The following is a 288,358-nucleotide window of genomic DNA, read 5'->3' as shown; positions in this document are numbered from 1 at the left end:
TATGAACAAGTGCATTGCTACTATATAAAATGTCTCTCGACAGTTGTCAATAGCTTTACGAAGGAATTCGATAAAGGGTTTATACGTGCTGTATGGCCTTCCTGTAGAGAGTCTTTTGAGAATTGGCCACTGATTTCTTATTGAGCCCTTATCGTAGTAAATCTATAAACAAATGGACGTAGAACCTCTATAAGCCATCAATACGAAGCCTTCATAGAATCAATAAGAAGTTTATAGCCCCTGTATGAGCATCCAGTAGAAAGTCTGTTGGGAATTGGCCACTGTCTTCTTATTGAGCTTTTATTGCGACAGGGCCTATGAATCCCATATTGAGCGTGCGTTGCACAACTATTATTGTGTCCCTACTGAACCTGTATCATAATAGGCTATAGAGTTCCTATTCAGTCTGTATTGCAAAACTGTTACTGTATTTCTACTGAGGTCGTATTGAAAAAGTCGTATGGTTTCTATTTTTATTCCGTGTCATCACCGCGAAGCAACTGTGACTGTTAACACCTAACGGACGGTGACAGAGGGAAGGAGAGGGGGGGGGGGGCTTAGTATGAGACCTGGTCCGACTTCAGGGGGAACTGCGCAGATATTCATATGGAATGTCTGCCGGTGCGGGGATTCGAACCCGCGTCACCTCTCAATCTCGGTGTGGGAAGCGACCATCCTAGCCACTATGCCACGTAAGCTAGCACGGTTCCCGTCAAACATGTATTGCACAACGGCTACTGTGTCTTCATTGAACTTGCATTAAAAAAAGTCAGTAGAACAGTTGAAACTGAGAAACACTGAGACAGCTTTCAGGCCACAGCTAAACCATTCCCTTATGGCTAAACCTGCCAAGCCGTTCTTTAGCTTAGTGGCATCATTCAGCTCGAAGGCTGACATCGTGTAAGCTGGAAAACAAAATTGCTGTTTCTGCGCGGCACGCATATAACATTCTACAGCATAATCCCTTGTTTGTTTTTATTTGTTGTTTCATTGTTGTTTTTCTTTAAGCATCATATGCATTTTCTATGTACAGTGCTGGACAAGTTTACGGAACGCGATCCGGCGCTTCGATCCTCAGAGTGGGACGCGGGGAATGGGACAAACACGGAAATGGGACAGCTGATTTACACACATGTGCCTAGGTAACCCAGTCACGTGTTTGCAAGTCCGTACGGTACCATTCGCTGCAAGCGTGTCACTCTGAGGAAGGAATGCGGCGGAGCGTGTTCCACAAACTTTTTTTCCAACTTTTATTCTGTCGCCGTCATATCAAATCATCAAATGATTGACTTTCACGGCATACCGATTCAATAGGGACACAATAATCATTTTGCAACGCAGGCTCAATATAAAATTTATAGACCCTGTCGCAATAAAAGCTCAATAAGAAATCAGCGGCCAATTCCCAACATACTTTCTATAGGAAGTTCATACCGCGTTTATAAACACTTCATCGAATTGTACAGCTTCGTACAGCATTCGTACAGCTATTGGCGTAGGACATTTTATATAGTACCAATACACTTTTTTATAAGGAAGTGAATCCCCAAGCACAAGATATCAGTGATACAGCAGAAAATATCTGGTAACAAATGCAAAAAATTACGGCCGAACACCCAATCCGCCCTGTCGCTGCTTATGATATGATGTCGGATTTCACCGCGTAGCAGTAGTTGTTCAATCGTATCGGTATATAAATCGCTAGGAGATATTATGTGGCATATATTCCATTTTTTTCTGTAAAACCACGTTTCCGTACCTAGTTTGATATACATTTTACTTGTTAACTGATCGTTTGTGAACACACACACACACAAATAAGTGTCTAGGCACTACATTTTTGTGCAAATTTTGGGACATCTCATGTTTTCTTTGTCATTGCTTCAGAGTATGAAACACATCTATATATGTAATATAGTAATATGTGCCTGTGTCAAATATTTGTGTGAAATAATGTCGTGTAATATAAATATAGACAGCTATTATTAGCACATCCTTAACCCATCACTATTATTAAATAACTTTGGAAACTGTACGTTTAATATATGTTGTCAACTGACATCCTGTGCACAACACACGACAGTCAACGCATGAGCAAAGCAATATGCAGACTATAGGATGCCTATGCACAACACACAATAGACAGAACATAAATAAGAAATGAATATGTTGCCTATAGTACCCATGCGCAACACCCAATAGACAGCACATAAATAAGAAAGCAATATGTACCCTATAGGCAGCCTATGCACAAAACACAATAGACATAACATACATAAGAAGTCGATCCATAGTCTTGAGAGTTTGTATTGATATTTGGCAGTAACAAGTAAATATAAATAAGAAGGCGATAGAATACATAGAAAATACATATGATGCTAATAGAAAAACAACAATCATTTTTATAAGGGTTGTGCGAGCCCTCCCTAGATATACAACCGGCCCTGATGGTTTTACGGATACCGGGCGCTCAAGTCCCTGTGAGCATGTCATCCTTTCGATTTGTTGGAGATTGTAAATGCGTCTCGATACGACAGAATGCATGGATCCCTGCTGAGTGGAACCTGGCCATAGTAGTGTTAGCGAAGAAGATCTCCGAATGAGTTCTGGACCTTGATAACAGATCGATAACTTTGACGTCCGTCCTCTGCAGGACCTTAAGAGCGCACCATGCACTGCATTAGTCTAGGTATGTGGGACATCTGCAATACTTATTGATTGCCACATAGGGTTTCCCCGTCTATGCTCCATCTGGATGGCACAAACAAACCTCTAGTGTCACACTCGCCTAGCCCATGCATGATGTTGGGAACACTGGAACACTGGATAGTGTATGACAGCACTGAGCATAATGTCACATTAGCAAGCCTTTCTGTGGTAGATATACTGCACCGTACATGAGTCTTGAACTTTCTCTGAGACTTTTTCATTGTTCTGGTGGCTTTTTTCTTTCTTCGTTGGAACCTCAGCACGGAGATGTGCCCAAATATGTGTGTTGTCCCCCACTGCTGCGCTCTAATAATTTAATCAGCACTCTTCCCTTGGACCCATACATACTGGCCATTACTTAAGCTGATGACAACGTGTTTTTTGCCTTCCGTCACGTAGATACGGTGTCCGCGAAATTGTATGCGTACACCTTGTCTGACTATCTGAGTGCAGTTCACATTTCATTGAATGCACAGAAAGCATTGATTCCTTTTTGCTAGCGCGAATACTATGGGCTGAGAATTTGCATGATGTCTGTTTGTCAGACTAGACTGCTGAACCACATAGGTTGCACTGGAACTTTGGTTGAACTGGCTGAACTGGAACCGTCATGTTACGGAAGAAGTGCAAGGGCGCAGGCGACCGTCATGTTGATTATTTGAGCAGAAATGTTGCGAGAGCGCTATATATACATCATATTGAAACACCATACTTTACACACATAAATGTTCGTCATATACCGGAATTTCGCCAGAATTTCGCATCCGGAAACCCATCTATGAAACCGATACCACTGTGTTCGGCATCGGCCCACAGTCTTCCTGGCCATTTTTTTTTTTTTTTCCAAAAGTGCTTAGATATTAACAAAACGATTTTTTAAGATCAACGTTGCCTCCGCGGCTGCAGAAGCTCCAGCGGCGTGACGTCACTCTGTCAGCGAAGGAGTGAGAGGGCAACGCTAGAGGAGGAAAGGCGCCGCCCAGACGCCCCGTAACTCTATGAGACGCCCCCACGGTTGCGACTTTCCTTTTTTCAAAGGCGTGCCATCATTGGCCGGTTACAGAGTGAAGTTTTCTCGTTTTTCCAGAGAGAGAATTCCGGGACGCTCTCAGCATCCGGCGTCTGCACCTGTCATGTATACCGTCGAATAGCAGTGAAACTACATCAGTATTTCACGTGGGATTTTCGATACCGTGGTCAGTGGTCCGCAAGGAATTGAATGACACTATAATTTCAAAATCGACTGGAATGGTTGCGATCGTCTCTGTAAGCAAGCTCTTTAGCACGGAGAGATAGGCATTTTGCTAGTGATGAAAGATGAAAGTCACTGAAAAGGTTAGCCAGCTGTAGGACTCGAACCCACATCTTCTGGATCAATTGGTAGAGCCCTGGACAGGCAATACCAGAAGATGTGGGTTCGAGTCCTACAGCTGGCTAACCTTTTCAGTGACTTTCATCTTTCATCGTTAATTTCTTAGGCAAATTGAGGCTCTGTATGTATTTGTCCCTTCTATGTTGTTCCAGCCTCAGAACATCAGTTCTTTCATTTTGCTAGTGTTTAGACATTCCCAAACACACAGCAAATGTTGCGCTATAATTTGAGACCAGTACGCTCACCCTTCAAGGTACTGTAAAGTAGTAGAGGTGCAATATCAGAAAATTTATCTATTCCATAGACTGAGCCCTCAGTACTCTCACTTCACAATTTTCCTCCCAATTGCGCTCATAGCTCTTTAGAAGATTAAAATAGAAAATTACGGGCAACACTGTGTCAAAGGTACCACCAACTACGCATTCTCGTCAAGCACGGCGGTAAAACTAAATCGCATGCGCATAACACTGTGTCTGAAAGAAAAGAAGTCGGCTACATGTCGACTACATACCCATCATGAGCAGCAAGCCAGTCAGGAACATGTATCACTGTTGCTTGACAAATTGAGGAATATTTCACACCAGATGTCGCCCCGAGTCGTTTTACCGGAATTTTACTAACGAATTAAAAATATTTGGCGTTCCTTATCGCGTGTATAACTTGTTGTGCCGGTTTTACAAGCAACAAGCTACTAAACTACGTCGGCAACATAACCTGTCTGTCTGCCGCTTTACGGTAATTTTAAAGCCTACTTTCAGTTGGCTGCTGTAAGTACTGCTTGCGACACGGTCGTCTGGAACCGCCTGTCAGTAGTTCTGCAGCCCCTATTTCCTTGGTTGCCATCGGAAATGTTGTTCCAATATTGTATTTAAGGAAAGACCTATGATGCACGTGTTTATTACTCACAATAAATGATCGTGCAGCACCTGAAAATTTGAGATGGGATTAAACCACAGGATGCTGATTTCAGACAAACGTGTCGCGAGCAGTGCAGGTCCCGACAAAAGTTTAGGGAACACCGGAGTGGTGTATATAGCCATCCGAGCGATACTTTGCTGCAAACAGGAGCAGATAGACTTACAAACAGGTGAGAGGGTGCTTCATGCACCTCTCAGTAAGGGTGTCCACCCCCAGTGGCTGCTGGTGTCTCGCTCCGATCAAGAAATATGTCGCTCTGGTGTTCCGTGAACTTTTGTCGGGATCTGTACCACTTTCTCTAGCTGTCAGATGTAATTCTCCCAGAACTATTACGTTTTGGTTAGCTTGATGGTGGCGTAAATTGAAGGTGTCCTTCCCGGACCTTTTTCCTATCGCGTTACCTTGCATCAACTGTGACGCGGACAATATTGCTTACCAGAAAAATGCTCACCCATGAAGCGCTGGAGCTGAACAAATGTCGCATTCTCTTGGACATACATAGGAATATGAAGACATTAAAAGTGCTAAGGTTGTCTTCTTTTCCTTTTGGTTTTTAACCTCGACTGACCTCAAAAAAGAAAGCCAGACACACGCGACTGCCCAGTATTGTTGAGCAGTGTCTCACACACCCCTTCCTCATGCGGTTTCATCCATTACTATTCCTTTGTGTGTAAACATTGGGCACACGGACGACATTAGCGCCGAGTTAACAGAGTAAAGTGCATAGACACAACTTCAGAAATGAAACGCATATCGTTGGGAGATAATATTTTTGTTTTGATGATCAAGTAAACAAAATAATTTTAAAAAGAAACATTTAATGATATTGCGTGCGTAATTCTAATGGCCTAACCGAGAAGCTATTCTGCCTCTTTATAGAGTCGACTCAGTTTATGGAACTTAAAGTAGACCTTTACTTCCAATTATTGAAGGCAATTCCTGGGAATACCAGCGGCATGGCCGAGCGGGTTAAGGCGTCCCGCTGGTTGGCGGTAGCCAAGGTCGTGCTGAAGACCGGGAGGTGGTGGGTTCGAATCCTACCACCGGCTGTGCTGTCTCAGGTTTTCCCTGGGTTTTCCGAAGACTTTCCAGACGAATGTCTGCACGGTTCCCCCTGAAGTCGGCCCAGGAAGCGAACTAACACTCCTGTCCCCCACGTCTTCCTGCTCTGCTCTCTCCATCTGTCCACGTCTGTACGCCGCTCATAGCCACAGTTGCCTCGCGGCACTAACACTGCAATAAAACAAGATTCCTGGAAATAATTAAGGTAACTGCCTATACGGCTTCCAGTCTCCCAGACAGTAGACTATGTACGTTATCGATTAGTCGTGCTAAAAGAAGGACAAAACTGAGTTCTGTTTAATTTCATTCAACCCACAATTCATGAAATAGCTTATTGACTTGTGAATGACGCATGTAATACGAACATATAAATAATATCCAGGGTGTCCCAGCTAAATGCGAACAGATTTTTAAAAAATGTATCACTTTTTCGAGATGAGTTTCAATGTAGTATATGCCGAAGGGCACTCCTTAAGAGGGCACCAGCAAACTCCTAAGGCAATGTCCTAACTGACTTTCAATAATTAACTTTTTAATTATAAAAGCTATGAAGATGTCCCTATGAGAACATCCGGTCGCTTTGATCACCTGATACCGTAGCCGTTTTCAGAACAAAAATCCGTTCGACAGATCGTCCGCAAAAAGATTCGTGAACACCATTTTTTGTTTTATTTCGTTCATTGCGCATATTTGGAGACGCGTCTTTCCTTCACCCCCAATGTGTGAGAGGATGAAAGAGCACACTATCGCCTCTTGCGTCCTGGAAAAAGATTAAAAGAAAACAGAAAATGCAGCCCAAGATAAGGGCAGTTCCGATCGTCACCGATACATTTAGTTTTGTTTCGGCTTCTTTATTTTCTCATCTCTGACGCATGAGGTGGCACTGTGCTCCTTCACCCTCACATATTGGGAGTGAAGGGACCACGCGCTCTGGAGATGCGCAATGAACAAAATAAAGAAAGGAAAAGGTATTCCTTCACGAATTTTTTGGGGGACGATCTATCAAACGGATTTTTGTTCTGAAAACAGTTACGGTATCAGGTGACCAAAGGGACCAGATGTTCTCATTGGGACAACTTCGTAGCTTTTATAATTAAAAAAGTTAATTATTGAAAGTTAATTAAGGCACTGCCTTAGGAGTTTCCTGGCGCCCTCTCAAGGAGTGCCCTTCAGCATATGCTATGTTGCAACTGACTTCATCTCGAAAAAAGTGATATATATATATATATATATATATATATATATCTTTTAAAAAAATCTGTTCGCATTTAGCTGGGACACCCAGTATAATAAATATAATAATATATAACAAACATATATATAAATAAATATGTACATCACATATATACAGGGTGTGTATTCGACTTCTTTTATATAAAAAGCTACGTAAGCACCATAGATGCCGTTTTTGCAGGTAATTAGAGTAGACTGCCGTTTTTGCAGTCTACTCCACTACCTTTTATCTTTTTGGAAGGTGAATTCTACGGCTAGGCGGACATCCCGTCGGAAAGCGTATGTAACAACCACACGACTAACTAAAATTTACTAAGTTCACTTTTTAATTAGAAGTTCGGGGATATGCGAGATAGCAGACTTTGGCACTCGCCTAGTTCTCCCATTTCCATGTCTGTGAAATGAAATAAAATTTTAACCAGTCATTATTTAAACCACACCTCTCTTTTTAATATTTACCAATATTTACTCTAATTTAAATCCACCGTCTCCTAAAACGAGCACGTACCCTGAGATATAAATCGCTATATTTTTCTATGCAAATGAGCCGAAACCACGCTCTTCTCGAGCGCGAAAGGAGTGACGGGCGTTCGCGTCGGAGGGACACGTGTTGTCTAGCGATGGAGCTGATTGGAGTAAGCGCCGATTGGTTGACCAGATAGACCATTTTCCGTCCCATATAAGCCGGCGGTCATGCCGTTTCTGTGCTCGAGAAGTGCGTAGTACAGGTTTCGGCTCATTTGCATATCAAAATTGGGTGATTTATATCACAAAGTACGGTACGTGCACGCGTACCTTGCCGCATAACCCACCTGCAAAAACGCACTTGTGAAGCTGTCAGAGCATTTTCTAAAAAATCTCTAACGCATAAAAATGAACACCAAGATGTATGGCACCAAGGTAGAAATTTGGGGTAGTTGGGGAACGTGGGTCCCACTATCTGTGTCCTACTTTCTTGCGCCTTTTAAATGACGTATTGTCAATAAATCCTTTAGTTGAGAGTCTGCAGTTCCGCTGTTGTGTGTTTCTACCGTTCTGTCTTCGTCCTCTCTTTGGCTGCAAGATTTTACTCATGAAGATGTATGGGACCTGGAAAACAAGGATACCGAATCATTTTGCGAGCATGAATAAGAAGGGCAGGCTGCCAAGACTGGAAATGCAGAGGCCTGAAACACGCCGTGTAACAAATAAATTTATCTCTCTCTCCCTCTTTTTTTCAATTATGGTCAATACAATACATGGTATGTGTCGTTACGTTAGGAAAAAGGACAGAGAAACTCACAGCGTAACATGTGGTTGACGAAGTGGGTCAGCACTTTGTACCCCTCGTACCAATTATATGTATATCCAAGATCACATGGGTACCCGGCCACCATGCTTCCATTCAACCAGGCAGCCTTTAGCCTGACAAAAAGTTTTTTGTCCGGTCAGATAAGTGATATCCTGCCCCAGATAGCACAGAACCAGTCCGAGCATGATATAGGCGTTTCATTGATATATCTCGAGAGCATCGTGCCCCTCTTTTTTCTGACGGCCGGATTGCTGTGATTCCCGACATGCCAAAGTCCACCTGATGCAACAGCGGTGTGTTGCCCCTCTATACACAACTTCTATATTCACCGTACAGGGATTTGCTCACTCCAGCGCGAACACAATGTCGGCAGAATAATACAGTGGAGCATTTCTTGATCCGCGATAGTTTACGAAGCTGTGTTATTGACTCATTGCGTAGGGTGGGAGCTCCGCTTTCATTTTGCGTATAGCTGCTATTGTTTCGGGCAGGCATACGGGAAAGTGGAGGTGTTCTGTGGCATGTTACATTACATCGCTTGGTACTCACTCTTGCCGCTTTTAGTTTCACGTAACCTCCGTTGTGCTTCTCTGTTATTTCATTTGGAACCGCACAAACACTTCATTGTATCTACATGATATGCATACATATGACGTAAACACAACATGTAACTACATGTCCGTTTCACTAATATGTATACGCATATCTAACATCATCCTCGGTCATAATTCACGCGCATACTTCTTCCTAGCCCTCGCCAATCTTCCTTCGAGCCGGGAAAGTGTGAGGAAGAACGCTAAACTGTCAGAGGAAAGAAATATAACATTATTATGTATTGTTGGTGCTGAGCCTGTTATGTAGTCGTGTTTTTAGTCATCTAGGTACTCCCACCCACAGAGCACATTGGACTTACTTTCTTAATCTATCTTCATCCACCTTTCTCTCGTCTCATCTCACCTCCTACCCTTCATATCTTCACCTCAATTCCTTCGACCCTTCTTGCGCCAGTCGTGACGATGTCGACCCCCGTGTAACCAACAACGGTGAGCTTACTTCGCCACCGCCACCTCACCCACCCACCTTTGTCTTCAAAAGTGCACAAGTATGATTCTAAGCATGCAGACTTAGGGCCTTGTGTTTTAGGGTAAAACCCCCGATTTGCATAATCGTCGCTTAGGGATAAAGCCCTAAAACTAACTTGGCATAGTGCCAATTCAACCATCAATACGGGCACTACAGTATGCTAAGTACTGCGCCCTTAGCATGGCTGTTTCGCATCCTGTGTTCATCTAAAATGCGAGGAAGTGCTCTTTTTATTTTTGACCCGAAAATCTGCTTTTCCACCCGATATCTCCCCGGATTGTACCCTGTTTTGCGACTCCTTAAATAAAACCGAATTTTCACCCCCTGATTTTTAAAAACATGAACCTGAATACACAAGACCTTGCGTATACTTCTGCAATGGAGTAGGGTATATGAGAAGCAGAAACGTTGTATCACCGTGTCATGGTTGTGGGCACACCTGAGAAAAGGAAGAAGCTCGGGAGAAAACGCGGAAGGTGTGACGTAACGGGCATGGACGGAGGGGCACGGGCGATTGGGTTCTGGAAGAGAAGTACTCTTGGCTGACCGTCGGCATCGTCTTGGGGTCCTACCGCCTGGCTCTGGGTTTTAACGTCCACCTGGTCCTGGGTTCCTGGTGCTGGCTGCTGGTCTGCCCTACCAGGTTCTGGCTGCTGGTGTGCTCCACCGGGTTCTTCGGTCTGGCTCTGGGTTGCGTGGTTGCTGGCGTTGCGATGTCCGCCCCGAGGGTTACCCATGCTGACAGTAAAGTTTCTGATTACAACCTTGTTTGACTCTGTCTCATGCTGGCTTCTATCCGAACTACCCTGAGGGCTCTGGCGTCCACGTCCAGTGTAGGCACTGTGAATTGACCAGGTGTCACGTAGGTTGACTCACAGCCTGCCGCATCACACATCGGACACTGTATTACAGAGCGAGCTAAGCCACAAGACTTCTTCAACGACTGCGAAACTTCACGGGATATTCTCGGCTCTGAAGTACATGGCGGCTTAGAGGTCGCAAAAGTGGGTTCTCTTTACTGACTCCCGATCTGCCAGCCAAACACTAAACTCAAACAAGGAGACCACCAGTGACGCCATGCGAAGGAAAATTAGGAAGACATACTGTAAACTCACACGAGACGAACATCAGGCATCCATCCAGTGGATCCCCAGCCACTGCAAGATCCATGGAAACGAGAAGGCGAACGAGGCTGCAAAAGAAGCCCACTCCCTGACATGCAGGGAAAACATACCACTAACCAAAGACATCAAAAGGGCAGCAAGGTGAACGGCAGATGTGGAGATGAAGAAGCTCCTGGACAATCTACACTTGAGACGCCCTAGGCTCGATGGTCCATATAAGTACACAGGTTGTAGATACATGAGCCGAACTGACGCAGCACTCATTCATCGACTCCGACTTGGTACTGCTTTCACAAGAGCTTACAGACCTGTATAAGCTAAACATGACAGACGTTGAACATAGCAGGAGCAGGCAAGCTAGCTGGTGTTGAATTGATATTAACATTGCCTTGAGTACACAGGACGAGATGAACAGATATATAGTTTTGTTTGTATGTTTATATATTTTTATATACTGTATTTTTATATATTGTGCTGTTGCTGTTACCAATTTTTTTACTTTTTATCGTCCTTTTTGCAATCTGTACTGCTTTGGAATATCTTTCCATTCTTTGCAAGCACACACGTTCCCTTGTGCAGTTATCAATGCTACCACCGACCGTTAAGAGGTTCGTATTACGCGCCTCATACTCACCTACGCTGAGATGCCGGAGTGTACTCTCTCTTCCCCCTGCCCTTTGTGTATTAAAGCTTCATTGCTGGTTCGTGAGTCCATCTGTTCATCTCGCCCTGTGTTCGTCCTGTGTTTTTTCCCCTCAAACTCAAGGCAATGTTAATATCAATGACAGACGTCCCTACATGTAGAAAATGCCACACAAGCGAAGACGACATCCATCTATTCTTGCACTGCACGAAATATGAGGACAAGAGATAGATCCTAGAAAAGCGTCTCTCCACACTGGACAGCTGGCCACTCACCATTGCAAAGATTCTGGGTGCATAGTCTACGAACGATAAATGCCGCAAGGCGGCAGGCTACCTGCTACAATTCCTCAAGGCCGCAAACCTGCGGGCAGAGTTGTACCTAACTCGTTACACAGTAATCAGTTACTTTTTCGGTAACGAAGTAACGACCAAGTTAGTGTTCCAAAAATTACAACTATTAACGTATTCAGTTACAGAAAGCGGTAATTCGTTACTCACGTTAGTCGTTCCTTTCCTTCATTTTACGCCCGGCTTCAACATGGACGACATGGTCAATTATGATGTGGAAATTCCCGAAATTCGATCCGTACGCTTCTAACATGAGGTGACCTGACATGGACTTTCAGCTCCTGGGAGCCCCTTTTCGACACACTCATCCTTTTGTTGAGTCCTAAGGTGACCGACATGGCGAATGCCTCAACGCTTCCGGTCGTGCCATTGATCATCAAAGCATCCTTGGAAAAATATCCTGGATTTCTTTTTTTTTTTTTCGTGCGTGTGTGTGTGGTGTGTGTTATCTCCCAGCTGCTGCCAATGGGTATACTAGAGTAACTAAACTCGCCTAAAGTCGGATCCTGAGATGGCACTGTCATTCTCTTTTGATTCACCGTGTTGGTGTAAAGTGTGTTCATCTGACCTGGACGACGACATCCCGGGTTTATGATATGCAGCTCGTGCGTGTCATTGGCCTAGAAGCGTATCCGGGAAGATACCTTAGTCCCTGTATTTCCTCTCCCACCTCCACACATGTGGGCTCCAGTATCCAGAGGATAACCCGTTGAATTTTAAGATGGCACAGATGATAATCAAGTCAATTGGGCCTGGGTTGGACGAGATCTTCAGTGTGAAGGCGGCAAAAGGTGACAGGAATGTAGTATGTTAGTGCCTTCTTTACCTTCCCAAACCAAAACGACTCAGTACATCACGCACGTCGTATTCGAATTCGAATTTGAAGAAGCGCGCTCAGGTGACAGTCTTCAATATTTTTTTTTAGCTGTAGCAGTTACCGTATCGTCGATTATACGTGAAAGGCACTGCTTTTCACTAATCAATCGAATACCTCGTGGAGCCAATGTCGTGTAGTGAGGAGGTAGGCCGAGAACTTTGGCTGATGTTTATCAAAAAAAGAGAGGAAAGGCTAGCCATGCAAAGCGCCAGCTTATACAACGGCTTGTAGTTGGATGTAGCGTTTATCAGTTCACATAAACGCACAATCGCTCTGACGTCGTGTAACCTCCTGTCCTAACGTTTGTGCACAAATAAGGGGATAAAAGAAACTGTTGACCTTGAATTTACAGAAAAAGAAGAAAAATGAGCCTCGGTACTAATCAGGCGCATCCCATTTCCAATAAATGTATCAAACAAATGTGGCTGTATTTGATGCAGCCATGCCGTTCTACAGCAATTTTTCAATCTTGCCATAGAGGTTCTCTCGAGGAAATGCACAAAAATAACCGATGCCCATTCCGAGAACCGACTATTCTTCAAAGCGAATTCCATGTAAATTGTCGGACCAAAGAAAGCATTTGTCAATTTTGATTTTGACATGGTTGTGGCTCTGTAATGGCATGGTAACGGGAGAATAACTCGTTACTGTCGAGTAACGGAAACGCGTTCCTTTTGCTGCTCTGGTAACGGATAACGTATTTAGTTCCTTTTTTTTTTTTGTAGTAGTAGTAGTAACGAGAAACGGTATTTATTTCCTTTTTTCCGGTAACGTGTACAAGTCTGCCTGCGGGACCTGTGACACGTGTGCTTCCGCGCATCTTCATTTGACTGTGTTTGTGATTTTTTTTGTGTGTGTGTGCATGTGTGAATTTTTCTCTTTTTTTTTTTGGTCCTGGGAAGTTGTGTTTCTTCTTATTATTATGATTTCGTTTTTGAAGAGTAGCAAGCCAAATATTGGATGACCTCTCTCAACACTTAAAAAGAAGAAGAAGACATTTTTTTATGGCATACCATGCGTATGACACAGGGGGGGGGGGGGGAGGGATATACGTTTATTTCGAAAAGGTCAGCCTGACCGAAGGTCGGATTGATATTCCAAAGCACAACTATCTCCCTGTTTCTATCTTCGTGGCAAGGATGTATGAGTCCATGACTGCCGTGTAACGTGCTGTAAACCTTGGAATGCCAAGGTGCAAGTCGGAACGACGTTGTCTACCGTTCGGAACGAGTTCAGGTGATAACGGTGATAATGTCCAGTAATGTGCCAGTCTCGTCCCGCCATCTAGAATTGATGCTCTCAAGTCGCCGGAACCTGTTTTGCCGCTCTGCTACACGGCGGCGGAGGTACTGACTGAGTCTAACGACGTCGCATGGTGTACGAGGAAAAATATACGGGAACTACGTGGAGCAGTAGGAAACAACGTGAATGTTACGGGAAAAGCGTCTTGATGTCTGTGTAGTAACGTACAAGTGACTTGTGGTGCGTAAAGTTCTTCGCGCTCCAAGTCATGTATTCGTTGGACGATGTCTTGCAGAGCTACCGTGGACGAGACGGTATTTTTCGTGCTGTGGGGTATGCTTGTTTATTAGCTGGCGGATTGACGAGTGGAAACGCGTCGAAGAAGTTCTACACAGTGAGCTCCGAAATCAGTCAGTGCAGGGTCGTCATGCGCTTTTTGGACGACTGGCCCATGTTGAAGTACAGCATGGAATACGGAGTCGGAAAGAGTGTAAGTGTTGTACCTGAAGCAAATGTGTTGAAAGTGCACAACGTTCGGAGATGTAATGGAATTAAAATAAATGGACGTAAAGTTGATATCGTCATTGCAGAAGCGACTCGCGTTGCGCACGGCACCGCAACGCCATGTAACAGATAACCACAGCTCAGAGCAGACTTGTGCCCGTTACTCGAAAAAAGTTATTGATTACCGTTACTTCTGTGGAAAAAGTAATTGATTACCATTACCAATTACTCGACTTCAAATGTAATTGAGTAACGAGTAGAAAACTAACGCACTACTTCGGTCGTTACTCTGCAGTCACGAAATTATAACCGTCTTTGTGTGCCTCAGAAAAAAATTAAAAAAAGCAAAGGTTCAACAGCGGTACAGCTGAAATAACAAGAAACAAAAACACGTAGGACAAGAAGATCTGTACGCCCGGGAAGACGTTGACCCCATTGTGGAAGAGCATTGCGTGGAACTTCCCCATGACTCACTAAACCTCCAAAGCTTCAGGTACCATCACACTGGCGTAGGAAGTAGGGTTGCCACCAGGCCGGTATTATACCGGCACGGCCGGTTATTTGCTCGCTCTGCCGGTTGCCGGTAGGAAGGTGATACCGGCAGCCTTTTGCCGGTATTTGTCGCTCAAGACCTTTCATAGGGGCTTTTCCCTTCAACATTCCACTACAGCTTGAATAAATCTGGAGCATAGAGCCAACTCCGCAGTCACCAGTTCTTTCCTTAGTTATTCATTATTATTATTACTCACAGGAACATATAGGTTTCCTCGTATTATCTTGAGCTCTCTCTCTCGTTTTCTGTGTGTGCTCTTCCACCCCTCACCCACTTCCCTTTCCCACGAGCCAGTCCTCCTTTCCCTCTATCCACCTCCTCTCCCTCAGCCGGTATTTTTCACTACGAAAGGTGGCAACCCTAGTAGGAAGAGATTAGGGAGAGAGACACTGAAATTCCAGAGCGTTATTACAATGACCTCCACTTGCTATAGTAGAACAGCCCAACAAAGGCTGATGACACCAGGGGCTTGATTGGGGCAGAGCATCTGAAAGATAAGCTAATCTCTGCCGGAAAAGTAATCGATTGCTCAGAAAAGTAATTGATTACTCGAAAAATTACTTTGACAGTAAAGTAACTGATACTCGAAAAATTACTCAAAAAGCTAATTGATTACAAGTAACGCAATTACTAGTAACGCGTTACGCACAAGACTGGCTCAGAGTGGTGGTGGTGGTGGTGTAACTGCTTGCCGTAGTCGACCTCGCTCAGTTCAGAGTAACCACTAACGCCTATCCACGGCTAAGGCCCAATCATTTATCCAGACTTCTCTCCCCAAAATATTTGGCGACACCCTTACCCATTTCTTTGCTGTGCACCACCGATAGAGGGGTAAGGTTGCCACCTGTCCGGATTTCACCGAAACAGTTCGGAAATTCAAGGCTTGCGTTCGGTGTCCGGGTGAAGGTGTAATCCGGATATAAAATGTTCGGGAATTGGCCAAGTCGTAGTTAAAGCCTTACGACTTTGAGTTTTTCGTTTGCGTCATCGTCAGCAATACAGATTGAGCGATAACTAAAATGACCAATCAAAGCTAATCCACATGAAGATACTGTAGAGAACCTAGCTATTATTAGGACCCTCTGTGCCCAGTGCTCAGCTTTCAAAACTCAATAATTTGATACGGTCCTTCACAATCCACTTCGTCCAATCCAAGATGGGGCAGAAAATGGAGGGTGGCGTGGCAGTAACAGCTCCCCATAGAACGCATGGTTTGAGATAGTCCACACAGCACTGGGCACAATGCAAATGAAATTGACAGGACCAATAAAAATGCAACGTCATGCATTCGAACTGGCCAATCAGGGGCCTTCCTGCTTGTCTCGCCTTTCAGCGTGACCGGGCTGCCATCGCCTTCTACTGGGTTTCCGCCTGACGCCCAGTTATTTGTAGTCTGAGATAACTAAACAACGTTTGGTTTAATAAAAAAAACTCTTCGTACATTGTATTGATTCAAAGGTCTATGTACACAAAGCCACTGCGTTTGCAACCCCCACACCCAGTGTTCGGTATTGGCTTGACGGTAAAGGTGGCAACCCTATCAGGAGCCTTTTTTTGTTTCAACTGTAGGCACATGTCGGCAGTGATGCATTTCCTTTTTTTTTTTTTTTTTTTTCAACTTAAACGTAACTATTACAATGACAACCCCTCGGAATTTTTTGCAACCCCACCCTCCTTTTCGCTTGCGATTTTGAATACACCACTGTCTGAGACGGCATCCTGGCGCAACACAGTGAAGTAACGTTGGTACTGAACGGCTGCACTGCATGTCGTATCGGCGTTAAGTTGATGAAATGGAAAGGAGGTAAAAAAAAGTCTTGGGCGTGGCCTACCAACAGATGGATATGGAAAAACCTAATGGGTTGAAGGGTCGCTAGAAACAGAGGAGTCAGTTGCACGTGCGATAACGATCTACTCGGGGGAAAAAGATGGAACATTTATCATGCACCTTGTTCCAAGGGAGTTTCGCACGGAATGGCTGGGCTAAAAATACAAAGATAACCGTTGCCCCCTTGCCCTGAGCGTAATAAGCTCAGAAACTTATTCGTTTTACGCCGACGGAATGCAAGGCAACACGTTTCCTTACAGCGCGCATTTTATGAATTTGTTGAACAGTACGAGCACACATACACACACATTTCACGACACTGTTTCCATACCGACACAATCAATTCCGACACGTCGGAAGTCCTTCACGGCAACGGACATAGAGGAGCCATTGATGTGCTTGTTAGAAACGACTCGTCCATGCAATCCGCTGGCTATGGAGGGCGTAATGGTTATAGGAAGACCACCTCGCGTTCTTGATTACCTTGAGGCGAAAAATAAATTGGTGTTTGAGCAGCACAAACTGAAATATTGGTTGATTGTTTCATTAAGTGTGATAAGACAAATAGAAGTAAGCGAGCGGTGGCGTGTTCCTTTACTTTTGATTTTTATTCGAGTCAAAAGCACAGTGGTGTCGTCTGCAAAGGGTGTCATTATTGTTGCACTAAAAAGGCACTGCCGGGTGTTCTAGCTATGACTCAGGCAAAGGCAGCAGATATAGTACTCGTGTCATGAGGCACACCAGCGAACTGCTTAAAGGCTCCTCGCGTCTTCACGAAATCTGCGTTTTCCTGTATCATCTAAGCAAGGCTACTAATGGCGTGTGGCTACTCTTCGCGCAGCAGGTCCGCACATACAGTATCACACAAGGTAATTGTGTGGATAGTACCTATTCGGTTGAATTTAGCCCTTTTTAAACGAGTGTGCATTTTCACCCTGCGCGGTAAAAGAACTGAAAGCGAGTCTGTCTCGGTCGGCGTACAGATGAAATATGGCGTGACGGGACCCTCAGAGCGAAAGTTCAGGAAGGGGGGTGGGGGGCGCCTTTCTTTCCCCACCTTCCGGCTCTCCTGGACACAATTTACCATCATCCATGCGACTATGTGTGAAATATGCAAGAAACTATGTACTCTTTTTTTGTACAATTTTCTCCAGTGGAGCCAGTTTTCTCTTTTTTTTTTCGTTTTCAAAATCAGTCAATCTACGTAGTAGCAAGATGTACGGCTAGTGCTTATGAATGACTACAAGTTTAGTGACATGCAGTTACGCTGACACGCCTGCGGCAGAAACAGAGTGGTGGCGCCATCGTCGCCGAAAAACATCTTTCCCTATATTGCGAATATGACGCGCTGCAGGATGTTTGCGAGACACGCCAGCGAACTGCGTAGCAGCAAGAACAAGGGAAAGCTGCGCTGCCGCTGCGTTCTCTAGATGATTTGTGCCCCACATGCTGTGGCGAGAATGCTAATTCGGTGGAGCCACCGTCGACGATGGAAAGGCACTCGGCACATGATGACCGTATATCGCTGCGCTAGTGGCCAATTAAGTCCATGAAATGCGACATTCGAACGTCACGTGACCTTTTATAACGTTCCACATACGAACGCGATCCCGCGTAGGTTGAAAGTCCCATGCGAAGCACAAGGGAACCAGGAAGCCATAGGCATGTTGCCGTCTTCCAGGCCGTGATGGATGTGCAGAAGTAAGAATGGGTGACAGATTGCGATTGTATGCGTATTTGTAGTTAGCGGAGTACATCTGAACACTGACGCTTGCCCGCAAATATACATAACAAACGCATGTCACAACACTGTGGGCGCCATTCCTGAATAAACCAACAACGACAACAAACGCATAAAACAGTGGTTCTGAACTTACGCTATCCGAGGGATCCAGCGCCTATATGGCTGCTACAAGTTTGGATGTGACAAAAGTTACTCCTAAACATGAGAGCACGCATTGTCCAGTTGGGAAGGTGCTGTCCCGCTGTATTCGTTAGCGTGGGAATGTCTGTCACCGCGGGAGAGAAGCGGTGCAAGTGTAGTGCATAGCGCCGTGTCCTTGTTTACTCCTTGCGTGCACTAATGCGAGCTATAGTTGGTTTCAACCGGTCCGTGATCGTGCCTGCGCGACCTCGAGGGGCCTACTACAACGCAATGAAAGACGCAACTGTGCACAAGTCCCAGTAGCAGATTATATATTTTGCTTGTTTGGTTATAGTTGTATATAATTGTTTAGTTATAATGTACTTAATTATTTGTTGTGTCATCACCTTCGTGGAGGAAAAGACAAACACACAGCCACAGATCCGCCCATAACATGCACGTACTGTAACATGGCTTCTGACATTCGAGCAAGGTAGGAGTTTCTCTTCAGGTGGACACATCATGTACTTAAACAACGAATTGCTTTCATCACGTTCCCTACATCACCATGAGCATCTCCAAAAACTGAGGTTATGGCGATAAATGAGGAGAACTCGTCAACATGGCAGTGTTCATGAGGAAGGACAATCCGAACTACGAACTTAGTGCTCGACTCCAATCTCTCAGTGCATCTCATTCCAAGGTGTTGACCCTCAAGGTTTTGCCGCGCTTGCGCTCTATTCCAACTTGGAATTTCCAGGTGGAATTTCCAAGTGACTCACTATGTCCGAACCATGACCTATCGTGCATACAGTAGGTTGGTAGGAATAGATTAAAGCTCCTACGGGCAACTGATATTGCACGTACGTGTGAAGTACTATTACAATGACTTCCACTTATTGTATAGTAAAAACAGCAGAGCAGATAGGAAAGGCTAGGATGAAGCTTGTTGGATGATTTTGCCTATGAATGAGCCTTTAGTCGAAAGGTAATCGATTACTCGGTAACTGATTACACTAAATTGTATTCTGATTACTTGAAAAAGTACTTCTCTCAAAACTACTCGATTACTCGCAAAATTACTCAAAGATGTAAGTGATTACTAGTAACGCAATTACTTGTTTTTCAGCGCAAGTTCACTCACTTCTTTCAGCATTTTCTACTTTCCTGCGCGACAAGCGACAGCACGACATGGTTCGATGCGTGATAAGTGATAACATATTCCATGACACTCGACACTTACTGGGATCGAGAGTTACGCATAAACCAGAAGTGAAGTATAGCTTCACGCTGTGGCAAATACTGGGTTCAAGAGTTGTGAATAAGCTATTGGGCGAAGGAGCATACCCGTAACAAAAGTTATCGCTTAATACGGAATGGTGCAACCAGGTGAGATGTGAAACATATCGTAACAGCATGTAACCTCTGTTGAGTTAACTTGTTAACGAGGCTTCGCAAGTGACACTAATGATTTCTCGCGAAGTTTGCAACTTGTCCTGTCCTCCAGGTAGTGATGCAAGTGTAAGAGCCTTCTGAGGAAGCCCATGTTCACAGTAACTCATCATCCACTGTGACTACCTCTCTTCTTATACCTGGGTAAAACAAAGGTAGCATTTGGTGTTACGTCAAGTAGAGGTACATTTCGCTTGCACGTGGCACAGCGTGTCTGATTTCAGCAGGAGTGATGTTTTTTGTACCCCATTAACCGACAGAGCGCTGCCCAAATTACACGGCAGCAGCACACTAGCGACTGCACAGAATTAATCCGCGCATCCGAATTTCCGAAATTTAACATTGTTTTTTTTTTTTCAGGAACAAGACGACGTTCTTCGAGCGGTAGGCATCCTAAAAAATGCAGCTGACCAGCTGTTTTATCCTACGGAACACATTGCTTGGCTGGCGAAGAAAAAGATAATAGATGTGTCCAGTAACATCTGGGAAACCTCTGGAACAATTCTGTGGACTATTTCACTGTACTGCAGTATAGCAAGGTGGGAACTGAGCTCTGTCTCCCGAACCCTGTGTTTCCTCAACAGATTTTCCCAGCACCCCGACATCTCTCTAAATATTGAAACGCTCCCCCCTCACCCCCACTCCTAAAAAAAATTGCCGAAAGGGCCTAAAAGCCAACACATACTAGCGACACACCATACGGAAGCCGACCCCCCCTCCCCCGCCCCCTTGAGATGGAAAATCCTGTTCAAACTCCTGGTCTCCTCCATGCAGGAAACTCACAGCCTTGTTCAATTTGCCACCCCAGGCCGACCGCATAGGGAAGTGTGCCTGCATTTGTCTTAGTGCGTCTCAAGTAAATTTCGTGCATACACCAAGATAGCACAGCCGGTGCTAGGATTCAGGATTCGAGCCCCGGTGGCCTCCCAGCTTCGGCGTCGCTAGAGTCACTAAATAAGCTACGCATATAAACTAATAAGCTAACTAAGTAAACTAAGTAAGGGTAAGAAGAAATAAGCTAAGCGTAGCTTATTTAGTGTGGTGTAGTGTGGCGTGGCCACTCGCGTGTGGCCAACAATCCCCCCTAGCGGCAGGCGCTCATCTCGGAGCTGATTGAGCCTATTAATGCAATGACCTATGTCACACCAGGTGAAATAATAATCAAGCTTGCAAGTGGTAACCGTCACGGGGATTAGTACTCCTGCGGTCTCTACTGTTCGCCATCATTGACACAGCAGCCTAAAATTTTATAATAATCTACCTGGAACTGCGCTTGTGTACCAGTTGAAAACGGCGGCGGATGCGATCCTAAGTAGGTGCCGACCGGACAGATGGCGCGCGTGGCGTCGTGATCGCACTGTCCACAAAACCGAGCAACAAACCATCGACTCAGCATTCTTTCTTCATAAGTGACACCTACGGTACCTTGGCCCCTTAATTCCTGTCTTCACAAAAGTGAATCCGAAAGAGTTGTGGTTGCGCGCTTTTCGATCACTGTTCACTAGTGACGACTTCAAATAAAGTTCTAAGTCTTGAAAGCTTTACGTAGTGTAACATAACGGTACATAATATCGTCGCACTATATCACGTCACCACCTTAATGCTGTTCATGTCGAGCTTCCAAACTTATGTCTACCGCTGCTAAAGCACTATTGGCGCTCGAACTGCGCACACCCATCTCCCTGTCGCTTTCACTGCCGATTTCCCGCTCCACACGTATTCCTTTTGTAACACGCTTTATTGCCCTGAACATTGCGCACAAGTGACGCTCATCTAACGGAACTTAACAACAGGTCGTTTCGTTACCATGCTTCCTCATGGGTTGTTGCCAGATGTTCGTAACCGATTAGCAGTGCACATCGCCCTCCTGAGTGTTCCCATAACGAAGTTGCACGTAATGCAAGGCAGAAAACGTAACGTTTCCTGGGTGGGTGAACGTAACGTAACGCAGTAACGTAAAGTAACGGAGCTACTATCTGCAAACAGTTATCCTATTTCCAAAATAATCGATGGTCTTCAAAGGTCTGAAAGTACATTGTACATCTGTATATTGAATTTCGGAAGAATTTCGAAAGAAACTCTAGGCTCATGTGAACACCGCAGCGAAATTTTATTCGGCTTGTAGAACTTCTAGTGAATGTGGTAAATACCTGGTGAAATAAAGTCGAAACTCAATAAACTCGAGTAACCGTAGACACATAAAGCACTATCTCGCTATACTCGTATGCCATAATATTTTGTGATTTGTAAGACCCCTGTCACACGGGCTATTTAGTGTCATATTCGTGAAGTGCATTCCAACCAAGGGAATGTCACTCTCACTACGCGCTTGCTACACGGCTTAAGTAAGTGTCACTTAAGCAACAATGGCAGTTACGATAGATAAGAATTAACGGCGGCAAATTTTTTAGGCGTGCGCCGCAATACCTTCCTCGGAATGTTTTTCTTTTCTTAACAGGGTGTCGAACCGAAACGTTTTTGGTTCCGGTTTCCGTTCCGGTTCTATCATAAACGGTCCGGTACCGGTTCAGTTCCGGAGCAAAAAAATAACGGTTCATACCGGTTTTAACCGGTTCCGCTTCTGGTGGGCATATTCATTCCCAGAAAAAAAAAAATCAATGTTGCAAAATGTAAACCCGTTTATTCCGCATACATGGTATTTAATAGTAATAGGCAGCTGTGAAATTGGTAGCTCCTGGTTCCTGAAGGTGACTATCTGTTCGAACAGGCTTTCTCCTTTCTTGAAGCCCATGATACAGACGGACTTGTTTGTCATGATGTCATACGTACTTTCTTGCTGGATTGGTGCGATCGCGTCCCATCCGAATGTATGTTGCTTAGTCCTACACTCTTAAAAATGAACTTCACCGCATAGCACGCTCCTAGCCAACCATTATCTCGAATGATATCGTTATCTGCCCTGATTTGTTGAAAACGGGGGGCGTACGCCATTTCTGTGACACTTATGCTGTTCATAATTGTCACAGAAAAGGCGTACGCCCCCCGTTTTCAACAAATCAGGGCAGATAACGATATCATTCGAGATAATGGTTGGCTAGGAGCGTGCTATGCGGTGAAGTTCATTTTTAAGAGTGTAGCCAGCAAGCACCACCGCACGAGTACGACGCAAATCGAGGAACACCTTCACTCAAACGCGCTCGACGGTTCCGTTTTCTTTTCTTCGTGTCCTGTCCACAAAAGAGGCGCCACTTCGCACGCGCTTGCCCTCGCGGATACGTAAATGTGTTCAACTTCGCTGCTCTCAAACAAAGGACGCGTTGCGCGACATTACCGATATAGAAGCCGTAACGCAGCACCCTTGGGTGGCTGTTTAGTTGAGGAGAGTTTGGGCGGATGAAATTAAAACGAACACTACGGCACATTGGTAGAGAGTCACAACCGGTCATATGTACCTCTAAGTCTATGTGCGCGAACGATAAAACGTTACAAAGGGAGCCTCAGGGTCATAGTATACGGACATACATTCCACCGTAACGTAACTCTCGTAAAGTATCCACGACATGACTTAAGAACACAGGACGTCAGTTTCATTCGTTAAATGGTTTTTTCGGTTTCCCTTCTGAGCGGAAAAAAACGTATAGGGTTTCGATTTCGTTCCGGTTCGCACCAAAATAGCGGTTTTTTTTTTTTCGGTTTTCGGTTCGCTCCGACACCCTGTTGAGAAACACCTCCTGCGAATCTTCTTCCAACATTAAACAGATTGGCCTCAAACATGTGCCACAACAAAAATGGAGACCGCCGGATCGCCGAGACCGCGAAGTTCTTACAGGCTGTCAGCGAGAGTAAGGACAAGTTTTTTTTTTACACATTCTCACACTGTGTTAAAATAAAATAAACACGCTGTCGAAAATACTTGTTTAAATATTGCGGTGTCGGGGCCTTTCGTATTTCTAAATATTTTTACCCGTACCACAAAGCCTGCCGTCGAGGCTACACACTCGGTCAGCCGAAGAGGAGTGAAGTGATAACGAAAGGAGTGAGTCTGGAAGTGGGGGAGTGGAAAGGAGTGAGGAAAGTGAGTCTGGGGAACTCACTAAATCGTTAGTGTACTCTCTGCCGAGTGTTACTAAAAGATGCCGCGTGACAGCACACGAACGACACTAACTGCAAGTGTCACTTGTTGAAAGTGACACTAACTTAGTCCGTCTGAGAGGGGTATAACTCGCGAGACAACTGTCATTATAAGCGACGTAACAGTAGTCTGTCCGTGGTCTAGTGTTGCCCACTAGAGGGGTCTTTCACGTGCCCTAGAAGTGTTCTTTCTGCGTGAACTATTATTCTGGAATGTTATAGGACTAATTGGCAAGTCAGTGAGGGTATATGTGCCGCCTTGCAAAGTGGCATCAGATGAGTAACGCTTCGATCTTGTAAGGTCGCGTGTGATACTGCAGTTGTCTTTCCATGCTCCTTATCTGGAACATTCCAGAATACCAGAGGGTTTGCGAAGGTTGTGCTCTCCTGATGAACGCCCGTAAACATTCCAGTGCAACGTGTGACGTCACTGGACATAATGAAAATTCCAGAGCTAACCCTTCCTACACGCAGGGGAACCCGTAACGGACATGACTTGGAATATGGTATGTCGCTGTACGTGCAATGATTGCAAATAGCGGTCACTTCAACGCTTCCCCAGAAAGAGAAATTAAATCCTCTTGGGCAACTTTTCAAGGCCTCGGTTGCAACGAACTCTGGTTATGAAGCGACACAAAAATGTCACAGGCCACACACGAGTCGACGTGCATGTCTCTGAGATGCATGTTATAAATGGTTAAAAGGATAGGAAAACTGTTATTCGTGGTTCACCGCTCGATAAAGTGCTATACTTTGTATGCTCCATATGTTCATTGCTTTCTTGAGAGAAATCATGTGGTCCAAAAAACACCAGAATGCAACCGTTACTGACGCTGACATCGTGACACTCATGATTTGCGGGCACAAAATAAGGTTTAAAGAAACGAAGATTGTTTCTCGGCACGATTAGTTTATTCCGCGATATCATGTCGTCGCGCGCATTCTGGTTACACTAAGCGACTATGAGAACATGACAGCAAATGGTAAGAAGTCGTGCTCGTCAAGTTTAAGTGACAGCATTAGTTACCAGCTGCCACAACGTTCCTCATAACTACCAGCCAGTCCCAACAAAGATGCGTTTACCAATCCACTTCTTGCTCTCTCTAGGTCTCTGAGACTGATCAATATGTTGCAGAAGAAAAAGGAAAAATACTTCTTGCAAACAGTTAATCCTACTGGGTAAGAAAACTATTTTTTTAAAAGGACCATTTTCCTTTCCTCGTTAAAGTGATCATGAACGTCTTCGACAACAGGACTTTGGAACGCTTTACGTCATCTGTGTGGAGCATCGAAGGACCGCAAATAGCCCGACTCATACAAAAAGTTAACAGTAACAAATAAATGATTGTCCATATGAGTCTCAACAATAAAAGTAAGGTATGTAGGCGCCCGCGGACGGAGGTCGGCTTGCTATTCTAAAAAGAGGAAACGGGTATGGCAGGGGCTAGATTGGAATAAAATCTCACATTGACGGTGTTTCACAAGGTATAGTACAGGGTGGGTGCTATAAAAGGTCAGTCACATTTTCGCGCGTGGTGCTATATCTACTTGAGAGGCAGGCTCCCGCTACCAGAAACTAAATAATTTGTGCCAGAGAAACGTACGAAAAAAATCGTGGTTGCCATGCACGGCGTAAAAAAAATAAATACGGCCACGCAAACTTTCGTCTTCGTGCATTTCCTATGCGCTATACCTATGGATTGAGACGAAAGCTTGCATGGTCGTATTCATTTTGTTACACAGTGCTTGGTAACGACGATGTTTTTGTAGGTTTTCCTGGCATAAATTCTTTACTCTAAGGCAGCGGAAGCCTGTGCGTCAACGAGGTATCAGTCAAGGAAGTGTCACGTCAAGCACGAAAATGTGACTGACCTTGTAGAGCACCCTGTATATTAAGGAAAATATGATGATAGTAAAAAAGCACAGGTGCAAAAAAATTTTTGAAACCAAGTACAGAAGAACCTCTGCATTTCCTTCGTTCCATGTCCCGTGATAATTCGTGGCTTTATGCCCCGAGGGAGCTATGATCATGAGCAATCACAGTGCTCAGTTTAGTGCTATTAGAGAGTCAGTTCGTTGATTAGTTTTGCCGACCTCATGGTTGTTGAACGTGCCCTGATATCTCAGCACACGGCACCCTCAATTTAAAGCAGTAGTGAACGACTTAGAAAAAAAATGTAAGGAGGACTTAGAAATCCGGATTACAGTCCCTGGATCACAAGCCCTGGGATACATATTCGCACAACAAATACGGGTGCTGTCTGCAATCCTGGTGCGCAAGAGAGCTTTCAAATCAGCGAGCAACAAAGCCTCCTCGCTCTACTTCCAGCCTGAGACGACATCTCATCCCGCGGACAGTGAGGCCGCGTAAAGATCGGAGGCCGCCACCTTGTGGTCTACTGTTACCAGCACCGAAAAACATGTCAAAACATGTCACATAGATTTGTACCGATGTAGGAATTATCTGCATCGGTGCATACCGAGCATGCTATTCTTCACTCTGTATTCAATCCAGCGTGAGATCATGGCTGCCGCCTCTCCTCGAGCGATCTGTCAGCTGTATTTCCAAATTGCGTCTCAAATGCCTTGCGCAGCACTTCATTATCACACGACAACTGTCCGCCAATCCCGGGGCGACCTGTTTCCCATGGGGGACGTCTATGACAGCTGCGATCGCGAAAATATCAGTCGTTGAAATTCGTTAATATCAAAAATATGAAGGATTGAGACGGGATGGCTTGTGTGTGTCATCAGTCACAAAGCCAATACCTGGTGGTACGTAGAAACATGGTGGTTGCATTTCACTTTACAGTCCCTTTGAATTTTTCTAACATGGTTACTGAAACACACTGTAGCGCGCCACACTGGTGCGACAGCAGCAGTCGGGGAAACTGCAACTTACCAACCGCCTCATAAACAAGATGAGCCATTACTGTTTTCTACATGTATTTGATCATTTTTGAAATACTGCTTTCATTTAAACTCAACGTAACAAAAATACAAAAACGACGTTTCGCAGTTTTGCTGAAAACAGCGAACGTCAACGCTTTGGGGTGGGGCAACTGCGTTCCACAAGATGGCGGCCTCCGCTGTTTGTTGCTGATTTCAAGGCAGTCTGATCCACCCAGTGGCAGATCTCGGTGGAGGGCCGGCTGGACGACCGGCCCCCTCCACAGTCCACACACACCATTATGTTACACATTAAGTTGCCTCTCGCCTCCCCCGGTACGCGCTTCGAGAAAGAAACTGCCCCCCCCCCCCAAAAAAAAAGAAAAAGTAAGTGTCTGGATCTGCACCTGGATCCACGGTAGTCGGCAGGTCGCCCTGCTCCAGCGATGTTGCAAATGATTCTCAATGGCCAGTAAAACGGATCGGATGAGATGATGTCACAACGCGCCAGATGGAGACGGGAGAGTTCACCGGCGCTGCGCGGATACTTGCAATCAAATTTTTAAAATTTGGAAATGTGCGCTTCCCAACGGAAATAATTTGCGAGACAGTTCCTGAAGGTGGTATGTTCATATAATGTGTGAAAAAAAAAATTGTGTTCAAAGTGCCCTCCTTGCCTCTCTAAACATGCCCATATATGAAACGATGCGCCACTGATAGCTCGCAGAAAATTTGGCAAAGTGTTACACTTCTGCAACTATATATGTATGATAACGTCAACATCATGTTTAAGGGCACGCTGCTGAAAAGATCAGCATGAGATAATAATGAAAATCACGTGATATTGCATGTGTGTATTGACCCGCTTTGTTGTTCCAGCGATGACTACAGCCTGTTGGTCCGAGAACAGACTCAAAATTTGTTGTGCTTTCTACGTTGCCTACTCGATCTCATCAATGCAATCAGCTGGCTTCCTTCAGGATTTCTATGGTCAGGAAAGCTGAAGGCTTGGCACAATGGGCTTCTGGGTTTAGTGTCTTCATTTCTGTCCTTTGCACAAGAGACTATTCGGTAACAGCAAATAGCCCGAAGATAAATGCATTTCAGAAATAAAGAATATTTATACAGATTTCCTAGCCATTTCATTCATCATTTCATAGCCGTGTTCCTATAATCGTGGAGTATCTTTGCAAAGTGATGAGGTTGGTCACGGCAACATGGAAATCTAAAAAAACGAAAAGGACCTCGATGCCAGAAAAAACTAGATGGCCTCAGCAGTGTGCGAGTGTGACATATCACGGACGTCCAGCTGGCGATATGCTCTTGTAATCTCGGCGTTCGAACCGATCCCAACAAATGCTGTTGTTTCGAATGCCAGCGGGAAAGGAAAGACTGAGTTCCTTACTGCTGTGACATTCGTGGAGCGAAGAGCAGATGAACATTGTAATACAAAACTTCACCCTACAACCCCCCCCCCCCCCCCCCCCGAGCTACGTGGTGAATTCATATGTCGCCTGTATCAGCAATCTTCATCGCAAAATACGCTCCTTGCCAACCATCATTCCGGATGACATCGTTCCGTCTTTCGGTTTGTTGAAAATGAGACGGGCCCGCATATCTGCGACAAATCAGAAGACGAAACGATATCATTCTGAATTTTGGTTGGTTCCTGGTAGCGTTATGCGGCGAAGTTCTGTTTTAACAGAGTAAAATTCACAGGAACCAATAAAGTACGCGAAATCGCCCGCATATTACTTGGACAATGCATGGAAAGACGTGTGCCTTCTGTTGCACAACCTGTTCGTTAATGAGTGAGTAATGCCTACAGGCACCACCACTACTACCAAGTCTTTCATCTACTGACGTCATGCTTGCGTCTTCGAAAAGAGGCATGAGACGAGTGCAGCTCACATTCGTGTTATGTAAAAGTATTTATTAATATGCTATTCAGTGGCTTGTCCTTGTACAAGGCCATACCCTGTTGCATTATTGTTGCTGAAGATGTTTGCTGTGTAAGATGTTTTTTCTTGAGCGTTTAAGATACACAAAAATAATATAATCATTGGCTACAACGTCGTTTACTTCCGCCAGTGACGCGAATCCATGGAATTACCTGCTCCTTACACGAATGAAAATTCAGCAGATGATAGCCCTCCGAGGCACGATGTTTGATGCCTGTCATTAATGAGCATGACGAATACACAAATCAATGCAGGTTGGAGGTCATTAGAATATAGCCTCGGCTGCAGTCAGTGCGTCAATCATTAGGGTGATTAGAACGAACATCGATACTACGAAATCGGAATTAGGTTCCACATACACTAACGATCAGAAGTATATTTTATGGAATAGAGTATAGCTGCAGACCACGAAGTGTTCTCGCTGCTGTTAAGGGGATGGCAGCTGTAGAGTTGCAGATTTTTTTGAAGACAAGAACACATAGAAAGAAGGAAGAAGTATTCGTGGCATTGAGAGGACTACGAAGACAGCGATGGAAGATCAAAACATGGCAGTTGCTGAAAAAGCGAGACAGTGACGGGAAGCCAACCTGCACCTCTTGATTACCGGCTATGCGCGCTGACACACCGTCGGCTGCCATATTTCGATCTTTCATGTTCCTATACGCACCTTGAGGCTTGTGTCGTGTTTATCAATTGGTGTGTCCCAGCTTCAGAATAATCACCGTCCAAGAGTGCTGGAAGTGAATGAAGGAAAAGCAAGACTTGGCGAACGCTGGCACAGCTTCCGAAAGCACCGTTGAAGCGCCACGCGCGGGAGTGATCAGTGCTATGGATCGAAAACTTTTCACTTTCAGGTTTAAGCTGTCTAGCACGCAATAGACGATTTTACAAAGGTGCGCGCGGCGCAAAGCAGCATGGGAACTTTGAGGGACACTGCTCCGTCGTCTGCTTTAGTGACTCTAGTCTGCTTCCGCTATGGTTTATCTCGGCTGACGCTGTTGCTGTGCACACCGGGAATGTTGTTGTTTTTCTACCTCCGCCTCTGGGCGTCTCGTAATGCTCTCAGGCGCCCTAAGTTCCCATGAGCCCTTGCGTGCCACAGGTGGTGCTTGGCTTGCTAAAAGGCGCTTGCTTTGCCACAGGTGGCGCTTTATTTCTGAAGCGTGACGTGGGCAAGCTTATGCTTGTCCCATCGTATAGTTAGCAATACCAGGTCTATTCTCTTGTAGAACTATTCACGGACGTGAGCTCGAAGAGTCTGAAGCCCACCGAACATCCCTGCTTCCGTGGGGTCAGTCGAGGGCGCGCATAAGCGATTATGATTGCTGCCTGAAGCGTGCACATGGAATAAAAAGCATATTACATTATGGAACGGAAAATTGATTTTCATTTTCCACAGCACGATGTCGAGTGCTCTTATATACTTGTCGCAGTAGAATTTCTATTGCAAGCGCAAACTTCCATACTGCCGGGTTAGGGAGATAATGCAAGCAACCCTGCACGTGGTGAGAGACCGTCGCTGCCTCTATCCTTACTGTCCTTCGGCATGTGCCCTGAGGCAGCCCTTTACCCACCGCAGACTGGCTGAGCCGTCTCGTGAAGCTAACGCGCCAACACAACGACGACGAAGCTACAGTAGGAGCTAGATGATGTGTATGTGTGCAATTTGTTGTTTCGTTGTCCAGGAAGATTACAGACTGTCTCGTTAATGACTCCAAGGTTAAATTTGTGCCTGCGACCTGCAACGAAACGATCAGTAATGCAGTGATGACAGCATTTCGCACGACTAACCTTCACTGGTGCTGCAAGGAGGAAAAGCGGAAGAGGAGTGATAGCGACTGCCACAGCAGGAGAAGAATAGCAATGTTTACGCTGCTGTAGACGCTGAAACAAGCGTCAAATAAACCTGAAAACAGCAGGCCGGTATTTTCTACACAAAAATGACGGACTTTGCACATGCACACACTGTTTACGCAAGCGGACAAAATAAAAAATAAAATAACGGTACATGTACTTTTCAGCTTGCAACGCGACGTCCTGAGCACATGGAGATGAGGAGACACACCATGCAGGTGGACACATGCGTCGCGCGGCTGCATCCTTAAAGGGGTTGTGTCATATGTGTACTGCACGCAAAATAAACATTTTTCTGCCTGTACTTAGCGAGATAGAAACCCCTGAACACACGTCAAGCCCCGACGTCAGAGGAGCGAGAGCTACGGCCATTCCCATTGGTACTCGCATGCACGTGACCTCCCCCGCGCTGCCTCACTGGCGCAGTCGGAGGAGTTGTGGTATTGGCGATGCGGATTTTCTACGCGTCCATTATCCCCTTTGTTATGAAACTTGGAATGCAGGTTCACGTGCATGCAAAGAACCGTGTCTCTTGCACTTATTTGGCATAACTTGGGACGAAGTCTCGCAGCCCCTTCAAACCTAACTGGAGCCGGCTTCGCTGCACTAGTGCAGTTAGCTCATGAGTTAGCCTGATAGCTCCCTCTAACGTAGCAATTTATCACACAGGTGTGCATGGCTTTCGGTACCGGTTTTGTTTTCTCGCGACAGTCGCAACCTCTTCCGGGTGCAAATTGGGAGTCTACCTCCGCACATTGGCGCAGCAAAAATAGCCTGCTTGTGGCACAGCATGGCGCACTGTACCCCGGGAGTGGATCAATTTGGCGCAAACGGCACAGCACTTCCATCATTGCGCAGAATTGCGCATCACTGCGGCCCGTGTTTGCCTACTAGTACTCTCCTCGGGGAGGGCAGGCCAGACCAGACATCATGGGGGCAGAGTAGATCTCGTATAAGGCACTCCGGAATATTCCCCTGTCGGAGCGTTTATCCCTACTGCGGGGGGGGGGGGGGGATCTATTTATTTTGGCATGGGAACAGCCCAACTGCGGATTTTCAATGGAAGTGATGCCAAGGGGAAGTCCCTAATGAGTGGAAGACCGCGATGGTGGTTCCTTTACTTACAGGGACGGTCTCATCGTGAAACCGTCTATGAAACCGATACGATTATTTTCGGCATCGATCGACGATGTACCACTTGGCCATTTTTTTCGTCCGAAATGTGCTTGGACCCTTTAACGGGCGCTCATAGAACCCACGGTCAAATAATTTTTTTAATGCATTTATGAAGCTTCAACAAGTCATAAAGGTGTAAAACTGCAAGCGGTAGGTCGCTGCAACACTCCATTTAGAAATTGCCACAAATTTGTGGAAATTGTGAAAATTTATACAAATCGGATGTCAGTGAGTCAATGGGCACTCAAGCACCCTGATAGACTGGTAATCAATGCCACCAACCCTTAGAAACAGCTAATAACAACATGGAGTATCCACCGAAGCTATGTAATTCTCACTGACTGCATTACCCCTGAAAGGGCAGTTCGACAATTTTGTAGAGGTCGGAAATGCGTGTTAGCAGAGATCCCAATTAAACGAGGGAGGCAGTTTTTATTTCTGTGCGTGATAGAAGGGCCATATTATTTTTAAAAAAGTTGGGATGCGTTGCGTGATCTCTGTCTGCGGAAATGTCCTGCACAAAGACGCCCGTTCTCCAGAGCGCCGTAGCTTTTGGCGCGCGATCGTCGTCTTTCTTTTTAAATGCCACCCGGGACACCTAGCGTCACGATACTTAGTCAAAAAACAGAACGTTATTTCAGAAGTATAATGTAGGTGTCGGCACTCTCCAAAAGCTCTCCTGCTCAGAGAGCACCGGTTTTGAACATGCTCAACAAAATTGTTGAGCGGTCGGTTAAAGGGCTTTAGACAAAAATAAAGGAATTTTAAAGATCCGCGCTGCTTCCGCACTGCAGAGGCTCAGGCGGCGTGACGTCACTCCCTAAGCGGAGGAGTGAGAGGGCGGCGCTCAGACGAGAAAGGCGCAGACGCCCCGCAACTTTGAGACGCCTTACGGGGGCGGCATTCCTCTTCTCAATGTCGCGCGCTCATTGGTTCTTAGGAAGTGACGTTTCCTCGTCTTTCCAGAGAGGGAATTCCGGCATACTCACACCATCCGGCGTGTTCCCTTGTCATATATTCCATCGAGTCCGTCAAACTACGCCACAACTTCGCCTGGGTTTTCGATGCATTGATGAGTGGTCCACGAGGAATAAAATGGCATTCTAGTTTTGAAATCGACTGGAACGGATGCAAACATCCCTTTAAACCAGGTCAATCGCCATATCGCATCGATTCTTTCCGCACAATAGCTCTTACCAGCTGTGTGGGGAACACCTTTGAACCCACGATATTCAATCGCATGAGTCGGTACCTTGAGAGTGCTTTTTTGTTTGTTTTCCTTGTTTGATGGCAGGATTTGCCCGGCTGGTCGGCGATGGATAGCGTCATTTACTCTCATCAGTAAGACGCAAGAGGCACGCAAGGGCTGAAGGCTTACTTACAGCCGCTGTCTTTCTCGACGTCAAGAAAACGTTCTTGCCTTTCAAGAAAGCGTTCATGAAAGCGTGTTCTTCATAGTGCAATCAATGCGAAGCTTCAACGAAGCTGAAGTCGGGGACAGCCCCTTGTCATGAGCCCAATATTTTTCGACTAAGGCTCCTTGTTTGCGCGCATCGCTGAGGGGGCTACTGCCACGTACCGCGTGGTGTTCCAGAAGGAAGTGTCCTCAGCCCCTCTTGTTTAATAATATCATTATGCCTTCTGTTCCTGAGCAGTTGCTTGATCACACCCACATTACACTATAGGAAACGGGAGCCGAAGTTTTCTGTCAATGGCAGCGCCCCCTCGAGGGGAAACGCGCCGTAGACGCTTGGCACCAACTGTACCAACAAGCACCGTCAAGCGGTGTTGTGCCAGTTTCGCCGTTCGAAAGGAGCGATTAATTTCAAGTTGTCTGTATGGGAAGTCAAAGGAGAAGAAAAAATAGAAACTAGTTCTATGTGGTATAGGCTACCACGACAGCCAAGTTAGTGTAAAAGAGAGGCAAATTGTGTTAAAGTTTTCGTCCTTCCCTCCGTAGGTGGTATGAGCAGGAACGTCGTGGACAGTGGACGTTCAAGTACTTAAGAGAGCTCTTTCACGCATTCTATCCAACTTCCTGCTCAGTGCGTTGTTTCTAACTTAGCACTAATTTCATGCAGTCATTATCTTTGTCAGTGACCAGTTCAGCATCAGGATGCGGACTTATATTGCACGGCAGGTTGCGCGAAACACGACGTACACCGTACTCGGAGCAAGATGAATGCATATGATGGAACTTGGCTAATATTAAAGCCAACTATGTCCTACGTGTCAGACACCAGTATTTATAAACCTGATCTCCCTTCAGTATACAGCTTGCCTACTAATACAGGGGAATATGGGAGTATTTGTCCTCCCCGAGCTGCGTTTCGCAAACCGTCATCATTTTATGTAGGTATATTCTGTCCTTATGATCTTATTATACGTTGCCAAATCTTGCGATCTCGGTTTACAAGTGGCGTTTCTTTTTGTTTTTCGTTCTTCCTATTCGTCCTCCAAAAAAGATGTAATCATGTGTTTATCGCGACAGCAACTATCTGTTTTGTATTGCTTCTTGTCTATCATTTTCTTCTTCGCATGGTATTGCTGGCTGTTTCTTGAATGTTGCAGTCGGTGGCAATGTGTCTGATGCTATGTGCGCCTATACAAAGGCCACTATGGTCGTTTTTGTGCACTAATAAAACATTATGATCATTAGGTTTCCATCTGGGAACAAACAAAAACGCCTTATTTATATCCTGAGACAATCTTGACTGACTGATTTTGTTTTCTCTCTCTTATTATTAATATTATTTTTGTTTTGTTTGTTATGACCGTGTTTCAAGTGGAGGCACAAATGGCCTGAAAGGGCATGCCCTGCCTTGAGCAACACCTGTGTGAAATAGAATGCCTCAAGCTTGGGAACAAGTTCACTAAGAAACTTGCTACCTTCTGCTACCTTCATAAAGTGCATTCCAATTTGTAGTTGACTATATTATTCATGTGGAGCGAGCGTTCCAGTTCCCAGTCATTCCGTTCAGTGCGCGCTTTCCATCCTCATAATGCAGGTACTGGACATAGCTAGTCTCCGATTTGTACTCAATAATTCGTAGTCACTTCCGGATAAAGATGCACTTAACTTCAAGTAAATACAGGCCACAGATACCACACGCTTGTCTGTGCTAGACACTGTGCAGTCATTTTTGATGTTCCATCTGCGGAAACTTCTCCTGTAAGACATATTACATGTTTCGCATTGCGGAGCCAGATGCCCTTTCTGCAAATCACTTCCACAGAGGTGATCTTACGGGTTAATAGTGTTGCAGCCGACATATAAGATTCAGGAAACCATCGCCACACGTACCTGTACGCACCAAAACTACATACGCGAAAGCGTGGATACGGCGTCAGTTCCAGCCGTTACGCACGAAATCGCCACGGGTGTCGCTCTCAATCAAGCGACGGAAGCGCCCTCCAACTAGTGCACGGTGTCCATATGTTGACGACATTTGCATCTGGACCTCTTCCACATGCCGCGAAATGATCCAACGCCGACTACAAGGCTCGTTAGACACAATTACAAGATACATTGTTGACCGTGGCTTGACTGTCTCGCTCAGCAAGACTGTAGCCATAGCACTTTCACGCAGATCATTCCATAACTATACCCGCTTTTCATCGATGGCTCTTCCCTGGGCTTTGTCACGACCTGTAGAACCCTAGGAATTACAACTGACCGCGGCATCACGTGTTTCAACCACGTGAAGATAATCACTACCAAGGCGAACGGTTTGGTCAATATACTCAGGCGTATTGCTGGTGCATATTGGGGCCCGTCATGCTCAAACCTCCATCGTGTTCATCAGGCCCTGCTGTTGGGGGCATTGCGATACAGCTTACCCATCCCACATGCTCCCAGTCGAACCTATAAACGGGAACTGCTCAGCATCCATGCCCATAGCCTCCACGTCTGGGGACTTCCCAGGACAACGAAGACGTACTCAGTCATACCAGAGGCGCGAGAGCAGCCTATTCACCTTCTGCGGGACGGACCATTGACGTTTATACAGTAAACGTTACCTTACACATCACCCCTCTACTATATTCGTTGCATTGATGAGTTATTGCCCGGTATCTTCTTTTAGCAGAGCCATTGCCCGCTTGAAAGAGAGCATTCCTTCCCCATTGTCTACGCCGTCTTACGCGTCGGCGATGTGGACACTTGGAAGACCCCATATTTGATCCAGCATCCCTGGTCTTCTGCGAAAGAAAGATGTTTCTACACAGTCGTGGCAGTGAAGCATCTTAACTCAGCTCACCGACAAAGTCGCCAATGCACCGATGGCTCAGTGACGCCTGATAGATCGGACGCGGACCCCTACATTCCGGGTGAAGACCCGGAGCAAGTTTCGTAACTCCCCCTCCACTGTGTCGTGTACGGAAGCGGAATTGCTGGGCACCATGGCGGCAGTGGAGCATAGTGTCGGATCCATAATCGAAAAATGTGTCATTTACCGACAGCAGGGTCATTAGGTATTAGGCGCGTCATTAGGTATACAGACGTCATCTCGCCCCAGCATAATAAGCAAGTTGTACGCAATGACACTTCAGAAATAGACTGAACTCTTAGGCTCTGGTAAGAACATCACGTTCCAATGGGTCGCTGGCCACATAAGCCCGGACGAAAATATCCGCGGTGACGCAGTAGCGAGACGTGCTGCATCCGATGACACTTCGGCCGGTGCGCGTCTGCCATTTACAGCCTCGACATGTGGAATACATATTCGCCGTCGGAGTGTCACCAGTTCCCTGCAGTTCCGGGCTGAGACTACAATATAATACATTTTTGCAGTACATCGAACCATCGATGGAGTTTGTCTTCTTTATCTTTGCTTGCCACTGCAGTCGCAAAGAAGAATCCCTTCTCCACCGCCTCCAACTCAATGTTGCCCGTACCCCCTCGCTTCTCTTTAAATTGGGCCAGTTACGCTCTCCTAACTGCACGACATGCGGTGAGGAAGCTGACATCATCCACCACCTTCTGTATTGCCAACAACATTTCGATCATCGAAACACGCTCCGACACCGTCTACTCTAAGTTGGCTGCAAGGAATTTTCTTTGGCCACTCCGCTAGGCCCTGTCCAGCACTCCAACCACTGGGCTGTCACCACCTCCTCAGTTTTCTCCGAGCCTCAGGACTCATGAACAGCCTGTGACATTGTCACATTGTTGTGATTTCTTTCTTTTTTTTTTTATAGCAAGCTTTCTCTGTGCCTGGTGAACCTTTCATTTCCACCTTTTTTTTTCTTCTTTTCTAAACTCATATTCCCCCCTGAGGACAAAGAAGACAGACAAACCAAGTGAGCAAAAGGGATGGTGGCCCAATGTGTCGTTTGTGTCGGTACGACCGTCAAGGTTATCTCCAACACCATAACACAGCAGCTTAAAAAAGAAAGAAAGAAAAAGAAAGCAGATTTTGGCGTCATAAATCATTCATAGAATAGCAACACAACTGTAACAGGACGTTCCAAAAACCAGTCGTGTTGGAAGCAAATGTCCAGAATTCTGGCGGCCACACACTGTGGTCATAAATTACCACTGGTATTATACAGGGTGTCCCAGCTAAGTCCGAACATATTATTTTAAAAATATATATATCACTTTTTCCTATATGAAATCAATTGCAATATAGCATAAGCTGAAGGGCACTCCCTAGGAGGGCATTAGCAGACTCCCAAGGCAATGTCTTAATTAACTTTCAATAATGAACTTTTTAATTATCAAAGCTACGAAGTTGTTCAAATGAGAGCATCTGATCTCTTCGGTCACCTGGTACCGGAGCCGTTTTCATAACAAAAATCCGTTCGATAGATCGTCCGCAAAATATTCGTGAAGGAACGCCATTTTTTTGTTTACTTTGTTCATTGCGCATCTCTAGAGACGCGTCTTTCCTTCACCCCCAATATGAGAGGATGAAAGAGCACACTATCGCCACTGGCGTCCTAGAAAAAGATGACAAGAAAACGGAAAATGCAGCCCAAGATAAGGGCAGTTCCGATAGAGTCACCCGATAAATTTGTTTTTGTTTTGTTTCCGCAAGTTAAAGCTCATCTTCGACGCATGAGGCGGCACTCTGCTCCTTCACCCTCTCACATTTGGGGTGAAGGAAAGACGCGTCTCCGAAGATGCGCAATGAAAAAAATAAATAAAAAATGGTGTTCCTTCACGAATTATTTGCGGACGATCTATCGAACGGATTTTTGTTCTGAAAACGGCTACGGTATCAGGTGATCAAAGCGACCGGATGTTCTCATAGGGACATCTTCGTAGCTTTTATAATTAAAAAGTTAATTATTCAAAGGTAATTAAGACATTGCCTTAGGAGTCTGCTAATGCCCTCCTAGGGAGTGCCCTTCAGCATATGCTATATTGCAACTGATTTCATCTCGGAAAAAGTGATATTTTGTTTAATAAGTTCGCACTTAGCTGGGACACCCTGTATAGCTTCATGTAAATTTTACAGAATTAACGTTTTGAAGACTGGACAGGATGCGTGTGCATCTGTTTGGAACAAACTAGAAATTAATATGGACTAATTAGTCTAGACTAGACCAGACTAATTAGACCGAACTTTAATTTTTCTCTTTCACGCATGCTCTTAATCTTAACACCCATGAGCTCTTTAGAATGTCATCGTCCCTAACGCTTTAAATACCATGCAGGGGACACACGAAAGCAGATGAAAGCGTCTTGCGACCCTTCATCACATTTCTGCAAACTACCGGCCTGATCGACTCTCTCTAAAACCCTGTCAGCGTCGTCAGCATCATCCTCATCACCATCCTCTCATTTTTCCCCAATAGCAATGGGGTAGCACTCTGCTCAATGAGCGGAAGTCATCCCCATATCATCGTCATCATGTATTTCTCTCTCTCTCTCTCTAAATACCATGCCAATAAAATGAGGACGGTGGCCAGAAATTTTGTTCGAAATCTCGGCGGCAGCCGTCCTGAGGCTTTTACCTTAACATTTGGTGTAATTAGCCATGTATGAACCAGATGCGACGCTGTTGCATAAACGACTGAAATATGGCAGTCACCTGCGTGCGTTCATCTGTTTGTGTTCCAGTCTCAGAACGTTACTTTCCGCATGACTTTCCACCATGTTGCATGAACTCTACTTTCCCGAAGGTCTCGCTATTACAAAGTGCATGTAGTCGCGTGAATGATATTAATATAGGATAACACATGATAACATGGATGATGACACATTGCAAGAATATTGTTAACCAAAAGGAAAATACTTTCGGAAAGTAAAATAAACGTCTTACGACGCATCATTTTAGCGGCAGGTAGGGCACTATCGATAAACAGCGATAGAGTGGTGGGACAAATAAACTGCACGTCTCAAGTAATACACTGTCTGGTGGCTAAAGCAAGCGTACAGCCTGTCTGATATAAGCTAATGACAGTTTAGAGTTATCTCCTCCAATTGAAGATTAATATCCTCCGTAACAATTAATTACGTGTTACTTTGCAAAGTGAATAATGCAAATGAGCGTCGTGAGGCTTGTGTTGTGTTCGTCCTTCTATGTTTAATTGCTCGTGTACTACTACGTTACTTTGAAAACACGCAGCTCAGCTTTGCAAGGGCGGCTCAGGTTTTTTACCTCCACACGAAGGGATCGATGGAGGAATTTTAATACCCTCCTATCTATTTCTAATTCCTAAGATTTCTTTTTCGGCCGCATGTGTGCAAGCCAGATTTTTTTCTCTCTCTCTCTTTCTCTAAACGGCCTCCACACATTACACTTTCAAGGTGGATGTGAGCACGTGCAAGGCTTCCTTTAGAGTGCGGTCCAGCCAGAGATAATTTCCTTGTGTCATTATTGGTGGGAGTGTCAACCACTTCTGGGTACCTGCCAGCGTTGAATAAAATGTCACTGAAATTCACGGTGTAACATTAGAAAGAAGCTTGCCAGGCTGCACTTCTCAACCATGTGGGACCGGTGCACAGACTCCTCTTTCCGTTGCACATGTCTGCGGAAAGTTCAACGCATTTTTACAGACCCACATAGTGGGTAAAACAGATAAATATTGCATGGCAATGCGTTAAGTTTACTTCAGTTGGAAAAGAATCGAAGTCGCTGGGAATAGGGATTTTGCCAGCAACCCCCCCACACCTCCTAATGCCCCTCCCCCCAAAATTTTGCAAAACCCCCCGAAATACCGGCCAGAAATGTCAAAAACGCAATAACCACACTACGAGACCCCCTCCCTCCATAGATGAAGGTCCTGGGAATATCCCTGCGGCTTGGAAATGCTCTGAATACAATGCACAGTATTAAAGACTTGATGGCGGAACGGTGTTATAGGTCAACTACACACTCCTTAATATCGGGCTTCTTTGCGCACCGAAGAAATGCCGGTGCAGTGCAGGATGACAACATTCGCAAGAGAGACTTGCGTAAACTTTTCTTTGTTTAACGTTAGGTCAACCTTCAGTAGACAGAGTCGCCTATAAGGATATGCTGCTAGTCAAGAAGTTTTTGCGCCGTGGAGACCACCTCAAAACCTCGTTATTAGAGCTAATGCATTGACGATTATATGAATCGCATCGAGGAGCATTCGTAAGTAGCATCAGTGGTTCTTGCCAGTGATGGTGACTATGATGTTGTTAGTATAGTGTTGTACTTGTTATTATTACTATTGTTCCTGGTTGTGTTCTACGTGTCACTAAATGGCTAACTGGCTGGAAAGATGATGGCGTTGATGACACTGGCTTCTAGAAATTGCTTTGACCATGAGGGCCTTGGCCTTGATCACGCCCGCTATTCGGGCGTACGTGACCACGACCACATCGCCGCGTTAGTTCCTGAACGTTTCTACATTCTACATGACCCCTGTGGCACGATAAATGGGCGAGGGGTGAACGAGAGTTGAATCTTTCATAAGCTCAGCATTATTTAAAGGGTTAGAGGTCGCCAGTCTCAGCTACTCTCTACAGCTAAACTGAAGAATTACTCATAAAAGCTTGACCCCCTATTAGTCGTTTACAGCCCACAACACCCCGACCCCGAAAAAATAAATAAAATAAAATAAAAAATAAAAATAAAAGCCTTAAAGATGTCTCACTGATGCAACACATGTTATCCAGAGAGCCGATGAGTTAGAAATACCGTGCATAGCTGGCACTAGAATGGTGCATTTGAACCTTTCGATGATTAGTGTCCTTCAGTTTCTCAGGTAGTTTCAGAGTTGGAACAGGATGTCCTCTTCCACAAGCGCGGGTTGCCATTTGGACTATAATGTGGACTGGATAATCTTTCACGTGACTCTCGCTTTCTACGCCGTTTGCCGTCGGTTAACCTTGAGATTTATCACGCACATCACGCCACTGCTTGCAGACAAGCTTTTATTCAGCAGCTATTAAAAATCATACAGCCATGCATCATAGTCAGCGTAGCAATTACGGCATCAGACAGTCACTCATCATCATCTATTATTCAGCAGCATTTTTCGCACGTACTCGAGTGATTATTGCAACCCTCACATCTATCTCCAATGACCTGATCCGTGTCCTGAGTCTTCCTTGCCCCATAGAGTTTGTTGAAGACGTGTCACGTGTTGCGCAGACGACTTCACCACAACACACGCTCAGACCCAACCGTATAATTGAGAATGATATCGTTCGCACTCCTGATTTGTTAAAAATGGAAGACCTACGCCTTTGTCAAATTTTTTGTCAAAATTTTTTTACAAATCGTACATCCACAAAAAGGCGTACGCCGCGCTCCCTCCTGAAAATCAGAAGTGATGACTGTATCATTCGGTGCAATACAGGGCTATGCGCAGGGTTTGGTGGATCAGTCTGTATAACGTATCTGCATGCCGAGCACAAGGTTGGGTCCCCGATCCCGGCCGAGAAGTCCAGCAACTTGGTGGCAGGGTACAAGTTCATAGGGTTGCAGGGATGTTATGTTAAATGCAGTGCGCCCTATGCTGAGCTTTCGGCGCACGTTAAAGAACCCTCAGGTGGGCAAAATTAAACACCGATTACCGAGAGCGTCGCTCGTATAGTCATAGTACTCTCGCGACCTAAAGCCACGAAATATCAAACGTTGGGGTGCGCGTCTTACGGGGCCAAGTTCCCTTTCTAGAATGCGTACCATTACATTACCGAACGTGCGCAGGAGTCCTCGAGTGAATAATTCGATACACGTTCAATAAGTTCTCGTATGCAGGGTTTTCTCCCCTGCTGGGTGATCATTACAGTGATTCACGTTTTCATAAAAAGAAAAGCAATTGATGAAAGGAAACAAGACAAGTACTGATTCACATTGCGTAACAGGGAACAGAAAGAATGCATTCGTATCACCTTCTTCCACCAGAAAAAGACAGAGACAGCAAATATTGTTCTGGACGTTGTTTATTATACATACTGCGCCATCCTAGGTTTCTGCAAACACACAACCACAAAACATGGCAAAATAGCTGCAGCGTTGGAAAGGACAAACATGCAACAAGGTAATGATACACTCTATACTTTAGGCCTAGGCGATATGCTTGTTGCTCATAAGCTTGACCAGCGATTTTGGGATAGAGTTAGCCTTGCCGCATCCACTCAAGGTCACGTCAGGAACAATCGAGAAAGTGAAATCTCGCAATACCCCTTGTTTACGAAATCGCTTTGAGAGGAACATGGCGTAATATTTGCGCAATCGACATCAACTGACAGTTTTCGAACATGATAATGATAAGTGGAAGTGAACATGGACAGGAATAAATTAATGGACCCGAACTCGGAGTTCGATAATTTCATGAGAGCCAGAACGAACCAGCAAAAAGAAGAGCGTGATGCCTGCTTCAATATCCCATGTACACTGACGACCATCTTCCCATTACATCATCGCTCCCTTCCCCTGAATTATTGAAAACTGGAGGTGTATGCCTTTTTTATGAGATTTATGCAGCTTCGTTAATTGTCACAGAAAGGAGCGTACGTCCCACGATTTCTACAAGTCACGAGTGATAACGGTATCATTCAGCGTGTTATGTTGTGAAGTTCTGTTTGAGAGCCAACCATCATCCTGAATGACGTCTTTTTCTCCCCCGATTTGTTGAATGGGAGGTATATGCCTTTCTGAAACCTTATGCATTTATGTTAATTGTCACAAAAAGGCGTACTCTCTAAAAACAGAGCATCACCACATAGCACGCTTCCATTCAACCATCATCCCGAATGAGATCGTTCTCTCCCTTGATTTGTTGAAAACGGGAGGTGTACGCCTTTTTGTGACACTTATGCAGAAATGTTAATTGTCACAAAAAAGTCGTACGCCTCGCTCTTTCCACAAATAAAGAGTGATAGATGTATCACTCTGTACAATGGTTGGCCTTCAGCGTGCTATGTGGTGAAGCTTTGCTTTAAGCAGCAGATAAAGGGAAATAACGATGTCACTCGGGATGACGGTTGGCTATAGGAGCGTGCTATGTGGTGAAGTTCATTTTTAACAGAACAACGGCGAGCCGATCCTGACATTATCCCCCACCCCCTCATTTTTAAGAGTGTACGTTTCGCACTTTCAACACATCAACTGTACAAGTGAAAGCCAACAACGGTTGACCTGCCGTGTAAAACAGTAATAACAACAATAATAATAAACAAAATATGTTCACACACAAGAAGGCAACATTACATCGACAATAAATTCCACCGGGAATGTTGCAAATTCCGATAAGGGTGGCGACACCGCCAGCCATGGCTGTGTGACTTGTACACTCTTAAAATTGATGGTGGTGGTTCAAGGGCTCGCCGTCTCTTAAAAATGAACTTTACCGCGTAGCACGCTCTTAGTCAACCATTTCTCTCCTGGGCGAGCAGTGATCTCCTAGTTTAACCTAAGCCATCGTCTCGCGAATTCTTCAGTGATGGCAATGGAGTACGCCTTGATCACGGACGACAGACCCACATAATCGACATTTCTCCATGCGTGTGTGCGTGTTTGGCATCTCCGTTGGTACTGCGGACCATCCTCACCAGCACGCTACGCTTTCCGCAAAGAGGTCAAGGCTCCGTCTGTGTAACGCAATTCCACCGACAACCTGTTCCTGAGTTAGGATTCTAATGAGGTGGTGGGAGAAGTATTTACAGATCGTATATATATCCAATCGGGTATAATGGGGGTACTGCGATACGTTTATGCAACGTGATATAAAAACATCACTTTGCATAAGGGGAAATTCTGTATCGCGAAGTTACTCATCCCCTTACTGGGGAAAGCCCCTCCGGACCGGTAAACAAGCGCCACTTGTTTAGTGCTCGCTCTCGCGCTAAGGTCATAAAACACTTTCCAGACTAGAAATTCAGTGCGCAGCAATGAACGTAAAAACCACGCGGTTGCCCGTGAAAAAGTAGTAATATGCAAGTGACACCGTGATACTTTCATAGCTTCAGGACACTATCACTCTTAAAAACGAATTTCACCGCATAGCACGCTCCTGGCCAACCATCATCTCGAATGACATCGTTCTTTCCCCTGATTTGTTGAAAACGGGTGGCGTACGCCTTTTGTGGCACTTATGCAGTACATAATTGTCACAAAAATGGCGTACGCCTCCCGTTTTCGTCAGTCGTTATGTCATTCGAAGTGATGGTTGGCTAGGAGCGTGCTGTGCGGTGAAGTTCTGTTTTTAAGAGTGTGTAGATGGCGGAGATCAAAAGACGCAAAAAATAAAAATGAAAAAGCTACGACTCCTATGCAGTCTACAGACAGAACTTCACCATATAGCACGGTGTGCGTCAACCATTGCCACGAATGATACAGGGTACCGCTTCTGATTCGAAAACGAGAGAGGGAGCGTTACGCCTTTTTGTGTCAACTATCATATATCTAAATTGACAAAAAAATGCGTACGCCCCTTTCTCCTTCATCGAATCACAAGCGACAGCCCTGTCATTCGTGGCAATGGTTGGCGCACAGCGTGCTGTGCGGTGAAGTTCATTTTTTTATCGGTTATCCTGCCTATGCATCGCTTTGAAGTCCTCAACTCCCCTCTCCCACTTTCCTTTTTTTTTTTTTGCTATAGTCGTGACAATGCCCACTTGAGTGCGGCCAACAATGGCAAGCTACACTCTTAAAAATGGACTTCACCACATAGCACGCTCCTAGCCAACCATCATCCCGGGTGATATCGTTCCCTTCCTTGATTTGTTGAAAACGGGAGGGGGACGCCTTTTTGTGACACTTATGCAGAAATGTTAATTGTCACAAAAAGGCGTACGTCTCCCGTTTTCCACAAATCATGTGAGAGAACGATGTCACTCGGGATGATGGTTGGCTTGGGGCGTGCTCTGTGGTGAAGTTCATTTTTAAGAGTGTACCTCGACCCCCCCCCCCTCTCATTTTTAATTTCATGTTAGCGCCGCGAAGCAACTGTGGCTATGGGCGGCGTACAGACGTAGACAGATGGAGAGAGCATTCTGTTTTTAGCGTGAGACAGCGAAGGTGTAACGCGCTACATCATCCCCACAGAAAGATGCATCGAAAGCAATCAATGCTTGAATGCAATGTTCCTGCATCAGCTTCGATGATTTCATTAATATGTACGGGAAGTCAAGCAAACCAAGTCCCATGTGACATGTCAAGGTAAGAAGGCAGCAAGGCCAGCAACTCAAACATCCAGGTCCCGATCATCCATGTAAGGTCCCGAAATGATGAGACTAAAGAGACAGATCAAATTGCGAAGACTCAGGTAAGGTGCTTGTTGAACTTCATAAAGGTAAACTTGAGCGAGGCAAAATCACATAGACAACACAACACAGCATCTCTATCAAATGATCGAAGATGCGAATGGAACCACTTAAAATACATCTTATTGCAAAGGCAGTACAACAGACATTCGCAAAAAGAAATGCGCACGTCGTGCGTATTATGCTGAAGTATAAAAACAGCGCATAACATTCTGAAGGCAGACTATTGCCGCCAGCTTTACCGTTTGACTGATAATTTGCACGGTTACTTCTTTAATATTATTTGAATAACTTTCATCTGATACTGCACCATTAAATAGGATAGGAATCCATTACGGTTTAGAATTATTTTTCCTTGCAAAGAACCATATACAGTTATCACTCCTGACTTGTGGAGTGACGCGCAGGGCGTACGCCACCCTGTTACCATTAACATAGCCACATAAGTGTCACAAACAGGCGTACGCCTCTCGTTTTCAACACATCATGAGAGAGAACGACGTCATTCGGGATGATGATTGACAGGAGCGTGTTATACTCTTGCCAAACGGACAGTCTTCAATGATAATTAAAACAAATGGCCATTCAACATGCGTGTAGCGCCACCAAGTGTGCAAACCATCAACTTCTCAAAGAGCATTGGATGCTATGCTCCCTTACAGATTGACACATTACACGCTTAGTGGCGCTGTGCATGTGTTCAATGTCTGTTGGTTACGATGATAATTGAAGACTGCCCGTGTGCTAAGGCTATTGAATAGAATATTTATTTCACTTGTCTACGAAATGTTCAAAGCCTGACTGCAAAGGCTATTAGACGGCGACGTTCTTTTCTATACACCCTAAAAACAGAACTTCACCGCATAGCACGCTGTGCGCCCTTCATTGCCGCGAATGATAGGGTTATCGCTTTTGATTCCAGGAGAATAGGGGGCGAACGCCTTTCTGTGTCAATTTGGGTACACGACAACTGACGAAAAAGGCGTACGCTCCCTCTCTCTTCGAATCAAAATCGATAGCCCTATCATTCGTGGCAATGGTTGGTGCACCGCGTGCCATGCGGCGAAGTTCTGCTCAGTGTGGCCAACAACGGCGAGCCGATCCTGCCATCACCTCCCCCCCCCCCCCCCCCACACAGCTCTGCTTTTAGAGCGTAAGAGTGTACGAGCGGTATGGAGCGTCCACAATCCAATACGAAACAGCTGCGTCTAACTTGTGTGTCGGGCAACGATCAGGAGGCAAAGCAGTTACCTTGCAACGAAGCATCGTAAGTCGCAGAGGCTTGAGTCAACACCTATAGAACAAAATGCTTAAGCCTCACCTACGCAATCACAGAAGTGTGGGTCCGATTCACACCATCGCTCACTCGCTGACATTCGTCAACATCCTTATTTGTAAGTTAGGTTGCGGTTCCAAAACAGTCCTTTCCAGAAATTTCATCTGTATTCCTTTTCGTTGGTGCACGTCACAAAATGATAATGTAATGCAATCTACTACGTCATGATATCGCTAGTCCGATAGACCTGCGTGACCAACATCCACAATAATTTTCTACTATGCTTACTTAAAATTTATGAGCTGCTCTATAATATGTTTACACACTCTATGTATTATGGAGTATGCTTTGCTGAGATCTGCGCTACGGGGAGCCACAGTTCCATTCGGTCAGGGAATGTTACAAGTATGGAGTGGTGGAATGATAACGTTGAGCTCCCAACGGAGAGACACCACAACCGGAGGCCAGCGTGGTGGTTAGAGCATTTTTCGCTGTGATTAATAGAACTTTGAAGCACACCCCAAATTTAATTTACGCCTTAATCCAAAAACTTTAGAACCATGAAAGCTGCCATAAGCTATGAAGGTTGCTCTCAGGCGGGATCTTGTAAGGTATCGCCGGATATGTCCTTGTTGTTGTCAGTGTGAGGATACCGGCCACATCTTTGTATTATTAAAAATAGCTTTTCCAGATGGCTTTCCTTTACATAGGGCCATAATAATCTCAAATTGCCGTGACAACGCTTAGGAAAGTACGAAAACTTACATAGTCACGCCGTTGCTGAAAACACACTTGGATATACCACGCGATTTTCTATTTAATAGCAGGTAATCCAACGTTGCTAGACCTTGAAGGTGCTGACAAACGTGCTGTTTTTCATTCGGAAACAATCCTTCCTCAAACGACGTTACATACAACGCTTGTCACGAGCTTTACACGCTACTATGGCGCTAGTAGACCAAAGGCGTATAGCGCAAAAATACGTGTTCGAATAAATATATCATGAAACAATAAGTAATCTGCCTGTCCTAATAAATAAACTAAGATATCGACTAACAAATTCCTCACTGACCGCACCACTCGCACAGATATTTTGCAACAACCGTTTCGCGCGGCAGCAAAGGTAGAGGGCGGGAGTGCCCCAAATTGCAGAGGCCGAATGATCAAAACGACAAACGCGACAATTAAGCCTCACTAACGCACGAGCAATGATATCAAAGACAGTTATTGATGAAAAGTCAGCGAATGCCGGCGGCGGGAATTGAACCTACATCTCGTACCAGGCCTCACAAAATGGCATAGATGCAGGCAAGCTGGAAGACGAAATCCATTGAAGATGAAGCCTTTGCTTGGGCGGGCACGGAGCGTTTGCCTTGTGTACCTTCGTGTTCGGCCCAAAATTCAGGCTTCATCTTCAATGGATTCTACACCTCGTATGTTGACTAGAGAGCGATGTCGGCGCGGTGTAACGGTAGCGTACCTGACCGGCCACCAGAGGTGTGGGTTCGATCCCTGTCACCGGCCATCGCTGATATTTCGTCAACTGGCGCCTTCGAAACTATATGGGTAGGGCCTCGCCTCGAGGTACCTGCTCGTGCGCTACAACATGAAACACACCGTGCTGCGACAGGCGGGCAATAACGTTGTTAATGCAGTTGTGGTTACGCATGTGGTGTAATCTGACCTGCACAATATTTTTAATGCGCAGTCACGGTACTAGTCATAACCGGTCATCCATTGCAATATTTATTCTCCCTTTGTACTGGACGCTTCATGTACGTCCACACTGGTTGTCCTGCCCACAACGCCGCTTCGAATACCGCACTCTTGCCTACGGATCAACTTCCGTTGGTCTGTACATTTACTGGGGGAAACTACAGCACAGAGAGCCTAGGGCCCCGATCTTGAACTTTCACCATAGCGGTCGTCGTCGCTATATTTAAAGTTCGCGCGCTCCTAAAGCCGCTTTGGTTGGCTCGTACAAGAGCTCGTGGCGAATAACGGGCCTTTCACCACCACAACCACCACGGAACCACGGCGAGCAGTTTTCATATTCACCACCACCACAACCACCAGGGGCCGAAGTGACGCATTTAACGCTGCCGGCTGTGCTGGGTTTTTTCCTGGGTTTTCCTCAGACGCTTTCAGACATATGTCGGCCCAGGACGCACATTCCCCCAGGGCGTGAGGCCGACAACGGCGAGCCCTTTCACCACCACCATCACATTTAACGCTGCACTTAACCAGCTGTGCTGTCTGGGGTTTTTCCTGATACGGGGGCTTTTAGACATATGTCGGATCAGTTCCTTTAGGAATCGGCCCAGGACACCTTCCCTCAGGGCGTCAGTCGTCGCGTTGTCCACCTCTGTGAAGCCGACAACGGCGAGCCCTTTCACTAGCACCACCACCACCATCGTTATGGGATAACGGTGAGTTAAAGATTGGCCCCAGTAGCAAAGGTGCGATGTCCTCGTCGATGTCGTTTGCAGCGGAGCTGTGGCGCAATGACTACGTTTCTGTTGTGACGTCAACAGGCAAGAACGCTGACCGAGATTTATCACGCTTACGTACTGCAACACTAGAAGTATGACGTCAACAAACTGACTCATTGACATCATGATACACGTCTGGTAGGGTGCTTATTAGAAGCCTGCTTATATATTTATGTTGTAGAAACATTAAGCCTTGCAAAAACACGTAGATAAACAAATGAATAATTAAATGCCGTAATACGGGATTTCTTGAACACGCATTTTTTTCTATTTTCTTTCTTTACTTCTGAAAAGTCCTTACGTGGAATCACCTGCATGTCCACAGACTATTACTTTTCTTTCCATCTAAATATCGTGGTGGCAGCTCTAGCCAATCATCAATGTTTTGAAAAAGCAGTGCTACGTTTTGAATGTCTTCCTGCGAGACCGGTCGTGGGGCAAGTTACCGCAATTTCTCTGACAGACTGGACTGGGCAGTATTTTAGGCATACATGAGCGCCAATCGCGCATTATGCCCTCGTTAATATGACCACCGCCATTCCCGCGGATTTTGGTCATAAACCGAATTGTCATACTAACGAGAAACGCGCCATCCCCTAACCGGACAGACCACTATGGAAAGACAAAAGGGATTATTATATTGGGAGGAAGGGCTCCGTTTAAAACGAATGCAGATCAGTTTCTTCATCCCAGCAGTTAACTCAGTCCGCTTCCGCTTCATTCCGGTCATTCTAACGACAGCAGCAGCACAGTGTGACCTGGTCCCGATGTCACTTCTCTTTTAAGCACTTCAGCAGTCCGAAACATGCTATGAGTAATGCCAAGGTCCGAAAATCGGGAGCCATGCGTGACCATGGCGTCCTAGCTTAACTATACGCTCTTAGCCCGGTTACTTCTAGTAAAGGTAAAAAAAATTGCAATATTGTTACCTGTACACTAGATGGGTACAGCGTTACCTATGACGGGGTTACCTCTTTAAAAGTAACCAGATGCATCGTGTATTTAGAAGTAACACCGTTCCCGGGGCTCCGGGGCTGCACCCGCCCGTTCGTCACGTCCGTGCATGCATGCAGCAAATTGCATGCGGGCACACACGAAACACGACACGGGTGACATACCAAAATACAATGACCATGGGCTTTCCTGGGCACGTATTTTATTGTGAACATCAGGAAAACACAACCCAGCATTGGCAACGTCAGATAACGAAGATATCGTTTCTCAGTGTGGTGGCATATGTGAGACTATGTAGAATGAACACAGCTCCAAAGGGGCTTTGATGTGTTCACAGAATCGCGTGAAATATTGTGTTGTAAAATTGCAGGGGCGGCATGCATGCATACGGACCTTGTCCTCATTCTTGCTTGTTGCTGTGGGGACGGCGCCGCTTTCCCCACCATAAATATCTAAAATGGAATGGGCACTCCTTATTTATCGTTCTCACGTTGTTTGGGTACATCATTAATAGCAAAAGCAGACCTTAATTACACTTGTGCAAGCACGAGTAATGAATGCAAAAAATGTAGGTTCCTGATATGTTGGAAGACTAGGTGTTCGGTATCGTAGCGTCGTTTGCCGAAACGGGGGATTTTCCAATTAACGAGCTTCCATATTTGTACATGTAGCGGCAGTGATGAAACCAGCCACAGTATGGAGTTCACATTGAACTTCCTCAAGGCAAGGTGTAATGCAGCATAATTGTGAGGCCAGCGATACATGCACATAGAAAGAAGAGAGTACTGAAATGTTAACTTCCAACAAACACAGAAGGCAAAATATTTTGTGGATAGCAGGTCGTTATATGTAAGAAAATAAATACAATGGAAAACGTTACAGCTATGCCCTGTTTCCTCCTGTGGCTGCAAGTTCACGTCCTGAACATGTTCTTCACCACCTGAGGGAAATCAGTCGACATTAGTTTGCAGGCCCTTGACATATTAATTACCACCAGCCCACCCGCTCCTCCACTGCATGACTCATCGGAATGGGGATTTTAGGTTGCCTGGTAGATAAATTCATCTGAATGTAATTCAGTAGCAGATGTGATCAATTTCTTATTTTTTAACAGTTTACTGACTAGTCGGTGTTATTCACTGATTAATTGTCTTGACTTTCTTCATTGGTATAATTTGCGAGATGCTATCTAGTGGTCAGTTGTACTAGCAAACCACTGATAACAACCAATTAAGGCATCAATGTGGGCAACCATTCCGGTCAATTAACCACATCGACCAATCACAGTGGCTCAAGTCATCAGTCGACCCATTCACCACGAAGTCAGTGAAATTTAGGAAGGCAATCAGCCAGAAAATGACTGAGTCAATTCATCAACCAGCCAGTAAGACGACGAAATAACCTGTCATACGACCCTGAACAAGTCAAAATCAAGCCGTATCAAGAAGTAAAGAAAATAGTAATCGCCCACACACACACACCTGGGCATAAAGAAACGCAACCATAAAATTACTGTAGTGGTCAATCAGTTGCCTATTCATGAGGAACTCCATATCGCGCATCGTTTCATTAGTGGGTCGACTAGGCTTTAGTTTTTTAGCAATTAGCGCATACACCAAAATCGAATAAGTCCATCAGAAAAACAAAACGAAATAAAAAGTATAACCCCACGATAAGGGAACTAAATACTTCTCAGAACAATGTACTACGAAAAATCCAGTTTCTTTTCGTTGTAATTGCTACGGCACACAGACTATAGCGCTTATCACTCTTCTTCAACGCTGAATGGAAACAATTTGCTCGTAGTTAAATTTCATTACACAAAACCCAATGTCAAAATGGCTCTATAGGTATCGTATACCTTTCACCGTATGAAAGATGCTGGGACAAGAAGGCGACATGGAGAGATACAAAGTAAAGTCGATGTAGAGAGCAAAGCTGGCAAGAGAAAGCAGAATGCGCTAAGGCCGAGCCTTGACACTGCGACCAACAGCTTACACATGCGCGGACAGCACATCATGTATGACTTGCCATAAGACAGGAACCAACAGCGAATCTACTTAGAACGATCCTGATGAAATACGCACTTACCTATTTCACGTATCCTGTTATGTGAAACCGGGCTGTGCGCACAGTATTCATATTTTAGATGACGACTGCCTGACTCCACTATGTATTTCTTGCAGTCCTCGCACTCTTTGCATCTGCCTCTCGGCACTCCCCAGAAGTCCTCGTTTGTAAACATCATTTGGAAGCAGTTCACAACACATCTACAACCACGAGCGTGATTTAACTTGTCAGCCACAGAGGCGTCACATTTCAAAAGATGCAACCGACAAAACACGAGGACGCGATGTAGTGTCCCTTCTCGTGTGATACTGTAAACTGTTGCCAGATGAGCGACCAAAAGCGATCAAAAGCGGCTGTGATTGTTTGCGAACGCATTACGACGTAGAAGTAACGGACTCCCACTAGAAGTAACACGTACAAGTAACCAGGATAATACAGGGGTTTTCCCCACAGGTTACCTCTACCCCAGCTCTTCGAGACCCAATTTACTTCTAAAATTCGCAATTTCCTGTGTTACCTCTTCCTTTGAGTCGATGTTATATCTAAATACACGTAACAACGGTCTAAAAGTAACAATAGAAGTAACTCAGGCAAGAGAGTAGTGGGTACCTGTGACTCAGAGTCACTTAGTGACCCTGTAATGTGACCCCCTTTCTCGGGCTACTCCGAATATTTTGTGACGCGGTCATAATAACGAGAATAAACACATATGTTTGACCGTTCATTTGACAAAAATATCGGTCATTGTCGGATTAGCGGATTGTCATACTAACGAGGTGGATTTACATGGCGGCGAAACGGTTCCCAAGAACAATGGTCATAAAGTGAGCATGTCAGATTATCGGGGGTCATACTAACGAGGGTTCACTGTAATTAGTTTTGGTGAGTGCCAGATTAATGGCGAACTCGATTGGCAGAGCTGGATTTTTTGCTGCTTGATGGTGCGAAAATTGTTCCATTTGCGGAAGTATAGGGAGCTCAATCGCTTACACGTCTATCGCACCAACGAGGGGTGGGGCACTCGTCAACAAGGGCACGTGATACAGCATGTGCACGGCCAACGCGGCCTAGTTCCAGAAGGCCTGCTGAATGTCCCCTCTCGCTCCTTCGCACGTAGATATATAAAATCAGGATGTCAGTCAATCGCCGCACACGACTTCAAACAGAGGCTTACCAGAGGCGGCCATACGATATGATCCAAGGGGCAATACTTTTTGACCAACCAGTTCGAGGCCAAACGAGTCGAACAGAGCTGCAGCGAACAGGTGTGAGCGCGACGATTAATTAATTAATAATTGGGTGTTTACGTCGCGAGACAACTGGGATCATGAGCGACGCCACAGCGGTCGGTCTGTGGATTGGTTTTGCCCACCTGAGGGTTCTTTAACGTGCGATGAAAGCTCATCACACGGCACCCCGTATTTAACGTCCCTCGCGGAAGACGGCGTGTCTAAGCAACTTGTACCCTGCGTGAGCGCGACGAATGACATCGGCTATGTGGGAGAGGTTTTCCAAGATCATATTGTACCAGGAATTCCGAAGAACTCCATATTTCGAGGGATCCTGGGGTGACTATACGTGGCTATGTACACAGCATAATCAGACCAAACCAAGAGCAAAATATTCGGATTGCAGCGCCGTGCACTGCGAACACCACCCAGAGACAAAGCCTGATGGCTTGAGCGGCATGACGTAACAATTAAAGAGTCCGCCAATCACGACTGTGCTTTCAGCGGCCGTCGCTATGGAGACGAGCCACCATCAGCCGCATGGGTAGTCATCACTGGTAGCCACAGAAAATGTCTGTTTCGAAATCGTGATTGGCTGACATCTTGGCTGGCTGCGGCGATTGGCTGACTTTGCCTACCTGTCCCTGCGTGAGGTCGACAACGGCAAGCCCTATCACCACCACCACCACCACCACCACCACCTTGGCTGACTTTATATGCTTGCGTGCGAAGGAGTGAGAGGAGGCATTTAAACAGGCGTTCTGTATCTAGGTGGCGTTGGCACTGTGCGAGACCCGCTATGCACCCGCCGAGGGCAGGTGGCATTCCATTGGGGCGCAAATCCGTGCGTCACCACCGGGAGTAGGCTCTTGACGCACAGACGTCGTGGTGCAAAGTGTGCTCTCCCAATAGAATTTGACATAAATATTTATACTTGGACGCAATATATGTGATACTTATGATTTGTCTGTGGTAAGCTTGGGAGCTGATCCCAACTTGATACGTTTTCTACTGCTCGACATTGGCGTTCACTCCGGCAGGTACCTTACCGGGCGTCCGACAACGCCCATTTGCCCGGGTAAAAATGTGGAAGGGGCTTCATTATGAGTCAGTGTCTACGTTACCGGCACTGCATGAAAACTGGCATTGTATAGAATACGCAGCAATTGTATACAGGGTGTTTTTTTTTTTTAATTGTTTAGAGATTTTATAAATTGTGAGAACAGCATGGACGCCGTGTTTTGCGGTTGAGTTACACGGCCAGGCGGACATCTTCTCGAAGGGAGTACATAACTACTAGATGAGCATTTACACACTTTACCTGCAAATCTGCTCCAATTACCTTATTATACCTAAAATCCCGAAACGAACACGTATGTTGAAATATACAACGCCGAATTTCTGTATGCAAATAAGGCGAAACCTAAACCGCGCGCATCAGGAACAGGGTAGCGTGAAATCCACGTCAGAGGGCCACGTGCTTCCTTGCGATGGAGATGATTGGAGTAGGTGCTCATCTGCTGGCCCAGATAAGGCAGCGGCGACGACGACGAAGGTCTGCTCTCCTAAGCGCATGCGGTTCCCGTTTCGACTCATCTGCATAGCAAAATTTGGGGATGGATGTTTCAACGTACGTGCTCGTTTCATGATTTAAAAAAAAATTATTGAAAGAGATAAATAAAATGGTTTTCAACGAGGATTGTCTCTCGTTCTGCTATCTCACTTGTGCACGAAAGCTCCTAATTAAAAGTGAATTATATATGTTATGGTAATTAGCCCTCCGACAGTTATATACAGGAACGGGTAAGTAACTGACAAAAGTAACTAAGTTACAGATAGAGTTAGCCTACAAAAATAGTAACCGAGTTACAGTTACTCTTTTTGAAACGTAACTGAAGTTACAACTACTGTTACCACGTTAAAGTAACTTAGTTACTTTACAGTCACCTTCTAAGAAAAAAGACGAATAAATGTAACTAAAAAAATTTGTTTCAACACTTGTACAGCTTGGGACAACAGTGTACGGAACACCGGGGTGTCGCATTTCTCCACTGTAGCGACGGCCCAGCAGCAAACAGTAGCTGACACACACACTGAGAGATGAATACAATAGCCCGTCACCCGCTTCTCATTCGATATCTTCTTGACAGCTAGCGGGGGGCCGCTCCGATGAAGAAATACGCCAGTGCCGTGTTCCGTAAACGTTTGTCCCAAGCTGTACTCTCCTAGCATAGTTATATCATATTATAAACAGAGAATTTTTCATGGGTTTAACAGCACGCTGGAAGTTAAGCTGGAATCACGTGGGGGCGTATTTAAGTGAGAAAATTGCGCCGTAATACGCTCGGAGCAAAATTTCGCGCTGAGAACCGGTTTCAAGAGCATGCTCGAGCGCGTTAGGAGAATTTGATATTACACGCGGACGGCAGCGTAGTAATCACAGCGTGGCATGCGTAGCAGTTTCCGGTGCGCACCTCATTTGCCGCTGTATCCACGTGTTGATGGTTGCCATGGCAGGTCTCTCAAAAAATCTTGTAATACTTCAAGTATGGTGATCTAGAAAGACCATGCTTCTCGCCATACTTCACCACCAGCTCATAATTACTTCAAGATAATGAGGGGTGGACGGAGGGGGGTATTGGGATATTAGAGGTAAAGAATACGAAAACGTCTTATTGAAGACAGCCATGGGGGAAGAAACTGCAGCGACACTTGAATGTACTTGAATGCTCAGCGATCTGTGATAGCGGCGTCGTGTCTGCACCTGGCTGAACTGGTTCAACGTTTAACCTTATTCTTACTTCCTAATCGCTCCTTCTGGCACCGAAATCTCTTTGGTGTAGCCAATGTATTTTCTCTTTTCCTTTTTGTAAGTGTTTGATTACGTTTTGCGTTAGTGCATACTGTACACCTGCTATCATCAGTGCGTGACCCTTTATCCCGGCGAGACCTCTGTCTCACGCCATGCACTTTATCCATGCGGTTTGGCCCGCGCGTTTTCGCCCGTGCGTTTTACGCGTTGGCGGTCTTACGTCCTGAAATACTCAGCATGCGGTTAGTCTAGGCCAGGGTGTCAAACCGAAACGTTTTTCGTTCCGGTTTTCGTTCCGGTTACATCATAAACGATCCGGTACCGGTTCTGCTCCGGAGCAAAAAAATAACGGTTCATACCGGTTTTTAACCGGTTTCTCTTCTGCTGGGAATATTCATCCCCACAAAAAAAATAAATGTTACAAAATGTAAACCCGTTTATTCCACATACGTGGTATTTAATAGACAGATGTGAAATTGGTAGCTCCTGGTTCCTGTAGGTTACTGTCTGAATGAGCCTTCTCCTTTCTTGAAGCGCATGCTACAAACGGACTTGTTTGTCGTGATGTCATACGTAAAGTACTTTCTTGCTGGGTTGGAGCGATCGCGTCCCATCCGAATGTCTGTTGCTACTGTCTAGCCAGCAAGCACCACCGCACGAGTACGACGCAAATCGAGGAACACCTTCACTCACAAACGCGCTCGACGACTCCGTTATATTTGCTTCGTGTCCTGTCCACAAAAGAGTTGCCACATCGCACGGGCTTGCCCTCGCGTATACGTAAATGTATTCAACTTAGCTGCTCTCAAATAAGGGACGCGTTGCGCGACATTACCGATAAAGAAGCCGTTATGCAGCCCCCTTGGGTCGCTGTTTAGTTCAGGAGAGTTTGGGGGGATCAAATTAAAACGAACACTACGGCACATTGCCAGAAGATTCACATGTAGCTCTAAGTCTGTGTGCGTGCGCGAACGATAAACCATTACAAGGGGAGCCTAAGGGTCATAGTATACCAACATACATTCCACCGTAACCCTCGTATAGTATCCATGACATCAGAGCACACGACGTCTGTTTCATTCGCCTATCCGTAGTCCAAACCGGCGAAGCTTTTTCTTGGACCGAAAACCGTTACATATATTCTTCGGTTTCCCTCCTGAGCGAAAAAAAACGTATACGGTTTCGATTCCGTTCCGGTTCGCACCAAAATAGCGGTTTTTTTCGGTTTTCGGTTCCGGTTTTCGGTTCGCTCCGACACCCTGGTCTAGGCCATTCTGGCTGTATATGAGCTCACAAAATTTGTGGAATTCCAGGTTGGCAAAACCGGCAGGATATTTGAGGCGTCGAGAAAACGACGCTAGGCAAGTGATGCGTGGAAAATATTTCAATACCTGGGTAACTTAGCTACATTTACAGTTACATTAGTTACATTTTACAGTCGCTTTAGCCAAAAGCGGTAATAGATACAGTTACAAGGTGCTTTTGTAGAAAAGTAACTAGTTACTGCAAAAAGTAACAAGGAACAGTTACAAGTTACTTGTAACTTAGTTACTATCCAGGACTGGTTACGTGCTCTCTTCGAGAGCATGTTCGCATGAGTGATGTATACTAGTGATGCAAAAACATGGAATCTTTCGACATCGATTATTATCAACATCGTAAAAAATAATCGATAAAATCGATTAAAATATCGATAAATTATCGATGTATATATATATATATACATATATACATAGTTGTGGAAGGAAAAAGACGCGGACAACAGATTTTAGGGAAGTTAGAAACAATAGTTCATTTAATGGGCAGAAATTAAAAGTTGAATGAGAAACGGGGTCGACGTTTCCACAGTGGAGTCTTTTGTCCAGTATTCGACAGGACAAAAGATGCCCAGGGGGTTACAGATTGCTTAAATAGGTTTGGTGTGTGACGTCATCATCGGTACAAGGCACGCCACAGGCGGTTGTCGGTGAGTCAGGTACGGGAATATTCCAGAAGGTCAAGTCCGGGTGGTGAGGTCATTCTCCTTTGGTCCCTCTGGGTATTTGGGGAAAAACATTCCTGGGCAGGGTGAGTGCTGCTTCGGACTTTGCTGGAAAAACTTTTGTACTTCCCTCGACCTATATATATATATATATATATATATATATATAAAGAGGGGAAAAAGCCATTAAAGAAATAAGTAAATGACGCTAGACGTGTTTGACACACACACACACACACACATATATATATATATATATATATATATATATTTATCGATCTATCGGTATTTTGAAAAGAAATATCGATATATAGATATCTGAGAAGCTGTCACCCCATTAGTTGAACACCGGAAAAAGTTGCCCTTGTTTTATTGTCTTCCACGCGCATATTACCGCTGAGGCACGTGATGAAGACGCCATCAGGTAAAATATGTTCGTGTGATTTATCTAATTGGAAAACGTAGCAGCTCTCTACAAGTTTCACTTCACCGTACCTTTACATATTGTAGAAGTCGTTGTTTCCGCGTGGAAAATATTTTCGCGTTTTCGAACAAAGCTTGTTTGAGCAGCGATTCGCGAGAACTTAAGTTCGCGACACAGGTCTCCGGGAGTGCTTTGCTCTTGCATATCGTGCCGCCGTCAATACTCGGGCATATTTCAGCACGTACTAAGGCATCCGTTATTCACGGGGATGGCGGCGTTCTAGGCTAATCCCTTTCTTCTCCTCACAGACATGGGAGGAAAGGCCCTGTACAATGGCCTTTAGGGACCCTGCAGGAGGCCATAGTACTGGCCGTGTGCAGGTCAGCCAGTTCATTTTAGCAGTTCTCGTTCATTATCACTCAGGGCACTGAACAGTTCGGTTGAGTGTCGTATGTCGTATTATCGTATGTCGGATGTCGTATTATCATACAAGCTGGTTTTGAGAATGCGGGGAAAGGCATGTTAGGACTTCGTGGTATAGTGATATATATGGACCGTGCAATGCGTTTGTAGGAGTAACAAAACCGCGATCAATTTTCATTTCTTTACATCTTGCCTGATGGGATAAAACAATCTTTTGCAGCTTGCTTAAACTTCCTACGTACCATGGAGTAGAAAGGGTCAAGGTAGTCGCGGTATAGCGTCGAACGCCGCATGATTTTCGCCCTCACATGGCTAGAGTTATCCGCGGGAACTTAAATTCGCTATTTTGGAGGAATGCGCAAAAAACGCGAAAAATAATTATGCGCGTAAAAAACCACTTCTACAGTATTCATTTCATATAATTCATCTGCACTCTCTGACCTTGAAAATAGCGATCGAGACACCGCTCGGCTCGGCTCGAAAGACTGCCAAAAGCCTGGATTCCTGGGAAACGCCTTACGAATAAACAATTGGTTTGTCGACTCGTCGACTGTCTCGGCCTAGACGGCGCCGGCGATACAGAGGCTGCGTTCCAATACCTCGCGCCCGCGAAGCCGCCTGACTAGGCAGCTGAGTAGACCCCTTAGCTTGTCACTATTGGAACAGGCTTGCCTAGCCGAGGCACCTGTGGCGCCATCTCGTTGCCCACGCAAGAAATGCGTACGGCGCAGCAGGACTCTAATGCGCTAAGTTTGTAGGACATCGAGCATAAACTGTCACCTTCACAACTACAACTCTCTACGCAGTTTAAAAAAAAAACATACCACTATGTGCAACTTTACATTTAAAGCCAGCAAAAACAGCGGACACGCTGGTACCGTCAACGCGCGTCTCCATCTCGGCTGTCAGATGGTCAGGCGTATAACTAGACTGCATCGATGCGCACTAGGCGGTAGCCGACTGAATAGCGGACTTGGCGAGATTTGGAACGAGACTTAACATGGCGGCACTTCCGGTTAGACCGCTAGGCAGTCGACTAACCGGGGTATTGGAACGCAGCCAGAATGTGCCCCTTGTCATTGCCTCCTCAGTCAACATGGCGGATCGGCTTGACGGAACTTGCGATAAAAGTTGATGTTTACATACATGTATATGTAGTATGTTTTTCACACGAGATTCGATGTTCGCACTTGTCTGATTTTCTTCGTTATTTTTCCTCTTTCAAGTAGAAGCGTTTATCTTTGTATTTATTTCTTTTTGAATGAAAGCCGTGACGAGTGGTTAATCCAGAATCCCAAGCATTGAGGGTAGTCGCATGAGTTTATACAGTTACATCATATTACCTTAACGTATCATTACTGACATGTGTCTAAAGCTGAAATACTACGCCCCCCCCCCCCTGTAGGTGTGCGCAAGTAAAAAAGGTAGGTGTTGCCAAACATTAGGGGGTAAAGGGGGTCTGGATAAATCCCTGGCCGTAACTTCGTGTACGGAACTAAAATTGCTTTGCATATTTTATCGAATTGGGTTTTGGCAGTCTACATAATGCCTAGGCGTTGCATGAGTGCTTAGGAAAGGTATCAAATACAGTGCCAAGGAGCAAGCAAACAAAAAGCAGCACCATAGTCATTGCTCAGCCATATTATAAATATAGTGCAAGTGTACTTCTGTTATGCTCAGTGAGCCGACCACCGTGGCGTCTCATGAATCTTGTCTCACCGCAGTAACACCCCGAACTATGGTTAGCTGATCGCGCAATAAGCAACGGCGATATATCGCGTGTCGACTTTCAGTGGTCGCACGTCCCCTTCTTCCCCGCGTGGCCACATGCGGTGTCTACGCTTCTCACGTGCGTCCTCATGTGGAGCGGTCACGTGTACTGCCATCTGCTTCCGGCAACCGTTTCCACCCTTTTGTTTTCATGGTTCTGCAACAGGGTCAAATAGGTCGAACACCAACGTTTTTTCTTTAATACTAGGAGTACTAGTACAGGTTCAGTACGCGTACCGAGCTGTCCGGAATGATCTACTAAACGTGAACTATGGGAGCAATGAAACTCATTTAAGAGCTCGAAAGAAACAGCAAAGGCTAAATACATCCCAGAGCGTAATTGGTACCACATAGTGTGAAACATGACGGACATCGGGTACACGAAATGTTTTCACGTGCACGTTTCTGTAGAATTCCCCTATTAACGCGTACAAACATTAACGAGGCAACAAATATGCGATTATTGGCCCTTACTTAAGAGCGAGAATCCACCCGGAGGATAGAAAGGCCATCGGAAAAGCCAAGAAGTATCCTATTACGCCTCTAGATGAGAGAGCGGGGCAATTCTGAAGGTCACCTTCTCCCCCCTCTCCCTTGGGTAATCTGCTGCGGCATCATGGTTTGAACCGTTCCCTATAAAATAACCATCATGACTGCATTGGGCATCACAACTTGTTCGGTGCTTGACCAACCGTGTTCGAGTCCGTCAGCGAGACGGAACCAAGCATGAATCACCTTGCATTTGGAGTGCTCCTCGGCATCGCTCTTCTACCGTGTGACTATGCAGTGCCGTATGGAGGTCGTGCAATTGTTCAAACCAAGTCCGGACCAGTACTGGGAAAGCGATTCGAATACAAAGGCAAGGTAGTTGATGCCTTCTATGGCATACCCTTCGCCGAGCCTCCCATTGGAAAACTTCGCTTCCGAAAGCCCGAGCCCGTGCAACCGTGGAGCGGAACCTACGATGCAACTGAAAAGAAGTCACCGTGTCTTCAAATGTCAGTGTACGCTGGCAGGCACGGTTCCCCTGGTAACATCAACAACTCACATTCAGATGAAGACTGCCTTTACCTCAACGTGTGGCGTCCAGCGTCGTGTGAGGGAGGCTGCAAGGATCTTCCGGTGTTCATCTTTTTATTCGGCGGCTCTTTCGCCATAGGAGATGGAGGCTTTTTTATGTACGACGGATTAAACTTTGTCGCCTCCACTGACGTTGTGTACGTCACGCTCAACTACCGCCTAGGACTGTTTGGTTTTCTCTATGCTGGAACGGATGAGGCACCAGGGAATGTTGGGCTCTTCGATCAGCTCATGGCGCTCAAGTGGGTCAAAGACAATATCAAGAGCTTCGGTGGAAATCCTGAAGAAATAACCTTGGGCGGCCAGAGTGCAGGAGGTGTATCAGTAGGTTTTCACATGATGTCGCCTCTAAGTAAAGGGCTGTTTAAGAGGGCAATCCTGGAAAGTGGAACACCTCTGACGATTTCCGGAGCATTTCCGATAAATGGAATAGGACAATTGTTGTCACTCGCTAGCGTTTTTGATTGCTACAACGTGTCATGGAGCTCTCTCTTGCAAGTGAACAGTATGGTGAAATGCTTGCGGAAGATAGAGGGGAGAAAATTGTTGGACGAAGCAAGTTCGGCGCTTGGGTTCAAGTCTTTTCTTTTCTTCCCGAGGGTAGGCGGAGACTTTATCCCATTTAATCCCTCGGAAGATCGTTCCTATGCGTTGAACGCGGAAGAAGTTATTATTGGTGAGACAAGTAACGAAGGCGGATTCTTTGCCTACAGCATGTACCAGCGCTTCCATGGAGATACCTCGTACTTCGAAGACAATTTGAAAGTCGCTATGAGGGTGGCTTTGATGGGGTACCTTCACATGGACACCCGCAGTGCAAACACAGTAATCGAAGGGTATCTCGGTTCCAGAGAGCGTATCAGTCGGGAAGAGCTACAGCAAGTTGTAAGCGAAACTTTTGCGGACTTCTTTTTTTATTGCCCTGCTGACATTTTCTCCGACGTCCTGGAAGAACGCAGAATACCTGTGCACAGGTACCTGTTCGATTACAAGCCGCGGCACAGCGGCTTTGGTAACTTTTCGGACACCCCCGTGCACACAGAAGACATTCCCTTCTTCCGTGGTGTGCTTGAAACTGAAAAATCTGAGTTCCTGAAGTACAGCCTCGGGTCTGATGTGGAAGCGTTTCGAAACTTCACGATTACACCAGAAGAACTGACATTCAGTCAAGAGCTTGTGCAACTGTGGGCTTCATTCATGAAGAATGGGTAAGTGTTTCCAGACTATTTTCAAATTGCAAATGTAGAACGTAAGGGGTTTGCATTGTGACATGATAAGCTCGTGCCGGGATGACAAGAGCATTGCGAGGTAGCGATGTCCATATGACGTTTAGCCCGTGACGGCATTTTCCCGTTGGCTGCTGTCGCGCATAGTAAGTGGCAACGTCCTCCTGCGTGAGTACTTCAGATCTTGCATCATATGCGGCAGGCGGCGTACGTTGCAGGGTATGAATGACGTGAATTGAACTTATGGCAATGCCAAATGTGAAGGGGGGAGGGGAGCAGGACACGGAAAATCAAACAAATGTTCCTCAACAATTACGCTTGTCCATCTCCATATCTCCACATTTTTCTTTTTAATTCCAACTCCCTCTTACGCCTGTGGGGGATGTTATTAAAAAAGTATGCTCTCACGTTTTGCTTTCCTCGCTGCCGTTCCCTACGGAACGTCCCTTTGGTCTTGTAAAGGGGAAAGTCGAGAGTAATGTATTGCCGACACGAGACATCATATGTCGCCACATACTCTTACGAGTAGAAGGGAAGGGGAAGTTCCCCATCCGCAGTCTGCACTGCAGGTGCTTCGGACGAGAAGCAGGTAGCGAAACATGACCGGCAAGTGCGCGAGTGCCCAAGCGGGTACACATCTTCCGTCAACAACGCGCCCTTGGAAAACGATAGCATCTGTTTGCCGCCAATATTTGCATCCAGTTTTTCTTTTTATCTTGTGACCGTGTAAATACTCTGAAGGAAGGGGGGGGGGGGGGGTATATGCTTAATCACACAAGGGGAGATGTCAGCCAGGCAAGTGCCGGCGAAGGAAGGGATAATGCATGTGACAACGTGTTGCCAACTTGGCGTCTTCGCTGCGGAAATGATTTCATGTTGACCGTGGTAAATCTGGGCGCCACAGCGGCTCTCCTCCGCATCTGGTTATATGGTCCATGTGTCGCTACATTTCATGCTCATACACATGCAGTGTGGCGCGCAATACGAAAAATAATGGTCTCGAAATTATGCTCTCGTCCCTGGATCGAATCTTAGTTCCCGCCGTCTCAATTTGAGGTCGGCTCGTTCCGGAGCTGTTAACGTGATCTTAGATTTTCCTACTTTCTTTTCCATCTTTTTGTTATTATAAGCACGAGTTCAGTTAGCATATAGCTAGCGGAACATCTTTAGGCTTAGGCTTTTCTTCGAGCGGCTGTATGAGAGCAACAGAACGTCACCGTAACAACGGAGCCGGGTTGCTGTTCCTTTGTGTCGTGTCTCATGCGTCAGGGTGCACCTCCGGTGACTGAGTGCATGAGTATGAGTACCTTTCGCGAAGAGAATTGGAGGTAACCTGTTTCCAATTGATGGTGATGTGATAAAGAAAAAAATGGTGATGTGATAAAGAAAAAAATGGGGATGTAAGTTGCGACGAAGTCGAACTGGCTAGCTTTTCTGCAGCTTTTGCACAAAAGGCATAAGCTTTCGGGTAGAATCTGCACAAAAGCTTGTCATTAAAACTAGATGCTCCTAACCCTTTGAATTTTATTCTGACCACCGCCTCCGCGGGCTTAACGCAGTTATTGCATTTTGTCTCTTTAATGACATGGCGAGACAAATACATGCAGTCCTATAGGTACACTCCACTGGCTGGCTCAGTGGAGATGAGATTCAGATGGTTATCACGCGGTATACACACTTTCAGTTAATTTCCGATCAACATGAATTGGAAACGAACACGTTTTCAAGGCAAATTATACTGAATCGACAAGAGTGGACTGAGCACTGTCATTCTAGGAAGCAGGAAGAGCTAAGAATGAATGCCAATACGCAGTGTGTACTTCTTCCCTAGTGATTACTTTTTCCCCCTGTGGTAAACTGGCAATGACTCATATGCAGAAAACCGAAGCCCGCTTTTCCTGGCATGTGTTTGTAAGCAACAATTATCCTAAATGACGCTCGTGTACAGTTCATCAATTATCGAAGTTCCCATGACATAACAGCTCCCCTGAGTCTATAGGAAGTCATATTGAATAAAGCGCACCGTATCATTACCTCTCACTGAAATCAGGGCCCTGCAGTCATATTGACGTACGGGGAACTTCAGGGAATATCTATGGAAAAGAACGGGTGCGGTAGATGACTAAGAAACAAATTATCCAGGGTCGATAGGAATGAGTCTGGCCTATTTTACAGCGGTGCGCATTTGACACAGTCTTTACCAATAGCTGTCCCGCAAAGTGCATTTTTTAGGAGAGTGAGCACCAGCGGCGTTGGCGGTAGCCAATGTCGTACTGAAGACTGTGATGTAGTGGGTTCGAATCCTAACACCGGCTGTGCTGTCTGAGGTTTTCGCTGGGTTTTCAGAAAGCTTTCCAGACGAATGTCGGCACAGTTCCCCCTGAAGTCGGCCCAGGACGCATACTTACCCCCTGTCCCCCACTCCTTCCTGATGTCCTCTCTCCATCTGTCCACATCTGTAGGCCGCTCATAGCCACAGCTGCTCCGCGGCACTAACAAGGAATTACAAAAAAAAAACTGCTTAACTTAGTGTGAGAATTAAGACGGACTCATGTTAATCTTCTCAACAGTTATAGTGGTAGTTTACCAAAATGTACGCCAAGACAAGGTCGATGTGTCCGCAACTTGTTGAGGTTCACACACGAAGCACTCACATGCGTATGTTCTGCCAAACAAGGACAGGGACAGCACTAAGGTGGGCAAGATTTAAAAAAATGCCAAATGAGGAATTAAAAAAAAAGAAGAGAGTGCGTTGCGTTCCTCATAGGGTAAATAGAAACACTGCCAAAATATGTGAAAATATGTCTTCAGGGACAGGCTGAATTCTACCTTCCTTCGCCTACTTCTGCAGAATTCAATAACTGTTACTGGTACATTTTAATTGGGGTCTGACCTTTTCCCGTTAAACTCGATTCGTCCCGATTATCCTCCCCCCCCCCCCCCCATCACTTTCGGACCGATTCGGGTTAAACCCGATCTCGAATCAAGTATTATATTGTATCACTGCTTAGTAGAATCTGCGCTTACGCATGGTGTAATTCTTAGTTTATTGGAGTGCAACAATAAACTATACGTATATGCTAAGCACATTTAATACTACAACATGTGGTGCTTGTGACTATATACAGTCAGACCTCGTTTTATGAACCCTCGATATACGAACTCCCTCATCTTACGAACGGCTCCACAGGGAACCAAACTTTTTCCGTGTATTTTGACCTCGTTTTACGAACCCTCGATATCCGAACTATGAACGGATTATTAGGGAACGGACCCAAAGTAGCCAAGTCATTCTGACCTCGATATACGAACGGGCGTTATGAAGGACAGGCCAATGGACCGGAGGATAATGAAAGTTCCTCAGTACATACTGCCAAGGTCAAACATACAATGTCCCAACGCCACTAGGTTCCACAAACATGATTCACCATTTCCTGAAAGAATAATTCCGGCGTTTACAGCCGAACGGTTGTGAGTTTGGACCAGGTCTCCGAGATGGAAACATCTTGCCATTCCAAGAGAAGGCGTTCAGTCCTGACAGCCGGTGACAAGCGTGATATTTGCCGTTGGAAACAGTCTCATCCGCGCGCGATACGGTACTTTGAGGACCGGGTGGATGAGTCAAGTGTCAGACTTCTGTCATCTCTTCTAAACAGGATAGACCCTGCCGAAAGTATGGTGCAAAGCACAATTACGCAGTATTTTCAATAATAAAACTTATTCAAATCCATTTCCCGTGGTTTTGTGAGGTATTTGTGCACTGCACACCTCGGACCTCGATTTACGAATACCTCGATTTACGAACGATTTTCTGAGAAACGAAGGGTGTTCGTAAAGCGAGGTTTGACTGTAATTCGCAAAGAATGCATGTTTGACCAGTATGTGCACCTTTAACTGCGGGACGCCTGCCGGGCCGAAAAAAAAAAAAACGATGACACCCGAATGTATCAATAGCACACGATTTCACATTAAATTTCAGATTTAAAAATAGCACCCAGTTGGAACATGCTGAAACATTTCCGTAACAGACTTCAAATGTTTTATGTTCACGACGCACACACTATCAGTTATAGCGCGTTTTGATGTTTTGTTCCGTTTCGTACTGCTGAATTTTTGGTGTTTCAGACTGTATACGTAGTTGTGGTCGCCCAAAAACACTGCACTAAAGAACCTGCGAATAACCGTCAACCCTTCGTTGTCATTCAAATGAAAGTGGACGGCCTATGAATCAGCCGATGAAGTCGCAATCTAAAGTAAGATCAGCGCATCTGGCTGAACTATCGTCTCGCCCGTGTTGCTCTCGTTCAGATTGGAATCTCTATCACGTAGGCTACTCACCTTCGTCTGAAACAAGTTTAGAACGCTTAGATGACGACGAGGGGTGAAAGAATTACCCGGTTTGGTGGGAAACAAATTATTAGCATAAAGCAGTTTGCACGCTGTGATTTCCCATGACGATGTCATTGCCGCGTGCCGTTTACTCTTTTGAATCGTTTGCAGGATAACTTCCACTCTTGCATAACCACTCATACCACCGTTGGGCGATAATGATAAACTTACATTAGGTTAGGAGGCACCACGAGGGCGGGTTTTAGTATAGGGTCCTAAGTTTCCGGAGCTTTCGTTTGGCAAAAAATCGGTGGCTGTTCACCGGAATTTTCAATTTCTTGAAAATTCGGAGATTTTCGGAGGTTTCAAAAAATGAAGCGATACACGGAATGAATTGCCGCAGTTTCACTGAGAAATCAGAAGGGAGCAAAAAAGAAATAAGACGGCTCAATGACGCTACCACAAGTGACTCTGAGCGCAACACACTACACGGTCTTTCACAGCTAACCATATGTGTGTCTTCGTATATAGTTCGAATTGTTATTGGTATTCGTGGCATTCTTGTTACTCTCAATGAGAGTAACCCTGTCCAGGTAACGAGAGTACTGCATAAAATGGAGGAAAACAAGTACGTTCTACCCTCTCTTAATGTCGCAGTGCAGTGTGTTAGCGAAGTAGACAGAGATTAAAAAACAAATGCGTCCATCTGCCCGCACGGCACGAGCCCTCCTCACTCGTCGCTGCTCCGTCAGATGGCGACTCATGCTGTTCGCTGCGAGCAAGTGCAATGCCCTTAATAAGAGGGCAGTAGAGGCTCTCATGCCTTGGCCTATTTTCCTGGTTGGGCTGTACTCAGTTAAATGCCTATGTCGTGCATTCATGAAACGCATGAAGACACTGCATATTACCATTCTAGCACCCAGAACAATCGTCGTTTTTCGGACGAATGGGAATGCTAAAAAAACAAAGAAATGGCGGTGAGTGTTCATCGATGCTTGTCGGATGAAACTGAAAATTCGTAGCCCTAACTACTTCTGAAGTTACCGGTGAAGAGTGAAATCCAGTCATTGTCCGGCATTGTATCGAATACGGAGGATGGGGAATATGTTTACTGAAATAGAAGGGGAGAAAAAGTTAGCCGTAGGGATTGTATAAAACGCCTGGTTGTTTTTGGCAAAATAGGAAATTTCGTTGTTTTAGAAATGTCTTGAACACTTTTCTAGGCATTATGTAGCTCGCTAAAATCTAATTAGGTGAAGTATGCAAAGCCATCATTAGGAGAAACCCACTTTATTCTAAACAGTAAAAATCATGTTCACGAATGGCAAGCAATGTCGTTGGTGTTCTGAAATTTCTTATCAGAGTCCAGCTTCATTATCTTTGCTTGATGCTCCGAGGTTACATTCTTTCCATACTTCAACAGCTTGCTCGGTCTTGGAGCAGATTGCGCAAAACCTGTAACCCACAAAATAGCAATATTGATTGAGACAGACGCTGACTAAAAGAGGGGGTTGTCTGTCACATGCCTTCACCCCGTAACCTTTCGTTTCGTCACCTGAACATGTCCAGATATAGGATGAAAGTTCCCTCTATGTTCTCGCGTCGGCACCAGCGCTCTCCTTTGAACAGATACAGCGGATCATTTGATGTGAAATTCAAGGGAATGTGGTCTGATCAGTGTTAGGATGAGAAGGATCTTCTGTTCCTTCTACTTGATCATCTGCGCCCTCTTCTATTGTTCTAACGCTCTGTACAACTTTTTCCAGATCATATTCGCGCTGTACATGTTGCAAAATGTCTGGAGGTACGGATGAAGTTGCGAGAACCATGTTCACTTTACAACCGAAGAGAACTCCATATCGTGTTCACGTAATTCCAGAATGCAAGGCCACGTTATTCACAAGCTGGATAAAGCGTAACCCCTTGTTCCAGTGGGTAGTCTTTTTATCTTGCGTCCATGTTGATAGCCTATTTTTATGTTCGGGTTGGCCCTTTCTATCCCCCTGGTTGTGCGAATGCTGTGCCCTACCGTGCACGATCGTTAGCGTGGTGGTGGTGCTGGTGAAAGGGCTCGCCGTTGTCGGCCTCACAGAGATGGGCAACGTCACGACTGACGTCCTGAGGAATGTGCATCCTGGGCCGACTTCTAAGGGAACTCTGCCGACATATGTCTGAAAACGTCTGAGGAAAACCCAGGAAAAACCCCAGACAGCACAGCCGGCACCGGGATTCGAACCCGGGTACCTCCCAGTCTCGACGTGATCGTAAGTGAGGGCCAGTACTATATTAAGCTATTGACCACCTTATTGGCGAATTCCAAGCAACGTTAATATGCAGAGGAGATGATGGGCTACATCTCTTGCTGTTTTAGACTTGAGGGACCGGAGAACTACAAAGTTTGTGAAATGGTCTTGGTAGACCATGATGAATTTGTATTCCCCATCATGCTGGGAATGGAAGTCAATAAGATCTACCTGACAACAAGAACTGAATTCAGAAGAAAAAAAAAAGAACAGAAAAAAGAAAAACATTGGCTTCACTACTACACCTTTCTTGGAAACCTTTTGTTTCTTTTCGCATATAGCTGACACAAGTGGATCTAGGTTTCTACATCATGACGAGTAACGTTCCTGTACTGTGCTGAAAGTTCGCTCTGTCCCGTCCTCCATGGCCAATGGTCAAATGCACCCCACGAAGCGCGCGTCAAATAAGTCACAATCCGCGACGTAAAACTGGATAGCACTGACCCATCCTTTCACGAGATAAATTAATTTGTTACTATTTTTGAGGTACATGATGAGCAGCCAATAATCCCGAACTTTCTTCTTAATGGTTCGTTGTGGCCCTTCTTACATCCTTTACCAGCGTTTTATACTTTTCTTCGCTTAGAAAAGCACAGTTTTTAGCAGCCTTCCTCCGACATCAAGACAGTGCTTCATGAAGTCCACTTTTCATCGTTGTTACGCGGTACTGTGGTGATCCCGACTCGGGTACAACACTCTTTTGCGACATCTTGAAAGGCAATGAGGTAAAGACGCGGGAGAACCGACGGAGAGGAGGTAGACAGTAGGGGGCTTGCAAACGTGTGAGGAAAGAATTATTTATGCTTTCCCCTCCCCACCATTGGCATACTATGGAATGATTTTCATAATTCGCCATTTGACTTTGGACATTCTATACAATGCCTGTTTTCGTACAATGCCGGTAACACCAATAAACAATGGGGAACTACCATTTGTTCCTGCACGTGGGGTGCGATCAGTGACCTCAAGGATACCGACGATGTTGCTAACCTAAGCTGTTTCCTGTTAGCTTAGAGTGCAACGCGCAGACCTTTACTTTTAGATTCGAACATTCAGCACAAACATCCATGTTGAACCTCTTTTTTTCTTCTTTTCTGAGGCACACCAAGACGGGTATAACTTGCGTGAATGCAGAGTAACGACGGAGTAACGCGTTACATTTCTACTTGTTACTCAATTACATTTCGTCGAGTAATTGGTAACGGTAATCAATTACTTTTTCCGAGTAACGGGCACAAGTCTGTGTAACAGATATCGATGTGAACGCATGGCAGAGCAACAACAACTATACATGATGACATTAGCGAGTTTTAGTGCATCGTACCGTACGCTATCGCCTTTGCAGACGTAAGGGATAGCGTGGGGTCACTGCGCAGTGCGCGAAGCTCTCAATTTATGTTTTGCGCGTGCGCAGGACCACCATCGCCATTCCTTACGTACGCAAAGGCGATAGCGTACGATCCACTAAAACTCACTGTAGACATGGTAGAGTAGAGAACAGAGTTCGAGGTAACTCGTTACTGTAAGTAAGTCCCTTTTTTTTGGTAACTTGTAACTTAACCCGGTACTTTTGCGCCATGGTAACTTTCAGAGGAACTCGTTCCATTTTCAGGTAACTTTGCCAAAGTAAGTTCAGTTAAGTTCCAAGTTACTTCTAATTCGCTTTTGACTCACGTGCACATATTTTCTTGCTTTCTCTCCGGATCCTTCATGACATTTTTGCCATAAAACGTGATATTCAATCAATGACAGTATTTTATTCAGGATGTAAGAACCGCTGCCATTGAAATGAAGCTGAACCATTGTGCGCCCACAGGGAGTAAGATGCAAAGCGTTCGAATAGACCTCTACCAGAGAAACGTCATCATGACGTTGGTAGACACACTGAAACCAAAACAAATCGGAAGGAGAGGACTGTGTTCCACGAACGGGTACTTGTTCGCTGCCTCCCATTGAAAGAAAAGTAGGACCGAGGGTAGCGTCCCTTTAAGGGACCATATCGTAATCACCTCAAGACCGTGGCTTTCGGGCGCGACCACGGGCGCGACCTTGTTGACCTCTAGCTTCGAGCGTAGTTGAACTCTACCAAATTTGTGGCGCTGTCGAACACTATGACGTCATTTGTTCACAAACAGGGAGAGGTCTATTGTTGGATATAAGCGAAGACGATGTAAGTGTGTTGCATTCCTCCGCAGGTAACTCAAGGTCTAACTCAACTGTTTACGCGTGCTGCACCTGCGTAATGATACTTTGTGTCCGAAGTAACTTGGAAGTAACTCGTTCTTTTTTTTTAGGTAACTCAGTAAATGCGAGTTACATTTCAGTCTGAAGAACTTCGTTATTAACTTAGTTACATTTTCCACACGGTAACTTAACTCGTAACGAGTTATTTTTGACGGGTAACTTCTCAATCTATGATAGAGACGACAGAGACATGGCACTTCTAATCTCAGAATGTTTATCTATTCGATAGCTTGATCCCTCAGTGTACTGTTCCATCACAATTTACACAGCAACTGCACTCCTACGTTTTAAGAAAATTAACGATTACGGACAACACTGTGTCGAAGTCGCCACCACCTGCGCATCGCTCGTCATACACGGCGGCAAAGCTACATTGCATGGGCATAACACTGCGTCTAAAAGAAGAAGAAAGTCGGCTACGTAGCCATCAGGAGCAGCAAATCATTCTCGTGAACATAGATCACTGTTGCTTGCCGAATTGGTGACTATTTCCCGCCAGACGTCATCCCGTCCCGTTTTAGCGCAACTTTGCTAGCAAGTTAAAATATTTACAGTGCTCTGTCATGTTACAGTGCGTTTACATGCAACAAGTTTCTAAACTGCCCATCTGCTACTTTGTGGTACATTTAAGGGATGTCAACGTCCATGGGAGTGGGCATAATAATCTCTGCAGAAGATGCATTCAACCAGATACAAGAAAACAATCGTCCGCGTTGTATTTCCTTAGTGAATACACAACAATGGAAACAGTTATCGCTGCATATCTAGTACGTAATTAACCTAGATTGAACCGCATTTCCCCGTGCCAACATAATTATATTTATAATCACCTCCGCAGTCAGCCGCAAGGTAACATCTTGTTAACTCCCCCATCCGAAATGAGACGCACTCCAAGCGGCTCAGCCTCCATATATACAAGAACCACAGAACACTCCCAGTATACAACCTTCTATGGACTCCCCAAATCACGCCTTAGCAAGAATGCAATGTTCGGTGATGTCCTCGATTACAAGGCTTAATTCGATGTGAATGCGAGTGAGGCAGTTTGGCCACCTAGCCGTACCAAGGTTTAGTCATCAGACGGAAGGCTCCTGGCGGTCGGGAAGAGGTCAACCTGCATGCATTGACCCACAGGAGACGACCTTTCTGTCGCCTGCAGCACTGCCTTGCCTTGACAATACACGAGACCCGCTCCTGCACGCAACAGCTACGCAGTAAGGAACACTGAATTGGAGTTCTCCGAAGGAACATCTCTTTCTATTTCTTTCTTCTTTTAGTGTTTTCCGAATCTTCCCGATATGAAAATCGACAGGAAAAGCAGTACGAGTCATGCCTTCGATGTACGTACTACATGAAGGGGGATTCAATATCTGCACTGTCTGAGGCACCGACGAAAGTCGGAACCATTGTTGTATATGGTTTAGGACGTGATTTGAGGCCAACGATTCAATTTAGTTTCATTTCCGTGGCGGGAATACTCGAACCGGTACAGAAAGCGTCATTTTAACTACCAGTAGTGGAGTGTACTTTGAGTGGCTTTATCGCGCGGAAAGAATGCGCGCATAATATTCGCATGGATCATGCATAATTCCTACAGCCCATGTATTTATAACGTGGGCAAACCTGGGTGCAGGACAGGACCATAGGGATGGAGCCAGAGGCAGAGAGACTTATAACACTCAAAAGAATCCGTCCAGATGTGTGCTGCTGTGGCACCACATCCGTATACGTGTATGTGCGTGTTCGGGGAACGAACACGTGAGATCGAACGTAAAATATATCAGATGAACGTGTGTCCTGTCTTGATGCTGAACAACCACCTGACCAACTGAACAACAAGTACTTGTAAGCAAGTTGCTTCGCGGCGCTAACACAGAACAACAACAACAAAAAACTTGTAAGCAAACTCTCGGCTTACACCTGGCATTGTTCTTTGTCACGTGAAGGGCGCTCGTTGTTGTTCCTCACCGAGACGTACTCATACAACGCCGTATAACGCGTCAAAGTATGAAACAAAATTTGGTGGATCTGTTCCAGTACATCCAAATCCTCGAGGGTTGTGCCACGAATGGCCTGTGGAATTACGCATAACACTTTTTTTCTAGAGATGGGACGAATCCAAAATTTTTCGAATCCGAATTCGAATCCGAATCCAAGGAAGGTTCTACGAATCCACGAATCTTGAATCTTTCGAATCCTTTCTTTAAAAAGATATTAAAAAGCCAGGAAAACAAAAACTTCTAGTGAAAAGTGTTTTGGAGCAGAATATGATACCTTTGTTTAATGAAAAACAAACTAAATAATGTTTCAGTTTCAGGAGAAAATATACCCATACAGTTCTTCTTAACCTTAATTTTTTTAACATGTTGTTCATCGACTACAAGAAATGCATAAATTCTCGGGTCTGAATTACTTCCATAAAACTAAGCAACAATCAAAAGCAAAACCAGGTTACTTTTAAACTTGTAATGTAACAGTTCCTGCCTGAACTCTTTCAGTCCAAAGCAATGTAAACACACAAACAAGAAAACACCTTGTCGGCCAATGAGGTTTTCGGCGGACTCCGGAGGCGCCAATTTTAAAAAAAGAAACAAACAAACGTGGTTGGTGGATTCGAAGGATTCGATTCGCGGTTTTGGACGCTGGGATTCGGATTCCCGAATCTCGAATCCCTGCCTAGGATTCGAGGATTCGTGGATTCGGTTGGCACATCCCTACCTTTTTCCTTGTTCTGTCATCTGTGAAATGCACAGTGACAGCTCCGTACCGTTACCTCTCCACCTCACCCACCTGTCTTCTACCCTATTATAACTGTATAACCCAATCTTCTACCCATTACAGCTTCTACCCATTCTAACTACCTTCCCCTCTTCTCGTGTCCAGATAAACTAAGATCATGGTCTCCGTCGTGAACACGAGATACTCAGGCTATCCTGTGAGAGCAGGAAGGGCGTCCTTGGCTTGCGTGCACGTCTTTCGTTTCAGAAAACTGAGTTAAAAGAGCATGGTTTCAATCGACGGCTTGATTCAGGGTTATTGGTCGCGAGGGCAAGCACGCTGCTCTCCCCCACCCGGCGGCTGGTCGACTACACCCAAGAAACGTTAGGAACGAACTAGCAGCTCATTTTGCAACCACAATAATCCCAAAAAGTTACACTCACGGATGACAAAACCCATATATCGATGGCGCTATTGGAGGATGTCAAATGTGGAGAACGAAAATCGACCTGTTTCGGCCAGCAATCTGCATCAGCGCGGAGCAGCTCTGGCTACGAGTGGCACACATTGTGCCGCTGATGGAGAAACCCCAGAACTGCCAAACAGAATACATTCGAATAGTCGCGAAGGCGCACACGTAAGCTCGAAAACGGCACAAGAGAGGGCATGAAACAAATTGAGCTCATGTGTCCGGGAGGTACGTGTGCATGTGTATCCGGTCCGGTTGTACAGCAATTCGGTTCGTATTCGATTAGATATGTATCTGTCCATTTCGTATTTGCTTCGGGTTTATTCGGACATGTCTCAAAAATCGCATTGATGCGAAGGTGACTACACACGTATGCCGTTTATGGCGTGCGCGACTCTAATATGCTAATGAATTAACGTGCCTGCACGCACGCGTTTTATTAAGTACCGTCTGCCCAAGGTGCTCACTAGAAAGATGGATAGTGTTTGTTGCTCGCAACCGAACCAAACCCAACGAGGCAAGGTACTTTCGACACCGAAAGTGAAAACGGGGTCGCGTGTCATATTTTCACCTCCATAGTTATTAACGCGAAATATACGACGTTATCTCGTGACAGTGATCACGGTCATGGCCCTCCACTTCCGCGTCCTTCGGGTCGGAGTAGCTTAGACTAACAGATAACGTGATAGCAATCGAAAGTGATTTCTTCCAAGGATCATGCAAAAAGCTAAGAAAGCGACTGTGTAAGGACGTGCATACCCCATTCTGCACTTCCTACGGAGGTCGTCACTTGGCGTTTAAATAGATGAATATTTCCGCGGGTCGCGCCTTAGAACGGCTTCGCGTTCTGCGGAACGGTGCTGGGATGTCGTACTTCTGTTTGGTTGTGATTGTGGGACTCATCGCCTTGTGTTCGGACTTCGTTGTTGGCGATGTGGACAGCAAGCAGCCATTAGTCAAGACAAGGTACGGTGATGTTGCTGGGATCCGCAATGCCGTCGACGGGCGAATCGTGAACCGTTTTGTTGGTATACCGTTTGCGGAACCACCCACAGGGAAACGGCGCTTCCGGAAGCCTGTCCCGGCGAAGCCCTGGAGTAGAGTTTTGAACGCTACTAAGTACTCCCCGTCCTGTATGCAACTGCCTTTGCAACTTGACGAGAGGTTGTTCATAGATTTTGGACCCTCTGCAGAGGACTGTCTTTACTTGAACGTGTGGCAGCCGCAAGGTGCTGCAAAGTGTGCAAGCAATGCAACCGCATGTAAACTGCGCCCCGTTATTGTTTACATTTATGGTGGTGGATTTGTGGCCGGAAGCGGCAGTTTCTTCACCTTCCGAGGCGATAGATTCGCAGCTGCGATGGACATCGTCTACGTCACCTTCAACTACAGGCTTGGTATCTTCGGATTCCTTCAAACTCGGCGTCCTGGGTATTCTGGCAATGCCGGGCTTTACGACCAATTGCTAGCATTGAAGTGGGTGAAGGATAATATCAAAAGTTTCGGTGGGGATCCAAACTTGGTCACTGTCTGGGGTCAGAGCGCCGGTGCTATTTCTCTCGGGTACCACATGGTTTCTCCACTGAGCAAAGGACTCTTCCAGCGTGCATTCTTTCAGAGTGGCACTATGGCAACGGGCCTCACGCTACAGAAATTGAATAATGTTGGGAACGCGCAAAGAGTATTAGGCCTGTTCGGTTGCTACAATGGGACTGTACCGTGGAAGCTTCAAGCTGATCGCAGCATTGAGTGCCTTCAAAAGGTTGACGCAAAGGAACTTTTGGACAGAACGTACATGGAATTGCCACTTACTGCAGTCTCTTTCCTTCCGTCATACGGAGACGACTTTTTACCCAGCAATCCACTGCAACACGGCACTAACATAAAGACAGGTCATGAAATACTGATAAGCACAACTGCCAATGAAGGCTCGCTGTTCATGATTGGCGTTTTGCTAAGGAATCCTCACCTGCGAAGTGTCGTTGCGCAAGACATTCGTACACCGACAAGGATTTTAATGCGGCTACTTTTACACATCCCAAACTCGAAAACTGGTCAACTTCTCGACGCTTACATAGGAAAAGTTGAAAAGGGGCCCCTGCATGAAACTCAGTGGAAGAAAGACCTGTCCAAACTCTTTGGAGATGTATTGTTTGAGTGCAGTGCCGACACTTTCACCTCAGTGGCAAACCGGGAAGGGCATCCAGTGTATAGGTTCCTATTCAACCACAGGCCAACCTATGCCACTTGGGACAAATGGTTCGGCGTCGGCCACGGTGACGACGTGGCTTTCACTTCAGGAAACACGAGACAATTCAGTGACTCTATTATTCTACACAGTAACATTGTTGGTAGCAAAGAAATGCCGCCGAGGCAGCCGACAGAAGAAGAGGTAGAGTTCTCACATGACATCGTGAAGATTATTGGAAGCTTCGCCGAATTCGGGTGAGTATCCGTTAAAGGCAGTTCTAGCTAAGTAGCGAAGGAACAGGATGACGCGTGAAAAATGATCATCGAAGCATACGATTCGCGCACAACGCAAGGGATTGCGGCCGTTAAATATGGTGCGCTGGGAACCACTGCGTAGAAATTAAATTTGCGAGATAATGGCGTTAGTATACGTATAAGGTACATCCATGCGTGTTCATCAACGTATAACATATCTCGGCAAAGACAGTGTCCACGACGTATAACCTCTACCAGAACATATCACATTACCGAAATAGTCCAATATATCACACCATTGTAGGGGCGCTCGATACGTATATAGGATAGGTCAGAGAGGATATTTGAAAATAATTCACGTTTTCAGATATCCAACAAAGAGAGACTGGACCGCAAATATTATTCGGAGGGACAAAAAAGAAGGAAACCGTTATGCTTGCTTGTTCCGTCGACTTTCGTCTCACTGGCACTCGGACAACGACTCATAGGCAGCAGCCTGCCTGGTACAATGGCGTATAGCATCGAAACGGAATCTTATGCGGACACGCCACTTGATTTGGGTCTTCATACTGCAGTGTACTATTCGAACCATTTACCTGCCTTCGTCATGTGTCAAGCACGGTGCGTCGTCGACAGGAGCTTCAAGTATTATCAATAGCACAACACATGCGAAGCTTAATATTTGTTGTGCACTTCAATAACACGACAAAATGTTCATTTTGCTGTAGCTATATTTTCTTTAATTAATGTGGATAGTATCCACTAAGAAGCGGCGTAATCTTTTACATTGGTAACTGGTATCAGTATCGTACGTGTATACCGGGAAAGTGTTACGAACTGCTGCTTCGCATTGAACAACAAGCTCCGCTATGTCCTCATGTATTGTTCGAGGTGACGGAAAGGGTGTTCTCTGCCGGAACATTTGCCAGCCTACTTGGTAGTACGCCCTCTACATAGATAAAACGAGGCGCTAATGCAAATGTTGTCCTTTAGTGCAAGTGCGTGAAGGCAGTCACCATAACAAACAGGGCACGCAGGACCCAGCACGTAGCCAACATATCGCTATGCTGACATTCGCGCGAAACGCCGTAGCTAATCACACATTCGCTATCGGGAGGACGTCTGGGGCGATGAAGACGTTGTCCAAGAAATTTCGCACAGATTGCATTGTTGACAGGGTAAGCCGGATTCGGAATCGTCCCTCAAGTATATGCGAGGGCCCAGTGGCTCAGCTAGAGGCACAGACGGCTGGGGTATAGCACAGGCGCGGATTCAAACCCGGGCGGCGGCTGTGCTGTCTTGGTGTTTTCCCTAGGTTTTCCTCAGACGGGCTATAAAGACAAGTTTTGGCACAGTTCCCTGTGAACTGAAGTCAGTCCAGGACGTACGGTCCCCCACGTGCGATAGTCGTGACGTTGCCCACCTGGGCGTGCACGACTCCGGCAAGCACTTCCATCACCACCACCACTACGTGATTTAATTCTTAGAAAACTGAATTGAATATTTTGGCTTCACTAGTGTGAGGCGCGCTACCACCACTACCATTGTACACGCGACGGAACTTTTGCGCAACAATCCTAACAGAGATATACGTTCCCTAATGGCACAAATGCGCACTTTCACGAGACCCCGTGCAGAAGAGATCCTGCACCGTGTAGTCTTGTTGTTCGTGTGCCAGCGAGAGCGACACGCACCGGCGTGAACGGGACCCGTCAACCATTATGGCGGGCTACAACCTACAACCATGCTGCGCTGCCACGGAGGAGAAGTAAGGAGACCGAACTCCGCTGAAAAACGACGTCCCAATTTATCGAGTCAATTGTTGGCCGCGGCGCGGCGCTCGCGTTCCCTCCGGTACTAGCTCCGCGAAATCGCCTGCACGACAATGCGCCGTTTGTGCTCGAATACTCTACTAAAAAGCGTTCAAAACGAACGTTTGTTTGATAAGCATAAACAACGGTGTCTCCAGTAACGAGTTAATATTTTCTGGTCAGCTACAATTATTTTTTGTTTCCTTTTTTTCGGTTTCTGCTACCTCGTTTTTGTCTCATAGATGGAAGCTACCTGTCCGATAAAAAGGGAATGGGAAATAAGAAGAAAAAAAAAATGAAACTTTAATACGTAAGGCAAACGTCTGACATTGCCAAAGGTGTAGTGTCGAATGCCTCCGACGGAATCACCTGTCGCTTCTCCCCGGCCGTCTCGGGTATCGTGCCCTTCTCTCTGTGGTGCGCGCGTACTTTGACCGCTGCGCTAACACGCTAACATACCCCAAAGGAAGCAAACGTTGTTCCGGAAAGCACATTTGAGTGGTATGGAGGAAAGAAAGTCAGGAGGGAAGAAAAAAAGTTAGAAGCTGTGTAATCGAAGGTCGCCGGATGCGATATTTCCGGAATCGCGCTCTATGTGGGTCGTTGCATAAGCTGGGACTGAGAAAGTTTTATCTCCGTACGTGTCAAGCAGTTAAGAGACCTTTGTGTGTGAGAGTGGGGGCAAGGAGGGGCGGGACGCTCTGATGATGGGACACGGTGCGGTTCCGAAGGTTCTGGCACTTAGTTTCTTATATCTTGTCATGCATACCAGTCGCTCGGTTTTGGGAACTGCAAAATAAAGTCGGGATCTAGTCTCTAATTTATGTTGACGAACACTGAAATCTTGAACAACACATTACTTCTACATTATACACTATCGGTTTGGTGTTCAGTTTCAAGTTATGCTGCTCAAAGCGTTGCACCGGATATTTTAGCACCACCACCACCAAAAAACAAAAAGGAACAATACTACAACACCACCAATATATACCTGCCAGAAAAGCTAAAAAGCCCTAACTCCAGCAGATATGGGATTTACCCCCCCCCCCCCCCCCCCCCCCGCGGTACATCAAGATGAAAATCGTCTTCGAGAAACAGGAAGTGCATGCACTGAATCCTGTACCGCGCGTGTGCAAAACCTGCGACAGAAGTGCGTTCTGGTACCTTGGTATTAAATTCGTGTATGGTGGCATGCGAAATATGTAACTGTCTATCCCAGCGGATGCATCACAATTACGACAAAAGGCTCCTGTTTCCCAAAGCGTTGTGCATACGCGACAAAGCTCTCGTGCAACAGCTAGAATCCAAATGCGGATTAACCAGCCCAATGACATCATTACCCTACACTGCGAGATGTTCCCGGGAACTAATACTGATCAATGCAAACCATTATCAATGTACATCTCGTGGTCGTGCGTTGGCGGTGATGTAACCATCCTGTACGATGTCGGATAACAACCTTTGTGCTTCTTCGGGTGTCGTGTTTTATCGAAAAGAAAAAAAGAAAAAAGAGAATAGCTTCTTGGCTGCGAGAGCACCACGCTTACGGAGACATTCAAGCCGTCCAGCCAACGCGGAGCCCCCTTCACGGCGGCTTCCCCGCATTCTAAAATAAAAGCTTCTCGCTTTGCACTAACAAAAACTGCAGGCGAAAAATTCACGGAGAGATCGTTCCTTGATACACGATAAGCGTGTTTACTTATCAAAATATTTTTCTCTGCTCCCACTGGACACACAAGTACATCTGAAAGAGTGCATTACAGCAACCTTATTTCAGAGGAGCAAGTACCTGACGGAGCGCGAGCGCCGCGCCGCGGCCACAATTAGACTCGAGGAATCGGGACCACGCTTTCTCAACGGCGGCTCGGCAGAGTTCGTTCTCCTTACTTCTCCTCCGTGTGCGCTGCTAATGGCTGTTAACGGAGGCTACCGACATCTAGCGTGGTAGCTGAAGATCAATTTCCTGGTGGAGAAACTCAACAGGTAGCGAATTCATTTTAAGCGACATCTCTGAATGGAAAGTTCAAGCTTCAGCCATCCCTGAAAGGACGACGACGACCACCTCATTCAAGGTCAACCACTTTCCGACAGAGTAGTTGCGCTGAAGAGCAGCAGGTGGCGTGAGCATCCTCGCTCCCGCACGCTCCCGTAAAACCCGTAGAAGCCGCAGGCATTGAGGCACTTTATGTAGTGCTGGACGTCAGGACACGCCAGCGGTTTCAGTGGCAAATGAAACTATGTCAACGTGACAGCATTTTCTCTAGTTGGTGTTTTGTTTATATTTCGCAGCTCTTCCCTCGCAGAAAGAGCGCCTTGCACCGAACGCGTATTCCACACGCGCCTGGTAGAGAAGACAGGAACATATTGCGTCTATTAAAACAAAAACAAGAAAAGTTTGCTGTCGCGAAATTGATGTCTGCGATAAGCGAGAATCATGCACGAAAGGAAGCAATCAGGTATCCTAAAGAGATAAGAGAAAACATTCGTGCAGACGACGTACAAACAGTGAATGATGCTTAGCTTTGTAGGAGCCCTGTATGTGTTACGTCAACTCAGTCATGAACATGCATTCTGACACGCTATATGGACAAACGTATCCGCTACTTCAGAAACTATATTCTAGATTGAAACGACTACAGTCAACTAGCAATAGTCGCAATAGTGTTTTGACTTTTGTGCCTTTGCTTCCATTTCTGTTCTTTCTTCTTCTTTTTTCTTTCTGTTTTTTTTTTTTTTTTTACTGTTCTGACTATTCGTACCTGAGTCAAGTGTATGTTTTCTGAGTTGTCTACGTGGTATGGAGTAGCCGGCTTCCACGTTGGTGGTGCCAATTTTCTCAATTTTGCTCTTTTTCATTCACTTACTCACTCACTGCAGTCAACTATAAAACCCAAACGGACAATTAGCGGTGATGACACATGGCTGCCCCCCAAAGAAAGTTTTTCTGCGAAAGTTTTCCATTCTTTCTGTCTTTCCTTCACGTTAAAGGTCGACAGCGAGGTTGACTAGTGTGTTTGCATAGATCGTTGCATTGCTCATACTGTCTTGCAGGCTGGTTCGATTACATCGCTCCTTGACTTAAAGGAGCGCGTGGTGTCGAAGTGGGTCGTGCGCACAGTAGTTACATAAGATTTCACCCTCGACCGAAACTTCTCGGTCTCTTTTCTCGCCAAGAATATCAAAAGTGTCGCGTGGAATGCTTTCTCCTCCTCCCACAGCCCGTCATTTTTGTCTGCATGTATACAATACTGGTACAGAGTACTGTACGCACACCGCTAATGCGCATGCGAGGAACCGCAGAAAAACTTCCAGAAATTACCTATGTCTCTTTTCTTTGCGATCTAGAAACAAGTGTGCTCATTGGTAGCAATTTTATGAGCTGCCGTTACTTGAAACATCAAATTTCAACTTTAAAAAAAAAAATCACGTCTAGACAATGGAATAACTTAGATGTTCAAAATGTGGAACCTTGCCTGTTTTCGCATTGGCTACGTGCACGCAATAGGTGCTTATGGGCATTGTGACTTGTCATTCTTTATGGTATTTCCTTTGTCAAGTTGTTCTCACTTTGTATCGCTCGTTTTGTCACCGCTAACTGCCGGCTGTATCAAGATGAAACATCTAGATGAAACTAGATGAAACATGCAAACTAGATGAAACATCTTTCAAGATGAAACATCTTGATAGAGCCGGCGGAACAATGCAAATGGGAAGTGGACTACATTTCTTTAAAGAGGTGCAAGGTGACGCATTGATATAAGCGCTACATTACATCTGTACGCGTTGTAGTGCACCCCAGATTATTCAAGAAATTAGAATCATTTTCGACGTGACCTAATTGGCGAGATAACTACCTGTGAACCCAAACCTGGGAAATTCAATGTCGTTCTACTCGTGAGGTACCGGCAAGTAGGATGTGCAAGCACGTATCAAAGGTATTTGGCACACTACACCCATTGCTGTGCGGCCCGCGGTGCCGCCACAGCACCACAACCACCGGCGTGGTGTTCGACATATTACGCAACAGAATAACGGGCCTCTATGCTGTTTACAAACAGAAGTGGGTGCCTCACGGTTGGGGGGGGGGGATATATTTATTAGACGAAAGAAAAAAACAAACGGGGCAAAGGTCAGCCAAACGGGACGTCGGCTTACTATTGCTGCTGCTGGAGCGCCGTTCCATCTGTCAGGCAAAGGCCGCCTGCTTGCATAGTGTTTGACCGCATGTCTTTGTTCAGAAATAGCAGTGCTTGTCACAGTCAACGTGCAATCGTTCTTCAGTTTGAATGTAAACATAAGTTAATTTGGCACCTTTGAATGTTAGAACCATTGTAGAATTGCCTATTTGGTCAGAACGCTCAATTGCAAGAAAACGCCCCAGCAATAGGAAAAACCTCTGGTAACTGGAAATTATGTTCGAGTCTGCACTGAAGGCACACATGCACTCCAACGCTGTTCTCTCCGTAAGGAACCACCACCACCACCACCAACAACAACTATAGCATAGATGAATGGATGATGATGATGATGATGTGGAACCAGTTACGTGTGGAAGTTGCCAAAACGGCAATTTGGTGCTGTTCACTAGCTTGTGGTGGATACTTCACAGTTGGTCGTACTGGAGTAGACGAATGCGAGATGTGACTCGAGTCGCGGGACTCGCCTGGCGGTGCATGAATGTACTAAACAATATTCAAGGTCAGTGCTTCAGTTAATTACAAGGAAAGACGTTACTCGCGCGTGACAGATACGCGAATTGATTCTGCTCATAGGACTTTGTCGACGGTGATGGCTAAAATAAATTATGCAGCTGGAGACAGCTGGTAACGACCTACCAGGAAACGTCCTCCAATGAAAAGAAGACAATATGGAAGGAGGATGGAGTAATAACTGCGGTAAACAATCGCATACGAACAAACAGCAGGATATTTGCCCATTACTGCACGGTAATAGAAATGAATGAATAATGAGACATGAACGTCAATATGATTCGTTCATTCGTGCACGCGAAATCGCGTTCTGCCATGGTTGCAATACGCCGCTTACCGCTGGTGAAAAGGAAAAGTGTTTCACGAGTATTAGTATTAGTATAATATTTTCATTTTGGCATTACTTCAAGTTCATTCATAAAAGAATTATTCATTTTCATCATCGTATTTATAATGCGAAACGGCACAGGCCCTTTTCGATTGCCCTATATATAAGTGTTGCACCTCGCCATGAATCAGTTCTTTTGGAATGGAATCGGTTCTTTTCCAACGACCCGGGTCCTAAACGTGAGCGCAGTATACCCCTTCTGTCGTCTTCATGATTTGAATCAAAAACGCAGTCCTGGAGGTTCACGGACAGTTAGCCGGCCCAATTTCTAGCCTGTTGTATCGCTTTAAAAGCCTTGCTACCGGCGAGGTCTTGCCCTGGATATCGTACATTCGCATTCGCATATTCTGTACCAGCTTCAGAACAAGTCCCTGAAAGCTCTTTCGGTTAGTGCGCGCACTTGAGCTCTTTGTAACGTTCTAGAAAGTTTGGTTCTGGAACATGGGAGGTTTATACTTCTGAGTAATTGTTTCTTTCATTTTTTTTCTGATGAGGTTATTTCGTTGCCTCGTTTTACCCGGCTTTACATTGAATATCGCATAGTGCTGCATTTACTAGCAACCACAGTTGCACGAGGCGATAAGGAAGCTATATCCATCCCACTACACCAGAGCTATTAGAGCTGTCTCGCGCCATAAAGTTCGGCGCCATTCAAGTTTTTGATATACTACACCAAAGGGAAGGAAGGCATTTTCTGGATCGCTCCCCCCACTCTTTGTTCCTCTTCCCATCATCATCATTACGGGTACTGACTGCATGCAGGGCGCGTGCCAAGTTGTGCCATATCACTCTCCATTTGTCCAACGTAACGATTACGGCTGTGCTAATGTGAGTTTTTATTTGTGCAGACAATTATTTGCGAAACAACCACAAAGCAGGCAATTTTCAAGCAGGCCGGCTTTCAAGTTACTTTTCGGAAGTAATTTAGTAACGAGAGGCAAAGTATGTAGCGTACAAGCCAACTCACAAGCATGTGTCTAAACTGAATGCCTCATTATACGATCCTTGATCGAACAACCAAATGGTTGAGGGTACCACCAAGAGCTCACAAAAACGACATGTTGTGCCTTGAAGACATGGTTCACAATGGCCTTGTGTACAGAGGGGTTGTGTGAGTAAAATAATTCTTGCCACTGCAAATTAATGTAAAGCACCACGTCCATAAGTTATGCCACAACAACCGATTACAGCACAAGGAAAGGCCCCCGGCAATCCGCATCGGCACGTGCAGTAATTCCATTGAAGGAAACGTAATGTATGACAGCCTTCAAATTATTGTTTTTACTTCTAGCCAATCAAGCAACCTACTAGATGGATGGTCCAACGTATTCACCACTAATTAGGCACTGGTAACAAAAGTCACAGTAGCGCAGTAGCTCTCCTAGTAGCTTGACCTCTTACATTAAAGGAGAATGCGGTCACGATATCGTTACCTTGGCTCCGTTCCACACCGTACCCTACCAGTGAGCCCTCGCACTTTACGATGACAGCATAAGATCTCCCTCTGTTACCTCACATATAAATGTTCGAGACAGGCTGTAAGGCGTCCTTTCGTTACCGACAATTACGGAAGTTTACGCGTACGCTTATGCTTCAGGATCATCATACAGGGCTTAGCCGACCTTCGGGTGTTAGTCATAAAAGAAGATTGATTTATTTTACGGGCGTACCGCTTCACCCGCATATGGCATGCAAGGCGACTCCTGGACGAATTACGAGCATAATCGTGCGTTAAAAAGCGATGGTTCAGCCAACAGCGTTGGATGTGCATTGTTTTCACAGAACCCTTTCCACTATGCTACAGAAAAGGCGAGGAGGAAGAAGGACAATCTAACTGCCCATCCTACACCCTTGCAGCAGAAGGGGGCGCACTACGGACCATGAATATATTGTTAGATAGTGGGAACCAATGATCTTAAACCATCTGTGCTGCTTCAGTACTCCGAACATGAAGGCCCTGTTACTGCAAGTCGTGTCGGTCTGCTGCACCGTTGGCGCATCAAGTCTGCCTTACGACGCCCCGGTCGTTCGTACGAACCTTGGTGCAGTGGCTGGAACCCGGTTGACTGCAGAAAATGGAAAAAGTGTGGATGCCTTCTATGGAATACCATATGCTATTCCGCCTACTGGCAAAAGGCGATTTCTGAGACCTCATCCACCATTCTCTTGGAACGGAGTCCTCAACGCCACTCATCGAAATCCTGGGTGTGTTCAAACTGATCTGATTGTGGTGCTTGATGTAACGCTCAATATGAGTAATACAGTAGAAGACTGCCTGTACCTGAACATCTGGACGCCTCGCAGAGACTGTTCCATTGTAGGCTCCTGTAGCAAACCACTCTCTGTACTTGTCTACATATATGGCGGTGGCTTTAGTTGGGGTACCAGCGCCTTGCTCTTGTACGACGGCCTTGAGTTCGCATCTCGAGCAAACATGGTGTTTGTGTCATTCAATTACCGCGTTGGAATTCTCGGTTTCCTCAACGCATCGTCCCAGGAAGCTCCGGGAAATATGGGACTCTATGACCAAGTTGAAGCTCTGCGATGGGTGAAGGACAACATCCACTACTTTGGTGGGGACCCGGAATCCGTCACAATCGCAGGACAAAGCGCTGGTGGCATTTCTGTCAGCTACCTTACGATGTCAAAGCTTAGCAAAGGACTTTTCAGAAGAGCTGTCATATTAAGTGGCACCCCCGGAACACTCGCGTATGGAAAAGCTGCAGATGCACACCAAAATTTCCGAAGCGCGACTTCCTTGTTTGGATGTAGTGACCCTTACAAACCATGGGACGAGCAAATCAGTCAGTCGATAGAGTGCCTTCGCAAGGTTGATCCTCACGAAATGGTAAATAGCTTATACAAACACCTCATGCTACGGTACATTACATTCTTGCCAGGCTACGGTGACGACGTTTTGCCAAATGACCCCTTAGACCACGACAGCATGAACGTTCACACGAAGGAACTGTTGCTGGGTGTCACCGAAGACGACGGAGCATTCCTTGTGAGTCAGTTCTATGCAGCATCCGAGAAGTACGGAATACACTTCGACGGGAGGCAAATTCTGCGTATGGTACTAATGATACTGTATCAAATGTCCCTACGCAACTCAAGGGCAATCAACGAGGAGTACTTTGGGGACTCCGATGATATTGATGACAGCACGTTGCGGAAAACTTTCGCTCAGATAGTGACTGACCTCGCGTTCGAGTGCCCAGCTGATACGTTTGCAACTACAGTGTGTGAAAACGGCGCAACAGTCTACCGTTACGTATTTAGTCACAGGCCCAGCTATAGCTACTGGCCAGAATGGACCAGCGCCACGCACAACGATGATGTACCTTTCTTTCTCGGAACAATAAGGATTGACCCTGATGTCTTGAACGCTACATATGGAAGTGACTTGGGATCACTTTACAAAGGACAGTTACCGACTGCAGAAGAGTTCCAATTTTCAGACGAAATGCTTGAAACTGTGGCACAGTTTGCGAAGACTGGGTGAGTGGTCATACATTATTCTCCGGGTACTAATGCTACTTGCAGAATAACTAAACGAAGACATGGGGTGTGCTACGTATGCCTGTACTATGAATTACTTCAGGCTGCGCAATATAGGCGGGTATGCAAATGCTCCGAAAACTTCCTGCTATCGTGTGTGTCACTCTGTCAATGTGTGTGTGTGTGTGCATACACACGCACCCTCCCAGGTGTTTATCGCTCGCTGAGCGACCCCTGGTTTGCCAATTCGGAACGATGCGCAGCTATACAGAGCTGAAGAGCCGCGAATACGGCGAAACACGTGTCCTCTGGTGCTGTCGCATTGTTCCATGAGTATCTGCTTCTCTACGTGCAGCCATAGAAGCCATCTTAATCTGTAATTTTGAATTTCAAACACGTCTAGTGTCATTTAGTTGTTTTCTTTAATGGCTTTTTTTCCCTCATTATACGTATATATATACATATATATATATATAATCTCCATGCAAAAAACTCTATTTTTTCTTTGGATACTGACGGATGTGTCTGAAAGTGAAAAGAGAAAACGGAGACAGTCGTTTCAGAAAACTAGACTCTGCCGCTCCAGACGAGAACATGACGCCTACCGTGGAGCAATAAAAGAGGAGCAATGCAAAGCGCGCCATTCCATGTATTCTCACAAGCGACGTTCCTCAGAATACTCCAACGGAAGACGCGAAAAACGTCATTGATTCTATAGCTGCAGCGTAAGTAGAAGTGCTGAACGTCATGTCTTCTCGTGCACTGCTAACGGCGAGAAGTATCCTGGGGCGCAGCCACGAGATATTCCGCAGCAGACGACAAGAAGAGACGCATTCCAACACTCGATATTCCGGTACGGGGCGAGTGCTCAATATAATACGCGGCGACACGTTTGCCACTATAGGACAACTTTTTTTTTTGCTCGTTTTCTTCCACTAGAATGTTCCGTGGAAATAACAGGAAACACGCGCAATTTGTGACAGGGTGGATGTAGAGGTGGATACAAGTCCAGTACGGCATCCTGGGGAAAGTTGCACAGAAATCCAGATCCCGTCACGGGATCCCGGGATTTACATTTAGAAATCCAGGGATTGTAAAAACGGGATTCCGAACCCTAATCCAGACAGAACACTTTCTTCCGTGGATGCCTGAAATCGGTTCTAATCAATGACGGGCAAAGTACCATATTGCAAATATACTTCAAGTAAAGTGCAAGGCACCAATCACGCACCTTCCAAAGTCATTTTGTATTTCTTCGTGGTAGTGAGAACATCGTTATTTATATTCTTAGCAAGAATTTATGGCAAGTGTTAGTTAGGAAACCGAGCTAGTTAATTGCTTACTCGTGAATATGAGCTGAACCAGATGATATAGTGTTCATTCTTTTACATGCACGCAGGCAGTTAAAATCGTGCTAGAGCAAAGTATATCATGAGCACGACTGATTCATCTCATCCCCCCGCAGTGCACAGTGGTCTGGGCTAATAGCCTGTTTTACTATACAGTTGGTAACGTCACCGTCAAAATTACCGTACCTTTCCGGAAACAAGGGCAGCGTGCGTGGCTCAGAATCTCATATGTTGATTGGATGCGGTAAACGGGGTAGCCTACCAGGCTCCCCGTTATAGTAAAACGCTCTAATATTTGTGTGTAATGTGCGAGAAGGCTTGATTTCGTGCGTACTCGTAACAACAACAACAACAATAATAAATGAAGAAGTGATGATGACATGGGATGTTTCCCCGTGGTAGCCACAGGACCCTACCACACTTCACCCTCTAAAGGGAAACGAAGATTATATATTTCTGTACCTCCTTGCTGCTTTCAGAAATGTCATATGTAAAAAAAGAAAAGGAATAGAAAGCGCAATGCAAATCTTCTTGTTCTATATAGCTTTGTTACCAGCGGCACAACAATCCGTGTTACGTAAAAAAAAGTTTATTTTTTACCTCACCACAATTAAAAGCGAATTAGATATTGTGAAATACAATGAAAAAAATCACTTTAATCATGCTTACGGTGAACAGAAAAGACCCAAGTAATCAATCCCAGAATCATAGCGTGTGTGTCTCTTTCCATTTCCCATTTTTAACTGTTGGACAACATAAAATTACTGATAATAACTAGTAACCATTTCGAGCCTGTCAACACTTGGACAGCGAATTTTCGTCTTCGAAAATGCCCATTCAAGAAAATATGTATATTGATATTTTCCAATTGGTGTTTGTAGTCACATTGGGTACAAAGTACAAAGTAATGTCGATGTTGCCACACCGGCAGACGGATCGCTCGGTAATTGAGGCGCAGGAATCCAGAGATTCCGTCCCACAGATACAAACCAAACTGGACAGAGCCTTGCTTAAGAGACCCAACTTCTGAATCTGTGCCCAGACAGGGAAATGCTCTGAGCTTCATCTACGCATCAGATATCTTGCCTTCTCTCGCTTTGTTCGTTTATGGAAATCATTCTATGTTGAACGTGATTAGCAAGCCATTAGGGCAAGTTTGTCTTAATGCCAGAATGGCACCGTGGTGCAATGCATAACTAAGTTATTAGTTTGGAAGAAGACAAAACTGTAATCATAATAAGAAACATTTTAATTATATTGTTGTGGAATCATTCCTTCTGATTTTTTCCTCTTTCTTTTCCTGTCTCCTGGAAGTTAGCTGGCCGTCTTCGTGCAGCGCAATGTAGAGTGCCAGTGTTGGTATAGCGTAGAAACAACAAATAAAACGCGATGCAAGTTGCCCTGAAGTGACCAGTGTAACATGCACGCTAACGGCGATATTAAGCTCTTCTGCACTACAACAACCAACGGAATTCGCCATAAGTGGTATCGAAATGGCCATTGATGTAATGCATGTTGTAATGTTCTCGTAGTTCGAGGACCGGTTCTGTTCGTGTGACTCGCTATCGCAGATACATATTCTTGGTTCTTGATGCCTGCCTTCCAAAGAGCTCGTGGCTCATGCTCATGATTCGAAGACAGGGGTGGGCGTACGCCTTTTTGCGGCAATTTTCATATATCCAAATTGCCACAAAAAGGCGTACGCCCACCTCTCTCTTCGAATCAGAAGCAATAACCCTATCACTCTCGGCAATGGTTGACGCACAGCGTGCTATGTGGTGAAGTTCTGTTTTTAGAGTGGAGCAAAAAGTGCGAGAAGAGAAAAGAGTTATAAACAGTAAGAAATAATGTGTCTGGCCGAGCCAAGGCCACATGAAAGATTGCTTCTTCTCGAGCGTAACTGATCATCCGAAGGCAGACAACCACTCATGAGCGTTTCACTGCCAGCCATTCTGAAGGTCAAGTGGCAACCCGCACGAACCTTGATGAGTTTTCGACTGGAAGAGGAAGGACGTGATTAACAACACGCGTGCGTCTGTCACTTTTATCATGAGGTCGCGTGTTCTCTACGCTGCTGGTACATCGCCTCATGTGATTGGTGTGTGGATATGGATATGTAGCCCTACTGTTTATTATAATGGATATACACACATAAGGAAACTCATCCATAGGGGAAATCAGTCATGCCCATCAGCGGTGAACGTTTCCTTTGCACAATTAAAAAAGCTGTGTGACTACACGTTGTCAATAATTGGGAAAAACTAAATTGAAATAAAATGAAAGGAGAGAAAGTAATTAAAAAAACTAGCTTTTCTGATCGTATCAGTCATTTGTCAAAAACGTGTTAATCGAGATTATGATGTTGATAATAGTGTAGTCCCGTTGGCGCTACACCATCCTTCTACCCGAGCAAAGGGCAGGGCACCGGGCATCGTTGGGTCAGGGACGGGGCATCGTCGCTGGGCACCGGTTTAGAGGGGTCTCGTGTCGGGGTCACCAAATGTGCAGCAAAACAGGACGCTTAGACCACAATGGCTTTAGTAAATAGTGGAGCGCAAAATTCCAGTTTCCTGTGTTCAAGAATTTAACGAAGATTAACGTCAGTGTAGTGTAGCTCCCACAGTGTCCCAGGGTTACATTGGGTACAGAGTACGACAGTGCGCACTCTGCTATCCGTGGGCGTTGCAGTTCCTGCTGACAGCCGTTGACGCAGGTCGTGATGGTGATGGTGAAAGGGCTTGCCGTTGTCGGCCTCACGTATGTGGGCAACGTCACGACTGACGCCCTGGGGAAATGTGCGTCCTGGGCCGACTTCTAGGGGAACTGTGCCGACTTATGTCTGAAATATTCCTGGGTTTTCCTGTGACGCAGGTCGTAGATTTTTGGACACTGTCACATGGGCAGCCCAATGGGCAGTGTCCAATTGTCATCGAAAACCAGTGGCTATCGAATATGCGGGTAGCGCCATCAAGCGTGCAATGTGCCAACTTCTCAAAGGGCATTGAATTCAATGCTCTCCGTGGCAGGTTGACGCGATGCGCGCTTGATGGCGCTACTCGCATATATGCCATGGCCATTGATTTTCGATGTTCACTGTCCAGAGACTGCCCATATGACAGCGGTATAAGATAGACGAGGACCGTTCGATACAGAGACGGCAATCACAATAGCTGAAAAAAAGAAAAAAAAAACAGAAAATGGAAATATGGGGTCCCAAGCGATTATGCAAAAGCACATGGAACTGGTATCTCCTTCTTCATGACGTGAAGAAGAGATTATGACTGAACATTTAAAGCCTGTCGATGGACAGCGTGACGGACACGCATAGAAGGTTTTTAGCAACTGCCCAAAGGTTCAGAAACAGTTCGTGTGTTATGCCCATGGTCCACTTTTCCATGGTGAAGACAACAACAGAAAGCGTTTCTGTGTAATACCACCACCATGATAATACGAAGATCTCTCTCTGCGTATAACGATCGCCCCGGCAGTTCGTTTTATTTTTGATATTTTTGTTTTTCTACATTTGTCAGTGTACCCACGTCGGACAGTCCGTGTGTTATATTTCCGTGAAAAGTTTATCACAAGTTTACCTTCACAACACTTACTACAGTCGACGTACGGTAAAGTTAATAGAACTTTACGTCATGACTGAAATTACAACCGCAACAGCAGCAAGCAAACGCAATATTGCGTGCAAGAGGCACGTGTGATCTAGTATTTCCTACATCAAACGTCTCTTTGGCATCGAGTTTCAAAATGTTGCATAGCAAATTTCGTAAAATATCTTCGCAGTCTGTACGTTACATTTCCGTGAAAAGTTTGTCACAGGTTTACCTTCACAACACTTACTACAGGAAGCGTACAGCAAAGTACTCGAGCCTTAAGTCGTATCTGAAATTATGACGTCACAGCAGGCAAACAAACGCGATATTGCGTGTCAAAGGGACCAGATCACACTTGCCTTTGGCAGTGAAGTTAGAACATCTTGCACAGCAAATTTTGCTGGATCCATTGTTCTTTCGCGTTTCAGGTAGTTCGTATAACCTGGTTGATTACTCGCTTTATCATTTTACTTTTGCCGCGAAAGAGTTACTCACCCTTCCCGGAATGATGGACAGACGGTCAGACACACGGTACTCCTTTTCCCTGCAATTAGAGAAGTATAGTTACATAGAGGTAAATGACTGCAAGAGTGTCTGGGAACGCTCAACATTTCTTGATGTCGTTGCGGGAAACACTGTTAATCGTAACCGTAGTGCACAAGCGTTTCCTACACCCCCTGGTTCCTTTTAAATTACCATGAACTGCAAACAGGTTCCATATTCGACCAGTTGTACCGCCATTAAGAGGGGAGGGGTATATTTATTAGGAGGAAGACGAGAAAAGAGGAAAGGTTAGCCAGGCTGAAGCCGGCTCGCTGTCATTAGACAGTTTCAGCAAACTGTTGGTAAGGTTATCGTGCCTATCGGAACCAATCGCAGTCGTGTGTGACTCTGAATCTTATCCGCTGATTGCTTCCGGTTGATACGGTTCGACGCAAGTCACGTTCTCAATGGTAACACTAAAACTCGGTATAGACGACCTGCTCCCCTACGTCATCGATTACGTTTCGTTGCCGCCCAAAACACGCTGGTGGGCATCTATCAACTTTATCAGCCTTTTCGGTCTATCAGCAGACGCGTTTTTCCAGCTTCTTGCCCACCACAGCAAAATATAACCTCGAACCAGTCTTCTCGTGACTTCACACGTTTGTAATCAGAGGGTCGTCTATTGCCTACAACCGCGGTTTTTAGTAGCAAGTGTTGTAGACCGTTGATAACGTCACCGGGAAGCTATCGTGCCTGCCGAAACCAGTGACAGCGTTCCTGACTCAGAATCTTATCACTTGATTGGGCGCGGTAGACACAGTACTCCGGGGGCCAGGTTATCACGGTCTACTAACACTCACTATTGTGTGCGGATTGTGTGGGTTAGTTAAGAATGAACTACTGTATTGTACCGTATTTATCTTTCATTGATAAGCAATGCACGCTTTTGTAACAGCTCTCAAAAAGCTCAGCATATAAAATCGAGAGAGGAAAAAGAATCGAAGTCCAATTCTTATTTCAGAATGTATCCTATAGAGCTGGATATAGCGTTTGAGGATGCTTTGAGCTTCAGACCTTCGCAAGGTAGAAGCATTTTGGATCATTCAGCGTAATACGCCCTCAACTCAACAAATCGGCGAGGTTTTGCGCGTAGAATTTACTCTGATGACTGTTAATTTAATCGTATTTATTTGTTTTATTTGCATATAAAATAAATTAACAAATTAAAACTAAATCGAGTACAACGGTTCAATTAATTTAACCCCAGGCCAAACCGCAGCGCCTGGAGGTGACAAGGGTTCGAATCCAGTCACCGGCTATGCTGTATGAAGTTTTCCCTCGGTTTTCCGAGGACTTTCCAGACGAATGCCGGCACACTTATCCCTGAAGTCAGCCCAGGACGCATACTAACCCCTCTGTCCCCCACTCCTTCCTGCTGTCCTCTCTCCATCTGTTCACGTCTGTATACGCAGCTCATAGCCACTCTTGCTTCGCGGCGCTAACACGGAATCAAAAAAAAAAAAAGGAAAAGAAGAAAACCGTAACGCCAAAACGTTCCATGAAATTTCCAGAGCGTCAGGCATCCATACCATCGGAAAGAACCCAACCGTAAATAAAACGGTAACAAACCGAACAAACGGTAACAAACCTAGAGAAAACGATATGTCCCCCAAGCATACCCCATACAATGCTATGTGCCTGCCGAACCATCCTGTTTTTCACTGGTGCACAATACATGTTCGTGGGGGTTCGTAGAAGGTTATGCTTTTTTTTGTTGTTGTTGTTGTTTGACTGACAGGTGTATTGGAACTCAATAGGACGCGTTCCTTCCGTAAGGACACAGCCGTACCATTAACTCCAAGCTTGGCTCTTTCGGTTCTGTTATTGAAGGAGTCGGAAAAGAAAAGTAGGAAACGTCCCCGGCGTTATTAGTGTGAGAGAGACAAGCGAAAGGACGCTCATCAAATAGATTTCACCATCTTCTTTTTCTTTGAATTGTACAACATCAATCGCACGAGCTCGTTTTCGCTCTGGCGCAAAACACACGTGTCAATAATGTTACTTCTGACACTGAGAGGCAAACGGCAAGGCCAGAACAGCAGCCATCACGTTGCATCCTCAAGAATGTATACCAGTAAAAGTGTTTCCAGTTTTTGACGCGCGTTAGTTTTCCACTACACACGGTGCTGCAGTGCAAATTGCCGCAGGGTCGCGTTGAGCTTCACTATTATTCTTGATATTCAAAAATACAGTACTCCGGCTTTCATATCAGAAACATATCCCGCTCATTTCTGAAGTGAACCTGGCTTATCGTCTTGGCACGCTTCGGCATAATGATCAAATAAACGGCGCGGATGTGAATATCTGAATCAGCTGATGAACATCGAGGGTCAATGGAGCAGCATCAGCAAAATATCAAGAGTGCCCGTAGAATGTTTGGAATTTGACGTCACGTTTGCCTATCGCTAGCTATAAATGCGTCAAATGCTCAGTTAGATAACACAGTCAGACATAATATATGTAGCTTCAGCCAGACCTTTCTCTAGTATCTCGACTTCCCATAAACGCCAGTGCGATTTCCGGTGGCTGTTATCTCATTTCCATATCATATGTTTTATCCAGACATCATACGATGCAGAATCAGATATCTCGTTCAACTCCAGTGATGCGGCATTGTCGCTGCATACTTTCACGTGATGACGTCTGCCGAACAGGAAAGTGAATGCACTTAATCGCGCCTCCAGGGCAAACACGCTTTAAACGGCATCCGGAGATAAAGATCTCAAAACAGAGTTGGGGGAGGAGGTCTGCCCCACAGGGCGAGGGCCTGTTGCCCTTCCCTTACATATAGCGCTGATGGGCAAAGAGTCTCTTAACAGAAGGCTCTCACTACCACAGGACAAGAAAGGGTTACATGTCTCGCTTCCAATGCATAATGCTGGTGATCCCCGTGTTATCGAGCCTCATTTGGTTTGTGAGTGCGGGAAGTGCCTTCGGCAATGCGCCCGTGGTTCGCACGACGCTGGGAGAAGTAACCGGGCGCCAAATTACGCAGAACGGGAAAACAGTGAATACGTACTTCGGCATACCATTCGCAGAACCACCGATAGGACAACTTCGATTTCGGAAGCCTAAGCCGGCAAGACCGTGGACTGGTGTTCTGAACGCTACGTCGATGTCTCCCGGATGTGTTCAGACTAGTTTTCATCTCAACGACGTTGTGTTTGTGAATATGTCAGACACGACGGAAGACTGCTTGACTTTGAATATCTGGGTACCCGAGAACTCCTGCAGCAATGGCACGGTGTCCTGTGGAGAGCGCATGCCTGTGTTCGTTTTCATATATGGCGGTGCTTTTCAGTGGGGAACAAGCTCGCTCTCTATTTATGATGGAACCGCGTTTGCCGCTCGCACTGGTATGATTTACGTGAGTTTCAACTACAGAGTTGGTGTATTCGGTTTCCTAAACGCTTCCACTCCCGAAATGCCCGGAAATATGGGTATGTATGATCAAGTGGAAGCCTTGCGCTGGATCAAAAACAACGTGGAATATTTTGGAGGTGATCCGAATGCAATCACTCTAGCTGGACAAAGCGCAGGTGCAGTCTCCGTACATTTCCACATGATGTCGCCTCTGAGTAAGGGACTCTTTCATAAGGCGGTTCTGCTGAGCGGTGTATCGTCCACGATCCGTTACAGTGAAGACACCAATCACCACGATGCCTTTCGTAGAATCAGTAATTACGTCAACTGCTCGGACAGCACGCGATCATGGGACAAACAAATCAGTGACACTGTCCGGTGTCTCCAGAGCCTGGACGCTCATGAACTCGTCCGCGCAGCGCGTGAAGCCATGCCTTATCGTTTCATCACCATCTTACCAAATTTCGGAGACGAATTTCTACCGAAGAACCCGTACAACGTGAATGAAATGGATACGCACGTTAAAGATGTCTTTGTTGGCACGACACAAGACGACGGAGAACTTTTAGTTTCACTCTTCTTTTTGCACGCGCCCTTCTCCCTCGGCGATATTGACGGAAGAACAACGCTACGCGCAACCTTGAGGATTGTCATGAACATCGGAATCGGTCAAAGTCGGAACATCATAGACGCCTATCTTAAACCGGACGACACTATCACGAGAACGAAGATGTTACGGGGACTCAGTGATGCCATGACTGACCTCTCATTCGAGTGCACGACGGACTTGGTCGCGTCCAAAATGTCCGAAAAAGGTGCAAATGTGTATCGCTATCTGTTCGCGCATCGCATGTCAAATAGCCTATGGGCTGACTGGGTGACAGCTACGCACGGTGACGACATCATATTCGCCCTGGGCAGTGTTAATGTTGAACGTGACAACCTGAACAGGAGCCACAACGACGGGTGGAGCGAGACGCTCAAGTCTAGTGTTGCACATGCAAAAGACTCCGAGCTATCAAACAGCATGGTTGATTCCATAGCTCAGTTCTGCAGATGGGGGTAAGTACGACGGTGTATACCTATGATAGCGACTGACAGCGAAGCGGGGCAAACGGGCGCACAGGTGGTGGTCGGAGCGAGAATGGGACGCGAGACGTGCTTGTTGAAGGGTGCCGTACAACAGTTGAGGCGCAACACATAAAGTGAGTTCACTCAATAGCGCAAGTCCTTAGGACTGTAATGTCACAATTTTCGTCGCTATCACCTCATGGTTTTTAGGAAATTAAAATTGAAATTTGCGGGCAACATTATGCTCAAATTGCTCGTCAAGTACAGCGGCAAAACTACGTTGCATCCGCATAACACGGGATCTACCGCAGCGCCGTCTACGGAGCACCACGTAGAAATTCCAAATCACAACAAAAAGTGCTGAATGTATGAGCGCCGCTGGTGCCCGCCAAAACGAGGGCTGTCTCGCACTAGGCGTCGCCTCGACCAATTTACCGCAATTTCAAGAACACGCTAAAATCGTCTACTGCAGCATATCCCGTGTGCAATGTTCCGAGGAAGAGAGGGGGTGGGTGAATTAATCTATTTATTGGGCAGGAAAAGTCAGCCAGAAAAAGACTGCTTGATGCGAGGCATCAAGGCACACGCTTGAGGCTTTTATGAACAACACGTTCTTAAATGACACTAAACATGTAAGCTGCTTGTTTGTTCCTTTACGGTACCTTTGAAATACTACAATAAGGCTATTGGGTCTAGCATCTTAGGTAGTCGCTGCTTGTGCGAATAAAATTCCGCCGCGCCACGGGCGTGGCACATGTGCTGTGTCAACGATCCTGACATCAACGACAGGGCAGAAAGGGGGAGCGGTCATGTTGCGTTTATTGCGTTGCGTTGTGTAATGTTTATTTTTCAACGTTGCGTTATATTGCTTGATTAACGTAAAAATGTCGCCCTTCTGAGAGAAATTCGTTGAAAATTCTGAGTATAAGCCGCACAGTTAGTAACGAATTCCAGAGGACGTATGTGCACGGTTCTGTTTCGAGTTGAATTATCTAATACGCTATGCACATACAAAATACGCATCCGCAGCAATAGAATAATGCAGTTATTGGTTTCGCGCACGAATACAAAGGGCACTGCTTCCATAACCGGCGGTATCTTTACTTGAGCCCCACCCTATAGAGTCTACGAGATAGAGACCTTGACAACCACAGAGCCACCGGCACGAACGTTATAGCTCATGCAATCGTGCTTTGACAGATCACGCACTTTGATACCGTTCTGGGGCTTTCCAGCATTGTGGCCGGTTGCGCCATACTCACATTGCACCATCGACACCATCGAATGGTTTCTTAGGGAGAACATTAACACAAACTTTGGAGTAGTCCCCCAAGTAGGGGCTCGAGTGACGTAATAGTACCTCGTAATACTCCCTCTGACGAAATAGCACTCACTTGTATGTGGGCATAAATTGGAAAGAAGTGCGCAATGGGCCTCTAGTCCCTCCGTGCACAAATTGCGTGCAAGTTCTATACATCAGTCGTCCTGCCATTGCACGTGAAGACAAGCCTCATTACATTCTCATGTCATCTCTCTCTCTCTCTCTCTCTCTCATCGGTGCACTAGTCCGACGGCTTTCAAGGCGGGCAAGCTCGCTTACCACGACGCCTGAAACAAATGATGTAAAAATTGCACGCTAAGTTACGCACGAACTAGCCACGTGCACTTCAAGAACGCGGAAAGATGGGCAGCCTTCACATAATATATGGGGCTTAATCCTGGAGTGAAAACAACAAACGGTAGCCTTTGGTAGCCGTTCCGACGCACGGTAGAAATCAATGCTATTTTGTTGACTCATTATATGAGTTACGAAATGATATTTCGATTTTCGTTCATGCTATGTTCTATTGTCCTCCGTGGGGGAGGCAAACATTGCTTTCAGCACCGTGTGTCGGAGATTTCCGGCGCACATCAAACGAACCCCAGGTGGTCCAAATTATCCGCAGTTCTACCCTGCGGCACGTGCAACATGTCGCCACACTGCGCAGAAAAACCTTACGTGTAACATCACGGTACCATTACCATTCCGTGGATCCCTTCAAGATGCTTGTCGGTATAGCGCCATTTAGGAGAGTGATAATCGAATATACTGAGCCTGGTGGCATGCATTGTCTGATAGCCGAGGGACGCATCGCTATTAGTGAGTTGTAGTGCATCGTACGCTATATCGCCTTTGCGTACGTAGGGGATTATCGTAGTGGTCCTGTGCGCAGCGTGAAGCTCTCTTTGTTTTGCGCGACTGCAGGGCCACCAGCGCTATACCTTACAAACGCAAAGGCGAAATCACGCAAAACGCACTATTATACCCGGACAGAAAAGGGTGAATCCATTTTGATACTGGCGTCGATCCAGTTTTACGGAGCGTTTTCTGTATTTTTTCTTCTATTGCTACCAAGGTTAACGACGTTTTCAGCTCTTGCCGTATTATCTGGGAGAAAGTTGTAATAAGCGCATATTTGCGGTGCCCCAGGGTACTGCGTTAGGTGAAATGACATTCCTTAGCTGAACGCCTCGAGTCAAAGCTGGGGTGCTCCGGGGGTTATGGCCCTGAAAGAATTCCTTTGTTGCGGCTAAGCAAGGCACCACCTCAGAGTTTGAGCTAATTCTTTGAATGCAACTTCGCATACGATGCTACTCCACAGCTACATATTGCAGCGTGCACGATCAAGTTCCAGTACCATGTACCTGTTGACTACACGATGCGTGTGGTAAACACGCAAGTGTGTGCAGGATGAGAACTACGATAACGCGAGTCGAGTTGAGGTTCGAGGATGGTGAAGATTGATGTCGGGCGTAGACGGAGGTGTGATACTCAACAACTCGTTTTGTCATAGTACCTATACCCTTGCATACGCTATGCGTTTTAAGTTAGTGATGAACTGCACGTTCGTAGCGCAGACAGTTACGCACGCGCTTGTGAGAACAATGTGGCTCCATCTGCTGTGTAGAAGGACAGTGAGAAACAATTTCCCATTGACGAATGAACAAAAAAGATACCGAGAGAGAGAGAGAGAGAGGCCCATATGGGGTGTTAGGAGCATACAGGGGCGTCAGAACATCTTGGAAGCAGGCAGGAAGGCGGGGGTGTGTTGAATGTGGTTGAAGCCCTTGCGTAGACAGGTCAGGAGTGTAACACAGTCACAGTATGCTTGTTGGAGTGAGAGCACTAGAGAAAGAAGATGTTGATTCAAAGGGACAGAATAGGAATGGGCTGAATCTTTGGGGCATTGCGTCAAACGCGCTACCCCTTTTTGGGAAATCGTTTGCGTCCTATGTTGGGGGCCCTTGACAAGCTAACATCACACATACCCGAAATCCCGAAACTACGCTGCTCAGGCAGTTATAAAACGGCGTAGGATGCTAGTTTTGCCTGCTCTGATACACTGGGGGACCGCAGCAACGTGCCGCCAGCCTAGGCAGGCAGTCCGCTCGTCTACCCAACGTTACCCCCCCCCCCCCCTCCACACACACACAGTAGTGTACGTGAACAGCTAATAGCGACCTCTACTCGGTCACTTTTTAGTCATCTATGTGTATCACCTGTTCATGATTCCGGTATGTCATGCTCACACATGTTGGCATTAAATACTTTCCGTTCGAAACAATTCAAACACATCACATTAATGAAAGACCTGTGACGAATATTCTACATTTACTGTACGTCTATTCCTGGCATGCGTAATGCGCAAGATACCGATGGCCTCGCCTTTAGTGTGACGAAGGATAAAGATAATGGCATATACACATTGTCCTTATCGCAGCCGTGAACAAGGTTAATTTATCCACCGTTAAATCACCATTGAATAGCCTTGGCGAGCGTACTAAAAACGTTCCTTTCCCCTCATTATATTTGTACCCAATTACCTCAAGCAACCCGCGCGCGCAGGTATCCGCATTTTATATAAAAAAATAAATAAATAAGCAGTAGTGTTTCTGCTGACGTCCTTTAGAGAAAGCCATAATTCAGAGCACTCAGTTAGTGAATCCAAACTGCTGAAAAGTGTACCATCGCTTGCGTCGATGTGCCTCTAACAGCTATTACTTGCTTATGAACTGCTGTGGTGCTTGCTCCTTTTATATCTAAATGATCCCTGGAAACATATCTATGCTGTGGTAATATTAGAAAGGTAAATAATAAATAATAATTAGGGGTTTACGTCGCGAGACAACTGAGATCATGAGCGACGCCACAGCGGTCGGTCTGGTCTGTGGATTGCTTTTGTCCACCTGAGGGTTCTTTAACGTGCGATGAAAGCTCATCACACGGCACCCCGTAGTTAACGTCCCTCGCGGAAGACTGCGTGTCTAAGCAACTTGTACCCTGCCACCAAGTTGCTGGCGTCCTCGCCCGGGTTCGAACCCGCGATCTAGGGATCAGAAGGCGAACACGCTACCGACTGAGCCACCGGGGCCGCATTAGAAAGGTGACGGCACGCGCATACACCCACCATGGAGTATCCACCTCTTTTTATGGGACTGCTTGCTTCTACTGTGACCTCAACCACTGTGGAGTAGTGGACGATATTGGAGGTTTCAACGCTTCTCTGTGATAGCTCCGTTTCACGCAACGTAACCAGCAACTGTGAGTCGTCACACGCATAACACGTGCATCTTGAATGTCAAGCCTAATAACTCGCGTAAAATGCATTCGTTCAGCGGTCATGGGACACCACAATATCCCCATGCGTAATATCAGGGCACATCCAGGGCATCGCAACTGTACTTTTATACTTGTATATAACTCTGCTAGAAGTTACTTCACCGTTCTGTACGTCCTTCTAAATCACTAATGCTTGACTGGCTCACTGCTCAAAAACAATGTATTTGAATGCCTTTCGGTTAACCTTTCACATGCTGACTTCCTTTATCTCTTTCTGCACGTGGGATTTGACGAGGATTGCTGTTGTATCTCTTCCTCTTTAGTTTTTTGTTGTCATTGTAGGCTTGTTTTCGGCATATTTTCTTAGACTACAGGTACTGGGGCAGCCAATGTTGACCCTATCCGACATAACGACTGCCAGCTTTTTCTTTCCTAATCATCCTTTATCTCATTCTACATCATCAGTTACTGTCCGACATAGCGATCTCAGTGCAGGTATTACAACAACCATGTGTTGTTTATATTTATCCTCAAGTAGATAACACGTGAATTACTTGAACCGTAATGATAATTGGATCATTGGGGACACATTGCACAACGGGAAATATTTCACCCCAAGGTGACCATAGTGCCTGTGAGACTAACAGCAAAGTACGGGTAATTTCCTTCCTATAAGGCAATTGTTACGAAACAGAGATAAGATGATCGATTACTACAGGCATCGTCAGTCGTCCACATTGAGACAAGTCATCATTTGCCGATAATCGGATTGTGATCCTTGCTGTGGGGTGGAATATATTCGGCAAACCAAGGAAAGACATGCCAAGGTTAAATGGCATGCCCCTTCTTTACCAATCCAGGGTGAGGAGGTGACGGAAAGTGATAAAATCCTCATTCGGTACAGTACAAGATTTAGAGTTACTCTGTCACCACCGACGTGATGGGTGTGCACATATTTCAAGCTTGCGCGGTGGTTGCATTACTCCAGATTTCTTCTGGTTTGGACACATCCATCGTACAAACGGCCCTAGGACCACTGAAAGGAACTCGTCTCACGAAAGGGAATGATGTTGTGGACGCGTATCTCGGAATTCCTTTTGCCGAACCTCCAATCGGTGAGCGTCGTTTCCGCAAGCCTGTCCGTGCTAGTCCGTGGAAAGGTGTACTCGACGCCACCCGCATGAAGCCAGGGTGTGTGCAGACCGACATCCCTCTCAACGGAGAAGTTACAGAAGACATGTCATCAAACAGCGAGGATTGCCTCTACGTGAATATATGGATACCTAGGTCATTGTGCACCGATCGCAATGGGTCGTGCCCGCGCCTTCCTGTGTTCGTGTTCCTGTACGGCGGATTCTTCATGTGGGGCTCAAGTTCCAATTTTGAGTACAACGGGTTCGAGTTTGCCAGGCGTACCGGTGTAATTTTCGTTTCATTTAACTACCGTGTCGGCATTTTTGGATTCTTGAACGCTTCTCTCCCGGACGCGCCTGGGAATCAGGGACTGTATGACCAACTAGAAGCGCTCAAATGGATCCGAGCTAACATCGGCTTCTTTGGAGGCAATGAGGACGAAATCACTCTTGCCGGACAGAGCGCTGGTGCGATTTCGATCAGTTACCATATGACATCAAATCTCACCAAGGGTATGTTTAAACGTGCAGTGTTGCTCAGTGGCACGCCGTCAACCGTATGCTTCCATGTTGATGTAAAAGATATCATTCGCAGGTCTGCTGAGTCTGTTAACTGTCTAGACCTCTCGAAAGAACCAGAGCTCCAATATGAGGATATCGTCAAGTGCTTCAGAAAGTTAAATGCTCGTACGATGGTGAATACACTCGAAGAAGCGCTGATGTCGAGGTACACAACGATGTTTCCTGGCTATGGTGACGAGTTTATGCCAACAGATCCTTTAATATACGAGGATAAAGAGGCGCACGTCAAAGAAGTGTTTTTAGGAGACACTGGGAACGATGGCGCTTACATGGTGGCTCATATGATCAGTCGCCTTCCCTGGACGAAGACAGATGTCGATAGTCGCACCCTATTCAAAACCACTTTGAGGATCCTATTGAACATAGGTTTCTATGAAAGCAGGCGTTTCGAAAGCGAGTACCTACCTGACGACGACGACATAGATATCGTAACGACAAGCAAATGTCTCGCAAGAACTGTGTCCGACGTGGCCTTTGAATGTCCGGCGGATATTTTTAGCGACTTCATTGCCTCTGGAAACGGTACCGTGTACCGCTACATCTTTGATCACAGACCAACAAACAGCTTTTGGGAAGACTGGGTCGACGTGACGCACAGTGATGACATCTTGTTTTTCCTGGGAACAATCCACGCGTCCAAAGAAGATATAAATGCGACACATGGCAGTGCAGTCGCGAACCTTTATAGGCCGCGCAGTGTTCCTCCTAGTGAATACACATTTTCTGATGAACTTGTAATGCAGCTGGGTGAATTCTGTAAGACGGGGTAAGTGCTTATTATTTGCTTCCACATGTGAAGCGTTACATGTTTGTAGCACAGAAAGCGCCAGTCAAAGCATGGAGCTCGTACATAATCGACAGAGGAACGGATATTCACAGATTATTTTGTATCTCTTTTTCGCGCGGTTGGACTGGTGTGCTTCGCTACCCTCATGTCCTTGTCATATCCTTGACACTCGCACGACTTGCAACACTGGTTACAACATTATGCCTCTAGCAATCATCTTACACGATACATGGCGTTTCGCGTCGCTTGAATCAAGCTTTTTTTTTTTTTTGAAAAGGGTGGATTGTACTACGAGGGTGAAACGTGATTTGGTTAACAGTCATTTAGTGCTCGTCAGGATATTCTTGTACTGCTTCTCATTAAATAGATTATTGAGATTAATTCTGTATTTTTTAAGTAACAATCTTAGAGCCGAGAAGGAATAAGCAGGTCATAGAACGCCCTCACAAGCCGCCTGATTCAGTTGTTTGCAATCATGTATTTACGTGGTTCTTTCTTCGGACTCAAACAAAGAAACAAAAAAAAAAGAACGAGGGAAAAAAAGAAAGCGAGTAATTAAAAAAAATATCTGCATCCTTGAGCATTGTGCCAGACGCGTTCAAATGCCGTATAGCTTTCTACAGCCATCTCGGTGGTAACTTTTTGGCGAAAATCTGTTTAAAATGCTATTAATTCTTTGTTGTTTGTTTGTTTGTAACAAAAAAACAAGGAGAAATTATTATTACATTTTTATTGAAGCCCTCTTAATGCTACCGTGGTGGTTACACAACTTTCGCAAACCGCAAACAGTCTTGCGATCATCCGTTATCACATGACAGTGGTACGGACCATAAAGGTACGGACGGACCCACACGGTGGTTGACCTTTTAAACTATCGCTTCAGAATGACACGTGACAATGAGCGTCAGGGACTTTCGTGCACACGTCACTAGCCCTCCCCCACCCCTTTTTCGAAGGCGCTGTGAACGAACCGACTCCTCCTCCTTCATTCTGCTTCCAAGCCAGCGGCCATGCAAGCGGCCAAGCTACCAAGCTACTTGACTAATGTCTGGGACATTAGCGGAGAGTATTAGACGGTCCTGGAAAAAGCATTAGCTGACAGGCCATCCTTATCGTATTTGGTCTTTCTTCTCAGTGCGAGAATTCCTTCAAACGATTCAGTTTCCACTCTTGTTATTTCGTTCAGGTGAAGTTCGTCGAACGCAGCCGCGTAATGAGCCATTCCGTGCAATGCACGGAATACTTATCGTATTTCCGAGGCAGATATCCCTCTAATCCTCGCCTTGGCGCACACACGAATCCCACGAAACACAACGCACAACAAGAGCCAGAGGTCATCTCTGTTCCCTTCGAGACGTTACCACGGAAATCAATCTTACTCGTGAAGGGCAAAGTATGACCATGAGAACTCAAGGGAATCAAGGAGGGGGAAATGGAGAACGGAATTCAGCAAGGTGTCGAATTAGCCGTGATCAAGTACACTTGGCAGAGAGAGTGACATAACTTTATTGAGTGTGGTTGGCGGGTAACACGTGGATCAATATTCCGTACGGTTTTGCCAGGTGACATCGCCTTTAAAAAAAAATAGAAAATCGGATTACCAATTTCACTTTTTATAATTCACTACGTCGCGTACTAAAGCGACTGTTTCTGAGTTCTCCAGCGTATGCGATTCCCATGACCTCAATATAGTCCTTTCACAATTTCTGTTGCATTTCATACATCTTAATGTCACTCATAACAACTCACGTAATGGGGTAGGGTACCGCAGCTTAAGCGTTGAAAGCTTAAGCGGTTCATGGCCATCACATATTTGCTGTTTTACAACTTCTAGTCCCGGTCCGTTTTTGCGCAGTCATTGGCATTAGGTTACTGGTGTAATGAAGTAGTGAAGAAGCAACACCGTGAGCGTTAGCATTAATACCAACGGAGTGGCGCTTGCCAGAACGACTTGGCAGTTGATTGCTGACGCCTATGTGTTTACGGTGCATGTTGTTTAGTTATTCCAGGTAACCGAGGCGTACCACTCCGTACTTTCTACGTGTAACGTTTCCGTGTTTGACTCTAAAAATATCGTTATCCTACCGTTATCCTCCCTATCCTATCGTTATCCTCTCTAAAGATAGTATGAAGCTTCACTGTATGAGCAGCGTGGTACCATCGCTTGGCCACGTCACACACTAGAGATGCAATTTTGAATTTGTTTTTGGCAACGACCACGTGACTCGATCCCAACCATTGACGAAGCAGCTTCGTTCTACTTGTTCGTTTTCAGCGTGACAATGTGCGCATTTGTTTTCCCATCCCACGACAATAATGTGCGACATTATACGCTACAACGTATCTTCATTTGTTGTTTTTTCTGCGTGTGGTGCGTGACACAATATGATAAGGCGAATCAAAGTTTCCCTTTACTTGACTATTCAATAAATTTATCTTAAAACTTGAGCTATACCTTGCTCATGCGAGAGCATCTTTCTCTACATTAGCTGTCATTGTATTCGGGATATGTCACTGAGTTATACTGAGGCATGCGAACTGAAGTTGAAGTTATTAGTGATATGCCGTCCCTGTTCATTGATGCCTATCCCCGCCCACTGATAACTCTACTGCTTAGTGAAACGACGTTTTTGCTCTAAAGTTGCTCTAAAGACAAACGGTTGTATAAAATGTTGTTCTGTGCTTCCTTTGCAGCAAGCCAAAGATCCCCAAGACTGATAAAGAGTGGCCGAAGTACACCAAAGAGAACAAGGCGTACCTCATTTTGAAGCCGAACGACTACAAAGTCGCACACGGACCTAGGTCAACCAAGTGTCACCTCTGGGAGCCCTACCTCGTAAAAAGGTACGTTCAGTGCCCAAAACGTTTACAGTGTACGCCAAGAGAAGGGTTCTTGGTACTACCGCCTAGAATGGAGCCGGTCGGGTTGAAATATGGTGCGTACAGCTACGCTTGCGATGTACTTTTGGACGGAAACACCACGTTGCGTATAGGCATATTAAGCAGCAACCCTCGAGGCTTCGAAAACGCGAGCCAGAAAATAATGTACCACAACTGAACAGAACGTACTCGGCGCTATACCTATAGTGATATGTGCGCAGCATGTACATGATCACTGTATATTAAATACATTATGATCAGCAAAGTAGACGTAAACGAAGTCTTTAGGCGACTAATAGGAAACTGGTGGGCATTACCATCGGCAGTAATGAGTAGGTCCAGTGAGGTCCAAGTAATGCTCAACTAGGAACATATACCTCAACATGCCTTAAGAAGGTTTATTTTTTGCAGGAAAGCAACTACACCTCACCCCACTCCAGCTCAAAAACCGAGGCCAACACCGAAACGTGGACACGAAAAGAGACCCAAGATCAAAGTGCAACAACTAGACAACAACATCGCAGCAGCATCGAGAGCCTCGGCGACCGTGGTGGAAGCAGCGACGTTCGTTTTGGCAGCTGTAACAGTATTGCTTACGACGAGAGAACTGTAACCTACGGAACGGTTTTCCACGTTTTCATAGTCGCGCAGTGCCCCCTTGTAATCAGGAAGTGACGCAAACTGTCAGACTACAGGTTACTATATACCTGTACCCCATACAGCTTCACCTTTCTAGCATCACTCAAACATTAGACAGACACTACAGAAGCAAGAGTTACATCTTGCCAATTTTCTTTACGGGTCAGTTCCTTAATACTTAATGTAATTGCTACTGAGTTGACCTTCCCTTCATTTCCTTTACCACACAGTATGAACATCCGAGAAAGCTAAGGCTATTGTGCTAAATCTTCCGCTGATATGCGAGGTCGTCTGGCTGCAAGGATACACCTACTTCATCAGTTCCTGTGCGTTTCGTAAGGGGGGCGTGCAAAATACACTGTGCGAACACCAGTGTGTACTTTTTACAGTGTGCGTTTGTATCAAACGTACGTGTGATCAACAACGCTCGATATTATTCCACGCGCCCCAATTATGACACTTATATTCATTTCAAATGCATAGTTGTATTTTTGGGTAGTATGTACAATCCATTAAACTGGGTTGTGAACATCGAGGCTCGCATTGCCTTAGTTACATAGGCCATCTAAAAACCTAAGATAGAAAGATTATCGCATCCCTAGTCACACTGGGAATGCTAGAACAGGACACGTACATAGACGTCGAAAATTTCAGACTTTTGTGAAAGATAGATCTATAATTCGAGCCATCATCCTTTTCTTTTTTTGCATGCTCAACACGTCTCCACTTTTCAACGCCTGTATATATGTCATTCAAACATCCTACTTACCAACCTACTAGCAAGAGTTGCTATCCATCTGGGTCCTGTTGGCGGCGTCTGCATCGTATTTAAAATTATGCATTTTGTCTGCTTGTTACGATTTGTCTCGCATTTGAGCATAGGCCGCTAGGGAAATTTGTAGCATTCCCTCGTCATAGCTCAAGGAAAGTGGCTCAAAGTCTTGTACTATGCAAGTGTGTAGCAGACGTACAGCTCTTGTCGCATGAATGAAACGGGTCGTAATTGTGTAAACTTTCCTTTGTGCCCCAGCAGGAGGATATTTCCTCATAAACATTGTATCATTTCACAAACTGTTATATTGTGTGCTTATCATGTGATTAATAAACACAAAATAATATGTATGTTTCCACGTCTTGTACTGACGGCCACGTAGCGCGGCCCCTTTCCTAGGCTTTCACTGGCTGAAAAATGAATTTCTAAAAACTGCAATTCAGTGTGAAATCCTCATCGAGTTCAACGTAAGAACGGCACATCGTTTTGCTGGACTCTTCGGCACTCTGCGATATTTCCCTGATGCTAGCCTGCCTGCGCAGCGACTACTCCAGGAGCAGTCTTCGTCTATATTTCTGTATAATTTTCTGTGTTCGTTTTCCTTTTCCTCTTTGTTTTTGTGGAAGGGGGAATAGCAGGCCTCTTGTATGGCTAACCTTTCCCTTTCCTTTTTTTTTTCAACCATTAAACATATCTCCTCCCCCTTAAGATAAATGGTAATAAATGGTATAACACAATAAATGCTATTTCATGGTGCTCTGTGTTTGGCATTGGAGTGATATGAATTTCACTGTGATGTTCAGTGTAAATAATTAGCTTACATAATATAGTCAAACACTCTCTCGGGACCTCACACACCTTCCGACGTGCCGTTCTCAATTCGAGTTCACGCATAAAAGACCAATCCCGCGGTGATATAAAAATTCTGCAATGGGCATTCCCCTCGGCCCACAGGTAGCACTTTAGAACAGGTGGTACTCGGCCCATAGATAGCACTCAACAGCCGAAGAGTGCATACAGGGGGCAGACGTGGACGAGACGGTCTCCTGTCTCCTAGTTGAACTCTTCGGTTTTTAATTATGTGTCACCAACTCGCAAAAATTTCCATAAGTAGCACTACCTAGGACAATATGCAGTGTGCGTGTACTTGGCGTATCTCTGCTCATGAAGTAAGCGGGTTGAGAACTAAATACTTCTGGTGTGTAATCTACAAGTATGTAATACATACACGATGTAGCACAGTGTACTGTGACTGCATACGAGTAGCTCGCAAATGCATTATCAGTGCAGTCATCGCACCGACTCGCACCAGTAGGTGGACTAGGAAAACAACATTGACGTACCTGACCACCCCCTATCCACTCGCACTTCCAGCGCATTTTAGGGTTGAGGGTAGTAGAGAGTTTTAGTACGCCATCGTCTTTGCGTACGTAAGGCATAAGGTTAGCGGTTCTGCGCACGCGCAATACATAAAGAGAGGTTCGCGCAGTGCGCAGAACCATCACGCTATCCCCTACGTACGGAAAGGCGATAGCGTACAATGCACTAAAACTCACTAATATCTAAGTCCACGGTATAGACCAGCCGCTGTTTGCAAACAGCCTACGTCACAACGCCAGATGTCGCGACCCGTCGTTGGCAAAATAAAGCCACGTGCGTTGGCAGCCACCGATCACATGAGTTGTTTTGATGGTTGCTTCCGATGATGGATGCCATTGCGCGAAGGAGATACGAAGGAAAACTTCATGTGCGCGGCAGATACTACCCTGACCTCACCTCAAAGAAACGCGAAAACCACGAAGGCAACAATAACGTGCGCTTGTTTTGCCAACCGATCCACTCTTTCTCAATCAGTTGACATACTGATGTGACGTGACGCGGCGGGTGGTCTATTTATTGACTAGAGCCACTAAATTAGGGAGCACAGTAGCGACACTGAGCCGCGCCGGCGAGCGAGACGATCTTGAGTAATGGGACGCCAGCCTCTACCTTCTCCGGTGGAGAACAACGCGCAGTCGAGCCGGCTCGCAACCCAGGAAACCGGGTTTACATGGAGGTGACTCAACATGGACGGAGAGTTCTTGGAAGGAGAAACCACGTGACACGTTCGGCCCAATCGCGGACACAGAACGGCGGCTCCGGCACGGAAAATCAATAGTGAGTTTTAGTATACCGTTGATAAGGTTATCGTGCCTATCGGAACCAATCGCAGTCGTGCGTGACTCAGAATCTTATCCACTGACTGGTTCCGGTTGATACGGTTCGACGCAAGCCACCTTATCAACGGTCTGCTAAAACTCTCTAATACAATACTCTGTACCCCTACTTAGTACTGTTGACAACACTTAAAACTCTCCACTGCGGTAGTGCGCAAAAGGAGATGACGTTATCGATGAATCTTAAATGTCCGTTAGTCATGTGGATGACAAGACCGACTATCCTTTCCCCCGCCTTATCAGATTCCTTTACCGGGGTAAGATAGCATAGCATGAGAACTACGTAGGTTGACTGCTTCTATTAGGCTTGCAAAAACGGTGTGGGGGCTGTTTGGGCCGTATTTGTCAGCAGAAGAATGCTTCTTCAACCTGTAACCAAGATTCCCGTGGCAGTTTCAATGGAGTTTCTTTGTGATGGTATCTTTGACTGGCGGTACCAATGCTCTCAGCCACAGCGCTTCGAACTGGAGGAGGAAAGAAGATGGAAGAAAGAAACAACTGCCGAAGCTGTTATCAGAGTGCTCGGTTTTGACCAGTCGAAGATAGAGCGCGCGCTCCAGGGCGATCGGTGGCTGCCAGTCGAAGATGAATAGGCGATTTCAGATATTGCCCTTGCGCTCCGCACGGGGACCCTCCGTCGCCCAAGTCACGCGCATCGCGCAATGCGTCGTGGGAAATAGTTTGCATTCGTGCTTGCCTGCCTGTTGCTACTGTTGCTCAAAGGAAGGAGGGAAAACCGAAACCGTTTGCGCTCTTCTTCTTCTGCATGACTGACTGATGAAAACTAAATCCCAAGGTGCAGCGGCGCATTCGCAACACGGCGCTCTCTGGCGGGCCATCCACGCAATTTCTGAAATCGTCTATTGAGTCTGGTACTAATGCTATGTTGTAATAGTAATGGTAATTGGTCGCTTTACGTCGAAAGACGATCGTCTTTCGACGTAAAGCCAACAATTATGATCGCAGTGGAGACTGTGATCATGAGCGACGCCACACTGGTCTGTCTGTGGATTATTTTCGCTCACATGAGTGTTGTTTAACGTGCGCTGAAATGACAACACACTGCACACCGTATTTAACGCCCCATCGCGGAAAGCAAGTACTGAAGCAAATGCAAGAAAGTCAATGATATCACAGCCTTCTCAAATCTATCAGACAAAATGGAAATCCAACTTCTTTTTTTACATTGTTGACCCAGTTCACGTCGTAAAATGTACCTATGCAACAACTGGCGCAACCAAAAGAACGCTGTAAGGTATTTCTTCTAACCAACCTTCAATGATATTGGCAAGGAAATCAATGTTGAAGAAGCATCATTTAGTGCACTGTATAGTTACTATGAGCTTGAGGGAAACAGCCTAAAAAAACATGCTTTTGGACTGATATTAAAGGCCCTCAACGAAGCAAACAATGAGCAACAGAATTATGAAGCTGGCGTTTAGGATTTCCAGCCCTTTGTAGCCGAAACACATACTTTGTTGTCAACGCTGTTGTCTATGCATCAGTAATTCGACAAGTTCTGCATGAGCAATCAACAATCCGGAATTCCTCCCCTAGACAAATCAAAAAGGCATCAGCGTCATTGCTCCATTACATTCGGGAGGAAGAAGATGACAGCAAAAGGTGTTCAACTCTGGATATGTTCGGAAACTTTTGCTTCAACATGTTCTAGCTGTAAACACGCTGTTGATTAACTACAGCAAGCTGCGGAAGATGAGTCAGGAAGCAGCAGCATGCAACTTCTCAAAAACAACGGATAAAACTCTACAAGGCGAGTAGTAATCGTGTCATTTGATCAGAGCGTTCTAGGGGTGTCATTGATAACGTAGTCAATGCTGCATAAAAAAAAAAAAAATACACACCGTAATTGTACGCCCCAAAGTACAACTTTTGCACGTATTTCGAAGTATGCTGCTGAAAGTTCGGTCTAGAACTGTTCTGGACGAAGCATTAAAAGCTACACGAGTCCAAACGAGTAGAAAAGCTGTTCAACTCGCCTTCGTTCGTGCTTTTGTATACTCGTAACAAAAGAAGCTGTAAGTCGCTCGGCTTGCCGCTGTGTACGCAATTATTCCGTAAGCTATGAGCACAAATGCTGCAGTAGAGGCCCATTCTTCGAAAGTACACTTTGGTTCGCTATTTCACATAGAAAAAATTGATGAATTCGTTTTCGAAATAGCATCTCTGCCGAACACAACCACAACCAGAGGACGCCATGTTGTATTCCCGTCGGCTGTGGTGACGTCACTGAGCTATGGAGAGGAATTCTGTATCTAGGTGGTGTAGGCAGTACAGCGGGTGGATCACGTTATTCGGAACAAAAATGAACAAAGGCAATGTGTAAAGGTGTTCCTAATATCAGAACGACACCAATGCACTTGAAACTATAATTTTAAAAAATTTCTATAATGTTTATTACGAAATATTGAATAACAAAAGTGGCAGATATGATGCAAGTTTTTATATTTTATATGCATCTTTTTATATCACGCAAACTTTTATATCGGATTTATTTTGACTTTAGCAAGATGCCTAAAGGTAGGTACTTCCAAACAGTGGCGGTGAGAAGTCTACGTACAGGACATAATTTTTGCATTAGACCTTATGCAGCGCGCACAAATACTTTTAAGAACTCATGTTTTGTGGAGACCATAGAGAAATGGAACAACCTGCCCCCTAATGTCTTTCCTAATCCAGAAAGTTTCTGCAAGAACATTTCCCGTTTATCATAGTGTGTCCCATCCATTTATATTTTCCATGCCTTTGCGGTTGCTTAGCTGCAGCACGTGCATTGCCCACGCGCTGCCTGTGCCTACTGTTTGCCTATTGGTCACTTGCAAAAGTTCCAGAGAGCGCGCGCCCTGGGTGCGCATGCCCGGAAGTGCTGGGGAATACGATAGCGACGGCACATACACTATGGCGGGCTATACATACACCAATACGACGATGACGATGATCGGAGACGATAGCAAATCGCTGTCGTTTTGCACAGCATTCACCGGCACGCTCTGCCAGGGCGCGCGCTGCTCCCTGGAACTTTTTCAAATGGTCTATTCTTGTGATTTATTCGTAGTGAAGTTCATGTATATTGTATGCATTTTCCAGTCCTGTAACGGCCCTGCATAGGGCTAACAGTATTGATAAATAAATAAATAAAATATATAAATAAGTTACGGTGGCATCAAATCAACGACAGACTGAGTTATTTATATAGCTCGCCTGTAGCTACATGCATGGTTCGCAGCAACATCATCTTCCGTATGCACACTTCCTAGGACGGCCCATAATGCCGCTATTCACCACCGCATACACACGCAATATCGTCTCCGTTGCTGCTGCGGTCGAGCCTGTAGGCACGCAGCACTTTTTCTCTGAGGCACGTGACGCCAAAGTCACAGTCAACGTGACTCTCCCAAATAACCAATCTACATCGCGCGCCATTTTCTCGTTTCTTCGCTTCCTCTCGCCCCAATGTAGAGAAGGGTTTCGACGATGCGACGTACGGGAGAAGACCTTCACGAAAGTGAGCCCTTAACAGTCATCGCTGTAAAACACCAACTGCCCTGCTGATCACGGCCACGAATGTCATATGTTCCTGTTCACAAACATTAGTTGCTGGAAGGAAGTATCTGACAACAGACTTCGCTGCGATGTCATAATCAGGGTCCAGAACGCGTTGGAAGGTGCGTCGCTTCAGTAGCAGACGACAGCCGAGTTCTGCAGCCGAGCACATCGTTGAACCCAAGACTTACACAGGCACCCAGGCCATTCCATTCCATTCCGGTGAAAAAGTGGAATGATTCCACTCCCACTGCCAGTAATAATTTCGTTGATGCCATTTTATTCCCATTCCATTCCGGGCCCTATAAAAGAGGAATGATTCCAGAATCTTTCCAACTCCGGTGTGGCAACTCCGCAACATTTCAGTCACGTATGACATTATCATGCGGGTAGTTATTGAAAGACAAGTAGGGCGCACATGGCTCCTTCCAAGCTGCTTTTACTGCGAGAGCCGTATACAGGGTGTCCCAGAAAACGTGTCATTGAATTATAATAAAAACACTACACCACCTAGAGTCATGCGGTCAATGGCATTTGTTCTTACTGGGTTTTTGCCACCTCCTCATGTGAATATCGTGTAACGTAAGTTTAATTATGTAAATTTTTGCGAGCTTAAGTAGGAAATTTGCCTAGTAAAGGTCACTTTTTTACCCCACCAATGTGAAGAGCGTGTCTAATTTAGTCCAATTAATGATAATTGACAGGGATATTCAGGAGCTATCCCATCGGAAAAAATTGCCGAACATCATGCTCTACGGAGGTCGCACAGAATAGCGCACGATGAATTTTTCAGAGCAATCTTTGTTAGTCCGATGAAAGGAGGTTGGAAACCCAGCCCTCCCCGACATCGCAGAAAGAGATAAAACAGGCACGGCTTATCACGTCCGACTTTCGCTGGGATAATGCTTTCCCTCTCCTAATTTTAGGAACTGTTACTTTTTCTACTATCACTCTGTGGGCTAGCTTCGGAACCTCCTTTCGTCGCACTGAGAGCTATTGCGCTCAAAAAGTCATCGCGCGCTATGGTCCGGTGCTCCGAAAAGCATGATATTCGGCTATTTTTCCCGATGGGATAGCTCGTGAATATCACTGTGAATTATCATGAATTTGAGTGAATTTGGCACGCTCTTCATATTGGTGGGGTAAAAAAGTGACCTTTACTTGGCAAATTTCCGAGTTCAGTTCGCAAATATTTACATAACTAAACTTGGAGTACATGACATTCACATTAGGAGGCGGCAAAAACCTAATCAGAACAAATGCTGTTGACCACATGATTCTAGGTGGCGTAATTTTTTTATTATAATTCAATGACATGTTTTCTGGGACACCCTGTATGCGGATAGCGTACCTTGCGCCGTGTGTCCCAGAGATCGCGGCGCGATGATTCATCGAAGAAGCGCGCTGCAAAGGCGGCGTGATGCGACGTTGGGTATGACGTGGGTTGTGGTGATGCAGGTGGCGGGAGTGGGAAGCACAAGAAGCCTTGCCTCTCGCCAGGATGACTTCGCCGAGGAAGGTTCTCAGTTAATGTTCTTGTCTTGTGTGCTTGCAACACGAACTCGTTCAGAAAAGAATATAAAGACTGCTAAACACCTGAACAGGGTTCGAGTTATAATACATTTGTGACAGATAACTTCGAAATATTAACATATTATATGTTAAAAACTCTGAAACACAGAGAAAGAATCGTGTTAAAGTCTGTCCACACTTTCTTTTTTGTGTTATCGCAACGAAGCAACTGTGGCTATGAGCGGTGTACAGACGTGGATAGATGGAGAGAGGACAACAGGAAGGAGTGCAGGGGGGTTAGTATACGTTCTCGGCCGCCATGAGGGGGAACTGTACGACATTCGTGCCCACAATGCGTAACGACACAGATATCGCTGTATTTGAGCTACTCTGAATTTTTCGAACAAGTGCAGGCGAAAGCAAAGCAAACTGAGAACCAGTTATGCGGCGCTGTAAATAAATGCTTGAGCGATGCATAAAGGCGGTGCTGCAAGAAAATTGCGCTAAGCGAAAAAATGAGTAAAAATGCATGGATGAAGACGGGGTTGTTCTGTCGTAAGGACAAATACGTGTGGGGTCGAAATGTAACGCTGTATATACAAACGAAAACGAGAGAAGTCACATGAGAAGAAACGGGTGTCAGTTCAGGGAGATCCTCTAGTGACGGCTACATATACACCCCACACCGTGTTCATCTCAGTATACATTTGAGCAGCTTAATTATATTGCATATTTTATGTAGTGTATACTATATACAGAGCCATCGTATGTACGGGGGCTTTCTGTAATTGCTAGTTAGTTCAATGAAATGGGGTGGGGTACTGCAACTGACGCGGTGAACTATATCATGGCATTGTCATTATACATTTCTTGTTGTTGGTCAGCTCATTCGTCATCCTTTCGTCTGTGTCCGAAGAAACACTACACTCTTAAAAAAAGACGTGTACTTCAACACCTTTTCCTTGCCACATATATCACTCCCTTTTGGAGAGTACAATTACTCTCAAACATGAGTCTTCTCACTCCCCGAAGGGAGTGAGGAGACCCTTGAACTTCCTACTGGACACTACACACTTTATTGTACACTCCGAAGGGAGTGATATATGAGGCAAGGGTGTACTCCCCAAAAAGGTGTCACTGTACGCCTTTTTTTAGGAGTGTACTGTTGCAGTGTGCGAATTTGTTCCTTATGGTGTTGCGACGACGGCCCGCTGGGCTAGTTCGTACATATGTTATGCAAAGCGAAGGATTGTGGGACAGTATGGTGGGAGAGGGACTGAGAAGAAACGAAGACGGCACAGGGGTAGTGATGGTGTTAGCGACAGGTGTATGCAATGCGGCTGAGTCGCTGAACTGGGTTTATATTCTCATCGAAGAAACGTGCCAGGATGTCCGAGGATCCAAGGATGTCTAGCACTCCTTTAATGAAAACTAAAATACGAGGAAAGAACGAATATACCCTTTCGAAAATAACGAAGCACGATTTATGATTACCCTGCACACTAGGTTTCGTACAATCGGCATCCGACACTCGACGCTTTAGGCGTTGAACAATCCAATGTATAAGACGTTACAATACGACGAAACCTCACGACCACATAGGAGATCACAAACAGCGGCATTAATTCATCGGATGTGACTCAGTGTCGCTTTTACTGCACAGCGGCGTCACCGACAAGAGGGCTCTCCAAGTTGCAACAACGTCAACAACAGCAACTTTATTTGATTAGTAGTAACTGTCACTGTAGCAACTTGGAAAATATGGAACACAACATTCTCCATTGCCCACACTACCAGTCGTTCAACACAACACTCACTTAGAGTGCCTCTATCCCAGCTATGGGTGCGCTTGAGCGGTTAGCGGATACGCGCAGATATCCGCGCAACATCCTAATTTGCGGATAGAAATATAATGTTCCGAAGTCCGGGCGTATACAATGCGGATAAAAACACGCGCCTCCGCGGTGCCCACGGACATCCGCACTGTTTTCCGCAAATAAGCACTAGTATCTCAGCCGACGTCACCCAGGGGGAGTCACAATAGTGCACAGGCAGTGCATCCAAAATGGTGTCAAAGAGGGCTTGCATCGCTGTGCCCTTAACTTCCATTATTGGACAGGTGCGGACGACATAATTTCCTGAGAAACTCTGTACGCTAAAAAGTAAAAACGTTCTGTAACATAACATTTTCGTCATGGAAATTTTCCCCTCAAAGTAAATTAACCGTGTCTGTGCGGATATATTCAATGTTCTCGCAGATGTGGGTGCAGACACACCTAATTTAACTATCGCGGTTGCGGTTCTCGCACACGCGGATACCATGCGGGTACTCTCAATCTTATCCGCGCTCACCTCTAGCCCTGTTACAATGATAAAGTGGTCTGGTTCACGGTGAAATTCAGCCCCGAAGCTCTGCCCTAAAAGCATTATTAACCTCTCTGGACAAGGTTCTTACTGCGAGCAATGGGGATGGGGATGCCGATCAAACACCCGATCCATCATCACCAAAATAGAGTTGTTGATCCATAACTGAAAAACCTGACACTCGGGGACAAAAAAACGACAAGACAGACAAGGTACAACACAGCCTCGGGTTTTCAAGTTATGGATCTATACCACCAGCCCGCTTGCTACCTCACTATCATCTCGTTATAGAGTTGTTGCTCTATTTTGTTGCTGTTCTTTTTTTCTATAATCAAACTCAAACTCAAGGTTGTTGCTGTTGTCGTTGTTCGCGACTACGACAGCATTACATACATCGCATGTGGCGATCAAACGCTCCCCTCAATCTCATCAGAATAAAGTTTGGGTTCTCAGTGATGGCGCTGATGGTGGTGGTGGTGGTAATCATGTGGACAGCCTGCCGTTGTTGATGTTACAATGGCGGTACAGGGGATTGCCTCCAATGACAACAACACACATTGTAGCCAAAGAGATCATCATTCGTCATTTAATCCACCAGATTCATAATTTAATGGTGGTGGTTGTAGCAAACGTAATTCGTAAACGTAACGTATTATTATGGGCAACGTTGACCAATGAGAATTATTTGATTCCTACTCTAGCATGTTGCTATTGTTGGTTAAGGGCATGGATGAGCCCATATTGACATAGACAATGACAGTATGTTCACTTCTCTTTTGAGTCTTGCCGTCAGGAACGAATGACATACTACAGTTAAACCGTTTCGAAAATCTAAAAATAAATCTTAAATGGGCACGAAAACTGGCCACCACTATTATGGTGCCGAAATTAGGAACATCGGACGCCGCAGAGCTACCGGCACTGAAAGATTGCACGACATGGTATTGCTGATGTTTGGAGACTCTGTATTACAAGGGAACACCTGACAATAACGTCAAAGATTAACGCTTGAGGGCTCCAGGTCGACGATGGATCGCCGTCGCCCTGGAGCGATAATGTGAATCGAAGACATGTCGGAAGACATTCGTTATACTAAACCAGAGTATAACGCTTCAACAACGCACTTTGATTTCCAAGAGGTAAGTACTGGGCACTACAGCTGAAAAGAACATTATTTCATTAAAAACAAATCCTGCGAAGTGGAAATAATCGTCCTGAAAATAATCCTCTTTTATTAACATAATTATCCAATTACACAAGTAACTGCCCAAATTACACTTTGCTTTTCACTAGCACTATAACAACGTAAATGTTCTACGTGCAAACTATGGTTACAAATATCTAAAAACAGCGAAACGTATGTATAATCTACCGTTCGTATGTCCACATATTAGACAAAATTTGACTGAAAATTTTGTTCTGATTACTCACATTGTTTACATAGCCTGAGTACCTTGTTACAGAAAAGAGGTTCCTCACATACTTCAGGAATTCCTGCTCACCTAGCGAAAAAAGATGGTGCTCGTCACGGAACAAACATATAACAAGAGTAAGTCCCGGATGCATTGCTCGAATACGGCGATTCTGAGCTACAGCTCGTCATCGGAACTTCCAGAGCACATATGACACAATTATTATGATTAGATGGTCAAAACTACTTCGGGTGTTCACTGCAACGTTACGAATTACAGCGACCCGGATGTCCACGATGTCGACACTACAACACGCTGATGTAAAACATCTATATTTGTTTCGTTTTCACCACGGTTAGGGCAAGTAGAATTTCGTGTAGCTCCCCATTTGACCAGACGACCTTTTGTTGGAAGTATACCCCCCAGCAAGCTTTCCCGTGAAAGTCCGCAACAACCTCCAACGGCAGTGCAACCGGCGGGTCCCTTCTCACTGAGTGGAGAACGTAGCACTGGTAGTCCCTTCCTCGGAGCATAAAAGACTCGCACATCCGGGGTGGGGTGGGGGTGGGGATATCTTTATTGTATATAAAAAATGGAGAGAAAGGTTAGCCACCGCTACGGCGGCTAACTATTCCCAGGAAAGAAAGGAAAAATGAAAAACAAACAAACAAACACAAAAGGAAAGCAAATACGAGATTGGTCATAGTTCACCCGGAAGGCCACAGATCCGCAGAAACTGAACAAGTGCCTTTGTCGTGACTATATTGTGTGGGGGCTGGCAGCGTAGCTAGAGATAAGTCCGAAATCCTCAGGCGAGCGATGGGCGACCGTAGGAGAAGACGATGTTGCCGGTAAAGGGTGCAGTGGAGCAGCAAGTGGGGGATGGCTCCTTCGGGATACTTGAACTTCCTCTACATCTATATCCGGAATGTGATCTTGCACAAATTTATATTGCCTAATACTCCCTTTATAAAACTCTGGTGGGTTTCCTGCTGTAGGATACACATTGCCAGGGTCCGTGGGTACAAGTGTCCTGCGTCCCGGACCCAGTACATGGATAGAGGTCACCCCGTTCAATCGACTTGGTTTAATATGACTAAGGTGTTCCTCAATGCAAACAACGAGCTGTATGTTTTCACGCATAGAAGGCTGCACCCACCCTCTGCTGTTGGCCTCCTCAACACGTCGCGCGAATATTGGTGTTTCTGGTCCTTACAAAAGAAGTTAAAGATTAACGTGTTCACCTTCGCAATGACCCTCGCCGGAAGAGTTATTATCCTTGCGGCATACCACAGTTCCTGTTCACACGAATCAACAGCTATTTTTTTCAATGCCGGATCCTTAGCCGGAGAAATAACGCTGGTATGAGTGCTTTCTATTTAGAAATTGACAAAAGCGATAGTTACAAAAACGTTACGATGGGAATGCTATGACGGACAATTTGATATGCAGATATAATATATGTTGCAGGAACAGTGAATGGTTACCATGGATGCATGCCTGGAATTTCCATAAACGAACCCCGCAGACATAAAAAAGAGTCCCTGCTGAGCCTTGGAACTGACGAAAAAGAAAAAAAGTTACCTTTTCGCACACACCTTTTATGTAAGCAAGCAACCACATGAAAGTGGGTAGAAGTGCGACATAAACTGCGACAACACTCTCATTCTAGGGAACGGTGGATGTCCATCCGTTCGTGACACAGTATACTTTGTAGGACTCTGCGAGGATTCGAATTTTTCGAATACCGAAGCGAATAATTCTGTACGCAATTCTATTTCCTTATCGAACACGGAAGTCTATACTCGAATTTCGAATCGAATCGATGTCTCAGCCAAACCGAATATATTCGAATACATCCAATGCTGCACCGGCCAAAAACGGTACAAGAGAGGGCATAAAATAAAGTGAGCCAGACGCATGTTCTTATCTGTACACGTGCTACATGTGCCGAACGGTGTGGTTATAAAACTGTTCGTTTCGTACTTTATTCGGTTTTATAACTATTCGCTTCGTGTTTGCTTTCGCTATGCATGCATTTGTTTCACATACGCTCCGGTCTTAAAATAACTATTCGCACATAGATAGTGTTTAGAGATTGAGGCCTCAGGTCGGGAGCCCCTGTATTTCGCCATGTTTCGAACACAGACGGTTCTGACTGGTCTGTGTGATGCTATAGACCTCTACCGAAGAAACGTCGCCGTCACGTAATCATGACGTTGGTAGACATGGTGAAACCGAAACAGCGCCGTTCCACAAAGCCATACATTCCTTCACTAAGGTCACGAGTGGCGTCTTTGTATTAGTGGTACACACAAATGAGGTCACGTTATTTTATTCCCCCCATTCCACCAAGCACTGGGGTAGAGTATCGCCTGTTGCGATGAAACTCCCCACTCTCCAAGGCCGAAAATAAAGTTGTTGTTGTTGTGAGGTCACGTTTTTAGTCGCTTTCGTGTCTTCATTCGTGTTCCCAGTCTACCGCGGAAAAAAAAAAAAAGGCTTCATCCCAAGAGTCGCATCGTCTGAAAGTCAATGTCGTAATATTGTGCGCAATGTGGTTTGTTTAACGACTTAGTTCGCGTTTGCTTTGTATACAGACACCACATGCACTCCGAGAGAAACTCGCGCCCTTCAGGCTCCAAAAGATGGAAGAACCCAGTAGTCATCTTTAGAAAGGGCTACCGAAAAGATATGGCTACCTGTAGCATGGAGCAGAACAAGGTCATACAACTAATAACATGGAAATAATTGCAAAACAGTCTTTCGCGGCTTTCTTGTGACTTATTCATTTTTTGCTATAGTTCCACTCTACCAAGTTGGAGGCGCTGTTGTACCATCTGACGTCATTTGTTTGTAAACAAGGTCTGTTCCGATAGGTATAGTAGGTCAGAGCGACGATCACTGAAGCTTTGGACGATGTACAAGCGCGACACGATCAGGAGCCGCGACACAGGAATTATTAGGAATACAGCTTTAATACCGTCCAGTGGTAGCGAATGCACGTTGCTTAAAAAAAAAGAAGAAGAAATAAACCCGCAGTCCAGAGCAAGTCGAGCATGGTGCTGATGGTACAAAACATGAAACACTTGCGGCTAACAGTCTGGAAGAGGCCTGGAACATATGACGAAGCGTTAGCGGTCAAAAAGTCTGGAGGCGGGGAAGTCTGTCAAAATGATATCAACGATATCTTCTGATAATATCATCAGATATATATCATACATATCATCAGATATCATCAGATAATTCTGATGTTCGCAGAGAGTCTAATCTATGATGGTTGGCTTCGAGGATCTGTACACGTTCCCCCGGCATCGATGCACGTTGACTTTTTCTTTTTTTAAATTTCCTGTTAGTGCCGCGAAGCAACGTACATGCGGCAAATGGACAGATGGAGAGATGATAGCAGGAAGGAGGGTGGGACAGGGAGGTTAGTACGTCCTGGGCCAACTTCAAAGGGGACTATGCCGACATTCATCTTGAAAGTCTACAGGAAAACCCGGGGAAAGCATCTGACAGCACAGCCCGTGATAGGATTCGAACCCACCGCCTCTGTTTACAACACGACCTTGGCTACCATCACCAAGCGGATGGTTTTCGCCACTTGGCCATATACCGCTGGCAATGCACGTAAAGATACGCCGCCGACACATGTACACGCACTCTCTCTTGGCACCCTACTCATGACAGCTGGAAATGAACGGTCTTTGTTCGAAATATCGTCAGTTCCGGAACGAATTGCTTCTGCTTGAAACCGCTATCACCGAATCGTTGGATTTTCCATTTTTTCGTCGATTATTTAGAAGCATTGTTGAAGCATTATTTAGAGATGCTTTTCGTAAGCAGGATCGAGTGTTCACTATCCGCTCGTTCCACCACCTAAATCATTCGTGCAGAATGTCACTGATGTAGAATGTCAGTGAGGTAATGTGATAGAAAAAGAAAAAAAAAGGGGGGATTTAAGTCACGGCAAAGGCAGACTGGCAACCCCGGACCACTTATCCGCTGTTAGTTGAAATAAATAAAAAAGGAAGAACACCCGCTGGGGAGCGGAAGACAAACATCAAGAACTAGTGGGAACACTTTTCACAAACGAGGGACCACAAAAGTGTCACAAAATGTCAATCAGATGCGTTTCTTCGAGGAAAACGTAGGAGCGATTTCAATGCAGCCGCTTGATGCCTGAATGGCTGAGGACGTCGGAGCTTTACAAGGTCAAATGGCCAAAAGAATGTGAGTTCTGCAGACTTTTTATATACGTTACCATGTAGCGTATGATAACTTTATGAAAATCTCATATATTTTGAAGACCGAACACTTCTTCTCTATTTGCAAGTTTGCGGCTGCGCGTCTTTGCGTTATTCCCAAGCAACGTAAGGTTTCAAGGTCTTCGGTTAGGACTGTTCGCGAACAACGCTGTGCTTACATTATCTCCGCGTATTGTTCCTTGCTGCATGATCGGATCCGAAGACGTTGCTGTGGGCTATATCGTTCTGAGAAACCATGCAGCGGTGCTAAAAACAACAAACTGCGCTCCACGTGCGTACGAATAATTGCCACACTGGATGAAGTGACGGAACTTGGAGTCAAGGCCAGCATATAAAGTAGGACCTCTAAACGTGTTCATTTGCAAAAGCGTGCTGGTCAAACGATTTCGCAGACATCGAAATTTTACGACAGAGCGTCACGGTACTGCAGCCGAAGAGGAAGGAACACATTATGCAGAGCTCCAAGTCACCGTCGTGGAACATATGCAAAAATGTGCTATCCATCAGTCGTTGTTCCTATTTTTGTTATAGGTTAAGGAAGAGGAAGGAAGGTTCTCGAAGGCAATTTTACTTATGAAAGTCAGAGAAGGTAAACGATAGACAATAGCATTGACGGTGAGTATATCACAGTTGCTTTTGCACAGGCGCCATGCATATTGTGGCCGTGAAAGATTGTGATGCGACACATCGCTTCACATGCTTTGCATGGCGCACTTCGAATAAGACTGCTGCTCTGAAGAGGACCACTGAAAGACAAAAGAAAAAAAGAAGCTCAATGAGGCAACTAGGCAATTTTACCCCGATATAGTGAAGAAAGGCGAAATACTAGTTAAAAGCGTATCGGCTTTTTAATTGTGTCCTGGCATTGACTCGCCCCAGACTTGTACGTATTTGCAGTATTGTATTTAAAATACTGGATTTTAAATATGAATTTTAAATATTTTAAAATTTTAAAAATAACACTTAAATAGTATGGATGGCAAATTGTGGGTTCTTGATGAGGATGAGCCATGGTGGCGGCCTTAAGCTGGCGATGGACGCACTCCGCCATACCATTGGATGCCGGATGGTACGATGTGGTGAGGATGCGCGGTGTCCCCAGAAGCTTGACGAATTCGGAGAAAAGCTTCGCTTCCAACTTGGCGCCGGGGTCTGTGGTCACCACTGTTGGGAACCAAGTCTCCGAGTGGTAGCGCGATGGAGGTAGAGGATCAGGGGTACGGTCTTCGTAACATAACATGCATTTATTGCAGCATGGTGACGACTGAAGACACACAGACAACTCAAGAATTTGGGTCCCGTGCTTAAATAGGACTCATAAACGGAAGGACGTCATCTTTAAGCATTATATACAGCAGTCCGTGCGTCAGATCCGTTCCACAAATCCATTCCACAGTCTGGGAACTAGGGCACACTGCCTATTTACTAGGCCAGCGACGTCCTGCTTGGTCAGCGGAATGAAAGGGCTCTCTTATCAGCGGTTGACCCGAATCCGTTCTTAGAACTGCACGGGCCTCCCTCGTGGTTTGGCTCCAAGCAGCATGAAAAGATGGCAGCCATGTCTCAACACCACCAGAGCCGTATATAGGGAGAGTTTGGCCATTGGGAGGAGCCTCACTAGCGCTGCGTCAACATACGTCACACCACGCGTCACTTGCCAGACGCGTCGTCTGCTCCAAACCGGATGTGCCGCCATTCCGCGACTAATGCGAATCGGCGCTTCGTAGCAGACTGCTGTAAACGTTCGAAGAATGGTTTGTGATCGGTTTTTCCGACCAAAAGTATCGGCTCCGTGGATAAAAGAGGTGCTGATTAACTAAGTGAGATAACATTCAAGTTCAGTAAAGATGGAAACACAGTGCACGCGTGAATCAGCGATTTGGAGTCTGCAAAAAGTGCCGTGGTGCACTGCCGTAACGGTCCCAAGCGAAGCAGCGCCGTAAAAGAACGATTTTGAACAGAGTGTGCCTCTCAAATTGTATGGGTCTCTGTCACAACAATGGATCGAGTATCCACAGAGCACACCACGGACGGAATGAAACTTTGACCAAATGTGGAATCGTTGTTGCGAGAGCGGCAGTGTCATGACGATACTTTACTGGCGGGTGTAATTAAGTGCTTTGCGCGTTTCCTATTTCGCTCCAGTGCCGTAAGAGAAGTATAGTAGGGAAGCACCCTACATTTTAGCACCACTATTCCTCCAGAGGCAAATCTTACCGATCAGTATCGGTTATGGGTTGCTACAGAGCAGCGAGTTATGCACAGACATGTTGCAACTGCGGTAACGCTCAAGCACTGAACAAAGAATGCTACTGCAAATAAAAAATGGTGGGTTCGATAGTATGATTAAAAGCGCAAAGAAACCCCAGTGCCGGGGAGCTGAAATACTTTAAACATACGTTTGTTCGCGGTGTATTTCTTTTCGCGAATCGTGCCTTGTCATTTGCGAAGTTATTCGCGAGTACTTCATTTAGCTTATCGAGGGCTGTTTCCTTTCGCGGGATAAACATCAAGCTGTGTTCGCGAGTACAATTTTTCGCGATTCTTTAGCGTCGCGACATTCGCGAAAATTACACCGCGAATAAAAATAAGATTTCAGTAAACGACACAGACAGGAAAGATACAGTGACTGAAATAAGCAACTACTGCAATATGCAATAACTGAAAATTAGACTTTATTTTCTATTGTCCTTACACCTTTGTTTGCATGATAACATACACGTGGGTGCTAGAGAGGAACTAAAGACTACACACCAAAAACAATCATTTTTATGTATCCCTCTTAGTCTAGCCCCTCAGCTATGGCCTTTCCAGCATGGGTGGCCCTGATGTAGTACACAGCTAATTACAGTAGTGCAACTACGGCTGGCTTAGCCCATAAATTCACAGAAGCACACAAGCCTCCTCACCACGGCAAGGTGGGGATACCACAAGGAGGAACAATGGCATACATTACACTAAGAATACACAGTTCACGCTAAGAAAACAGTCCAGCTTTAGTCAAACAATTGAAATCTATCCACTGTTCAGGCACAAAGTTGAGACATACACAACACTGATCAAAATAAAACCTAGCTGAAACGCACACTTGGATATACCAATGTTCACTCACTACAAATGGGCAAAAAGAAAACTGCACCTTCTTTAAATTGTCAAACTGCACGAAGTCAAGATTGTAGACTGTCACAGTTCTACAACATATGAATAAAATGGAAATCATGATTCCGCACAATAGCGTTCATCAAGTACACTGTCACTGTTGTGTTATGTGTCACTTTTGTCGACGTGGGGCGCACATGCTTTTGCTGCCCATGTCTCTCACTTTAGTGTTAATTTGTCTGCTCAGGTCAGACAGGTGCAGCTGTAAACGTGCATGGCAAAACCGGCGAATGATCTTGTCCTTCACACCATGACAGTTTGTGAGTGGCACGTGTTTTGCAGCAGTAAGCATTGCACTATGCAAGGTGCAAAGGATATTGTCCTTGTCCATGCAACTTCCTATTGTCTTTATGAAAACATTTTCACAAAGGAGGAGCATGTCATACACAGCTGTCTGGCTTTAAGAAGCAAAAACGTGCATGAAGTGTGGAGTAGCAGATATGCATCTGGTAGCACAGTTACACAACTACAATGAACATATACCTCTGGATGACATGTGGGTGAACAACTGTCCAGTGTGTCGACCATCAGTGGGCTCGCTGGTGCCTGCAACAAATAAAATGTGTGACATGAAAAACATGCAGCATATGCAGCATAAAGGAAGCTGTTCGGACAAATGAAATCATATTTCACACAACCAGAGTACATATTTACCTCAGGATAAAGTGCGGCAGAGCTGTTCAGTGAGTACTCCAGTGTTTCAACCTGGGATGGGCTGTCTGGTGCCTGTGTCAAAATCTCAATTAAGAAATATTCAGTAATAGATTAACTGACTCCTGTGGAGCATACCTCGAGCTCAAGGCTACACGTACTAAGGTCCTGTACGGCATCAGGAGTGTTTGTGTCCTGCATAGTGCACTCCTTTTCTGGAACAGCCATATCTGACACTGCATGTGGAAAACATGGGCGCACAAGTATCTGCACAACAGAAGAGTCATCACTAGTATGAATAGAACCCACCGGGAAGTGCTCTATACTTGATAAGCCTGAAGTTGTCTGCTGGGTGGTGAGCTCTCTCCTCTGCAGGGGCTGTGTGTATGAGGCAGTGTTGTATGCAATGCCATTACAGTAATCAATACATTTTTCAGTATTAGTGTGCTGATCGCGATACTTTTTAAAATCTGCATTGGAAAAGTATTTCCATTACAAATTTATGGTAATGCAATCTCCGTACTGTTACAGGCACTTTTTAGTGCCCCACCTTTTCCGCCCCACTCCGATACCTCACAAATGTAGCATCGATAACAGTATTTCGATACTTTTTAGTCAAGTAACAAGTATTGGTATTGTGATACCATATTTCGGTAACAAGGTACAACACTGACATATCAGAGTAATTCTTAATTGGCCACACAACTCACCATACAGCCTTCCTTCATCAGCGAAACTGCGGGTGCACCTCCTATTGCCTCTGTAGACGTCTGTCCAGCCTGTAAAGTTTCCTTGTGAATGAACCTATGCCAAAATATTGTCAAAGCCCACTATCTGCTCTAGACTCACCTGTGAGGTTAAGGTAGACTCAGCAGTCCTTGCCTCCTCTCTCAGCGGCACTGTTATACCCTGCAAGCAGCATAAGCAAATAAATAACTGACCAGAAGCTGGAAAACGAAGCTTGATCACGCTGATGCAATCAATACACACCTGGGGCTGCAACCGACTCTTGGGCGGTTTCCTTGTGACACGAACAACAGTGTGGGCGAAAATGGTGGGCACGGCGTTTGGTTTCAGTTTTCTCCAGCCGTCAGCCCGACGCGACTCGAACTGACTGTCGTCAAAGTGTGCCTAGAGTCGAAAATACTCGTAAGCGCTTTACAAGAGCTCGAACGTATAAAACTTTATCAAGCTACTTGTGTAGGTAACACATCGAGCAGCAGAGTTATCGCTGACACGTTTTATGACATGCACGCTGAAGATATCACTTGTTTAAGCGTTCGTGTCGTGACCAAAGAGGGGGCGTTGCCGCACGCACACAACGGTGAAAATTCGAGAAAGCTTCCTTTCTTAAGAAGTGGTATCAGCGCCAATATCTGCAACTCATTGTGTCGTTCCACTTGAGTTGACAAAGAACGACTGTCTTACCTCACACAGCTCGCTGTTCGCATTAGGTCTCCAGCCGCCACCACGTTTTGTCTTTTCTTCCCATATGCGTTTTCTCTTGGGGTCTCTGGGAAACCTGTACATGCGGAAGCCCTTCGCACGCGAATTGGTGCAGTTCACAGCCACGCAGCACCCCATGTTGGCTGCGAAGTGCCGGAGACACCGCACTGATTAAGCTGCCTACATGTGCAACACTGCACGCCGGTCAGACGAAAAGTCGCACAATGGCGTCTCTTCCTACGGTGCTGCTGTCGACCCTGACTTGACTTGGCTCAGCTTGGCTTTAGTTTCTTTAGCCGACTCATCGGCCGGAAAACGACGCGTTTGACGTGTCGACAAGCTCCTCCCTCGCGGCGGCAAAAGATCAAAGAATGGCCAAACTCTCCCTATATACGGCTCTGCCACCACCAGTTACCATTCAGGACCGTAAATTGAAGAAGGGGGGCATTTCTGGCAACACAGCTGTGATCTTTTCCATTTTTTGTTTCCCTCATATTCTGTAACTCGGACACCTCTATAAGTAGGACACGCTTCTGCTGCACCGCAGGTGTCCAACATAGGAAGGTTTCACTGTATGTGATAAATGAATGTGATCAACAGTAGATGTAAACAACATGAGTAGCCAGAGAAGTGCATTCTCAATAAATAATTTTCTTCTTATAGCGTATATGTGCGTGCCTATTAACTGAAACAATTATCACAGTTCCATGACAAGTTTTAATTTCTGAGAGTGTACTGTAGAGGCTGCTTAGATCTAGAACAGTTCATACAAGGTATTATATACTGTGAATGCCTTTAAAAATCCCATGTGACACATATGCCTTTACTTTCTGGAGGTGCTGTGGTAGTCAAGGTTTGTGGGCATTACGCAGGTTCTGCACCCATTTCTTGAGTATGTCGAGCCAGCTGTGAAGTAACCTGCATTGATGATGATTATTCCAATTTTTATGGTGCATCGACGACAAAGGAAATAATACATCAAAACACTGGTCTGGGTGCAACCAGTTAAAAATGAATATGTTGTTTAATAAATGCATGGGACAAATGTTAAAACATCAGTTTAAAACATGGTTTACAATCCCTGTATGTTCTAAAAATTAAAAAGATTAAAAACTATTCTAAAAAGAATATGGGGAACCCTTATAAAAAGAATTATAATCTTTAATTATTATATTGCTGGGTGAAGGAGCCTAAAGTCTACGGTGTGTTTCTGATGTGAACATGTAAGAAAACATGCAAAACTGAGAGAGGCTAACCACAGTGCGTGCACTGAGGTTGTTCCTTCCTGTAAAGTAGAAACCAGTGGATGAGGAACGTGATGCTTACCTGTACACCCAGCCGTATCACACTGCACAGATTATTCACTGGGTAGCCCTCATGACGAAACCTGTATTGAGAGACCACTTTTGCCTTAAAAACTGCTACAAATAGCACGACACGCTACAAATTATTACTATCGTAACAAGCTGACGATACAGCTCAGACACAAAGGCGTTATTGAGGTCGCGCCACACCTCCGTTACGTAGTTTCTTTGTCACAAATCAAACCAAGGCACAAAACAATACCAATACATGAAAAAAGGTGACAATCGTGGTCTCATTATGACGTAATACCGAACTTGTGCGCGAAGGTAATTCAAAGAAATGAATGTGGCACTTGCTTCCGCAGAGAACACCGTGTACCATGCTAGCAATGCATGCAAAAAAGCGCTCGAGTGCTTGCACATATATTGATGACAACACTACCTGTGTAGTTTAACGTGTTCTTTCAAGCATATTATGCACTCAAACTGTATTTGCCGCCGGGTAAAATGCAAGTGTGCTCGATTGAACGTCGGAAGAGCGATCAAGCAACCTGCATCCAGTGCTCGTTTTGGGCAAAAAAAAACACTTCATAATGGTCAACTAAATATACAGAATGGACGCCTATTTATTCCTCGATGAAGAGTGACTCACCTGTATAAATTTAGGCCCTGTAACCTTGCCAGTACGGTTGGTACGACCGTAATTGCAAGAAGTTGCCATGATCGCTGCGGCGACTGTTGTGGGTACAGTAAGATGGCGGCCGGTTTCTTCACGCTTGCGCTCCCTATCCGCGATCCAGCCTTTTACAATCGAGATCAGTGCCACGAATGTGTCGTCGACACAGGGTTTGCGGGCCACAAGACGGGATGTCAGTGAAACTAAAAATTCACTTTTTCGGAAAACCGCGAGGAGTTTGGGATAACTATTTTGCATACATAATCAGTGTTCCCTTATGAACACATCGTGTGAGTACCATTCCATTCTGTAACACTCGAAAATCGGCGTAGCTGAGCTTTAATTATTTATTTATTTTTTACTGTCGACCCCTCCACCATCGAAGATACGAATTCTGGAAATGACGGTCACCAAGGGGCATATGGCAACATCTGAAGGCATAGTTGTGAAAACCACCAGTGCAATCGCTGACAACCTTGATTTACGCTCAAAAGCCGGGCGTCATACATGAAAGAAAACAGTGCACGTAATTTGTATAGTTGTGCCAGTAAGGTACACGAAATTTATGTTCAATGATATGTGGACTGCAGTAAGCAGTGCGCTTCTAAACATCAACTGTGACCAAATGCAAGTAACCTGGAGAGGTTAGAAGCTTTGCACAAGGACAACTTCCGAGAAACAGCGAATTTCGGGCTAGCAACAGGTTTAAAATATTCGAAGTGGGCGTTGACGCTTGTACGTGCTCTACATATTCTGTTTCGTTCCACAGCGAATAATTTCTGTTTATGGCGCTGGCCTTCAATGTTGCGACGTGGAATTTCTTCTGTTCCCCGTAATAAAAGACCCTTCTTAGTACAACCTAGTAATCATATATACTGTCCACTGTCACTGTGGCTTTTGTCCTCAAGTCGAATCGAATCGAATCAAATCAAATCAAATCAAATCAAATCCCGATCACCAGTGCTTGTGCTTCGCGCGCTTTATGAAATAAGTTGAACACGAGGGATATCAAACAATTTGACACTCAGTTGCTGGAACAACCATACCCACATATTTTTCATTTCGATCATCCAATCAAATCCAAATAAATGTTGCAAATTACACTGACCTCGTGATTTTCGTTCCACAAATGTCGTACTGCAAGGACTCTCTGTCATACATTGAACTCGGCGGCTTTACTAGACTATGTGAATCACATCGGCTTCACTACATCAGTGGTCCAAGGGTCCGCTTACTCAGCATGAGTTTAACACTCGTTAAATGATCCCCGATGGGGAGAAAAACGAAAAACGAAGCAAACAGCGCTAACATAAGTATAAAAAAAATGAACCTCGGGCTGCATTCAGCACAGCGCTACGTTACTACTGGATTATCCAAGAATTTCTTATATAAATCCGGCTGCTACACTGTAGCAATATGGCAGTGTGACCAAACATTTTCTGTGCCGCGAATTGAAGTGATCCTCCTTGTGCTGATCGTTTTATTTTCGGGAGGCTGGAATTTCCCTCTGTGACAAAGGTAAGCTGCTTAGCCGTCACTTCCTCGTACACGTGGAAGTCAGAAACCAGAAGGAATTTTTCGCTTGTTCTGTCTCTCCTACAGCGTGAAACAAGCCGAGGCGAGAGCAACAGCCGGCACCCCGGCGCCTTTTCGGTGGCCTTTTGGGAACTGCTGCACACGGAACGATTCCTAGGCGCTGTGTGCATGGCATAATATCTTCTTCCATTGCTGACAATTTGCGTTTTACCATATTTATAATGATGTCGACGGCAGATATACGTCGTCGTTGTTGTCCAAACCGCAACGACGCACCCACGTGGTCCCGCAGGGTGTGCGCTCCACGTCGTCCACAATTGGCTGAGAGGACTGGACGTTGATGACGTAAGCCCGCTTCGAAGGGATGTATCCGGCGGTCACGCCCCGCTATTTTTGTGTGGTGAATGCTCCCCCGGTACACTGAGTACGGTTAAAAGTCTTGTGTGTATGATAGTAAGGGTTCATGAGAACCGTTTCCGGCAGAGTACTCTGATTTTGCGAATATCATTTCATGGTCTCTTTAAAAATGCGGCTATGTATACAGGGTGTTTCAGTTAAATCCCCGGGCTAAATAATTCGCGAACGGGCCCACCAATCCAAGAACTTTCCTTTTTACAAGCATCTGCCCGATACGGCCTACAAGCTGCGCACCGTGTGAATAAGTGGGTGCCGCTCATTATTTAAATAAAAGTTCAAATTAGTTTCGTGAAACAACATAACATCTCTAGCAAGGCGCTGTCGGCATTAAAATGGTTACTACCCCATTTGGGACCTTCAGTGGACACCTTTTAGAGAATGCTCTGACACCGAAGCGGGTCATTTATTGCAGTAATTAATTGGTTTCGGTTGACGTATTTTTGTCGCGACTGGTCGCGGTGAAGCGAAAAAGCACGTATTTCATTGGTGTAATCCATTGGTGTGAGGATGTAATTCGTGGGTGGATAAGGAAGTGGAAGAGCGTTCCTTTGCGCTTCACCGCGACCAGTCGCCACAAAAATATGTCATCACCACCATCACGCCACCTAGGCCACTGCTGTTCATGGGCACCATAAAAATACCAACAAATAAACAAATAAATAAATCACAGTTGGGAGCGGTGGGTAGGGGAGGGAGTAGCAACACTCCCAATGCTTTTCGTACCAGGGACAATTCGAATGTTTTTCGGTTACCTCGGATACACAAATGAAGATGGGTCCCGGACTGAGTCCGTGGTGAACGTTTCCGAATGCCTAGAGCACGTTAGCACAACATTATTACTCTCACAGTGAGAATAAGCTTACGACGGAAAAGTAAAATACACAGACACACAAATCCTCCAAGTTCGTACGAGACAGCAAATAATTATAAAACAAGGCCAAAATTATATAAAAAATCCAGTGATGCCAATTTTGTAGGCGGGTTATGCGGACATGCGGACGTCCTGCGAGAAAACGCATATAACTAGTGGACGATTGATTACCTAAAATTCTTTAATTCATTTTTTAATCGCAGGTTTGTTTTCGGCAAAATGCAAGACAGCAGAATTAGAGGTATCGTTATTTGAATCCATCCTCATTTTGAAAAATCATTAAATGAGCACGTACTTCGAAACATAAATCGCCAAATTCTGATAAGCATGCCAAAAACAGAACTACGCACTTCTTGAGCGCAGAAACGACACAACTTTCGGCTTATCTGGCCAACATATCAGCGTTTATTCCAGCTAGCTCGATTATTACAAAACACTTGGCCCACCGTCGCGAACGCCCTTTCCCTCTTTTTGCGCTCGAGAAGTGCGTGGTTTCAGTTTGGGCTCACCTGCATACCAAAACTTTGCGATTTATACAGGGTGTGTCACGTAACGTGTCAAAAAAGTATATTTGAAAATCTACACGTCGGAAAATCATGCGGTCAACGGTATTCGCCTTCAGACAGTTTTTGCCATCGCGTGAGAACACTTTTATGATTTTTTCGCCATGTGAAATTTAATTTCCAAATTAAAGTCCAGAAAATACGTAGTCAACCAAACATATTTTCGACAGATTCGCGAAGCACGGGTCGGCTTTATCCCACCACGAAAAAATTGATTTCATGGCACAAAATTAAGGAACAGAAAAAAAAAAGGGAAGATATCCAATTTCGCGCCTCGCAAATTGCCGCTCGCCTTTCGCATCCCGCCAGAACGCTCCGGGAAGCGACGCAAAAAAAACATCGCCCCTCCCCTTTGCAATCGGCCCTTCATATCATGCAGGTTGGTGAGCCGTATCAGCAAAGCAAACGACAAAAAAGCGATGAGTAGAACAACAAAAGAACCAACCCAAGCAGCACAATGTACTGAAAGCCGAGTGCAATAGGTGTGGTCGGTATGTGTCTTATCAGAGTACTTCTGTTTCACCAGTGTGTTCAAGGCCTTCCACCTACCCGTCCACCCCTATTGCACTCGACTTTCAGTACATTGTGCTGCTTGGGAAGCGAACCTGTCGCTGATAACATGAGGGCGTTGAGAGTGGAATTAAAGGGGCGGGACGACTGTTTTTCATGCATCGCTTCCCGGGGCGCCGCCACGGGACGCGAAAGGCGAGCGGCATTTTGCGCACCTCGAAATGGGATATTTTCCCTTTTTTTGCGCTCCTTACTTTTGTACCACAAAATGAAATTTTCCGTGGTGGGCTAAACTCGACCCTTGGTGTCTGTAAAAAAAATCTGTCGAAAAAATGTTAGGTTGACTAGGCAATTTCCGGACTTTAATTTGGAAAATTAAATTTCCCATGGCGAAAAATTCATAAAAGTGTTTCACACGATGGCAAAAACTCTCTGAAGGCGAATACTGTTGACCCCATAATTTTCAGACGTGTAGATTTTTAAATATAATTTTTTGACACGTTACGTGAGACACCCTGTATGTCAAAGTATGTGCTCGTTTGAGGATCTTTAAAACATGAGGGTGCGTTTAAATAATGGCTGCCTCCGATCCCGCTATCTCGCATTTCTCCGAAGGTATGTAATTAATAAGGTAATTAATGTGAGGTAATTAGTTGCCCAGTAGTTAGATACGCTTTCCGACAGGATGTCTGCCTGGCCGCATAACCCACCTGCGGAAGCCGCACGAAGGCACCTCTCACAGTTTTAAATTATATATGTAAATTATTTTTTAAAAAAACACCCCCTATACAGGGTGTTCCACGAGAGAGTGTCACGGATTTTTTAAAAAATAGCTGTGCATCCTAAAAATCTGGAATCAATTGGGAGAAGCTTATAATCGTTTTTGCCACCTACTCCAGTGGTTTTCATTAATGTGCCTTCTTAATTAGGTTAATTTTGTTAATTGAACTCGAAAATTTGCCAGGGGAATGCCACTTTTTTCTTCCTGATTTCGAAAGTACGGGGTTAAAATACACTACTCCAGTCAAAAGTATGCTTCATAACTCAACATTACAAGGGATATTTGACTGCCGAAAAATCGACGGGTGCGGAAGCGCGCTCGCTGTACTTGCGGCCGCGGCAGTGCTGGCCCCGCCCAGTCGCCCACCCTCTGTACGAGAGGGAAAGCGAGATAGATGGAGATAAAAAAAAAAAGAAGAAGTCTGCATTGAAACAAGTTCCTCAACCAAGTGCTTGTGTTGACAGCTACAGATAACGTCGGGCCTTGCGATAAGGGCTTCGATTTCAGTAGACCGTTGTATCAGCAAAAAAGATGGTTGTGTCAGGAGACATTTCATTTCCTTTTTCATTTTGAAGCGACAGGGTATTTATGCTAATAAGAACTGCTCGTTTCTTAATATGAGTGAAAGGGATACAATGCAAAGAGTCGTTACGGACTCCTTCGTCAGCGGAAGATAGAAGCAGATCGCGTAATAAAGGCACAAAAAACGTAGCACAAAATGAAACGCATGCTCTGACAACAGGTATTTGTAAAACATGCTATAACATTTTATTTACACGCTGAGACAATTAGAGCAGATGTTCAAAATGTTTCCCGTCCTCGCCGATGCAGAGCTGACAGCGGTATAGCACACTCTTCGCGGCACTCTGAAGCTCCTTTCGCGAAAGGCATCGACAGAAGCTGGTGATCTTGAAGTTCTTCTGGTGACCTCGATTCGCACTGATACACTGAGTCTTTGATCCTGCCCCATAGAAAAAAGTCCAGGGGAGTGATGTCAGGGGACCGCGGGGGCCAGGGCACGGGACCATGGCGACCGATCCATTTCTCGCCGAAGTGACTGCACAGGAAGTCTGTGGCTTTGGAAGACGAATGCGGTGGAGCCCCGTCATGCTGAGACCACACTCTGGAGCGTTCATTCAGAGGCAGCTCATCCAGAAAGTCTGAAACTGTCTTCATGAGAATCTCCTGTACATATCGTTGTCCAGTCAGGATCTCCGTGTAGTACACAGGTCCAAGCATGCGGCCATTGATCATTCCTGCCCAAACGTTGAAGGACCACTTCACTTGGTATTTTCCTGCACGTATCCAGTGAGGGTTTTCGGTACTCCAATAGTGGGCATTATGCAGGTTTACCTGCGCGTCTCGTGAAAAATGCGCTTCATCTGTCCATAATACATTTTCAGAGAAAGTGCCCTGTGCATCCTGCATATTCAGGACCCAGTTGCAGAACTCGATGCGCTTCGCAAAATCATCGTCGTGCAGGGCCTGATGCAAACTCAGGTGGTATGGATGATACTTGGCGCGATTAAGTACTCTCCATACTGTTGTTGCAGCCACACCAGTTTCATTGGAAATACGTCGCACACTCTCATGCGGGTCTTGCGAAACAGCTGCAAGGATTGTGCCTTCATGCTGGCTAGGTCGGCGACGCTTTACGGGTGGCGTGAATGAACCACTTTCGCTGAGCGTTTTGTAGACCCGTCGGATTGTTCTAGCGCTTGGCGCATTCTCGCTCGAAAATCGTTCGCTGTAAAATGCAGCAGCAGCGTCGAAATTCATGTTGGTAGCACCAAGTGCCAATATCATGTTTGTCTTCTCCTCAATGGAGTAGCGAATCCCCGACATTACACTCTTTAAAGCGGCACCGAAGTGTGCCTGCACAAAGGAGGTTTTGGAGACAAAGCGAAACCTTCCTAGGAAGCCTAAGAATGAGGCACTAAGACGCACGAGAGTGCAAGGACATTGATACTGGCAATCCTTTCGCCCGAAGCTCACTGATAATTTCAGCTGGAGCAACAGAAAAAAACAGGACGAAAAGATAAAAACGTGCTTTTACCGCTTCCCGTTAAACTTGTTGCCCTTTCCTCACTCCCCCTCCCCAGGCGGGGCCAGCCCTGCCGCGGCCGCAAGTACAGCGAGCGCGCTTCCGCACCTGTCGATTTTTCGGCAGTCAAATATCCCTTGTAATGTTGAGTTATGAAGCATACTTTTGACTGGAGTAGTGTATTTTAACCCCGTACTTTCGAAATCAGGAAGAAAAAAGTGGCATTCCCCTGGCAAATTTTCGAGTTCAATTAACAAAATTAACCTAATTAAGAAGGCACATTAATGAAAACCACTGGAGTAGGTGGCAAAAACGATTATAAGCTTCTCCCAATTGATTCCAGATTTTTAGGATGCACAGCTATTTTTTAAAAAATCCGTGACACTCTCTCGTGGAACACCCTGTATATGATGGAAGGAGCCGTACCTTTAGAGGGCTTCCGTGTGTTTCCGTTGGATGACCTCGAGGTCGGAATATACACTGTCAATGGGGTACAAAGCAAGCGTCGGTGGGGCCCCATCTTCTGTGCACATTTCGTAGAAGCTTGCCGAATGTGGACAAGGCATTCTATCCCATTGCACAGAGCCCTCCCCCATTATGAACGCACGGATCACTGCAATAATTAACGCTCTGCTGCCACCTGACTCTCAAACACACTTCAAAAACTTCGTAGTATTTACTCACCATGCAGCAACGAGAAAGATGAGCAGAGGAGTAGAGAAGCAGGCGCCGCACACGAGCAAGCAGCATGGCTAGAAGACCAGTGCTGAAGTGCATATGCAGGTCGTCATATCGCGTACACGGCACAACACCCTGTCGCGTGGCTCAGCCATCACCAATCTGAGAGAAAAGAGTATGTTGCTCCTATATATGGACATATGCAGTACACGATATATTTTTGCCCAAAGCCAATTAGGGCGTTGTCGGGAATGCTTCAGAGACACGCATGAGGCCAAAAACTAAGGTGCGAGGGAAGACAGACAGAGGGGAATAGGGAATCGAGGACAAAGTGAGTTGAAGGAAGGTCAGAGGAGGCGCTTGAAGGCCGTGTGGATACATACATACGGCACACTAATACAGTTGCCCACACCCTGTATGGCCAATGCTTCTATCAAAAGACGTCTTTGGAGTACTGTATTTAAAATACTGTATTTTAAATACAATTTGCGGTATTTTGGTACTCTACTCAATACTTTTTGTTTTGTGTATTTGTACTTTATTTAAAATACATTTTATGGTATTTTCTACTCAATACTCTAATTACATATTTTGGATCTCCCTCTCAAACTTTCTGTGTCTCGTCTTTCCATTACCTTGCTTGTTCAGTGGAAATTCCCTGAATCCCGCGGACTTGACCCGGACATCTTGGAAGTCTCCATTTAGAGATCTTGCCCCGTATGTACTAATCTTGGCGGGTGAGGGTTCTATTGTGTGTGCCCTGACGTGATAACGCCGAATTCTGAACTCGCCGAGGAGGCACCTGCTAGAAGTTTGAATTGTTCTGGGTCGTGATATCACTTTGTAATCTTTTTGGGACTTGTGTCTAGATGACTCCTATCACACAGGGACGGCTTGCATAGTACGCGGGTTTTAGGTGATTCATGTCACATAGCGGCGACTCGCCGCATTGACCAATGACTGGTGACTTTTTGCGTTGAAGGATAAATAGTATCTTAATTGTATTCCAAATACTTTTGAAGTATTTCATACTCTATCTTAATTACTTTAATTTTCATGTATTTATACTCTATCTTAATTACATTCTAACGTCAATATGTATTACCATATCTTAAATACATTTTTGAGTATCTTGTACATGTCTGTCTGTCTGGTTCCCACGCCAGCACCGCCGTCTGGGACCATAGGGGTTGACAATTACTACAGAGTCTTAGATGGTCCAACAAATTTGAATCTGGGCTGTTTTTATGATGGCTCAACCTTTGATTAACGCATTGAGATGTTTGACCTATGTATACAAAGCCACAAGCTAACGGGATTCTATATACAACATTTTTTGCACAAGGAACAAACTTGATGGTTCTGTGTCCAACATTACAGCCAGACTCTGGTGTCGAAAAAGGTGTTAAACGATCTAACCTTAAGTTGTTCCTAAAGAGGAGACGGACCCCCCATCTCATTCGACATAGCTTTCAAACTATGTGAAATCTTGTAGATATTTGGCATTGACAGTTTGACATTCGTAGTTCCGTGTGACTGCCTGCCTTGCCCTAGTCGGTCCTGCTCTTCGTGTTTAGGGTGAGGGCAGTACTATTTTTGAAATGTGATGTGAAGTGTAATATACTACCTCTATGTACCGTTGGTAAACATCGAGATAAAAACGGGAGATTATCTTCTGCTACTCTTCCATGGGCCTGGCCCGGGGGACACCGATGGAACTAGCTGCAGCGCTTTCGTATTAGGAATGCTGTCATAAAAGCAGAACCAATAGCAAATTGCAATTATTTCACTGCTTATTAGACGGGTATGTGCTCTACTTTGCTTACCGTTTGACTAGGACAAGCCATCGGACGAAACGCAAAGGCTTGTAAATTGGAAACGATGCCAGTGAAGGGAAAGACCTGCATGTCATGACTTCCGCTGGATCCACCAATAGATTTATTACAAAGCTTATGATTATCTTCCAAAAAGATTAACTTTGTCAAAGCTAATGGATGAAGACTTGCGCGCTTGGCTTGCACGAATAGGCCAGCAGTTGAAAATATGCACTCAATAAGAGCCCTCCTTGCGGTTGTGGACAGAGGTAACTTCCCAGAGTTCTTGCTACGATATGCTCGAGTACGAAACAACATGCGTCGACATCACCCAGTGCATCTATAAACGTGCCAAAACAACATGTCGTAATATAACAAGGGTGAAGTAACTGTTCTTAAAATATAGCCGTTGTTTACTCAAGTGCGAAATAACACATGTCGGTAATACAGAATGCCGCCATATAATCGCACCAAAATAACATGCAGCATTATGACATCTGGTGAAATAACCTCTCGAAATTATCACAGTAACAGGAGTTTTTAATTATTGTACTGACCAGTGTGCACTAGGGTAGTGAGCCAGAAATTCAGTGACAAATTTACCAGTTCATCCACACTTCGTGTATATTCTTAATCATGTGCTTATTTGTTCTATAACTTTATTATCTCCACCATTTCCGTGCTGGCATGATAGTACCGTGAGTTCGGCCGGCAAACGTACTTTGCTGGAAAACGATTCGTACTTTGTTTTACGTCGCTCATCGTTCAATAATATCGTTCATACATCAATTAATCGTACGTAGACCTCGTTAAGCAACAAAATGGTTTCGGCGTGTTGAAGAATCAACCATAGTTATTATATTAACTATATTATATTAATTATTATATCAGCCACAGTTAACCAGCACTTCATAAAAATTAGCTGGAAGTTAGTGCCTGTCCGTGTCTAGTTCTTTCTGTCCCTGTCTTGTCCCACTTATAACTATGGTAAACCTTGTCGCGTAGGGTTCCCATACACATAGCACGCTCCTTTCCTGTAAAAATAGAACAGTGACACCATTTGGTTGCTGAAACAGGTATCAAAACGGTTGTCAATTTCATCACATACTTGCCCTGCACGGCAACCGCAGTAAAGGGGCCAACGTAAACGAGCTCACAAAACACAAGTGTCGAATCGCAATCTCACACTGAGCCTGCTTTACTGGTGTGTTCGCAACTGTTACACTGTTTACACGCACCGCGGAACCCCCAGTACAACTGTCCGCCATTCTCACACACCGAGACGAGAGGCCACGAGAAACCGTAGCTGGTCAAGCACATCTACGTCATTCCTTCATTCATTTTTATTTTATTGTAGCCAAGATACGTCTTAACTGGGAATAATAGAGATAGAGGAGCCAGAGGGAAACACCCGGCTGAAGGCTCCTCCTTGAAAAGTGCGTTAATTACAACAAGAGCACAAATCATGAGGCGTAATACATGAAAATAATTCAGTCCCCGAAACAAAAATAACCAATAGTTGTGCGCCGTACATGACTGGAAACATAAAGATTAGGAATTGTTAATTAACAAAACATTTATTTACCTGTCCTCTAAAAGATGAATAAGAACATATTTTGTTATTTCAGGCGGCAACATGTTCCAATCACATACCCACGAAACGAAAACTATAGCTGCCGGAGTTTGTACTGATCTTTGATAGATTCAACATTCCAATGGGAATTCAAGCAATAGAGTATCGCCCCTGGTTACGAAACTCCCCATTCATCACCTCGAAATAAGGTTGCTTTTGTTGAAGTTTCAACATCCCACTTGCTCCTGCCCTAGTACGCGAGCTCGAATTAAAATTGCAAATATCTATCTTAGGCAAAGATTACGTTTTAAAATACGACAAGTCAAACCAAGAGCACAAATATGTTATTATGTCCTGGACACTGAGAATATGAGAATCACGATATGAAAAATGAGATAAATAGGGTAAACCAAAGATAATCCTGATGGCACGGTTTTGTAATACTTCCAGGACACATAAGTGGGTCTTATAAGGTATACCCACACAGAAGAGCAATGTGACAAATGCGAACGTATGGAAGCGTAATGTCAATTCAGTAATATTGATGTTGGAAAATACTGTAGGGTTTTAGAATACCACAACCATTTGCTGACCTTTAAGCACAGAAAGCATGATCTTACGTACAATGTGAAACCTCATTTCCCGCTGGCACGGAAGGACAAGAAATCGAATTACATTCGATTAACCAGCATGTGAAGGGTATGCAGCATCGCCTTCAGTAGTTACCGATCGACAGGTTGTAGGCCAAGGGCACGAGCCTTTGCCCCTGCTTCACGAGTTCTTTTACACGGTCTTGCGAAAAGGAATCGATGTCTGGCACAGGGCGTGTCTCGAAAGAGTGGTGCTGTCGGAAAGCTCGTCGGCAGAAAACACCGAGGCTACCTTCATCATGAAATCATGTTAGTACCCAGCACGGCGAAGAGTGTTGTAGCAAATCAAATCGCAGTAGGTGAAGCACAGCTTAGCAGGGGCGGCATTTAGAGGCCCCTCTATTTTAAGACGCTCCGCAAAATGAGTGCTGGTGTACATATAGGTGCTGAACGGAGGAGGTGTTCAACCCAAGGCAGGATATTCGGGTCCAGGGTGAGAATGTCAGTCGACAGACCACACATTTTTTTATTTCGTCCATACTCTGCGTTTTCGTTACTTTCGTTTTCATTTTTGTATTCTACGTACCACCTAGCACACACACAAACAACTTTGTCTAAAATGCATTTTCTTTACGAATGCAGATACGAAGGGAAACCCTCGTCCCTAATTATCCGCTGGACTTGCACTTTCATTTCATTATTACAGTCGGAGTCCGGATGGTTGGTCATTGAACGACGAACATGTGAACTTGTGAACGACGAACGAACATGTGAACGGTAATCCAGAAGATGTGGGTTCGATCCCCACAGCTGGCTAACCTTTTCAGTGACTTTCATCTTTCATCATGTGAACTTTGATTCCAACAAAGTTCTCGCAATGGGAATAACTCGTGAGCCAATACGTTGAGCAGTTTCACGGGTTGATCGCGGAAAGATGGGAGTCGAGAGAGGACCACGTGAATGTGGATAGCGCGTCTGCTGTTTAGCCGAACGTTTCTTCCACTCGACTTTCAAGAACTTCAAGCAAGAACTTAGCACAGGATCTCGTTTTGCCACCACATGGGCACCAGTATGGGCTATTGAACATTTCCGCTAACTGCAATCCCAAGACGGGACATAAAGAGCGCGACCCACGCCACACGGTTTAAGATGGAGCTTACAGAGCATTGTTGGGACACGGGACATTGTTTCGACTTCGACAACGCGGTGACCTTGGCTCGCGAACTAATAGATGGGGACCCGGGAAGCTTCTAGAGTCGTGGCACATACGTGGTGACCCCTCGGTTTGTAACAAAAACCGTGGCCCCCTTCCCAAGCAATACTCCCATCTCCTTAAATAGCGACCGGTTGTATAATCTCTCATTCAGTTTGGCACTGACGATGTCCGTCGCATGACGGACGAAACGTCTGAGTAAAACTTGTCATTTTGTTATGTTAAGTCGGAGTTCTCTACTTTTTTGTCCAGTTATGTCGTCTCCCGTCTTTTGGAGTATTTTTGCAATCCCAAAGTAGAACTCTACGTGAAAGCCGATACCGAACGGCAGCAAGTCGTTGGCTATCCAAATAACTAATTTTCGGGCAAGGATCTAACGTAGCACGGTCACATGCTGAGTAACCTTTCTCGAAACAGGCTTGAAAACAGTTTCCAGGCTCCCCGGTTTTCTCTGGTCGATGTGAGCCATTGAAGCTACGATGTTGATGTTACGCATGGGTAGAAAATTGCCTGCAAGAACGTCCTCGTCCTACACCACGAGCAATATTCACCGGATGAGAGCACAAGAAAGCTGGTGAGAATTCCAACCAATAGGAGATATGCGAAATACCGCCATCTGTCGAGTGCGCCGCTCCCGACCGCCATGGCTAAGGCAGATCTCTCACGAGCTGCAGCGCGGCTTGGGGGGATTCCGCTAAAGAGAAATCCACGGCCGCAATTTTTGAAGCACGAATTCTCGGTGGAGTACAGAACATTTCGGCGGAATGTACGAATGACAAAATGTTCAGAACTCTAGTCTCAGCAGCAGAAATGGTCCTACAGTTTGGCGATCGATTCCATTTTCAGCGATATCTCACACGGCATTTATCATCGACGTTCGGCATGTGCATTTACTTTGTTTTCTGCAATACTTCACTTTTTAGTTTTAGCTGATATTGTGATTGTAAGATTAAATGAGATACTGGTCTTATAAAAGGGAATATTTTGATGCAGGAGTTTTTCATACCATTTGCCGCACTGTGCCGAGCAATTTCATACTTAATGTTTTGAGATTCTGGTAACCACGGCACGGTTGTAGTGCTGCTGCATTTGGTAGTTGTGATATATAATTAGACGATATAGTACTAAGTTTCAGATTTAGATGTTGGAAGGTATCTGGTTCTATCATTGCTGCTTGCACCCTTTAAGCCACGACTTGATCCGTTTGTCGAGCATGTGACTTCATGACCAACATTTATTTGTTATTTAATAAATAAATATTTGATCAACATAAATGCCATGATTCTGAACCTGTAATAAGAGTGGTTTTATCCTACGAAGTTCAACTACAAGAAGTGATCTTCCTTAACGCACACACAAACACAAATAAGATTTAAAAGCAAATATTCATAGATGATGTCCTATTCTCGCGTTCTGGCCTATTTAGTGGTTCGACTAATTTCTTTACTTACTTTCCCTTGTGCACGAGAAACTGAAACACAGTAGAGAACACATGTAGAGACCGCAAATTATTGTGCACATGCTTATTTGGAGTTAGGATGTACGTCAAGAGAGCGCACTAGGTACATATGCAAAACAATATTCCAATCTATCACATTTGACAATTCACCTGCGGGTTATGATATAATTCACCATAAGTTCAGTGATTTTACAAAAAGAGTCAAATCAGGATCATTCATATCACATTATGGGTCTGCCTCTCAGGTTCTGCATCATTGGTGCATAAACGAGCGGCAAATGTCCGATTCTAAAGTGACTGCATACTCGTATTAATTCTGAATGATCGAGAATGTTTAGCTTTACTCGTTAAGCTTTAGTCTGGTCCGATAGTAGCCTCAACTACAGGATACTATTTCAGGTTTTTTCTTCATGTCATTTTCTTCCTAGTGCTCAGTTACAGCGATTCATGAATACGCACCCTTTTGTCGTTTTATTCCTCTCTGCTAGTACAGCTTCGCGCAGCAGTGCGGTGACACCTTCATCATTACTAAATAACATTGTGTTTTGTTCTTCAGAGTTTCGACATACGCAGTCCTTTTCACGACAAAAAGTTGTGGTAATCAGACGATTCTTTACTAAGCAGAACGAAAAGCTTGCAGTGTCGTTTACACTATGCTGCCGGCTGCTGCCTTGCTGCACAACAAACTTTTACTAACGCAGTGGTACATGAGGTGCTTACACATAGGATGACAACAGAAGCCCTTTTCAGCTGCCACTATTCAGTCAAACTTACTCAGGGGCAACGCAAGCCGTGTACACGGGACAGCTGGGCCATGCTTTCCAAGCATCGCCTCGACGAAAATGGCGCGAGCGCGTTTCCGCTAACGGGCACGAGAGGGCGCTTCATTTCGCATATCTCCTATTACTTTCGTGTTAGCGCCGCGAAGCAACTGTGGCTATGAGCGGCGTACCGATGAGGACAGATGGAGAGAGGACAGCAGGAAGGAGTGGGGGACACGGGGGTTAGTATGTGTCCTGGGCCAACTTCAGGAGGAACTGTGCGGACATACGTGTAGAAAGTCTTCGGAAAAACCAAGGAAAACCTCAGACAGCACTGCCGGTGGTAGGATTCGAACCCACCACCTCCCAGTCAGCACGACAGCAACGAACGAGACACCCCTACCAATTACTGAGCCACTCGTTTGTTCCTTTCTGTGTACGAATATGTGGTACGGTATTTACTGTCGAATAGCTCCATACAATGGTAAGAAACTCATTTTTGGAAAGATTGGTTCTCCATATTTCTCCTTCGCACTATCGGCACTGCTCGCAAAACAAACCATAGCCGATCGTTCGCTTCTCGTCACCATCTTGCAGAACAGAGTGCAAAAATAATGCCGCAATCCGCCCACTTTTGTATTTGTTTTGTTTGTGCGCGTATGAATCTGAATTTTTATCGGTAAAGAACAGCAACACACAGAAACGCAGACGGCGTTTCTTATGCCATGAACAACAGATAATCTAAAAGGCTTTCAAGCCAGAAGAATTAGATTCCCGGCGTGTTCAGTCATGAAACGCGTAAAGCACACTAGCGCTGCCGCCTGGCACCGACGCCGGCGGAAAGCAGAAGGAGAACGGCGACGCACAGGTCCATTTCGTAGGCCGCGTTGCGGAAAGCCTAGAGACTATGCGCCACGGGCGGCAAATTCAAACATAATCACATAACCATAGACGGCTGCAAAAAAATGAGCGGAAGGCGATCCTTTTTTTTTTTTAGCGAATAGATAACGAGCTCCTTTATTTCGACAATGCTCCTTGCACATTGTCGTGTGAACAGCGCTATGTATTTTAAACGGGGTCCACGTGGCGCCCGTTAAAACAAAGACAAAAGAAAACGGACAGCACGTGGGCGTGAACCCCCGAGTTCACTGAGCATCTGTGTGCGAAATTCGAATGTGCACCAGCTGCAGTGTTGATGAAATCAGGGGCGCATCGAGGATTTCTCTGACGAGGGAGGGGTTATGTGCAGGATAGCATGCTTCATACACTGAATGAACATTGAATGACAAAGTCAATTGAAGCATTCGGTGATGACAAATTAATCGATAGGGGGCTCAGGACATCAGACATCATCCCCTGGGGTGTATCCTGAATTATGCAGGAAGATGTCGAACAGCTTTCATACGATTTCAGATGTCGAACAAGACTCAAAATAGTGTAGTTCCCCTGTCACACGGGCAGTAACACTGATCACTATGAGCGGATTTTTAAGAAGTAACAGGGTGCGTTCTTGACCGCATAGCACGCAGTATGCCAATCATCATCGCGCATGATATCGCTCTGTCTCCCGATAAGCTGAGAAAGGCGGTGCGCACCTTTTTATGCGTTTACTTTTCTTCCAATGGAAAAAATAAAGCTATACGATTCTGAAGTTTGGTTTGTCTAGAACGACTTATGCGACGAAAAGCGCTACCTGTTAGTGCCTAAAAGTCCGCTCTCCACTGACGCCATTGAACCAACATGCGCGTAGCGTCACCCAGTGTCAAACGAGTCAACCTCTCGGTAGCATTCCATCCGATGGCTGTATGGGAGTGAGAGTACTGCACGCTGGCTGGCGCTATGGGTATGCCATGAGTTCCAATCGCCACTATGATACCTAAGCGGTCGCTTATGGCAAAATAGAGGGGGGAAGGGTTACAAGCCGTCGGGTGACCTGAATGCTCTGATCGCGCTCAAACTACGAGCCGTCAAAAAAGAGGCGGAGCGAATTTATTTCGGCAATTGCCATTGCAGTAAGAGTGGGATTATGTGCTATACTGAGTAAAATGACCACGGGGAACCCATTTCTGAAAAGAAAACGTTAGGTTGCCTTGTGAAATTTCGGAATTCAATTCAAGAAATTAACTTTCTGTCAACTGAAATGAAATCAAAATCGTTCCATATGTGACAAAAGTTATTGGCAGAAAAAATCCCTTGACCGCATGTCTCTCTGGGGCCTACGTTTTTTACTATGAATTTCTATCATGGTTGGTGGACCACCCTGTATACATATACGCGTGGATGGTCCGGAACACGTGCTGTACGTTTGCCCACATATGTTACGAGGGCCGTAAATAAGGAAAGATGATACGGCACTCAGGGAACATTGTCCAATTCTCACCGCGGTCGTTATTTCGACTAAACCAGTGCCTCCTCGTCTCTTTTTCGTGTAAGATCAAACGAGGACCACGTCCGCGGAGGATTCCCGGAATCCGGAGCCCGTCGCCGATGAAAGACATAAGGGCGGCCGAGAGGACCAGCCACGCAAGTTAGTGGCATGACCCCTGTCGGTCTGTTAGGCCGCTGCAGCTGCAGCCTACCCAGTAGGGCGTCAGAAACTAACAATTACCATTTATATATTATCATATTATATTATTATATTATTTTCAGTCTGAATTCCATCTTGACCAATAATGAGAGGTGTAACAAGTAGGATCGACCAATTATTCTGTCCGAAATACAGGTGACCTCATCTTACTGTGACTGCCATGAGTCGTATACGACGTGTGTCTATCTGTCTTGCAGTTCCGCGCCATGGAGATTGGCCGTTGATCTGCGACGCATTAGGAAAGAGCATTACCCATCTCGGGCTTGACGCCCTGTATTTAATGGTAGAGTAATGAAAGTTCATTACTCTACCATTAAATACAGGGCGTCCCAGCTAACTGCGAACATATTTAAAAAAAAATATATATGGCACTTTTTCCAAGATGAAATCAATTGCAATATAGCATGTGCTGAGGGGCACTCCTTAGAAGGGCATTAGCAAAGTTTAAAGGCAATGTCTTAATTAATTTTTTAATTATAAAAGCTACAAAGGTGTCCCAATGAGAACAGCTGTTCCTTTCGGGCACCTGACATCGTAGTCGTTTTCAGAACAAAAATACCTTCGGTAGAACGCCCGCAAAAAGTTCGTGAAGGAACGCCATTTTTTTTCTTTATTTTGTTCATTGCGCATCTTCGGAGACGCGTATTTACTTCATCCCCAACGTGAGAGGGGGAAGGAGCACAGTGCCCCCTCATGCGTCGAAGATGAGCTTTAACTTGCGGAAACAAAACAAAAAGAAATGTATCGGGTGACTATCGGGACTAGCCTTATCTTGGGTCGCATTTTGTGTTTACTTTTAATCTTTTTCCAGGACGCGAGAGGCAATAGTGTGCCCTTTCTCCCTCTAGCGCAAACAACATAACAAGCGGAACAACTTAACAAGCGCAAACAACATCAAGAAAAAATGGTTTACCTTCACGAATTTTTGCGGGCGATCTATCGAACGGATTTTTGTTCTGAAAACGGCTACGATATCAGGTGACCGAAAGGAACAGATGTTCTCATTGGGACACCTTCGTAGCTTTTATAACTAAAATTAATTAATGAAAGTTAATTGAGACATTGCCCTGGGACTTTGCTAATGCCCTCCTAAGGAGTGACCTTCAGCATATGCTATATTACAATTGATTTCACCTTGGAAAAAGCGTTAGATATATTTTTTTTTTAAATATGTTCGCAGTTAGCTGGGACACCCTGCATATGTCCTTTCGACATGTGACTGAATCTGTATAGTTTTGTTTTGGTGGCACACAATTGTTAGGCAACCTCATTCCTGGTTGGTCATCAGCTATGAGGACTGACGGATGAGCCATCAGCCATCAGAATTGATGGGCCATCAACCTAATGGTCAATCACCGTCCCCATCAACATAACGGTCCGTCATGCCATCAGGGTCGAAAAACGTACCAGATTTGGGGGCTTAATCACTTCGTCGTTACGGTCGTTATGCGCTAACGAGCGCGGGAAATTCAAAAAGATGGACATGTGACACATTGCGCTTGACGTATCCAACGCCCTTCACGCATCGCGCGAAGAGCGCCGTGCACGTGTTTTGTCACGTGCACTTCTCCACGAGTGCCCCTCTCCTTAGCCCCTAACGCGTGCAAGTGATTAAGCCCCTTGGTCTATTAGAAAAATTTGAAATAGGGTTTCCCGATCGTAAAATACATCAGAGCCAACCCTAACGGAACCATTACGCGAATAAGCCTATCGTTATTTCGGACAACTCCAATAGGACTAACGGTTTAGCGGTTTGGTGGGACCGTTAGGACCTAACGGTCTAATGGCCTGATGGGAGCTCCACAAAAGTAAAAAATAAATAAAAATAACATGTGTTTCTTTGTCTTTTTCCGATCCCTATCGTGACAGAATTTAATTTTTATCACTTGGATTCTCTGTTATGTTTCCAAGACTTTTCAACATATACAATGCTCACCGCATTTCAAGAAGTGAACAGAAAATGTGAAAAATGAAATAAACGTTCTCCAGAACTGAAGCACCAAAACCTCACTTAGGATAGCAGTGCCCATTTCCTTTTATGCATTGGCATCAAAGTAGAAGTGGTGAAAAAAAATTATTTCCCGGAAACAATACCGCAAGCGATACTCCCCGACGACCTTTTTATCGGCCGCGCCATTCAAAGACATGTCGGTGTAGTACTGTGCCAGTACAACGATGGTGTATGCATTTTAAAGGGACTCTGACCAGAAGCTCGACAAATATTTCGTTTGCATCCATTACGAAGGTATAATATGCCTCCAAGCCACACGCGAAATATTTTGGCTGTGCGCGGAGGCAAAGTTTCCCAAACGGGGAGCTGAAAACTGGCTTCGCTTTTCCCCCTCAACTCGCGCAATCGGGGCCGAAATCTAGCCTCTTTGCAGTGGACATCCGCCAATTCCCGTGTGCGTGACGAAATCACGAGGGCCACGTTTCATTGGGCGCCCGGACCGGAAGTTCTGTTGTTAGTGAGTTTGTGAGAGCGCCGGCATCCGTCCGGACCGTCCGGAAAGCGATCTTCAATATGGACGTCGAAGGAAGAAATGCGGAGACTTCGAGCCCGGAACTTCTTTCTGACCTTTCTGCGATCGAGAGGAAAATTCTGCGTGCTGAACAGCTCGGTAGGCTTTCGAAACGTCGCCGATGCCGCGAATGCGAGACGAAGTTAGAGCTCTACGAACATCATTCACAGATGAAGCAAACAGCATGAGTCGCCTGTCTTCAGGTAAGCGATGAGCTTTTTAACGCACACTGTGATCGAACATGTAAACGTTCTCAGAAATTTCGTGTTCTGATATCTAATGCGCACTTGCTGTTCATGGTGCCGGTGTGGCTGGTGTGTCATAATGCCGAAGGAGGTCGAATGCTTGTGCTGCAAGGAGCTCGAAAACACTGCCGAATGACTGCAGTATGAGTGCATTACAACCCACAAAGATTTCCAACTTCTATTCTTCAATATGACTGTCCTGAAGGTCGCATATTGAACTCCGTGGGCAGCGCGAACCTATGAGCGACTATATTCACAAGTAAGTCACATGTGTCCTTGTCGAACGATGTTAAAATTTGGGGCGCCCAAAACTGGTTTGGTCCTGCAATAAAGTCGTTAAAAACTCCAGTACAGGGCGCAGCACATAAAAAGGCTATACAGTACACGACTCTGAACTGGAGAAAACCAATGTAGGCAATTTTGTAATTGTCAGTGTGCTGTGTCCTGAGTCACGTTTTTATGTATTGCCCTGTGCATAAGGTTTTAGCGTAGGTTTTTAGCGATATGGAGTGTTCTTGATTGTCGATTCAGTGAAAAGTAAAACAATGTTCGGTTCTAAAAGAACACAGCATGTGTAGTAATGTACAAGGTGTGGGCAGGTAAACTGCAGTTGCTCTCAGGTACATGTAGAAATGACATTGCACACACTGTACTGTAACCGGTTTCCTATTTGCCTAAACTATATTTTATGTACACCTGTGTACATGCAGATACACTGCGTATCGCCAGTTTGCAAGGTAAGTATGGCACAAGCTTGGGAAAAACAAGATCATGGTCATCCCAGCCTGTGCAGTGAAGAGGGTCTGGCAAGCCTTTCCCACAGTAAATGCCACAGGCTTCAAGTACCCAAGATCCTAACTGGGGGTACCTCTTCGCACAGCTCGTCTATCACATTTAAAATAATTCAGCATCTGTATTTAGGATGATCTATAGCTCTCAGGATGATGCATGGTTCATGAGTTCAACATGTTGTGTTGAAACACAACACTAGTGCTTTTTAATGCGTCTTGCGTAACGATAGATGAGCACTCATTTCGTGACATTGTGTACCATTGCTACAGTGAACAATTTCTTGAGCAAGACTGATGAACGAACGAAAAATAGTCTTGTCTTCCAAATATGTATGTTCCTTGTAACTTCCGTATTTGTTAAGTGACCCATGTTGATTACCCCCCTCATGTAATGCCTGCAATGGCCTTTGAGATATATTCATAAATAAATAAATATCAAAACCGGAAAAAGATGTAACACGTATCCTCTCTTTGTGTGAATGATACATAAACATTCTCATAAGATTTGTACGTAGTCACACTTTGCCTCATTTTGCATAAAGCCTAGTTCCACCTCTTACATCATCTCCACATCTTCAATCTCCAAAGCAGTACAAGGCTAAAGTAATCAGTTACTACATAAAAAGAAGGAGGGGAGGAAAACGAACGCTGGCACATCAAAAATTCGAAGAAACCCTGGTACTTTCACGGGGCTACTCACGGCTCAGTGCTGGATCAGATCCCGATGGAAAACAGCTTTTCTGAGCCTCAGTGATGGATTCCCTTGATTGCACTGACTGTGAGGCACAACTCATTGGCTTGGTGGCAAGTGGGCTTGCGTCTGATAGTAAGATTTGGAAGAAAGGGAGCAAGGAACATCTCTCTACGGTCTTAAGAAGGATATCAACATTACCTGTCAAGGTACAGCATTTCATGTTGCTTTCAGTAAGTACAACACTCCTCATAGGAGTTACCATTCGTGTTGGGAAAGCATGCTGAAGTTAGCTCAGGCAGTGCGTCCAGAACTGTGAATCGGGTTCATAGAGAGCACCTGGTGAGAGGGACAGCAACAGTGTCCAGTAAAGACTCTCCAGGAATTTTGTGCAGGTTTGGGGGACACAGCTTTTAATAGTGTTCATGGAAAGCAGGGTGTGTGAAACACTGACTTCTGATAGATGAATTCTTGTTATTTATAACCAGGTACCCATGTTCTAGTAATCTAGAAAAAGCCTTGGCTCTCTTGGAGGAAATTGCTAATGAATCTGAGTGTCTTTTGTGGAAACAGGTTGTAACTGCCTTTCTATCCACCCTTCTTAGTTGCCCTAGCAAAAGCAAATATGTAATGCTGTACACCATATCTGATGCTAGCACACTAATTGCTTTGAGTGTTCTCAGGCTTCTGAAATGGAGCTACCTCGTACATACGCTGTGCCATGTCGGCAAGAACATAAATCAGATTTCCTTTACTTTTTAAGTTGGCCCTTCAATGCTTCATGTGACTGCAAGGATGGCACCCCCAAAACAATAGGCAGCAAGAATGATTTCTGCAATGTATTGAGCTTTGTAAAACAACAACTTTATTTGAAAATATATTCCAAAAGCCGGGTGACAACCTCATAATGTAGCGTCCTTTACTGCAAACACCGCTCAACACAACGAATAAAAACAGAGCGTAAACGTTTTGTCGCCTATCCGGGTGGCATCATCAGTACAACAGAGGCCAAAGATGAGCACATCAGCCTATCTAAGAGGGAACCTTACACATCCGATAGGGGGCCACGGTATGTATTTCAGGCTGAAGCATCACACCTGATAAAGCAGGATTCTAAGAACTTCCTAGGGTCCCATCGCTAGTCATGAGCAAAGGCTACTGCACAATCAAAATATATGTCCCTTAGGACAGCAGTGGTAGACTGATTCGGTCCTGTTTAGTTAAGCTGAGCATTAGTAGCCCTGGCAACTGGCTCTTTTAGTCTTGTCCCACGTCTTTTGTCTATCTCGCCAATGTAGATTGCATCACATTCTATGCACTCAACTTGATATGCACAGTCAAAATGCCTGATGGGCACAGTGCCCTCCAAATAGCGTATGAAATACGTTGGATGAAAGGAATGCGGACCACCGATTTGACTCCTTTGATGTTGTTTTTTATTGTTCTCTGTTGGAGGGATGATGCCACCTGGATAGGCAATGAAATGTTTACTCTCTTTATTCTTAATTGTTGTGTTAAGCCAGTGTTCTGAGTAAAGGATTTTGCATTATGAACTTTGTTTGAATGATGATTAGTGGCGAGCTTCATACCCTGGGCCACTACTCTAACAATTGCTTGTGGTAGTGTGGCGAAATGGAATAACGAGCCTTGTAGACAATTTACTTGGCAATATATTTATTTATCTATCATAGGTTGAAGAACCCAGTGTGGTGTTACATAAAGGAGGGGCACGTAATCATACAAGACCGATCACCAAAAGTCCTTGCTTTTGACTAGATTAAAATGTGAAGCGATTGTAACATAACAAATGCTGCATGGTGGCGGTATGATAGGTTCTCCTCACGAGTTGTCGCCACGGTTACGGTTAGAAACTGCATATCCAGGTAGCAGGATCAAATTTTAATTAGGCTACTTTGGCCAACACGCGAGCATAGAGCACAGTGTCAAAAGCCCTTACAAAATAAAAAGAATACTACACCTACGTGGACCCGGAAATCAAGACAGTTTGAAATGCTGTGAACGAATTCCACTACGTTAGTTTTGCCTGAATACCCTTTTCTAAAGCCATGCTGGAATTTAAAAAAAAGAAATCGACATGGTAGTACATGATGTCCTCCATTAGTTTACAGGGAACCCTAAAAAGTGGAGCTGGTTAATAGATAGAAGGAGCATAGTTGTCACCTCTTCTGAAGACAGGAATAAGCTTGAGACCTATGTCCTCGACTCGCACACATACCAAGAACCTTTGACACAGATTAACGTATCTTCATTCCAGCTCTTTCACTTTCAGATGTTCATCTCTGTTGAGTGGTCTGTCATTCTTGTAATACAGATTGGAATTGAAATGCAGGTGCATAAGGGATGCTCTGAAAGAAAAGTGTTTGGTTTTAGTCCTCTTAATGTTTCCGAAAACGAAAACAAACTTCACGGTGACTATGAAATGAGCAATTCCAGCAAAAAATATATCTCGCCATATCATTATATCCACCTGGCACTTCAATTGAATAATGGCAGTTGAAGATGATGATGATTCAATTTAATGACACATAAGCAACTCGGGCTATAGTGCGCCAAAACCATGATAAAACTGTGACGTGTTAAATATCGGACGATTATACAAAAATAATATACTTTGTTGGTTGGTAAATTGAGATATAGACAAAAACATGATATGATAAAAATAAGCAATTGAAGAAAAGGCAATTGTTGGCTTTGTGTGACTGATGTCGAGTTTGCCACACTACGTGTTGAATAATAGTGTATGCTGATACGCTGTAGCATATAAAGTACAATCATACACACGCTCAATATGTGGTGGATATGTGAAACCAATATACACATACTTACATTTCAAACTTTCTTGAAAAAGGCAGTCCAAGTCTGTCGGATTTGCCAGACTCTATACAAAGCCAGTAAGCACAGTGTGGAATGACTGATTCATCTTTCGAAGGCAGAGGTGCAGCTACCACGACGCTTCGTCATCTCAATGCTTCGGAGCAGCATAGCCTAGTAAGAAGCCATCAGAAGGATCTCATAAAGATAACTTGGTTGTGGTAAAAAGTGGAGGGTTCTGTGGGATATGTAAGAAAGCATACGCGTTACACAACAGCTACGAGAATGATCGACTGCACCTGCATGGTTTTCAGTACCTAGACTTGGAACTGAAAAATAAATGTGCTAACCTTGTTGATACTACTTTTCCGTCAGGACCACACGAGAGCACATTTGGTTTCTTTAGTTGAAGGTATCATCAGGTCCCCATGCTCCTTTGAGATGCAGCAGACAGAAGTTCGCTGAGGCGAGTGACTGCCGTTGCGGTTCGTCGCTTCGCAGCAGATCAAGAACAGTACACCGCAACGATAGGTGAAACGTTCAGAATATGGTGACCAACGCCAACACCAACCCAATGACCCGAACAAAAAGGATGAACCGGGAGTCACACAAGTTCGCAGTTCGCAAGCTCGGCATACGGCATCCATTACAGCTGACCGGATACGGAAGCATATATCGAACGCAGTGTACAGATTGAAAAGAAAATCGTAGAAACTGTTGCAGGTGATAAACGCAGGGTATATTTTTCTTTTTGAGGCTCTGTAACGAAAACATATTAACGTAGAAATGCCATTTCATGAAGGAAATTGACAGATATTGCGTGACCACGTGACGCGTTTCAGCCAATTGTGGGTGTTGCGAGTGGCCCCCGTGTTGACGTCATCTTGATGGTGGGCCGGGGTGGATATTCTATATAAACGTATGTTTTCTCGGTTTGACGCTAGGCGTGCTACACTCGCATGAAGTCGAATGTTTAAAATTCGAGTTTAGAGAAACCGTGGGGTTTTAATGCGTGAATTTTCGCATGGAGAGTCCTTGTTGGGTGCTTTATCGACTACAAGTACGAAAGAGCTCCCACATTTTCTGGTCAGAGCCCCTTTAAATGCTGACATCAAGTCGACACAAACAGTGAGCAGAACGTATAGTGCAGAGATTCGGTTCGGGTCCACTTTGGCGGCAACATGCACCTGTAAAGCGGGTTTGAGCAGCAGGTGCAGTCATATCTATGCACTGCCCATCAAGGTTGTAGAGGCGACAAATAATGGGCTCACGAGTGCCTCGTGCACTCCACAAGGCATGTACATGGAACCGTTCTACTGCAAGGAATGTGATCCCTCCTACTATGGAGGAAGTTTATTCTCACAAGCAGCAGCCAACGTTTACAGCGGAGTTTGGGGCTCATACAGAAATGCTGCGCCACTTTCAGGGCTGCATTACTCACCCTCGCTGACTTTCCCGGGTTGAAATCCTTCCTCTGAAGATTCGACACCCACCGTTGTCGGATCAGCTTGTTTATCTCTCCTTTTGGGAACCCGTGCATTGCAAAAGGCCTCGAACAGGGGCAGTCCTTGTGTAGCGACGGCTCGTGAATTTGACAAACTGCTTCGTCCCACACGATCAAATCTCTGTCACAGTTTCTACACTCAATCAGGGACCAAGTCTTCCCTCTGCTTTTCGACATTTTGCACAAAACTGTAGCGCAGCGGCTAAAAATCTCGGAAGCACTCACATAGGCAAAGGCACACAGGCACGCGCAGAAGGCAAGCAATGGCAGTGCTAGTGTGGCGCCATCTATTAGCGCCTGAACCAACTGGCTGCTGTAAACGGTCTATAGTCTTGTTTTGGTGGTACACAATTGTTAGACCACCTCAGGCGTGGTTGGTCATCAGCTATGAGGACTGATGGATGAGCCATCAACCATCAGAATTGATGGGCCATCAGCCTAATGGTCAATCACCATCCCCACCAACCTAACGGTCCGTCAAGCCATCAGGGTTCAAAAACGTACCAGATTTGGGGGCTTAATCACTTCATCGTCGTTACGGTCGTTATGCGCTAACGAGCGGCGGGAGATTCAAAAAGATGGGCATGTGACACATTGCGTGTGGCGTATCCCACGCCCTTCACGTATCCCGCGAAGAGCGCCGTGCACGTGTTTTATCACGACGAGTGCCCCTCTCGTTAGCTCCTAATGCGTGCAAGTGATTGAGCCCCTTGGTCTATTAGAAAAATTTGAAATAGGGTTTCCCAATCGAAAAATACATCAGAGCCAATCCTAATGGAACCATTAGGCGAATAAGCCTATCGTAATTTCGGACAACTCCAATAGGACTAACGGTTTAGAGGTTCGATGGGACCAGTAGGACCTAACGGTCTAATGGGAGCTCCACAAAAGTAAAAAATAAATAAAAATAACATGTGTTTCTTTCTGTCTTTTTCCGACCCCTATCGTGACAGAATATAATTTTTATTACTTCGATTTTCTGTCATGTTTCGAAGACTTTTCAACATATACAATGATCACCGCATTTCAAGAAGTGAACAGAAAATGTGAAAAATGAAATAATATAAACGTTCTCCAGAACTGAAGCACCGAAACCTCACTTAGGATAGCAGTGCCCATTTCCATTTATGCATTGGCATCAAAGTAGAAGTGGTGAAAGAAAAATTATTTCCCGGAAACAGTACCGCAAGCGATACTCCCCGACGACCTTTTTATCGGCCGCGCCATTCAAAGACACGGCCCACTTGGGGGTGGACTGCGTTATCAAGGGGCCCTTCTCCAAATATGAAGAACCAGCTCCCATTTGCCCCTCTCCACCGCTTACGCGGATTTGACAGCACATATACTATACTTAGAGCTTGTCTTTCGTGATTTGGCGAATCTGATAGCCCTGTTTGCTACAGCAGTTAAACTGAAGCGGTGAGGTGTCTAAATTTATTTAATTTACTTACACACGCAACATTAAAGTGAGGAATGGCTCAGGGTATTAACTCAAGACTACCTCAACGTCTGTGTTTCATACTCATTTTGGTTTAGACATTCTGTAGATCCATCGAGAATCGAGCTTCTGCAGTGCAATCGCGCGTTTTTTTTTCTCTCGCAACACTCCATTCCATCAGAGAATTCCGTCAAGACTAGGAAAATTTTTGAAACTGCCGACACCCAAAATCCGGTGGATATACGGAAAGCGACGTCCACCTATGAAGCTCCCAGTCGTGCATGCTTATGGTATTCGCGCATGGCACGTGGCCTTTTATAGAAAATTGTTAAAAATTGGGCTGTTCGGTATTTCATACTTTAAAAGCGATAAAAAATCCTGCGCTGGGAAACAAACAAAAGAACGACACAATACACAGCACAGACTAATGAACAAGATTTTTTATTGACGGACCTGCCTCTTAGTTAACCTCAGTGTTGTGTACGCCAAAGGGAGTCTGGCCATTAGGAGGAGTCTAAAAAGAGGCTTGACCAGTCAATCAAATTGAGCATTTTTCATTGGCTGCTCTTTTCTATGGGGCCGCCATGACACCAAAATTTTCCCGAAACTGGCGGCATAGCTGAAACGGCAAAGGTAGGATTTCATGACCAATTGTTTTCACAAATTACATATATTTTATTCCCTAAGTGTAGATTCTGTTGCAATTATCTTGCAAATCACCGTTAAATTACACTCCAGTGTCAATGTTCGCCTTAAAATAATATGTTTCCTCGTCCTAGTTAGGCCTAGTAACGACAGCAATCACAGGCAAATAGCGAGAAAAACGCTACGAATTGCCAAAAAGTTGCATTTTATGACATAGTTTTATTCATGTACAGACCTTTGCCCATTCTCGATTCAATCATATTGTGTTTTATAGTTAAAATACGTATAATACAGACAGTCTGTTCCAACTAGCGGTTCCACCGGCCAATCAGTTCTGCTAGCATGCACTTCTGCCTTCCGCTATTCTGCGTCTTCCTGACATGCCCCTCTCCATCCAGATGGCGCCGTTAAAAGTGGACGCAAAATCCATTATCTTGCTTGGTCGTCAGGGAATATCCTATTCAATCCAATCCAATCCAGTTTCCCGAAAATGTCGCCAGCCAGTGAATAGAGACAATTTATAGCATCGATAGCCTGGGATTAATAGTGATCTGTATTTTGCCTCATGATTGGCCAGAGAGCTCAAAAAGTGGGTGGAGCTCCAGGTATATAGGCAGGTTCCATTAATGACCAGACTCGCTTTGGCATACACGGCACTGGATAACCTGAGCCAAAACGCCCTCTTCTGCAAGGTTACCCTGTTACACTGTGCCCAGCGCCTCTTTTCGAAACTACAGGACTTACGAGTTGCTAACAGGAGGGACTCTTGATAAGTATTTGCTTTCGGAAAGATAAAGTTACTAGGCAGGGTTGAGGGTGTAAAAGGGTAACCTTTCAGAAAAAGGCGTTACTGGCTCAGGTTATTCAAGAAGCAGGTATGTCAATGAAAATGTTGTTCGTGAGTCTGTACTGTGTGTTGTGTCGTCCTTTTGTTTGTTTCCCAGCGCGGGAGTTTTTATCGCTTTTCATACCTTTTATAGGCTGCGAGCGTCGCGCGATGCTCAATCGTGTAGATGCTGGGGCGTTTGCAGCTTGAGTCTCTGAGAGCTGACCAGTTTTAGGGAAGCTTTATGGGCGCCACATATCACGAACGACTGCATCTTGCAGAAATATCAGAATATTCAGAGTCGTAATGAGTATGACAGCACAAAAAATTAGTAGCCTGACTGTCGGAGGTCCCTCGGCCTGACAGGACAGTGCGTGCTGCCATATTGAATACTGGAAGAACGTCGGCTACAGTGCTGTTAATTCTTTATAACTGCTAGAACTTTCGACACAAGGAAACACTAAAGGACAAGACTAGGACAGGACACAGGTTGGTCCATAATTCTAGCTATAGAGCCTCTCATTGGTCACTTCCACTCATCTCTAGATTTCTAACTCTCACTGGCCCATAATTCTAGCTAGAGAGCCAGTCATTGGTCAACTCATCTCCAGATTTCTAAGCTCCCGCCCAATAGCTTATTGGTGGATTCTTGTAGTTTGAGAGCAACCCATGTCTAGACTTCTAAGCTCCCTCTCAACTGCTTCTTGGTCCATCCTTCTAGCAAGAGAACCACTTATTGGTCACATCCACTCATTTCTAGTGTAGAGGCATAGAGAAAGCGACCAGGCAGAGAGAGGTTGCGAGAGAAGTGCTTTTTAATCCGATGGAAGGTGAATGCGTGGGGTGGGCGCGAACATGCGCGGGATGAAGATAGCCGTCGTTATCGTCGCGCTGGCGAGCCGCCACACTAGATTTCTAAGCTCCCTCCCAACTGCGTATTGGTCCATAATTCCAGCTAGACATCACACTCATCGGTGACTTCCATTCGTCTTTAAATTGCCAAGTTCCCTCGCAAGCATGTTCCGGTATGATGTACACATCTCAAAACACACTCCATCCATCTCCATAGAACCCGGGCAAAGCTGACTTCACCCGGTTATACACAGGGCACGGATCTGTACTACTCACGCCGCCGTTTTGGCATACTTGTGAAAAGCTGAAAAATGAAGAAATCAAAAACGGATTTCATGCGTACGAACAGCATAAACGAAAACGTCGAGCAAATACAGTGACCATTGTTGTCTTTACGTGTCCTTTTCGCCACGATATATGCAAATACAGCGCTGTTCGCTACGAGCATAAAATCTTCTGTTCCATCCATTATAGGGCATTCAACCTTGATGCTCCTTATTCGTATCCTCAATCACTTTCTCTATGAAACTATGATTTTCCATGGTGCTGATCTCCTCATTTATAAGGACATGATTATGTCCTCAAAAATGACATCTTATACGTAAGCGAATGCTTCGCTGTCGCATTGCAACCCACGGGGCAGCTTCCGGTACAACCCTTATCCCCCTTACATTTTCCTATTGCAGAGTATGTCTACGTTAAGATTACATAGCAAAATCTGCAGTCTCCAAGATGCTCTACCCTGAGACAACCCAAACCTAACTATTATGAATGCAATCAACTAGACTAGCCATCTGGCAGGTCCTGACCAGCTGCATTGTGTGCTTCGTCGTCGAAGGCGCACGGTTGCTGCATTCTGGAACACTTGAACGAAAACCAGACATCCGTAGAAATCGCCTGGATGCAAGGTTTCGCAGGCAGCAGCGATACCAAGCGACTTTCACAGCTTTCATCTTCTGGTCACTCTAGTCACGCCTGGAGAGTGGGCAATAGCAGGGGAGCAGATGACACGGAGATGCGGAGAGTGGGAAAGGTGAACAGATTGCGCACATAGCACAGATGTTGTTACAGGAGTTTAAACCGAACTTCTCAAGAGTTGCGGTTGTCCTTAAAAATAGCTCGGTCTAACAGTAATCAGTGACCTGTTTCAAGTCCGTTACGTAGTACTTCAGTATCACGTGATCCCTGTCGGCCCATCCGGAGTGGGCTCCCACTGTTTTCCTCTGCAAATGTAGAAGGTCGCCATTGTCCAGTTCTTAGAAATGTCAGTGATGGAAGTGCCTCGAAGCGTTCTGGCGCAGCCATTGGCGCAAGAAAAATTTAGTTTTAGCGCAGCCTGGCGCAGCTACGCAATCCGCCATTGAAGGACCTCAGACGTGTATGGTTAATCATTTATCATGCGCAACGAGCGCTTTCCACGTTTAGTTTCAGTTTCATCGTGTCTGGGGCAATTTTCCACCCAATTTGGAGCGGCGAAATCGGGGTACTTCGAGGCCAACCTAGCACTGCTGCTTCCGAGGAGTCAGTCAGAGCGGGCGTGAACTGTATGTTTCGTTGTCGAAGAGTGTGCCACTCCTCAAAGGTAGCAAGATACAGTGACCGTCAACAACAGGCCTAGACCACTCGCAGTCCTAAAGTGTGGAGATCACATCATGCCTCTCAGCTTGGATGGTGATGACCATCGGTCCCTTAGCCTTTTTGTATCGTCAACATTACCTTTTGCTACATCGCTCCTGCTGTCATATATAATCATCATTTCACATTTTAGTATTGTAATGTTCCAGGGAGCCTTCTGCTTACACTACTTTATTCTATGCACAACCTTCTCTATCTATGCCCTTCCTTCTCTTCTCTTTGTCGTCTGCCCGCTTCATCTTTCTTGGCTTTAGGAATCATCCTTCCGTGGATGGTAGGAATGACGTTGCTTATCGTTGCCATCTCTCTTTTTGTGTGGGCTCCTGTATAACCAATCCTTGGTGGTACGACGAATGGGCCGCAGAACCCGGCTGGACTTCCTGGTAGACCGTGCCGGACTAGCACCTGTTCCCCCACTCTAATGTCCGGTATCTTTGTCTTTCGACGTTCGTCGAAGTTCCTCTTAATGCGACAGCGGTATTTTACTTCTTCCTATGCGGATCGCCGCTGCTCCTTTAAAGTGGCCTGGTCGGTGACTCCTACCTGCTCCGCCGCGGGGAACACTGCAGGCATGTTATAAGCTGCAAAATATGGACTGCACCCAAGGGCTGCTGTGTGGGACCGATTGTGGTGACGCACTGCTGTTTGCAGCGCGTACTTCCACGCTCCTCTAAAGTCATGGTAGACAGATGTATTGTTTCAGGTCTCGAATTACTCTCTCTGCTAGCCGTTCGCTGGAGGGCGGTACGGAGCTGTAGGTCGGAGTTGTATCCCTCGTTGTTTGGCCCATTCCTTTAGCCGGCGACTTCTAAATGCTGGTCCATTGTCCGACAAAATAATCTTGGTAGCCGTGAACATCTCGCATTCTATGAATGTGATGACGCAGGCAGAAGTCTCTCTGTCGGTCCGTGCTGCTACCATGCGTGTGCACTGGTCAATGGCTATCCTGTCTACGCGCGACGCCTTCTCCCTTCTTTTTGAGTTTCTGCGAAATCCAAATGGATGGTCTCAAAAGGTATACTCGAGTGAATAGGTAACATCATGGTATCCGTTGCCTGACGGTACTTCGCTTTGTACTTGTGGCATATTGTGCAGGATGCCACGTACTTGCTTACGTCCGTCCTCGTATTCTTCCATGTGAACCTTCTGGAGATCTTATATGTTCTCGATGAGATGCATCAGTCTTCAGTTCGAAGTCCAGGGAGAAGGCCGGTAATGATAACACCGGGTCGGATGATATCCGTCGAATGAGTTCCTGGTACGTGCATTTACACTCGTCGGTCCACAAACATGGAACATCTTTGTGTCTCAATCGCGTGAGACACTTTGTGAGAGTGGCGTATCCTGGGACGAATGCTCGAAAATGTCCAGGTAGGCCGAGAAAGACCCTCAGGGAGTGGACATCGTGGGGGTTTCTCGAGATTCCGCCTCCGCGCCACTGATTCCTGGGTTGTATTCTTCGTCTTCCCGTCCAGTACCCGCCCTAGGAGGACTACCTTACCCTCGAAGAACACGCTCTTCTTTGAATTAATTTTCATTTTCGCTGTGCATAGGGCCTCCAAAACTTGCGCGAGGTGTATGCGATGTTCCAATTCGGATTTTGAATAAATTGTAATGTCATCGATGTGCACTGTACAGAATTGATTGAAAGGTCGAAATACTTCATCCATGATCATTTGAAACCATGCCCCGGAGCTCTACCACCAAAACGGCAACCGGTTATATTCGTAGAGGGCGAAGGGGTCACGAAGGCCGTGTACATTTTGTACTCCTCCTGGAGAGGTATTTGCCAATACCCCTTCTGCAAGTCGACGCACGAAAACACGTTGCAGCCACCTGTATCACTAATGATATCATCTATGTTCGGTTTCAGATATGGGAAGAGGTCAGTGTTCCGGTTGATGAGCCTGTCGTCTGTACATAATCTATACGTGCCGTCTTCCTTCAGAGCGATGGTGATCGGTGATGCGAACCCTTATGAAAATGGATTTTTCCTTTCGGCAGACTTCTTGTGGACTTCCTGTTTCCTGTCTTGACAGTGTGTTGACTTTGACTTCTTGTTGAACAAGTCAACAGGAATTGCTATTGACATCATTTTGACAATCTCTTGAACTACCTCATGTGTACCTTCTGTGGACAAGGTGTATGGATGTCGTTGTTGACAGTGGGTGGACTTTCTATGCGCCTATGTGGCAAGTACTTATTTCAACCGTTTTTTTTTTCTACGTAGATGAATTCCGTATTAACAATTACTGCATTATCGGACAGTAATGTCCACAGAGGTCGACCTCAAGGGGGTACCGAGCATCCCATAAGGGGGGCGGTATATGTATATAGAGGCATACTTGTGGCTCTATTTATTGGGAGACAAGCTGTATGGGTAATATCAGCAATTTCTGGGTGTGTAGCAAAAAAACATGTGGGTTGTACACCACTCCTGCGAGGTGAAGAGGTCCGTGCTATCGGCTCTCTAAACAAAGCGGTATTTGGATCTGAACTTATAATTAAATGTAGTAGCTTGAACGCCACTTTGCCACCTTCTAGCTAGATATTAAAACACTAAATACATTTTCGATGGCTTTGAGAAGACGGTTCTTAGTATTATTTACACTTCAGTTTGGTACACAATATACTTCCAACTTATACGACCACATGAGGATCATGCGCATGCGACAGGTTTGCTGCACATTTTGATTCTGCCCCTCCGTGACTCGTCCTCGCCTCATCACGAAGGAGTCATCGCCATTAGCATCATCGGAATGTCGTTGGAACGGTTGCAACATGTTTTAACTGTCTCAGGCTCTCAACGTACGCTCGTCAATTACAGAACAGAGGATATGATTTTGCGTCGTAAGAGGTAAGCTGTGTGATAGAAGTGTGTCATCAAGCTTGACTTATATTCATACGATGACCGTTGTGCTGTAGGTTTTCGTTGTTCGTTTCGAGCAGCGGCTGCGGTCTTGCGTCCCGTCAGGTAAGTGTACAAGTATCAGTTCGTGGCCGGTGTTGGTTCTGCTAATTTCATTCTCGTTTTTGCAGGCCATGAAAGAACAAAGGAGGATATCATTTTGCCTCGTAAGGGGTAAGCTGTGTGATAGAAGTGTGTGATCAAGGTTCACTTGTATTCATACCAAGACTGTATGTTTCGAGCGGCGGCTGAAGTTTTGCGTCCCGTCAGGTAAGTGTACAAGTATCATTTCGTGGCCGGTGTTGATTGTGAACCAAATTTGTTGTTGCTATGACCATTTTACTCGGTTTTACTCATTTGCGTTTGAACATTACTAATTTGCGATTGAACGCCCTATTCAGACACATTTCTCTCCAGCGCTTCAGAGACGTCGGTTTCGCCGAAATTCAGTGAATTTTGAAGTTCACCGTTATCGTGGGTCGCCAGAAGAACTCAGTCCGCAACCGGTCATTGACTGTCTATTGTGCGACGCGACACTGTGTTGCATAAGGCATGTGTACGTGTGGAATACTTCGCTACTGTGTGCGCGGGATGTTTTGTATGATTGTGTCGACACTGGATACCACTTTCAAGGTATGCATTTTCGGAATAAAATAGATACATATATAGTTTTGCAGTACTTCATTTCGTGTATTTTATGCGTGTTGCGATTGAGTGAACAATACAACGGAGAAGTTCAACTTCGCTCAAGTCACAGAAAGTCCACAAAAATCTTCGCATCATACGGGGATAGTGTTAATTGGGCTTCAGTAAATCAGGTATATCTTCCTCGATTAAGAAGAATATACCGAGTGCCTCACGTAACGGTCGCCGAGCCTTTTAAAAAATAACGAAGGTAGTTTCGTGGGTGACGTCGACTCATTGACAACTGAGTCACAACAAAGTCAACAGAGAAATTGAGATCACATATAACAAGACTTACACATGAAGGTCACACGAAATTTGTGTAAAGTATATGGGGAGTCTACGGAAAGACCTGTTACCTTCCTGTGAATAATTGTCAACAAGACTTAAAGTTCCATAAGTCAACATAAAATCAATGTGTGAGGTAAACACAAGGCCAATAGAAAGTCTACTGAATGTCTGTGCTCTCTGTTGACTAAGTTCTGTAGAATTGAAACAAGAGGTCAACAGCCATTTTTGTAATGGGGTGGACGGTTGTATGATGTTAGCGTCTAGCATGGACTGTAGCTGTCTTCTCAGCCACGCATTTCTATCTCTCGATGGGGATAGGGCTTTCGCCGAATAATGGTTGTGTCCCGCAGTGCCAATGGCACGGTGAAACCGGAGATGGGAGGGGGACATGTGTGTAGGTACGTGTGGCGTATCTAGAGCTACCTGCGCCCATGGCAACCAGTGAGTCTGCGCCCCTGTTCAGGCACATATCGAGAACACAGTTGGTCATGTTTTGTAAATACTTCAATGAAATCCACAGAACTACTACACATGCAGATGGCCCACTAATGTCACATGATAGCCTTTCTGGCTTTTGCTGCTACAAATTTGTCGATAATGTCACTGAAATCAATTTTTTCTGTTTCTTCTCGTTCAACACTTAGGACAGCAAGCTCGGAAAGCCTGTCCTGGCCCATTGATGCTCTTAAATACGAAAGTATCAGCTTTAGCTTGCTAAATGACCGCTCACAGCTGGCAATTGAAACCGCGATCGTAAGCATTATCTGGACCGCAACCCGAAGGTTCGGGAAGACATTCTCATCTCCATAGTGAACAATAAATTCAAGAAGCTCTTTGGGCCTCGATATTTTGTTTTCTGTGCGCCTCGCGAGCAACATTCTGCAGTCCAAAATTTCTTCGTACAGCTCGCTGCCGTCAACATCTAAAGTGTAAAATTTGCCGAAATCGCCCCTACAACTTTACACCTGCCCCAGCCCGACACACGGGTTCAGGTCGACCCTCTTGTTGGACCGCCCGATACGAACTCTTTTCGTCGGGTCGCTTTTCTTGCTCAGATATCTCTCTCAAAGTCCCACTGCTGCGATCGGCTTGCTACCTAAACATCCTCAAATGCTGCTGTCGCGTCTCGAGTACAGTACAGGGTACTGGGATCTCCCTTTTGTTTCATTTCTCCCTTTGTTTCATTTCTCCCTTTGTTCCATTCGGCCCTGAACAGCATTGAACCGTCCATTCAGTTCACTTGCGAACTTGAACAGGAGAACCGGCTCCCCTTCCTGGACGTGTCCGTACGCAGGCTCACCACCGGCCTGATTCAAACTTCCGTCTACCAAAAGCCCTGTGATGCCGGTAATTTCCTAAATTTCGAATCCTACCATCCAATTGAACACAAACGCAGTGTAGTGAGAACCCAGCTTCAACGCTGTGAAGATTTCGCCTCTTGCCCGGAACAACGTACGTCCGAGGAGATGATAATCAAGGAGTCACTCATGAAACGAGGATACCCGCTACGTTTCTTTGAGAACACACGAAAACGCATGCACGAACCCAGGACCCGAAGGAAAGACGATTTCCGACACGGCATCGTCACCATCCCATACGTCAAAGGTGTATCAGAATCCATTCGGCGAGCCCTCCTCCCGTTAAAAATCAAGACTGCATTCAAGCCCTGCCTGAAACTTCGTTCACTGATTTCAAAGCCAAAAGACCATATTCCCCCTGAGTCCCAGACGGGTGTTGTGTATAAAGTACAGTGTCTCGGTTGCGAGGTGTCTTACATTGGAGAGACGGGCCGCAAGCGCAGTACAAGACAAAAAGAGCACGAACGAGATGTCCGCAACTCAACAAACGCAACGCGATCTAAGACAGAGCTCACCGAACATTGTTGGAACACAGATCACTCTTTTGACTACTGGAATGCTGTGACCTTAGCTAGGGAACAAAGGTGGGGCCCCAGGAAACTGCTTGAGTCATGGCACCTGCGAGGAGAACCTTCAGTGTGTAATACCAATCGCGGCCCCCTCCCCGAAGTGTTCGCCGACCTGGTTAAGTAATCCGCTGGTTGCGGTCGCCTCTCATTTTGCTTTCACTGATGATGTCCCCCGCATGGGAGACGAAACGTCTGCATTAAAATTGTTATTTGTTGCGTCAAGCCGGTGTGCAATTTCGTTGTTTTCTATCAGCCTTTTGTTTAGGCTGCTTTGGTCTCGGCCGTGACAGTCGCTCACTGAGCTGGTTCGGTTTGCTCACGGTGCCCCGTTCTCGTCAAATACGTCACGCGCCCAGTTTAGCTACCTCGTGGTTAACATGATGTCCTTGGGGAAGCGTTTTCGTGTGTTCCGCACTAGGTTTCACGTACAACCTCTCTAATGGCGGGTGCTTTAGATCATTTATGAATGTGCCAGGTTAAGTGCACGACCTGGCACATTTACACCCGACCACATAATGCCGCCCCTGTTCACCTGGCGCCCATGGCACCTGTCCACAGCTGCCACACCCTAGATACGCCACTGGGTACGTCAACTCTAGGTACAATGTCACAACATCGTCGGTACACGTCGGCTGTCTTACTCGGTGTAGCGCTGTGTGCACGGCTGGCTGATATTCATGCACGACGATTTTGTCATCCCAGTAAAGGTCCAAATGCATTGCTTTCATGTGGGGACGAGATAGGAGAAAGTCATACTCTACTCCCTTCATCACCAGTGCGCACCAACCATCCCTGCATCACCAGGCATGTTATTGATACTCGATCTTCGAAGTCGTCCATCCTCTCAGTAGCCTTGTAGACCCGTCGTAGGCCTTAATTCGGACGGGCTTCCAACAGAAAATAGCGTCTTCGCCTACCACTCGCTTGTTGACGATACATACTAGCTCCGGTGTCCACAAGCGCCTCTGTGGGTTTGTCTTTGAGTAGGACGGTAATGCGAAGAAGGTTCTGATTGATTAAGTATACAGTCTCATTTTTGCTTTCCGGGTGAGGCTGCCAACCCGCGTTTATTCGTTTTTTTTTTTTTTGTTTAAATCCCAGATGAGTCTTGGGCCCCCACTAAGTTGCCGTCCATGTACCATGTTTAAGGCTTGGTTCCGTTGCCGCCACGGGAGGCGTCCAGTTATTCCCTGGCCGCCGGACGACGACGGTTGGGGATTGTCAGATGTCGGGGCAGCTGACTTAGTCCATGGCAGTGGTCTGTCCAGGCAGAGCTCCTTGAAGCAGGAGAGCAGCTCCGTCACCGTGGTGGGTCCCCTCGTCTGCACCTGCTTCTGTAAGTCGCGGGGTAGCCCATGTATGATTAGAGGGACCATCGAGCTCTCTGAAAGGTTGCTGTCCGCATTGTGTAGCAACCTCCTTTTTTCGTAAAAATACTATAGGGGAGTGCCAGATCGGTACTTGAGAAGACAGCTTTATCTCATCTGTCAACGGCATTTTCTTGGAGGGCCACCAGAAAGCTTTTTTTCCCATTCTACCCAGATGTCCGTCCCCTTCTCAAGAATGTTCAATTCGTACTAGCTTTTCGCCATTCTCGTTATGAACAACCGAAGAGTGGTCACCTTGTCAACGTCCGCAATCCAGTGGTTCTTTGTGCAGGCGTATTCGTAAAATCGAAGCCTAGCCTCAGGACTCGTTGAGGAGCCGTCGAACGTATCAGGCCTGACGAGCTCAAATTTAGGCTTGGAGCTTGCAATGGTTGAAGCCATGCTGCTGATCAGCTCTAATCGTTGCTGCGACTGCTCTTGTTGTATTGAAATCATCCTCATTAGGAGTGCATTGGTCGTTTCTTCTGTGGAGCCTGTCCCTGTTGCGCGCCGTACAACCTCCAGTATCTGAGCGTCGAACTCGCACATTTTACTGTTGATTTTGATGCTTCCTCTCTTGACGATCTCATCAATGTTCCGCTTGCTCTTCGATGTGAGATACTGGATGCAGTTCTGTGTGCTGACAAGCTCGGGTAAGGCGACAGTCTGGTCTTACAAAAAAACTCCACCCACATCCTGTCGACCACGCCAAAATATAATGTTCCAGGGAGCCGTCTGCTTACGCTACTTTATTCTACCCTCAACCTTCTCTATCTATGCTGTTCCTTCTTCTCGTCCCTTCGTCGTCTGCCCGCTTCAAGGATATTTATATTGATACAGACATATCGATTTTTTAAACTAATTGATAAATACTTTTCGGAAAATATCGATACAAACATCGATATGGTCCATTCCCTACTCTCTACACGAGTTATGGTCGATGGAATGCCTCGACGTGCCGGACCCGGATGTGTTGTGGAGCTTCTCAATCCGTAGCTTCGCTCTTGTGGGCCCGCTTGCACGAACGTTCAGGAAATTCCTCAGTGCCGCCCCCAGTAGCTTTGGCGGTGCTTTTGGCACGAGGAGCGTTGAGGACCGTGGCAGTGAAGAAGCAATATCGAAGATACTGAGGATACCGCTGAGGAGTCACCTCCTTGTTCGTGCGAGCTGGCCCTGTGCCGGTTGCCTGCCATAGACTGCGCTGGCACGGCCAAATCACACCCCGGCACAGGGGAGCGGTTCTTTGTTTGAGGTCCGCACCGATACCATGAAGATGACAGTGAGGACGACACGGGAATGCGGAGCGGCTGGGCATGGGTAGTGTTATCGTAGCGGATGCAGCAGTAGCATAATGGGGTGGAAAAGTGCAGTGCGAGCCGGACTCATTCCTGCGAGGAACTGAAGGGTATGGGCGGCAGTAGCACAACCGGTACGTGGACGGTGAGCTCCAAGAGTTGTCGCCAGGGGAGTTCCGGGAAGAACCATCCTGAAGCAAGTGGAGGCCGGGAACAGGGTTCACCGTGGTCTTCGTGTCTATCCCTGGAGGAAAGCTAATTCTGGTACACTTGTCCGTCAGTGGGTGGTCGATTGCCGGTTTCCGGGAGCCCCAAAGGAGAAGAGCGATGGAGAAAGCTAGGTGGAAGATTTCGCGGACTGGGTTCCTTGATCGTTCGCGCAGGAGATACATCTGGTGCCGTGCGGTCGACAGCAGTGTTCCGCTACCGATACTGGAGCATGCCGTTGAGGAAGCTTGCCACTGGTGTGTGCCCAGGGCGGACCGTCATTAGGGATTACGCAATGAAGGAGACCCTGACGTGTTGCGACTTTTGCGAGACGAGAGCTACGCCACAAAGTGGCCGCCAACACTGAATGAGCATGGAGCCTCACCGTATGGCGAGTCCTCGAAGGAAGGAAGCACTATACCTCCTGCCTTTCGGAGTGGTTTTGGAGTGGTCTCGGCTCGATGTAAAATTTGGGATCGTGAGAAGTCGAATTGTCAACCGGACTGTGTCCAATGTCCGGTCACCAAATGTATAGATGGTATCCCTCTATATGAGCCTGGATCGGAGATTATGGAATATCCTGGAGGGCGGGATGTGCTGAGGAGCTTCTCAGCCCGGGAGTACACTCTGGGACGTTGCCAATAGAACTGACGCGGCCATAGCGCGCGGTAGTAGCGGCGCGTCGTCATCATCCACGGACAGCCACAGCGTCAATGTGACTTTTCACTCCGCAATTCTGACACCCGTCTGAGCGCCTGTACAGACTCACGTTCCAACTGCGGCATGGCTGCAACGTTCAACACATCGTCATCGGCTGCCATCTATACAATTCGGAAAGGATTGGCCTTTTGCGTCCTTGATACTTTAGCGACACTTTTGTGCCCTTGCTCTAACCATGCGCAGCATCGCCAATGTTTGCAATCACTTCACCAGTTCTTCACGTGCACCGGCCTTTTTTTTTACTTTTGTGTTAGCGCTGCGAAGCAACTGTGGCTATGAGCGACGTACAGATAAGGACAGATGGAGAGGACAGCAGGAAGGAGTGGGGGACTGGGGGGTTAGTATGCCTCTTGGGCAGACTTCAGGGGGAACTGTGCCGACTTGCGTCTGGAAAGCCTTCGAAAGTCTTCGGCGGTAGGATTCGAACCCGCCACCTCCCAGTCAGCACGACACCACGTCCACCGGTCTGCAACTCCTTTATCCTCATATAACTTTTGCAAGCGTGCGGCTCTTGTGTCACGGCATTGTGATGCATCGTACTATGAGCGGCTAGATGAACTGCTAACCCGACAGTTACAGCGCCTCAATAACGAGCAGCATCTCATTTGCCATGTGTTATGTTACGCGTTGCGTGTGTGTGCGTTTCATCAGTTTTATCCCCACCGAACTCACATATTTCCCAGATGCACTGAGTAGCGCTCATAATTCCTCCGGTGAAATAACTCATCCCATCGTCATGGATGCAGCTGCTGTTGCTGAACACAAGGTAGTATAGCACTAGCTGCTAATATAGCGTAATAAAGCGTATATCTGCAAGAACGGTACATGTTGTAATATTACTGAGTCAACAGCTCATGGGCGGACACCGCCGCAGCAGAACTGGGACAGTCAAAACACTATTTCCCTTTATTTCTCGCAAGCGCCGCTATGGTGGCTCTCTTCCCGCTCCGCAAGGTCGGAGGCGTGTTCAAGTTAACCCTGCTTCGAGCTGTACCTGCCACACTGCCAAGGGAGGCAGCGATGAACATGGCGCACAGACCTGTAAAAATTACGATTCCAACTACATGTTCATAAAATTAATTAAATTACAGTTACGATTGCAATATAAGAATTGTAACTCAATTACAACTACAGTTAACTGTAAAAGGTAGCTGAGTAATACCCCTGTCAGACGGCATGCTCGAAGGACTTCGGGGAATTGTGATTTGCAAAAGATGACCTCTTACAGCCGTGTCAGACGGCAGCTCAAATGACCTTTCTAAGAAATGACCATCAACGCGAAAGAAGGCCCCCAAAGACATTTGAGGAGCAGAAAGGAGCAATCTCGACAACAGTGTTATGCCATTGTACCCTCGCTACCTTCGCAGCTGAATGTAGGAAAACCTATAAAATGCGGATAATGGAGTGAAACTGTGTAAACGTATTTAGAGAAGTGCATATGGCTTCTGCATCTTGATTTGTGGCGTACAGACCAACTTCAAATTTCCACAGCAGACAGGGAAAACGAAACTGAAAAAGGGAGCCGGTGAGGGCAGTCAGTTGAGGAGCACTCCTTTCCCGCAGTCTGGCAGGCGCCCCCGAACAAAGGTCATTTGAGAGGCAGAAGGCCATTTCTCGCAATTGACATTTGAAATGCTGTCTGACTAGGGTATTACACTGCATTGCATTCATTGCAATATATAGTTTTGCTGCATAACTTTATTGTGCACTTAAAGACACAAACGACTACTGGTCTAGACGAAAGACAGGAAAAACGCTGCAGGTAGTGGAGCACAATGCTTAGAGTCATGTTCAACCTGAGGAGGAAAAGAAATATAGTCCGTCCCGTCAACCGCATACGCCGTTGGAGATAAGGAGACACAATAGCGCGCCAGGAGAAATGCTGCAGCGCCACCATGCGTCATTCGTGGGGGAGCGCACTTTCAGCTACAGCGTAGTGTCATGCGGCCAGTCTTAACAGCCAACACGGAAACAGAAGGTGTGTCTACGGAAGATACTGGGAAAAAGCACCCTAACGTACAGCAAGCTTGCCACTGTTGTCACGGAGGTGGAAGCCGTTCTGAATTCACGGCCCTTGACTTGCACAGGACACAGCTCTGCTGCGTAATAGTTGCCGCTAAAGATGACGCGGAAAACGAGAGCGATGATTTTCGTTTGACACCACTTCCTCCTTCGGTTTTCGGTCGCGATCCAACGTTGTATAATTCTGAGTCTCTGAGAACGCGTTCACGGCATTCGATTTCTTTGTTCAAAAAATCCATAAGATCTGACAAGCTTTCAGGAGCGAGGGTCGCATCTCTTCCGTGCATACGGTAGTACTCGAGCTCAAGCTCATAAGGAATATTGCACAGAATCGCTCGACAAACAGCGACGTCATATTTAACTCGTCGGAATGCCTAAAGCTTGCAGATTTCGAACCCTAGCAGTTACAGTCCCATGTAAGTCTCGTAACCCTCGGACATCCTGAAAGTCCGTAACGGGCTTAAGATCGAATAATGAGTCCAGATGATCGTTGATAAGAAGCTCGTCCTTGCCGAAGCGTGCCTTTAGGATGTCAACAGCAGGGACATAATTTTGATCAGTGATGGTCAAACCTTCGATGGCCGTAGCAGCAGATCCAGACACAAGCGACACGAGATATTTAGGCTTGTTGACTTGCGAAAGCCGTGAGTTGTCGTGTGTGCTTGCTCTGAACTGGTCCCGAAACCCTTGCCATTTTGAAAGCTCACCATTGAAAGTGTCGATATGGAGCTTGGGCAAACTGACTCCATCACTAGCACCGTGCCCATGTTGCGGTGAAGCCTGATGACCGTCACGGTGGTTGGTTGAAACTGGACCTGCAGATGTCGACAACGCCCTGCGGACCTGTACTGTGATAGTCGTGATAGATTCAAGATATCGATCGCAGGCTGTGCATTCGTCTTCTAAAAGGTTTTCGACGATGATACCCTGTATTCGGCCATCCAGCTGTGCCAATGTCGTTGCTTTAGATTCTAGGAATGTCAGCTTTGATGTGAGCTGATCGTGGGGCAAAGGAGTCGTAGCCAAAAGAGCTGAGGTCCGAAGTAGTGCGTGTCACAGTTCCCCGACAAGCAGTGCGTAGCTTCTTCAACCTCTCCAAGTCCTCCATAACGATTCTGGTATGAAGCTCTGCTCCGCCCTATAGTCCAGTCAGTATTTTCTGATCAGGTAAGACCCGTTTCCCAGGTTTCGGCACCAAATTGTAACAAGAAGAGAGGACGTCTGTTGAAGAGTACTACAAAACGTTTAATGGATATGAAGATGGCGGAAGAATCTCAAGTCACGAGATCCGTGCCATGATTTTACGCGATATGATGTCATCTTTCTTTACAACATTATTTAGCGCAGGAAAAGAGCATGACCTCTCCATCCAGCCATCCTATCCGCGGAGCAGTAATATTTTGAGAGCTGACGGACTAGATTTCTTTTCCTTCTTAAGTTGAACACGACTACAGAATTGTGCTGTCTTAGAATTGCTGAGAAAATATGCTTATTACTTTTTAAGGGCATTTTTCAGACATGCAAAACACAAGCGAAATGTCTTCTTCGTGCAGTGAAGGAATGCTGCTCTGTCAGCTCATAAGGTCCGTTCGCCTTCAGAATCAAAGTATCCTTGAATTTATTTTTCATTATACCGCCACGACTTCTGGTCATGAATGTACCGTCAAGAGAAAAGAGATGCTTCATTGGAGCACTGTAGCCCCACATTATACTTCATGAAGGCTTCAAGCGGGTTGAGAGGTAGCTCTCAAGTTATTACTCCCATGGTGCAGCATTTCTTGTTTTTGCTACACTCAAATGCAAATCTCTCAGTAGCTTCCTTATCGGATGACTTGTTACCTTCCACAGCAGAAGATGCAGCTGTCATTGCATTTTTAAGATATGTCATAGCAGATTGTTACAAGTTGCCGCATGAATACGGTCTGTCTTGAACCTGGCATGCGCAGTCGAGCCTGTGATGAGATCCTTGTCTAACATTAGCTCACTACCTTCTTGGTTGGCAGAGAATTCCAACCAGCCATACGCCGATGACAAATGCCAACAAACACGCCCAGTATCGGATTATCCTCCCTTTGACTGCTGCGCACACGTTGCGTCCGAATGAGCGGTGCAGCCGCAATAATCTTGTCTTTCGAATCTTTCGTGTAAGAGTAATAAGCGCGGCCATTGTGAAACAGATTCAACATTTGAGGTTGCATCCCACCAAATTCGATACCAATGATGATCCCGATGCAGAGCCGTAGCGATGGGGGTGCGAGAGGGGTAGCCGCCCCGTGCGCGCTCGCAAGAGCGCCGAACGACAGGCTCTGGTAGGTTGGTTGGACGGTATAAAGCGGGAATTAAGAGAATTTGAATTCACAATTTAGGCAGTGCAATTTAGTGTTCTCTTTTCTTTGTTTACAGGGTTTCTGACGGTGACGGGAGAGGGGGGATGCTTCAGATTTGCCCTGCCCTGGATGCAAACTCGCCTCGTGACGGTTCTGTCCCGGTGTATCCCAAATGTAAGGTAAAGTGGGGCTACTTGAAGGCGGGGGCAAGTTGAGGACAGTTTCGGTTTTGCGCGTGGCATTTTCTTAGCAATAATTTTTTCTCGTCTGTGACACCAGGGTGAGCACAGTCGTTGTCTGGACTTTGAAGTAACGTGTTGACGTTCTGTACATGGCTTTTTAGAAAGACGTCAGACGCTGTTTTGCAGATGCGGTCGAGGTATTGTCCCATCTGTAACTTTCGCGAGCATTGACTTTCAATTTGCTTACTTCTGCTCCTCGGCAAATAAAATATGACCTCGCCGTTGTGATGCTGTGCCACTGCCCTGTGTCATCATGTGCATTACTCGTGGCTGACTGTTCCGGCTGGCCCAAACAAAAGACAAAATTTAAACCTGGCATTAATTTTTTTATGTCCTCAACTTATCCACAGGGTGGGGTAAGTTAATGAAAATATGTAGCCTGTCATTTTTGGCTCGTACGAAATAAATATCTGGCTTCTCCTCATGCTCAAGGTGATACAGCCTACATCAATAAATATCTGGCTTCTCCTCATGCTCAAGGTGATACAGCCTACATTAATAAATATCTGGTTTGGCACCACAGTATTTTGTGGATTATTTCTCAAAGGGTTTTGGATTCAGTTAACGAAGTATGGTACAATTTAGGCGATTATTCTGACTGCTATTAACAAAAGAGTTCAACTGTCTTCAACATAGACCACCTTGCCCTATCCCCGGTGCACTACAAATGACTTGCAAAAGAACTAATTCAATTACAGTTACCAAATATTGAACGCGATTCTGGAAGCAATCAAATACTTGGAATTTAATTACAGATATTGAATTACGTGTAATTAATTACTTTACAGGTCTGATGGCGCATCATCGGCAGCTACAATTGTCGGCGCTCTTCAGCTAAGTCTTCTAGGGCTACAAGAAACTGTCCGCGGGCATCTTGATGAACTTGAGCAACGCCTGTCCCTCTTCCAAGCCCAAGAGTGCTCGCTCCACGCGCACGACTCGGTGACTGGGGCTCCTCAACTAATGTTGCTCCTACTCTGGTCTCTACACACCGCAGTCCCTTGAACATGAAAGAACCAGGTAATCCAGAAGATGTGGGTTCGAGTCCTACAGCTGGCTAACCTTTTCAGTGAGTTTCATCTTTCATCTTTCACCAGTCCCTTGGGTTGCCACTGTTTGATAGAGAGAGTGACTGGGATTCTAACCGCCGTCTACAACCGGTAGCACGATTGGAAAAAGTTCAGCGCCCTTCCAGCTCTTCGTCCCTGGCGCCCGTCATGATCATTCCCTCTATTCACTCCGTGGATGCGTCCTCTGTCACCCCCCGGCACGTCTGTTCTCCTCAGTGCGTTGGGACCCTGTGCTTCCTTCGCAACTCCGTCTGTGTATACTCCATCTCTGCCATGATGATGCAACAGCGGGTCACCCCGTCAGGGAAAAAACATTCTAAAGAGTTACCGAACACTACTGGTGCTTTGACGAGCGCAAAGATGTGGCTCGGCATGTGGCCTCCTGCCCAACTTGCCAGCACCGCAACGCTCCTTCCCACCCATTCCTCTCCGACATCCACCACATACCACCACCGCACTCTCCGTTCGAAGCCATTGGTGTGGAACACGTGGGTCCCTTTATCCGCTCCAACGGTGGCAAAGGTTTGTCATGGTCGCTATCGACCACCGAACGAAGTGCGTAGAGGTTAAGCTCATTCCCTGTAATGTTGTGCGATGTGTTGCCACACAAGAAATAAAAGAGGGCGCACGTGTGCAAGGCACGAGCGACGAAGTGATCCGGAGTTCGATGCCAGTAGCGCACGGTCCCAAGTTCTCTGTGTGGCTGGTGGCCACTGTTCCTAGTGGTGGTGGAAGAACAAGAAGAAGTTCTCTGAGCTGTCCTACGGTTCCTTACTTTTCGTTGCCACCTCCTGAACCGTTGCAGATCGTTACACTGGCGACGAGCGTGAATCTAACGCAGCAAAACCGTGAGTTCTCGCAGCCGTTAAGTCTTCTCGGCAGGACTACCACGTCACCGCATCATGCCTACTTTCGGAAGGCTAGAAGAATTTGAAGATGGCACAGATTGGTCGGAATACCGCGAACGAGTCGAACAGTTCTTCTCGGCCAACGACGTTACCGCAGACAAGCAAAAAGCTGTGTTCCTAAGCTGTTGCGGCGCAAAAACTCTATTTTGCGAAGCCTTCTGGCTCCCCAGAGACCAGCGGATAGAGATTTGACCACTATCTTTAGCGTGCTAGACGACTATTTCGCCCCCAAGTGCTCCGAAGTCCTCGCTCGCTACAAATTCAACTCCCGGGTACGCCGCGAAGGAGAATATGTGAGTGACTTCGTTCCGGCGTTAAGACGGCTGACGGAGGGTTGCGACTACGGTACCTTCCAAGAGATGATGCTTCGAGACCGTATCGTGTGTGGCGTTAACGATACCGGAATGCAGACCCGCCTTCTAGAGACGCCAGATCTGACCTATGATCTCGCAGTCAAGACGCTGTTGGCCATGGAGACAGCACAGAAAGATTCACGGGAAATCAGCAAGACGGAAAACCTTTCTGCAGGGGCGTGCGCCATCAACTCAGCGCAGCAACGCCCGCGGGAACCGCATTGCTACCGCTGCAACGGGAAGCATCCACCAGATGACTGCCCTTTCTCGGATGCCGCCTGCTTCCGCTGCAAGAAGAGGGGGCATCTCGCTCGGATGTGCCAAGAGGAAGATTCCGGACGTCACAGTGATTGGCGACGGGTGCGACAACGGGTGCGACGGAAGAACAGAGGTCCTAGGAAAGGGAAAGGCACCCGTTATAACCAGGGCGATGTCCACAATGTCGATGATAGCGACGAGTCGTCGGACACGGTTGTTTATGCCATGTGGTCGGCGTCGGCTCGGGGCACCGTCGATCCGTTCATTGTAAATGTCGAAATTGAGGGCAAGCCGATTGAGATGGAACTCGACACAGGGGCGAGTGTCAGCGTCATGGGGGAAGAGACCTTGAAGACGCACTGTCCAGGTATTAAGGTCGAGGCTTCGTCAGTCCTGCTGCGCAGTTTCTCCGGGGAGCTAGCGCCGGTCGTCGGGAAAGCGACAGTTTGGGCGAAGTACCGGGAGAAGAGAAGCGCTCTGCCCTTATTCGTCGTTAAAGGGAAGGGTCCCAGCTTACTTGGGCGAACCTGGATGAAAGAGTTGCTGGTGCCATCACTACAGTGGGAGGAGGCCCGAACAGTTTCGGTCCAGGACGTCGTTGCCCGACATTCCGCGTTGTTTCAGGGCGAATTGGGCGAATTCCAAGGCGTAGAAGCCAAGATCCACTTGAAACCAGATGCCCAACCCAAGTTTTTCAAGCCGAGACCCGTGCCGTTGGCACTTCAGGAAGGATTAGCGCACGAACTTGAAAGGCTTCTAAGAGAAGGTATCATATCTCCAGTGCGCACGGCTGAATGGGCAGCCCCAGTGGTTCCCATTCTCAAACAAGATGGCCGGATCAGGCTTTGCGGGGATTTCAAGGTTACAATAAATCCCGTTACACAGGCGGAAAAGTACCCTGTTCCGAGAATAGAGGAACTCCTCACCAAGCTCGCTGGAGGGAAGTGGTTCACCAAGCTGGATTTGCGGGACGCATATTTACAAATTAAAATGCATCCAGAATCGCGGAGGTACGTCACTATCAACACGCAGCTCGGACTGTTTGAGTACAACAGATTACCCTTTGGAATAACCTCCGCGCCAGCCTTTTTCCAAAGGGAAATCGAGAATCTGCTTCGAGGAATGCGGCACGTCGTAGTCTACTTGGACGATATCTTGATAACCGGGACATCAGACCAAGACCATGTCGACAACCTGGAGCGTGTCCTTTCTCGACTTGAAGAGGCGGGATTGCGGTTGAAGTTGGAGAAATGCAGGTTTTCCGAGCTGCAAGCAGAATACCTCGGGCACATAATCGATGCCGAGGGAGTACATCCAAATCCGCGGAAGGTAGAAGCAGTCATCAAGGCGCCACGGTCGAAAGATGTCAAGCAATTGCAGAGCTATCTTGGGCTCATTAATTTCTATCGGAGATTCCTGCCGAACTTGTCAGCTCTGCTACACCCACTCAATCAACTCCTTGGTGCAGACGTGCCGTGGGAATGGACAAGCAAGCATGAAATTGTCTTCATCAAATGCAAAGAACTACTGACGTCAGCTAAGGTCTGTGTACACTATAATGCGGACCTTCCGCTTATCCTTTGCTGTGACGCCTCGCCTCATGGCGTTGGCGCGGTACTGAGCCACCGATACAAATCTGGAGAAGAACGTCCGATTGCGTTTGCATCGAGACGTTTGGCACCGGCAGAAGTTAATTACAGCCAGCTCGACAAGGAAGCCCTGGGTGTCGTTTTTGGCGTTACAAAGTTCCGCCAGTACCTCTGGGGAAGAGCGTTCGAGATTGTCACTGACCATAAGCCGCTGCTGGGTCTTCTCGGGCCAGAGAAGCCGATACCTTTGCACGGGTCGCCGAGACTCCTGCGGTGGGCACTACTCCTGTCATCGTATCAGTACGAGCTGGTTCATAGGGCCGGGACCGAATCGCCCACGCGGACGAGCTGAGTCGCATTCCCTTGGAAACCAAGCCCCAGGAAATTGACCGCCCAGCGGAAATATTCATGTTGGAAAGGGCATATTCGGACATTCTGTCACCAACCGTTGTGCGGGAAGCGACAACGAGGGACACCATTCTTCACAGCGTGCGAGAAACCGTAAGGCATGGGATCTCGCTCCCAATGGACGCATGTTTCATTCCATATAGAGCTCGTTCCCAGGATCTCAGCTTGCATGATGGATGCCTACTATTTGGAGCCAGAGTGGTCATTCCCAAGGAACTCCGCGCGGCGGTACTGCAAGTCCTACATGAAGGACACCCCGGAATTGAAAAGGCGAAAGCTGTTGCGAGAAGTCATGTATGGTGGCCGGGACTGGACAGTGACGTAGCCGAAACCGTCCGAGGTTGTAGCGTGTGCCAGCAACAGCAGAACATGCCTAGGCGCGTCGTGATGACTTCGTGGCCGTACCCAGAAAAGCCGTGGTGCAGACTCCACATCGACTTCGGAGGACCGTTCAAGGGACACTATTTCTTGGTGTTGGTCGATGCTTTTTCCAAGTGAGTTGAGGTCATACCAGTGACGTCACCATCGGCGACCACAACGATCGCGTGTTTACGCGACATCTTTGCGACGCATGGCCTGCCGGATACCTTGGTCTCAGACAACGGGCCTGCATTTGTGAGCAGTGAGTACAGGGCTTTCCTTAAGCGGAACAACATCAGACAGCTGCTCATTCCACCATATCACCCTGCATCAAATGGCGCGGCGGAAAGGGTAGTGCAGACGGCAAAGGCCAAGCTGAAGAAACGTACTACGGGGGATTTCAAGACGCAGGTCGCCAGGTTTTTGTTGCACTACCGCACCCAACCACATGCGGTTACTGGACGGACACCAGCCGAACTGCTCATGGGGAGGAAGCTAAAAACGGCGTTGGACTGTCTTCGCCCCGCCTTGCGGCAAAACGTGGCCTATCACCAGCTGAAACAGAAGATATGGCACGATCAGCATGCTAGGAATAGCCAGAGTTGTTGCCAGGGGATACAGTCTATGCTCGGAATTTCAGACCAGGACCAAACTGGGTTCCAGGTGAAGTTTCCCACAGGGCAAGTTCGTCGTCTGTGAACCTGTGGCTCTCCGATGGTAGCACCTGGCATAGACATTCCGACTTCGTAAGGGGACCACAAAACAACAGCACTTCGCAGAGTCCTCCTGGAAGTCCTGTCCGGGCGGCGCCATCCATGCCTGCGTCACCAACCGCGGACCTGATTCCCCCTCCTGCGGCACCTGCTGCGTTGAGTCTTGGGCGGGATAACGTCCGTCCACTCCCAGACGCAATTGCTAATGCTGAACCATCGCAAGTGGCTATGGCGGCACCATCACAGCCCGTTCTGCGGCGGTCTACTCGTCCACGACGACCAGTTGACCGGTATCAGCCGTAAAGACTTGACTGTTCATTGTTGGGTAGTTTTCATTTTGTGTTTGAACCTATCTATGTGTTTGGGTATGGGGGGAAGGGATGTAATGTTGTGCGATGTGTTGCCACAGAAGAAATAAAACAGGGCGCACGTGTGCAAGGCACGAGCGACGAAGTGATCCGGAGTTCGATGCCGGTAGCGCACGGTCCCAAGTTCTCTGAGCTGTCCTACGGTTCCTTAGTCTTCGTTGCCACCTCCTGGACCGTTGCAGATCGTTACATTCCCTTTACAGCAGCTCACCACATCGCCACATTCTTGCGAGAAAAAATTATTCACCGACATAGTGTGACGTGAATGACCATCACGGACCGCGGCACACCCATTCACATCTCGTACGTTCACCAACGAGGCATTACTCATGAAAAGGCTTCCCTTCACCGCCCTCAGACGAACGGTTGCATCGAAAGAATCAACCGCATTCTCGTTGACGTCCTCTAAGCGTACGTCAACAGGGACCACACTGACTAGGATGCGTATATGCCATACGACGCATTTGCCATCATTGCTGCCCAGCAAGGTACCACTGGTTCGACACCGTTTTATTTGGTGTACGGTCGCCCTGCCGTTTTGCACAGACAGCTGGCACTAGACCACAATGCACCGTTCTTGCGTCAGCTTCCACACCACGTCGTCGAAGCTGTGAATCAAGCATGACTCGTCATTCTGCATCACCACCTTCGCTGTATTGCGTCCTCCACAAGGTGGCGGACACAGGGGGGGCGTGGATGGAGGTGGTTGTGCGATCGTCCTCACAACATCGAGCTACACATTAGGTATCCTCCTCTCCCCTTCCCCGCTACACGCTTTGACAAAGAACCCCTCCCCACCACCACCACCACCACCACCACAAAAATGAGGATCTGGGATAACTGATGTTCTGAGGCTCGAACACATAGAAAGGACAAATACATACAAAGCCTCAAGTGCCTAAGAAATTAATGATGAAAGATGGAAGTCACTGAAAAGGCTAGTCAGCTGTAGGACTCGAACCCACATCTGCTGGATTACCGGTCCAGGGCTCTACCAATTGAGCTAAGCTAACTCATCTCCCCAGCGACTTCCAAGAGTGCGTCATTTGAAAGGACAAACCAACCACTCTCTCTCTCATCCCCCTTTCACTCTTACAGTTTTCTCGCTCATACGCACATTCATACACACGCATGCGGCATCATTTGAACATGAGACAATTGATGTTCTGAGGCTGGAACACATAGAAAGGACAAATGCATACAAAGCCTCAAGTGCCTAAGAAATTAGTGATGAAAGATGGAATTCACTGAAAAGGCTATACCAAGCTGTAGGATTCGAACCCACATTTAGCTTAGCTCAATTGGTAGAGCCCTGGACTGGTAACCCAGAAGATGTGGGTTCGAGTCCTACAGCTGGCTAGCCTTTTCAGTGACTTCCATCCTTCATCGAGGATCTGGATATGCCCCAGCCTCCAGCATTTCTCCAGCCCCAATTCAAGTTGGCGACATGTCCTCGAAGACGACCCTCCAGAAGCAAGGACTGTCACCAGAGCTTATGCCGAAGTTCGTCGCCCAATGTGACACAGGACCAGTCACCTTCCACGTCCGTGACTTGATCTACTACATGTCGTTATCCCAAAACGCGAGTTATAGATGGATCACTTCGCCCGCGATGGTGGTGGTGATGGTGGTGAAAGGACTCGCCGTTGTCGGCCTCACAGAGGTGGGCAACGTCAAGACTCTTGCGCGAGCCAACCAAAACGGCTTTGGAGTGCGCGAACTTTAAATATAACGATAACGCTTGCTATGTGGAGTTCCAAGATTTCGGCCCTACCCAGCTCTGCACCCGCAAGACTTTTTCCTGATATCCTGACGGCTACACTTTTTGCCGCTCCTCAGGCTCCTTGGTGCTGCGTCTATGTGCGTGTAAAGGACAGAATGGAAATAAAAATGGCAGATGCAACTGAAATGCAAATAGAATGGAAAATGGGCCACAGGAGTTAAAAATGTAGCTATACACAACATTACAGTTTACAAAGATCATTTTGTACTACACCTGCTAATATGTAGTTGAACCCGTAATTAAGCTACAATTTCAAGTAGTAGCCACGTAGTTAAACTACGAAAAAGGTATTTACTGCCCACCTCTGGTGACAAGGGTATTATAACAACTTAAGTTACACTCTGAAAAAAAAGAAAAAAAGAAGAAGAAAAGGTACCGCCACAACTCCTTTCAGGGAGTAAGTAGCTTGTCCCTAAGAACACTCCCTTTTTGAGTAAAACTTACTTCATTTCCAGGAGTAACCATGACACCAGCTATAGGTGTCATCCTGACACCGTGAGACAGGTACCTCTCCAGCTGCTTTGGAACCCTGAATGACATTTCCGACCTTGGAATTCTCTGTGTATCCGCATATAATAAAGTCAAAGCCGAAGCTTAATGGCTGCAAGGCTTGATGTGGATGCGAAACGTTGTGCGCGAAAGACGAAGGGAAGTATTATGGCGGTGCGGAGGAGATAGGGGGTGCAATACAATACAATTTTTGTCTGAAATTTGAGTCCACACTACTCATCAGAGGAAGCATCCGAGCTTCCCTTAGCAACCCTCCCTTCAAACAACCTTCACTGGGAAGCGCCCTCGAACGCGGTGAAGTTTGGGAAAAGCATCACTGTGTCAGGATGTCACACGTCACGATATGTACTCACGTAAGCGTGAGAACTTCACCAACTGAGGGTCCTATGCAAAGCCGACGAATATATAACAAAAACAACGAGATATCTGAATGGCTGCACTGTACTACACAAGTCTATAAAGGTTACGGTACAAGAAGGCGAGTGGTGTTACATATCACTTGTTGATTAAAATTTGGACAGTAGTTGGACAGCAAGAGGGAGTAACTAGTTGCCAGTGATGGAGTTACACGGCAAATGCAGCAAGAACGGGAGTGTAAGTAACTGATAGGGGAGTGAAAATGGAGTAAGTTTCTTCTCCGCTACTCCTTTTTTCTCAGAGTGTATGTTTAAGAATACGCGGAGTAACGTTTCAGCGCTGGGTTCTGGTAGCCACAAAATATGTTGCAAAGCTTCCCTAGTACTGCAAAGCAAACCGGGCTCGCTCACAATAGATTTGCTTTTGTGATCAACGTCAGCGCCATGTAAGCCGCGTTTGTTATCACAACGGAAAGAATCACTACATTTCATCCTTCTCTCCCATCGCATTGTGTATCACCGCTGGGCTGTCGGATATTTGTGAGCTGAAATGTACGCCTTCCAGGCAGAGGAGAGCACCATGTCAAAAATCGTCACATTGGCTTCGTTTACGTTCTTACAATACAGCGTGACACACGAAATGTTCAACGCTGGCGTTTGGGAATATGCAGTACCCGTCATTTAGTTGATTCGCTGCAGAATAATACACACTTCCATTGTGTTCCTTTCCTGGTGGCATGGCATAGGCGCAGCAGAGTATCCTCTGTATACATCCCTGTTGAAATGAACGTGACCATACAAAAAGACATTCAGACAAGACACATAAGTAGTAGCCCATTGTACGCATGAGTTCTGCACGACAACGGCTTCATAATAACGGAACAGTTCGTCCGTGTTTGCGTTTTCCTATACATGTACTTTTTTTTCTTGATATCTGGTCGGCAGAAAAACCAGATGCTGCACTCGATCAGATCTCAAAATCACTCAGAAATGCATACCAAAAACACGACAAATGTTTTAATAAGAAATTATTATTATTATTATTATTTTAACGATAGTGCAATTTCTTTTCCCGTGCTAACCAACAGCATAATGTGCCAGCGGTGATGCGCTTCTGTGGTGGTGGTGGTGGGTGGTGAAAGGGCAGCCGTTGTCGGCCTCACAGAGGTGGGCAACGTCACGACTGACGCCCTGGGGGAATGTGTGTCCAGGGCCGACTTCTAAGGGAACTGTGCCGGCATATGTCTGAAAATGTCTCAGGAAAACCCAGGAAAAACCCACGACAGCACAGCCGGCACCGGGATTCGCCGGGATTCAGCCGTGCTCCGTCTAATTCCAAAGCCGGGAGGCGTCACACAGTTCCGTAGATGCTCACGCTCGCGCGCAAGGAGTTGTCTATACGATCCTGGTTTGCTGTCTCATCTCACACGTCACTAAGTTATAAAGAGCGTGTAAAGCATTATATAGAGAGAGTTGAGTTCATGTGATGTGGATAATGTGAGGGTGAAATAGGTTGGGAGAGGGGGGTAAGGTCAAGTGAAGTAAAACTGAAAGGTTGTGATGCAAGATGTAAAAGGCTGTGCTTTATCCGGAATCGCAGCTACGGGGAGGGGGGGGGGGGGGAGGCATCAGACTGCTCAGTTCACGGTGCGAGGGCGTTACTCAAGTTCGCTCATGCTCAGTTCCCTTAATTTTGAGTATAATTCCAGCTCACTCATGTCCAGCTCATTCGCCACACCCTGAATGACTATTCTGAGCTTTCCTCATGCTGATCTCCTCGTTAGCTCATGAGTGAGTTTTGCTTTTGTGCTATTCTCCTTTGCTCACTCATCTCGCGCTCAGCTTTCCGTTTGCTCACTCATGCTCAGCTCATTCGCCACACCGAGCATGCTCATGGGCGAGTTTTGCCGAGGTATGGCCTTAGGGCGCCTGAAGAGATCCCAGGGAAAGCGTTCAGACAAGTGACGAGATTGAAACCCAAGTCACTTGTCGGTCTCAATTGGTGCGCCAGCCACTCCTACATCTAGTCACTCTGCTGCGGAAGCTGGTAAAGACATTTCTGGTCACAGTGTTACACCTCTAGAAGGACGCTAACCTGGAGAGCCCAATGCCGGGGAAAGACAAATGAAAATGAAATGATGCGCTGAAGCCACGGCACAACCTTTCTGAACAATATAGGACTTCAGTCCTGATTGTGAGGCTTCTCATTCAATTTTCACCAAATCACCACAAGCCTTGAGGTAGAGTATCGCCTCTCGCGACAAAACACCCGTATCACCATCTACAAAATACGCGTGTTGTTAGAAGCATCGCCTGCTGTACATTTTACAGCTCAGCATTTATTCTGCCCGTGAAACGAGCTATCGCTTTATCACCTTGTGCGTCCTTCGATATACGGGAAACAGTCAATTACGAGCAGAAGGAGAAACAAACATGCTCAGCTTTCACTTTCTTCACGACCTGCAAAGAAGCCGCGGAAGCTCTGCATACCAGCATCTGATTTACCTCCCAGTCAATGCAAGAAAGCGTCATGAAGTTGGGGTCAGAAGGGCGAACGGATTGCATCGTGTTTTCTAAACATAGCGCTTTCCTATACAGGTTGCTAGGAGCCCCGTAGAATCAGTTCAGAATGCGTTTCCCTGTACACCCGCTTGCTGCACACACGGGCGACACAGAGCGGTAGAGGAAGGAGTCATTGGCCGCTCCCCGATTCGCTCTCACACCAGGAAGCCGGTGACCGCACAAACTACCAGAGGACTGCGGGCTCTAAATAGTGCGCGACCTACTTAGGATGGCGGTGAAAGTCAATTCGGCATTCGGTCGCTCAGTCCCTGCACGGTCACTCACTGCGAAAGGAGCATCTCGGAATATCACTCGCAGCCAGGGACCTGCGAGGTAAGTCGCTTCTGGAATCCCAACCTTGTCTACAAACCATGTATCATTAGCTGTTGTTAACGTGCACCAGGGGAATAATTGCGATTTAAGGTGATTTTCTATAAATACACGTAAATGGGGTTAGCGCGTCAATTCTCTTGTGGTATATAGCTTATCAAATGGAAAGCAGTTTGGCCATGAGAAAGGAGAAAAGACACTTGCAGACACCTACATAATTTGACTGCATTAGTTCCTATATATACACCAGCGTGTTGTTGGGTCTGGTCTTCAGGAGGAGAACCTCTGTTTATTTCTCTCTACAAACTCAACCAGCAATTCATGTTGAACAAAGGACACTTCCACGTTAGTACACTACCTGCAACTCTTACAGACTGATGACACTTCGTGGATAATTGTGGTGCATGAATAGGATACGGGGCCCCAAGGCATGTCACTATAGGCAGCTTGATTGGACAGATGCCACTAAAGCGTGCACAATTATAAAGGAGAGATGAGTTTGTTTTCGTTCCCTATAGTATTGCGTGAAGGGCGAATTTCGAAACAAACTGCTCTTATCCTCTCGAAGGTAAACACCGCGGCACAATGTTTCGCGAATCCCAAAGTTACGGAGCCTCAGCACAGTGCCGTAACTGGTGACTTATTCGCTCTAAAGGCATCGAACCGTTTTATCCAAACGTCTAAGACAAATTTTGAAATCATTCACTTATGCTTTTTTGTGTTAGCCAGGAAAATACAGGCAGCAGTTAGCGGCGCGAAGTACTCATTAATAGAAAGTACATGAGATAAACCATACAGACGTCGGTGTATCTTAACCCACCTCTCATGCATGCGGATATGTATTTGAAATAACCACGAAGGGCACTTATATACAATAAATCGCTTTAACTTTAGCGCTTGTATTTTCGTGAACTTGCAATTGTGATAGCCATCGAAAACCACATCTCGGAATAATAATATTACGCCGAAAGCCAGAAAAACTGCAGTTCAGCGTGACACCATCCAACCCGTGAGTGAATTCTGACCGCTAAAAGCAAAAAGGTCGGTAAATTCTTAACACTTATCCAGCAGGCGAAGGTAGAAGCATCCTGCTCCTGTGGCCCCCTGGAGACATGCATCACTTTGATGAAATGAAGGTCACAACATCGTGCTTTCAGCCGATAACGTCCTGGGCGACGTAAAAGTGCAGGCACATTTGTGTTAGAATCTAATTTTAGCTCGGATGCGTCGAACCAGAAGAAATTTGTACAGCACATTATCATATACCGTATCGAAGTATGTCACCAGGTCAGCACAGGAAACGAAGAAAACAGAATTCGATAGGAAACGTTGCCTGCTGGAAATAATCCACCCTATTCATAATTTACACATGGGCTTGGCTTTGTGTTTACTTCAAAAATACAACACACCGTTGCAATAGCACCCAACTGGTAAGTCGCTTCTACGACTTGCTCTGGAGTGCGTGTGTTTCACCTATCTCTTCATGTAGCTTTTCATCTTTCTGCGTTTACACTTAGCTAGTCACATCCCTCATCATAGTGTTGGCGCGCTATGGCCTCGGTTGCTTCTCCGCCATAAAAACTCCATCATCATCATCTTTCTTCGCGGCGTGTGTTTTCAACGTGCAATGTCACACTCGTATTAACTCCTAGCTCACATTCTCTCTCCAGCTATCCATGCACAGAAGAGTGTGCAATATTACATGATGGATAGAAGAAAAAAAAAAAGGGATGCGAGTCTCATATATACATATTATAATATTTTCCGTATATATTAATGTACATATTTGTTGCAATTCTGCCTGTGACTTCCATTATGATGTACGTGTAAAGTCCGTTGTAAGCATCCTCGTAATTATTCTATTTCACGAAATAACTAATTACTGCTTGCGCTCGAAGCTTCGGTATGTTTCAGACTACACGACACCACCAAGTCGCTCTCGTGTGATGTGATGCCTCACACAAGAAGAGGTCTCTGAAAGAAAGATCTATCCATTCACTCTTACATGTTTTTAGTCACTCATTTAAGCAAGAGTCACTCATTGGCTTTTTGCTGACTTTAAAGAAGAGCGTAGTTCCGTAGGCGTGGAAGGTCCTACGTCTTTACTACCGTTGGATGTTTGGTATGTTACACAATCCATATATTACACTTCTGGAATTTTGTATTTGCAGGTGGCAACAGACGCCATGAAGACTAGGAGGCTGCTTATATTGCTGTTTAGCAGCTATGCAATTCAGAGTACGTTCGCGCGGTGTTACATTTACCAACCTGATGACGTCGGCGTTCAAATCACAGAAGAGAAGCAAGTGCTCTCCGCACCTCAAAACGTTACAAGGGCAACTGATTTCACACTACCCACAACAGCTCAACCAGGATCCACTACCCGCGAACAACTGTCGTTAACATCACCTCCAGACGTAGTACCAGAACCAACCACAACTACATTACCGACATCAACGGAAGATTCGCCGATTGTGGAGACACAGACTGGCCCAATCCAAGGTATGAGGCTCCAGCCTCAAGCTCAAGACATCTACGCCTTCCTAGGAATTCCATTCGCCGAGCCTCCTCTCGGGGAACTGAGGTTCCGAAAACCAGTTCCTGTCAAACCGTGGACCAAAGTTTACCAAGCCACGCATAAGCCTTTCCCTTGCCTGCAGTCGGATTTCTATGTGAATAATAACGTCACCGTCATATCAACGAATTCCACGGAAGACTGTCTCTACCTCAACGTGTGGACACCTGCGAAGAGCTGCGTCCTTGGGAAGTCTAACTGTCAACTAAAGTCAGTTATGGTGTATATTTACGGTGGAACGTTCAGCTTCGGTGGGACCGGATGGGACTGGTACGATGGAAAGGAGTTCTCATCTCGGGGAGACGTTATTATGGTCAGCATGAACTACAGAGTCGGCCCCATGGGGTTCCTGAACAGCGGCATGTCAGGAACCGTTGGCAATGCTGGGCTCTATGACCAACTCCTTGCCATGAAGTGGGTAAAAAGCAACATTCGTGCATTCGGCGGAAATCCGGATGACGTTACACTATTTGGTCAAAGTGCTGGAGCCATTTCGATAGGGCTTCATTTAGTTTCGCCTTTGAGCAAAGGGCTCTTTAAGAGAGTCATTATGGAAAGTGGTAGCCCTTACTTCAAGGTGTCTGATAATACGAGAGATGGACCTCACAAAGTTGAGAAACTAGCGCGTGCACTGTCTTGTGCTACCGTCAACATGACGCTTACCGGACACATGTCAGAAATGGTAGAATGTCTTCGTAAAAAGGATGGAAAGGAATTACTCGATATGGCCGTCACCATTTTCGGCGTCCACGCTCACACCTTCTTCCCTATACACGGAGATGAGTTCGTTCCCGACAATCCGTACAAGCTGATGGAACAAAAGAAGTTCCACAAAGCGGATATGCTGATTGGAACAAACAAGGATGAAGGTGGCTACTTCTTATTCTACCTTTTTGGTCGGGTGCTAGCACTCGAACAAGCTGACAGGATTACAAAGTACGAGATCGACCTGTACATTACGTACGGCTTGTCGCTTCTCCTCCGAAAGAACGTTCGGCCAATCAGAAACTACTACCTGGAACATGTTCCGGAAAGAGAGAACATCAAAGCCCTTCAGAAGGCTGCTGAGGCTGTAGGAGACTTCGCAATTCTGTGCCCAACAAAATACTTCGCTGAAAAATTTGCATCAGCAAATAACAGGGTCCATTACTACCACTTCACACATCGTTCAACGTTCAGCACGTGGCCCGGATGGGTTGGATCGACACATGGGGACGAGGTGCCATTCGTCCTTGGAGAGCCATTCAGTCGGCCCACAACTGCTACAGATGAAGAGAGGGAACTCTCAAAACTAATGATCAACACGTGGACAACTTTCGCAAAGACAGGGTAAGGAACTTCTACCTTACGATAAGGTCTTGCATACTTTTACCTGAAACTCTTCTATCAAAAGTAATGCACATGCGCTATAAACGTGTGTGTCTAGAACTATAGGACTAAACTGCGTACATGATACAAAATTTTGAACTAATTTAGGATTGCTGTTATTGTGCTCGTCAAAACACGAAAAGCGCGCGAATGACATTCATCGAGGGTTGCCGTCTTTGGCAATGAAAAACATTGGACGAGTGAGTGAGAGGGAGAGGAGAATGGGTACAGGAATTGGAGATGGAATTTGAGACTGATACATAAGACAGGGAGAAAGAGAATAGGAGAGGGCGAAAGAGAAGCGCATCAGGAGACAAACCATTCATTCCACGTCGCGAGCAAAAGAAAAAAAAAAAGAGAGAACTGTTTGTCCCCGTTTGTGCTGTAGGCAACGCACGCAACATCGATTGAAAGCCAGACTCATATTGGAAACAAGAGAAAGTACTACCACCACCACAGCGGCATTGGGCCAGTTCGAAATTCCTTCCATGGGCTCACGAAATTTGCTGAAAGTTATCCGTGAGAGTTAGAAATACTTGGCATCAGAACAGACTAAGACAAGAAGGTGGCTATGACGAGCAAACGTAGTGACGCGGATGACTGCGAACTCTCAACTGTTGCCGTCGTCTGTTCTTCTGCTGAATATTTTTAAGTATGTGCCAACTACACCAGCTTGTTCCACTAATACAGCATATCTCCGTGAGACGCCTTCTGTGGTAAAATACCGGCAAAACGCTTCTGGTATTGCCTTTAAACCGGCAGCCGGTACGACAACCAAATAACCGGTGGCAACAGTATGTCCCGCTCATCATTACATATCACGAACTAAATGGCTTACCTACACATGAAGCGCCGCTTTATATATCTCATTATTATCATTAATATACAGGGTAATTGCTCTAACGTGTCCAGAAATTATATTTAAGGCGAGCGATAAAAGAAAAGCAAGTGGTACTTTTCTGCCACTTGAGTAAGAAACAGGTACTGCTTCACTAGTAGCACCTGTTTCTTAGTCAAGTAGCTGAACAGCAGCGCTCGTTTCTCTTTTACCGCTCGCTTTAAATAAAATTTCTGGACACGTTAGAGCAAACACTCTGTATATTACGTTGTAGGGAATGGCTCATGTAGCGTTCTCGTGCGTGTTACTAGGCTACGAAAATCTGCCGCAAACCGTCACAGACAACACAGCTGGCGGCAGGATTCGAACCGACCACCCCGCCCCGGTCTCAACGCGACCTCAGCTACTACCAGCGAGCGAATGCTTTTACACTCTCAGCCATGCCGCTGGTAGGCTAGAACATGCTTAAACAAGCATTGAAAGTGACAGGTTTAACACGTTGGCACGAATTTCGCTTAAGACACATGGACATAGTGTTAAACTCCTTATACAAAAGTGAAGGTATCACGCCGCATCGAGCAAGCGTTGACATTGATAATGCAACTCCTGATATGTGACATTCTGCTGCTGCCCACACCACCTGCCAGCACCCCCCTTTCCAGGCGGGTCTATCTGCTATTACACTTCCAAATGACAAACTGGGCTTTGACTTCCGAATATGTAGCTTGTTTAATGTGTATTTTTCGTACTCTTTCGTACTATTTCCTTTCGTACAGTATTCGTATTATCTGTTCGTATTATGTGTATTCGCATGGTACTATCTGTTATTGGGTGCAGGACCGAATATGTAGATGCTGATAAAGCGGGTCTGATGAACCAGTTTTCCCATGAGTAAGGCAACGATATTCCTCATGTAGAAAACGGGACCTACTGATTTTGTGTGTGTTTCATACAGGAACACAGTATAATTTTCTTTAGGGCACAACCGTAGTTCCTTTGCGGAATCAGGCGGTGGCCCTGCTGCGTGTTTCTCCTTGTGCCGAAGACCGGAAGCAAGGCTTATCCCATGCAGACGGTGTCATAGAACTCAAAGCAATGTGTTGCGAGCAGGGATTTTCCCAGCACCCCCGTAACCCCCAAAAAAGAACATTGTAACTCCCCTGAAAATCCAGGCCAGAAAAGCCAAAAACTCCACAAAAGCAGCATATAATGGCGCACACCCACTACGGGACACCTCCCCCGAGATCAAAAACTAGAAATACCCCTGGTTGCGGGTTGTGTCGTGGTAGGCAAATAACGCTCATGCTGTGGCTACACTGTTAGCATCGGTGTCTGTAAACAAGAACGAAGAAACGGTGGGACTCACAGGTTATGCTTTGTTCTGTATCCGGGATCGTACGCTTCTGACTCGTGATAGGCTGAAAGCTGTCACTGTGGCCTCGATGAACAACAGAAAACAATGAGCCACACGTTTGACGAACAACTCTCGCGCTAGAATTGTCCAGAGAAAAGCTGTACGTTGCTGATTGAACTGAACGTAACCTCATTCTTTTTGGTGAACTTTGTTGGAGGCTTGGAGCACGCACGCGAGCGTTCACACAATTTCAAAACAATGGCACGGTTGCCAGACGGCATTCCACACACGCCAAATTTAGCAACAGAAGCGTTTCCGCGCACCCGTCGCCTTGCCAAAATGAGGCACTTATGGATACAACAACGCAACCTTTATTAAGATACTTATACTACATGTACTTCTTTTCTCTTGTACTTATACTACATATTTTTCTTCATACCACATGTGCATTTTCTTCAAACACATGAGTAAACATTGTATGCAGGTTTCGCTTTCCACGCCGTAGCGATTCCGAAACTATTCGTCATCCGCAAAAATGGGGCATTTTGCTTCGCTGAGCTAAAAGAACAGGACGGCAGGATCGAACCTTCCCAAACTAGACTGCCCCAAAAATACCAACTCCCCCATTACCACAGAATTTCCGTGTGACCTCCGGAGAGACAACACATCCTGTGTGTGTTTTTAAAATGCTAAATAAATGCAAATGCCAAGAAAAGTGCACAGAAATATACATAAGCATACATTCAAATATAGACAGAAATATACAGAAAGTGTACATTCCTCGGTTGTCGATGTTGGTACATCAAGAAAAGACTACTCGTTCCACAAGCTCGCGTGGCTGAGTGGTTAGCCTGCTGGCCATGTCACGTCCAGACTGGGAGGTACCCGGGTTCGAATCCCGGTGCCGACTGTGGTGTCTGGGGTTTTTCCTGGATTTTCCTCAGGCGTTGTCAGACATATGTCGGTACGGTTCCCTTAGAAATCGCCCAGGACGCACGTTTCCCCAGAGCGTTAGTCGTAACGTTGCCCACCTCTGTGATGCCGACAACGGCGAGCTCTTTCATTGGCACCTACACCCTACTTGTTCCATTTTAAACTTCGCTAGTTGGTCTCCTTGTACACAACATGTGCACCTCGGTTGCTTGTGATCCTGGTTGGTCATTGCCGGAAACAATGAATGAATGAACAAGACAACGTCGGCGTCTAGAAATGTGGTATGTTATGTTCACGAAAGACAAGAGTTCACGTTTGCTTCACCTGGAGACTGCTGTGTATATGGCGAAACTTGCCAATCAAGCTCGGATAGCGCGTTCGTACATGAGAGTTTGTACATTATTCTTTGTGTGTGTAGTCGGTACATTAACAAAAGTACCAACTTATTTTCAGGAAAGTTCCAGACATTGCCGGAAACCCATGGCCCGAATACAACGGAAAGAATCAAGTGTACATGGAGCTGAATCCCAAAAAATACGGCTACGGAAGAGGCCCTCACGAAAAGAGTTGCAACTTCTGGAAAACCTACCTGAAGCCGTGATAGTCAAATACCATGCTCAGTATTCATTACTCATTCATCTATTGTACAGTTTTGGTAGAACATTATTATGGTCCTGCCTTCATCCGCAGAGGCTATTCGGACAGCGGACATTTTTGTACGGTGAACTGAATAGAAGAACGCAATTAAATACTCACGTCGTACACTTTCTTTGTGTCTCCATTAACGTTCTGGGTACGAGTTGCATTGATGCTGCACGTTAGGTAGCCGCAGCTTCGCCTGGTGAGTTTCGGGTGACCATGACTTCCTGCTTACGCCGCTGGAATGAACGTGTGCTAGTTAAATATCACAATAAAAGATTCCTTCGCTTGACAATTTTTTGAAGCTCGATATTATTTGACGATTCTCAAAGCATAATTATTCAGTGAACGACGAAAAAAAGAATAGGAATTTGTTCAAAGGAAATATCTTCACGAGAAATCAACTTCATCAGCAACAGATTCCTGTTCCAGTGTGTAACTGACCTGACGAACAGTGTCACGTGTCAAAAACTAAGAGATGCACGTTTCCTGTAGGAAATCCCCTTGTTAGCGAACCTACGAAACACGTCCACCGGATCAAGGTCCCTGTGGTTGGCACGAATCCCATTATCGGCGAGTTCCCTCCTGTCACTATTTATTCGCTATCTCACACGTGCATAGCGACCCCAGCGCAAGCTTCCTTCCTTGCTGCTGTTGCGTTTTGTTTCCCAATGCCACACAACGCATGTGCCATTGAACGAAAACAGTGTTCTTCCCCGCATTTCCCCTCTGGATTACCCGCAAGAGCAGCGTCTTCTTGATTTCTGATGACCCTGACTCCAGTGGCTAGTTGTCAGAGAATAACCGCCATTTTTGATAGCAATATAGCAGAACAGAATATATGGTGGTGGTGGTGGTGGTGGTGGTGGTGGTGGTGATGGTGAAAGGGTTCTCCGTTGTCGGCCTCACAGAGGTGGGCAACGTCACGACTTACGCCCTGGGGGAATGTGCGTCCTTTGCCGACTTCTAAGGGAACTGTGCCGACATATGTCTGAAAGACATCTGAGGAAAACCCAGAACAGAATAGTATATGAAATTGTACACACGCACGAAATCGACAAATTGAGCGCGTTGATATGTTCTGCAATGCGCACTTGCTTACATTATAGGCTATCTGCGAAGTGCATCGCAGTATGTTGCTCATTTATAGTTGCATTGATGAATTCGATAGAAGTGTGACGTGTTAGGTGCACATTTTAGCTTCCGCATATGTATCCGTCTCAGGCTTGTACAAGATACACACAAAAAATATTTAAGTTAAGTTATCGAGTACCGGGCAAAAAAGTAACTGAGTAGGGTACTAAGTATAAAACGTTGAAAAGTATTTAAGATAGAGTATCCAATACTCTTAAAAGTAACTCGTTGCTTGCAAGTTACTTTGACGTCACAGTTGGAATTCGCTATCAAACAAATACGAAGAGCGTGAAGCTGAAAATGGCATTGACACAACTTACGCGTAAATCTACTCCAATTACTTTGAAAATGGCATTGCCAAAAAGCTTTGTTATCTCGAAGGATTAACTGATTTTCAAAGTTATACTATTCGATAGCATGCCTCGTTCTCTTTTGAACACATTAGCACCTATATTGAACAGGCGCTCTATAGATGCAGACGAATGCTCTACAGAAACGACAGAATTTACTGTCGTGTTTTCTCCTTATTGTTGCTCATCAAGAGCTGTTTATATTTTACGAGCCCTCTCTCGCTAAGGCTTTCGCCACGGGTCTTTTATCCTGCCTGATAGGGGTCTCAATGATTTACCGTCATATCCTTCATGACAACACACCGTCTCATGCACACTCCCAAAGCCGAGGCGCTGCACGCTACTGCTTTCCAAGAGGGACGTGGATGTTCCCAATATCCCAGACGCTACAGTGCTGACCTCGGTAGCTCAGTCGGTAGCGTGTTAGATTGCAGAAACCCACCATCGCGGGTTCAGTACTTGCCGAGGACGGTATGTGAGGGGACGAAAACATTGCTTCCAGCACAGTACGTCGCAAAAGAGCCGCATGTGGTCGAAATTATCCAAAGTCCTACCTTGTGTGTGCAGCATGTCTTCGCACTCGGCTGACACACCTTACGGGTAAACCTACTCCAGACACTAAAGCAAATATACAGCATAAAGCACATTGCCAAGACAACAGACAAAAGAAAATCTTTCACTCACGCGCAGAGTAGTTCTTCGACGTAACTGCCAAAATGACTAGAAGTTATTGAAAAATGTATCTGTGTGAGATTACTAGATACAGACTTTAAAAGCACTTGCAAGATACCAAGTTACTCGCCAAAGTATTTAAGCTGCGTAACTGAAATACTCTACCCAACTTACTGCACAAGTCTAATTACCGTTATTGCAGCATCGTTGCTGTTCAGTGTCATAAACAATACACGAAACTTCACACCAGCGATTGCACGAAGAACAATGTATCTGTAATTTTGTCCATGCGTGGGTTCCGCTGGTCGGAAGTTCAGTAAACAACACTCAGTGTTGAACATCCCTAAAAAAAAGACGGGACACTCATAAGAAATTTATATCGTGGCGCCACAGACCGACGGCGTCCTCAACCGGGAATCGACCGCAACCATGATATCAGTGTAGTATTCTATCGTCTAACTATTGGCGTACGGAGATCGGTTCTCTCTCTCCCTCTCTTGCACAATAGACTCTTTTCATCTGACGTCACTGTCGCAGACGGCATAGCCTTTCCCCCTGCTTGTGGCAGCCATACTTTTGTGCATGGCGCGTGCACACTACCAGCTTTAACTGTGGTGAGAGCGCGTGCGAAAACAAAAGTATGGCGGACGGAATGAGGTCAGTGAAAAGGGTCTATATGTCCCATATCTAAGCTTTGTCTCACGATGATCGCCTCTACGCTGCTATGTGAGACATCAAGTTTGCCATTCCAGCATGGTGAATGCTTGAATGGAAAACATTAATCATGGACAAGCTACAATTTCTAGATACACATGGGTTACTAATATTGAGCACAGTAGCATATGCAGCACCAGTGATGTATAGTCTATGTTAGTCACTTAATATTTAACAGTATACTTACAACGAATTCTTATTGGTCATTGAAGTGCAGGAAAGCTGCCGTGAACGTTTTAGTGCAAAGTTTCGCCGCCCACCATTAGAGATGGCTTACACCTATTCGTCACCGGCACCCCGAGAAAGTGATTGGGCAAATCTAGCAGGTCTCGTACACGCAGTGATCTTTGTGCCTGGTCACACCGTACCGCGTTCCTCAAAAGGCAGGCTGATTCAGAAAAAAACTTGCCTCTCGCGTTATAGTCGGTCGTCAGATACGAAACATATCTGAAAACGGAACGCTTGTGATGATAGCTGTCGCAGAGAGAAAGGAGTTGCATACACTACACGATGATCACAACTGTAACCCATTAAGGCGGGCGCATGCGATCTAGTTAACGTTCGTTTCCGGACGGGGGTTGGCTGCACCGTCCCAAAATTGTTTTCTTCGCTTGCTTTTCTCGCGCGCTCTAAGGTGGTAATACAGGGTGTTCAAAATTAAGCTTTCACTAGCACTTTATAAATAGGCGAACAAAAGAAAACTGGTGCTATTTTTTCTGTTCCTTGAGTAAGAAACAGGTGCTACGTAATTAGCAGCACCTGTTTCTTACACAAGTAGCCTAAAGTTATCATCCGGTTTCCTATCATCGCTGTGTTTGCGTAGCGCTCGTGAAAGCTTAATTTTGAACACCCTGTATAACCGGCGCCAGTGTGCAGAACATGCTAGGAAACGACAAAGCCATTATTTTCATTCGCAGGGATCTGGAAAACTGCAGCAAGCTTGTCGAATTTGTTGATTGCAATCAATTCCCAGACTGTTACTATAGGGAATGACATAATTTTGGCCCAAACATCACAGGCGGGCGGGCAGAGAGAAGCGCTTTTGTTGCATCTCCCATAGACTCTCATGTATTGAAAATTTTAGAAATTTTAATTCGCTAAAAATCAGTAGATCGCGTCAGGCCTTCAAAAATGTGACATTCACTAGATAAACTCAAGGAGAACACGCCTGTACTTGTTTCGTCCAGAAATTTCGTGAGGTTTACGGGGACCCTGCGAACAAAAATTCCCCATACACTTTCTTAAGAAGAGAGACCACCTTAAATAAGATACGGTAGACCCAAATCTTCACCTTGTCGACATTTAGTAGCAAGCGTTGAATGAGTCATTTCCTCCCTGATTCGCAACGAGCTCTCGCGAGAAGTCCAATCGGAACGTTTATTTAGAAGCCCAGTGTGTCAAAACGGTTTTCACGCTCCGCAGCGTGACGTGGGGAGGGTACCAACTTTAAAAATATAAAAAAATAACGGTAACTTTCGTTACGTGCGAGTTCAAGATTGGGCCCCAACGTTACCGACTCGCTAAGGACGCCATCGGTATATGCTGCCGTAAACGCAGAAAGCTTCTCGTCTACCAGAGCATGAAAATGGGCTCGGAGAACTTGAGGGGGGGACCTGATCTCTTCTTTCCAGAAGGTTTGGGAGGCGTACAAAAGTGGGCGGTACCGGTAGAGACCAGGGGGCTTCCGGCGGTATAGTGTCCTTAGTTATGAAGCCTCAGCATTCGTCATACCATCCGAAGGCGCAGTGCACGGAAGACGCCTTTCACATCCAACCTCCTCCACAGCTGCGGGACTCTATGCCATCCTTTTCTTTCTACAACACATCGCTGATTTTACACCCCGGAAATGGGCAGTCTTTACAGACTCCAAATCTGCACTTCAAGCAATTGAAAATTCCGGCATACGAGGCCCATCCGCACCCGTAGTCACAGATGTGTTAATGGATTGCCACACTATATACGCAGCAGGCCACAGGCTAGTTCTCCAGTGGGTTCCAGCCGATTGTGGTGACGTAGGAAACGAGCAGGCCGACAGCGCCGCAGAAGCAGCACTCTCGTATCGGAAACGGACAAGTATTGTTCTGCTGAGAGGAGACTGCCGTTCAATTCTGCGACGCCTAGTGACACCCCTGGCTTCCCGCCAACGGACAACCGACATTCTTCCCCCCTCTATGTTGAGCAGAGTTGATCCAACGCTCGCTTTCCGCATGCCACGAAACACCTCTCGTCAAGATGCTGCATTAATCTACCGAATGCGCCTCGATGTGGCCTTTACAGCTCAGTGGTGTTACCGCTTGAGACAAGTTGACTCCCCCACCTGCTGCCACTGTGGTCTGCTTGAGGATCTGGAGCATATTCTTCTTCATTGCCCTCACTACCAACCTTCCCGAACCACACTCTCCGAGTCTCTTCGTCAGCTGGACTCTCGCCCCTCCTCCCTATCGAAATTGCTTGGTCCCTGGCCCAATCCAGCCCAGCAACGCTCTGCGCTCAAAGCTCTTCTGACATTTCTGGACACCATCGGACTCAGACTTCGATCGTTATTGTGAAGGGGCTCGTTATTTTATTCCCCACATTCCCACCAGGAATGGGGTAGAGTATCGCCTGTGGCGATGAAACTCCCCACTCTCCAAGGTCAAAAATAAAGTTGTTGTTGTCGCTAAGGGCGCGCAATACATGCACGCGGTAGCAATATGTGCACTTAGTAACAGATGCATGTGCCATGATACAACCTTATAACCTTTAATAAATAAACCATTATATGAATAAACCACCAAATCAATAAACCATTATAACCTTTTAATAACTGGACTTAAAGTGAGAATATCACCTACCATTTCTATCACGAGAACACGTTCTTCATTTACCCATCGCGTGCGCCATGAGACCACGCCGTAGCGGGTATCCCATCGGAGATGCAAAAACAGTATACTAATACCCTCTATTGTCGCGTTGTCGCGTGTCACGCGTCCATACTCTGTTCCACGTGTGGTGTGCGCGGTGACCTCCATCACGTCCTCCTGAACTGCGGACAGTACGATCGCGAGCCGCCCTCATGGAAACTTCTCTCCAACGCGTCGACCAACGCCAGTTCGACTTAGCCAAAATTCTCGGGCCATGGTCGGACCCCTTACATCTGATGCAAGGCCTACGAGCTGTGGCTGAGTTCCTCTCCAGTACTGGACTAATGGACGGACTCTAACAGGACACCTTTCCATCATCATCACTTTCTCATTCGTTCCACAAGCGCAATGAGGCAGTGTATCGCCATAACGGCGGAGAATGACCCACCACATCATCATGCCATTTACACGTGTGTGTGTGTGTGTGTCGCGTTGAGCAACCACGCACGAGGGCTACGATCGCAAGTTCTGCGATTCAGCTTCGGTGAATAAAGACGAGCGTCTTTGAGCCAAAGCCAAGTTAATGGCTGCGTTATGTGTATACGCCATGGTGCGAATCACCTGTAAAGCAAACCATATTTGACGGACGCTAGATGCTTACTAGCAGACCATCGTCTTCAAAAGCCAACAATGACCTCAAGGTGAAGCAGAGAAAGATCAATTTCGGATTGCACTTCGATTGTAGTGGACTTTTGCAAAGCGGTTCGTGCGCGGGGCCTATGGACACTTGGACACATGTAGCACCATGCGCGAATAATCGACTCCAGGCAGAAGACGAGCAATCTGCAAGCACTGTACAGTGTGGCACGTTTTACTCCGTTGTCCTGGCAGGCATATGCGTCATGCTACGAAACTCAGCTCGCTTTGTAAATGTCCTTACCGTGTTACGCAAAGTGGTCTCGGGGGAAAGCGAGCGAAGGTTAGGCTATACGTGCTCCACGACCCCGATTTGGGAAAAAGCATCGAGTGATATACAGGGAAACGTTTCCTCGCTACGTGAGAACAACTCACAGTCAGACAGCGTTTCAAGAAACTGTGCGAGAACTAAGCTTTTCTTTTTAAAAATGTGCAGTGTTACGGAATAAATTGTGAACAAAGTGCAAGAATGTAGGTGAATGCAAGCTGGCTGGCGTACAGCCGAGAAGGGCATATTTCATTGACTGTGAGGAGACGCGGAAGGACAGCACACACTCAAAACCAGCAATGAACATTTGCTTCGTTGCTGGTTTCCTGTCTGTCGCCCTGAACTTCATGAAATGCTGCACTTCTCATAGGAATAAGTATGGGCGAGGCACGCTTACTTTTCCTTTTTAAAAAAAAAATCACTTTTTTGAAAAGAAAATATGGAAACGTGAAAGAAACAGGGATTTTCTTTTCGGCCATTCAAAATTCCCGGAAACGTATTATATTACGTATCGATGTCAGAAGCAGGCCCGGTTGTCCATAAGCAACTGTAGTCATCTCCAACGTGGGCCAGACTGTTCACCGTCAAACCATCGCCCACATGTTGCCAGGCCAACCGCTCGTGGCACACTGGCGGGAGGGAACATGAAATGCTTGGCGAGTTGTTGACCAAACGTGAAGCACAAAATCAAGTACCTGACTCAGCAAGTACACAGAAGTACCCTTTGTGCCAGTTCGTCATTTCACTCTCCGTTGAGGAATCAACGCATGAACGCATGTTGTACACCGGCGGTCTGGTCGGTCGCACGTAATACAGGTGTTACGCACCGAGAAGGCACATTTCTTATCGCTGCGTCCTTGGGTGAAAAACTGGAACGTTTCTGTGCGCTCAAGTACACCGAAAAACCTCCTGCCGTATGTAGTCAACCCCATCCGCATACGTATATCCCCGAAACGGTTGCAGGTACGTGTACAGCAACTTCCGGCACCCTTTAAAGCCAATTTGATAAACCAATGCTTCCGGCACCCCTTTCCCGACATAAAAAAGAAAAAGAAAACATGAGTCTGAACTACTCGTACTACCGCTCCAACGCGGGAGCATAAGACATTTGCGTATCACCCAAGCAAGGGGAAAAAAGGTAAACAAGCCCTGGAGCAACAACAGAATCCGGACGAACGCAGGCAGTAAAAGTAAACAATCGTTGATGTGCAATGTCGGCAGAAATAGAACTGACCTGTAAGGGCCATCACGGTTCGGTGGCACACCTAATCGAGTCCCACGCTGGGCGCCAATTTGTGGGAATCCCTCCCACGGGCATTCTAGCTCGGAATAGAGACTAATAATCCTATTCTTGTTCTTTATTATTATTATTTTAGGTAATCTTGTCTTTCTGCCCTCTTGACTGGGTGGCACAGGCCCAGAGCGATGAATTTCCACATTGCAGAGAAGTGTGTCATGCAATACCGCAAACTGTCAGAATTGTCGTTCTAGTATCGACAGTCTCATGTTAGGTGTGGTGAGGCGTGTGTGACCTGGAGCGTGCCGCAGATAAAAAATCTTGTGGGAAGACACGCCCGAAGGTACGGCAAATGTATTGAAGATTGCGCTAGCACTAATAATAATAATAATAATAATAATAATAATAATAATAATAATAATAATAATAATAATAAGTTAGAGAAGGCAGCCTCTTTGGCTGCACACCAGTTTTGCTGCGCAGTACATGAACAATGAGCCAGACCACACAGCAAGAAGCATTACTAGTGTAGAGGACTAAAAAGGAACAAACAACTTTATTTTGATGATGATGATGATGATGTTGGGGTTTTTACAGCCGCAAGGGTTACTCCACCCCATTGCTCGCGGTAATTTGGTGAGAATATGATGATGAGCCTCACAGCGACAACCGAAACCTTACGTTGCCCTACAGAAAATAAGAAAATGTGTACCACGCAACTACTTCCTTAAAGTGCTCTTGTTTAAAACCATATCTTGTATCATGATGATTCTCTCTCGCTTGTCGCGCTGCAGTGAAACTCTACTCTTCTTCAAAATGCTTGACAGACCATTGTTTTGCCATGTGATGTGACACGGAATTTCACTGTAATATGCACAACTCGTAACAAAGTACATTGTAGCTTTCTTAATTTCTATTTTTAGAAATGCTACTGCAGGCGTCAATGGGCTCGTCCGCTTCGCGATAGCACGTTTTGGCAGCGCTTCTAACATGTTGAGGAATAGTTCTTTCCAGTATAAAGATTTGCTGAGTAGGTCGTGCGTGAAGCTGTTTCCTAACATTAGAAGAAACATGCGCTTTTACGTTCAAACCATGTGCGAGGAATACACTCCTGATGTCCGAGACTGCAAAAACTATAACCAGAATAGAAATATGAGAATTCAATACAAAATAGATGGAATACGAATACAGTAGAGAAATAGAAGAAAGCGAGCGAAATAAAATGAAAATGTGAGCTTAAGAATAAGCGTGCCCACACATTAAATGGGTACCTAGACTTTTCACGCAATAGAATAATGTTGACAAGTAAATCATTACCTTATGGGCGTGAGTCCACGCGAGTCATTCGACTTTTGTAAGCGAGCAACAACTGGAGTTATAGAAAAACTCCATCGCCTGATCGCCGGAAGGTTAAACGTAATGTCTCGTGTGGCATGTAGATCACGTTAGAGCGCACTTAGCATACCTTCTCCGGGAAATGGAAGAAGGATTAATGACGAATTCCACTGGTCGATTTGGAGCTAGCATCCGAATACGCTACAGGGCAACAAGATCCAGCAACGAGGGATCGTACCCGAATCCACCAACGAAAAGCAATCGCACTCCAGCCACGAGCTAGGAGAAGTCGTTGTACGCATCCGGCAAATTCATGTCGCAACGAGTCGGCTCAACGCTCGCTCTTGCCTTTGCAAGTCCGAATCCGAGATTAGCAAGAAAGCGCGCTCCCTGGAATGAGTCGATCTCAACGGACCAGCACAGCATGCGAATCCGCTCCTGATCGTCCACTGAGACACGCATTCTCTGCCCAGGAGCAAAAAATAAAAGAAATGTTGCCGCTGGAAATGCATTAGTAGGAATTTGCCGTAAGTTTTAACTGTATTGCAAAGGCACGTCTTATTTTGGCGCAGCGGCGTCTGCGGTCCTGCTAGACAGGCTTTGTTCGACACCGTCCGCAAACTAACGGAGCAGCAGAAATGCCGTGGTGCACGAGATATTAGCTGTTGCGGATGCTGCGCTGCATGCATCCGGACGCACTTTCTACGTTGTGTTGATGAGCTGAGACTTTCGGAACGTCTTCTCGCAGTCTGTACTCACACATGTGCTCGTGGGTAGAGTCGTAAGAGCACAAATACATCCGTGTGCTCGCTAATACACAGCAAATATTCCTTGCTAAGGACACTTGTGTTCATTTCATGTTCATTTCTTTTTGTTCACGCGAAATTTATATATGCAGTGGCAGCTAATATGAAGCTCAGTAAGAAGAATCTCAGATTCAATTATTTCATGGAATGGACCATTTCCATATTTGCGTCGCCACTAGCGACGAAATGTCGCATGTTGTATTTTGCCCCCAATAACCGGCGACGCTCATACACACTGGCACGTCGCGTGGCAAGGTAGCAAGAGAAGATTGCAAGAAGAATGCGGAAAGAGTAAAAGAGCATCTTGGTCATTACGAGTACAAAGCGTCGTCAAGACTCAGCCACAAATCCCCACATAACTTCGCAGTCGCTGACTTCTTCCCAACTAACATGGATGTCGCCTGTAGGGGCTACGCATGCGCATACGCTTACTAGGAAATGGTCCATTGTGATTCGTGCTCAGCGTTCAGGCAAGACACTCAATGTATTCTGGATCATAACTATAGAGAAAAGCATAACATCTCGATTATTTTTCTTCGTCAACATCAACATCAACGAAGCAGCACTATACAGCAAGAAAAATATTACGTGGCGGTGTGATGCGATGTCAACTGCTGTCTTGTGATCTGTTTCAGTTTAATAGACTTTCAAGAGTTAAGCGCTGCAGATTCATAGCAGAAATCCCACTCCATGAACATTTGTCAGCATATTTCAGGTCCCCTCATGACAGCGAAATTGGTGTGCCTTTCTATGTTTGGCACCCTGCAATTAAATAGTAACTACACGTGCACCAGCAAGGTCAAGTCCGGACTTTGCAAAACAAGCCGGGTAACGATGCCCTTGAGATTTTATCGTTGACGGCCAGAGGAAGTAGGGGATGTGGACTCTGACATTGTACATATGCTGTGCTTTTATAGGCTATATGAGCTGGATATTTCTCGGACAGAGATAATGAAACTGGCAAGAAACGTAATAATAGACGCAAACGATGTAGACGCATTTGAAGCTACTGTGTTATCAAGAGGCTTCCCGGGCCTTCGTGCCGGCTTTGGCTTCCTTGTTGGTTTCGTTTTGTGCGGCGGTGATGGCCTCTCTGTAGAGGGACCGTCTTGTATTTGCCTGCAGAGGAAAAATAAAGGCAATGTTGGCTACTGCATGAACTAACAAGAAAAGAGACTTAACACCAACATTTTAATCAGTTCCATGTTGAAGCGACAACAAGCAGACGGAATGGGCGATGAACTAACACAGTTGCCGTCCATCCCGTCTACTTGTTGTCGTTCAACATGGAAGTATGCCAACCAGCTCAGACGTTACTGTATTTTAAGCAATTCCCCTGACGTTTAGCTTATGAGCCACCTTGCACATCAACTTCAAGCCTAACTGCGGAGATCTCTCATGGTGTTTTCAATGTATATGTTTTAGAAGTGGGGACTAATGAGTAATGGTATTACGTTGCATTTTGGCTGGATATACCGGGTTGGCCGGGTTACTTGAGTTAAAAATTCAAGCATTGTCACAAGCCACCGGCTACGAATTGCGCCTGGTATACAAAAGGAAAATTCCCAAGCTAGTTTTCCCAACCGCCTTTGTCACCGATCAGGTAATCAGGAAGGAGGATAAGGTCCAGGTGAAGTATTTCAATACCAACTCTTTCTCCTCTGCAATTCATCTCACCTACGGCTGCTCATTGTGATTATGCAATTGAACCTCTGTATGCAATAAGGGGATGAGTCGAAAAATCCCAAACTGAGAAAAGGAGCCTGATCTGATTGTCCGTCCCATTGACATATGCATTTGACACATGCATTGACACATGCATTTCCCGTTTTTTACCATGCAGTATCAGGCCAACAAATCGCAATAACGTCATAAAATTTTCATTAGCAGGTGCATACTGGTATGTAGATGTCATTGCAACAAAAATAGTAAAAATGGGATAAGTCGACTTATCCCCTTATTGCATGTTCAATTGTGTACTTACTCCCTCAGTAGATACTTCTTCCACAGCGTGCACCTATCTTTTCTAGGAGCAGGTCCTTTGGAGTAGTTTGTGGGCTGCAAGTAGACTAGGCTGGGATTGCTCAGGGAATACTCGGGCCACTTGTCACTTGATAAAGGTATTGTAGGTTTCCTGAAAGCGCAATCCATGGTTATGATAATGACAATATTGGACCAGTAAAAATACCAATGGGTGCACCTTTATATTGCCGTGTGCATGGCTTTATTCAAAAGTCAGTGTATGCTCGAAATAACCAATAATGGCCCCAGTTTCTCTTGTTGCTATCGAATATAAATAACAACTAATGTTGCTGGGAGTTCGGTCGAACAGGTGAACACAATAACATGCAAAGGGCCAGATAGGTAGAATAACTAGTACTGCTGCTATCACGTTAGGAGCTCAATATTTCTCAATAGGCTACTCACTCCACATGAAAGAGTGCATACATGCAAACGCAAATAAGCTGGTTAATAAGGATATTTAATAATGTAGTTTCGTTTTCAAACTTCTGCGAAGTGGATGGTCTCACCTGCTTCACTGCAAATACACTTCTGATACATGTCGTATTGGCTAAGAAAATCGGCGTCTTACTCTTACAGGGCATGAAACATGCGGTACAAGAAACACACAAGGCTGCACCGGGGTCAAACTGAATCTAAATATCGAAATACGAAACACCGAAAAATAAATCTCACCAGCACTCCCTTCCCCGTGCCGTAACACCCCTCCCCTCTAAAGTACCTCCCAGAAGACAGAAAAGCACGAAAAGGCAGCGGATACTGTGTCACCCCGCGTGCGGAATTCCGACACTTCCCAAGATGAAAATCCTACGTAAATCCCTCACTTCCAGTATCCGCGCAATAACTTTGCTGGCCTGGATAACTTGAATCCTAATCTCCATGGGGCTCATCTCTCACTATCTACAAATGGCACTGGGGCCCACCATGGGCAGCCTGGCCGGCATCAGCCCCATCTAATCATGGTCTCTTTATGTATGTGAGTGTGTGTGCGTGATGCTGGCTCCGCAAACATAAACATATTGAGCTGATCGTTTTTGGTGCTTCCCAGTTCTCTTCCACAAAGCGTCAATGTGTGGAAATGTTATTGAAGTCCAATTATATGTTATTCACTATTGCATTCGCATTCGATTAGTTCACTGGCAACCATCGTCTAATAAAGCATAACTTGTAGGGTTCCGAGTTTCCAGAGTTTATTTTTTGGAATATTTTCGGAGGATGTTTTTCGAAGTTCATGACATGTTCCGAGGATTGGTAGCTTTTCGTCTTTTATTTATCATACCTCTGTTAATATCCGACGTCCGGAGAAAAAGAAAATAGCACTGAAACAACGACATATTCACAAAAATGATGAGACGCTATGCGCACGTTTACTGGCTGGGCTGGGTTTACTTTTTACCACGGGGCGACCCCCGTGGTAAAAAGTAAACCAATCAGAGGCCCGGAACTGTGATTGACAGGTCGAGCATCTTTTTGGGATTCCTCCCAATGGCCAGACTCCCTCTTCGATATACGGCTCTGCTCCATATTAGCAATCTCGGAAAATATGCATGAAAACACACACACAAAAAAAAAAAAAGAAAAGAAGAGGAAACCTCGCGAAATCCCAAGCAGCTGGAACCAAGCTATGCAGGAGCCCAGGCCCAAAAATGGGGGTGGGGGTGGAGTGAACGTGACACCGCGCTATCTTATTCTTCTAGTTACTCTTTTCATCACTCACGCCCGTGGTGCCACACGAAAACGATCACTGTCATGCTGCAGAATTTACAGACAACGACATCTATGCCGCGATCAGCTGGCGACATGAACGCCTTGGGTTTATTATTCTCGTACAACAACAACAACAATAAATGAAGGAGAAGTGATGATGACATGGTTTATTTCCCCGTGGTAGCCAAATGACCCTATACCCCACTCCACAGAGGTTAATATGAGAAGATGAATTATGGTGAACGGAAAGCGACAACAGGTCGGGTCTTCTACATAAAAGTCTGAAGGTGGAGTAGTTCGTACATCACAGCAGTAGAATAATCCAGGTAGCATCCATTCTCTACAATCCATTCCTCTACATAATCGTTTGGCGGCTCTCGCTTTCGTCCGATCATGCTGTCAGTGTTGCGACATCAACAACAACAACAACATATATATTCTGATGATGAAGTGGGGATGTTTTCCACTCTAGGAGTGGAACGCTACGCCATAGCTAGGGAGCCTAATATGAGTGGTGACAATGATGAGTGATGACGATGAGAGATGACGGGAATGATCGGAGCGGCGATGGCGATGCTGAACATGGTGGTGATGGTGGGAATGTCCGCGAGCGCTGCTGGGGTCATAATGAGTCCTTTAGGCCTGTCGCCTCAAAAAAGCCAACTAAATGACCTAAGGCCGCCCAGAGTGGGCTGCGGTGTCCCAAGGGCCGAGGATGGTCGACAAGTTGAAGGGGCGGCGGCCAAGGGTGGCAAGCTGTGACTACGCCTCTCGTTGATATAGGTCCGCAGCGGAGGAGTATATGTTCTACGTTGGTAAGTACACCACACTCGTTGCACATAGGGCTAGCCTCACAGCCTAGCTGGTAGCGACAGAACGGAGTGAAGGCCACATTCAGACGGAGCCTGTGGATGAGCGACTTCAGAGGACGAGGAAGCTTTGCAGGCAGCCGGTATGACAGCATTGGATCTACACTTCCCAAAGAGGACCTAGTTGGAATGCCGTGGTCCCACTGTAAGGTAGACCAGGAATCGGAGAAATGCCTGAGGAGGGATCTTCTGTCTCCTCTCGAGAGTATAATGGGCATAGAAGGCCGTTGTTGATGTGCAGCGGCAGCGTCGGCCTCGTGTTTCCCAGTTATTCCGCAATGCCCTGGAACCCACTGAAAGGCAACAGAGTGAAAGCGATCTTGTAGGAACTTCAGGGCGCGCAGGATATCTATCACCACTGAGGAAAGGGAACCGCGGATGCCCATGTTTTTAATGCACAGGGGAGCTGCTTTGGAGTCAGTGTAAATTACCCAGTGCCGCGGTTCACTGTCTTCCGCATATGTCAAGAATAACAAGGTAGTGTGAGACTGAAGGAGATGCAGACGCATTGCTATCGTTGATTGGTACCCTGTAGCCCGCGGCGCGGGCTACAGGCCACAGAAGCGGCCTTTTGTGATGAAAAGCCTGTAAAACCGGAATATCGAATCTCGCGCCGCGGGCTACAGGTCACCACTCAACGATAGCGATGCGTCTGCATCTCCTTCAGTCTCACAATAGCATAAAGTTCAGCAGATGTCGATGAGGTACGGTGAGACAGACGACACCCACGTGGAACGGACTCTGATGGAATGGCAAAGGCTGAAGATGAAGTGTCCCTGGTCGACGATCCATCCGTGTATACAGCGATACTGTCGTGGTATCAGGATAGCTCTTTTTGTTGTCCTTGAGGCCGGGTATGGAGACAGTGACAGGCGGCGATGGCAACGTCCATGGAGGCACTTTGGGTGCCGTCGAGTCGATTATGAATTTCGGGATATGAGGTCTGAATGATGTCACAGCAGCATGAACCGTCGCGTTCCGTCTAGCGTGAAGCTTGCGAATCAGAGAGTGACGGTTATGATGAGCACGTAGACGCAGTGGCGTGCAATTTGCCGAGTACGGAGAAGCTCAATGGGGTTGTCCCTGGCCTCAGCCACTACTAGACGGGTTTCAGCGCCTCGTGGGACCCCGAGACATACCCGAAGGCTTCGCGCGAGAAGGGCTCGAATCCTTTGGATCAGTGTCTGAGGAAGTCCGTGCAGGACGGGAAGACTGTACATCACTGAGCCACGAATCAAGGCATTGTGCAGCATGAGGGGATCCTTCTCGTCTCGCCCCCATCTCATAACTGCGAAGTGACGAATGACGTTCACCCAGCGTTGGTCCTTCTTTTCAATAACGTCTATGTGGCGCTTCCACGACAAATTCCATGATAGAGTTACGCCGAGAAACCTGTGATGTGTCACCTGCTCCTGTGGGCTTCCACCAATATACAGGCGACATCTATGCATGTCTTTGCACGTGAAAGCTAACTGCGCTTTTCTCTACGAATATCTCCATTCCTGCCTGGAGTAAATCAACATCAAGCTGCCCATTCACGAAGGCAATTTGTATGCCATCTGTGTTGCTTTGTCCACTTTGACGGGAAAGCACGATTAACACAAAAAGCAAACCGTAGGCGCTGGACGTTTTCAAGCAGATCTAGGAAATGGCTTAAATGGCCTCAAAATACCCTCATGTCGAATAGTGTCACTAAACAAAGTACCCTATTCAGAGACTAAAATGGCGAATTACCTCTAGGCAAGGATAGAGTTCACCGCATTACACGGATACTTCGCGAAAGATAGCTGCACGGTGGATTTTGTTTAACAGAGCCACTCTTCCTTGTCGCAGGGGTTGGTAACCGGCGATGCGAGGTAATCTCGACACCAAAGGAAACGATCCAACAAGACAACCAGTCATCAAGGCATGGCTTTTCTTGCTCGGTTAGCGATTACTGGTACCCACAAATGCGGAGTGTTTCAGATGAATCCGAATTGCTTAAAATTTTACCGGAGTACGTTTTTCGGATTTTTTCCGATAAATCCTAAAACCCGGAACCCTAGATATAAGTAGGGTTCTGGGCTTTCAGAGTTTATTTTTGCCATAATTGGTGGGCGATTTTGGGAGTGTATTATTTCCCAATAAAAAAAAAACAGAGCTTTTCGTCGTTTATTTTTTACAACTCGGTTAATATCCGAATTTCGGACGAAAAGCCTGGACTTTGAAACGAGATACTTCCAAAAAGAATGAGAGGTTGTCATCCATAATCAAAGCCGTTAGACTGAGGTACACACAAACGGACACGGCACTTGTGTTGTGTCGTTTGTGTGTACCTCAGTCTCAGGCCTTGCATTATGGATGTCCGTCATCACCAGCTCGCCTACTTACAGGCCATCCTGTCTGAGTGGCAGCTTTGCAAAACGCTCACTGTTATGAGAGAGAGAACTTGCAGACAGCAAGATCTTTATAAACTATTTTCTGGCAACGTGAGCAGGTCAAAATCCGGATATTACTCGGCATTAGTCGCCAGGCAGCTTTCGCTTGTGTCCCATCTTACTGTCTGCTTCGCAGCAACTAGCTGGGCTTTCAGGAAGACAATTTGTGTGTCAGCTGCGCTGCTTTGTTCACTTAGAGGAGAAGGGGGAACGTGAGAGAGAGAAAAAGGGGAGAGGAAAACCGTAGGTGCAGGACGTCTTCAAGTAGACCCGTGAAATAGTCGGATGACCTGAAAATGCATTCACGTCGAAACGAAACGAACCCCTTCAACCGGTCATCAGGGCATTATTTTTTCTTGCAGGGCTCTCGGTTACTGGTGAATCAAAAGTTGTTCTGCATGTGTCGCTGATACAGTAGACTCCAACGATCCATTACGTGACACTATGAGAACGTTCCAATGCCTGAACACCACAAAAGCGGTTTTCACATTTAAAGTACCACGACACACTAAATCTCATGCCTTCCGTACCCTACCCAATTTACACCATTCTCTCTTCTCATCACATCAGATGGCAATCTTACAACGTGGGGCGGAGAGCGGAAATGCAAGAGCGCCGTTGTTACTTTGCGTTTGCGTACCCAGATCTCGAGTGAGGTTGATTAATACATTACGAAATAAAATAAATATAATTTGTTTAGTCCGAAGTGGCACCTTAAGGAGGCACGCAAGCGAAAACCAATGACACGCACAGAGCGCTATCTAGGCATTTCACAAAGACAAAGGAATGATCCACGCCCGTCGATCCATGCTCACCGTACAAGATCGTGCATAGAACATGCATATACTCACCCATTCACTATGAAGGATTTCCATATATTTAGTATCTCGTTCATGAAGTGCTCTTCAGTCGTAGAGTAGGAAAAATTACCAATATCGAACACTCCTTTCAAAGATACCGTATTCGGTGTTGGATTCTGGATTGCGTCTTTGATGTGTGGCAAAGAACCGAATGTGTACGGTATGTCGTCCGCATGTGTCACACCCATCCACTCAGGCCACAGGCTGTAGGACGACCGATGAGCAAACATGTATCTGTACGAATCGATTCCTTTCTTCGAAGCCGCTACCAGGTAGTAATGCGTTGGGCACTGGAACACAACATCCCCAATTATCTCAGCCAGAATGTCTATAACCTCTTGCTGGCTGTGTTCTACATCGTAGCCTCCGTAATAGCTGTAGGTAATCCTTTTACTCTCACTAAGCGTGAGACCAACTAGTACCGTTATCGCTAGTGTGACGCCTATCCTATAGTCACCCGACAGAGCCTCGAACAGTCCGGGTGAGATATAACGCAGGTTATCCACTAATACGGTCGCTTCATTGAGAGTAGTCCCAGAAAACACCGCATTTGCGTTAATGATGAAAGGGTCCATCTCCCGTGGTTCCTCCGGAAGAAAATCGTCTCCGACGACCGGTACGTATATTTGGTGCGTGTATTCTTGCGTTCTCAAAGTGGCAATGATGTCTCCTGCCTCTTTCGTTCTTAAGCAATCCAACATGCTGGATATTTGCTCCGTCCAACTCTTGTCTTTGTCGTAGCACCCTAGTAGTCCTGCGATACTTAGCAGTCTGCCAATACCTCTGTATGAGTGCGTCATTATTGTTGACAGGGGTGTTCCACTTTGCATAATAATTTTCTTGAACAATCCTTTGCTACGAGGAGATAGGGCGTGCATTCCCACGGATATCGCTCCTGCACTTTGCCCACAAAGAGTTATTTCTTCCGGGTTGCCTCCGAAGTGAATGATATTGTCCTTCACCCATTTTAGTGCAAGGTTCTGATCCCAGAGACCCATGTTGCCAGGAAGCTCAGGAGTTTCTGTGGACAAGAACCCGAACAATCCTACCCTGTAGTTGAATGTGACCAGTATAATACCGGTTGTGGCTACGAAGTTTCTGCCATCAAAGAACACCAAACTTGAGTCCCCCCACTGAAATGCCCCTCCGTGAATGTACACCATGACAGGGAGAGGTTCCAGGCAATCCGCCGAGTTAGAACACGATGGTTTGACCACATTAACGTAGAGACAGTTTTCAGATGCATTGACGTAGCTGAAAGTAGCGTTCTTGGAAAACACAAGTTCAATTTGACGGCATGCGGTTGGCTTACGTGTAGCGTTTAGGGTTCCTTCCCATGATAATGGAGGTTGTGGTTTCAAGAAACGCAAATCGCCCAGAGGAGGTCGCGCGTATGGAATTCCGTAGAAAACGTCCAAATCCGTATTATTGTAGGTAATCCTTTGTCCGGCCACTTGTCCCGTTTTCGTTCGGACAACTGGCTGCTCTCTGACACCAACACCTAAACAACACAACGCGCACGCACAGAGCAGGAATGTGGCTATTCTTGCTAAAATATTCGTGCCCATCATTCAGGCAGGAAAATTCACGTCACACCACGAAACAACTCGCCTTTCAAGACGGCAATGGGTCGCTCGACTGAACCGCGCTTCCACAATCTCTACCCTTTCGGACCAGGCATATGGTCATTTGAAAGGGGAAAACGCAGGTAACAGATCTTTTTATAGCCAGCGGCGAACGGTTGAGGTCACCACCACTATAGTTGGCGACCTTGAAATTCTTGATCGAGGATGAGATTTCCAGGGTGCAAAAAACGGCGATAACACCGCGCGTGGCGAGCCCACGGATGGGAACGTCCGAATGTCATAAGACTCATAAGATCGTTTGAAAAAACAACTTGTCGATGATTCATTGAGCACGTAATCCACAGCGATTGAGACAGCACACTGCGGCGACTCTTGTACCACCGAAGGCGATGGTATTGCTAGACTGGGTATACTTTAAAGCCAGTCTAATTGCATTTCAAACAAATGTGCAGAAGCGCTCCAGAGTTTAAATGCCGCTGTGCCGGGACAAAACTTGCGCTAAACAGCTGACAGAGAGTACGAATCACTGTGAAGTTATGGTTTATTAACGTACAGGATTGTGACAATAATAATGAACAAGTTCGATGTGGTCGAGTGTACAGTGAGTTTGATTGTGTATGAATGACCCGTGAGCCTACAATATGCCTTCCGGATGCTCTTGGCTAACAGGTCGCTAAAGAGCATTACCGCAAAAACGTTCGCGTGACGAATGCCGTTACTAGGCATGTTGGGACATGACGGTGACGGTGACCATGTTTTCATGAAGCGACGATGCATGGCACCTTTCCCTGATTTCCAGTTGTGAAAAAAATAAATAAAAAATACAGGGTGCTTTTTATCCGTTAGTATTTTTACAATACAGCTATGAGAGTAGCACAGATGCCGTTTTTGCAAGCCAATTGTGCAGGCAGGCGGAGATCATATCGGAGAGAGTATATGTAACTACTACTAATTTTCAATTTAAAAAAGTCTCCTGTTTAAAAAATCCAGAGTCGGGCAGGTACTTTGATGTATCCATCGCCAAATTTTGCCATGCAGGTGGGCTGAATAGCGCATCGGCAGCGCAAGGTAAGGGCAAGGGCACGATCTTTGCCTTTGGCGGCTGCTCTGAACCACGTACAACGAGGCTTATCTGGCCAATGGATCGGCGACTACTCAGCTCGGCGACTATCAGCTCCATCGTTGCAAAGTGCGTTGTTCCCGCAGCGCTCGAGAAGCGTTTCTTTCGGGTTCGGTTCATTTCACATAGTAAAATTTTGTTATTGATATTTTAAAGTATTTGCTTGTTCCCTAATTTTGTAACAATACGGTACCTTGGAAAAATGACTGGCTCCAATTCTGCTATCTGACATTTCCCGGAAAAGCCATAACTAAAATGTTAATTCAGGAGTTTGAGGTGAATTAGCCATCTAGTACTTCCATACTCTCATCGACGGAATGCCCAACCTGCAGTACAATGGGCCTGCAACACTGTCATCGGTAATGCTGTTATAGCTGGTTTACTAAAAATATGTAATGGATACAAGAAAAACAAAACACCTTGTATGTTGCCGACACTTGATGTGAATGTTTGTCAATCTAGGACGATGCACTTCAAAGGAACATCGCGCTATGAGAGGGTGATGAAATGCACGCATAAAGGTAAATACGCTATGTACGAGGACCCTACGCCGCAAACGACCTCAAAACAATGGAGCTAACAGAAATGCTAAGAAATACGATTGTGGAAGGAAGGACTATTTCAGCCTTTGACGCTATGTTATCGTCAATTGCATTCACACGTTTCGTCTTCTGTTTGGGGCTCTTGCTCGGCTTCACTTTCCCGAGCTTTGGTGTGGATACCTCGCTGTGTACATTACTGCAAGGGAAACAGAAAAGGAATTAGTTATGAATGTAGACGTGAACGTAACTGGACGTGAGCATAGTTAAAGACGTTGCGTGTTGTCGTACTCATCCGAGACGAGGGACAACAAGGGACATACACACTCGACCTTCTTGTATACACAACTTGTCCTTCGTCACGAAGTTAGTTATCATGGATTGTCATCACCAGCTCGCTTGCTATTTAACCATCCTTTCACTTTGGTACTCATATCAGAATGTGAACGTGGTATGTCGACCACTACAAGCACACAAGGAAATCTCTTGTGGGCGTTCTTTTTCCGAGCGTAGATGCGGTATAGCTATACAAGGAAATGAGCATAGCGGATATAACAAAGCGAACAGTGATAAACTGGATAAGATTTCTTGATTTGCCTGTTTGTAATTCATCGCCCGACAGAACCCATGCGTGCAGAGCCGTTCGCTTGCAAACTGCAAGCTGTGAACTATCTGTAGAGCGTTTTGGCTACAGCCAGCACAACTGCATAGTGGCAGTATCAAGTCCCACGTCAACTTGTAGCCCAGTTTATGACAAGCACGAGCATCGTAATCATACGTACTCCCTCGTTAAGTACTTCTTCCAGATCATGCATCTGTGGTGCTTGGGGGCTGGACCTTTGGTATAGTTTTGAGGGCGCAGGTATACCAAGTTCGGCGTGCTTCCAGTGTACTCTGGCCATGCATCGTCCGATGACGGTATTGTTGGTGTCCTGAAAATCAACGAGTAATTGTATCATTTCACTTACTTCGGGTGAACGTGAGAAAAAAGACGCACGCAAACTGCAGCGTGTATTACCATATTTTCACGCGTATTAGCCGCGGCTTATGCGCGATTTATTTTTTTCGCGGACGGTCTGCGGCTTATCCGTGGGTGCGGCTTATCTATTGACTATTTTTCCCTGGTACTTTCCCCATGCCCCGGGTTAAACGAAAGGGCCGACAGTGCCTCATGTTTTTCGGAACAGGACCGCCCTGCCAGTGCACGAACAATACCGAACAGGGGCGGGTCCACTCCACATTCGAGTGGACTAACCCGTCAATCCACGAAGAACACGCAACAAGGGCACAATCCGATCTTAGTAGATCACTAGAACTGACCTCCTTTGTTATACATCATGCCAACACTGGAATGTGGACAGGGTTTGTGGCCTTCCCCACGGTCTCCTTTGTCGGCAGACCCACAGGAAGGGCTCAATACACCTGACATCGGGATAAAACGTGGTCAGCTAAGCGTCAGTTCTCATTTGACGAGAGCAGCAGCATTCGTGGACACGGGCACGGCAGTTAGAGGTGAGGCATGGCTCCAACGCTGAGGCACAGCCACGACAGCGGCTACAAACTAAAAGTCGTCGACTTCGCGGACAAGTACGGGAACAGGGCAGCTGGCAGGGAGCACGGCGCTGACGAGCGTTGAGCGTCTCTGTTGATTTTGTATGTGCATCACTGGTTTAGCGCACAAAGCAGTCACGTCGTATTACCCGCGGCTTATCTGCGAGTGCGGCTTATCTGCAAAAACATTTTCAAAATGTATCTAAAACGAGTCCTGCGGCTTATCTGCGGTGCGGCTAATACGCGTGAAAATACGGTAATTGCCTTCTCCGCAGAAGACGAATTTAATTTGTCGAGTGTGCCTTCATTGACAAGAGGAAAATGGGGCCAAGCCAAAGTTACCGTCGTCAGTACTGTTAGAACGGTCTATATAATAGTTCTCAGATTTGCAGACAGAGAAGCAAAAGTATTCAAGCAGTAGAGCGAAAGACGCAAGTGAATAATGGTTCTTACTAAACACGATGTTATTTTTTATTCGTGCAATCTCGTTCAGGCACAGAACGACGCTTCTCTGCAGGGATACAGATTGTCCAAGTTTTCCTTTCTGGTATCGTGAGTGAGTGATGATTTAATAGTTACCTTCAAGTGATTAGGAGGCCGACATGAAGTGAGGCACAACAGTTAGGCCGACAAGTATCAAGCTTATGATTTCGCATTCGAAATTGATCACAGCAAAACTGCAATGACGTGTACCAGAAACGGTCAGAACTATCTCACGTTATGCAATCAAACTGGAAATCGAGCTGCACTGACTTACCCGCTCACGACGAAAGATTTCCAAATCATGAGGTCTTCGTGCAAGAACTGCTCCTCACTTGGGGTGTACGTAAAGTCATTCATGCCAAGTAGTCTTGCCAACGACGTCTCCCGTGAACTGAGGTTCATAAACTGCTCCTTTATGTGTGGTAAGGAACCGAGAGTAAAAGGTATGTCATCTGTATGAGTGGCACCCATCCACCCTGGCCAAACACTGTAAGATGGTCTGTGCGCAAAAATATATCGATACGATTTGACTCCTTTTTGAGAAGCAGCTGAAAGATAGAAATGGGCGGGACAGTGGAAAACGGCATCTCCAACCATTTCGGCGAGGAGTTCAATCACTTTCTGGTTGTTGTGCTGAACATCGTATCCTCCGTAATAGCTGTGAACAATTCTCTTGCTCTCGCTTAGGGTAAGTCCTCCTAGTACACTAGTGGCGAGAGTGATTCCCATTCGGTAGTCTCCCATGAGAGCCTCAAAAAGGCCGGGGGAGATGTATCGCAAATTCTCAACCAGGAGAGTACCTTCGTTTAGGGTAGTTCCAGCAAACACTTGAGCAGAATTCACAACGAGTGGGTTCATGTGCCTTGGTTCTTCAGGAACAAAATCATCGCCCACCACTGGGACAAATATTTGTTGCGTGTATTTTTGCCTCCTCACCGTGGCAATGATATCACCAGCGTCTTTCGTTCTGAGACAATCCAGCATGTCTTGAAGTTGCTCCATCCAGTTCCTATGTCTGTCATAGCAATCGAGGAGTCCTGCGAGGGTAAGCAGCCTGCTAACGCCCCTGTACGATTGCGACATGATGCTGGAGAGCGGCGTGCCACTTTGCATGATAATTCTTTTGAATAATCCCTTACTGTGAGGCGAGAGCGCGTGCACTCCAACAGACATGCCTCCAGCACTCTGCCCGCACAACGTAATTTCTTCGGAGTTTCCTCCAAAACTAGCGATGTTGTTTTTGACCCACTTCAATGCCATGTTTTGATCCCAGAGGCCCATATTACCCGGAAGTTCTTTAGTTTCCGTAGACAGGAAGCCGAACACTCCAACACGGTAGTTGAATGACACCAGTATAATTCCGGTAGCAGCTACGAAATTTCGTCCATCGAAGAACACTAAGCTCGAGTCTCCCCACTGAAATGCGCCTCCGTGAACGTAGACCATGACTGGCAGAGGCTTCTCGCACGCTGTTGAGTTGGAGCAGGTTGGCCTGATAACATTGATGTAGAGACAGTCCTCGGAGGCATTAGCGTAGCTAAATGTAGCATTTTTAGAAAACACGAGCTCAATCTGTCGGCACGCTGTTGGCTTACGGGTAGCGTCCAAAGCGTCTTCCCAAGGAGTTGGGGGTTGTGGCTTCAGGAACCTCAAGTCACCGAGGGGCGGTTTTGCGTATGGAATACCGTAAAACACGTCCAAATTTGTATTGTTGTAGGTAGTCCTTTGTCCCACCACAGGTCCATATTCCGTACGGATAACCGGACGCCCTTCGTCGTCAGCACACACACAAAGCAAAGCACCCGAACACAAGACGTAAATCAACGTAGTCGTGTAGGTATGAAGAGCCATTACACTAACAGGAAAAATCGCACGTTAGATCATGCGACGGCACTGCTAACGAGAGGGCGACTGGATACGAATGTCTCGTGCGGGCGGTCTGCATCCCAGTGCCTTATGTATGCAGATCTCATTACGCAGAGGCAAGGTTAATAGCTCTCCTCAACCCTGCGACCCATACGTAAAGTGACGACGTAATGCCAAGACCCTGACAGTGCATGATCGGAAGTAATTGTAGCTGTGACGGGTGCGAGCTGATAATATCAAGGAAGTCGCCTAGAAAATGCGTCAGAACGCATATAACATTGGTTGAAACAGGAAGTAAATGAAAACGCTGGAGGTGAAAGTTACGGACGCGCAGGTTAATGCTAGAATTAAGGCGCTGAAAGCAACAACCAGAAGGGTTAGGTCTTCCATTACTTGTTCCATTCCATTATGTTGTTTTAAAAAATCACTTCGTTCTCCAATGATGAGAGAGAGCACACAAGAGGATATCGAGATTTTCGCTGGTGTTTTGAGACCGTGTATAGTCGCAACCGTGTCCGTGGCGAATTTCCTCATTCATCATCATTATTTGTCGTTGTTGCTGTGTATATTCTCTCATTTGTTATGTGTTCTGTGATGTGTGTGTGCGTCTGTGTATGTCTCATCTTTTTCATCGCCATCCCATTCACATATTAACCCACGTGCACTGACGTATGGTATCGCAATTGCTGCAGTGAAACACCTCGTCCGTCGTAATTCATGTAGTAGTAGTTGTTGTTGTTATGATTCGATAAATACATACGCCACCGCAGATGTCAAGCAATTACAGCGTATTCTGTGGGAGTCTAGGTGGGACACGACACAATGTTTGACCACGTCGCCTCTCCAAAATGTTTGAAACGCTATTATGCACAGACAATTTATTATGGATAGGCATCAAAGTGGGTGTGGAAATAATTTACAACATGGCAGACAGAAATAGCCAATAAAAGTAGTTCCTCTTATGTCCACATGCGTCATTAAAATGGCAAATATTGTTGGTTTCTTCTCCTGGTGAGGCTTAACTGTCCACACCATCACAGGAGGTTATCTCACTTGACGTTCAGTTAGAACGAGCAGACCACCCCACCGTCTCTGAAATACTCTGAATTCTGAATCACTCTTAGCCGTAGGCACGGTTGCTGTAGGTATGCTCTTTAGCTGGACAGTACACGCAGATCTGTCTCTGATTGACCTAAACTGCAGGTATCTTTTTTCCTGTCGCATTAAAACACGCGTATTGTGCTAAATGTGGTAAAAGACACCTGAAACATGATTAACGAGCGTGAAGAAAACATGGACAGACCACATAGACAAGTCGTGTTTCCTTTGAGCTCTCTGTTCCTTGTAGTTGTTCTCTGTTGTTGCGTTCTCGTGTCTCACTGCAGCTCTCGTCGCCCTCTCATGAAAGGGCTTGCGTTCATGTGACGCTTATTACTCGCACGTGACATATTCTAAGGGGCCGCCAGAGTTAGTAGGTTGAACAAGGCTACAATGCATGCACAGTTGTACAGACAGGCTTGTAGGTTACCGTACGCGGGACTGCGATAGGCTTACAATATCTACCTCTATAATATATATTATGTCCCACAAATACACTTGGTATCGCGATAGCTTCCTTACCAATGACTTCCGTCGCTGTCAAGCACACATAAAGATGTGATGATGTGGGTCTTTTGTCTACCATCCAGGCTGACATCTGTCCCATTGCCACTGCGCGAGTGCTGGGGGTGATCATAGTGAAATTATATTAATCGATTACAGTTCGCTGTCATAGGAGATTTCGACCTATTTCTTCTGTGAAGCTCCCTTCGCCATTTAAGAAAACCTTTTTTACACTGTTACAGTACACGACCATGCCGCATCTTATGTTATACAGAGCTTCAGAAGTGTCGCGTTCAAGAAGAAACACATTAACAAGAAGGAAGACGAGAGATACTGAGAAGCCTTCGACGCAATTGTGCTGTACAATGGCTTGTAAGCCTTCTGCAGCTGCGTTGGCTTCTTCGTCTTTCGAGATGTCGAAGATTTCGATCCTGAGCGGCCACCTTCGACGTTCCTAGGACGAGAAAACAGTCAGTCAAAAAACGAGGGTAAATTCGATCTTGTTAAATTTATTATGCTTGCTTTCAAGGAGGAAATACTCTACACGGCCGGACAACTACGCATGAACGCACGACCGCAAGGCTTTCCTGGGGAGTGGAGGGGGCGGCACCTGGGGAATCTCAGGTTAGGCAGGTTTGGGAAGAAAAAAAAATGGAAATTTCGACTACCACAACGAGGTGCCGTGTACACCAAATCACTTGTGCGTGCAAGTGAACGAGTAAGGGTGATTATTACGGAATCCTCTTCACGGTGAGTGAACCAATTTGGATTAATTCTTATGCCATTTCACATGTGTTTCTGTTACCTCTTTGCAATAAACGAGTGAGGGGTGACAACGCGCGAGTGCAGATATAACTTAGTGGGCGATTGAAACTAAAGAGCCTGTTCTGGACTCTAGACAACAAGTGGTAGAAAAGCAAACAACTATCTTAGCATATCTGACCGGAAATCAGAAGACCCAGGTTCGATTCCTGGCGTCAGCACCTCTTTTCCCTGAGTTGTTTGCATTTCGTTAATTTCTGGGCGTTTGAGGCTTACTTGTCTGTGTCGTCCCTAATTGTTGGTCTGCCTCGGCCAAATCTCGTTGTTTAAGTGGTAGAAAACTAACCGTTGACTTCGCAGTATAGACGGTAGACAGAAAACTAGCAGCGTTTACCACTGACTACCGTGGGTAACTCAGGTGTGCTAGGACGTAACGAACCATCCAAAACATTGCATTCATATGTGCAAACCACTGTAGCCAGTATAGGACAGCAAAGAATAACCATTTTTTTTAAACATTTAGAACCCTATAAAATATTATATTGGTCATTAAATATCGAAAGCACCTACACATGAAATATGCCAAATGCCCTATACCAAAAATGACTGGTAAAACTCGCCATCACAGAAATCTCTCGCATCTTAGAATGACTAAATGTAATTGCGGTGGCAATAGGCCAAGTACATTAATACGAACCAAGGTACCCACAAGCGATGGTTGGTGATGATTCATTAGAAACACTTTTCAAGTAGTAAGCAAAATGACGCGGACAACAGGTACGACACAATGCTCAACTTCCAACTGAGTTTCCTAGACACAAGCAACAATGAAAACACACATAACAACCGAAACAGGTTTACCTTCTTAAATAAGGTTAAAAACTGGCCTGTTTTGTGAAGCACACTAAAAGCGATGAAAGCCCTTCATCTGTGTTGTCCTTTCTCGTCCCTCCTGCCTGAGGGTTTTTATCGCTTTTAGTATACCCTCGTCTTTCTAGGTCTTTTCTAGGTCAGTGCCAATATTCGAATTATTCGAACGCTAAAGCGAATAATTATGTATCCGACTCAATTTGCGAATCGAATACGGAATTTTATATTCGAATTTCGAATGGAATAGATGTTTCTTCCAAGCCGAATATATACAAGTAATTCCGAAGCTCCACACGTAATGCCGAAAACGGCATAAGAGATGGTATAAAACAAAGTGAGCGCCACTTCATACTCCGACCGTTATGAAAATATCGCGTATATGTGGACGCTCTACTCATGCCTATATCCGTACATGTGCTGCATGTGTATCCGGTCGGATTATACAACTATTCGATTCGTATTCCATTTTGTTTTAAAACTACTCGCTTAGCTTTTAAAATAAGTATTCGCTCATGTGTGTAGTCGCATCGAACCTAACAGTGGCACCTCGGGTGCTGAAGAACTGCATCAGATACTCATATTACACTAGACTGCGCAAACAACTTGGTTCAAACGGTAGTATGACCTGAAGAAAGTACATATGCAACGTTTCCAGCACTATGTTATCGTTTAGTAGTTCAACACGGGGGGTAAAGCACAAGCAACACCGTTCTTGGGGTGAATATGGTAGTAGTTCCGTGTTGCAAACTGAGTTGCAAGTGCAGGATTGTGTTGTGCCTGTTTTGTCCTATGTATTTCCGAAAGTGAGTAGTACTTATAATGGGTACAAGGCCATGCTCTTGACTCGTTCAGATAAGTTACCCGAACAAGGCATTCTTTTTCTTTTTGTGAATCCGTCGTCTACTTACTGCTTCAGAAGAAACTTTTTCCACAGCTTGCAACGGTCCCTCCGAGGTGCAGTACCCTTGGTATAATTTTGGGGCCGTAAGTAGATCATCTCAGGGTTTCTCACTGAGTACTTCGGCCACTGTTGTGATGATAGGGGCACTGTCGGCTTACTGAAAAATAGATATATTGGTTAGACTGGCCTCCGTTATTCTTCTTACGATACCTTAATTCCAACAGAGGCCTACGGTAGGATAAGCAAGATGAACAAGACCAATTACACAGTGTTTAGTGACAACAACGGTATTTTGAGATGATGAATGAGGAGTTTCATCGCCAGGGGCGAGACTTTACCCCATTACTGGTGGTGATGTGGGGCAGTAAATAATGAGCCCTTTCACAATAAGGCTAGAAGTCATATTGTGTTCAAAAAGTAAAAAGAGCTTTGAGGGCAGCGCGTTGGTAGGCTGGACTTCGCCAGGGACCAAACAATTTTGAGAGAGAGAGGGGGAGAGAGTCCAAGTGATTAAGAGACCCGGAGAGTGCAGTCCGGGAAGGTTGGTAGTGTGGGCAATGAAGAAGATTGTGCTCTAGATCTTCTAGAGCACCGCAGTGACAGCACCTGGGAGAGTCAACTTGTCTCATGCGGTAACACCACTGAGCTGTAAAAGTCACATCGAGTCGCACTCGATGAATTAATCAGCATCTTGACGAGAGGTGTTTCGTGGCATGCGGAAAGCGAGCGTTGCATCGTCTCTTCTCAGCATAGATGGAGGGAGAATGTCAGTTGTCCATTGGCAGGAAGCCAGGGGTGTCACGAGACGTCGAAAAATGGAAACACGGTCTCCTCTCAGCAGCCCAATACGCGTTTGTCACCGAGACGAGAGAGATGCTTCTGCAGCGCTGCTGCTTTGTTTTTTATCGTTGAAAACGTACGAAATGATAAAAACTAGGGGATCAAAGTTCTTTATTTCCTCTCTCTTTCTCTCATAAGGGAATCCATTCCAGAGACGCTTTGTGCATATCAAGTGTTTTTCGTGTTCGTGCGCGGAAAGTAGTAATATTCTATCTCTTTATTTGCATTGTTTGTACTGGAAGAATGTGCCTTCACAAAATATCTTTATCTGCTACAAATATTCATATTAGCACAGTTGTCTCAGTGCTGATGCCGTAAAACGATCACCGGCGCCCCTAAGTCGTACAAGATAATTAGAAACCTTTTGACGTTCACGAAAACAGAAGCAGCTAAGCTGTGATTTTCAGATTTTATGTCTAGTTACGAAAATAGAAGATATGTTTCATCACTATACTAACAGACACGAGGCGAGCGTTACATCCTATATCGTATACACAGGGTGTTTCTTTTTAGCTGCAATTTTTTTTTTTTTTTTTTCATAATAAGGGAGTTGCCTTAGGGCGGTTTTACTTTTCTCATTGGATTGCTTGACGAGGCTGCTACTTAGAAACCGTTTTTTCTTCTGAATTAGGGGACTAATTAACTGATATATTTTGATCAACTTTTTAATTATTAACTATAGGAAGCACATTGTAATTGTGATATTAATGCCTGATCTCCACATGATTCGCTCGAACCACTGACGGAGCACCAAAGTATGGTAGCGCGCTCTACAGACCTGGCACGGTTTCACTAACGCCGATTAGCATGTGAAGTAAAATCAACGGTCGCTTAAGTTGAATGTAACGCTTAACTCTGCTTCACTAATGGGAGTTATTGTCACTGAAACATTCACCACGTCACCAACTAACGTTTGTAAAAAAGAATTGAGTGTTCACTGCGAGTTTTAAAAACCCTCGATCGCGGTTCAAAGCTAACCGGCGTTGGTGAAACCGGGCCTAACTATTTCGCCTTCGCTATCTGCTGCAAACCGCAAGTGATCAGCAAAAGAACGACAGTGACGTCGATATCTCCGCCCTCACTTAACGTCACAGAAAAACGTCATATGCGATTCAGTCAAACCTTTTATCGCGATATGTTTTAGAATCTTTTTGTCTCTCCGTTTGGCTTTCTTTTCTTCCTTCTTGTGTTCGCAGTCGCTCGCCGTACCACTCCTTTCACCCTGCTGGACACGGCTTTTGTCCTTTACCGGTACGATAAGCGCTGATATATAGTGGTGATGCTCAAAGGTGCTTGCAAGCAAAAAAGAAACACAAAACAAGATCGCGGGACACATCGCGGTAAGACCTTTCCTGAATCGGGTATGACGTCGTTCTGTGACGTTAAGTGGGGGTGGCGATATCGACGTGACTGTCGCTTTTTGCCCATCACTTGCGGTTTGAAGCAGACGGAGGAGGTGAAATAGTCAGGTCTGTAATGCGGCGCTGCGATTACTTCTGTGCTCCATAAACGGTTCGAGCGGATCATGTGGAGATCAGGCTTTAATATCACAATTGCGATGTGCTCACTAAAGTCAATAATTAAAAAGTTGATTAAAATATATCGGTTAATTATAATTATTCCCCTAAATATAATTAGTCCCCTAATGAGAAAAAAATACGGTTTCCTAGTAGCAGCCTCGTCGAGCAATCCAATGAGAAAAGTAAAACCGTCCTAAGGAAACTCGCGGCAAGCCGCGATAAGGGTTCCCTACACCGCGTATGACGTTTTTCTGTGACGTTAAGTGAGGGCGGAGATATCAATGTCGCTGACGCTCTTTTGCCGACCACTTGCGGTTTGCAGCAGACGGCAGAGGTCAAATAGTTAGGTCCGTAGCGCGCGCTGTGATTACTTTTGTGCTTCATCAGTGGTTCGAGCGCATCATGTGATGAACATGAGTTTTTAATATCGCAATTGCAATGTGCTCACTAAAGTCAATAATTAGAAAGTTGACTAAAATATCTCTGTTAATTAGTCCCCTAACTGAGAAAATATACGGCTTCCTAGTAGTATTAGTAGTCCAACGAGAAAGCTAAAACCGTCCTAAGGCAACTCCCCTTTCTATGAAGAATTGTTGCAGCTAAGAAGTAACACCCTGTATATATATAGTTCTTTCCAGGGCCGAGTGCCGACACTGCGCGAACATCGGTCTGAATGGGCAGCTCCATTGGCAAAACGTGTGCCCATACCGACCCAATGTTTCCACCATTACTGAGGACCAGGGAAACGGGGAAGGCGACCCAAGGTCATTTACTTCGACGCATTCGTAAATGACCATCAAGTACGCGCGTTTCTTGATACGGGAGCAACGATCACCTGCATCAACGAACACGTCTACAAGGAACTCCAACTTCAATTGATAAAGAACTCACGTATCTCCATTCATCAAGTAACAACACCGTCGCAAACCTTGGGTCGCGTCATTATCCAACCTCCGAATTGGCAAAGTCATACGGGAAGTGGAGGTACATGTGCTCCGTGGCATGAAAACTGAACTACTTCTCGGTTTGGACAACGCCTCACATTTCGGACTATCATTGGATTTGCCTACGCTCACACTTTCACAAGGGGAGACCCCTCTGAATCCAAGCTCACGCTCACACTGCTCTCATCGCTCATTGGATATGCCCGCTCTCAATCAACCTCCTTCGGTACTTCCGCCATCGGATCACCCTGACTATTCTCATCTGACATCAACTCAGCACAAGGCTCTGGAACAGCTCATCGGGAAACTTTTGCCAATGTTTTCCCAGTCGCAAACGGACATAGGCACCATTACCATTGAGCAGCACAGTGTCTCGCTGTCTAACCATCTGCCGATCCGTAGGACCCCATATCGGACATCACAAGCGGATAAAGCAGAGATTGAAAAGCAAGTCGAGTCGCTACTGCGGCAGGGCCTTATCAGACCGTCGTTCTCACCCTATGCATCCCCAGTTATCATGGCTGAGAAGAACGGTGAAGGGAGAACGAGGATGTGTAAAGCTCAACGCCGTAACAGTGCCCGATTATCAACCCATCGACGATGTCCTGGATTCCTTGGGTCCTTCACAATACTTTACTACACTTGACATAACTTCAGGCTATTGGCACATGCCGATGAACCCCGCTGACATCCCCAAAACTGCGTTTGTCACCCATAACGGCCATTATGAATGGTTGGTAATGCCGTTTGGTCTTAAAAACGCGCCAGCCACTTTTCAGAGAGCCATCAAGGCCATCATTGACAAGCATAATCTCCACAACGTCGTTAACTGCTTCGATGATATCGTGGTCCATACCGCGACCTTTGAAGAACATCTTCAGCGTCTTCACGCCTTGTTAACTGCATTGGCCACGGAAAATGTCAAGCTTAAACTCAAGAAGTGTCGATTTGCTCGCACCACCTATTGACTATCGCGGTCACACGATTTCACACCGGAAGATGTCCCCCAAAGAGGGCAACGTGGAAGCTATCAGAAATTTTCCAGTTCCCCAAACTGCGAAGGATTTACAGCGCTTCCTTGGGACAATCAATGTCTACCGACAGTACGTCCCACACTTCAGCAACATCTCCGCACCTCTCACTGCCCTTCTGCAAAAGGACGTCAAGTTGGAGTGGTCCGAAGAGCGTGAGCAAGCTTTCACTACACTTAAAGGCTGTCTGCTTAGTGCTCCCGTCCTTCAGATATTTAACCCGTACCGCCCATGTACAGTTTACTGTGATGCTTCCTCCACTGGTCTTGGCGCGGTTCTTAAGCAACCTGACGACAATGGCACGGAACACCCAGTCACATACCACTCACGTAAACTCCTCAAACATGAACGGAATTATGCAGTCACCGAATTGGAATGCCTTGCCGTTGTCGATGCCGTATACAAATGGCACTGTTACCTCCACGGGCATCCTTTCACGGTAGTAACAGACCATTCCGCGCTTCAATGGCTCAAGACCATAAAAACCCCAACTGGGCGACTTTTCCGCTGGTCGCTTAAATTATCGATGTATGACGTCACCCTCAGGTACCAAAAAGGCACTGCCAACGTCGAGGCTGATACCTTATCGCGGATACCGACTGTGCAGTTGTTGACTCTCGAGGAGCTGCAGGAGGATCCGACGGATAGGCCTCGTGGACCATACACGTTGCTCAATAGTGTCCCCATGGTAAGGAAACGAGGCATTAGCAAGATCTACGTTCCAGCCTCGCTCCGTAGCAAGATCCTACAGAACGCTCACCAACATTTCGGGCATGTCAGCGTCAACAAGACGGTATCTCTAATCTCCCCACACTATTACTGGCCGAACTTACTATCCGACGCAATTAACTACGTGAAGCATTGTGATACTTGTCAGCGATGCAAGAAATCGAAAGCGAAGAAATTTGGTTGCCTAGAATCGTTGCCACCAGCGGATCAGCCGTTTGATGTCCTCGCCATGGACACAATAGGAGGGCTTGTTGGTTATGGTTCTCCCAAAAGATTTATTCACTTACTGGTCGACCACGCCACACGGTATGCATGGGCATTTCCGCACAAACACGAAAATGCCGACACCTACATTTCGTGCCTACGAGAGACGTTCACAGTTGGCAAACCTCGGAAGTTCCTTTCGGACCGTGGAACGGGGTTCACTGCCAATAAGCTCAAGCGTTTCCTGAAGAACCACGGCATACATAAGCTCTTCACATCGCCGCAGCACCCACAATGCAATGGGCTCAATGAACGTGCCAATCAAACAATCATCACGCGTCTCAAGTGCAAAATCAATGAGAGACCGCGAACGCCATGTCCGGAATTGTTGACGGAGGTCATGGACGAGTACAACCGCACCCCACACGAGGTCACCGCGTTCGCCCCGAGCTACCTGCTTTTTGGATTTCCTTCATACCAGCCACCTCTTTCTCAGCCATTGGAGCCGCTAGAAGAGGCACGACGGAAAGCCGTCTCGAACTCCTTGGCCTACCACAACAAAAACAAGGTGCTATATGACAAGAGGTTCATTCCCACTGAGTTCAGCCCTGGTGATCATGTTCTCTACGAGACGCCATGGCAGGCCAACAGAGGGAAACTTGCGCCAGTCATGGAGGGTCCATACACAATCATACACAAAGCTTCACCGGTGAACTACGAAATCGACCGTCCTGTGCAGCCTCTCGGAAGAGCTACGGACATCGTGAACATTTGTAAACTGCGCCGATACCATCCACCCATGTGTGCTAACCTTGGAGGGGGGGAGTGTGACATATGAAAGAAGAGGCGCGGGGCGGGCGCGCGCATGGACACTAATTCGAAGCAACTCCATCGGGAACGAACGTTCTCTGTTTGTCGCAGACTTGTGCCCGTTACTCGAAAAAAGTAATTGATTACCGTTACCGTTACTTGTACGGAAAAAGTAACTGATTACCGTTACCAATTACTGGACTCCAAATGTAATTGAGTAACGAGTAGAAAAGTAACGCGTTACTCCGGTCGTTACTCTGCATTCACGCTAATTATACCCGTCTTTGTGTGCCTCAGAGGGGGGGGGGGGAGAGAAAGAAAGAAATCGTTAAACAGCGGAACAACTCAAATAACACGAAAAACAAAAAAACGCGCAGGACAAGTAGATCTGTACGTCTACTGTATGTATCGCCTGGGAAGACGTTGACCCGATTGTGGAAGAGCATTGCGTGGATCTTCCCATGACTCACTACACCTCCAAGGCTACCACAATGGTACCACCACACTGGTGTAGTAAGAGATTAGGGAGAGAGACCCTGAAATTCCATAACCTTATTACAATGACCTCCGCTTGGTATAGTAGAACGGTCCAAAAAAGGCTCACTGCACCAGGGTCTTGACTTGGGGCAGAACATCTGAAAGATGAGTTAATCTCTACCGGAAAAGTAATCAATTACTGAGTAATCGATTACTCAGAAAAGTAATTGATTACTCGAAAAATTACTTTGACAGTAAAGTAACTGATTACTCTAAAAATTACTCATAAAGGTAATTGATTACAAGTAACGCAATTACTAGTAACGCGTTACGCACAAGTCTGGTTTGTCGTCACATATATATATATATATTTTTTTTCTAGGCAATTTAGTGTCGTAAAATGAACATCGTGTGTAGTAGCTGCATGTTTACGGCTCCGCGCACCATTATCACGCAGACCAATTCCTGTAGTAAAAAAACAAACAAAATACATTACTTCCTTCTCTCTCTCTCTCTCTGTCTCTCATTTTTTCATATTTGTCAAGGCAAGGCACTTCTATGGATTATTTGGCATGAATGTCTTGTTGGCATCACGGCATTTGACTACATATGGTGAAACGGTGAAACTATGTTCTCTTGACTAGCCATAGATAACGTTTTATGTGCTCTAGGTGGCATCCCGAGAAACAAGTGAACTTTTCATTGACTCAAATTCATAACTGGAAGCCCACATCTCATGTTGACGCGTTCGCAGCGGCATTCACGTTTACGTAATTTCACAAAATTTATCTTTCGCTATTCCGCTATGCTCCTAAAGGGGCACAAAACAGGGCGATAACATTCTCCAATTATTATGCCCAGTGAAAGAACGTAGCTCACGATATCCAAATATGAAATTATTTTGCTTCTAGCGAGCGTCTTGAACACGAAACGATGTCATTCAAAGAGCATACTCCGCGCGAGTTCCTCCGTATTCTTGGAACTGGGTCACGTCACCATGTTCCAACGTATAGCAACACCGAATACACGAGTTCAGAAAATCCCAGTGCTCTTTGCGCACGCATTGCATCCTGGGCGCTTGCTGAACGGGGGAACGAAGAATAATCATTCCCATTTCGCTTTCTCTGACCTTGACACGTCGTGGACAATGGACCGGTGGGGCAGAAATCGGAACAGTTTGGAGGACACCCGTTTCTTTCGTATTAGTAAATTCCCACAGGTCAAAGCGACGCTAAGCACTCTGGGACGAAACAGAGTTTGAGAAACGGACAGCGACGAAAAAACAGCAGGATTATGTCTTATTTTCGTCCCACTGGTGCTGTGTTTGTCTCGTTGTTTTGCGTCAAGGTGATAGCATAAGAAAAATCTCGAAAAGGTCAATCACGTCATCTTGTTTTCGACCGGTATAGAAATTCAAGCTATTTAATCACCCACGCGTCATTGCGGTTCGATATACTGGAACCTTGGCTTTTCAAAAGTGCCTTTCCATATTTAGATCTATTGTTGCAGTTTTGTCCTATGTTTTTCAGTGAATATTTTTGAGTGTTTTCGGGTTTTTCTAGCTTGGATAATGAATTAGCCCGAAGCCCCAAATTTTCAAATAGGAGGACAGTGCTGAGAAACCCACTAGGGTGGATAATTCACCTCATCTACCGCTGGTTAGTTCAACGTATTATACTAGCTAGCTTTGAGACCTTTACAGAACAACGCAGACACGTGCATGTGCGATCGTGGCAGGGATCAGGAGTTGTTCCAAATAAAGGTTATTACACACAAGCAAGTGTCCATGCGGTCCCAGTCAGGTGAATGCGTCAAATATTCCTGCTACAACAAAACACTCGCAGTCTCGCACTGAAAGAATGGTTATTAACCTACATAATTATTATTTTGCCTCGGCTGTTAATGACGCCTGCAAATACCGCGTAATGTTTTCCGCGTTCAACACGGCGGTCATGTATGTCGTTATTTGTGTTGGGTACTGTAACACGGTGCTGGGAATACATAATAAAGCGGGCCTCGTACTCACCCATTAAGCATGAAGGACTTCCAGATGCCAATAATCTCGCCCATGAAGTGGTCTTCGTCCGCCGTGTAGGTAAAATTGGACACACCGAATAATTTCGCCAGGTAGGCTTCCTCAGGGGATAGTGTCTGCAGTCTTTCTTTTATATGGGGCAAAGAACCCAATGTGTATGGCAACTCGTCTGCATGCGTGACACCTACTGACTTGGGCCATAGGCTGTAAGAGGACCTGTGCGCAAACATGTACCTATATGAGTCAATTCCTTGTGCTGAAGCAGCCAGCAGATAGAAATGTGTAGGACACTGGAAAACGACGTCACCAATTATTTCCGCAATAGTATCTATCACTTGTTTTTTGCTGTGTTTGACATCATGATCGCCGAAGTAACTGTGAACAATTTTTCTGCTCTCACTTAGAGACAGACCAGCAAGTGTACTGGCAGCGAGAGCAACGCCGGTTCGATAATCCCAAGTTATGGCTTCCAGGAACCCAGGCAGAATGTAGCGAATGGTTCTGAGTATCAAAGCCGCTTCATTTGGGTTGGTCCCTGCAAACACTTGCGCAGATCTCACCACGAGAGGATCCATCTTGCGCGGCTCATCTGGGAGGAAATCGTCGCCGGTCACAGGCACAAATATCTGGGCTGCGTACCTTTGGGTTTTCAATGCGTCGATGATTTGTCCTCCGTCTAGAGATTTTAGGCAGTGCAAAATGTTTGACACCTGCTCGTTCCAACTCTTATCATTTTGATAGCAGCCGAGCGACCCTGCGAGGGTCACTAATTTGCCTACACTTTTGTACGATTGCGACAGTATTCCTGAGAGCGCTGTACCACTCTGCATGATAATCCTCTTGAACAGACCTTTGCTGTGAGCCGAAAGGGCATGCATGCCGACGGATATTCCTCCTGCACTTTGTCCGCATAGAGTGATCTCCTCTGGGTCTCCCCCAAAGTGACCTATGTTGTTCTTCACCCATTTCAGTGCGAGGTTTTGATCCCAGAGTCCTAGATTGCCAGGAAGTTCTTCAGTTTCCGTCGACAAAAAGCCGAACACTCCAACTCTGTAGTTGAACGATACAAATATAACATCCGATGTAGCCACGAAGTTCCTTCCATCGTAGAAAACTAAGTTGGAATCTCCCCACTGAAACGCCCCGCCGTGAATGAAAACCATGACAGGCAGACGTCCTTCGCAGGTCGTCCCATTTGAGCACGCTGGCTTGATGACGTTCAGGTACAGACAGTCTTCGGATGAGTTTTGATAACTAAATGTAATGTTCTCGGCAAAAACTAGATCGATTTGTCGACATGCAGTTGGCTTACGCGTGGCTTTCAAAGTTCCAGTCCACGATGTTGGCGGCTGTGGTTTTTCAAACCTGAGGTCACCGACGGGTGGTTTAGCGTATGGGATGCCGTAGAATACGTCCAATTCTTTGCTGTTGTACGTAATCCTTTGCCCTTCCACAAGTCCGTTTTCCGTCCGAACATTTAACTGGTCTTGAACTGCAGCGCTGCAATGGAATAAAACGGACGCACAAAACACAAACAACGCGAATGTTGTTAGCAGGTAGGTACCCATGACTGCAAAGAGGAAAATGGCAGCGCTCCGTGCTCCACGCGGATCTCACCCCGAGAGCCGACTGAACAATCCGCTGCTGTTTTCCAGGTTTTCTACCTTTATTCCGGCTCGTGCATACAGGTTCTGATCATACTGACAAGGATATGAAATTGCTAATTTTCGCGATATTTCACAACCTCCATCAAGATCCATGAATCAGCATATCAATCTAACTAGTAACTCGTGATAACAGATAGTATCGCCACTGTTATCACCAGTCTGCATTTATCGAATTCAAGCTGTAACGTGCCAATCGGAGGTCGGCATCATGAAAGAACAAAGACGATCTTATCGAGAAATCTCATCTTCGTTATTCGTAACGGATGAGATTGCTCACAAGGTGGGCTTTTCGGCTCCACACAAACTAGGTGACAGAAGTGAGAGCGCAGACAAGCTGGTGCACACTGCGGGCTGGAACCGGAGACACGGAAGAAAAAAAAAATCATCAGAGAGATTTTTTTGTTCTTCCGTGTCTCGTGCTTCCAGCCCTCAAACTAACTGATTTGTGCAAGTCCAGCAACAGGAGCCAAATATCAGTGGAGTGTCTATGGCGAATTCCAGCGGTAGTTTTTAATTAATAATTCCGGGCTTTACGTCGCAAGTCAACTGTGTCTGGTAGTTGTAGTGTACAAAATCTTACACTGACTGGAGTGTGCATGTTACAGTTGTCGCTTCAGTGCAATGTGCGCCGCGTTTCATTGATCGTTCCGTTCACTCTATGTTCGTTTCTACACTCAACCCACACCGGTACACTGAACTGCGCTGCACGAACACGACCAGCGGAATTCGCGATTACAAACATAACATCCATATTTTGAGTATGCAGACAAACATGAGCGTTCCCAGGATTTTTTCTAAGGGGGGCAAAGTCCTGCCACAGGGGTCAAAGCGTGCAACCCCCCCCCCCTCTTTTTCTGGACAGGACGCTGCGGACTCCGCGCGTGGTCAGAAGTTCATATTAGAACATCTGAGAATAATCATGAAGACCTATTACTAAAGAGCACACTATTTTCACAAGTGACTTTGGAGCTTAACGTGAAACTTTTCTACATGGGCGTACCGAGAGGGGGCAAAGGGGGCCGTGCCCCCTCTCAGTACGCCCATGCAGACGACGTCGTTTACAAGGACCCAGGACGTCGAAATGTAGAAGGTGGGAAAACACAGGTGGTTGGCGTTGCGTTGTACGAATTGTGTTCTGCTGGTTCAGGAACGTGATGTCACTTATACATGTGAGAGCAGACTGACACGAGAGATACTTGAGGTTGAACAAATTAGTGTTCCGGGGATGCACGTCAGCATCCCCTCTATTGTGCTTATGGCAAAGGAGGTAGGCTTGTTGATTTGGTGTTTTCTTTTCTGTGCCCTGTGTCCTCCCTGTATCCGTGTTTTGAATCTGCTGTCGCGTTTGATATATTCATAGGGGTAATGCGCCTAACAAGGCCAAGCCAGTGACTGATGTGACAGCAAAATAAAATTTTCAACGGAGGCTCGTTGAAGTCGAGCGGAGAAATAACAAAGATCAATTTTATATGTAACGTAGTTTTATTCGTATGGAACCAGATGTTCATACGAATGCTGATTGTGCCTGAATGTTTCCTGCGAACCTTGCCATTAGTTTCATGCGTTGTGGGCCATTATGATATGGGAATGAGATACAGTCCGACAGCAATAAAGTCGTAAAAAATAACACTTCGATAACTTTTCCTAATGTTTCCTCACCGCTAAGAAAGCAACCTTGCGTTTTGCATCTACTTGTAGCGACGTTATCTGGAACATCGCGATAGGCTCTGTGAGTGACCAAACGCCAACTGCTACAACGGCGCGCCATTTGCTTATTTCCGGCGGTGTCTTATCAGCGCTTGAGTACGTGATTAGCCTTCGAATATGTAATTCGCATAAGTCGTATTATGGTTGCCTTTAGCCACGAGAACTACGGTATGGCGCAATGGCGTTGGGAAGGACGCTATTTTTGCTCTTCTTTTTCTCGTTTTTTATTGTACGTCCATATTTCCGCTGTCGCCCACACTGATTCCTTCTCTGTTCTATGTACTCCTCGTTGCATAACTTAGAGGAGGACGATGGGCGGCCAGGTGCATGGGATTGCGATGAGCGCGCGGCGCCTGGCTCGAGTTGGGATTCTGGGCACTTGTTGATTAAAGTTTGTTGGGGTTAGTCATCTGGAGCCTCGGTCCGTCTGTCTCATTTACGTAACACTCCTGTCTTTCTGTTCCCCTTCTTTTCTCATTGGTTCCCTCTTTTTCAAGTATTCTTTCTTCTTTCCTTTCTTTGCTCACGTACAACCGCTGCTACGCAACTCGCACTTCTTGTGCTATTGGTATCGGGCCTTATTGATGATCATGATGTGCGATGAGTTCGGGTCAAGCGAATAGAAAATTTCAATCGTGTCAGTGACTCTCATAAACGGTTTCTCGTTTTGGAACAAATGAAGACGCCCCGATAGAAGCATTGGATAGATAGCTCGATAGAACGCCGCGACTTTCTGTTCTGAGTGGCAGATCGAATGGAGTCATCACTACCTCCTATAACATACAAGTGTTTTCTGCTATTCGTACATCGTCAAAAGCAGAGTTTGTGCACACAAATATAGTCAGCTGCTCCTCCAAAATCGAAGCGAGGGGCGTAGTAAAGTGAAACAAGTAAAGCAAATATGTGCAAGCTGTACCAAAGCAGAACGGATGTCTGTTGTGCATGATGATTTCCTATTGCGTGCACTCCCTTCATGGAGGGATGTTGGCCTCACTCCCCAATGTTTATGACGGGGTTCTTCCAGACTATGCATCAGTGAAGCCTCGTACTTTTATTCATTTGTTAAAATTATCGAGACACACCTGCAACCATAGGTCGGCGCAATCATGATCGCAATGCCTTATCAAAGCCTGATGATCGCGATCATGAGTGCAATCACGAAGCACTGGCAAGGCTGCCGCGATCATGATCGCGCCGACCTATGCCTGCAACTAATGAAAGAAGAGATGAACAAGCCTGGGTCTGGAATGGCCAAAGTAGTTGTATCCCTGCAGAGGGCATTTACTTTTCGCAAGTCCTAGCTGTACAAAAAAGGCGTTGGTGGCGGATATCATTGGAAAGAGCCCAACATTACGTACTGAGGAACAGCTACTGCAACTTTCCAAGCATGCTGGTGCCTACATCTTGTTTTCTTGTGCTCATAAAGATACCGCCTCTACAATGCGGTATTTCTTGTTATAATTGTAATTAGCACTCGGATTGGTCGTTTCGTTCGAGGGAAAATGTCCGTGGAAATACCCTCTAATGACAAGGGAAGCGCTTCAAGGTGGAAGATTAATTTCTTCACTTCCCAAGTTGGAAGATTAATTTCTAATCCAGAAGTGTGAATCGTAAAAGAAAGTGGGATCGTCAGTGGGGGTGCGGACGGTTGCTCATTGGACAATTCAACCAGTGGGTAAAAATAAGGGGATAAGACGAAAATTGCAACAAACAGTAAAATAATATACAGTAATTAAAGAATAGTTAACAGCAACTTAGGCGTATCAGGCATTGGAAAATGCTTATTGATTATGATTTCTCACAAGTCATACATCACATTGCTGCGCTACATACAATTGAGATACTGAGGTTAGATTCCGAACAGCTTGCATAATGCACGCGTTTGATATTCGTGCCGATCGCTAGGTTTCGTGCGGCGTTTACTTCAGGGGCCTTTTCCCCAGTGCTCTTTTCTTTCCAGAGTAACTGGGTGTGGTTTCTTATTTGTTGTTTATCGTGAGTAAGGAAATGAACTTTGACACACACACATAAAGAGAGAGAATGTGGTGGTGGAATATATGAGCTTCCAACATTGCTTTCGACATTGTAATACACGCATGTAAACTAACAGATTGCAGCGTTAGATCTGAAATACTGATTGCTATCTGCAGTTCTGTTATCTCTGACTTTACGTGAAAAAAATTGTGGCTTTGTGCATGTGCTCGTAATTATGTGGAAATTGGTGAGTCTGTACGGCCTATTATAACCTGCGAACCCTCATTGCCGGAGTAGCAAAATGTGACTATTTGCGGCACACTGCATTCTCCCTCTCATGCAACATTGAATACCAAACCACTATACTAACACAATGTTATGTACTCTAACCCCCGCAGCCATCGAGAAAGTTCAGCAACACATATACAGTACAACTTATGGTTTATTGTAGGCAACAGACAAGTATACATGTGCATAGCAACTGTCGTCCATAGGGGTCATCTGTATATTTTCCAAGGAGGAGGATGCAAATCGCCTGGAACTGTGAACTGATCGGCTGGGCGCTGTGAACTATGGGCGTCCACAGGTTCACGCTAGCTAAACGAGCTTCCTCAAGGCCTGCTTTTCTCATTTCTTCCCAAGCGGTTTTGTCGATTGCCTTCGCAACGCTCTTCTGATACGCACTGTATGTGCCACTAGCCATACAGGGTATATCGAGAGCACCAACAAACTCAGAAAGACCAGAGAAACCAGAACCTATGGACACAATTCCGCTTACAGCTGCCGAATTCACGTCTAGGCGCTGTTGGACAAGCTGTCCAGGTGATTTCTCCGTCGAGACAACATCTTCCCTGAGACACATCTTGTACTTCAACCACAAAAAAACTACAGAGACCTCGCCGTTGTACCGATATGACGTACATATCACCCAGGCCACAACCAAATGGACTATGTACAGACAAAGCTTGCAAAGATGAATGCTCAATCTCGACAATACGTCGCCCGTCAAGCACGAAGGTATCAGTTTGAGTTTTATCGCCAACATCAACAGGAAGGGCCGGATCAGAAACAACAGCTCGAAAAATTATATAGCGTCAGCATTAATGGATACGAGATCCGAACTCGTCGAAGCGGAACACGCGCTAATATCAGGAGGACTTTCACTCAAACATGCAACATTACATAATTCATTTGCACCTTCAACAGATGAATTTCCAGACCGTTGAACACGAATACCTGTGCGACCTAAATCCGCCATGAGCATCTTCTTCCGCTTATGCTTTCCGTACACAAAATCCTCGAGCCATCGCAGCGAGACCAAGCGCACCAGCTCCGGTGGCGCAGCGGTAACGCGTGCGCTTGGAGACTGGGAGGTCTGCGGTTCGAATCCGCGGGCCGGCTGTGCCGTCTGGGGTTTTTCCTGGGTTTCCCTCAGATGTGTAATAGGCGTATGCCGGCACAGTTCCCCTGAAGTCGGCCCATGGACGCAGCTATCCTCCCCCCGAGCGGATTCCGCTCGGTCTTCCACTTCACCCTTTCCTCTCCTCCTCTCCACCACCTTTCCCTTCCCGAGAAACATGCCGCCTAATCAGGCAGGCAGACCTCTCGGGTTCCTCCCAACGACACTCCTCCTCCTCCTCCTCCTCAGACCAAGCGCACAACCCAACTCGAAAGTAGGTTGAGCATCCACACTCCCACACCATTCGTAACAGCCACCACTATGGTGCGCGTGCGCGCCGCATACGCACGCGCTAGAGGGCGACACAAAATGACGCGGTTTACGGGGCTTTGAGACGGTATTTATCCGTACTCACGTTTCATGCTTTTTTTTTATAAAAACGGAAAGTGGTAGACATATAAATTTCATGTCTATCGATTCCTGAAATATTTCCAGAGAAAGTAAATGGAAAGTTTTTTTTGAAATGGCTATAGAAGTTTAATAAAACCTGTTCAAAGAGGGAGGAGAAAAATTGTGTATTTTTTTCGCATCCGTGGCGTCGCCGTAAAATACATACGACATGTATGAGAAATCTAGTAGTGTAAATATCTCCACCTCGTCTTCCTCTTTATGATGAAACTACCCGCGTCAAAATCTGCGCGGTGGTTACCGAGAAAAAGCATAAAAACTGTTCCACAGGAAATACATCGGGACGAAGAGCTGGTATGCCCTCTTAAAGCCTTATGTTGCAGCAGATGTTTGTGAGTGTATTATGCATCATGCATTAAGTCAATGGCGAATACGTACGATATGTTGGCAATGCAGACTTTATTGGTGCCAAATCATAAAAACCATTTCATCACACATAGAGTTCAAGACAGCATATTATTACAAGAAAAGTCTGTTAACGTCAAAATAAGAATAGCACTCACTCGAACCACTCAGGAAAAAGGTGCTGACGCCAGAATTTCAACTTCAACTTTCCACTCTTTTCTATATTGCAAATTCCACGTTTTCAATGTGGAACCGGCTAAGATTGTCGATCCATACCATTCTAGAGTTAAACCTGAATGTTAGTTGCCAGCTAACTATTTTACGACCAGCCACCCTATTTTCACATGTTCTGAGTGACCGTCACTACCGAATGATGACATGGTCAACCGTTGGTGATGTCGTCTAAAAAAGGAAGTAACTGTGCAATTTGGACATTCACTTTCTCCTCAAGCCCAAAAGGCTGACGCAGCGTTTCAGACTTACGTGGGCATGTCGAATTCAACAGCTTTATTCAGTACGCTCCTGTTGTATTCATCACCGCATAATTATTTCCAAGCGAAACAGTCGCAAATTGTGTGTCCAGCTAGCAAGATTTGAGAGTACGAGCAACAATGTCCAGATTAATCTCTAGGCACCACTGAGTTACACAGATTCGTCAGAGCATAGCACACGACAGCAATTTTGTCGATTGGTGATTTACCATCCTTAGATGCCCTCAATACCCTCAATGCCCGGTCGACAACGTTTCAAAATCATGTACTTGTTCCTAACCAGTCCGATCACTCTTTCAACATGAATCCGGACGTTTGCCAGCTGTTTCGTGTGCTCAACTTCATTAGCACTCAATGGACGCTTTCCCCTGGTGAACGGTGGAACGTAAAGAGAGCCCTTGCATACAAATCCGTAGCCTTAGGCGCTTGAGGAACTCCATGATTTCTTAAAAACTTGTTAAGGTGTTGGCACAGGTTTGCTGCACGTGTTGTTCCAAAATATTGAATACTTGCATGAGGGCCAGAAATGACGGTAGTTCAGTGTACGTCACTTTGCAGTGCCTCCTCTGTGAATTTTGTTGCCTTTGCAGCGTCTCTAAGCTGGCAAGTTTCTGCACTGTGGTGCACAAGCTCTTCTTCCATCCTTCTGATGTCAGCACATGCCAATCCAGTTTGGCAACCTGCGCAAAGAAAAAGAAAATAACATGAGGTGGTAGTCCATCAGTAGTTATTAACGATCTTCCGGATGTCTCGTACACCCTTGTGATATCTGTATAGGAAAAACAAGAAAAAACACAATGTCTCTGCAAACAGGATGTGAACATTGGAAATATCGGCAGATGTCAAAACTACAGAAGTATTGTACCCAGCACACACACACATACACTGTGGTTGTCACTTCAAGGATCCTGAAAATATGGTCACTTTAGTCCAATGTTAGTGAAATACAATGACCACAATGCAGGTGCTCAGGGGCATATACCTTTGTACTCGTATTTGGCATGTCATCAGAAAGGGCATCAGCATCAAAAGGCTCTGAAATTTGTTGGTTAATGTCATCAACTTAGACTGAAATGACATAAATATCATAGGATAATTCCTAATTATATAGTGGAAAGACTTCAGTGCCTGGTGAGGCTAGAATTGATGACACTGAACTCGGTGTTGCATCCGTGGCAGTTGTGCCTACAGCCGACTGACGCTGCTTGAGCCTTTTGTAGCGGCTTCCAATAGTGGTAGCACCTCTGCTGTCATAGCCTAAGTGCAGGCAAGGTGCCCAATCAGGGTTGTATTCGTCCAAGAGTTGTGACGGAGATCCTGCAAATTGTCCAGTTACGTATTTAATTGTGAAGTGTGTAGATGATAGTAGTAAGAGGGGAGCGGAAGAACAGTCAGTACAAACGTGCAAGAGATGCTGAAACTACTCGAGATGCAAACTGTGGAAGATCATTCTTTACATGGGACAAAGGAGCATTTACAGCAACACGCACAGAGTGTTCAACGATACAGAATGGGGCACCATTATGTTGGTGATGGTCAACTTGAATCACTGAATCCAGGGATTTTCCCAGTATCCACAATGCCCTCCTAAGACAGCCCCAACAATACACAGAAAAAGGGGCCCCAACAGTAAAATGCAGAAATACCTGACTGTGCCTCAGTTTGTAAGCCATAGTTTTAGAGCGGGGACAGAAAAACAACTATGTGTGTTAACAATGCAAATATAACGCTCTAAATAACTGCACTGAACTGCGAGCAACAATGTATCATAGATTGAGAAGTTACCCGTCAAAAAGAACTCGTTACAAGTTAAGTTACCGCGTGCAAGATGTAAATAAGTTAATAACGAAGTTCCTCAGCCTGGAATGTAACTCGCAGTTACTGAGTTACTTAACAAAAAGAACGAGTTACTTCCAAGTTAGTTCGAACACAAAATAGCATTACGCAGGTGCAGCGCGCGTGAGCAGTTGAGTTACACCTTGAGTTGCCTGCGGAGGAGTGCAACACGCTTACATCGTTTTCGTTTATGTCCAACAATAGACATATCCCTGTTTGTAAACAAATGGCGTCATAGTGTTCGACAGCGCCACAAATTTGGTAGAATTGAACTACGCTCTAAGCTAGAGGTGAACAAGGTCGCGCCCGAAAGCCACGGTCTTGAGGGGACTACGATATGGTCCCTTAAAGGGACGCGACCCTCGGTCCTGCTTTTCTTTCAATGGGAGGCAGCGAACAAGTGCCCGTTCGTGGAACCAAGCCCTCTCCTTCCGATTTGTTTCGGTTTCAGTCTGTCTACTACTACTAATAATAATTGGGTGTTTACGTCACGAGACAACTGAGATCATGAGCGACGCCACAGCGGTCGGTCTGTGGATTGCTTTTGCCCACCTGAGGGTTCTTTTACATGAGATGAAAGCTCATGACATGACACCCCGTATTTAACGTCCCTCGCGGAAGACGGCGTGTCTAAGCAACTTGTACCCCGCCACCAAGTTGTCATGATGACCTTTCTCTGGTAGAGGTCTATTCGAACGCTTTACATCTTGCTCCCTGTGGGCGCACAATGGTTCAGCTTCATTTCAATGGCAGCGGCTCTTACTTCCTGATAGGGCTGTGCGAGTACTCGAAATTTCGAGTTCGAGTCGAGTCGATCTTATACTCGACTCGAACTCGACTCGACAAATGATGACTCGTCAACTTCCGAGTACTCGATATCGTTTCGAGCTCGATTTAGATCCACGTTAAAATCCATCACATATAAGATATAACCTGTCACAACGATTCATTCCACCATTTGGAAACACGCATTTGGCGCAGCCGCGATCGCTGTCATAATTCCGCCATCTTCTTTTCACTATTAGCTTCGGCTAACCTCGACTTGGCAACAGACTGAGTAGTGGCTATGAATGGCAAACCGGCTTCAACTGGCTACTGCTGGCCATGGAGGCGTCTCGCGCGTGGAAGCGTATCCGACATGGGAGGAGCGCACTTCGTAGTTTCGTTTCTTCGGCCGGAGAGTCTGTTTCGGTTCTACTAGTTCATAAAACTCAGAGATGCCTGACAAGAGTGAAGAAAGTGCATCTGCACACAACCGAAAAGGGCTGGAAGCCTTGTGTAGGACTACGAAAATTTCCGGTGTGAACTCTTCCTTACCGCGCCCATAGAGAGTTGATCACCGGTGATCGACGCTTTATGAGCGGCGCTACTCGGTCCCTAAAGTAGATTTGTACAAGTGGTCACATTTGTTAGATACTATAAACACTACAGAATGAGTTCCATTTTTACTTTGATCTTTTCCTTGTGGTAGTGATTTATGAAGTTGGCCCTGTGCCAAGGAGGCAGTGTGGAAATTCTATCTTAGTTGCGGCGTCGCGTTCCCGCGGCAGACCTCTTTCGCAAATGCGCAATACTCGCATTCGAAGCATATTTGAATTAGATTTCGTTTGTTACAACGCAAATAACAACTCTGAAGGTGTTAGACAATCAGATTTTTGTCCTGAATGTGTGGGCATCTATATAACTTGCACTATTGCTGTTGTTCCTGTCTCAAAACCAACCGGGACGAATGGAAGAGTGGTGAAATAGCAATAAGTGGTACAACAGGAAAGTGGAGCCTGAAACTAATGTTTTCAGCGGAAATTACTATGTTAATTTCCGTTTTACTCCTTCAATGAACTCTGTCACTCAGTTACATTAACAACATGCAGTGTTAACGTTATTTTCCACAACTCGTTAACTTCTTAATCCAAAGGGTTGATATTTTCAGGTATTATTTCTGACAAAGATTGCCGCGTTTTGTATATTTTAGAACTTATAGATTGATATTTTTGTTCAAAATACAGACATATCTTCATGAGATTTCTACTGTTACACCAATTTTTTGGTCTCCCAAAATCAATTTTAGGAATACATTGATAGCTTTGTTTATGAAACTTACATCATTCGATAGGGCATTCATTTGGCTACATTTTCCTATATAGCAACATATTTTGAAGTGATACTGTCAGCCACACAAAAAAAAATATTTGTCAAACCACCGAAAAATGTGTTAAACCGCACGTTGCAGAAAGACCAGTTTTCCAACGCATAACTTTTAAATCTCTTATGGTTGCAATATTCATTTAGCAATGCTGTCCTTAGGTGGCACATTGTTTTCATAAAGCTCTTATAATCTTCATTCGTTTCATTTTTTGTTAACTGTAGCACAAAAGAACATTTTTAAGGGGAAGTTGGCCAAAAAGTGGTGCTACAGCAACTACTCGAACTCGACTTGATACTCGAAACAGCGATTGGGTATTACTCGAACTCGACTCGAACTCGAAAATTTTGCTACTCGCACAGCCCTATAAAATACTGGCATTGATTGAATATCACGTTTTATGGCAATGCCACGAAAGAACGGGAAGGAAAGCAAGAAAATATGTGGACCTGAGTAAAAAGCGAGTTAAAAGTAACTTGGAACTTAACATAAGTTACTTTGGCAAAGTTACCTGAAAAAGGAACGAGTTCCTCTGAAAGTTACCGCGGCGCAAAAGTACCGAGTTAAGTTACAAGTTACCGAAAAAAAAAGGAACTTAGTTACAGTAACGAGTTACTTGTAACGAGTTACCTCGAATCCTGCAATGTATAAACTGCATTTGACGTGTTCCAAAGTCGAAATTGCGTGAAGGTGCAACAAAGCATCCGCTTGGGCATCACTCTGTTTCATTTTATGCTCATTCAGATTTACCCTTACCTGAGATAAAGTGCCGTGAACAAACCTTGTACTTGTCCAAGTCTGGACCGAGGTCTTGTTGTTTACGCGTGACAACCATTCACGGCAGCGCCTTTCTGAGAACCCCCGTGTCTTTTCACTCGTTTAGTTCGGTTTTTTGAAGAAGTGAGGGTCTGGCTGATTCCTCCTAGCCTTCAGCTTCTTCATCTGAGTGCAACTATTGCACCCGATAATGTCACAAAATCCTGTGTGGAAAGAATCAGCGGGTAAAAATCACAGTGTAAGCCTTGGGAAAGTACGCAGCATGGTACCACAACATGGCGACCGGTCCCAGCATGCATAATTTCAGTGACGTAGGTGAATCCCTCCTATAGGGCAGTCAAGGGAACACCTGCCGGAAGGGTGTCAGGGGAACACCCTCAGAAAGGGGAGCCGAGGGGACCCCCCTCGGGAAGTGGAGTCAAGGGAACATCGTTAGCAAGGGAGTCAAGAAAACACCCTACAAGGTACAAGGCTACAGGCTACAATGGGAGTAGCGTAAACACCCCAAAGGGAGTCATATGTGTGACGAGCGTGAACACCCCCAAGGGAGTTTTCCATACTCCCTTTTCTCTAAGAGTGTAACCCACCATTCAACTTCAGAGCCCATCACATCACAACCCCTAATTCAACTTCAACTTGTGGGTCCTCCCTCGTCCCTTCGTTTCCCCTCGTTCTTGAGCTAGGAGCTAACACTCCGTATTGGCCTTGGGCGACCGCAAGTCCCCAAGGTCAAAGGAGAACCCTGGGAGGAGAGGGGACGCGGGGGGAAACAACGGGACGGAGAAACAATCGGACTGTGAAGGGCGGTCCTAGTGGTTTTGTGTGGAATTGCTTTGGTGGAAGATAAAACCAATGTAAGTCACGTCTCTTGTGTCCGAGTCATTCTTGTTTGGCAATAACGCAATACGGCAATAAGGAACTGCTTTGACTATTAGAGCGCCCACGGAAGGGTTAAAGACCGACTGGGAGGCTTTAGCCCATATCTCGCGTCCAACGTGTTGGCTGTTCCTTCGTTTGTCATTCAGGGGTGACGCCGAGCGCGCTTGCCTTGTTGAGGGCCCTGATAGAATTCTGGGGGTTCGTGGGTGTTAATCACTTGCGAAATGGTACTTACACGGTTTTCTGGTGACTGTGACGAAGCAGCGGCAGGCGATAATGGGGTGAACCCCGAAGTCGCGGGAGAACAAAACGGGAACGGCGCCATCGCCGAAATTCGCAATCCCATCCTCCCCAGACGATGGCGGCGGTTACCACTAACGTCTTGCTGCAGGTGACAAACCTTGTTGCCGCGATGACGCAACAGATGAATACGGTGCAAACAAGGTCGCATTCCTGATTCCCTTCCCGAGCTTCATCCGAGTATGACCGTCCCTACCTACTTGGGACATTCTTACGGGAAGTCGGTCACAGATTTTCTGTTGGAACTGGAAACCTATCAGACAGCATCCAGAGTGTCCAATGATACAGTGTTAAGGAAGGGAGTGCCGGTACACTGGTGGGGGATGCCGCGGGCTGGAGAAGGCTGCAGAAGCCTTTCAGTTCGTTGGCACACTTCAGTCAGCGGTTGGAGGAGTTTCCCCCCCCCCCCCCCCGCCAATTACGAGATGCGGGTGCGCAAGGAATTGGTTCGTCGTACCCAGCAAGCTCATGAAAGGCTAATAGAGTTCGTAAGGGTGATTCAGGAGCTCTATAGTAAGGCCGACTCCCGGGCTAGTGAGCAGTCGTTGAGTGAGCAATGAGTGAGTCGTTAACTAACCCCGGCGGAAGGGAATTACTCCGTTACTGGGGAGTGCTTGGCGGTGATGTTCGGATTTAAAAAGTTTGACATTGATCTGGGCGGGACGACTTTCACCATTCAGACGGACCACCAGACGCTCGCATAGCTGCAGCAGCTGAAGAAACCGTCTGGCAGGTTACCACGCGGGGCGTCAGCGCTGCAGGTTATTGGTATCAGGTGCAGTACCTGACCGGTAGCACGAACAACGTGGCTTATGCGTTGTCTCGTGCGCCACTACGTTGCCGCTGTTCAAATGCACAGAAGTGTAGTGCTACTGAAGACTAACGAGACCAGACAACAACATGGCGGTGGAATTGCCAGGTCAGAGCGAGAGCTCGGGCCGAGCGAGGCAAGGCTATTTATTATTCGCGCCTTGATGTGATGGCGCTGGCAATGCCGCCACAGGGCCTCCCCCCTAGCCAAGCGCTGGAAGCTGGCGAATAGAAACGAGCTTGGGAGCCCAAGTGACTTGTCGGGGCGGTCTGAGTCGGGTAGACAGCCGAGGAGGCGACGGTGGGGGAAGAGTAGTTGGAGTAGTGAGCGGACAGCTTGCCGTGGAGGGTGAGTCGTAGAGTAGCTCCACGGAGAAGGAGGGCGGCAACGGTGGTACAGCGTCGACGTATGCCGGTTTAAGCCGTTCTAAGGCAACAGTGTCCTCGCGGCCGTTCAGCTGAATGGTGTAAAAGTTGGGTGAACGGCGCAGCACGAGGTGAGGGCCTGTGTAGGGCGGTTGCAGGGGCTTCCGTATAGCGTCACAGCGCACAAAGACGTGTGTGCAGGAGGCGAGGTCGGGATGCTGGAAGGCCGAGGACACACGCGAGGGCCCAGATGTTGCTGGACGAAGGGCGGCCATAGTACGGCGGAGCCGCGAAACGTAGTCAGGTGGTGAGAGAGCAGTGCTGCCTGGCAACCGGCAAATGAGATCTCCGGGGAGGCGTAGGGACGTGCCGTATACCATCTCGGCGACGGAGCAGCCTATGTCAGGTTTGAAGGTGGAACGGATCCCCAGGAGCGCGAGCGGTATGACTTCTGGCCAGGGTGTTTCGGGAGCAGCCCGGAGGGCAACCTTGAGCTGTCGGTGGAAGCGCTCCACGAGGCCGTTTGACGCCGGGTGGTAGGCAGTCGTTCGAATCCGCTTGCAGCCCATAGTGTTGACGAGTCTAGAGAAGAGGGCGGACTCGAACTGGGGACCTCGGTCTGACGTGATGATAGACGGTACACCGAAGCGCGACACCCAGGTGTTCAAGAGGGCGGCTGCAACTGTGGATGCAGTGGCGTCGGGTACCGGTACAGCCTCGGGCCAACGGGTGAAGCGGTCAATGATGGTGAAGATGTAACGATAGCCGGATGATATTGGGAGTGGTCCCACCAAGTCGATGTGGATGTGAGCGAAGCGGCTGTCTGGCGCGGGAAACTGAGAAGGATGGAGGCGGGTGTGCCTGTGAACCTTAGTCCGCTGACACGGAATGCAGGCTTGAACCCAGCGCTTGATGTCCTTGTTCATGAAGGGCCAGACGTAGCGCCGAGAAATGAGTTCTTGAGTTGCGCGTATGCCAGGATGGGACAATGAATGATAGGTCGAGAAGACTTCTCGTCGAAGTGCCGCCGGAACAAATGGGCGGGGTCGACCTTGTGACGTGTCGCACGCGACAGGCTGTGTAGCGCCTGGCAGGTCGACATCGTCTATGGTTAAGGAAGACGAAGGGTCACTTCTGAAAGATGCGAGTTCTTGATCGGATGATTGGGCCTGAGCCAGTGCGTCGAGGAGCGAAGACTGACAGGATGTCCCAATGAAGTTGACGCGACTGAGAGCGTCCGCCACCACATTATCTGCACCACTGATGTGCTGAACGTCTGTGGTGAACTCCGAGATGAATGCGAGGTGGCGGGTCTCACGAGGGGTGTAGCTTGTGCTGCATGAAGAAAATGCGTAGACGAGGGGCTTATGATCGGTGAATACAGTGAATTGTCGGCCCTCCAAGAAATGGCGAAAGTGCTTGACGGTGAGATATATGGCCAGGAGCTCGCGACCGAAGGCACTGTAGCGAGTCTCCTGGGGCTTCAGCTTGCGTGAAAAGAATGCTAGAGGGCGCCAAGCGCCAGAGATACGTTGTTGGAGGACGGCGCCGACAGCTGTGCTGGATGCATCGACCATGATGGACGTTGGGGCGTCGTGTTGAGGATGGCATAGAAGGGACGACGAAGCGATTGCCTGTTTGATTGCCTGGAAGGCAGCTGCCGCTTCAGGGGTCCAAACCAGCACAGAGTGTTTCGAGCGCTTGGTGCAGAGCAGAGCCTCGAGGGGACTCAGTTTGGCTGCGCATGCCCCAGCTGCCAGCCCCATGCAGCATGGCTGCCAGCCCCAAGAATTGTCGTAGATTGGTCACGGAAACGGGCTGCGGGAAGTCTTGAATGGCAGCGACTCGGGATGGTAAAGGCATGATGCCCTGGCTGTTGACATGGTGGCCAAGGAAGTCGAGTTCTCCGACTCCGAATTCGCTCTTAGCGGCGTTGATAATGATGCCGCTCTGTTGTAAGCGGGTAAAGAGTGCCCGAAGATGATGTTCGTGCTCTGTTGGGGAGCGGCTTGCGACGAGGAGGTCATCCATGTACGCGTAGACAAATGGTAATCCGCGAATGATGTTGTCGATGAACCTCTGAAAAGTCTGGGCAGCGTTCCGCAAGCCAAAGGGCATTCGAAGGAACTCAAACAGGCCAAATGGGGTCGTGATGGCGGTTTTTGGTATATCCTCCTCTGCCATAGGAATCTGATGGTAAGCGCGGACGAGATCTATTTTCGAGAACGTGGTGGCGCCTTCCAGATGAGCTGAGAAGTCCAAGATGTGCGGGATGGGATAGCGGTCGGGGATGGTTGCTTTGTTCAATGCGCGATAGTCGCCGCACGGGCGCCAGTCCCCGGTCTTCTTTGGCACCATGTGCAGCGGCGAAGCCCACGTACTGGATGATGGCCTGATGATACCAAGTTCAAGCATGTGGTCAAATTCTGCCTTTGCCACGCGGAACTTTTCGGGTGCGAGGCGCCGCGGGCGGAAGTGAACTGGTGGGCCACGGGTGGAAACGTGGTGAACAACGTCGTGTTGTACCGGTTTCGTCCAGTCGGGTGGTTGAGTCAACGCAGGGAAATCCTTCAGTATAGAGGCGAAGGGGACGTCCGGCGCAGTGCAAGATAGTACGCGGGATGGTGGTGCAGGGAGGTTAAGGCCGCAGACTGACAGGGACGTTGAGCGATCAATGAGGCGCCTGCCGTTGACGTCGACGAGCAGCTTGAAACTGTTGAGAAAGTCTGCTCCGAGGATTGCTTGGGTGACGTCGGCGACAAGAAAAAGCCACTTAAAATCTCTTCGGAGCCCGATGTTGAGGGTTAGAGACCGTTGGCCGTAAACGGGTATGGTAGAGGCGTTGGCGGCTCTTAGGCTGAAGCACTGCTGTCGGGGTCGGCGTGAAAATTTGTCGGCGGGTATGACGCTTACTTCCGCGCCCGTATCAACGAGGAAGCGCATCCCGGTGGTACGGTCAATGATGTGGAAAAGGCGGCTGCTGGTGGACTCGGGCGCTCTTATCGTGGAAAAGGTTTTCGGCTGTCGCGACCACGAGCAAGGTAGGAGGCAGCGTCGTGCATCGGCGCCGAAACGGTGGTGGTAGTGACAAATTCTGCTGGAGGTTCGGGAGCAGGAACGCGCAGGAACCGATGGGGAGTCTGCGCGATGGTCAGCGCGGCAGGAAGTTGATGATCTTGGTCGGCATAAAAGGTTTGCGACCAACTGGGTAAGGTGACGAACCTGCTGAGACAAGGCGTGGGCGGAGCTTTCGAAGCTGACCTGGGACACAGGCGGAGCGGGCAGTTCCGAGAAGCCGGAGGAACTGACGACTGCCATGTCCAGGTCCGTCAGGTATTGTCCAAGGTATTGTTCGGGTCACCACTGTAGTGCTACTGAAGACTAACGAGACCAGACAACAACATGGCGGTGGAATTGCCAGGTCAGAGCGAGAGCTCGGGCCGAGCGAGGCAAGGCTATTTATTATTCGCGCCTTGATGTGATGGCGCTGGCAATGCCGCCACAGAAGGAATCCGATTGGGATGGCAGAGCTACTCTCGGAGGTGAGTATAATGCTGGCCCGATCGTACAGTCAGAGTCCGTACATGGGGGACGATCAGACTCTCTTGCGGAAAGCGAGGAGGGTGAAACAGAGACTGACACACAGGTAAATGCTTAAGTCTTCGGAATGGTTGTAGAGTATAGCCAGACTCTTGAGGGACATATCGTGACGGCGAGTGGTTAGAATCCCGCGGGTAACTGCTTGACTTGGGGAACGGTAGTAAGTAGGGTAGAGCTCTTGGAGGCACGGGGATCAGACGGGTTGGGTGTTTGGAAAGCTGGTGGACAATTGTGCAGCTGACAACGGGAACGTTGACAGGGATTTTGATGGCTGCCTGGACTCATACTTGTTGAGTGACAATGGGTTCTTTCTGCGATACCTACCCGCGGATTAGACAAAGAGGACGAGAGTGTTTCCCCTTTCAAAGTAGTGGCTACAAGGAGACTGCGAAAGGTATTTATGCGGTACTTCCATAACTCAGAGCTGGCGAGTCACGGCAGCGGCAGCATGACTTATTATAAGTTATGTCGTGCTGTAACTGATGCAGGATGTTATGCGCTCTACCCGTAGCTGCCCTTTATGTCAGAAGCCAAAACCTCGAGCTTGTAAGCCTCCTGCCACGTTGCAACCGGTAGTTAGTAAGTACCCCTGGCATATCGTAGCGTGTGACGTGATTGGACTGTGGAGCGCTAAGTGAGGAAGGACCGGCCAGCGGTGAAGACGGTAAAGGAACGAATGGTTTATTATGGCGCGTGAGAAGGTGCCTGTAGATGAAGGTGGCGATGAAGGCGAGCGATAGCGATGTCGCTACAGGAGTCCCCCCGCCGTCAGATGCGTTGTGGACGCGTCGCAAGAGCTGGAGTCCAGGAGACGCGCCTGGGAAAGGCTGTAGTTGAGGCCGAGGCGGGTGGTGGAAGCAAGGCATCGAATGGCTTGAGGGAGGAGATGCTGTCGTTGGCGGAGAAAGCGGGCTTTACGCGATCGACAGAAACTGTTTCCGCGTGGCCTTCGACGTCGAGGACCAGCGTCTTCTCAGTGCGGGAGAGGACTCTGTAGGGTCCCGAGTACGGGGCGTCCAGGCATCTGCGAGGGGAAGGGACATGGAGTAATACGTGAGACGCTGTGGACAAAGTGTTTGGGACGTAGGAGCGGCGAGATGAAAGGTATCGTGGAGGACTTGGCCTGATGGACTTGTAAATGTCTCGAGGTAAGGAGACATAGTAGGAGCGGTCCCATGGGTTGTGGGTGTAGGTGAAGAGGTCAGCCGGGAGTTTGCCGACGTTTGATGGGACGTGCGGAGTGACCTGAGGTCGCCGTCGTGGCGCTGCTCTTGCGCAAGGCGCTCCAAGGTAAATATGTCTGGTGGAAATGCGGAGATACGGCTGAATGTGTCCGCAGGGACGTTGTTTTTCCCGCTGATGTGCTCGAACGTTGCCTGGAACTCCGCGAGGAAAGACAGCTGGCGGATCTCGCGTAGCGAGTGGTGCTGGCCAGCAGCCCGAAATGCGTGGAACACGGGCTTGTGGTCCGCGAACAGTATGAATGGGCGACCCTCCTGACGGCAGCGAACGCTGCAAAGAGCTCACGGCCAATGGCACTGTATAGTTGTTGAGTGGGCGTGAGCTTCACCGAAAAGGCGAGGGGTTGCCATTGATTGTCGAAGAACTGTTGAAGGACGTTCACGATAGCCGATCCTGACGCGTCGACAGCCAGGGACGTAGGAGCATCATGGCGCGGGTAGACCAGCATAACAGCGTTTGCAAGAGCTTCCTTGGCTGCGAGAAAGGCTTCCTCCGCGTCTTCTGATCAAGCGACACTAGTAGATTCGGTGGCCTTCTGGGGTGTACGAAGGAGGGCTTCAAGGGGGGCGAGCAGAGACGCACAGTTCGGAATAAAACGCCGGTAGAAGTTTAGCAGGCCGAGGTAGCGGCAGAGCTGGCGAAGAGTGGTTGGTCTCGCGAAGTCTCGCACTACCTTGACTTTTGAGGGTAACGGCTTGATACCGTGGTGGTCAAGGAGGTGTCCCAGAAATTCCAAGGAATCTACCCCGAACTGGCACTTTTGGACGTTGATGATGATGCCGTATTCTTCCAATCGAGCGAGCAACTGGCGCAGGTGGAGGCGATGTTGGTCGGGGCTCGTGCTGGCAACCAGGAGGTCGTCCATGTACGCAAACACGAACGGAAGGCCCCTGACGATAGAATCAATAAATCGTTGAAATGTTTGAGCTGCGTTCTTGAGTCCGAAGGGCATTTGAACGAACTCAAATAACCCAAATGGAGTTGTCACAGCTGTCTTGTGAACATCTTCGCGAGCCATAGGAATTTGGTGGTAGGCCTTTGTTAAGTGTATTTTGGAGAAGAGGGTAGCACCTTGGAGGTTTACGGCAAAGTCTTGAATGTTGGGCAGAGGGTAGCGATCGGGTAGCGTGGAAAGGTTGAGCGCGCGATAGTCACCACATGGTCGCCAGTCCCCGGTCTTCTTGGGGACCATGTGCAGTGGTGACGACCAGTTGCTCGAGGATGGTCTCACCACCCCGATGTCCATGATGTGTTGGAATTCTGCGTTGGCAATTACTGGCTTCTTAGGAGCTAAACGACGGAAACGAGACGAGACTGGTTGGCCGGAGGTTATGATGCGATGGACTACATCATGTTTACGGGCTTGGACTAGTCGGTGGGCTGCGTGAGGGACGGGAAATCCTTCAGGAGGTCGGCATAAGGAGACTCGAGTGCGGAGTGAGGCTCGGCTTGAAAAAAGGGGGCCGAGTGAGCAGTAATCCCGTGCACCGCGAGGGAGGTAGTCGAGTCGACGAGACGGCGCCGGGCGAGGTCCACTAAGAGGCCAAAGTGGTCCAAAAAGTCTGCGCCGAGGATGGACTGGTTGACGGAGGCGATGTTGAAGAGCCATTTGAACTACCGCCGGAGGCCAAGATCGATGGTAAGAGATTTTTGTCCGAACATCGGGATGCCCGTGTTGTTCACCGCAGTCAGGAACCAGATGGGGTTCTGATGACGCTGGGCAGTCGTTGCGGGAAGAACGCTGACTGCGGCACCGGTGTCGCCAAGTATCTTGAGTTTCGAGTTCCGGTCCGTCACGTAGAAGAGGCGACTGGGTGAGGGCTTGGGGGTGTCGCCTGTCGCCGCTAACGACGCCCCGCGCCGTTTCCCGGCCACTGGCATGGCGGAGTGCACTTGCGTGCAGAGGCACCGAAGTTGTAGTGGTACCAGCAATACGGGCAGTCAGCGGGCGGGTCGGACGGGCGCCTCGAGTCAGGGGATGGCGAGCGGGAGCGGCGAGGGCTCCTAAATCGAGGGCGGAAAGTTCGCTGAGCAGACGGGGGGCGAGGGCGAGGATCTTGGGAAACTCCGCATGTAAGGCGTTCTTCGATGAAGTGACGCAGCTCTTGAACTTCCTCGCGAAGCTGCGCAACCGAATCCTTTCCTGAGGTGGGCGCTTCCGGCACCAGAGGGATGGGCGCAGGAGCAGGCGGAGAGGAAGTCGTAGTCGGAATATCAGCAATAGTGGCTCGCCATACCTCGGTTATTCTGTCTGCGACGTCAGCAAGGGCCTCGAGGGCAGATTTGTGCAGGGCCGCGAGCACCATACGAGTCTGGGGTGGTAGCCGGTTAAGGAAAAGTTCCTTAAGGAGTGATTGATCAAAGGTTGGGAGCCGCGTATACCTTGAAGGCTATGCATGTGGCGGAGAAATTGGCTAGGCTTGCGATCGCCAAGTTCTTCGGCCGAGAGCAGTAGTCGCAAACGCTCGCGCTCCGAGGCCATTATTCGGTCCGTGACAGCCTTACGAATAACGTCGTATGGGTTGGGTGTGGGCGGAGCAGTCAAAATATCCATGACCTCGATCGCGACTTCTGGCGGCAGGTTGCTGACGATGTGATGGAATTTGGTGGTCTCTTGAGTGACGCCGGCTAAAGCGAATTGGCTGTCGGCTATCAGGAGCCATAGGTCCGGATGAGCGGCGAAAAATGGGGGAAAGCGGACGCCAACCCGAGCGATGGTGGAGCCCGAGACGTCGGTGCCCTGGAGCCGCCGGGAGTCGGAAGCATTGGTAGGAAGGGAATGTTCGGTTCGGCTCACCAGTTTGTGGAGCGCTAAGTATGGAAAGACCGGCAAGCAGTGAAGACGGTAAAGGGACGAATGGTTTATTATGGCGCGTGAGAAGGTACCTGTAGATGAAGGTGGCGATGAAGGCGAGCGATAGCAATGCCGCTACAGGGGCCATTTCAGAGAAGTCCACGCGGGAACCAGTACCTGTTGGTGGTCACTGATCACTTCTTTAAGTGGGTGGAGCTATTCCCGCGTAGGAAGCTGGTGTCGGAACCAGGGTTGCAGAATGGATCACCAATTCCATTCCATTCCAATTCCATTCCGAGGAATGGAGATTTATGATAATTCCATTGCTTTCAATTCCTCGGAATGAAAAGGTATGGCCAATTCCCACTCCTGGAATGGCTTGGCAACCTTATTGCATTCCTTTAATTGCATCAATAAAAGAAAACGAACCGATAACCGTGCTGGGTATCCCAGCAGTGCTACAGAGAAGATTGACATTGCCCGTCACGGAAAACGCAAAAAGACAATGTTATTTCGCCCTTGACCGTGTGGCACCCAGACCAGTCCATTCCAATTTGATTCCGGCTGCGCAAAAATGCCTAATTCCCTTCCATTCCATTCCATTTCCACCATTCCATTCCATTCCTAGGACAGTTTCCGCCATTCCATTCCAATTCCATTCCGGGCTCTGATAAATCTGGAACGATTCCGGAATCATTCCAACCCCGGAGCGGCAACTCCGCAACCCTGGTCGGAACGGATATGAGACCGGCTGCAGGAGACAATCTCACAGTTTGGCTCTCCGTCCCCCCCCCCCAGCTGATTACTGACAATGCTTCCTACTTCACAGGTAGAGTGTTCGTCGACTCCTGTGCTGCCCTAGGGACACGGCACCAGAGAATGACTCCGTATCTTCCCCAGGCGAATATCACTGAAAGGGTGAATCGCAACCTTAAGAGCATCCTGGTGGGACTAACCTACAAGCATAAGGATTGGGATGAGAGTCTACCTGAGTTGGCCTTCGCAACCTGGACGACGGTGAATAGGCCAACAGGGTTCTCTCCAGTGTACCTGAACTTCGAGAAAGAGATTAGTTTTCCGATGGAGAACGTGCTGAGACAGACCACTTCAATTGCTCGTAGCCTGTCGAAGTACGCGAGCGAGTTGCGTAGACGGCTCTCGGACGTGGTGACTTGCGCAAGAGAGATCCTAGACGTCGCTCGCACTGATCAGGCGCTTCAGTCCGATAAGGGCCATCATGCCCTGTCGCACGAAGTAGGGGATTTGATCATAAGCCGAACGGATCCATTAAGCGATGGTGCGATGGGTTTCGCAGCGTCGTTGGCTCAGCGTTGGGAGGGGTCATTTCGAGTAGTGTCTTGGGTATCCCGCCTGACATATCGAATCCGCCGCATGGAAACGGGGGAGGAGGCTGGTACCGTTCATGTTGGTGATTAAAATTGCTACCATGAACGCAATAAGGGGGCCGACTCTGAGGCCGGCGATGTGTCCAGAGAGCCAGAACTCGGACGGTTCATAACCGAGGCGGCGTGCTAGGAAAGTTTGTTCCACCCGCGGCGGAGCACGAGAAGCGGGACGGCGGTCGCATGCATACAGTTTGCGCGTTCGTTAACCATGCCGTGCTTCCGCACATCTGCTTGCGGGCTCCTTGACAGCATATCACAACCCAGGGATGGTTCCCCCCCCCCCCCCCCCCCACTCCCGTTCTGGGAACAGACGGGACGAGTGCTGCAGCGACTGGTCTAGCCCCTCCTTCTTAACGCCGGTCGGCGTCTCCTTCGACCACGCATGTCGGGGACACGACGGCATGCTCTGTGTCCTACGCGAGGTGGCATCACCAGCTCAAGCGATCGGGTGGTGCAGACCCAGACAGTATGGCTGCCACCTTCCTGGGGATGACCCAACAAGACCGCAACCCCAGAGAGCCTGCTGCGGCCTACAGCGACAAAGAGGCTGCGCGTCTGCGCAGCACGTGTGTCTTCCAGCACATCTGTGCCATCGCGGCTGCTGGGGCCACGCAGAGCACGCAGGGGCACACCCAAGAACTTGTGTTCATCAGTCCCTCGAGCAGAAGACGATTGCATTCGACGAAAATGTACAACTCACATGTCATACCCGCCAGCGCAAGTGTAGAAAAGCATACATTCATACACAAAAAGCTCTTCATTATAGCGTGTTATCCGAATGCATGCAACGAAGAGAAACGTAATGCTTCAGCCCTCAAACGCGACAAAGGACCTGGTAAGTGCGACTGGCAGGCGCCACCGCGCTCACAGCTGGCTATGGTGAGCATTGCTTGGTATTGCACCATACCGGTGACGTAACGGGGTCCAGCAACACAGCCCGCATAGTTGCTCGATCCACAAGAGAATGCGCGTGGGAGAGGAGAGATGCGGAAGGGAAGCTTGAGGGGCGCGCTTTTAACAGAGTGGAGCGGTTTCGCCCGTATAAATTTCCTGCATATTAGTTTCTCGGCGGAAAGAACCGCCTCCAGCAAAAAAAAATATGGGGAGTTTGAGAAATTTCATAGTCGCTTTAAAAACCCGTTTAGCAGAGGGCGCGTTAAGTAGCGGCTCTACCCAACGCGCTCGGTGTACTCTGTCCCTCGTACTCTGGTGCTTCTACTAAACGGTCTTTTCAGAGCCACGAGCGCGATACGCGCCACATCGGAGTTTCCAGGGCGTCTCATTGGTTTTCCGGTTCCTCCATACGTCACGAAGCCAGAGCTCCACTTGCGCGCTCCGACCTGCAAGCTGGAGCATCAGAGTGCATCAAGAGCTGCATCAAGAGCTCGGGAAAAGGAATGATACCGTTCAGTAAAAGGGAGCGCGTTCCCTGCGCTCTGGAGCCGCTACTAAACGCGCCCAGAGGCTCCGAAGCGACAGGGACAGAGGGAATGGAGCGCACTTTGCAGAGCCGCTGCTTAACGTGCCCAAAGCATTTTTCGTCCGCACGCCGCCCTCTCACTCCTCCTGTTGGGGATGGTCGGCCGATGCCGAGCATACTGGTATTTGATTCATAGATGTGTTTCCGTATGCGACCGTCCATTTAGCGTGCGCCTGAATTATGGTTGTTTTGGAGGCACTCTGCAGCGAGCACAGGCGGACATCCTCACTAGGGCAAATGAGGGTGAGGGTGCCCGGACCCTCACCTCACGCACATTGAGGTGAGGTGAGGTGAGGAAAAATTCTCAAGTGAGAGATTGAGGTGAGGTGAGGTGAGGAAAATGTTTCGAGAGGGAAGTTGAGGTGAGGTGAGGTGAGGTGAGATAAATTTTGGAGAAGGAGGTTGAGGTGAGGTAAGTGAGGAAGAATTTCCGAAATTGAGATTGAGGTGAGGTGAGGTGAGGTGACGAAAAATTTTTTAAAGGCAGGTGAGGAGATGTGGAGCGGCTATTTTCAATTGCGCGATCGCTTAAAAGGGCACCGAGATCGACTTGTTTCTATTACCAAGGTAGCAGAAATGTTTTTGTACTGTAAGCATTAGGCTCTCTACACTAAAATGTGTTCGCTGTAAGCCCGTTAGTTTAAGACTTTCAGTTGAGTCAAATACATGATAGACGTGTCAGATCAGATACATGTACAAGTGAATATAGCTTATGTGTGCTTTATGTATTTAGCTTAGATTTCAATACAATCAATCTCAGGTTGAGTCACATACATGATGTGAGACACATGAACAAGTCAATATAGCTCTGTGTGCTTTAAGTGGTTAGATCAACACTACATAAGTCATTAGAAATCATACAGCACGTCTACCTGAATGCTTCAAAACAAGGGACTTGAAGAAAATGTCACCGAATTCCGGCCGCAAATGAATATGTCTGCTATTTAAATAATATTGATCGATAATATAAAGTCATAACAGCAAAAATACAAAATGTACAAGTAATTCGAAGTACAGCTGCATATACCATCCCGAAAACGATTTCCACAGCTCCATTATTATTCTCGCTTGAGAGATACTCGATAAACGCCATTCCTGTTTTGCCAGTATAAAAAACAAACAACTCAAAATTGCTCGGTTTGTGCAACTTCTCTACCCATGTACCCACGGCCGGTGCTAGGGGCGTGTAGGGCCTGAGGCAAAGGCACATCGGGGGGCCTGTCTCACACCAGCAGTAATGAAAAGATAAGAAATGATAAGATTTTCGCACTGGGAGATTTTAGCGGTACACGAAATGGCAGCAGGAGAAAAGGGGGCGAAATCCTCGGTATAGCTTGCAGGATTGGCGGATTTTTCTTAAAAGCTGGACTTTTTCTCATCATATATGACGGAATGGCACATAACACATTCTTCTCTCATTTGCGTGCGATTAAGCGCATACTTGATATTTTAAAAAAAAGTAATCCCTGGTTGAGGGCTTCGTGCGCCGGGCCTATATGTAAGCGCGGGGCCTAAGGAGGTCGCCTTCTCACCTACCCCGATCGCCGGCCCTGCATGTGCCGTACGTCCAATTTTTACTGATTGTACATGTAGTGAATATTTGTTGCAACAAGGACGAACCAAGCAAGGTAATGAATCTTAGTTGTGGGTACTTGTAACTTGTTGTCAGTAATCAAGAAACGAAGCAGCAAAAAGCCAGCTACAACGGTACACCTACCCGCTCCGAATCCTTTTTGATTTCGTGCTAGCGCCGCGCAGCATCTGTGGCTATGAACGACAGCTAACAGGAAGAGCAATTGTGAAGTGAAAACGCTTTACAGAAACAGGTCAAGGTGAGACGAGGCAAAAAAATATAACAAGTAGGTTGAAGTGAGATGAGGTGAATATATTTTAGAAAGAAGGTTGAGGTGAGGTGAGGTGAGGAACATCTTTCAGAAACAAACTGAGGTGAGTGAGGTAAGGAAAATAATTTTAGAATGGGGTTGAGGTGAGGTGAGGTGAGGGGAGGAACGAAGTCGCTCCAAAAAAATGAGGTGAGGTGAGATGAGCAAAAAAATGGGATGGAAATTGAGGTGAGGGCAAAAATCGTGAGGGCATTTGCCCACCTCTGGCAGCGAGGCGTTGCATGCTCTCGTGCGAGGCGTAGCACCACGTCAGCCAGTTACATGTAAGGCTCATAGTTCGCGGAGAACGTTGTTGGAATCGACTTGTTGGGGCCCTAGAAATGCTGGTCAATTTCGACTGCAGCATGCCGGAACGTTGTGGTGCATATGTCACTGCGTGGGGAACTACAAAGAAAACAAAAGCTTTGTTTAACAGCTTGGGACAAAAGTTTACGGAACACGGCGCTGGCGTATTTCTTAATTGGAGCGACCCCGTGCTAGCCATCAGGAAGAGATCGCATAAGAAACGGGTGATCGGCATTTCGATCCATCTCCGCTCCTGTCCGCTCCTGTTTGCTGCTACAGGGTGTCGCTCCAATGAAGAAACGCGACACCCCTATGTTCCATAAACCCTGTCCCAAGCTGTATCTAGCAGCGCTACTAGTAACGCCGCCATAGGGTACAACACTGGTACCGTATTCGCTATAGTAAGTAATTCGCTTCAGTAAGGCGATCAGTGAAGTAGCGGAGTATGGCGGCCATTCTAAATTTGTAAACTGCTAGCGGAAAAAGTATTTCCGCTAGGGGAAGCGAGACACCGACAAAACATTTGTTTCTTCTTCGTTATTTCATTTTCTTGCCATTCATTCAGACATGTCTATCCATATATATATATACATTTTTGTGTGTATTTTTGTGTGTACACATCCGTGTACTTTTCAACGTTTTGCCTAACGCGTATATGATAGCGAACAACATGAACAACGGGGATGGTATCCAGGGCCGGCGAGAAGGTGGGGCGGCCGTGGATGGCGCCGGGGCAGGGGCTACTTCAGGGACCAGCGGGACCCAGGGCCTGTCGTAATCGTATAAAGAAGAAATACTTTGACTGTGTTATCGAGACGTGAGAAGGGGGCCCGGGCATGACCCATCCCCAGGTCCGTCTATCTAATTTCTGTCGCCGGTCCTGACGGTATCTGCATATTGTACAAGCAGACGCAAGGTTACTGTATGCGAGCTGATGATATATTTCAATTTCTTAATTTAATTGTACTTTTTGTGGTATGTAAACGGCAGGTTGTATCGTGCAGAATACGAACAGGGATATTGGAAGCACAACAAAATGTCTCCATGGTCATTTCACAGGACAGAAGCACTTTTTGTTTTGTTTCTGTTTAGTACGTACGATGTGAAGCAGTCGTGGGCGACGCATTTCTGTCAAGGTTAAACTATTTTAGCTGAAACTGCACGTCGAATGGGATTTAATTATACCGTTTCACATGCGAGGTGTAAGCCTGCTGGTTTTAAGCGTTGCCTTCGTTGACGATTGCCTTTAGTTGTTATATGGCATGGAGGAGAGGAGGGGAGTTCTGCGTGTTGTGTTTCTCCACTTCCGTATACTCGGCGTATGCTACATTCCACGTGAGACAAATGGTAATATTTTACGCATCCACAGATGATAAATCCTCCTATTTTTTAAACATATCCCCCCCTCATAAAAAAGGATATCAGCCTGTTGTGAAATCAATATCTGATGCGATATATTCGGCAGAGGAAGGCACAAGGAAAATCAACCCAGTGACAGTAAGTAGAGTAAGCTTAAGTTTGGAAATCGTGGATGTTTCCAACACAAAGCTGTTCTCGTAGAAGAATCTTTTTTAAAAATTTTTGCCTTCCAGACGATTTACGTGAACGTACATAATATGCAGTTTTAGAGTAGGGTACCCATGCAGTTAAGGGCCCCAAATGAAATGAGGAGTCGTCACTGCGCATTGCGCATAAATAATGTTTCGTTTATGGGCATGCGCAGTGGTGATCGATCACTTGTTTCTTTAAGTACCCTATAAGTCCACCTAATGTTAATGTCAGAAACGATATCAGTTATCTTGGCTGCAACTTGTGTTGCATTTTATGCAGCACGTAGGCTAAAGTGGAGGAACTTAAATATCCCATCATCCCCAGATACATTGGACGCCGAGGGTAAGTAGCGGGAAAATAGCGGAAATACTTGCGTTGCTTTTATTTAGTAGCGGCAGCGGATACCCACATACGAAAACACACGAAGTGGTTTCGAAAACCACCGCGATTATCATGCGTTTTCCTTCGCAAAAAACTTCACCATATAGAACTGCGTCACTATGTCGTAGACTGGGCGCGGCGTTGCAGGGTAATTATTTAATTTTAATTTTTGAATTTAGTTGTCATTGCGTAACAAATTGATCAGAAGATAAGTCCTTCGTCTTCTGTACTGGGACCCCGAAGGTTCTTATAGCCTTAGATTGGTAGTTGGTGTGATGACCACGCGGAGCTCTGTGCCAGCCCAGATGGCAGCTGGAATGTCGCTTCTACAGCCACTGTATTTAATAGAAGGAACCAACGCTTACCATGACGCACTGCCGTTCTAACACTTTACTACTCGTTGAAATTCGCTGCTCAGTTCCTGGATTGATGGATATTAAAAGTGAAATATGGAGGCAGTGTTTGTACACGTCAGCTGCTCATCATGATAACTACGGCATGAATAATTCCTGATGGCCTTAAAGTGACAGCCCTGAGTCAAACCAAAGTTAAAAAACGCAGTACCGTAATTTCTGGCACATAAGGCGCGTTTATATGCAGGAATTTGGCCGCCACGGGACCCTCCTGCACGCTATTCATGGTATTTTGTTGTCGCGGTGACAAGCTTTGATGCAAGGGTTGCGGGTTCGAACTTGGACAAGCATACCAGAAAGTTGGTGGCAAGGTAGAAGTACAAGTGCTGAGACACGAAGACTTCCCCGACGGACCTTAAATATACGCTGAGATTTCGGCGCACGATGAGCTGCGGCGTTGTTCATGATCATGGTTGTCTTGTGATATAAAGCCGGGGACTATCGCGAATTATTATGTGATATGAATATACGTGAATTATTATGAATATATGTAATGAATTATGAATGTGATAATTCATTTCAACGCGTCCTGGAGTAGCCAGTCCCGAGAGGCTCGAGACTACCATCTCCATTTTTTTAAATCAATCAATCAATCAATCAATCATTTCAACGTGATGCTTCCTTGTTTTCTAAGCACGGGCAGAGACTGGTTATAGGCCAGATATTGCGGCAACATATTCTCTTACAATGCTCATAGTCACTATGCTAATTATATCAATTAAATTCGCACCAAGTGACTTGTTAACTGAATGTTATCTCAGTTGTCTCGCGACGTAAACCCCCAATTATATTATACTGAATGTTATAGCCAGCGCTCTCGTTGCCGTGACCTCACTGTACAGTAGCCTTAGGTTTTCCTTGTGCCGTGCAATCAAGCCACCGATTCGCGACAGCTGATTACAGTTTGTGATATCAAAGCAGTCCTCGATCACATTTATCTCGGACACCCCCCCTCGTGACATTCGCAAAGGTACAGCCGCTGACGCTTTCGTCACCGTAAATCCAAAAGAGGACGTAACATGCCGTTTGCTCTTCTGTTTGTCTCAAAAGCCACGACGCTCTGCGTGATTAAATTTTGATATGACATCCACACTTAACTCACGGTTGGCGCAACTCTAATCTGAAAATCAGACGACGGCTCCGAAATGCCCCTCAGATCTTAGCTGGAGGTCAGCTATCCCTTGCGGGCAGACACCAAGATATCATCGCTTATGCAAGGAAACCACCTAAGTAATCTCACATGATAAGAACTCTCAATGCGGGAATGAAAAACATACAACACTGCTGTCGTTGAACGACAATGAAGAAAGCTTGCCATGGAGAGACGTAGCGATGGATACTGTATTTGTCTGGCCCACGTAGCACCTGGTGACTCCTAATGGTGTGACATTGAAACAACAGCTGAGAATGCCACAGATATAACACAGACGTCATGCGGATGTTGCACAGAAGAAGTAAATCAACAAGTGAACATACCTTAGATTTTCAATGCGCCAGTTGACCTACAATGCCGGACGCTGCTCAGTATACACCTCAAACATTAATATATTAAGAAATATACAAACATTTATAAAAGGAACAGTGATTCAGGCGCTCGAAAGAATCGAAAACAAACACACTATATATATAGAAATGAATCGAAAGAAATTCATCGCTCTGTGACAGCATTCTGGAATGGCTGTCTCACAAAGACAATAAGTTCCATAAGGTTTGCTTTGAATGTAGTCGTGCCTCATTTTTTAAAGTATACTTTATAAACTGATGCATATGACAAAGACGCGGTGTGCATCTAGGGCCCATCTCTTGAATGTCAAATTGTCCAGTTTGGCTAGCACCGCAAGGCGTGATGCACGACCACAGCGATAGATGTGAGCAAGGCAAGCGATGCTGTAGACGACGGTGACCCGGAAGGTATGGTGTTGTCCATGGCACCTTGTGGCTTACGTGACGGCTTTTTGGCAGGGACTGGCTTCCGAGTAGGAGGTGAATATGGTTTTTGTGGTCCTTCGTTGATGTCTCTGCAGAATAGATATGTCACCGTAAAACACAGGACGACATGGACGTTACTAAAAGCAATTATAACGCTTAAAGTGCTCAACTACAGACTAAAAAGTCTATTTCTTTTCTTTCGTATTCTTAATCAACCTCGTTCAAAGACAGTATGCAACATATAAATTCCGTCAGTGAACATGAGACACTCCCACGAGCTCTAGGATGAACCCGCAGAACTTCAGAGTTTTGGATTCTTCCATAGTAATCGACGTCACCACGGTCTCTTACTAACGGCGCATGCATTCTCCCGGTCTCTGCTCTCCGTACCATGTTGGAAGACTGCTAGACTGTCGTGAGCCACCGATAGAGGCTCCGATAGAGGCACCGATAGAGCGATATCAATTAAGAGGCGGAAATCCACCTTAGGGGAGTTTTTCCAGACTGGTGGCATACAGTAGTACAAACTATGGCATCATATTTATCAAAACTAGAAATTCATTTAATTAATAAAGTAATTAATAATTAATTATTTAATTAAAATAGTTTCATTATTTTTTATTATTTTGGGAAACTGAAGTGTAGGTGGTAATGACGTAAAATTATGGAAGACCCCGAAGGCACGAAATTCAGTCAGAAGGATTATGACATTGTTTTTCTTCTCGACATGGTTTGACAGAAGAGACGTTCCTGTACACACAGTCCAGGTTTTACGTTCGTCAAGCGAACGGTTTTCTCACAAGAGAATTTAAACGAACCCGGAAGTTATACGATGTCGATAGACTTGGCGACGCGCCACGCCACGCAAGCGGCAGCAGGAGTGTCGTGCAGAGGAACTTCACCGTGTCACGTCTGTGCCCGATTGCGTCACCCCCTACGTTACCGCTCACAACATGGTTTGGGTGACATGGCGTAGCACCAGGTCATTCTCTCAGGGTGTCGAACCGGAATCAAACCGAATCGAAAACCGGAACTGAACCACTATATGTTTCCCGAACAGGAACCGAATAACCGAACGAACCGAACCGATTTGCTTTGTTTTTCGTAAGGCAATTGGACACGGATGATATGAGAGGTGAGAAAAACACCTGCATATAGTCGTGGTCTAAAACTGCCTCATATGCTGCCAACGTATTCAAAATTCGACCAACACGCGAACGTGATAGAAGGTACTCGTAATGCTTTTGGCCATGCACTTAGTGCCTTTGTGTTTGGGTCAGACACCAGCTGTGAGTCGTGTGTCTAACTTTGTAGCGCAAAACGACCGTGATTCGGCTATTGTAGGCCTGCGACGATCTGGACACCACAACAAGTATGTACTATACTAATCCGAGACGTACTCGTTATTTTACTAATATTTTTCTACTTCTTCTGCTTGCGTTGTCATCAACTCATCATGCATATCAAATCGATGCTTGATGTTAAAACGCTATTGACTTATGGCATCTTCGACTGGCAGCCACATATCGTTCTAGAGCGCTCTGGAACGCGTGCTCTATCTTCTACTGGTCAAAATGAAAAAAAGGAAACTGGCAACAAAAAAAAAAAAAAAAAAAGAAAAGCGCTCTGATAACAGCCTCGGCAGTTGTTCTGGTTCAAATCGTTATTTCTGCGCTCCGGAACTGAACTTTCGCCGTTCCGTCTCATTCACCACCTAGCTGGTAGCAAGTGCGCGTTGTATCGCTGGCTGGGTATGGCGGTGCCCCTTTATCACGTTTATTAGAAACGCTTGGACCGAACTCGATAGAACGAACGCGCGTAGGACCGGAGCAGGCCTTCGTTAATGCTGTAAACTAACGCAGCAGTGGAATGCAAAGTGCCAGGCCCTTCAAATTTATCCACTCGCAAATACATCCTCTGTGTACAAGGCCAGTTTGGCCCGCAGTCTGGCGAAACCGAAACACGAGATCGCGAAAATGGTGAACACGAGACAGACACGTTTATTTCTGTGAATTGTAAGACTACGGGACATGCTCAAAATGCATTCCTTGGGCGGCAACGCACAGGTGAAGGCTGTCAGCTGTCATAGTTTGTCGCAGCTGTTGCGTAGTTACTTGTGCGCAGCAGTTTAGTATTATTCGTATTAATGTCGCCCTGTTAGCGGCTCGGTGTCGTACACCCTCTCCTTTATGTAACCCCACAGGATGGAGTCAAGGGGGGGAGAGGGGTTAGGTCACGTATCGCCCTGGTCACGAAACGGAAACTGAGGGGCCTATCCACCTTTCGTGACGTGAAAGTTAGCGTCCAGCTATAGCAGCAGGAGCGCGGGTGAGCGTGGGCTGGTGCACCGTCATGCTGGTACCACAATGCACTTAGGTGGGACAGGTGTTCCTGAACAATGTTTTCCAGAACCTCGCCAACGTATACCTCTGACCACTTAGATGGCTGTCCAAAATGAACAATTATCTCGTTGCCATGGATATCCATACGTTAAAGGAGCCGCAAAGAAGTAGACAGGTAGTTTATGTTGATGGCGTAGTCTATTAGCGTGTTGCTTGTAAACCCAATGCAACAAGTTGCAAATGCGACAGAGAACGCCTAATATTTTTAATTTGCTAGCAAAATGGAGGTAAAATGGCTCCGGGCGACATCTGGGGTAAATAATCCACAATTTGTGAAGCAACAGTGATCTATGTTCCCTACTGACTTGCTGCTCCTGATGGCTACGTAGTCGACACGTAGCAATTTTTTTTTGTTTTAGACCCACTGTTGTCCGCACGCAATGTAGTTTTGCCGCCGTACTTGATGAGCAATGTCCAGTTGGTGACCACATGGACACAGTGTTGGCCGTAATTTCCAATTTTAATTTTCTGAAAAACTACGAGCGCAGTCGGGACGAAAATTGTGAGGACTCAGGCTATCGAACAGATAAATCTTCTGATATTGCAACCCTACTGCTTCACGCCACCTTTAAACGTCAACTGCCATTGGTGCGTGTCCGGCTGCTGCAAGAAAGGTTTTGAGGGTACCAATGGTACAGGTTCTGTGTGTTCACTTTGCAATGACGCGAAAACCGTGCCTCGTCAGTCATACTAATCTTTTTCGGAAAGTAATTATTGCTCTCCATTGTTTCAATCGCCCAGTGAACTCGGCCCTACTTTCTTGGAATGAGACCCTGGTGCAGGTGTGGGCGGTGCGGATTGTCACAGGCCCAGCTCTTACCAACTCCCCATAGAGCCCATAGTATAGGTAAATTCACACAACACTGGGCACAAGACCAATGAAAATGCAGCGGTTGCTCCCTCCAATCCTATAATCAAAAGTCTTTCCGTCCGGCTCGCAGCCCGACCGGTTCTGGCTGTTCCTGACTTCTGCTTTAGATACTGGCCTGTACTGGCTACCCCTGACCTCTAAGTCTACTAGCTTTCATGCACGCCGTAAAGTTATTCAGTGATCCCCAAACAACTGTGGAAAGTGTCGTAATGAACAGAAATTTATTTGAGTCATTATACTGACACAGTCGGCAGGTTGACGCATTTACATGCACTGAGCGTAGAGTCCATTGCTTAGCGCCAGCCCCCCACAGCTTTCGCAAAATCTGTATCAAAATGCGTGTTACTACGCATGGAGCAATCCGTGCCTCTCCACTGGTCGGACGCCACAGGCGTGTTCGGATTGGTTGCCAGAATTTGAAAACGGCACTTCGCACTTCCTCGCCTGCGTGCTGTGTTCTCTCTCGGCGTTTTCATATGAAATTTGAACGGTGGACTCCGGGCCGGCTGTATCTTTCGTTGGGAGGCAAGTGCGTTCGCCGTCTTATTCGTGTATTATGGTGTCTTTGATGGTGTTGTACTGTTTCTCGACGAGAGCATCGGTCTACGAACAGCCAATCGGATTTCAAACTGAAGTGTTGTCGTGAATTCTGGCTCGATGAGCACGTTCGAGCGCCGTCAGATTTGCATAGCGGTTACAGGAAAACAGGATTCACGAAGCAGCATCACTTTATGTTTTACGTATAGCAGGCAAGGACATGATGATCAAGAGATTGTGCGCAAGTATGTCACAGTTGTTCGTTGTTGGGAATAGGCTGTGTCGATATGCGTGTTTTGCAACTTTGAACTTTGTTGCAGTGTGTCAGGAAGCGCAACGCAATGGTCTCAGTACGCTCAGTGCATGTAAATGCGTCAACCTGCCGACTGTGTCAAAGACTCAAATAAATTTCTTTTCATTACAACACTTTTCACAGTTGTTTTCGAATCACGGAATAACTTTACGCCGTGCATGAAAGCTAGTAGACCTAAAATTCAGGGATAGCCTGTACAGGCCAGTATGGAAAGCAGAAGTCAGCAAGAGCCAGAACCGGTCAGGCTGCGAGCCGGAGGGCAAGACTTCTGATTGGAGGATTGAGGAAGCAATCGCTGCATTCTCGTTGGTCGTAGGCCCAGTGTTGTGTGAATTTTCCTATACTATGGGCTCTATGGGGAGTTGCGGAGAGCGGTAGCGCTTAGTAGCACACGGAACAAAGTTCAGACTTGCAAAACACGCATATCAACACAGTTTATTCCCAGCAACGAACAACTGTCGCATACTTGAGCACAATCTCTTGATCATCATGTCCTTGCCTGCTACACGTCAAGCATAAAATGCTGCTGCTTCATGAATTCTATTTTCTTGTCACCGCTATGCAGATCTCACGGCGCTCGAACATGTTCATCGAGCCAGAATTCACGACAACACTTCACTTTGAAATACGATTACGGTAGCGCCTAGTACTCCTTTCATGAAGCGGACAGTCGCATGCGGGTTGACGACAGCATAATCCAGGACGGTATAGAGGAGACCTGCTCATTCCGCACAGGGAGAATATTCAGGTTATGGTGTTGCAGTTGGAGTGACGCCTGGAGGCCGTCTCTGGCCGTATATAGTGTTGCCACCGCACGAGCATTCTTCTGCGACAGCGTTCAGACGGGCTAATTTTCTGCACCAAATCGAACCCATGTCTTCCAAACAACTTCGAGACGATGACGTCTTCGTGCCGTCACATGCCAAATCGGTAGCTCCGCCCACAAACAACCTTACGTCAGCTTATTTCGCCAAGAGAGCAACATTATCTTAAAAATGTCATGTTTCTCTCGATATTCCGAAAAGGAAAGGCCATAAAACAGACAATGTGAAAAAATTTATGCAACATAAGGCCTTCTCCGCAATATATTAGCAACAATGCGCATAATGCTTCGTGGGTACCAGAATCGCTTGCCGGACTTCACCTAATTTACACCGGTAGCTAAACACTCATTTGTACAATAGGCTGGGGGACTTAAAAAGAGGGATCAAGAAAGCTACTACCTAGGAAGAATGGTTTTCCTACACACGTCATCCGTGCAGGTTTCCTGTTCTTTTTTGGATTGAGGATAGTATCACCATCATCATAGCTATAACATCTATCTTACATCACAAATATCACTTCAAACAACCTAGAGCATTTGCCCAGTTCCTAAAGGCTACTTTCGTCCCGTGTGCTGTGTGCGCAATCCTACAGCAGCGTTATGAACCAGAGGGTCACGACACGACGGTCTGCTTTGTAATGTTTTGTCTCTTGTTTCCGCAGAGCCACGAAACAAGGTCCAAGCACAACAACCATTAACCGCTGCTAACATCATTAAATGACCGTGCTGTTCCTATCCTTGGGTAGGAATAATTGAGAAGATCGAGACCGGCACTTCGCATTCCACTGCTAAAAACTTCGTTAATTTACAGCGGTGACGAAAGCCTGCTTCTGTCCTACGCGCATTCGTTCTATGGATTCTGTGCAGGCGCTTGTAATTAACGTGATAAAGGGCTACCGCCATACCCAGCCACAGATACAACGCGCACGCGCTGCAAGCCAGGTAGACAAGGAGACGGGGCGGCGAAATTTCGCTCGTAAGGCCTCATTACGTAAAATAGAGGTTCGGAAACCGCCCGAAGCAAAATTTAAAAGTTAGGATTATTATTTAATTAGGAGCGTATGCAAATGAGCCGCTCACTGCTCAGTTCTTGGCCGATGTCTCAAGGATCTTTACGAAAAAGAAGGTTCGTCAATAGCGCCACCTGTTTACGAATTGTTCAGCCGGAGGCCTTCGTGAAACACCAGGTATATTCATCACCAGAAAGATATAACGCCCAGCAAGACCACGTCTCCACAAACAACCTAAGCACTTTAAAATTGTAAACACAATCAACTAGGACAAAGCGAGTAAACTGTGTGAGGCTCGGTGTCCTTGCCAGAAGACAAGACGTCAACTAATTAAGAAGCGCCTTCGGGTAAGTCTCAATTGCTTCAGTGAACACGTGAGGTGAATTTTACAAAGCCAGATAGCAAAATGGAGGGGGAATCCCGACACCGCGCCATACGAGACTTGCCCTAAACGGAAAGAGATCCAACGAAGAATAGAAAGCGGCTGTTTCCAGCTCTGTCATTTGGCACTTGGATGTCTGGCATGCAGTAAAATGAGCACACTAAGCACTCTGATGTTTGCTAAGCAGGTTTCCTCTACAGGGGACACGAATTATGTGACGCATCTTAATTACACATGTATGTCTGGAATAATGTCCATGGAGCAGAACACGTCACCTTGGCGCGCGTTGTCTCGACCTTCGGTAGAGCAACAGCCGTCATTAGAGCAACTGTTACTCGCGTGAAGCAAGTGCCGTAGAACTACCGGAATTGGAGCTTGAACAGAAAGAGCATCAGCTCATGTGCAGGCTCCAAATGCCGCCGCAAATTTTGTAAGATAAATTTGGGGAATTTGTTGATATGATATGTGCCTGCTATTTTTACCTATAAAAGGGTGAGCATGTGAAATGCTACTTTAGAAAATGGCATACCGTCCTTGTCTTAACAAAACTAGCAATATCTTCATACACTTTGAGGCTTCACAAGTTGCTACGTTGGACATAACCCGCACGGAATACATTTTAATACAATTAAGAGACATCTGATTCAATTAAGAGAAACGAAGTGCTGAAGAGTTATATAAACATTGGCTGGATTGGGTTGGAAATATCTGGGGAGAGCTTGATTCATTATCCGATGAGTTTTTGCTACTTTCATGCTAGATACACCACAACCAGTTTAAAGAGAGACAGAGAGAACAAAGAGGTCACCCTAACGCTACCTTCTTCGAACATGTTGCTTTCCCTACTAAATACACCACAATTGCACTTACTGTTTAAGAAGTAACTTCTTCCATAGAATGCACCGTCCAGCCTCCGGAAGTGGATCCTTCGTGTAATTCTGAGGCCTGAAGAAGACTGCCTCAGGGTTGCTACCATTGTACAGTGGCCATTGTTCGTTTGAATGCGGTATCGTTGGTATCCTGAAACAAAGAAATAGGGACCTATGTTAAACCAGCAAATCAAGTCGTGTGCTGATTTGGTTTGCAGTAGGGCGTAACACTAAGCACGACTTCGAGTTTATGGGGTTTATGCATGCGGGGGCCTCATGGGTCCCTCACCGGATACGTCTTACCAGCATACAGACATCTCCTGCTGCGTCGCCATCGAAGCGGCAACTCGAAGTGCAATCAAATATACCCCTGCCATATCTGAGCTTGGCGAGAGGCTCAACGTAGAGTTACACCCACGACGTCTGTGTAAATGCAAACTACTAATTTACCGTCTACCTCCTACCCCGTCCATCAACCTACCCAGCTGCAGACGACCGTCACGCCTTTGAACGCCTCCGTGTGTGTTTGTCCCTGTCCCTCCGCGTTCTTAATCATGTTCTGGCCGTCACGCAAGGGGTGCAAACCGGTACTTTGAAACTGTAGCACCACTCTTCGTTTTTCATGATTTACTAATAACTTAGTGCAGATTTACACGTAAAGTGAGTCAGGCTGTGCAGCATGTTCCACAGCACTGCGGATAATTTTTGTAACATATGATTTTTTTCACGTGCACCCAGAAATCTCCAACCCACGGTGCTGGAAGTAATGGTAATCTCCCTCCCATCACTACAGTCCTCGACCTTGTATCATTTACTATGTGCCTCAACTTGCTTACCCAGTGTCGACAAAAGAAGCGAAGGTGTCCATGAGATCCCGCATGAATTCTTCTTCCTCGACCGTAGCTGTGATGTTCTTAGCTCCCAGTTCGTTGAGAGCAACTGCAAACGGCGAGATGCCTTCTGTGGCTGCCTCAGAAGCATCACGTATAGTTCCTAATGTAAACATTATGTCGTCGGTATGTGTCGTTCCCATCCACTCCGGCCACAGGCTGTAGGAAGGTCTATGTGCAAACACATATCTGTAAGCACTGATTCCTTTCTCTGCGGCAACAGTGAGATAGTAATGTGTTGGGCAATGGAACACAGCGTCACCGATAATTTTCGCAAGGATCTCTAAAACACTCGTAAAATCGTGCTCTACCTCGTAGCCTCCATAGTACGCGTGCACGATTTCCTTACTTTCGCTTACGCTTGCACCAGTGAGAACACTCAAGGCTAACGTTACACCAGTTCTATAATCGCCGTGTAACTCCTCAAACAGGCCTGGGGACACATAGCGCATATTATCAACGAAGAGGGCTCCCTCTTGAAGTGTACTGCCAGCAAAAATTTCGTGAGTTTCAATCACGAGAGGATCCATCTCCAAAGGCTCCGACGGTAGAAAATCGTCGCCTGACACCGGTGCAAACACCTGTTTTGTGTAAGGCAAATCAGTAATAGCCCTTATTATCTCACTGCCTCTCTTCGTTCTGATACAGTCCAGCATATCAGCAATCTGATCGGTCCAATCTCTGTCGCTGTTGTAGCAGTTGAGCGACCCACTGAATTCGAGCAGTCTTCCGATTCCTCTGTAAGAAGCTGCCATTATTCCAGAGAGTGGGGTCCCGCTTTGCAAAATCATCCGCTTAAACAAGCCTCTGCTGTAAGGCGACAGGGCATGGATCCCAGCAGAGATTCCGCCAGCACTTTGTCCCCACAATGTCACGTCATCGGGATCTCCACCAAAACGAGCTATATTGTTCCTAACCCATCTAAGGGCAAGGTTTTGATCCCACAGGCCCATATTGCCAGGTACATCGGAAGTTCCAGTGGACAGGAATCCAAACACTCCTACCCTGTAATTGAATGTCACGAGGATGAAGTCGGTTGTAGCCACGAAGTTTCGTCCGTCATAAATTGGCAGACTTGAATCTCCCCACTGAAAGGCCCCTCCATGAATGTAGAACACGACGGGTCGAAGCCTGGAACAACTGTTTGAACTGGAGCACGTGGACTTGATCACGTTGAGGAATAGGCAGTCTTCCGACGTGTCTTTGTAGGTCAACGTAATGTTCCCGTTAACGGATAAGGGAACTTGTCGACAGGGTTTAGACTTTCGCCATGCCTTGTACATACCTCTCCAGGGTCTAGGCGGAAGTGGCCTCTCAAACCTTTGCTCTCGTACTGGCGCCATGCCGTACCTAATGCCGTAGAACACATCGAGACTTCGGTTGTTATACACAATTCTCCTTCCAGACACAAGACCGGAGTCGATACGGACAACGGGAACTCCGCGGTCGGGCGCAGCGCGGTGCCATACTGCACAAAAACCGAACACAAGAAGAGCCGTTCTTGTCTGGAATTTCGTACCCATCTTTAGCTGTTCCCTACCAAGACCATGTAGCCTATTTGTTGACGGGGCGATGAGAGTGAGCTCCACCCTCCACTGCAGCAAGGACTTCGCCGATCGCTTGTGGCATTCGAGCTTCACGACAACAAGGAGAAAGTGCGCCGAGAGAAAGGCGGGTATACGTTATATAAATGTGCTTCACCGTCCAAGTTTAGCCTGCACGCAGAAAGGGACCGTGCCCTGAGGCTGCGAAACAGAATACAACGAGTACAAACACTGCCGTACATCCCTTGCGACCTTGGGTGGGAGATGCTGCTGAGACGGTACCTGTCCATTTCACTCGCTGAGAGGGGGAAGCATAAATTAGCCCTTTCAAAGAATCATGTTGTTGTCTCGCATAGTTACACAATCGCTCTGTGGGAACTACGCGTATGTGAAGGGACTGGCAACGAATCGATTTCGATAAGCGATGGTATGGATGCCGTAGGTATCAACACTATTTACTGCTTTTTTTTTTAATCCGTGTTAGCGCCGCGAAGCAACTGTGGATTTGAGCGGCGTACAGACGTGGACAGATGGAGAGAGGACAGCACGAAAGAATGGGGTACAGGGGGTTAGTATGCGTCCTGGGCCGATTTCAAGGGCGAACTGTACGAGCTTTCTTCTGAACAGTCTGCCGGAAAACCCAGGGAACCTCAGTCAGCTAAGCCGGAGCCGGAATTCGAACCCGCGTCACCTCTCAGTCTTTGCGTGGAAGGCGATCACCGTACACTCTTAAAAAAAGGGTGTACTTTAACTCCTTTCCTTGCCACATATATAACACCCGTTTGGCGAGTACAATTAGGCTCAAAAGGGTGTCTCCTCACTCCATCAAAGGAGTAGCATAACACCTTCTCCAGTAGCGAGAAATGTGTTATGCTACTCCCTTGAGGGAGTGAGGAGACACCCTTTTGCGCGTAATTGCACTCTCCAAAAGGGTGTTATATATGTGGCAAAAAAAAAGAGTTAAAGTACACCCTTTTTTTAAGAGTGTAGCCATTACGCCACGCGAGCTGGTGCTGCTTTAAGCATAGTACAATAAAAGAATAGCGAAAATGTGGTTCTTGTAACTTGGTATTGTTGTTATGATCCGTGATTTCTATTATACAGGGTGTTTCAGTTAAATCCCCGGGCTAAATAATTCGCGAACCGGTGCACCAATCGAATAACTTTCTTTTTTACAAGTATCTGTCCAATGCCGCCTACAAGATGCGCACCGCGTGAATGAGCGGGAGGCGCTCATTATTTAAATAAAAATGCAAATGAGTTTCGTAAAAAAGCGTAACTTCTAAAGCAGGGCGCTGTCGGTATTAAAATGGGTACTACCCCTTTTGGGACCTTCAGTGGACACCTTTCAGAGAAAAATCTGCCCCCGAAGCGGGTCATTTGTTGCAGTAATTAATTGGTTTCGGCTTACGTATTTTTGTCGCGGCTGGTCGCGGCGAAGCGCAAAAAGACGCTCTTTCACTCCCTTATCCATCAATGAATTACGTCCTTACACCAATGAATTACACCAATGAATTACACCAATGAATTACGTCCTTTTGCGCTTCGCCGCGACGAGCCGCGACAAAAATACGTAAACCGAAACCAATTAATTACTGCAACAAATGACCCGCTTCGGTGGCAGATTTTTGTCTGAAAGGTGTCCACTGAAGGTCCCAAAAGGGGTAGTACCCATTTTAATACCAACAGCGCCCTGCTTTAGAAGTTACGCTTTTTTACGAAACTCATTTGCATTTTTATTTAAATAATGAGCGCCTCCCGCTCATTCACGCGGTGCGCATCTTGTAGGCGGTATTGGACAGATACTTGTAAAAAAGAAAGTTATTCGATTGGTGCACCGGTTCGCGAATTATTTAGCCCGGGGATTTAACGGAAACACCCTGTATATGGCTAAAAGACAAAGTAGGGAGACATATACCAAGAGTCGAGTGGAGTGATAATATGAATTGGTAACACTCAAAATGAACATGTATCATGACGTGGAATCGGCGTACACTTAAAGAACCGATTGTACGAAGATGTTCTTTATGGGAAAGCTTGGTGCTTCCAGAACATGATGGGCGATGTATGTTCGTAAGATAGTTTTTGCATGTTTAATCGTTTAATTGGTGAAGTGATATGCTTCCATTACAAGGATGGGTTTGTTTGCTTCTTTAGAGCAGCGGTGATCTGCCTTATTTTATTCCCAGTCATTTCGAGGTGATCACTAAGACTCTACGAGGATTTGTGGAAAATCAAATGTGGTTTTGGGAAGCTTTCTTCGGGAAATGTTTGTCCCAAACGAGGCGCTGTAAACTGGTTTAGCCTCCGGTATTCCAGTCAGCACAATCTTCCTATCTTACACAGGATTTGGTAATGGTCAAGATATGTACAGTATTTTCATTTCTCTGTAGCTTTCTCATTAGCTTTTATTACTCTTTATTTATTTATTCATTTATGTCCATCCAATTGATGGAAGAAGCTGAGGCTAAACGCTAAGACACGCCTAATACGTTAGTTAATACTCGCTGAACGTTCAAGTGCCTATCTTCTCGTACTGCCCTTGTCAAACTGGGAACTTTAAAATCTAACTTTAACCTCGCTAATTCATTCGGTAAGCAGATTATAGATGAAGTTCCATGAAGATAATGTTTGGTACGTAAATAGAAACACTTCTCAGAAGGAGTCGACAGCTTTATGTCCACATCCCTTATAGGTTCGACATATTCACACAGTGTAGCCTACACAAATTTCTAGCAAAATCTGCAACAAAAATGTTAGATCGCCCTAGCGTGAGAATGTCCTAGGGTTTTCCGCTGCGTATTGAAGCGTCTGCACAGCGAAATACACTTTCTCTTGTGCGTATCTGGTTCAGAGATCAATAATAGGCTTGCCAAGTTTCCTCCAAGGAAAACCCGTGCGTGCGGTTAAGCAGGGCGGGCATGGGAATCGGTCGTTTATTGGCCTGGGACTTCAGTTAAACGACGAGAGGAAGCTAAGAACATTCGGACCAGAGTGTTTTGAGCCAAGTTTGGTTTTGCCGGATAATAATACAGAAGTTCACTTTCACTCGAGGTCACCGCTATAACCGCTATAACGTCATCCGACACCTTTCTAATGAGACTCAACTGCCATATCTGCATCGGAAACTACTATACACACTTTTTACGTCCATCTGTCGCGCTGGCGAAACATCACGTATTCGTTGTCACGATAATGAAAGTTTTTTTGGACACGTCAAGCGCCAATCACGTCAGCCTTTTCATGCGTAGTGAGGCCGTCCTTGCGTACAAGAGCCGTTATGAGACATTGCAACCGGAAAGCCGGCTGTAATTGTGTCACGAACATTATAGAAGGTTGCTAGAGAAGATGTGGATGGCGCAAAGCTCATGGCCAATGTTAAATGTCAACACAGTCTCATCCACCTTCTTAACGGTTTGACGATAAAGTGGAGAGGAACGCGAACTTTGATATGTTGATTGAACTGGTGAGACACAACCAAATTGTGTCTGCTGTCTAACGCTTCGAAGCGCTTACGTGGCTGTGTTTTTATTCACGATCTCTTAGTGAGTGTTCAGTATTATGTTATACTGTTCGATGGCCAATATGATAATTCTTCAAAAGATGCTGAAAATATTTCCAGGTATCACGACGCCCTTGCAACGATTGGCGTATTATGCACAGTTTCCACAACATTCCCCACTCATCGTCACTGCATGCATTTGTTGTTGTTGGGAGTAGAACAGACCTAGATGCCGCGGGAATCTGTTAACAATAGTGAGTTTTAGTGCATCGTACGCTATCGCCTTTGCGTACGTAAGAGATAGCGTTGGTGGTCCTGCGAACGCGGAAAACATAGAGAGCTTCGCGGATTGCGTAGTACCGCAAAGGCGGTAGCGTACGCTGCACTAAAACTAATATCTGGCAAGAGTGCGAGGTGACAGCTCTCGGGAAACACCCCAATTTTACCTATTGCCTTCCTCCCTTCGAGCATTAGACTTCAACCCTTACGGGAGGCCTCTTTGGAGCTTTCAAACGCTAAAAAGAGGAGAGACGTGAATTGATATGAATAGTGTAAAGGTACAATGAAAATCATGCAATCCATGAGGAGTGAGCTGTCAGTCGACAAATTTTAATACTGTCAGTCAACAAATTTATTTTCGCACCTTTTACTTGAATTAATTTTCTTCGGTATATCTTTTTATAGCACCAATATGACAGGCGCGACGAAGCTTTCAAATGGACAGTATGGAGTTGTCGCCTGGTTTTGAGACCAGAGTTGTCTTCAATCACCGGCGATTATCTGTAGACGCCATACGCAAAATTTTGCTTAGCAGAAACCTGTAGTTTTGGGGACAGCAAGAAAGACGAACCACATGTTCACATCCGGTTTTCCGGTGACGTAAACGCGGGCTGCCACACCTTTGAGGATGTCACGAGGGTGTGTGATCGAGATAAGGGTGATGGGAGGCTAATATCGAATTCAGCTGGTCGTTTGAGTGCAGGCCAGTGTAGTGCGCCGGTGTAGGGCCTGTGCAGGAATACCGCGCCACTGCTGCTTACACCGATCCGCCCAGCAGATCATGCTAGATAGTGTCAGTGTTGACCAAAAACTCATGCAACTGATGCAACTGATGTACAAGATGAAGTCGCTGCTACAGGACAACCACTTTAATAACCACTTTAATCATAAATTACATGGTAATGTCAGAATCCACATTGACAACCCACATTCATACCATCCGAGTCAGAGCCCATCATCATCCGAGTAGCGCGAAACAGTGTCCATGACGTATAGTTTACCACCTTCGGACGCTTCGCCCGTGACGGGCAAAAAAAGAAAAAAAGTCGAACGCCTCAGCATAAAGCGAGGTGTAACTACTGCTACTGCTTAGTGAATATAAACCTATCGAAACTTTATGTTCAGCGAAAAGCTTCAACCTTCAAAAGTTCAAATATCAAAGAACTCCGCTGAAATCGCTGTAGTTTTTCTCTAATCGAATTTTCTATGATTGCATGTCCAGGGACCTAGTAGGAAACCGAGCAGTCTGTCAACAATTGCATCACCCATTGCGCCATTTGTCGAGGACGCATGTAATACGCGCGCTTCGGTTCGCAAATCCGGCGAAAACGAAAATGGCATTGGGCATTTGTGACCACTTTCTACGTCGAGAATGTCGAACCTCTTGAACATGAGTGCGCTGGAATTCCGCATTCGAGAACTATCGCTCAGACAGAACTTCTGTTCGTGCGATAGCGTGCTGGAAAGTGTGTGCTTCGCAGCAGAAGATTCCTCGTCCAGAGATTTACCGGAGTCACATTTGTCCTCACCCGTAGTTCACCGTGCCGTGAACACGGATTGGTTTGTTAAATTTACATGTATCAGGAAGAAGCACTTGTGTAAGCCGAAACAAGCGCTGTTTTTTCGTCGTGCAGGTGTTAATGTGGGAAATGCAAACCGATGGATATTACAGGACATTGTTTTTGCTGCCGAGAGGTAGAGAATGCGTGTGAAAAGCAGACAGACAATTGCATCACAACAAACGAATATTTCGAAATACTGTGCCTTGACACCGAAGTACTGCAAGTGTCTTTTACATACATGCGAGAAACCGAAGAGCATGGCAACATTCGCGGTAGCGCCGTGTGGTCTTTACGCGCTACTTCAACGGCAAACTGGACGGAAAACTCTTATTTCTGCAGGAAATTCCGTTATATCACCTGTCGGCTATTCACAAGGAGGATATGGGGGTGCTCTGGGAAAGTACAATAGGAAGTATTCTTCCTGCCTGCGTCGTGCATGCTATTAGGGATGCTTTCCCCATCAGTGTGCAGACTTGTAGAAATGTATATATTGATGTCAGCAAATTTCCATTTGTCTCATTCCTTTTTTTTTTTTTTTTTTGCAGTCACAGCATATTATAATTATTAGTTTGTTCCTGGAGGGTGAAGTAACCTGGGGGCATATCTGTATTTGTCGATTATACTCATGTCTTGTATATATGAGGAGTAAATAAGATAATTTTCATCAGTGTCATTCAGTTGAACTGTGTTCATAACCTTTTAAAATACTTCTTATTGACCAGGTTTCCAAATGCCAATTAATATTTAGACCGAGGTTGGGATTTAGCACTTAATTAACTCTGTTTTGCTAAAAGGAGTACTTGTAACTGATTCATTATCATGTCACCAACTAACATTTGTAAAGAAGGACTTGAGGGCTGACTTCAAGTATTAGCAACCCTTGATCTGGGTTCAAAGTTAACCATGCAGCATTGGTGTAGGCAATAGTACCCCAAAATAGCTAAATAATTGATTGCATAAGTTCTCTGTTACTGTAACTGAGACGTACTTTTGTAAAGTACTTTTGACAGCCCAGCAAATTGGAACTGGCTTCTGTGTACACGACAAACGCATCGTAACATTTAATCGAAATATAATATAAGAGCAGAAGCAACATTTTGTCACAACTCAAACTATATATTTCTTTTTTATTGTCCAGGGATTTAGGAAACAGAGTAGGACATCCTGGCCTCTGATGTTTTGACATGCTTGATAGAGTTGTAAAACTTGCAACAAAATAAACAAGAGAAGCATAAACAGTTTCGTCTTTCCCTTTTGAATTTAACAAGCAAGTTATATTTTACTATTTGTGCACTTTTGTATTCTCTGTTGATGAAAAGATTACAGGAACAATAATGCTGCAGATAGATCCAACAATGACCTGCTGTCATCTTGATGAAGATGAGAACTTTTCTTCACGTGTGCTAAGTGAGACAAAAGAAATGTACAATGAAGGTTGTACAAAAACAGCAAGTCTCCATCGACTAAAATTTTATATATGTGGATGTCACCACATCGTGTAGTTTCCATCCAAAAGTAGGACTAGGCAAGGTTGTTTGGTTGTTGTTGGTAGGTTGTTGGCATGTTGATGTGCTATACCGTTATAGCACATCAATATAGATGAGGGGCAAACACAGTACACACCGTGATGGCTGCAAACTCTCAAAGGAAGATTTATGCAACAGAACAAGAAACCGAAAGCATGAGTAGAAAAAGGCAGCGACCATGCAACGCGAACCACATTAATCTCTGAGAAGGTAGGATCGGGAGAGCAATAAAGAGAAACGACCGTTGTGTCCTAGATAGGGGAACTCTGGAAGTATTCCTCTACCCTTCAAAGAAGCTGGTAGCTCTCACAGGTTTCTTCTCCTACTGTTGACGTCATACTAATGTTCTGCACCTGTCCAAATACTCCAAAAATGTCACAAAGTCTGCAACACGTAACAAATCTACTGCTTCCATCTGTGAACTTTGCATACCTGCTTTCAGCTATTCCTGTCATGTCAACTTGAGTGCCTGGATCACACACACACGAAGCAGTCTGGCGCCACTTCAACACTGCAAGGCCCCTAAAATTAAATTTGTTGATGTTGACAATGTTCAGTACGGGACAAGCAGGATAATATAAGTTAAATGGAATACGTCATCGCTATATTATAATTTATACATGTGTGACACCTGTACGTACCTAAGACGTTGTGTTGAACTCGTCACTCCGGTGATGCAAAATCACTGGTTACTGAACGGCAGTTTGCTCCGGACGTCTTCGCAATTCGCCTTCTACGGCATCTTCGTAGTCATCGGCAGCAAAATGAGCTCAGCACACACGACACGACTGCTGTATCTAATTAACGTCTACCCGACAAACGTCATCATGACGTTGCTAGACAGACCGAAACCAAAACAGATCGGAAGGGGAGAGCTCGGTTCCACGAATGGGCAATTGTTCGCTGCCTCCTATTGAAAGAAACCTAGGACCGAAGGTCGCGTCCCTTTCAGAGACCGTCCTAATCCCCTCAAGACCGTGGCTTTCGGGCGCGACCTTGTTCGCCACTAGCTTTGAACGTAGTTCAACTCTACCAAACCCGTGGCGCTGTCGAACATTATGACGTCATTTGTTTACAAACAGGGAGAGGTCTATGGGCCTGTAGCTCTCGGCCAGGCGGCGTTGCGATCAGCGGACGACAGCGCCGCATGTGGAAGCAAATCGAAACAATGGTCCGCACAAGAGTGTTTCGGTTTCGCGGGTTTCGCTCTGGCGCAAGCAAGCAATGTATCGCATCCTGCGTGGGTTTGAAAAGCTGGAGGTCATTGACGATTGGGCAAGTTACTAGTCAATGTTTTCGGCGTCGACGAAGCATCGGACGGTAACGAAATCGTCGTTAATGCATTTCGGAAGAAGTGAAGGACAGCGTGGTTTATAGCGTCCGGTTCGAGGTGAGTCGGCGTGATCGTACGTAATATTTGTTAACTGTACATCAAAATGATATACCTGATCAGAAAAACATTGACTCCACATTTTACCCGCACTGAAAGCTTATTTAACTCAATTTCGGTACCTCTCCATCACAGGTGTCCAAGTGCTCGTGACAGTTTATGTTGCGTCGTGTACCTGTAAAGCGGGAATTGCGGGAAAATGTAAGCACGCGGCAGCAGTCTGCTGCTACCTGAACAAGGAAGAAGACGCCACATGTACGGGCAACAACAAAAGAGGGGCAAGCCAAGCTCAAAGCCGCAGGCGTGACATGACAAAGGGTATCGCCGACTTATTTCCGAGTACGTATGTATAATGTGGACAATGTGCTTTCCTTTAGGCAGGAGCTCGGGTGCAGACCTTTCATATTGTATTTTTAGAGCTGATGAGGCTACAGTCATCTCTGCTGCATCGTTGATCATTTGCCAATGATCTTTCTCTACTGAATGCTGCTGCTGTACCCTGCTGCATCGTTGATCGTTGGCTATTCTGTTATTCTTCAGCATTTTATATGTTTCATCAACCAGTATCGTACCGTGTACCTAGTACGTTGCCTCAAAACAATGCTTTATTGCTCTTGGTAATAAACAGCTTGCATCTGATATATTTCTCCTTGTTTGTGTAATGTAGGTATATCAACCCAATGTCTCCCGCTGCAAAAAGAAAACCGCCTGGTGATATCATTCACGCGTACCCAGACACAGTTTGTCCACTCGCTGAGGTCCTTGAGTCTGAACAGAGGGGAGCCTTACAGTGGGACTGTAAAGAGGTTCTGAACGGCATTTTCGACAATGTAGTAACGGGAGAGCAAACGGAGAATCTATTTGATCTCCTAAAGGTCATGAGAGGGACACGCACGGTGTTCCATTATAGCATTCCAACAAAAATGCCAGGGGTAGCTTCATAGCGGGTCTCTTGAAGAACGTAAGTAAGTAAGGTCATTGCTTTTATTTAAGTAAACATCACACTGCACGAAGACCCTCGAACATAGCAGTAAGAAGAAGAACTGGCGGGAGTCGATGCCCACAGTAAGCCTTTCATATTTCCCTCTAATCTGCATATAAAGTACTAACTGTTTGGCACAATTTGTGATATAATAATAATAATAATCCAATAATAATATAATAATAATATATCCAAGTAAATTTCTACCGCAAGTTGTTTGGGTATAACTCTACATTATCTCTAGGTGGAATGCAGAGCGGAAACTTCGCGGCGTTTTTACGGTAGACGCAATGGACCTTTTCCAGTTGGACGTGCGACGCATGCGCGAGCAGCGCCGCGCGGCCACCATCATCTTTGGTGGCTCTCGGTGGTCAGAATAGCACGGCCGGGGCGCTTTTGGTTCGCGTATTCCGTGCGAACAATGCAACCAAACGATGCGCTGCTGTTGGTTGCACAAGTGCATGTAGCTCTTGCTGCCTTATTTTAGCCTTCTTATCTTCAGCTTCATGGGTTGTTTTTGTTCGTCAACCACATAAAAGTCATTCTTGTACCGCTGAAAGGGCACACACCCTACCCATTCTGTGTACAGAAACCCTAGAGATGTTTAATGTGTCTGGTACGACTGCTGCCTTGTAAAAGTATACTAGGCCCTCATGGACCTTGTTCCACATTTCTTTGCCGTTATCTGAAGGAACATCCGCCATAAACTTGCCCGTAAACACATTCCTCATGCTAACCCACTTTTTCATGTCCAAAAAGCGGTCCAAGAGCCTGGGTTGTTCACCCTAGCCCGTTCGACCACTTGACAGGTTTTTCTGCTCTGACACATAGTGACTAAACATGCCATATATGATTTTCCCCCATAATCCCCAACATTTTGTCAAATAATAATTGATGTCAGATAATAAATATTTTTATAAATAAATAAAATAATTATATGACATTTTTCGATGATTTATTCGCGTCGAATGTGGACAAATCTCAGCAACGTATTATTAATGCTTGTATTTAACTGACCATTGTATAAGAGAAAGAATGGTTTTGGTCTATTTACTTTGCACATATGTTCAAGTGAATCTAAATTTCCTCTTCCAACATACATGTTAGTGAAGAAGTCCTTCGTAACCTAGACAATATAAGCCGGGGAGCAGATCCTTGTACTGTCTTTTCTTTTCTTCTTTTTTGATAGCCTGCATGTGTAGGAACCCACAGTGCAGATGCATACTCTAAACAAGGTTGAACGAAGGTTTTATATGCCTGACAATTCAATATCTTTCGTTGAACCATGGCGAAATTTCCCTCTGAGCATCCACAGACTTTAAGTGGCTTTCGCGCATATATGGCTATCCCATTCCAGATCGTTCCCTTTAAATATGCCGCCAGCAATGAGAAGGGTGCCCAGAGGAAGCACGGATTATTGGCTGTGCTCAACATGAGGCCATTTTCTTCAAGATGTGTCCTACTGGTACGCCGGATTGTTCCACACTGTTCTATTCAACTGTGCTGTTCGTGAAAGACAAAGATATGCAAATAACCCGTGGTCTCCCCTCTTCAACGGAAAAAGCAAAGAAAAAAGAAAGAAAGCAGATGACACTGGTTGCCTGCTCCGTACGCTCAGAGAGTACCGTCAAAAGTTACAGAAAAATAGGCGTGAACAACACACTGAACTCCCTTCGAAAAAATGTATTTAGAACAAACGGTGTCGAACAACCGGCTTTCGACCAAACGGAGTTCGATCAGATGGCTCCAATCACACGGCGTTTGACCAAATGTGCAGACACCGCGCGTCGCGCGAGCCACCAACCGTGTTTCCGACTCCTCCCGCTAGAGGCGCTTTTCCGCTCTGGAAAAGGTCCATTAACGCTTTCCGCCTTTCTGTCTCCCAAGGGTTTCCGAGGAAGCGACAAAACCTTATTTTTTGACGTTTTGGAATCTGTTATGGTAGCCAACGACACAACAATACTGTGTGCCCGACTTGTGTTGTGGCTTGCCGTGCGTTGGCAATCTGAAAGGCGGCATATTTAACCACGATATATGCTTGGCTGCCTGGCTGTGCGGACCAGTCACTGCTCCCGCTCCCGCTTGGGTCCCGATTGGCGCTCGCGTCGCCGGGCAAACTTGAGCGCAACAGGCCTATAGCAGAGTGCTTCGAACCACATTCGTTTTCGCGCACTCTCCTGTAGAATCTTGTGGTAGAAAACGCCCGTCGTCGAAGATGAACGAAGATGATTTTTGCATCCGCGAACACCAAAACTACACAAGGCATATATTCGCTGCGAGATCGACCTATAGGGGGCGACACTGTAACCATTCTAGTGTGGATAACACGTGGACCGATGTTCTGATTTAATGGTTCTTTTCCGTAATTCCTGTGTATATTCACCGGAAGATCACTTGTGACGCGATGGTACGATACTATTCGGTTCCACCTACGGCACTGAACGCGGAATAAACGTGTAAAAGCAGAAGACGCGTCCACACTGCCATAGTTCTCCGTTCTCCGCAGCGCGCCGACACCGTTCGGTATCGGAGCGAATAGGTCTCTCGAATACGTGACATAGCAGCAACA

At 46.2% G+C, this 288,358-nt stretch overlaps 10 protein-coding genes, 3 long non-coding RNA genes and 1 other non-coding gene across 19 annotated transcripts; 7 read left to right on the top strand and 7 right to left on the bottom strand.

Moving 5' to 3' along the window:
- Positions 1–14,013: 14,013 nt before the first annotated feature.
- LOC135385717 (peroxisomal membrane protein 11C-like) lies at positions 14,014–28,215 on the top strand. The gene is made up of 4 exons (XM_064615195.1): positions 14,014–14,394; positions 20,466–20,644; positions 25,305–25,376; positions 27,966–28,215. Exons 1-4 carry the CDS (start codon positions 14,173–14,175, stop codon positions 28,159–28,161), a joined length of 669 nt encoding a protein of 222 aa, XP_064471265.1. The 5' UTR covers positions 14,014–14,172; the 3' UTR covers positions 28,162–28,215.
- Positions 28,216–61,866: 33,651 nt separating this feature from the next.
- Positions 61,867–110,098, top strand: LOC135385718 (acetylcholinesterase-1-like). 4 transcript variants are annotated; one of them, XM_064615198.1, is made up of 3 exons: positions 61,867–63,489; positions 108,152–108,301; positions 108,749–110,098. In XM_064615198.1, exons 1-3 carry the CDS (start codon positions 61,928–61,930, stop codon positions 108,948–108,950), a joined length of 1,914 nt encoding a protein of 637 aa, XP_064471268.1. In that variant the 5' UTR covers positions 61,867–61,927; the 3' UTR covers positions 108,951–110,098. The 4 variants fall into 4 exon arrangements, with proteins under 4 accessions (XP_064471268.1, XP_064471266.1, XP_064471267.1 ...); XM_064615196.1 differs by lacking the exon at positions 61,867–63,489 and adding an exon at positions 86,532–88,424; XM_064615197.1 differs by lacking the exon at positions 61,867–63,489 and adding an exon at positions 96,722–98,346.
- LOC135385723 (uncharacterized) lies at positions 69,114–195,626 on the bottom strand. Of its 2 annotated transcripts, XR_010420483.1 has the most exons (5): positions 195,401–195,626; positions 139,724–139,879; positions 139,466–139,652; positions 93,871–93,919; positions 69,114–69,291 (listed from the first exon to the last, which is right to left on the bottom strand). It is a non-coding gene; the product is annotated as an uncharacterized LOC135385723 (long non-coding RNA). The 2 variants fall into 2 exon arrangements; XR_010420482.1 differs by lacking the exon at positions 139,466–139,652.
- LOC135386431 (cholinesterase 1-like) lies at positions 76,394–78,019 on the top strand. The gene has a single exon (XM_064616341.1). It carries the CDS (start codon positions 76,436–76,438, stop codon positions 78,017–78,019), a length of 1,584 nt encoding a protein of 527 aa, XP_064472411.1. The 5' UTR covers positions 76,394–76,435.
- Positions 127,835–130,561, bottom strand: LOC135383831 (peroxynitrite isomerase THAP4-like). Of its 2 annotated transcripts, none has more exons than XM_064613142.1 (7): positions 130,320–130,561; positions 129,882–130,022; positions 129,741–129,800; positions 129,602–129,670; positions 129,030–129,269; positions 128,895–128,966; positions 127,835–128,786 (listed from the first exon to the last, which is right to left on the bottom strand). In XM_064613142.1, the coding sequence occupies exons 1-7, from the start codon at positions 130,473–130,475 to the stop codon at positions 128,589–128,591; spliced, it is 936 nt and encodes a 311-aa protein (XP_064469212.1). In that variant the 5' UTR covers positions 130,476–130,561; the 3' UTR covers positions 127,835–128,588. The 2 variants fall into 2 exon arrangements, with proteins under 2 accessions (XP_064469212.1, XP_064469213.1); XM_064613143.1 differs by having other exon boundaries at positions 128,770–128,786; positions 129,053–129,269.
- On the top strand, positions 166,470–166,856 carry LOC135383830 (uncharacterized). Its single transcript, XR_010420091.1, has 3 exons — positions 166,470–166,552; positions 166,621–166,669; positions 166,735–166,856. It is a non-coding gene; the product is annotated as an uncharacterized LOC135383830 (long non-coding RNA).
- Positions 184,653–184,725, bottom strand: Trnat-ggu (transfer RNA threonine (anticodon GGU)). Its single transcript has one exon. It is a non-coding gene; the product is annotated as a tRNA-Thr (tRNA).
- LOC135385722 (acetylcholinesterase-1-like) lies at positions 190,645–196,959 on the top strand. The gene is made up of 3 exons (XM_064615200.1): positions 190,645–190,683; positions 191,425–193,157; positions 196,775–196,959. Exons 2-3 carry the CDS (start codon positions 191,440–191,442, stop codon positions 196,920–196,922), a joined length of 1,866 nt encoding a protein of 621 aa, XP_064471270.1. The 5' UTR covers positions 190,645–190,683; positions 191,425–191,439; the 3' UTR covers positions 196,923–196,959.
- A 10,948-nt stretch (positions 196,960–207,907) lies between these two features.
- On the bottom strand, positions 207,908–216,583 carry LOC135385716 (acetylcholinesterase-1-like). The gene is made up of 3 exons (XM_064615194.1): positions 214,882–216,583; positions 209,000–209,149; positions 207,908–208,134 (listed from the first exon to the last, which is right to left on the bottom strand). Exons 1-3 carry the CDS (start codon positions 216,459–216,461, stop codon positions 207,927–207,929), a joined length of 1,938 nt encoding a protein of 645 aa, XP_064471264.1. The 5' UTR covers positions 216,462–216,583; the 3' UTR covers positions 207,908–207,926.
- A 1,558-nt stretch (positions 216,584–218,141) lies between these two features.
- Positions 218,142–222,020, bottom strand: LOC135384857 (acetylcholinesterase-like). Its single transcript, XM_064614041.1, has 3 exons — positions 220,444–222,020; positions 218,918–219,067; positions 218,142–218,334 (listed from the first exon to the last, which is right to left on the bottom strand). The coding sequence occupies exons 1-3, from the start codon at positions 222,018–222,020 to the stop codon at positions 218,142–218,144; spliced, it is 1,920 nt and encodes a 639-aa protein (XP_064470111.1).
- Positions 222,021–222,925: 905 nt separating this feature from the next.
- Positions 222,926–236,382, bottom strand: LOC135383829 (acetylcholinesterase-like). The gene is made up of 3 exons (XM_064613141.1): positions 234,752–236,382; positions 226,178–226,327; positions 222,926–224,091 (listed from the first exon to the last, which is right to left on the bottom strand). Exons 1-3 carry the CDS (start codon positions 236,326–236,328, stop codon positions 223,899–223,901), a joined length of 1,920 nt encoding a protein of 639 aa, XP_064469211.1. The 5' UTR covers positions 236,329–236,382; the 3' UTR covers positions 222,926–223,898.
- A 22,055-nt stretch (positions 236,383–258,437) lies between these two features.
- LOC135384856 (uncharacterized) lies at positions 258,438–258,995 on the top strand. Its single transcript, XM_064614040.1, has one exon. It carries the CDS (start codon positions 258,438–258,440, stop codon positions 258,993–258,995), a length of 558 nt encoding a protein of 185 aa, XP_064470110.1.
- Positions 258,996–266,505: 7,510 nt separating this feature from the next.
- Positions 266,506–276,769, bottom strand: LOC135385715 (cholinesterase 1-like). Its single transcript, XM_064615193.1, has 3 exons — positions 274,951–276,769; positions 274,116–274,265; positions 266,506–266,996 (listed from the first exon to the last, which is right to left on the bottom strand). Exons 1-3 carry the CDS (start codon positions 276,525–276,527, stop codon positions 266,807–266,809), a joined length of 1,917 nt encoding a protein of 638 aa, XP_064471263.1. The 5' UTR covers positions 276,528–276,769; the 3' UTR covers positions 266,506–266,806.
- A 7,737-nt stretch (positions 276,770–284,506) lies between these two features.
- On the top strand, positions 284,507–285,456 carry LOC135383828 (uncharacterized). Its single transcript, XR_010420090.1, has 3 exons — positions 284,507–284,807; positions 284,943–285,146; positions 285,225–285,456. It is a non-coding gene; the product is annotated as an uncharacterized LOC135383828 (long non-coding RNA).
- Positions 285,457–288,358: the final 2,902 nt, after the last annotated feature.

Source organism: Ornithodoros turicata, chromosome 2, assembly GCF_037126465.1.
Source record: "Ornithodoros turicata isolate Travis chromosome 2, ASM3712646v1, whole genome shotgun sequence".
Lineage (NCBI taxonomy): Eukaryota > Metazoa > Arthropoda > Arachnida > Ixodida > Argasidae > Ornithodoros > Ornithodoros turicata.
The sequence above is the reverse complement of the archived record's forward strand: the minus strand, read 5'-3'. Positions and strand labels throughout refer to the sequence as shown.

What these genes read in the sequence shown, in the direction of transcription:
- LOC135385717 (XM_064615195.1), top strand. Translation starts at nt 14,173, where the DNA reads ATGTATTCGTTGGACGATGTCTTGCAGAGCTACCGTGGACGAGACGGT. An exon ending in AATACGGAGTCGGAAAGAGT is followed by an intron (nt 14,395 to 20,465) that starts GTAAGTGTTGTA and finishes TTTTTTTTTCAG; the next exon opens with GAACAAGACGACGTTCTTCG. An exon ending in CAAACAGTTAATCCTACTGG is followed by an intron (nt 25,377 to 27,965) that starts GTAAGAAAACTA and finishes TTGTTGTTCCAG; the next exon opens with CGATGACTACAGCCTGTTGG.
- LOC135386431 (XM_064616341.1), top strand. Translation starts at nt 76,436, where the DNA reads ATGTCGTACTTCTGTTTGGTTGTGATTGTGGGACTCATCGCCTTGTGT.
- LOC135385718 (XM_064615196.1), top strand. Translation starts at nt 86,833, where the DNA reads ATGATCTTAAACCATCTGTGCTGCTTCAGTACTCCGAACATGAAGGCC. An exon ending in GCACAGTTTGCGAAGACTGG is followed by an intron (nt 88,425 to 108,151) that starts GTGAGTGGTCAT and finishes CTTCCTTTGCAG; the next exon opens with CAAGCCAAAGATCCCCAAGA. An exon ending in GAGCCCTACCTCGTAAAAAG is followed by an intron (nt 108,302 to 108,748) that starts GTACGTTCAGTG and finishes TATTTTTTGCAG; the next exon opens with GAAAGCAACTACACCTCACC.
- LOC135383831 (XM_064613142.1), bottom strand. Translation starts at nt 130,475, where the DNA reads ATGGGGTGCTGCGTGGCTGTGAACTGCACCAATTCGCGTGCGAAGGGC. An exon ending in CGAACAGCGAGCTGTGTGAG is followed by an intron (nt 130,023 to 130,319) that starts GTAAGACAGTCG and finishes TTTCGACTCTAG; the next exon opens with GCACACTTTGACGACAGTCA. An exon ending in TGATGAAGGAAGGCTGTATG is followed by an intron (nt 129,270 to 129,601) that starts GTGAGTTGTGTG and finishes TCATACACACAG; the next exon opens with CCCCTGCAGAGGAGAGAGCT.
- LOC135385722 (XM_064615200.1), top strand. Translation starts at nt 191,440, where the DNA reads ATGAAGACTAGGAGGCTGCTTATATTGCTGTTTAGCAGCTATGCAATT. An exon ending in ACAACTTTCGCAAAGACAGG is followed by an intron (nt 193,158 to 196,774) that starts GTAAGGAACTTC and finishes ACTTATTTTCAG; the next exon opens with GAAAGTTCCAGACATTGCCG.
- LOC135385716 (XM_064615194.1), bottom strand. Translation starts at nt 216,461, where the DNA reads ATGATGGGCACGAATATTTTAGCAAGAATAGCCACATTCCTGCTCTGT. An exon ending in AAATCCTTCATAGTGAATGG is followed by an intron (nt 209,150 to 214,881) that starts GTGAGTATATGC and finishes TTGCGCTTTCAG; the next exon opens with GAAACCTACAATACCTTTAT. An exon ending in AAGAAGTATCTACTGAGGGA is followed by an intron (nt 208,135 to 208,999) that starts GTAAGTACACAA and finishes TTTCCTCTGCAG; the next exon opens with GCAAATACAAGACGGTCCCT.
- LOC135384857 (XM_064614041.1), bottom strand. Translation starts at nt 222,020, where the DNA reads ATGGCTCTTCATACCTACACGACTACGTTGATTTACGTCTTGTGTTCG. An exon ending in AAATCTTTCGTCGTGAGCGG is followed by an intron (nt 219,068 to 220,443) that starts GTAAGTCAGTGC and finishes GTTGATTTTCAG; the next exon opens with GACACCAACAATACCGTCAT. An exon ending in AAGAAGTACTTAACGAGGGA is followed by an intron (nt 218,335 to 218,917) that starts GTACGTATGATT and finishes TTTCCCTTGCAG; the next exon opens with TAATGTACACAGCGAGGTAT.
- LOC135383829 (XM_064613141.1), bottom strand. Translation starts at nt 236,328, where the DNA reads ATGGGTACCTACCTGCTAACAACATTCGCGTTGTTTGTGTTTTGTGCG. An exon ending in AAGTCCTTCATGCTTAATGG is followed by an intron (nt 226,328 to 234,751) that starts GTGAGTACGAGG and finishes TCTATTTTTCAG; the next exon opens with TAAGCCGACAGTGCCCCTAT. An exon ending in AAAAAGTTTCTTCTGAAGCA is followed by an intron (nt 224,092 to 226,177) that starts GTAAGTAGACGA and finishes TTCTCGTCCTAG; the next exon opens with GAACGTCGAAGGTGGCCGCT.
- LOC135384856 (XM_064614040.1), top strand. Translation starts at nt 258,438, where the DNA reads ATGACTCCGTATCTTCCCCAGGCGAATATCACTGAAAGGGTGAATCGC.
- LOC135385715 (XM_064615193.1), bottom strand. Translation starts at nt 276,527, where the DNA reads ATGGGTACGAAATTCCAGACAAGAACGGCTCTTCTTGTGTTCGGTTTT. An exon ending in GCTTCTTTTGTCGACACTGG is followed by an intron (nt 274,266 to 274,950) that starts GTAAGCAAGTTG and finishes TCTTTGTTTCAG; the next exon opens with GATACCAACGATACCGCATT. An exon ending in AAGAAGTTACTTCTTAAACA is followed by an intron (nt 266,997 to 274,115) that starts GTAAGTGCAATT and finishes TCTATTCTGCAG; the next exon opens with AGACATCAACGAAGGACCAC.